This window comes from Rhinoraja longicauda, chromosome 5 (genome assembly GCF_053455715.1).
Source record: "Rhinoraja longicauda isolate Sanriku21f chromosome 5, sRhiLon1.1, whole genome shotgun sequence".
Classification (NCBI taxonomy): Eukaryota; Metazoa; Chordata; class Chondrichthyes; order Rajiformes; family Arhynchobatidae; genus Rhinoraja; species Rhinoraja longicauda.
Window position 1 is genome coordinate 16,914,178 of NC_135957.1, and position 288,358 is coordinate 17,202,535.

At 42.3% G+C, this 288,358-nt stretch overlaps 2 protein-coding genes across 13 annotated transcripts in view; one reads left to right on the top strand and one right to left on the bottom strand.

Moving 5' to 3' along the window:
- Positions 1 to 8,001: 8,001 nt before the first annotated feature.
- Positions 8,002 to 123,695, top strand: lmbrd1 (LMBR1 domain containing 1). Of its 2 annotated transcripts, none has more exons than XM_078400010.1 (16): positions 8,002 to 8,155; positions 18,161 to 18,337; positions 26,772 to 26,835; positions 41,006 to 41,103; positions 42,748 to 42,815; positions 58,874 to 58,962; positions 68,947 to 69,020; positions 86,658 to 86,783; positions 89,070 to 89,225; positions 91,450 to 91,514; positions 93,252 to 93,354; positions 98,691 to 98,795; positions 99,489 to 99,638; positions 102,699 to 102,783; positions 119,151 to 119,242; positions 123,067 to 123,695. In XM_078400010.1, exons 1-16 carry the CDS (start codon positions 8,096 to 8,098, stop codon positions 123,187 to 123,189), a joined length of 1,635 nt encoding a protein of 544 aa, XP_078256136.1. In that variant the 5' UTR covers positions 8,002 to 8,095; the 3' UTR covers positions 123,190 to 123,695. The 2 variants fall into 2 exon arrangements, with proteins under 2 accessions (XP_078256136.1, XP_078256137.1); XM_078400011.1 differs by having other exon boundaries at positions 89,073 to 89,225; positions 123,067 to 123,694.
- A 63,959-nt stretch (positions 123,696 to 187,654) lies between these two features.
- The window catches only part of adgrb3 (adhesion G protein-coupled receptor B3), a 590,910-nt gene continuing 490,206 nt past the window's right edge, over positions 187,655 to 288,358 (bottom strand). For 8 of the 11 annotated variants that reach the window (XM_078398997.1, XM_078398996.1, XM_078399001.1 and 5 more), the window contains 15 exons: positions 287,918 to 288,020; positions 246,042 to 246,192; positions 245,755 to 245,824; positions 241,580 to 241,646; positions 239,211 to 239,296; positions 238,798 to 238,896; positions 238,249 to 238,420; positions 236,317 to 236,412; positions 229,227 to 229,266; positions 222,311 to 222,400; positions 206,503 to 207,149; positions 193,093 to 193,128; positions 191,855 to 191,959; positions 191,687 to 191,740; positions 187,655 to 188,456 (listed from right to left, as the gene is read on the bottom strand). In XM_078398997.1, coding sequence (XP_078255123.1) covers positions 188,268 to 188,456; positions 191,687 to 191,740; positions 191,855 to 191,959; positions 193,093 to 193,128; positions 206,503 to 207,149; positions 222,311 to 222,400; positions 229,227 to 229,266; positions 236,317 to 236,412; positions 238,249 to 238,420; positions 238,798 to 238,896; positions 239,211 to 239,296; positions 241,580 to 241,646; positions 245,755 to 245,824; positions 246,042 to 246,192; positions 287,918 to 288,020 — 2,005 coding nt within the window. In that variant the 3' untranslated portion in view covers positions 187,655 to 188,267. The remainder of the gene's footprint in view (positions 188,457 to 191,686; positions 191,741 to 191,854; positions 191,960 to 193,092; positions 193,129 to 206,502; positions 207,150 to 222,310; positions 222,401 to 229,226; positions 229,267 to 236,316; positions 236,413 to 238,248; positions 238,421 to 238,797; positions 238,897 to 239,210; positions 239,297 to 241,579; positions 241,647 to 245,754; positions 245,825 to 246,041; positions 246,193 to 287,917; positions 288,021 to 288,358) is intronic. The other 3 variants (XM_078398999.1, XM_078399000.1, XM_078399002.1) reach the window with 3 other exon arrangements.

Here is a 288,358-nt window from a genome sequence, read left to right on the forward strand (position 1 = left end):
CACTTGTAAAAGGGACTGCTTCAGATTCCCAGATATTGGGACAGGTTCCAATGCAAGGGGAATTGGGAACAAACAGATTTTACTTAAATGTTCTTGCAGATAAACTAAAAAAGAACAATGCGAAGATTGGATTTTCCCCTTCAGCTATTAATCTAGAAACTAAGGAAAGTTTCCTAAGGAAAGTAAGGAAAATAAAGAAACTAAATTAATAGATGAAAGGAAAAATCACGTAAGTGTGGGAAGAGCGCAGGATATTTGGACTAATTAGTACAATTTTATAACACCTCTACTTTTATATTTTATTCCCCTTATAATAAAGATAAATGTTCCTGGGTCTCTCAGAATTTTCTATACTTCAATTAAATCTCTGGTAGACACAAAATGCTGGAGTAACTCAGCGGGTCAGGCAGCATCTCAGGAGAGAAGAAATAGGTGACATTTCGGGTCGAAACCCTTCTTCAGACTGATGTCAGGGGAGGGATTGGGACAAAGATAAGATGTAGTAGGAGGTAGGAAGACAGTGGGAGAACTAGGAAGGGGAGGGGAAAGAGAGGGACAGAGGAACTATCTGAAGTTAGAGAAGTCAATGTTCATACCGCTGGGGTGTAAACTGCCCAAGCGGTATATGAGATGCTGTTCCTCCAATTTGCGCTGGGCCTCACTCTAACAATGGAGGAGGCCTATGACAGGCTCAGTTTCCTTTGTTCCAAATAAATTAACACCAGTCTCGTTGGTCTCTCCTCATAACTATAATTTTCTCGCCCAGGCAACATCTTTGTATATTTTCTCTCCAAAACGATCATATCCTTTCAATAATTGGTGCTATAGCTATGGCCGAGCTTGTGTTTTATATAGTTCCAAAATGTTGGTAGCGGCCTATATCTTTCCAGAGTTAGAATATCCTTCCAGAGTTGTGAATTTGTGGAATTCTCTGCCTCAGAAGGCAGTGGAGGCCGATTCACTGGATGCATTCAAAAGAGAGTTAGATAGAGCTCTTTGGGCTAGCGGAATCAAGGGGTATGGGGAGAAGGCAGAAACGGGGTAGTGATTGCGGATGACCAGCCATGATCACATTGAATGGGGGTGCTGGCTCGAGGGGCCGAATGGCCTACTCCTGCTATTGTCTATGTATCTATGTATCTACTAATGCACTCTTGTTCTCTAATTGCAAAGGCTGTGTGATAAAATCCTCCAAGCAACTAGTTATCTTGTGTATTTAATCTGATGGGTCAGACGATGCATGCGCAGTAGCCTTCACTTTGGTGCACTTTCTTTGGTGACTGATTATCCATAGTGAGCATACAATGTGAGAAACACAAAATATACCTTTGGAAGAAACAATCTATTGGAGGATCTCAGCGGGTCAGGTAGAATCTGTGGGGGGAATTGGACTGTGGACTGCGTTCTTCCAGTGGTTTCTTTTTGCTCCAGATCTAAACATTTGCAATCTTTTGTGTCTCCATATACCATGGCAATACAGTAAGCATTGCCCTTTTGTGCAAAGTGTTCCACACACATCCAGAATCTTTTAGACTTGGCTTTCTACGGCATTTGAGAAAACAAGTTCTCAAGGTTTAAGGTCACCTGATAGAAAAAAATCATGAGTCTTGAATGGGCATATTTTTATTATTTCTAAACAGTAAGTCATTGCTTTAGATTATCTTATAAGGGGATCTTTTCCCACCCAAATTCACCAGGTTAAGATCCTGCAGATTCTCATGTTTCAAACAAGTCCTCTAAACTTCAGAAAATACAAACCCCAACCTTTCCCCATAAGACTAACAGCCCATTCCAGGTATTAGTCTCGTAAGCCATCTCTAAATTGTTTTCAATGTATTAATATCATTCATTAAGAAACAAGATCAATATCTGAAGCACAATCTCCCAATGTTCGTATTCAATAACTCTAGTAATAAATAATACAATTTATTCTAATTACTTGTTATAGCAGAATCCTAGCCTTTCACAAATCATGTACAGATCCCTCACTGACTCAGATGTATGCAATCTCTCTCAACTTATAGGTAAGCTTTTTAATTTTTCTGCTAAAAATGGACAATTTCACATTTTTCGAGATATACCACACAATTTTCTAGACCTTTTCCATCCACTTGACCCATTTACATCCCTTTGTGGCTCCTTGCTTTCCTACATATAATCAGAAAACTCAGCAATCATACCTCGTGTACATTCATCCAAGTCATTTAGATAAATCATATAAGGTTGAGGCCCAAATTGATCCCTCAACTTGTTTCATCCTGACAATGAGAAAAAGGCTGATCTATGGCTATTCTCTGTATTCTGTTTGCCAGTCAATTTCTATCCATGCCAACACGTTACCTCCTCTACCAGAAACTTCTGTCCTCTCCAATAACCTTGAAGAATACTGCAGAAATCACATCAACATTGTGATGCAATACTGATTGATAAAATGTATTATTGTCTAAAGGAAACGTTATAATGCTAACACACGTTGGCAGAGCAGAAACATAAGACATTTTTCTTTTATGATTTGTCTGAATTTTAAATTAAAATACATTGTGGGGGGCTGAGTCATTTTGGTTTCGAACCATTGTTTGACGGGCTCGAACTCTCGTGTGGACTGGGCGTGATCTGGGCCGACCAATCGCGGAGTCCGGGGGGCGGGCCATCATGTGTGGGAGGAGAACAAAGCTATTGCAGTTAGAATTTGAACTCGGGCATGCACGTGGACCTCTACAACATCATACTGACCTCCATTTCCATAGTTTGCAGATACAAGCTGAAACCAATATGTGTATGGGAAGCATGATGGAATACTTTGCAAAAAGAGGCCAGTAAATAATTTTTAACACAAGAGAATGCATTCTTATAGTTGAAAAAATATATGAATCAATTTCATGTTTGTTGCAGTTACAGTCCAAAGAATGTGAATTGCACTATCAGGGTTAAAGTTAGGAGGTCATAAATCAATGTTAGACATAACACCATCTTCCAATTCTTCTCTCCAAAATGTTTATTCTGCTATTATTAGGACATTAAACAGGGAAGGGATATGTTAAAATCCCATGACAAAAATTTCCAAGCTTGGTCCATACTGTTGTAAATTGAATAATTTATTTAAAATCAGCTCATAATTTTAGTTTCCAGGAGCTGCTAACAACTCCACTGCTCCTTAAGCAGCAAATTATAATGCTTATTAACTTTTACCTCTTGTGGATATTCCAAAATTAATATCAATATGCATGTAAGCAATAAATCTTGGTATGGAATTTAGTATAATTACACTTGATTCAGCATTAATAACAATAACTTAATAAATAAAATATACTGTTCTGCTGATTTTATTTTCAATCACATTGCTTACCTTTCCCTTTTATTGGAGATCAGGTAATCATCTATATACTAAAACTCTCATTTGTTTGTTCCTGAACTACAGCCAAAACGGTACACGATAGCGCAACAATTTTAGGCCCACCTTATTCACCGTCGCCCCTTTGGTGCTAATGGAAGAAGTTTCATTGATATCGGTGTTATATTTTTAAAGCTATTCACATTTTAAAGTTTAAATTTATCTCCTAGGGAGGGAGGGAGGATAGGGGGGTTGAGGGGGATGGAGTGGGGTGGGGGGAGGGGGTGGGGGGGGGGAGGAGGGGAGGGGAGGAGAGGGGGAGGAGGGGAGAGGGGAGAGGGGAGGGGGAGAGGGGAGGGGAGGGGAGAGGGGGAGGGGGAGGAGAGGGTGTTGCACCACTGCAGGTTTGGGCCCAACGGGTCCACTTGGTCTAGTCTAGTATTAAATTCATGAAGTTAAAGATGTCTCCCTTCCCTGTGACATTAACCTTCTACTGAGAACAGTTCACGCAACTTCTGCATCCATAAATTAAAATTTCAACTCAGCTCAGCTGAAGGGCGGCATAGTCGTGCAAGGGTAGAGTTGCTACTTCATAACGCCAGAGATCCGGGTTCGATCCTGACCACGGGTGCTGTCTGTACGAAGTTTGTACGTTCTCCCTGTAACCACTTGGGTTTTCTCCAGGTGCGTTGGTTTCCTCCCACATTCCAAAGATGAGCAGGTTTGCAGGTTTGGCCTCTGTAAATGGCCCCTAGTGTTTAGGATAGAACTAGTGTACGGATGATCAATGGTTTGTGCTAGACTCGGTGGCTGAAGGGGCTGTTTCCACACTGTATTTATAAACAAAACTAAACTTAATATCCACGCTTTGGCCAAATGTATTTAATTTGCTCGAAGTAATTCCGCTCAGTGCAGTAAGTGGAGTTTGGAGCCAGTCTTTGGACATTATTTTATATTCTAATTCTTTTACATGCCTTACATGGCATTCATACAGAAAACACTAAATGGTTGATAATTTGAATTTGGACAGTAGGTAAGTCTTAAGTGATAGAAAAATAATTCCACTATATAGTTTTAATTGTATTCTATTTTATACAAATTAAACTCTTAAAGAATTCCATAATTGTCTGCACAATCTGATTTTCTATGGCTCTTGTAACAAACTAGAGTTATGAAATCCAATGAAGTATCATGGCGTAATTCAGTGCAGACATGGGCCCTTTAGTCCACCATGTCTCTGCAAACTACCAAATATCCATCTATACCATTTTCCAGCACTTGGTCTGTAGCCTTCTATGCCTTGATGATTCAAATGATTGTCTTGGTACTTTGTATTTGGTAATTTTATGAGTACCAACTCAGGCAGTTGGTTCCTGATTACAACAATTCTCTGGATGAAAGAAATCACTCTCAAATTCTCTCTAAACTTCTTACCCCTTACTCTAACCCAATGCCCTCTCAAAAGTGAGCAAAGGTTTCTCACCATTTACTCTATCAATACCACTGCTATCAACTTTTGTTTACTTCTAATCAGATCCCCATCAATCTTCTCTGTCCTACAGAAACCCCTGCCGATGCAGTCTCTCCACATAACTGAAATGCTTTATCTCGGGTAAATCTTCTCTGCACCCTCTCCAGTGCATCACATCCTTTCCATCATGTAGTGACCAGACTGTATGCAGTGCTTCAATCAGTGTTTTATACAGTTGTACCATAACCTCCCTGCTCTTATATTCGGTGTTCCAACAAGCATGGGCAAGTATCTTATCTACCTTTGCTGCCACCTTCAGGGATCATTGGACTTACACCAAGGCCATTCTATTCCTCAATATTCCTTTGGGTCCTATCATTCATTGTATACAAGTCCTAAATTTATTGGTTGTCCCAAAGTACATCACCATGCACATAAAAAACAGCAAAGGGTCCCAGCATTGATCCTTATGGTACAGCACTGGTCACCGGCTTACAAACGCATAAGCAGCCTGACACAATCACAGCCTGATTCTTATTATCAAGCCAATTTTGGATGCAGTCTGCCAAATTGCACAGGATCCTTTGGGCTCTAACCTTTTGGAACAGTTTCCCATACAAAGGCCTTACTGAAGTTGCATTAATTACACGGCCCACATCAATGCATTTTGTTATTTCTTCCAAACATTATTCAAGTTTGGCAAGAAAGATCAAATCCAAGTAAAACCATCTTTGATTAATCCCTGGCTCTTCAAATGTAAATTAATGCGATTCCACAGATAGGATGTTAGTGTGTGGGTGATCGCTGGTCAGCGCGGACTCGATGAGCCGAAGATCCTGTTTCCACGCTGTATCTCTAAACTAAACTAAAGCTAATGATATTTTCCAATAACTTTCTTACCACTGATCATAGATTCAGTCTATAGTTACCTAGATTACCCCTGCTGTCCTTCCAGAATGAAGATACTACATTCATTGCCCTGCATTCATCCAGCACATCACCTATTGTATTTGAAAATTTTCAAATCTGTCAGTTCTTTATACCCATCTTTTGCTTCCTTTTTTCTTTATCTAATCCTCAATATTCTTTGACACCTCTGGGTCCTCGGACATGATTTTCTAATGGGAATAGATTGACCTATACTCTCATTATTTCACTTAAAAATGAGTTCTAGTTGTCAGAGAATTATCTGCAAGTCGTTGTTCAGTCATTGACCTAAAATGTTAAGTCTCCATCCCTTCCCCATAGGTGATGTCTGATCTCTTGAATACTTTCAACACTTTCTGTTTTATTTCATTGTGACGGTATGTCAATTAGTTATTAACATTATTTTCATGATAATTGCTCTCATTAATTCTCTGTAATATATATTTTGATTCCAATGTGATTTATTTGTGTTTTTTTCAAATCTTTGTCCAGTCATGGTTACATTCTGGAGAAATTGCTGAAGAAGCAACATAAATTATTTTTGTCATAGGCAGTCCCTCGGGGTTGAAGATGATTGCTTCCACTCCAGTTCTGTGGGTTCTGAGATAACTGAAGTAGGACCTTCAGGTTTTATCCAGATGTTACTTTTTTTTTCAATAAAGCTTTGAAAATCTATCTATATACTAAAACTCTCGTTTGTTTGTTCGTTCCTGAACTACAGCCAAAACGGTACACGATAGCGCGCCAATTTTAGGTCTACCTTACTCACCGTCGTCCCTTTGGTGCTAATGGGAGAAGGGGAAAGGGGGGAAGGGGGGAAGGGGTTGGAGAGGGTGCTTGCACTGGCTATTCTGGATCATTCTGGATCCATGTCCTAGAAGTCCAATAAGCTAATTTGCAGCGTGTACGTATAAAATCAATAAGCATGTGTTTTTCCCCCAATCTAAACACTGAACTATGTTTGAAAAACTAGGTATCCCCCTTAGTGATGGGAACAGGCCTTATTTATTACATCAGCTGAGCTAATCTCGGATATTGCTGGGAAGAAAAGTTTGTCTTATGTTATACAATATATCCTTGTAGCTGTATGATCTGAGCCTCTTGATTTCCTAATTCTTTCAAGTATGCCCAATAATTTTCCTAAGCACCTAATTGTTTTTGCTCTTCTGTAAGCAGACAACTCCATTTTAGTAGAAAAGCAGACAGCAGTGGTAATATTGCTTATGCAGTATTGTAATTGGCTTATATGGCTTTACAAATAACATTATTGCATCTCCTGTCTTATGGATTTCCTTTATCATTATTTAAATATCATTTTCAAACAAAATATTTTATCTCATGAAGCTGGGCAAAGAAGACTCATAACAAGCTTTTATTTTGGAAAGGCTTGTACTTTAGCTAGATACTAGCACTTACTTAATCGAGTTTGGCTCTTAGGATCCCCTGAGAGCACACTGGAATGTGTCAGATGGTTCATCCAGATGGAAAATGACCTGCTTCCACTCCATTTCGGTGAGTATTGAGGAGACTGATGACTCCATTATAAGATCCACACACTGTACCACAGAGGAGGCAGCTGACGCTACAAGGGGTGGTGGTAAATGTTGAATGGTCCGCTGTTTACATAGGGCTTCTGATGAATCGATGTCCTTAATAACATCCCCATTGCCCCTTCTCCATTTGGAGCATTCATGGACAAGGAGGAGTTTGTAGGGATCTTGCAGTTTTTCCAAGGAGACTGAAAATATCGTTAAATCCTTTCATCTACTCAGTAAGCTGTTCTCATTATAGAGCTGGTAATAGAGTATAACTTTTGAGGAGTCAAGGAATTGCAGATGCGGGTTTACTAAAAAGACAGAAAGCGTTGGATTTGATTCAGGCATGTGAACCAAATGGTCTATCCATTGGAATCAACCCCATGGCCATGCCATGTAACTAGGGCCGCAATGGTGGAGATGTTGGCCTGGGAGAAGCCCTGACTTTATTCACTTAATCTTTTAGAGAATGTGGAGGACGTTGCACACCGAAGCGGGGTGTTACTTTCTCTGTGGCTTTGAGATACTTGCTCACTGGATATATTTTGTCACGAAGTCGTGGTCTTGGTCTTCAAAGCATCCACTTCTTCAGGCAGGCAGGGAGTGAGGGAGGGGCGGGTGAGCGAGCGAGCGCCTCGAGCCCGCAGGAGAGGCCGTTACCCGGCGCGCGAGCACGTGGATGAGCGGCGGTTACACGCGCGCGGCCGGTGCGCGAGCACGTGGATGAGCGGCGGTTACGCGCGCGCTGCCGGTACACGGGGGCGCGAGCACGTCGTGGAGCGGTTGCGTGCGCGCCGCGGTTGTTGGGAGGCGGCGACTGTCTGAGTGGAGATGGGGTCGGTGCTCACCGAGGCCGTGTGGGGATGGTCCATATTCACCCTCGTCCTGCTGGTAGGCAGCCGCTCCTTCCTGGCGACGCCGGTGCGCGACTGTCTCGGTGGACGTTAAACTTGGGCAGGCTGGGAGCGGAGGCAAGGCCCGTGGGCTCCAGAAGCCCGGGTCTAGCGCACTGTGCACCCTCGGGTGCTCGGGCCCGGACCCAGGTGTCAGCTGGCTGCACCAGGAGAGGTTTACTGGAGAAAGTAAACAGTAGCCACTCAGAACTAGTGATTCTGCATCGTACAGAACTGTTGATAACTACCTTTCAAACTTCTGTGTCATGTAGGGCCGAAAGGGTGCAGAACCTATGTAACCCGATGTTTGTAAACATTTTATTTCGCTGTACCTCGGTACATGTGACAAATAAAGTACCATAACCGGTAAAGGTTCTCTCGCACTCCACTTGGTGGGGGAGGCTGATTATCATATCATATCATATATATACAGCCGGAAACTGGCCTTTTCGGCCCTCCAAGTCCGTGCCGCCCAGCGATCCCCGTACATTAACACCATCCTACACCCACTAGGGACAATTGTTACATTTACCCAGCCAATTAACCTACATACCTGTACATCATTGAAAGAATCGATTGAATGCGGAATAGTTTACAAGGGCCGAATAGTCCGGTTTTTTTGTTGAACTTATTTTGCAACAATTTGTCTTTTAAACAGACAGTCACCTAATCAAAAACTATGTTTTAGTTGTAAACCAAATTTGGGGCGGAACCTCCTAAAACATGTACAGTCAACTGTGGTTACACATTGAAACTCCCATAAAATACACAAAACAATTAGATAATATTTCCAAGAACCTATTGGCTAAGGAATAACAGGGGATAGTTTCCTAGTGTAGTTCTTCAGTTTGTATTGTTGTGGTCGCAGGTTATTGCAATATATCAATATTAATCACTCTTAATAATTCAATACATTTCCCCGGAAGTGCCAATGGTATTTGTGAAATAGTATAGCCCTATTATTGTAATGGCCTTTACATCACTTCTATTGACATAAATATTGTGGCAATGGCAACATTTGTGTTTGTAATTTAGTTTGCGTTTTAAAAGATGTCCTTTAAATTAAACTTAACATGAATTGTGAAATAATTTTCAAAGGTTTTTACTCATGAAATGCGTTGGGTGAACCATATTTTGGCAAAACTAATACGCTGCTGGGAAACTTCCCTTCTGTGCCCTGGGGTTCTAATGACATTAGCTTTTATGTATAATACAAATGTTAAGTATATTTGAGGGGTGTAGAATTGTGGTGTATGTTTGTATAAAAATACTTTTGAGATTGATAATTAATTTTCTGTTAAGAGTTGAATGATTCATCCAAACTTGAATGCATTAATGGTGCACAGCATTGACATCCTGCCTACCCTTACTATCTGTCTGCCTTGTCTTCCTGTACTGTATGGGTCAGTAAGTTAATTGGCCACCAAGTTGCCCTGGTAGTGGTAGAATCTGGAGGGAGAAATTTAGTGGGAGAATGGGATTGTTCAGTGAGCTGATGTAGACTTAACGGGTTGAATGGCCTCTGCTATATGTTGAGTGTTTATTTAAAGATGGTAAATGTGTTTCAGTATAAATAATGGGGAGATAATAGAAATGCTTGTGGTGGGGGGTGAAAATTGTAGCAAAGAGGATGTACTGTAAGCAAAATAACTTGGGCCACATATATTGAATTCAAGGTTGCAAGAGAAATTACAATGACCACAATCTCTCCAACTGCAGAGGAGATGTCACCTTGCAAGAAGAATTGTGGAGATTAACAGTGGCACAGCTGGTCGAGCAGCCGTGTCAGTGCTGGACCTGGGTTTGATCCTGCCCATGGCTGCTGTCTGTGGAGTTTGCATATATATATTCCTTTATTTGTCCCACACCGGGGACATTTACAGTGTTACAGCAGCAAAGTGGATAGCAAGAGAGCAAGAGATCATTCATTATAAATAGAAGATACATAAATTGTCATCAGTTTTCCGTGTGTTCTTAGCTGTTATTGTTGACTCGCCTGCTGGGAGCAGTGCTGGTTGTGCTGTCTCACAGCAGCAGGAAGGAAGGACCTCCTATATCTCCTTCACGCACTTGGGATGAAGGAGTCTGTCACTGAAGGAGCTACTCAGTGCAGTGACAGTGTCGTGCATGGAGTGGGAGTCATTGTCCAGCAGCGATGTTAGCTTTGCCATCATCATCCTCTCTCCCACCACCTGCACTGAGTCGAGGGGGCAACCCAGAACAGAGACGGCCTTCCTGACCAGTTTGTCGAGTCTCTTCCCTTCCGCCGCTGAGATGCTGCTGCTCCAGCAGACCACTCCATAGAAAATGGCCGATGCAACCACCGTGTTGTAGAAGGTCTTTCTAAAAAATATAGTGCTCCCTGCACTCCAAAGGACCTGAGTCTCCTTAGCAGATAAAGTCTGCTCTGGCCCTTTCTGTATAGTGCATCGGTGTTTTCAGTCCAGTCCAGTTTTTTGTTGAGGTAGACACCCAGGTACTTATAGAAATCCACCCTCTCGATGTCCATTCCCTGGATGTTCACCGGTGTCAGGGGGACCTGGCTGCGCCTACGGAAATCTACAACTCTGGTTTTTCCCGCGTTGATCCGGAGGCAGTTCCGCTGGCACCAGTCCACAAACTCCTTGATCAGTTCTCTGTACGCCCTGTCCTCGTCGCCTGTGATGAGGCCGACGATGGCAGAGTCGTCAGAGAACTTCTGTAGATAGGAGTCTGCCTGAAGTCCGCAGTGTACAGGGTGAACAAGAATGGAGCTAGCACTGTTCCCTGCGGAACCCCAGTGCTGCAGACCACCCTGTCCGAGACCAGGTCCTTTGTCCTCACATACTGTGGTCGGTGAGGTATTCTCCCTATGATTGTGTGGATTCCCTCTGAGTGCTCCAATTTTCTCCCACATGCCAAAGACGTTTTGGTCTGTAGGATAGGAAAGAACTTTTAGTCTGTAGGTTAAATTGCACCTGATATGTAGAGAAAGTGTGATATCATATCATATCATATCATATATATACAGCCGGAAACAGGCCTTTTCGGCCCTCCAAGTCCGTGCCGCCCAGCGATCCCCATACATTAACACTATCCTACACCCACTAGGGACAATTTTTTTTAAACATTTACCCAGCCAATTAACCTACATACCTGTACGTCTTTGGAGAATTAGTGCGAATGGGTAATCGTTGGTTGGCGTGGACTTGATGGGGGAAGGCTTGTTTTCAAGCTGTGTCTCTCAACTAAACTAATCACAATGTGTGCTTTGGAATTAACAAGTTCATGCACTATATTTTTGCAACTAAAAACTTATCATGACCTTAAAAGATCAGTTATTTTTTAAAGTTTGGTTTTTCATTTATTTAAAGGACAAAAATGTCAAATATCAGGACGTAACAGTTTGAGCAATCATATTTACATGGACTGTTCATGAATAAAGCCAAGAAGCTTGACACAGCAAAGCTCTGACAATCTGCTATCCATTTGTTCACAAATCCCAATGATTTGGCTTCTGGCTCATTGACCCAGTTTCTTCTAATCTGTTAAGATTGCATGGAGTCTTGTTTTCTGCACTTTTAAAAAACTCGCCATGACCTTATTTCAGGCAATCTCCGGAATCCCATTTTCCATACTTTAAGTGTAACATATTAAATGTGAAATACTAGTATGTGGAGATATTACCAGAAGTAATATCCAAAAATCTCTAGATTATCAGTTTTAAAGTAGCTTTGTACAATAAAGCAACAGTTTCAAAATGTCAGAAAGATATGTTTTTTCCATAAGCAAACATTGCACGAATCTTGCTTTGCTGCACATGCATCTTGAAATATGTGAAAAGAAAAAAGTTCACACTTAGTTTAGTTTAGAGATGCAGTGCAGAAACAGACCCATCAGCCCACCAAGTCTGTGCCGACCAGCAATCCCCGCACATTAACACTATCCTACGCACACACTAGGGACAATTTACAATTTTTACCAAAGCCAATTATCCTACAAACCTGTGCGTCTTTGGAGTGTGGGAGGAAACTAGAGCACCCGGAGAAAACCCATGCAGGTCACGGGGAAAACGTACAAACTCCATACAGCCAGGATTGAACCTGGGTCTCTGGCGCTGTAAGGCAGCAACTCTACTGCTGTGCCACTGTGCCGCCCCTTGGACTAAGATGTCTCTGTTAAGAAGGGTCTTGACCCGAAACATCATCCTTTCCTTCTCTCCAGAGATGCTGCCTGTCCCGCTGAGTTACTCCTGCATTTTGTGTCTATCTCTGTCACTGACGTGTAGTGAATTGATGGCATATTCACAACCGAGCGAAGAGAACACTGCAACATTGATTAACTGAAAATAACTTATTGACCGCTTTGGTTGTATCAATCTGTACTGTTTTGCGTAAGGTGTTTGGGAAGGTAATTTTCAGGAATACTTGCCAATTATTGTCGATTTTGATTTTTTTTTTGGTACTGAAGTCAGTTGATCAGTTGATTTAGTTGTTCATTGGTGTTCTACTGATGGGGCTGATTCACAAATAGGAGGAAGCTTTCAAGAGCTTTTGAAGGCCAATTTAGAGGATCAAGGAGAGGGCAGTGAAATTGTAGAACATATTAGCATTGTAAAGGATATGATATCAGGTGTTGATGTGATCTTAAAGTTGGATTTATTCCTATGGCCTGTTGAGATGTAACTGGTTGTTATGGGAGGCAGAAGAGGAAATTGCTGGGGTCCCAAAAGAGAATCGCAGCAAAGGTGCGTGATGACTGGAGGGCATTAATGTAGTTTCTTTAGTCGAGAATGGCAGCAGGATAAGCCAGGGACTACAGGCCGATGAATGTAATGGACTAGAGAAGGGTTCTGACCCAACCCGTGGTCTGAAGAAGGGTTCCGTCTTGAAATGCCACCTATTCTCTTTCTCTAGAGATGCTGCCTGACCCGCTCAGTTATTCCAGCAATTTGTGTCTATCTTTGATATAAAACAACATCTGCACTTCCTTCCTACACATTATGAATGGCATTGATAGGAAATGTATTGTCAAGAATCCTGATGGATGGGATGAATCTACACATGGAAAGTCAAGAATTAGAATAGAAAACAGCTCAGAAAAAGGCTGTTTGGCCCACAAAGTCCCTGCTGAACATGATGCTAAGTTAATCTGATCTTTCATTTCCCCTTACTTTTGACCTTCCAAAGTGCAGTACCTCACATTTTCTCAGATTGAACTCCATCTGCCATTTTTCAATCCATTTCCTTAGCTGATCTGTATACAATGACACCCTTGCTCACTGTCTGCAACTCCACCAAATTTGGTGTCGATCGCAAATGATTTGCTAACCAGCCCATCTACATTTACAACAGTAGTTTATTTCAAACAACAGAGGTCCCAGCACAGATCCATGTGGAACTCTACTGGTCACAGCCAGAATTACACTATTCCACCACAACCCTTGGTCTTAGTCATAGAGTCATGCAGCATGGAGGCAGGCCCTTCGGCTGAACTTGGCCATGCGGACCAAGATACCCCATCTACACCTGACCCATCGGCCAAATTCCCTCTAAACCTTTCCTATCCATATACGTGTTCAAATGTCTTTTAAATTGTGTTATAGTACCTGCATTAACTTCCTCCTCTTCCAGACTCTACGAAAAAGCTGCCCCTCAGGTTTGTGTTAAATCTTTCCCCTCTCACTTTAAACCTATGTCCCTTACTCTCATATAAGACTCTACTCGAATTCATCTACACAATCAATTCCCCTCATGATCTTATATACTTCAATAAGATCACTCATCCTCCTGTACTTCAAGGTTTAAAGTCCTACCCTGCCCAGGTTCTCTGTATAGCTCAGGCCTTCAAGACTTGGCAAAGTCCACATATCTCTTCTCTGCACTCTTTTCAGTTTAATCACATCTTTCCTATAGCAGGGTGACCAAAACTGAACACAATATTTAAAATATGGCCTCACCAATGTCTTGTACAACCGTAACATAATATCTCAACTTCTATGCTCAATATCCCGACTGATGAAGGTCAATGTGCCAAAAGCCTTCTTGACCAGCCTATCTAACTGGCATTACTTTCAAAGAACTATGTACCTTCACTCTTAGATCTCTCTGCTCCACAAAACTCCCCAGACCCCTGCCATTCACTCTGAAAATCGTGCCCTGATGTGACTTTCTTTAACGCAACACCTTAACTTATCTGCATTAAACTCCATTAACTATTCCTCAGTCCACTTTCCCAACTGATCAAGATCCTGCTGTAATTTTTGATAACCATCTTTGCTATTTACCACCCACTTCAATGTCATCTGAAAACTTACCAATCATGCCTTACACATTCTCATCCAAATCGATTATATAAACTGGTGGCTCCCAATTGTTTTGGAGGAATTTGCTGAGTTTTAGAATCTTGATAGGTGATGGCACTGAAAATGTGGTGGATGGATTAGTTCCCAGAATGAACATGAAAGTGCAGATATCTTGAGGATTACAGTGCTGGAGGAAATTAGGAATTGGTAGTCAAAGTACCTCAGCAAATCAAGGGTAGTGAGTAAACATGGCTAAATTCACTCAACATGTTGGAAGATGACAGGGAAGAAAGTAACTTTTATTATTACATGTCTGAGTCTGAAGTTGCTGACGTAAGAAATTGAAAATTTGCACTTTTATATTGGGGTTTTAGGCATGTTACCATGTGGGTGGTAGACACAAAATGCTGGTAACTCAGTGGGTCAGGCACCATCTCAGGAGTGAAGGAATGGGTGACGTTTCGGATCAAGACCCTTCTACCATTTGGGTGGTTCCCTGATTCCCATTCTTGTAACCGGTGAAGGAAGGATTGCTTTGGTAGGCAAGCCCATGCTGCTGCAAGTTGAAATATGATCTTATAAACTGAACAATTTACCATGTTGTGTGAACAATAAGACCCGTCTTCTTCTTGCGTTTGAGGCAGAGGTTATGAAGCTGCTTCTGCTTCTGCTGTCTCTGTTGCCGTTCGCCTGACTGAGGTCAGTTGACAGGGCTCACCACAGGGAGGTCGACAACATGAGCCCCAATAAGACCTGTTAGACAATGTGTTCACGGGAAACAAAACTATTCTGACTACAAATGATACTTTAATATGCCTTATTGTATTCTAAACTACAACTGTGAATCAGCTTGAAACAAAAAGAGCTGGCACAACAGATTCAACTTGATTTAGTAAAAGTATGCATGATTTTTAAATCGTTAATGCACGCTTCTATTCAGTGGTTCTAAATTTGTAGCATATTTCTAAGAAAGTGCTAATGTTTAAAATATCGAGGATTTCTACCCTTTTTACTGCCTGATAGAGCAGCAGATCATAAAACACTTTGTAGGACACTAATTACATAGACAGTTGGCTTTAAACTGCAATCTAACGCAAAGGTTTGTCAAAAAAACTTTTCATAGTTACTCAAATAATGACACACATAGGCTATCATCACTCGCAATGCAACCTAATGTTATGGAAAGCACTCTTTGAAGGAACAAATTGCAATGCATTTTGGCATTCAACCAACATGTTGGATGATGAAAAGGAAGAGTTACCTTGCCCAATTCCCTAAGTCAGGCTTTGCCCTCTCCGTTGAAGGGTCTCTGCATATTGCCCAGGAACCTTTCTTGACCACACTTGACAAATTCCACCCCATCTGAGCCCTTGGCATTGTGGCAGTCCCTATTATGTTGGGAAAGTTAAAATCTACCGCTATAACACCCCAATTAGTCTTGCAATCGCCCACCATGTTTATCCATCTAATTTCTATTGCCATTTGGGGCCTATAGTACAATCCCAACAAGGTGATCATCTTTTTATTTTTCAGCTCCATCTTTATAGCCTCACTGGACAATCCATCAGTTATTTCAACTCTGACGACAAAAGTGATGTTCTCCTTAATCAATAACGTACTTATCCCTCCTCTTTTGTCCTTGCCTTTATCTCGTCAGTAGCACCTGTACCCTGAAGCTGCCAGGCTTCCCCCCCCTTACCCTGATTTCCATAATCACTATAATGTCCCAGGTGCACATACCTATCCACGTCCTGAGTTCATCTGCCTTGCTTGTCAGGCCTCTTGCATTGAAGTGAATGTAATTTAATCCAACCGTCTTTTCTCACTCCCTGCTGTGCCCCTGTATTTCCTGTCTACTGAACATGCTGTATTTGATTTCAAACATCCCACCTGCCTAAAAGTACATAGTAGTTTTCTAAAAGTGGTGACACAGATGGACAGAGTGGTTAAGGAGATGTTTGGCATGCTTTCCTTCATTGGAGGAGGCATTGAATACAATGATTTGGGACCTCAGGATATAATGACTTCATGCCATTGGTGAGATAGTACCGAGAATACTTTATGCAGTTCTGGTCACCAGAAGGAAGTGATTAAGCTGGAGAGTGTGCAGAAAAGATTTGCAAAGGTGTTGCTAGAACTGGAGGGTTTGAATTACAAGGAGGGATTGGATAGGCTGAGACTGTTTGCTCTGGAAGGAAGGAGCCTATGTGGCCGTCTTCAAGGTTTATGAAATAATGAAGGGTATAGATACGGTGAATAACAGGGGAGTCTTTTATAACAGGGGAGTCTAAAACAAGGGGGCCTTGGATTTATGTTGAAAATGAATCTATGGGGCAAGTTTTTCACAATGAGGGTGGTGGATATTTTGAGGCGGCTGCCAGAGGTAGAAGAGATGGATACAATAACAATATTTAAAAGACATTTGGACAAGTACATGAATAGGATTGGTTAGAGGGACATGAATCAAGTGTAGGGGAATGCACTTTGCTCAGAAAATCTTCTTTGTTGGCATGTACCAGATAGGCCGAAGGGCCTGTTTCCATGTTGAACAACTCTGACTCTATAATCGTGAAAAATTTGCCTCCAATGCAATTGATAGAAATTGTTTTAAGATCGAACAAATGCTGAAACAATGCAGGTTGATAATAAATTGGAAAGATGAATGAATCATTATCTGGTTTTTATTTCTACCAATAACACCGGCAAAGCAATCTCGAGGCCAAATTCAAATGTGTTTTTTTTACCGATATGAAATCTACTGGCAATACCATGCATTTTTCTTTTTAAGAAGGCATCATTTTAAATGTAGGTATTGTGCGTAGGCTGTGGACAAGCATGTTTATTTGTGGGCACATAGTGTGCAAGCAACCCCCATGTTATGACCATTTGGGTAATGGAAATTCGCCTTTACAAATTCACTAATCAGAACCCTTTTCGATGCATGTGTAGATGACGAGGCTTTGTATTACAGAAAATTATGATTATGAACCATTTATTAGGAATTCAATAACAGGTGCGGCGGCCTACACTAGTTAGTGATATGACAAGGCAGATCGTTGGATTAAAAAAGAATACCAGGTCAGTTAAAAACACAGACAGCAGTGTAGTGGATATTTAACATACCAACATGTCTTTGGGATGTGGAGGAAAACCTCCAGGGAGAATGTCCAGACTCCACAGAGACCACATAATTATATGAAGTGTGTCACGGTGCAGTATCATTTCCAGTGACAAAAACAGGAAATACTAAAAGTAGTTAACAGATTAGGTGACTTCCTTGGGGTGAAAATTGTATCAATATTTTGAGTCAATGGCCGTTCAAAAGTGAAAAAATGAGCAAACAAGTCTTTTGTAAGTTGCAGAGAAGTGAAGAGACCCGAGTAAATATCTGCGATAAGGTGTGGCTCGAAGTGATCAAGGTGGTTATTACTTCAAACACCTACAAAAAAAATAAAAATAAAGCAACAGATTGAACTAGAAATTTACAGTTACCGTTAGCTGGTTCTCTGATATTGTTGAATTCAATACCAGATGGATAGTAAAGTTATTTTGCTTCCATTTATGCTGGGCATCATTGGAGCTCTGTGAGATGGGACAGGGCATTGTCATGGTGACTGGAAGCTAAAGGTCACCTTTGTTTTGCAATGTGGTCACACAATCTGCATTTGGTTTCTCCAGTGTAAACATAATTTCCATTGATATTTTTCTTGTGTTTTGCAGGCAATTCTAATATTTTGCTGGATATATATCCGCCGATACCAGAGTCATCAAGAAAGTGAGGTTGTCTCCACCATAACTGCGATATGTGCACTTGCACTTGCACTGATTACTTCTTCGTTGTTGCCTGTTGATATATTCCTTGTATCTTACATGAAGGATTCCAAAGGATCTTACAAGGTACATTACTCATCAAGTTTGTTTAACAGATATCTATGAATCTATCAGTATCTATGAACATTCACAGTACAGTGATTTAAATACAATTCTGGAATTATAACTTCTATAGTTAAATAATTATTGCCAAAATTCAATTTAGTCAGATCAAACCATAATTTTTTTCTTCACCAAAGAAAGCCATTCAGCCTTGGCTTCTATAGGAAATCCAGTCCTGAATCCAAACTTGTAATAGCTTTCCTACCACTATAGCTAATGAGCCTAAAAATTCTCCTCATATGACAGTCCTGCCATCCCAGGGATCAATCTCGTGAACCTACGCTGCACTGCCTCAATTACAAGGATGTCCTTCCACAAATTAGGAGACCAAAACTGTACATAATACTCCAGATGTGGTCTTACCAGAGCCCTATACAACTGCAGAAGAATCTCTTTACTCTTATACTGAAATCCTCTCGTTATGGCCAACATGCCTTTAGCTTTCTTCACTGCCTGCTGTACCTGCATGTCAACTTTCAGTGAATGGTGTATAAGGATACCCAGGTCTCGCTGCACTTCCCCCTACCTAACCTGACACTATTCAGATAATAATCTGTCTCCTTGTTTTTGCCGCCAAAGTGGATAACCTCACATTCATCTACAAAGGAACAAAGTTGTCTGCTCTCCTGTCCTCCAGGGCCTTGCCTGTGGCTAGATAAGATAGAAAGATCAAGGCCCCAGCAACCTCCTCACATACCACTCTCAAAAACCTGCGATAGATGCCATTAGGAGATACAAGGAACTGTAGATGCTAGAATCCTGAACAAAACAAAGTGCTGAAGGAACTGAGCAACATCTGTGGATGGAATGGACAGGTGATGGCTAGGACCTGAAGAAGGGTCCAAACCTAAAACCACATCTGTCCATTTCCACCACCTTTTCAAAAAGGGAGGAAGAGAGAAAATGGGGAATTACAGACCAGTTAGTCTAACATCGGTAGTGGGGAAAATGCTAGAGTCAGTTATTAAAGATGGGATAGCAGCACATTTGGAAAGTGGTGAAATCATTGGACAAAGTCAGCATGGATTTATGAAAGGTAAATCATGTCTGATGAATCTTATAGAATTTTTCGAGGATGTAACTAGTAGAGTGGATAAGGGAGAACCAGTGGATGTGTTATATCTGGACTTCCAGAAGGCTTTCAACAAGGTCCCACGTAAGAGATTAGTATGCAAACTTAAAGCACACGGTATTGTGGGTTCAGTATTGATGTGGATAGAGAACTGGCTGGCAGACAGGAAGCAAAGAGTAGGAATAAACGGGTCCTTTTCAGAATGGCAGGCAGTGACTAGTGGGGTACCGCAAGGCTCAGTGCTGGGACCCCAGCTATTTACAATATATATTAATGATTTGGACGAGGGAATTGAATGCAACATCTCCAAGTTTGCGGATGACACGAAGATAGGGGGCAGTGTTAGCTGTGAGGAGGATGCTAGGAGGCTGCAACGTGACTTGGATAGGTTAGGTGAGTGGGCAAATGCATGGCAGATGCAGTATAAAGTGGATACATGTGAGGTTATCCACTTTGGTGGCAAGAACAGGAAAGCAGACTATTATCTGAATGCTGGCCGATTAGGAGAAGGGGAGATGCAACGAGACCTGGGTGTCGTGGTACACCAGTCATTGAAAGTAGGCATGCAGCAGCAGGCAGTGAAGAAAGCGAATGGTATGTTGGCATTCATAGCGAGGGGATTTGAGTATAGGAGCAGGGAGGTTCTGCTGCAGTTTTACAGGGCATTGGTGAGACCACACCTGGAGTATTGCGTACAGTTTTGGTCTCCTAATCTGAGGAAAGACATTCTTGCCATAGAGAGAGTACAGAGAAGGTTCACCAGATTGATTCCTGGGATGGCAGAACTTTCATATGAAGAAAGACTGGATAGACTCGGCTTGTACTCGCTGGAATTTAGAAGATTGAGGGGGGATCTTATAGAAACTTACAAAATTCTTAAGGGGTTGGAGAGGCTAGATGCAGGAAGATTGTTCCCGATGTTGGGGAAGTCCAGAACAAGGGGTCACAGTTTAAGGATAAGGGGGAAGTCTTTTAGGACCGAGATGAGAACTTTTTTTTCACACAGAGAATGGTGAATCTGTGGAATTATCTGCCACAGAAGGTAGTTGAGGCCAGTTCATTGGCTATATTTAAGAGGGAGTTAGATGTGGCCCTTGTGGCTAAAGGGATCAGGGGGTATGGAGAGAAGGCAGGTACGGGATACTGAGTTGGATGATCAGCCATGATCATATTGAATGGCGGTACAGGCTCGAAGGGCCGAATGGCCTACTCCTGCACCTATTTTCTATGTTTCTATGCTGCCTGACTCACTGAGTTTCTTCAGCACTTTGTGTTTTGCTCTAGGCCCCATCAGGTTTTGGAGACTTATCTGGCCCATCACCTCAACATCATCTCCTTGGTGATCTCAAAATGCTCTAACATATAGGTAGGCCCGACCCCCCCCCCCCATTGATAGTGCTATCATCCAAGTCCTTCTCCTCTTAATCTACCAATGCAAACTACCAGTTTAGTATCTCAACTACATCCTCAGACCCCAAACATAAATTTCTTCATCTATCCTTGAATGGTCTTACCCTTTCCATAATTAAACAAGGGATAAAAAAAAAAGGCAGATGGAACTGGGTAACCAGGGAGGGGTGTGAGGGAGGTGATGGATGTGTGGTGTTTGGCTGTAGACATGAAGGCTGATGATTGCTGCTGCTGAATGCTTAACACTCTGGGCCTCAATGTTGTGAACCATAATGGTTTACCAGTCTGAGCGGCGAACAAGTCTGCGTTGCAAAACGTGGCGCTGAGCCAAAGCCGAAGAGACCGACATCAGGCAGTGCCGTGGTAGGAGGGGACTCCATCGTGAGAGGCACGGACACGGACAAGCGGGATTCAAGGATGGTGTGTTGCCTCCCTGGTACCAGGATCCAGGACGTCACGGACCGAATGCAGAGCATCCTCAAGGGTGAATGTGAGCAGCCGGAAGTGGTAGTGCATGTCGGCACAAACGACGTCGGGAAGAAGAGGAAAGATATTCTGCAGCGTGACTTTAGAGAGCTCGGAAGAAGGCTGAAAAGCAGGACCTCCAGGGTGGTTATCTCCGGTTTGCTTCCAGTTCCTCGTGCTGGTGAGGGTAGGAACAGGGAGATACGGGACCTGAATGTGTGGCTGAGGAGCTGGTGCAGGGGGCAGAGATTTAGATTCTTAGACCACTGGGATCTGTTTTGGGGTAAGGGTGGATTGCACCTCAACAGGCGGGGGACCAGCATTCTGGCAGGCAGGTTTGCCGCTGCTCCACGGGTGGTTTTAAACTAAATAGGTGGTGGCGGGGAGGAGGGGGTGTTTCAAATGGGATAGACAAGGATGGAGTTAAAGGGAAAGAGAGGAGAGGAAAAATTAAGAAACACCCCAGAATGAACGGGGCAGAAAGCTCACAAAGGAATTGGGGAGAATGTTCAAGTGTAATAGGAATCAATGTGAAAGCTGAAATGAGCAAAGGATTAAAAGAACTATATATGAATGTGCAAAGTATAAGAAGTAAAGTGGATGAGCTTGAGGCTCAGGTATGACATTGTGGGGATTACAGAGACGTGGCTGCAGAAGGATCAGGACTGGGAACTGACTATTCAGGGTTATACGTCCTGTAGAAAGGACAGGCAGGTGGGCAGAGGAGGTGGGGTAGCTCTGTTGGTGAGGGATAGAATTCAGTCCCTTGTGAGGGGTGACATTGGGACTGACGATGTAGAGTCACTGTGGATAGAGTTGAGGAATTGTAAAGGTAAGAAAACACTAATGGAAGTTATCTACAGACCCCCAAACACTAGCCTGGATATAGGGTGTAAGTTGGAGCAGGAGTTAAAATTGGCATGTAACAAAGGTAATGCCACTGTGGTTATGGGGGATTACAATATGCAGGTAGATTGGAAAAATCAGTTTGGTTCTAGACCCCAAGAAAGGGAGTTTGGAGAGTGCCTCCGAGATGGATTCTCAGAGCAGCTTGTACTAGAGCCTACCAGAGAGAAGACAATTCTGGATTTAGTGTCGTCCAATGAACCAGATTTAATAAGGGAACTCAAGGTAAAGGAACCGCTTGGTAGTGACCATAATATGATTAGTTTTAATCTGCAATTTGAGAGGGAGAAGGTTAAACCTGGAATGTCAGTGTTGCAGTTGAACAAAGGGGACTATGAAGGCATGAGAGAGGAGCTAGCCAAGGTCGAATGGAAAGGGATCCTAGCAGGAATGAAGGTGGAACAGCAATGGCAGGAATTTCTGGGCATAATCCAGAAGATGCAGGATCATTTCATTCCAAAGAGGAAGAAAGATTCTATGGGGAATAAGAGGCAACCGTGGCTGACAAGGGAAGTTAAAGATGGAATAAAATTAAAAGAAAAGATGTATAAGATAGCAAAGAGAAGCAGGAAGCCAGAGGATTGGGCAACTTTCAAAGAACAAAAGAAGATAGCAAAAAGGGCAATACGGGCTGAAAAGATGAGGTGCGAAGCGAAGCTGGCCAAGAATATAAAGAAGGACAGTAAAAGCTTCTTTAGGATGTTAAGAGAAAAAGATTAGTAAAGACAAATGTGGGTCCCTTGAAGGTAGAAACGAATGAAATTATTATGGGTAACAAGGAAATGGTGGAAGAGTTGAACAGGTATCAAGGATCAAGGGAGACAGAGGAATTGAAAGAAATTTGCATTAGGCGAGAAATAGTGCTGGGTAGACTGATGGGACTGAAGGCTGATAAATCCCCAGGGCCTGGGGATTTATCAGCCTCCCAGGGTACTCAAGGAGGTGGCTCAAGCAATCGTGGACGCATTGGAAAATGATCACCAATGTTCAATGGATTCTGGATCAGTTCCTGTGAATTGGAGGGTAGCTAAAGTTATTCCACTTTTCAAAAAAGGAGCGAGAGAGAAAACGGGGAATTATAGACCAGTTAGCCTGACATCGGTGGTGGGGAAGATGCTGGAGTCAATTATTGAAGAGGTAATAACGGCACATTTGGATAGCGGTAAAACGATTAGTCCAAGTCAGCATGAATTTATGAAGGGGAAATCCTGCTTGACTAATCTTCTGGAATTTTATGAGGATGTGACAAGTAAAGTGAATGAAGGAGAGCCAGTGGATGTAGTGTATGTAGACTTTCAGAAAGCCTTTGATAACGTTCCACACGGGAGGTTGGTGAGCAAAATTAGAGCACATGGTATTGGGGATAGGGTATTGACATGGATTGAGAATTGGTTGGCAGACAGGAAGCAAAGAGTAGGAATAAACGGGTCCTTTTCAGAATGGCAGGCAGTGGAGAGTGGAGTGCCACAAGGCTCGGTGCTGGGGCCGCAATTATTTACAATATATATTAATGATTTGGATGATGGAATTAGAAGTAACACTAGAGGATGACACAAAGCTGGGTGGCAGTGTGAACTGCGAAGAGGATGATTTGAACAGGTTGAGTAAGTGGGCAGATGCAGTATAATGCAGATAAATGTGAGGTTATCCACTTTGGCGTCAAAAATAAGGAGGCAGATTATTATCTCAATGGTGTCAGATTAGGTAAAGGAGAAGTGCAAAGAGACCTTGGTGTCCTTGTGCAGCAGTCACTGAAAGTAAGCGTGCAGGTACAGCAGGCAGTGAAGAAAGCTAATGGCATGTTGGCCTTCATAACGAGAGGATTTGAGTATATAACATAACAGAGCTTTATTTGTCATTCGGTACCGAAGTACCGAACGAAACTACATAGCAGTCATAGAAAAAAAGAACACAAGACACATAACCCCAACACAAACGTCCATCACAGTGACTCCAAACACCCCCTCACTGTGATGGAGGCAACAAAACTTCCACTCTCTTCCCCACGCCCACGGACAGACAGCTCGTCCCCGACCGACCCGCACAGTCCCCGCAAGGGGATGGAAGTCCCCGCGGCCGAATAGCACCGGGCGCTGAAACGTCTCGCGGCCGAGCCGGGCGATGATAGGCCCCGCGACCAAGCCTTGCGCAGCTAAGTCCCGTGGCCGAGCCGCACCGGGCGATGTTAAGTCCCGCGGCCGAGCCGCACCAGCGATGTAAAGTCCCGCGGCCGAGCCGCACCGGGTGATGAAAAGTCCCGCGGCCGAGCCGCACCGGGCACTGTTAAGTCCAGCGGCCAAGCCGCACCGGGCGATGTAAAGTTCAGCGGCCGAGCCGCACCGTGCGATGTTAGGCCCCGCAACCGAGCCGCACCCCGCGCCGTGAGGAAGAGAAAAGTTTCCCCCACCCCCCCCACCACCCCCCCACCCACACCACCACCCCCCACACATACACAACCAAAAAAAAATACAAAAACCATCCCAACACCGACACACAACAAAAAAAAAAGGAAAAAAGACGAACAGACTGCTAGCGAGCCGCAGCCAAAGTAGCAACAAAGTCCTTCTGCAGTTGTATAGGGGCCTGGTGAGACCACATCTGGAGTATTGTGTGCAGTTTTGGTCTCCTAATTTGAGGAAGGGCATCCTTGCTATTGAGGCAGTGCAGCATAGGTTCACGAGATTAATCCCTGGGATGGAGGGACTGTCATATGAGGAAAGATTGGAAAGACTGGGCTTGTATTCACTGGTTTGGAAGGATGAGAGGGGATCTTATTGAGATATATAAAATTATAAAAGGACTGAACAAGCTAGATGCAGGAAAAATGTTCCCAATGTTGGGGGAGTCCAGAACCAGGGGCCAGTCTAAGAATAAAGGGGTGGCCATTTAAAACTTAGGTGGGAAGAAACGTTTTCACCCAGAGAGTTGTGAATTTGTGGAATTCCCTGCCACATAAGCCAGTCAAGGCGAATTTACTGGATGAATTTTCAAGAGAGTTAGATAGAGCTCTTGGGGCTAGTGGAATCAAGGGATATGGGGAGAAGGCAGGCACAAGGCTACTGATTGTAGATGATCAGCCATGATCACAATGATTGGCGATATTGGCTCGAATGGCCAAATGGCCTCCTGCACCTATTTTCTATGTTTCTATGGTGTCCAATTTTGTTAAATGCTTTCTGAAAATCCATGTTTGTGTCAACGAGTGCATTTTTCATGTACAGTCCTTGACCTGATTGGCAGGCTGCTTGATATTTTATAATTAATTTTTCCATTAGGTCATTGTGAATGGTTTAAAGTGTTGTAATTGCAGGTGTCCCCCTTGTAACGGCTATTTGGGTTATGAAAATTCACCCTTGCAGAAATTGCATGTAACTGCCGAAAAAATGGAGATGTGGAATAAAACTTGCTCTCATTGAATTGATATGAAAGAAAGTAAATATATCCCAATTTATTTATTTTTTACGCTCTTGAAGCATGCACAGATTATGCACCTTGCAAAAAATCATGATAAATGACCGTTTTCTAGGAACTCCACATCCCGCCAATAATGTGGAGATTGTCAGTACGAGACACTGTTACAAATACTGTGGAAGATATCATCATGATAAAACAGCATCACCTTTTGGGTACACACCCATTTCCTAATCTGCTAAATTGGCAATTTATTAGTTGTACTTCACACCTCGGAGTATCATTCGGGTAGATTTGATTTCCAGTGCAGCTGAGGTAGTTTAAGATATTCTCTGCCAATTAATTATCAAGAACACACAGCATGTTTTTGAGCTGCTGTAATATTCTAAGATATGGTTCTGAATGTGTTACTGGGGTACTGACTGCTATTGCAGATTGTGATATCTTAATTGGCTTTTAGAATTTTGGAATCAACAATTTGCATTATTAAGACTGGCAATCAGCAAAATTCAAGGTTGAGAATAAAAAGCAATATTTGAAATGAAAGCAAATGTACAGATATGTACAAATAGCTAATTATGTCTAAACAAAACGTCTGCAGGCTTCTACAGATGAGACCTCCTGGGAAGCTAAAATCAAGAACAATAATTTTTACCTTTGGTGCAACGTCGTGGAATAACATTAGATGTAACTTTTATGTGAACCACAAAATAACTTGTACAAAATAACCACAGGCATGATAATATATGACTGGCATGGAAGGGGGAAAAATCTACCCTATCTCCCTTCAAATTTACTATCCCTTAGCTCAAACCAATGTCTTCTCATTATAGACCTATAATGAAAATAGCGTCTAGTTTTCTGTCTCGTCTATGCCTTCCATAATATTGTATACCTCAATTAGGTCCACTCTTAACCTTTTCTGTTCCAGCTTATCCAAATGTGCAGAAGGTAACCTGAAATATGGCAGAAAAGCTAACGTGACGTGATAGAGAAAATCTGCAGTCTCGCATGTCACGTTAGCTTTTCTGACAATGTCAGACACATACTCTGAGTGTGTTAGCTTTTGAATGAAATAAGCCTTTCCAGAGCAGCTTGTATCTCCTAATAACCTCGTATCTGTTTTTCTTTAAGGAATGGGCAGCAGATAACACCACAAGGAAGAATATTGAAGACACAGTATTATATGGATATTACAGTATGTATTTGTTTTTTCATTTTTTTATACTGATTTAATTTAAACCCTTTAAGTTCAGCACAATTACCCATGGAGATGATGATTACTGTTTAAGAGAATTCAGACCAATGTGTGTTGCGGACCATCCTTTCTTCAATCAAATATTCTTGGTGACAAATTAGGTGCTTGACTTCATTATTCATTCACAAATCATGGAGATCAGTTGATTTGAGCTTTATTATCTTGTCCTTTTCTACATATTTCAGTAACTTAATTTTATCAAGACAGCTAACACAGTGCCTGCTTCAATTTGATGACAGTTTAGAGGTGTTCCTGGTGAGATAACTATGATTGTTTGAATCTTCAAATTAATTTATATGTATTAATGGAAATTGGAATGAAAGTCCTTCATTCTTGATAGTGTCTTTGAGTGAACACACAATAATTTAGAACACAGTGCTAGTGACCTTTCACTGCTTCAAATTAAAAACAATTACACTCTAGTGACCTTCCATTGTTATTCGAAAATACTATTAATTTGGCGACCTTTCTGAAGACCAACAAAATGTTCTAACTACAACCATGGATCTGAAATGTTTGATTTTCTATTTCTCCCGCCAGAGATGCTCCCTGTCCTGAGTACTACTAGCATTTGTTCCACAGTTCTTTACTTTTCAATCATCCATGTAATGCCCCAAGAGATGTAATTCAACCATGTGTTCTGTAAATGTTTATCATTGCCAATCCACTGACAATACCAAAAGTAAAGTTTCCCAATGTACCTTGGCCAACTCTCACGTCATACAATTGTACTTTCCTTTATTAACATTCAGGCCCCAAGTATCAGAGTAAACTATGTCACTCCTCATAATGAAGAATTCTGTCATGTTATAGTCACTCTCCCAGTGACTTTGTACAACTAGATAGCTAATTACTTCTTATTACACACTACTCAGGCTTTAATGACCTACACTTGACATATTGTCCAAATAACCATTCCAAAAGATTTCTGATATTCCTTCTCCTTATTATTGCTGCTAATGTGGGTAGTCCAATCAAAAGAATGGAATGGCTCATAGGTCAGTGGAAGAAGAGACAAAGCAGCCAGAGCAGGAATATTGAACCTTGTGAGTAATCTGAATGGCTCATGCCATACATAAGGTGGCCTGTTAGTTGAGTATGAATAGTTTGACATTTAGCATGGTCGAACATAATATTATTTTCCTTTGCCTGCAGCATTGTCCCATCTCATCACCAGAACCTTCTCTCCTCCGACCTTAACCTCCTCGCTTTCCCAATACAATGTAAATAGTCTGATTTATTTACATACTCCACCCATATCTGAAATTTATCATTGGCCATGGTGTACGTACTCTTATTATTATTTATATCAGACCTATTGGTTGTCAATGTTTGCAATTGATCCTTCTGAATGTTCTCTTCCATCCATGCCAACAACTTTGGCTGCTGTTGTTTCACTTGGAGATCAGTCTAAAGAACATGCACTAGGTTTTTGCCACCCATCTGTGAGTGTTGTTTTATTTCTCTTAAACTCATTGACGGATCTTATTACAATACTAGACCAAGTGGACCTATTGGGCCCAAGCCTCTCCTGCATTGGTGCAGCACTCCCTCCCTCCCTCCCTCCCTCCCTCCCTCCCTCCCTCCCTCCCTCCCTCCCCTCCCTCCCCTCCCTCCCCTCCCTCCCCTCCCTCCCCTCCCTCCCCTCCCTCCCCTCCCTCCCCTCCCTCCCCTCCCTCCCCTCCCTCCCCTCCCTCCCCTCCCTCCCCTCCCTCCCCTCCCTCCCCTCCCTCCCCTCCCTCCCCTCCCTCCCCTCCCTCCCCTCCCTCCCCTCCCTCCCCTCCCTCCCCTCCCTCCCCTCCCTCCCCTCCCTCCCCTCCCTCCCCTCCCTCCCCTCCCTCCCCTCCCTCCCCTCCCTCCCCTCCCTCTCCCCAACCCCCCCGATCCTCCCTCCCTCCCTCTCCCCCTCCCTCTCCCCAACCCCCCCGATCCTCCCTCCCTCCCTCCCTCCCTCCCTCCCTCCCTCTCCCCAACCCCCCCGATCCTCCCTCCCTCCCTCCCTCCCTCTCCCCAACCCCCCCGATCCTCCCTCCCTCCCTCCCTCCCTCTCCTCAACCCCCCCGATCCTCCCTCCCTCCCTCTCCCCAACCCCCCCAATCCAACCGTTTTGGCTGTAGTTCAGGAAAAAACAAACAAACAAACGAGATTTTTAGTATATCGATATATAAAGAAAACTAGTAAGTCTCCATGACTGGCCTCAACTAATGCTAAAATGAGTTTGGTAAAAATTGTTTGAATATTGATTCTGAAGCTGGATTAAATAGATTGTTACCTCAACAGTTATGGATTCGAGCAGTAGATGGAGCCAAAGTGCTATTTAGAAATGATTCTTACTAGTGAAAAACCTTTCTTAACACAAATTAAGCACTCCAAACTACATTTATATATGAAAGCAGGCCACCTTGTATACATATGTCAACCCATCATACTTTTTAGATTTTGTCAACCTTTTGCTTATGTGAAAGGTGTGCGTTTTTGCAGTGTAGCAGATCTTCAGTGAAGGATACTTCAAGGTAACCTTTAAGGTGTCATCACATCTGTGGCTCAGGAGGTGTGGTAGCAGATTGCACCGTTGCAACGGTCAGCAAAAATTGGGCGAATCTTCAATATCCATTGTACTGGTATCAGCATTATTCTTGACCATTATTCTTTATGAGTATTAGCCACTGTCCAGTGTTTCACCATGTATATATCCTCTGTGGCTCTATCGTTGAGGATGATTAATATTAAATATTTGTTGTTGTTTGCAAGAATATAATCAAATAGTGGTAGTTTGACTTCAGCATTGCCCTCTTCCTGTGAACTTTTACCATTGGTTTAGTTACCCCTCCAGATATCTGGTGCAAAGTACACAGCTGGCCCAATATAATGGGAAAATTCAGTAATTCTGGATTAGACCGTCTGCTGGCAATGCCTCTGCCATGCCCATCTCAAAACTGGCAAACTATCATCTCCTCTTTGACTTGGGGTTAGGTGTGGCTCCTCTGCCACTCTTCTTTGGAGTAACTGCTGCACTTTCTGCTTGTTCACGGCTTTGCCTTAAAAGGCAGGAACACGTGCTGGTAAGCAATGTGCAGTCTGTTTAGTATAAATCTTTAAGAGCTGCAATGAGGTGGAGATTAGCCTTAAATAGTGTTTGCCTCCGACGATTTACAATAGTTGGTAATAGCCATCAGCAAAAATTAAAGCTGAGCTCATGCCTGAAGCCAGGCAATTCCAAAGCAGTACAGTAGTTCACAAGGCATATTGTGTCACGTTCCCAGCTCTCCCATTATGTAATGCAAGTTGTAGGATCTCATGTATTTTATATACCCAAAAGCATTTATGATATGTTTTACCAAATTACTCAACTGCTAGGCTTAAGCCTAAACAATGTTTTTAATTTTTCATGCATCGAATATGCTCAGCACAGGGGTCTGAAGCGTTTGATGTCCATCATTTTTCTTGAAACTAAGAGTAACGTTTTAACTACATGGTAGTGATGGAGTTGCATATTGTTCAATTTGCGTAAAGGCTTGCAGATTTCCTTTCCGGAGAGATATTGGTGAACCAGCTGAATTTTCAGCGCAATGAAGTCGTTTGATTTTAACCTTGATTGAGATTGTGTTTGCTTTAAATTCCAGGTTCATGGAATGAATTAGGATAAATTTCTCAGCTGTCATCATAAGGAATTGATCTCATGTCTTTGGATCTGGTTCACGGTCCAGTAACATAATCAGTATGTTACTCATGAATTATTCATGTAAATTAGTGGCATTGGGGTTAAACTTGACAGTCCCTTCCCATTTTAGAATCGTTACTACGTTCCTTTTAGTATGATATTTTAACTTGTGGCAGAGTTCTTTTGTGAGCTGGTGAATAAGAAACTAATCAATGTCCCCCATATCACATAGTATACAGTGAATTCTAATTGAAGTATCTGGAAGTATCTTAAGGGTGGCACGGTGGCGCAGCGGTAGAGTTGCTGCCTTACAGCATCAGGGACCCGGGTTCGATCCTGACTACAGTGCTGTCTGTATGGAGTTTGTATGTTCTCCCTGTGATCTGCGTGTGTTTTCTCTGGGTGCACCGGTTTCCTCCCGCACTTCAAAGACGTACAGGTTTGTAAGCTTGGCTTGGTAAAATTGTAAACTGTCCCCAGTGTGTGTAGGATAGTGTGGGGATTGCTGGTCAGCACAGACTCGGTGGGGAGAAGTGCCAGTTTCCTCGCTGTATCTCTAAACTAAACTAAAAGTGTTGATATGGTTGAATGGGGAGGTATGAGGAAAGAGGCTCCTAAAGAGCCTTAATGTTATTCTAGGGGAATTGGGGAGAACGCCTTGTTTTTAGCCTATATAGTCTATATACAAGTAGTTCACAATGGTAGACACAAAATGCTGGAGTAACGCAGTGGGCCAGGCACCATCTCTGGACAGAAGGAATGGATGACGTTTCGGGTCGAGCCCCTTTTCAGACTAGCTTACAATGGTTTACTTTAGGCCTTTTGCTTAATTAAGGTTGCAATAGTGAGATGCATGTGAAATTGAACATTGGCAAGGAAGGGACAAATCAGCATGAAAATATAATAATTGTGTTGTTTATTACGGTGCATTCATCTAACTGTATTTACCATATTTTGTAAGAATGTCATTCATTTTGGCAATTGTGGATAATTCAGGTTGATTGTCGGTTAACATGATCGACATGAAATGTTTATATCCACTTTCCTTCATAGAATTCCGGCTTCCAATGCTATATGCTGTTTGATCACGAACAGATGCACATGCAGTGGATGTAGTGTACCTGGACTTTCAGAAAGCTTTTGATAAGGTCCCACATAGGAGATTGGTGGGCAAAATTAGAGTACTTGGTATTGGGGGTAGGGTACTGACATGGATAGAAAATTGGTTGGCAGACAGAAAGCAAAGAGTGGGGATAAATTGGTCCCTTTCAGAATGGCAGACAGTGACTAGTGGGGTACCACAAGACTCGGTGCTGGGACCGCAGCTATTTACAATATACATTAATGATTTAGATGAAGGGATTAAAAGTAACATTAGCAAATTTGCAGATGACACAAAGCTGGGTAAATTTGTACCAGCATCTGCAGTTATTTTCTTATACACAAAGCTGGGTGGCAGTGTGAACTGTGAGGAGGATGCTACGAGGATGCAGTGTGACTTGGACAGGTTATGTGAGTGGGCAGATGCATGGCAGATGGAGTTTAATGTGGATAAATGTGAGGTTATCCAGTTTGATGGTAAGAACATGAAGGCATATTATTATCTGAATGGTGTCAAGTTAGGAAAAGGGGAAGTACAATGAGATCTGGGTGTCCTAGTTCATCAGTCACTGAAAGTAAGCATGCAAGTACAGCAGGCAGTGAAGAAAGCTAATGGAATATTGGCCTTCATAACTTGAGGAGTTGAGTATGGGAGCGGTTGTACAGGGCCCTAGTGAGATCACACCTGGAGTATTGTGTGCAGTTTTGGTCTCCAAATTTGAGGAAGGACACTCTTACAATTAAGGGAGTAGGTTCACAAGGTTAATTCCCGGAATGGCGGGACTGTCGTATGTTGAAAGACTGGGCTTGTATACTCTGGAATTTAGAAGGATGAGAGGGGATCTTATTGAAACATATAAGACTATTAAGGGATTGGACACGATAGAGTCAGGAACCATGTTCCCTATGTTGGGGGAATCCAGAACCAGGGGCCACAGTTTAAGAAAGAGGGGTAGGCCATTTCGAATGGAGATGAGGAAAAACTTTTCACTCAGAGTTATGAAGCTGTGGAACTCTCTGCCTCAGAGGCAGTGGAGGCCAATTCCCTGGATGCTTTCAGGAGAGAGTTAGATAGAGCTCTTAATGATAGGGGAGTCAAGGGATATGGGGAGAAGGCAGGAATGGGGTACTGATTGTGGATGATCGGCCATGATCACGGTGAATGCTGGTGCTGGCTCGAAGGCTCCTGCATCTATTGTCTATTGAAGACCTCCACTGCTGATGACAGAAGAATTCTCTCTATAATAAAGAAAAATCCCCAAACATCTGTCCGACCGATCAGAAACACTCTTCAGGAGTCATTGGCCGGCAGTTCATTCTACAGTTCATCCTACAGCAAGAAAATAATCCCAAACATTCTGCTGAAGCAACAAAGGAGGTGGTCTGATTAGATTTTCAGCCGACACTGAAGTTGGTGGAATTCATAAGTTCTGGAAGCAGAAGAAGGCCATTCAGCCCATCAAGTCTACTCTGCCAATGAATCATGGCTGATCTATCGTTCCTTCTCAACCCCATTCTCCTGCCTTCTTCCTATAAATAGTGAAGAGGGTTATCTAAGGCAACAATGGGGCAAAGATTAGTTAGAAATTTAGGCGGAGTTGTGGTAATGGGATTTAATCCAGGCAAGTATGAGGTAATTCACTTTGGGAAGTCAAATTCCTTTACGATATATAGAGTAGATGTCAGGGATCTTGAGTGTTGATATTCAGTGAGATCGTAGTGTGCAAGTCCTAAGCTTGATTAAAGTGGTGACATAAGCAGATATTAAAGAAGGTAGTTGGCACAGTTGCCTTCACAGACTGAGATGTTTGAGTGTAAGAGTTAGGACATCATGCTGCAGCTGTACAAAACATTGGTTTGACAGCATTTGCAGTATCATGTACAGTTCTGGTCACCACGCATCAGAAAAATATCTGGTATCAATAGAGAGAGTGGAGAAGCAATTCACCAGAATGGTGCCTGAAATGGAAGGCTGTAGTTATAAGGAGAGATTAGATAGACTGAATTTTCTGTCACTGGAATGTAGAAGAATATATTATCGAGGATGAGAGGATGAATTTTAAAGGAGCTTTGGTGGGTTTTTCCATTGAGGTTGATGGTTATTTGGAGCTAGCTGTAGAGGTAATGGTCGAAGCAGATGCAATGTTTAAAAGGCATTTGGGCAGCTCCCAGGTTGGAGAAAACGTAAGGGGAATATATGGACCTTATCCAGGTAAATGGGTTTAGCGTAGACGGCATCACGAAGCATCATCGCCTGCACAAGATGGGCAGTAAGCGGCTGTTTTGGTGCTCTATGATTCCATGATTCTCTCATTGATCTTTGTTAACATATATTCTGCAGTATTTTGATTAGATTGGATGTTAAGATTTTGAAAGAACAGCATGAAATGCCTATGTGATTATGGGCATTTAGCCAGAGTGAGTATTTGACTTTGCGGCAAATATGTTGATTGTTGGATTTAAAGTACCAATGCACATACAGATACCAAGAATAGGGAGATACATTCTACATTGTGATTTTAAAGAACAGTGACTCAGTAATTTTTTAACAACAATTGTGAGCTGTCCATGTCACAAGTGTTGGAAAAAATGCAGGGTGTAGAAAATTTGTCACAATTTGGTATCTTAATTTTTGGTTCTGTTTAATATTTAAGTTTTGTAGCTGAAGAGAAATTATGACAATCTTATAAGCAAAGTACAATTAAACCATGTTCATAAAGCTAATAGGCAATCATGGATGTCATCTCTGTAATAGCAGTTAAATATGCAGTGCCATCTCCGTACTGAAACTAAAGTGCTCCCAGTTGTATTAAAGCAGTTCAGCATGATACCTGGCCTGTAAAATTGCCACTGATTACAACCAAGAAATCAAAGAGGAATGATTATGGAATAGTGATCGACTTTATTTGTATTGTTGTGTGGATTCAGTAAAATGTATTTCTGCCATTTGCTGCTTTATTTGCCTGTTGATAAAAGATACATTGTAAATTTTATTTTTGAATATAGTCTAGAATCTTTGTAGGTTTGACTGCTCTACACAGCCAGTCTTACACTCTGTTTTGTGAAGACCAGTAATATTTGAGGTGAGTTCCAAGTAACAGCTGGAGTGCAGCAGTGAATGATAAATGTATTTGAAAACTGTGCTCAGCATTTTGAATTCTGAGTCTCATATTGCCAAGGGAATTAATTAAATACGTTTTTCTAGTCAAATGTGGTCTCCTAAGCTTTTATTGTTGTTTTGGTGTATTGGATAAAGCAGGACTTCATGCTGTTTCATGCATTCCCATCGAGCCTAAATATTCATGCTTGCATGATGAATATCGTCTGTTAGACTCCCCCAGCCATATGGTACTGGTGCGTTGTGTGGTATTTTAGTATCCCATTTGTTCCCCCAATGAGTCAGCTGGGATTGAAAAGGTTATTAACAGTGGAGAACAAGTTTTCTCCAAAGAATGCTGAATGTCAGTTTATTTAATATCCAGCATGTTGTTCAGGCGGCTTAGTGCTATGACAGATGGAATGGAATGTGCATCAGGGCTGCCTCGAACCCCATAGCGGCTTGTCAATAAAATCTGCTGGCTGTGAGTATAAAATCTGAGTAACCAACTTGCATTTTTAAAATTAAATTATCATTTACATTGAATTACATTTAAATAGTTTTATTTAGAGATTAAAAAGAATATTTAATTAGCTAAAACTGGCCAGAACAGCTTTTATTAATAATAGCATCCCAGTAACTTTAAATATTGGGGGGCAAAAAGGCAGATGCAGGATGTCTGAAATAAAAGGACAAAATTCGGGAAACCACAACATTTGTGAAAAGAGGAATAGTTTGTTTCTTCAACCTGAAGTGTTAACTTGGTTTCTCTCTCCACAGAGTTGCCTGAGTTAACCGATTCCAGCATTTTCTGCTTTTTTACTCCCAGAACCTTTGCAAGCTAGTTTAACAGAGTAGATCGGGCTGGGATTGTACAGATATGAAGTATTACATAATGAATTTGAATTCTAATTATGACTTTAATGTGTAAAGCTGTAAATTTGAAGCAAATAATTTGGTTGAAAAGTGGTTACATTTTGCAGATTATAGGCAAACTCCATGTTATGGCGATTTGGGTAATGGAAATTCACCCTTGCAGGATTCGCATCACTCCCCAAAAAATTGAGATGCGGCATTAAATTCACGCTTATGGAATTTATGTGGGGAAAAATGTTGACAAATATCTTTTTTTCAACTCACTTCCTGATGTACGTGCAGTTGATGTTGCTTTGTGTTATGGAAAATCACGATGTGGACCGTTTTACAGTGGTGTAAAGCATCTCTTCCAACCCCCCTCTCTCTCCTCTGTATAACAGGGTTTGTCTGTATAATGCACAATGCTATTGGGATTTTTTTAGTATGCAGCATCTGACTGATGACTTAGCAATCTTGTGTACGTTATTTCAATAAACCTTTTTGCACAGGACTCGTACCGCCATGATTTGTGATTTCTTGCTCAAATAGTAATTGGTGATAATCTGGGCTATTACAATTTCAAAGCAGTTGTAATGCAGGGCAAAAGCACTGAAATTTCCTTGTACATAAAGGTCAATTCAAGGTTCAAGTTTTGATTAAAAACGTAAACATGCATAGTAGATCCATTTAATTTTGTATATTAATACCATGACTATTTTAACTCCTCTTCCCATTCCCATATAACTTTTCTGTTCTGGGCCGCCTCCATTGCCAGGGTGAAGCCACAAGCAAATTGGAGGAACAGCATCTCTTATTCATATAATGAATGTTCTCTTGCTATCCACTTTGCTGCTGTAACACTGTAAATTTCCCCGGTGTGGGACGAATAAAGGAATATATTATTATTATTATTATTCATCTTGGGTAGCATACAACCCAACGGTATGAACATTGAACTTTCCAATTTTAGGTAATTACAATACCCTCCCACTCTCCCTTCTTCCCCTTCAACCCCCCTCCTCCCATCTGGACTCGCACCTATTTCTTCCCTCCCCCTCCTCTTCTACCTACGTTTAATCCTCTAAGCTTCACACTTCACAATTCTTCACTCCTTTTGTCTCGCACCTTCTGCCTTTTCATCTCTGACCTTTGACCATCATCTGCCTGACCCGCTGGGACATTGTGTCCTTTTTTGTAAACCAGCATCTGCAATTCCTTATCTCCAAGAATTCCATTACCCCAGTTACGATCCAATGCATATGACAAATAAAATAACCACTCAACACTCAAGTAGACTTGCATAATACACTAGTCTGAAAATTAATCAACCATTGTAATCCAAAAAAGAAATAAAGTGCTGGAGTAACTGAGCAGGTCAGGCAGCATCTTGGGAGAATGTGGGTATGTGACATTTTGGGTTGGGACCCTTCTTCAGTATAACATGTTTTTTTTGTGTCTGAGTTAATTTTACATCCTTGCTGTTCTTGCCACTTCCCAGTTCTTCAGTTCCATGAACAGGTCTTTAATGTGGTGCTTTATTAACTGTTCTTTTTAAAATCCATAAACATGGTGTTGTCATCCATTTTCTCTGTAACCTCTTCAAATAAGTCAACTTGATTTGCCCTTTTAAAAATAACTTTTTGGTTCCCAAATATTAGGTATAGCAGCTGTTTTTGTTCTGGATTCTTGTTTGTAAAAGCATTAATAGCAGTGATATTAAATATCCTGACCTGTAACTTTCATGCTTAACTTTTATTTAAATATTTGCTGTCATCTAGCCCTTTGGTGTTAGTTTTAACTAAGAATCAGTAGAGCGTAGCTTTATACCTTTTACTTTTCTTTAACTAAGCATGTTTCCTGTCTAGACTGTATGGTTCTTACACTACTGAGTGGGCAACCAGTACTTTATTTTTGTCTCCTCCTTATTAATAATCTCTTCTGCATTTCACTGATATGATATAGTTTGTATCACCAAATAACAAAACTCCTAATTGCTGTGATTTTATTTTAGCGGGGGGAAGAGAATTGATGCAGCATTTCGACCCAGAATATTGACAATTCCTTTCCCTCCACAGATGCTGCTCAACACATTGAATTCCTCCAGCAGGTGGTTTTTCTATCATCACAAAATGTTGGTTTGCAGAGATCTGAAATAATATGCGCTGTGTTTGCTTTTTTGGACAGTGTTGGATATCTTTATCTTAATGCAAATGTGATGATGATAGAGCATTCTAAGTTTCATTCTCAGATTCTCCTTCAATTCTATCCCACGTGGTATTATTTTTAAACATCATAGTCACTTTTATAATACAGTTGTCTATAATACTCAATTGACATTTTTTGGGTTGTGAGCATAATAGGCTAAACATATTTAAGACTGCAGGTACAAAAGGCCTATGCTTCAGAACAAAGGAAGTGCTGTAATGCTGTCATCTATCTGACAATCTGGAAACTTGCCCAGATGTTCCCTGTTCAAAACAAGCAAATTAAATGCAATCCAGCTAACGACCTCCCAATTAGCTTATACTCAATTGGTAGCAAAGTGATGGAAGCTGTTGTCAGCAGTACTGTCAAGCAGCATTTACCCTCCAGTAAACCTGCGCATCATTTCTATTTTTTGGCAAGGACCATTTGCCTCCAGACTCTTTGGTCTTTGTGTTCCAACATGGACCAAAGAGCTGTATTCCTGAGGTGATGTGAGAGTACTGTCCTTGACATCAAGGCATCATTTGACCGAGTGTGATGTTGAGGAGCCCTGGTGAAACTGCAGCTAACAGGCATCAAGGTGAAAACATCCCAATGGCTGGAGTCAAACCGTATACAATTGATGATGGTTGTGTCATTAGTAGTAAATCATTCTAGCCCCTGCATATCACTGCTCAACATAGGTATATATATATTCAGCTATTTATCACAGATGCAATCATGCAATCTGGGATGGGGACATTCACTGACGATTAGGCAACTTTGTTCTATTCACAACTCTCAAGGAAATGAAGCAGTTCATGCCTGCATACAGGAAAACCTAGATACTATTCAGGCATTGGCAGAAAAGTAGCTAGTAAAGAGCTGAAAAGTAGCTGGTAATATTTGTGCCTCAAAGTTACCACTCAGTGCAGATGGCACTACTGGCGAGCTGGATCAAAAACAATGACAAGATGGTGTACAGGAAGGAGATAGAGAATAACATGATATCAGGACAATAACTTCCGTCTCAATGATTCAATGATACTTTATTGTTACATGTACCTAGGTACAGTGAGATTCTTTGTTCTTGCGTTAAATCTGGCAAAATCGTACAGCAGACCTCACCTGGGCAGTACAAAAGGTTCATTGTCTATGGATCTGATGTGCTACAAAGCTGAGAACTACAGTATATTCTGCACTCTGTATCGTCCCCTTTTCTGAACTGATTGGATTGCATATAAAACAAAACTTTTCAGTGTACTTCATTACACTTGACCTAAACCATTGACCATTTCCATAAGAGGTCCAGCTATCTTGACTTTCAAAGGTATTACCATTTTCAAGTCTCTAACCATCCACATATTTGAGTTTTTATTAACCAGAAACTTAACTGATGAGGCAAATATTAGTTCTACAAGAACAGGTCCGAGATGGGGTATTCTATGCCTGTGCCCATCCAATCCTTTTCAACAGCCATAAGGTTTTCAGGAGTGTAATGGACCCCCCCCCCCCCCCCCCCCCCGATTTGCCTGGACAAGTAGACCCAACAAGACTTGAGAAACTTTGATACCATCTGGGATTGATTAGATCCCCACCCATCAATGTCAACATCCATCAGTTCCATGACTGAAACATGATGGCAACAGTGTATACCATCTACAGAACACACAGTAATCACTTTCAGTGAATGCCTGTGCACCTTTCCACCAAGAAGAACAAGTTCAGGTTCATGAGATAGGTCCCCCTCCAAGTCGCACACCATCTGACTTGGAAATATGTCACACCTCTTTAATCATCACTGGGTCCAATTCCTTGAACTTCAGCAGTACCTTCAAAATGACTAACTAATCAAGAACGTGGCTGAGCACGATCATATTGATGTCAGTTATGATTGCAAATAATAATATAATTACTGGCCTGACCAGCTTTGCTCAGATCCTGGAAAATGAACAAAATGGGTCAAAAAGAGAATAAACATTGTTTCCTTCTCCAAAGGAGATTTCTTATAAACAAGTTTTAGTTTTGAGTGTAATTACTGATGTGAAATAATAAATTTGTTATCTACTTTAAATGAAGTGGATTGAAGGATAATTTTTGCCGAAACCACTCGGAGTTCTTCTGCTTTCCTTTGAATAATCTAATTTAAAACCATAAGAACATAAATTAATCATATTAATCAGATTAATTGTAAACCAATGAAAAGGTTGGTCATATTCAAAAGACCACATGGCACCCCTCCCAATCCTTCCGAATCTGGTGGAAAGTTTCTGCTTTCTTATTTCATTTCTGCCATTCCGATTTCGCCTCACATTTTTCCGCAAAACAGTTGATAATTGCAATTTGACCTCAATTCGGCCACGAGAGGTCGCTAAGGGTTCCGCGAGAATTCCCCCGCGCCCTGGAAGTCTCCCCAAAAATGTGGCACCTAGGCTGGGCAAGGTATCCAATCTCGACCTTATCGGGACTTCCGTGGCCAATCGGTGGGTTGAATTTTCAACCTGCGGCCGGGGCTCTGGAATTCCAGCCCAGCTAGAGCCAGCACATCTATCCCCATAGCCAACTTCCTTGGCGGGCTGGATAAACCAGCAAAGCTCTGGAACCAAGAGTGCTAGAAAATCAGTGCGGGAACTGTAATGAGTAAATATTAAATTTAAGTGCAAGATTATATAACTATATTAATTAAGATGGGGTTAAAATATAAAACATAGCATTAAAGCCAATTGCCACCTTTTTGGGCTGATTATCAATTAACGTGTGAATTTACTTCAAGTACTTCCGTATGCTTTGTTGAGTCGCATATATCAACTCTTTCTTCATAACTTAGTCATACATTTTATGACCATTGTTCTTTTATTCAATACCAAGAGAATTGGAATGCGTAAGGAAAAAGCAAAATAGAAAAAAACAAAACAAAACAAAATTTTCTATGTGCTGCAAAAAGTACCTCTGGTCAATAACCTTTCTATAAATAGCAGAATATACTCATGATAGGCCTGATATTGTACATGTAGTCCAAGAACTACAGACTTGGAACTAATAGTTTTTCACACATAAATGTAACGCAATGCGAATGTGCATTTGGCGTGCATATCTTTTTGCTCAAAAGTTGCATTATGAGCCATATGAGACAAAGCACAACCTCTGTACCGTGCAAATTATTTTTTTAGTTTCTGCCAATTAATTTTGTATCTCCTTTTCTCTTGTGACAGCCTTGTATTCCATCATTCTTTTCTGTGTCTTCCTGTGGATTCCGTTTGTCTACTTCTACTATGAAGAGAAGGAGGATATTGATCCCAACAAATGCTCAGTAAGTTCTTCCAAAAATATGAAAAATGGTTTTATCAGAGGTAGACTGCAATTTTCTGAAATACAAGGATGATTGAGGGCTTATCATTTTCAAAGTATTTCACAGCATTGGCAGTGAGAAAGTTTTGTTTTCTTTTGAGAAAGGTACTGGAAACCAGGAGATATTCCCTTAATGTCAAAGACATGCCCCTTAAAAATAAATAGGAGACAATATTCCATGTGAAAGGTGGTGGAAATATAGAATGCTGTTCCACAAAAAAAACAGTACTTGCTGGTTCAATTAATTAATTTCTTTCATCTCTTGAGGAAGTAGAGTTATTGATGTGCCTTCTGGCGTAAATGAATGAATAAAAGGATGTGGCAAGGTGAATGGATGGAATTGTGTTGCAGAACACATGGAACAAGTTTGAGGGTGTAAAATAAAATTGCTGATGTTTTGAGTCAACACCCTTCCTCTTGCATGATTGGTCTACATTTATTTCGAATAATATTCCATTAAATTTACATACAAAATAAAAGCAGAGGTAGGACATTTATGCCTTGGGTCAACTTTGCCATAAAAGATCTTGTGTTTACATCCACGCCGCATCACACAAACCTCAAATCTGTTGATTCTCTTAATACAAACAAAACTATCAATCTGTCTTGAATATACTCTGCTATTGAGTCTCCAAGAAAATTAGGCATGACTCCAGCAACTATTACCAACTTCTAAACTTGCACAGTAGAAAGCATTCTATTGGGATGCATCACAGCTTAGTTTGGCAACTGTTCTGCACAAGCCCCAAATATTTGTTGAGGATCATGCAACCAGCTTCCTTCTGCACCAACTCCATCTACACTTTGCACTACGATGGGACAGCAGCCAACGTAATCATGGACCAATTACTCCCTGGTCGTTCTTCGTCTCCCTTTGCTTGTCGGGCAGAAGATGCAAAAGCCTGAAAGCACATACCACCAGATTCAGGAATAGCTTTTTAATTATGTTTGCAGATACTGATGGTCCCCTCATAATCTATGGGTGCAGTTTCCATCTGCCAACCTAGTTCATTGTGGCCCTTGCACTTTTTTTAATCTGCACTTTGTAACTGTAGTCTTTCTGTAGCAGTTGGATACGATACTCTGGGCTTATTATGAGATGTTTGCATCAGCTGCATTAATGTGAGATTTACTATCCTGTGCTTCCGAATGACTTCTGCTTGGTATTTGAGGAATGTTGTCTTTCAGGTGGGAAAGGACATGTCTCCTTGATGATGATGCTATGATCAATCCTTCACTGGAACTAATCTGAGCTATAAAAATGCAGACTTCTGCAATTGACTACATTTTTAATTAATATGTAAAATGTTAAGGAATGGGATGTGATAGGGAATGGAATAGAAATAAAAATAATGCATATGTTGTAAAAAAAATCATAAAATAAAAAAAAATATTCAGGAAACAGTCGACCTGAAAGCCTCTTTAGAAAGTGAAAATGTCCATGTTTCTGCTCATTGAACCTTTCCTTTTAAATAGTGATTTTTAAGCAAAATGCTGAATTTAAGGAAGTTGCATGCTCTACATGTCTAAATAAAATTGTGTTTATTTCCAACACACTGTTCTGGTCACTGTAACACTCTTACTGTTATTGTTGTGCTTCTTGCAGCAAGTAAAGAATGCACTGAAGTATACTCTGGGATTTGTGTTTGTCTGCTCCATTCTTCTCTTAATTGGGTAAGTTTTTTTAGAATAAAAATCAAAATATGCTACATGGAGTAATGTGTATTTGTGTTAGGAATGATAAATTGTTGTCTAAATAGGTACAAAATCATGGAGTTTTCAGCATAGTAACAGGCACTTCAGCCTAAAAACTCATTTATAAATTTCCATTTCATAGCACTCAGCCCATAGCCTTTTAAGCCATGGTATTTCACATGTTCATCTAAATACTCTCAAATGTTGATTGTGTATTTCTATTGCTCCCTGGGCGTCTGGATAAAAAAGTTATTTTCAAATCCTCTCCTAATCTCCCGTTCTTTATGTTAAATCTATTCTCTCGGGTTATAGACACCTTCCCTAGAGGAAACAATTTCATTCATCACCCTGTGTCCCTTTTAATTTGTATTCTTCAAGCCTAATTCAGCTTTCTCTGCTCAATAGAAAACAAATCCACCCAATCCAGTCTCTCCTCATTGCTGAAAGACTCTATCAGACAACATACTAATGAATCTCCTCTGCACCCTTTCCAGTGTGTTCTATAATTTACATTTCTGTCACAACATCCCAGCAGGCAAAACTAATAAACTTTTATGTAGAAACAAAGAACTGCAAATGCTGGTTTATGAAGAAAGGCACAAGGTGCTGGAGTAACTCAGCAGGTCAGGAGAAAGTGGATTAGCGACATTTCAGGTTCTTCAAACTATTCAGCTTGTTTTATGCTCGCTTTTGTGTATTTGATATTGCCTGTGTTCACATTTGAAATGCAGGATATGGATTATGCACAGGTTGATAAGAGTTGGTTTTGGCATCATGTTCAGCACAGACATTCTGGGCCAAAGGGCTTGTGCTGCACTGTTCTATGTTCAGACAATGCCTAACAATGCGATAGCGAAATGTTCTATTTGGAAATATTGAGCTGTAAGACCCAAGGATGCAAAACAAGAAACAAGCTATTGGCTGAAAATTTCCATTTATTTTATCTAAGAATAGAAATGCAGAAAGTAAATAATTCAAAGGATAGGCAAACTGGAAGAAATGTTAACCCTTCTGCAAATGCCTTTCCCTTTTAATAATTACAGAGTGATTATTGGGGCAGTGATGTGATGAACGTGTACACAGCCCATATACTACATACTTGAAATTGCTATTATGTGTGTGTATATGTTTATACACCGATCAGCCAAAACATTATGACCACCTGCCTAATATGCTGTTGGTCCTCCATGTGCCGCCAAATCAGCGCCGACCCGCCGAGGCATGGACTCTACAAAACCCCTGAAAGTGTCCTGTGGTATCTGGTACCAAAACATTAGCAGCAGATCCTTCAAGTCCTGTAAGTTGTGAGGTGGAGCTGCCGTGGATCGGACTTGTCGATCCAGCACATCCCACAGATGCTCTATCGGATAGAGATTTGGAGAATTTGGAAGCCAGGGCAACACCGTGAACACTTCACGTTCAAACCATTCCTGAACAATGTGTGCAGTGTGGCAGGGTGCATTATCCTGCTGAAAGAGGCCACTGCCATCAGGGAATACCATTGCCATGAAGGGGTGTACCTGGTCTGCAACGATGTTTAGGGAGGTGACACGTGTCAAATTGACGTCCACATGAATGGCCGGACCCAGGGTTTCCCAGCAGAATATTTCCCAGCAGAATATTTCCCAGAGCATCACACTCCCTCCACCGCCTTGTCGTCTTCCCACAGTGCATCCTGGTACCATCACTTCCCCAGGTAAACAGGGGGATGGAGTGGGTGAGTGGAGGGGAAGGGAACGGGGTGGGAGTCGAGGAGGGGAGTGTTCTACACCAATGCAGGAGAACTTTGGACCCAACGGATGTCCACCAGATCAGCATGTGTGCGGTTGTGGGAGGGTTGCCATGTTGTTTTCAGCTCCAGCCTGTGTGCATTTGTGTGAAGGTTGCCATTTTGTGTTCAGCACCGACCACACACTCTACGCCAAATTGATCTGGGTCCGACGTGGGGGGAGCGCCGGCGCTCCCTGCTCTGATTGGTCACTGGTGCATCCTGATTGGCAAGTCCTGACTGGCTCCTGCCGTTCACCCCCATGTGGAGTCCATTGATTGGCTACAACCTCCCGCTCGACCTCTTAATTTTAAATAGGATCTTTATCTCTGAGATTCATTTCTTTTTTTTAAAAAACAATTTATTTTAAAGAAAGGGTGGGGTGGGGGGGGGGGGGGGGTGCTAGACCAATACAGGAGAGGCTTTATATATAAATTGTGTATATATACACAAAATGCTGGAGTAACTCAGCGGGGCAGGCAGCATCTCTGGAGAGAAGGAATGGGTGACGTTTCAGGTTGAGACCTTTCTTCAGACCCGAAACGTCACCCATTCCTTCTCTCCAGAGATGCTGCCTGTCCCGCTGAGTTACTTAAGCATTTTGTGTCTACCTTCAATTTTAACCAGCATCTGCAGTTCTTTCTTACACATATTTATATGTGAGCTCAGTTACATATGGCCATTCCAAAATAGCTGAAAAGTATATATGATAACATTAGAAAATATGGTGCATTTTATACTGTTTGGAGACAGACAGAAAACGTCCAGATTCAATTTAGGGTTTATGTACTAAATCACGTTCAATAGAGCAACTTTATCTAGTGAGGCAAGAACATTTTTTGTCATCTATCTATTCTTGCAAACCTTCATTAATGTCTGCTGCCAGGTTGAAATTCTTTATTTAATCTGCGTGCTTGGAGTACCACGCCTATCCTTTAATAAAGTTATTATACAAACATCTCTGTGCCAATTTTGATGTGATAATTAGTCATTAATTTTCTAATAAATGATCATTGGTATAATTGGAGTTTTTACTTTGCTTTCAATGACCTCTGACTGCCCTAAGACTGCTTTCACTCTGCACAATCTTCCAGTGAGATACTGTGCTGGAATTCACTATTGCCAGGAATAGTTGAGGTGAATTGCATGGCTGTATTTAAGTGAAAGTCACAAAGTAGAAAGGAATAAATGAGATTGAGTGGGATGAGCGGAGCTTATCATTGGCATTAATCATTCGCATGTTCTTGCAATGTCATTCTATTACTGAGGCAGTTGTAGTGAATTATTGCATGATGATTGGAAAAAGATAAAGGGAAAATCTGGATTCCTGGTAGAAAATCAGAAACTCAAGTCTTGAAAATATTCTCAATGTATGAACATTGCTTTGGGAAATTGAAATTTCTAAGGATCTAACCGTGGCTAACGCTGATCAAGGTTAGAATGTTAAAAGAAGAGTGGTAATATGCAAGGAGTATTATAAGTTTCAAGATACCGGGCGGCACGGTAGCGCAGCGGTAGAGTTGCTGCTTTACAGCGAATGCAGCGCCGGAGACTCGGGTTCGATCCTGACTACGGGTGCTGCACTGTAAGGAGTTTGTACGTTCTCCCCGTGACCTGCGTGGGTTTTCTCCGAGATCTTCGGTTTCCTCCCACACTCCAAAGACGTACAGGTATGTAGGTTAATTGGCTGGGTAAATGTAAAAAATTGTCCCTAGTGGGTGTAGGATAGTGTTAATGTACGGGGATCGCTGGGCGGCACGGACTTGGAGGGCCGAAAAGGCCAGTTTCCGGCTGTATATATATGATATGATATGATATGATTGGGAGCTGTTTAGGAACCATGTTCAGGAAGAATGTAATTAACAGAAAATTGAAAGAGGGTGGAAACAAATGAGTAATTTAACAAGAATTATAAAGATTTTTACAATTTAAAAAAAAAGGACAGTAGAAAACATAGATGTGGGTCCCACATTTGAGGCAATGGCAGGAAGATTAAATGAGGAACGCACAAGTGAATGGGTTATTAAGCAGTTAGATTGCATCTGTCCTCAATACAGAAGACAACAGAAAAGAAGGGGAATAAAACGTTTATTGATGGTGAGGAGTTTAAAATAATATACCTGAAGGGAAAGTGCTAGGTAAATTGAATGATATGTGAGCCACCAAATCCCCTTGACCTGATGGCGCGCATTCTAAGGTTTTAAATGAGGACGTTGCAGAGATAGTGGTTACATCAGAAATGATATTACTTGATTCTCTAGACACTGTGAAGTAGTAAATGTAACAATGCTATTTAAGAAAGGAGTGAGAGAGAAAATAGAGAACTGCAGAACTTTAAAGATGACATTTGTTGGGAAAACGCTGGGATCCATTATTAACAATGTGGTACTGGGGCACTTGTAATTAAAATTATAAATAGGCAGTGTGGTTTTATGTGTGGTTAGCACGTGTGGTCAGCATGGTTTTATGAAAGAAAGATTAATTTTGACAAATTTTGTGGGGGTTTTTTGAGGATGTACCTGGTAGGGTAGATTAATGAAAACCATTAGCAATTTTAGTGCAAATCAAGGGTTGGTTAAAGACGAGGAATAGTAATGGAAGATATCGGTAATCTTTAAGTTAACCTGGTAATATTTCATACTGTTACCAATGATGTGACACAGCAATGAGCCAAGTCATTATCAGTTTAGAATTCATATTAATAATGTTGGTGAAAAGACAGATTAGAGCGGATTGTGCTCTTGACATTGAAAGGAAATGAAATTCAAACTTTTATATGTATTAAAGTTATGTAATGAAATGTTGCAAGTAAGTGCTGATCCTTAACTAGGTCATTAACTTTGCGGCATTGAATTTTCAAGGCTTTTTTTAGATTACATGATCAGGCAGCTGAGGATAGTAACATTCAAAATTTATGTTAAAGGCATGGAGGTACAAATTGCTGCCTCAATTTAAATTAATTGTTAAACTTTAGTTTGCCCCTGAAATGGTACTTTCAATCCAAATATTTCTATAACCTTTCTAAAATGTATCGTTTAATCCTACTGAATGTGTTGATACAAAGTGTTCAGGATGTGCTAAAGAATATTGGTTTCTTCAACTTTTGTACAGTTCTTCGTAACTTTAAAAATTGCGTATCAAAACTGAATTAGGAACCATGATCATTTGGTTAATTAGTAGTCAATTGGCTAGATTATAGTGGATCAATTTGCATTTATATAATGCCAGCAAAGTGCTTCCCGAGAGCATTAACAATCAAAATTTCATTTCAAGGCATAATAATAAACATTAGCATTGACGATCAATAGCTGCATCTTAATGGAGAAAAGGTAGATTTTGAGAGTGAAGTTTGGAGTTTTAAGATATTGGCAACTGGTCGTGGAAAGATTAGATATGCAATGCTGCACAATAGGAGCAGGAGTGGACTACAGGGATGCATAAGAGGCTAGAATTGGAGGAAAGCAGAGGAAGTTGCAAGTTATTGTTTGGTTCAGAAATAGGATTATTGAAATAATAGAGTGAATTGCAAACAAAATGAGAAGAATCATTTGGGAGCTTTTTCATTATCCAGTGTAGGTCAAAGAAAATATAGCTGAATGGACAATGGAACTTATATAATGGGGTACCAGAATGTTTGTTGTTAAGTTTATGAAGGTTGGAAATTGAGCGGCCAAGAAGGAGGGTTCTGAAGTAATAAAGCTTAGTGTAAGGAGTCAGGCAATTCTTCAGAGGTGGATCTTTGTGTGGGTGACTAGAAATGATTCTCAACAAAGAGGAAAGGTGGCTGAGTGGCCTTGTTAATCAAGGAAGGCCATCGGTGGTGCTGAGTCATATAGAGCTGGTAGATGACAATGTACAAGTGGTTTGAGTTAAAATCTTAACAGGTTTGAGGTTGAAAGAAGACACCTGTGTTTATAGCCCCACAAAGTGTGACCCCTTAGCTTGTCAGAGCATAAATGGGAGATATTTAGGGCATGTGTGAACCAAACTGCAATTGTCATGGTAGATTTTGATTTATGTATTCATTTTAGGCACCAAACTGGCAAAGGTACTGTAGAATAAGAATTTATGGAGTGTGTTTGGGATTTGCTTCATAGAATGGTATTGTTATGGAGCCCTACCTGGGGACTGGCTTTTTTGGATATGGTCATGAGTAATGGCGAATAAGAGCTCTTGGCATCAAAGATTCCCTCTGAACTGGTGACTACAACATGATTTCCAGATGCAGTTTTAGAATGAACAACACAGGGCCAAAACCACTCTCCTCAACGTAAGCAAGGGTAATTATAATTAGGTGGAGTTGTCTAAAATGGATTGGGGAAAATAAGGTAAAGAATATCAGTAAATGAACAGTGGTAGATATTCAAACTGCTGGTCCATGACACTCAGCAGGAATTTATCCCAGTTAGAAAGAAGGATAATATGAGAAAGAGACACAATCTGTGGTTACAAAGGAGGATAAAGATAAAGTTAAATTTAAAAGTAAGGCATACAAAGTGGCAACATTTGCTGGTAGGCCAGAGGACTGATGTTTTTAGTAAAAAAGCTCATGGGAAAGGGAGAAAATTGATTTTGAAAGAAAATTTGTGCATAACATCAAAGCAACATTCAGCGTTTCAATGGACATGTAAGGAGCAAGGAGGTGGATAAGATATGTCTGGGATCTCGATAGAATGAAGCTGGTGAATGAAGCATAGCGAACACTGCAAATATCACCAAGGTAACAGATGGGCTAATTTTGAATAATGGAAATATACTTGTAGAAATGTCAATCACAAGGAATAAAGTATTAGAGGAACTCGCAGGGATAAATGCAGATATATTGCCAGGATCCAATTGGCCTGCACCCAATGATTTCAAGGCGGTTGGCTGCAAAGATAGTGAATCCATTGATTGATAATTTTCAAAACTTAGTTAATTCCGAGAGGATATCAGAAGATTGAAAACATCCAGTGTTACTCCCTTGTTCAAAAAGGGTAGAAGACAAGGCAGGCCACTTGGTTTAATATCTGATTTTGGCCAGATGTTAGAGCTAATCTTTTTGGAAAGCTGAATAGAATTAAACCTAGATCAACATTAAGTTAAGTTAAATTGTGTTTGACGAATTTGCGAAAATTCTTTGAGGATGTGACAGGGAGAGTTGATAAATGGGAACTTGCAGATGTTGTGTATTTAGATTTATAACAGACATTGGACAAGGTGCCATATAAGCCTTATGCATAAGTTAAGAGCTCAAGTTATTGATCCTTTTTAGAATGGAGGGATATATCTTGTGGAGATTGGTTATTGGCTTCCAATTGTTTCCTGTTCATATTAATGAACTGGAAAAGGGAATGCCATTTAAAATTTCAACTTTTGCCGATGCTGCAAAATATAATTGGAAGGATATATTATGATGATTATGATATGATTGTGACCCTGCAGTGGGATATATATATATACATATAGATTGAGTGGATAAAAACCTGCCAAATGAAGTTTAATGTAGGGAAATGTGAGGTCATGCACTTTGGTAAGAGGATTCAAAAGGTAAATTATTTTCTAAATGGAGATAAACTGCAAATGAGTGAAGTACAGAGGGATCGCAGTGTTCTGATGCATGAATCTCAAAAGGTTAGCAGGTAGGTAGCTCAGAAGGCAAACAGTAAGATGTCCTTCATTGTGAAGGGGAAAGAGTTTTACAATAGGGATGTTTGTTACAATTGTACAGGGTGTTGGTGAAGCCTCACCTGGAATAATGTGAATAGTTTTGGCTCCTCACCTAAAACAGATAGAGTAACTTTGGTGGCAGTAGGTATAACATATACAAATAGAGTAACTTAGGAGACATTCATCAGGCCAATTCCTTGGATAAGTGGTTTGTCTTATCAAGATAATTTGGTTCTGTATTCCTTGTAGTTCAGAAGAATGAGGAACCATCTTATTCAAGTATATAAGATCCTAAGGAAGCTTCACAGAGTAGATGTTGAGAAGTTTTCATTCGTGAAAAATTCTCAAACAAGGACACATAACTATAAAGTAAGAGCTTGATCATTATAGTGAATTGTAGTGAATCTCTGACATTTTCTGACTCTCAGGATATTGGGGGCTATATCTTGAGATACATTTAAGGTTACGTTAGATAAATATCTGAAAGATCAAGGAATTGACGGTTATGAAGAACTACCACAGAAGAGAGTTGTGGCCAGCATAGATATCCATGATTATGTTGAACGGCAGGGCAGGCTTGATTGATGTTGTGGTCTTCTCTTGCTCCTATTTTCTTATGTGAATGATGAGTTTGAAGATGATTTTGCTAGGCTTTTTCTTGATGTCTGCGCTGCCACCGACAGCTTATAGAGTGGTTGATCGACATCGTCAAGCAATGCGTTTGTTGCTTGACAACTTCGATAGAGAATTAAAGATAGAGCAAAGCAGAAATCAAGTTTTGTTGTTGTCTGCCTCCATTAATCAGGTTCAACCCTACCTAGCAGCTGTGGAGCACGAGGAATATAACCATATAACTACAGCATGGAAACAGGCCTGTCCGGCCCTACCAGTCCACGCCGACCATTCTCCCTGACCTAGTCTCATCTACCTGCACTCAGACCATAACCCTCTAATCCCCTCCTATCCATATACCTACCCAATTTACTCTTAAATAATAAAATCGAGCCAGCCTCCACCACTTCCACCGGAAGCCCATTCCATACAGCCACCAACCTCTGAGTATAGAAGTTCCCCCTCATGTTACCCCTAAACCTTTGTCCCTCAATTCTGAAGCTATGTCCCCTTGTTGGAATCTTCCCCACTCTCAAAGGGAAAAGCCTACCCACGTCAACTCTGTCCGTCCCTCTCAAAATTTAAAAAACCTCTATCAAGTCCCCCCTCAACCTTCTACGCTCCAAAGAATAAAGACCCAACCTGTTCAACCTCTCTCTGTAGCCTAAGTGCTGAAACCCAGGCAACATTCTAGTAAATCTCCTCTGTACCCTCTCCATTTTGTCGACATCCTTCCTATAATTTGGCGACCAGAACTGCACACCATACTCCAGGTTCGGCCTCACCAATGCCCTGTACAATTTTAACATTACATCCCAACTTCTATACTCGATGCTCTGATTTATAAAGGCAAGCATACCAAATGCCTTCTTCACCACCTTCAGGGAACAATGCACAGTTATTCCCAGATCCCTCTGTTCCACTGCATTCCTCAATTCCCTACCATTTACCCTGTACGTCCTATTTTGATTTGTCCTACCAAAATGCAGCACCTCACACTTATCAGCATTAAACTCCATCTGCCATCTTTCAGCCCACCCTTCCAAAAGGCCCAAGTCTCTCTGTAGACTTTGAAAATCTACCTCACTATCAACTACACCACCTATCTTAGTATCATCTGCATATTTACTAATCCAATTTGCCACACCATCATCTAGATCATTAATGTAAATGACAAACAACAGTGGACCCAACACAGATCCTTGGGGTACTCCACTAGACACTGGCCTCCAACCTGACATACAATTGTCAACCGTTACCCTCTGGTATCTCCCATTCAGCCATTGTTGAATCCATCTTGCAACCTCACTATTAATACCCAACGATTTAACCTTCTTAATCAACCTTCCATGTGGAACCTTGTCAAATGCCTTACTGAAGTCCATATAGACAACATCCACAGCCTTGCCCTTATCAATTTCCCTGGTAACCTCTTCAAAAAATTCAAGAAGATTAGTCAAACATGACCTTCCAGGCACAAATCCATGTTGACTGTTTCTAATCAGGCCTTGATTATCCAAATAATTATATATATTGTCCCTAAGTATCTTTTCCATTAATTTTCCCACCACAGACGTCAAACTAATAGGTCTATAATTGCTAGGTTTACTTTTAGAACCTTTTTTAAACAAAGGCACAACATGCGCAATGCGCCAATCTTCCGGCACCATCCCCGTTTCCAATGACGTTTGAAATATTTCCGTCATAGCCCCTGCTATTTCTGCACTAACTTCCCTCAATGTCCTAGGGAATATCCTATCAGGACCTGGAGACTTATCCACTTTTATATTTTTCAAAAGTGTCCGTACCTCCTCTTCTTTAATCCTCCTAATTTCCATCACTACTCTACTTGTTTCGCTTACCTCACATAATTCAATATCCTTCTCCTCGGTAAATACCGAAGAAAAGAAATTGTTTAATATCTCCCCCATTTCTTCCGGCTCAACACATAGCTGTCCACTCTGACTCTCTAATGGACCAATTTTATCCCTCACTATCCTTTTGCTATTGACATATCTGTAGAACCCCTTGGGGTTTACTTTAACATTACTTGCCAAAGCAGCCTCATATCTTTTTTTCGCTTTTCTAATTTCCTTCTTAAGATTCCTTTTACATTCTTTATATTCCTCAAGAACCTCATTTACTCCCTGCCGCTTATATTTATTGTATATCTCCCTCTTTTTCCGAACCAAGTGTCCAATTTCCCTGGAAAACCACGGCTCTTTCAAATTATTATTCTTTCCTTTCCACCGAACAGGGATATAAAGACTCTGTACTCTCAAAATTTCACCTTTAAATATCCTCCATTTCTCTATTATATCCTTTTCATAAAACAAAAATTTCCATTTCACTCCTTTTAAATCCTTTCTCATCTCCTCAAAATTAGCCTTTCTCCAATCCAAAATCTCAACCCTTGGTCCAGATTTGACCTTCTCCATAATGATATTGAAACTAATGGCATTGTGATCACTAGACCCAAAGTGCTCCTCAACACATACCTCCCTCACCTGACCCATCTCATTTCCTAACAGGAGGTCCAACACTGCCCCTTCTCTGGTAGGCACCTCTACGTATTGCTGCAAAAAACTATCCTGCACACATTTTACAAACTCCAAACCATCCAGCCCTTTAACAGAATGTGATTCCCAGTCTATATACGGAAAATTGAAATCACCCACAATCACTACTCTGTGCTTACTACTTGTGGTGTATTTACCATTTTGAGTTTTGTGTTTTGGCAGCTGAGCCTTGCCGTAGTTCCGGGTATAAAGCATTGTGGGATACCTGATTACACTCTCTGGTGGTGTTGAAGTAAAGCAGCCATATGTTGTATGCTAACCTGTCTCACTCGTCGATTCTTATCATAATACACCACAGTTAAAGTTGGCGACGAGGATGGGACACACCTGTGGGCTGTGATTTCTGCCGTTACATCTGTGGCAGTTCCTCCCCGTTTGCTTAACCGTGTGCGCATCCACTTTATGCACTTGGTTCGGACGTACCTCGTGTCCCCGCAGCTGCTGCGTGTCTCTCTCTGCAGTCTCCATGCTGAGGGCGATTTCAAATGCCCGTGCAAAAGTCAGGTTGGACTCCGACAACAGCCGGCGCTGGCTTGCCTCGTTACAAATCCCACTGACAAAACGGTCCCGAAGCGTCTCGTTCAACGTCGCTCCAAACTCACAGTTAACTGCACACTGTTTCAGCTCCGCAACGTAACTGGTCACAGACTCATCCGCCCGCTGGTTGCATCGGTTAAAGCGGAATCTCTCCGCAATAAGCAACGGCTTGGGTTCAAAATGAGTCTTTAAAATGTTCACAATGTCATCGTAGGACTTATCTTTTGGCTTCAGCGGCTGCACCAGGTTCCTTAACAGACCATATGTAGATGCTCCCATCACACTTAACAGAGTAGCCACTTGCTTCTCCACTGCAATGTCGTTAGCCTCAAAAAACTGCTCTAAACGTTCCACATACGCCGACCAAGACTCTGTCTTCGGGGCGAACTCCCCTATGGAACCTATGATAGGCATTTTCTGCTTGTTTTATCCTCGTCGCCAACTTTAACTGTGGTGTATTATGATAAGAATCGACGAGTGAGACAGGTTAGCATACAACATATGGCTGCTTTACTTCAACACCACCGGAGAGTGTTATCAGGTATCCCACAATGCTTTATACCCGGAACTACGGCAAGGCTCAGCTGCCAAAACACAAATACTCAAAATGGTAAATACACCACACTACTAATATCTGCTATCTCCTTACATATTTGCTCTTCCAATTCTCGTTCCCTATTTGGCGGTCTATAATACACCCCTATAAGTGTTGCTAAACCTTTCTCATTTCTGAGTTCCACCCAAACAGCCTCCCTAATCGAGCCTTCTAGTCTGTCCTGCCAAAGCACTGCTGTGATATCCTCCCTGACAAGCAATGCATCACCCCCACCTCTTGCCCCTCCGATTCTATCACATCTGAAACAATGAAATCCTGGAATATTTAATTGCCAATCGCAACCCTCCTGCAACCATGTTTCACTGATCGCCACAACATCATACTTCCAGATGTCAATCCAGGCTCTAAGCTCATCCACCTTTCTTACAATGCTCCTAGCATTAAAATATACACATTTAAGGGACCCATCATTTCTTATTCTCAGTTTATTTCTTTTCCCTTCTTTCTCTCCTACATATTGGGTCTGAGTGTTTCCCTTTTCTGCCTCCTGCCTCACACACTGCCTGTTAGCTATCTGTGTTTGAATCCCTCCCCCCAACCGTACTGGTTTAAAGTCTCCGCAATTATTTTAGCAAATCTCCCCGCCAGGATATTGGTTCCCCTCAGGTTCAGATGCAACCCGTCCTTTTTGTACAGGTCATACTTCCCCCAGAAGAGGTCCCAATGATCCAGAAACTTGAAACCCTGCTCCCTGCACCAGTTCCTCAGCCACGTATTTATCCTCCACCTCACTCCATTCCTATTCTCACTATCGCGTGGCACAGGCAGTAAGCCTGAGATTATTGCTTTGGAAGTCCTTTTTTTTAAACTCTCTTCCTAGCCCCCTAAATTCTCCTTTCAGGACCTCTTCCCTTATCCTACCTATATTGTTGGTACCTATATGTACCACGACCTCTGGCTCCTCTCCCTCCCCTTTCAGGATATCCTGGACACGCTCAGACACATCCCGGATACCGGCACCAGGGAGGCAAACCACCATCCGGGTCTCCCGACTGCGTCCACAGAAACGCCTATCTGACCCCCTCACTGTAGAGTCCCCTATTACTATCGCTCTCCTCTTCCTTTCCCTACCCTTCTGAGCAACAGGGCCGGACTCCTTGCCAGAGGCCCGGGCACCGTCGCTGCCCCCAGGTAGGCTGTCCCCCCCAACAGTACTTAAACAGGAGTATTTATTTCCAAGGGGTACAGCCACTGGGGTACTCCCTAGTCCCTGCCTCTGCTCCTTGCCCCCCCTAACAGTGACCCACTTGTCTACCTCCCGTGGTCTAGGAGTGACCACCTCTCTGTAACTCCTATCTATAACCTCCTCACTCTCCCTGACCAAACGGAGGTCATCAATCTGCCGCTCCAGGTTCCTAATACGGTCCTGGCGCAGATGTGGATGTCTGGAAGACTATCAGACTCCCAGATTCCCCAGATCCGACACCCAGAACAATAAACTGCCCTGGCACTCATACTCCCCAAACAAAGCCCCGTGCTCGGTTACTAGACCTACCGCCCGGCCGCTGCTCCAACCGCTCCAACCGCCCACCCAAAAGAACTGAGTGATCTCCTGGGAGAGGCGAAAAACCGGATAAAAAACCCAGGCCAATTTGGGAAAAAATCCGGGAAATTCCTCTCCGACCCCAAGCTAGGCGATCGAAACTTGTCCGGGAGATCACACAGGTCTTACTCCTTACTATCCCCACACAATCCCCACACACTACTTCCCAAGCAACACTGCTTGCTGCTGCTGCTGCTTGCTGCTGCTTCCTCTGCTGCTGCTTGCTGCTGCTACTACTGCTGCTGCTGATTGCTGCTGCTACTGCTGCTGCTGATTGCTGCTGCTACTGCTGCTGAATATGTGAATACTTCAACAAACCTCAACAGATGTATAGTAGAAACCCGACTGGTTGCATCATTGGTTGGTGTGACAATTCTAACGCACAGGACCTCAAGAGGCTGCAGAGAGTGGTGGACTCAGCCTGGCCCATCATAGGCTCAGCCCTGTCCTCCATTAAAAGCATGTAAAACGCACTGCCTTTAGAAAGCAGCACCAATCATTAAGGATCCCCACCCTCTGCGTCAATCCCTCTTCTCACTGCTCCCATCAGTGATACAGAAGCCCGAATTCCCACACCATTATGTTCAGGAATAGGTACCTTCCTATAAACATTAGGTTCTTGAACCAATCTGCAAAACCCTAATCGTACCTCGACAACTGAACACTAAGCTCCACCTCTTGCACTACCATGGACTATTACTAATCATGTTTTTGCACTAATGTCTTATTTTTTGCACAGTTAGAAATGTTATGTGTAATGTATGTATAATTTGTTTATAATTTGATGTTGTGTGTTTGTGATGCTGCTGCTATCTTCCAGATGTTAAGGGTGCAGATGTTGATGTTTTTGACATTTGAAAGTGGCATAAAGATGATATGTGTATGGGTGTTGTCAAGGTTCTTATGAAACCTGACATTGGCTCTTTTGATACCAGAGGACCTGTAAATAGAATAAAGGCACCAAGGCCACAGTCTAAACTGAAGTTCACAGTTATAACCAAGAGACGCATATTGATTAATCAGTTAAAGATGGGTTGATCTACCAACACTTCTCTGAAACAATTGTACAGTCAAAGTCACTGGGAATATAATAATTGACCCTCAATAAAGGAGAAGAAAGGAGCATTGGTAGAAAATTCATTTTCACTTTTGGCTGTTCACATCGATGAAACATTACGATTGTTAAATTCCAAGGTAATATACAAAAGAAAAGAAATAGGAAAGTGTAAGAGTTTGCCAAAAGAAAAAAAATAGTGTATGTGCCACTTGCTATTGCGATAGTCCAGATGAGTCAGCTGAGCTCAGTACCATCTGAATTCCTGAGGACATAGTGTCCAATGAGTTCTAGGGGTGGGAGATTCAGTAGGAAAGCTAACTAGAGTCCTGCAAGAGAAGACAAATAGAAGGCTCTAAAGCCAGTTTGCTGGCATCTTTCCAAGGAATACTTGTCAGTGCCTGATAATTTGGTAGAAGCTGCTAGTCGGCCTCTGGAAGATGACTCAGTTTCTTGTTTTAAAACCCTTCCAGCTTTTGAAAACCTGGACCATCTTTATGATCTGAAAGCTGTCCTAGATTTCCTTGCCCCTCTTTATAAGTGGTCCCTCACGCTTGATATAATTATGGTAAATATTCTCTTCATCCTTTTCAAGATCTTGACATTTTTCTAGCATGGTGGTACTTGGTACTCCAATTTGTGATTTTTAAAAAAAAGTTAGTATTATATTCCTGCATTTGAACAATGAGCCTTTATTTCTAAAATTTGATATTTTAATCCTATTTCGTTTTGAGACTTGCCTTGCTCTCATTAAAGATTATTGTATTGCATCCCAATGTTTTTGCCGCATCACTGAAGATTTTTATTATTTCTTTGGATACACCTAATTTTTTGGACTAAGAGTTTTAATTACTTTCAGTTTGTTTTCCAACCAATAACTTAGAGTGAAAAGTTGAAGAAAATTTGACCAACGGTCATGTACCAAACATCACTAATCTACCAAATTTTGTCATTGGATATAGTTGCTGACTGAATTATTAGACAGCATGCTCCTTTGTGGACTATGTGAAGATTGGGGAAAAAAACTCATAGTCCTAAAATCAACAAAGGAAAAACTGAATGAAAGAGAATGAACAATTTGAATTTAAGAAATAAAATACTCTCTTTAATGGAAACCAGATTTAATGTTTGTTTACAAGTTTTATTATATTGACATTGTATTCTTAAACTCAAACTTGCCTAATGTAATGCATTATATTTCAATTCATTCAATATATAAGGGATTTATCATCGAGTTCATTTTCACCATACTTTGAAAGTTCAATGGATAGCACTTGGTTAAATTCAAATGGTATCCTTTTAGTAACATAACTGCAGTTATATTTTGAATAGTGTGAGGGTGATAAAAATATTGAGGTTATTACGGTTTAGATGAGTTTTTTCTGTTGAAAAACTTTCACTTCTGTGAACTATAATTTTAAAATATGATGTAAATTGGATGTCATAAAGCTTTCTGTACAATTAGTTTCTGCTAGTTAATTATTATTTTCCCAAAGACCTTTAAGTTGTGCCATTGAAGTCATGAAATTGAAAAATTAAAGATGAATTTTAAATCCATTATCTATGGCACTTTGAGGCACTTTAAATAAAATATATCTTCATCTTAGAATAGTTCTTTCTATATTCATTATTCAAAATATGTTATGATGTCTAAAATTAATCTTTTATTTCTATTGCAGTGCTTTTGTTCCTTTGAATGTTCCAGCAAATCAGAACTCCACAGAATGGGAAAAGGTGAAACTTCTTTTTGAAGAGCTAGGAAGCAGTCGTAAGTAGAAAATTCATTTTACAGTATTGATTCACAGAGTCATAGATTTGAGCAGCATAGAAACTGACTCTTCGGCCCACCACACCTATGCCGAGCATCATGCCGTCATAAAGGGTGTGGGCGATGAAATGGTCGATAGTTCACATTATCTCCATTCTATTTTTGCAATGTTATTAGCCACAATGATATTGCATTAATTTAGTGCACAAAATTAATTCAGCAGATTGTGGTTGATTATACAAATGTTTTACTTCCACCTCGTTCAAAGCAAAAATAATAAGTAAAATGCCTCATCTGTCACTAATTCAATTAATAATTGAACTTGGATCAGAATCTGTAAAATAAAACTTACGTATGAAATTTTGTTCCCACATGGTTTTTGCTTGTGAACATAGATCAACAGATTGCAATTGAAATTGTCGGTCTTTTGTACAGATATCTAGTTACCATGTCATTGCACTGTGTGGTGTGCCATGAACTTATTTCTATGTTTGATTATATATAATAGTTTACAAAAGTCTGAACCTGAGTCACATCATACTGTACAATCAATCCCTAACAAGTGTAACAAATGTGTAGGAAGGAATGCTGGAGTAACTCAGCGGGTCAGGCAGCATCTCGGGAGAAGAGGGTCTCAACCCGAAACCTCATCTATTCCTTTTTTCCAGAGATCCTTAATTACCTGCTGAGTCGAGGGGGGGAGAGGGGGTCGAGGGGGGGTGGAGGAAAGGTGGGGCGGGGGGAAGTGGAGGTGGGCGGGGAGGAGGAGGGGGAGTGGAGGTGGGAGGAGAGGGGGAGTGGGGGTGGGAAGGGAGGGGGGGTGGGAAGGGAGGGGAGGGGGAGTGGGAAGAGGGGGGTGGGGGGAGTGGAGGTGGGGGGAGTGGAGGTGGGGGAAAGGAGAGGGTGGAGGGGGTGGGGGGAAAGGGGAGGGGTTGGGAGGAAAGGGGAGGGGAGTGGGGGGGGCGGAAGAAGGGAGGGGAGTGGGAGAGGGGTGGGGGGGGTGGGGGGTAGTAGGGGGTGGGGGGTAGTAGGGGGGTGGGGAGTATGGGGGTGGGGAAGGTGGGGGTGGGGAGTTTGGGGGTGGGGGGGATTAGGGGCCGTGGGGAGTATGGGGGTGGGGTGGGGAGTAGGGATTGGGGAGTAGGGGGGTGGGGAGTAGGGGTTGGGGGGAGGGGAGTGGGGGAGGGGGGTGGGGGAGGGGAGTAGGGGGAGTGGGGAGGGGGACTGGGGGATGGGGATGGGGAACGAAGGGGAGGGGGGAGTGAAGGGGAGGGAGAGAGTGGAGAGGAGGAGGGGAGTGGAATGGGGGAAGGGGGGAGTGGGGGTGGGAAGGGGGAGTGGAATGGGGGGGAAAGGGGGAGTGGGGGTGGGAATGGGGGAGTGAAATGCGGGGGAATGGGGGAGTGGGGGTGGGAAAGTGGGGGTGGGGAGGAGTGAGGAGTGTGGAACGGGGAAGCAGACAGTGCTACACCGATGCAGGGGAGGCTTTGGGTCCACGGCTCGCTCTGGCTGCAGCGCTGGCGGCACGGGACCGAGGTTAGTGGCACCCTCTCCCCTTCCCTGTCCCGCCTCTACTGCCCATGGCCCCGGGAGACACTCCCCGCCTGGATTCCCGTGGATTTAGAAATTCGGCAACGGAAATTTTAAAAATGTCTAAATCTCGGCTGTAAATGGCTTTCCGCGAGACAGTGAGCCGCTGCGCCGATTGTTGAGCGTGTGGAAATCCGCGGAGTCGATTTTAAAGGAAAGTGGGCACAGGCCATAGAGTTCTATGTATGACTATGGCATGCGCATCTCTATGGCTAGCGCTCAGCTCCGCAACATGTGCAACACAGTAGCGGTTTTCCTTTGTCCCCGAGGCCTACCGTACCGGGTAGGGGAACACAGAGTTACGTACACGTACACAACGCTCGTACTGTCACTGTACGGCCTTGGTACGTGCGCTCCCCATCCAGCCAGACTCCACATAGCTGACAGTACAAATTTATTGGCGCTATCCATGCATGTGCGTGCTATGTAACTATGTATGTTGCCAGTAGCATATGTTTTACCATGTTCTTTATTGAAAAATCCGTATTGTTCATTAATAAAAGCAAGTAGAATTGTTAAAAAAATACTGCGACTATTTTTGTGTGCGTCTTTTCTTTCATGTTATTATTTTCTCGGATTTTAACGTGTGAAAATTATGACATGGAGTGAGGATGGCACATGTTCATTTGTATACAAGTACTGTGCATGCATATCAACACGTGAGCTGGTCGTCTGCTGTTGGTACTCAACCGGCTACGTACAGCAATCCAGAGGTGTGGGTGTCATCATGTGTGTTCACTTGTGGATTATTAATTTTGCTGTTTCACCTCGTTTATCATGTTCGACGACGAATTTGTTTGACATATGATGTCGTTTGTCGCAAGTTTTACTTTTGCGAATTCTGAAAGTGATGATCCCCCTCCGCTAAATCCCGAACTAACTAGAGAAGCACGGAGCCTGGAGTTGTCTTACCTAGTTACAACCATGATGACGCTAACTAAAGACGATCCTCATGTCGCAGAAATCGACAAAGATGTTAGCAACAAATTCAAATGGCATTGGCTAGAGTTCAAATTGGGACTCAAGGCAGCCACTGGAACATCATCATCATCGGAGCCATCTACGGAGACAGTTCGTTTAGGAGACACTGTAAAGAAAGCGGAAATGCCAGGCAAGGCCTACTGTACTCTGTGCTCGGCATTGATAAACTATGGCAGTCAAGGGCGGGTGGCCAACGTGGACCATGTTAAGAACAGGAAACACACAAAGTGTTCGCAGAACTGAACATTCGGAAGACAAATTACACACTTGGCTCATTTGTTAAAGTGGTTTGCAAATCACTAGTGATTTTGTCTAAGCAAGGACAAGGACAATGTGCGGACAGTGATGAACACCGTGGATCGAATGGACAAGTACTGGCTGGGAGCAGATGTGCACCAGATGCGCCTTCTGAGACGCAGGTGAATGTGACTCTTAGTGACCGAAGTCTAACCATGCAGGTGAGATATGTTGAAGGAATCTTTAGTATTGGTCAGACCTCTAAATTATGATTTTGTTTTTAATGTTAACCTTAGATTTTTGTGTATCTCTTTTCAGGCACTTCTTTGTGGTGTGATGGCAGAACATTCACTATCATTCACGATGGCACCAGTGCTGATTGACCTTGCCAAATCTCTTGCCACTGATCCTAAAGCATTGGACTCCTTATCCATGGACAGAACAAGTGCATCATACAAACTTCGATTTGGAGTTGCACGAACATTCCTAGAAGGCACAGTAGAGCATCTTCAGTCAATTTTTTTTCACTGAATATTGATGAGTCAACTTCCACCAATGATGAAAAGATCCTGGCTGTGTTGGTGTCTTATTTTTCTCTGATGCTTCGTCGTGTGGCTGTACATCATCTTGCATCAGTGTCAGTGATGCGAGCAAACACACAGTCTCTCTTCGAGAAACTTGATGTTAATGACACAACACAGATTACCGTGAAAAAATCTTATGTCTGTACTTATGGATTCTGCAATGTTACGCGGGGATCATAGAGTGGGTTGGAAGTCCGACTCCGGGAGGAGAGAGTACCTCACCTTCTCGATATTGATGGGGACATATGTCATCATGTCCATAACGCAACAAAAAAACTGTGCAAACCTTTTGCCTTCTGGGTGGAAGGACTGTTTGGATATGTCCATGCAGACTTTAACTGGTCGCCTGACTTGCGTAGTGCATTGGCAAACATTTGCCAACAGCTTGGAGTCAAGTTCACCATGCCAGAGCGTTTCATTCCTCATCGCTGGCTCTCATGTTATGATGTAAGCATTTGTACACTTCGTCTCTGGGATGCCCTCACAGTTTTTACTTTGCCTACCTGCCAAAGAAAGACAAGAATGCTTATCGATCCACTGTTGCAGACATCTACAAGAAGCATGATGTAAGCCCAGAAGCAAAGCAGGAAATTGTGAACATTCAAGCTGAATGTGCAAAGAAGCTGATGACTGCTGATGGCAAGAAGAGGTAGACAAACTTTTTTACAAGCGGGCAAAGACACAGTTCATCTTGGGCTTCCACTGTGCATTTATGCCAATGCTGAAACAGTATGTTTGTATGTTTGAAACATCGAGCCCCCAAGTTCACAAGCTCAATTACCGGCAGGTTGAACTTTTCCAGGAAGTTCTTGCTTGTTTTATCAAGCCAGAGTGCTATGTGAACTTGTCAGTACATGCCCTGAAAGACCCGTCAAGAATAAATCTGGATGACAAGGCAATTAGACTGAAGCCAAGAGATCTATTCTTGGGGACTGCAGCATTGTGGGAAAGGACTGAACAACATCTGAATTACTCTCAACTGTTGAGGAAGTCTTTGCAGAGTGTGGGAAGTACCTGCAAGCCAAGCTTCCACTTGACAACCAACTATTGAGATGTATGTCAGTGCTTGATCCTCTAGCCAGGATAAACAGTGCTACCATGAAGTACATGTGAAAACTACCAAAACTTGTCAGTAATTTGTTACTGAAGAAGAGCAAGAGGTCTATGACAAGAAGGTCCTTAGTTACCAAGTGAGTCATCATGTGCCCCATGCTGTTGATGAACACAATGTTCCAGTACCACTTGACGAGTGGTGGGCAGCTGTTGCTGATCTTCAGATTTTTCCACAGCTTTGCAAAATGGCATTTGCTATTATGAGTTGTTTCCTTGGCCCTCAGGTGGAAGGGTCATTTAATGTGATGGGAGATGTTGCAGATCCCAAGTCTTCTCGCATGAATGTCAGTACATACTCAGCAATTCAGACCGTCAAGTATGCCATCTGTGCAACTGGGATAAGTGCTCTACAGCTGTACACACGAAAGAACCCAAAGCATGACCCAGTAGATGTCAAGATGTGTCATAACATCAGAACTGCAAGGAAGCGGCATGTAGAAGAGCTGGAGGAAAACAGAAAAGTCTTTTGGATGACAAATAAAGATATCTTGAATCTTGAATCTTGAAGAGCGTCGCAAAAGGCTAGCTTTGACCAAGCCTGTTGAGAGTTAGCGTGGAGCAAAGCAAAAGATGGACGTAGCCCAGAAGCTTGTAAAGAAAGCTCATAAACTACAGCAGCAGAAGAAAAGCCAGAGATTGAGCTTGTAGATTTTAAACATGACTTTGGCTTTTAACAGCTGATTCTCATTCATCAATATCAGAAATAAAGGTAAGTGAGCTTATGTTAGAAGCACATGTTGCACAAAAAAGGGCGTCTGTATCAAGACTTGGCAAACCCATGAAAGATAATGGAAATACATTGCATCCATCTAATATATAACCTGCTTAATTTGACTTGTTATGGTGTTAAAATATAAGAACTGTCTTATTTGTAAAACAAAAGCATTGAAGAGTCTATATGTCATAGACACTACAATGTTCTTTTTTTAACTGATTCAATCAGGCAAAATGTGTTATTGTGAGGTATAATTAAAAGAACAGGGTAAATTAAGGGTAAACAAGCAAGGAAATGGTGTCATTTCAAGGTATAATTAACAAAATAAATCTGCGTAAAGGGGCCGCAGCCCCCATCTCTCTTCCTCTTTTTTCTGCTCTCTTCCTCTTTTTTCCAGCTTTTCCCTGTCTCATGCCTGAGTGTTCTAAGTTGCCTTACATTTTAAAATGTTATGAAGGTTACATAATAATGATACCGAAATGTTCTTTCATACAAACCATACAAAACACCTCCATCAGACATCTATTTATTGAATAGAGCGCCACCTTCAACACCAGAAAACCAACCAAACTCATCTCCAAGCTTGTACTTGTGTATGGCTCAATTGTACTCGTATGTTGTCTGCTTTTACTGAATAGTATGCAATCAAAGCTTTTCACTGTTTTTCAGTGCACATTACAATAATAAAGCAATACCAAAAACAGATTTCTAAGAATTTATTTCATTTCCATTTGAGGAACTTAGAGTGTCAGTTGATCTGTATTTTCCCCATTACAATAGTAACTATATTTTGAAAGTAAATTGTTTGCTGCAAAGATGTTTAGACTTCTGGGAGATAAGAAAGGAGCTTTTTAAATGTTTAAAAAAAACCACAACGCTGGAGTAACTCAGCAGGTCAGAAGTAAAGTTTATTGTAAAAAATGCAAAAAAAAATTTCGGCTGTAAAGGTGGGCCAAACATGGTCAAATATGGGTTGCAAGCTGCTTTAAAAGGCTTTGAATGTGAGCAACATCTTTGAAACTACAGAAATAAAGGTGATCAGATTCTAAGATCTAAAGTATAGTCTGGAATATGAAGTAATGGAAGGCTGTTGATTTAAGGTGGAGCAAAGTTATGGAGGAACATAGATATGTCCATTTTAAATTAAGGCACAGGAGACAGCATCGGGAAGTCATTTTGAACAAAAATGATGTTAGTACAAGATAGTGAAAAACTGGATATAAACAGATAAAATTTTGAATATGTTGCCATTTGTGTCTTGAGACTGAGATTGAAATGTTTTAAGTTTCTGTGGCAGTAGTGCGATAATAATGGAAAATTCATCAGAGGATTGGGGAGTTGAGATGTAATGTTTAAAGAATATTGAACACCACATAGAGATTTGTTCTCAGTGAATATGTAGAAATGGGACGTGGAAATTTTTTTGAATGAAAACTAGAGGTTTTACCTGGTACTGGAAAGTTGGAACTTGAATACCCCAAGATCTGGTCCTCAGAAGATTACGGACCTCTTGGTTTATCTAAGGCTTCAGTTTGGGAAACACTTGGAGGGTTTTCATGGGGACAGGCTCCTCTACACATTTACCTTTGAAGTCAGTAACAACCTTCATGCATTAGGTTCGTTGCCGAATGCCTGAACATTGCCCAGTTCACCGAATCCAAGCAATCCCAGAGTCATTCCTCTGCCTCCCCCCCCCCCCCCCCCCCCCAATCCACCCGACCAGCTCTGTGCAGTCCTCACTGCACTCGGACTGCACTCTTCAGTCACTGCCTATACACAGGAAGAGGAAACACAGCCAAGTATTCCGATTTTGCAAAGTGAGGGCAAGGTATCGTGCATTAGGCATCAGCGATGTTGGAATAGCAGTAGCCAAGGGTGTCTGATCCTCCGGTGCTGCAGGACATGTGCTGGTGGTTGTTAGGGAGTGATTTCTTCAAGCTGGCTTTGATGTCCCGGGCTATGACAGGAAAGGCATTGGGGTACGCCATCTGGTGTTTGACCACACCATGCAGCTCCTCCAGTGCTCGATGAATGTCTGCCTACTTGTTGAATCTCTTGGGATTCTTGTATGTTTTATCCAAAGCTGACACATGTCCATCTATTTATGCAATCATTAGCAGTTCCAGCACACTGCAGCTTTTGATGCCTTGACGTTTCACGTGGCCATCAACATGCATGCTGCCCCACGTTACGGAGAAGGAGGAGGGGGGTGTGCTCCGTTCCAAGGATTCAGTTTGCATAATTTATTTCCTTATTGTGAAGCGATCTTTTCTGCGCCTGTGTCAAGAAATACGAGTTGAAACAAAAGCACATTTTGTGTTTGTTCATTTACTTTTGTTCACATAAATTTTGTAAGGTCAATTTTTTTATTCAGTACTCAAATTCCAATATTTTGTTTGTGATATGTGAATTCTGTAATGGCGAATTCCCATTACCCGAACTGTCATAACATCGCCTTTACTTACTAATAATACGCTATCCACTATCCCCTCAGCATTCCAGATTTTAATCATATGGATAAAAAAAAATCTTTCTCAAATACCTTTTAAATCTCTTGCCTCTTAATCCTCTGCTGTTTGGAGGAAGTATTTTTCCATCGTTGCTTGGAGGAAGTATTTTTTATTTTCTACCCTCTTTATACCTTCCATAACTTTATAAACCTCAGTCGGGTCGCTCTCTCTGCTCCCCAACTTCCTTTCCACATGGTTGTAAACCAACAACATCCTGGCACATCTCTTCTGGACCCTCTTCAGAGAAATCACATTCTTGGCAACCGGAACTGCACACTACGGCTACTGTCTATTTTTAAATAGACATTAAATGCAATAATCTCTCTGCGGTTAGGATAGAATTGTATGGTGTTAGTAATTATTTCATCAACAGTGGATTTAATTTAGAGGTATAAAGGTCAATACTCAGAAGTCCAGAAGAAAATATAATCTGTACTAATTTCCCAATACAACATGAAAGTGTGGATGGTGTATTGGATTTAGTATTTAAAAATCAATGAGAATTGACTAGTGATTGCGCCTGGTGATTATTGCATGCTTACTGAATAAATATGAGGACTGATAAACATGAGCAATGATGAATAAAACTTGGTTAATCTTTAATACATTAAACATCTCTTCTGGATCTATATTCAATATGGATAAAATCATGTGTGGGAAGGAACAGCAGATGCTGGTTTAAACTGAAGATCAGTCTGATGAGGGGTCTCGACTTGAAACATCATCCATTCCTTCTCTACAGAGATGCTGCCTGTCCCGTTGAGTTACTCCAGCTTTTTGTGTCTATCTATGGATAAAGTAATGCTTTGGCATAAACCGTCATTGAGGCTGATGTAAGATACAGAGAAGGCTTATTGAGATGAGTGAGAAGGTGAAGGGTAGTCTTGGGGCCAATGGATTATGGAAGAGAATCACAATTAAGCAAAGTGATTAACCAAATGTAGAAACCTATATTTCAGTCGAGTAAAAAAAGGTTACAACTGATTTATCATACTATTAATATCACCAGATTTATTGCATGCCCTTATTTCAAGAGTTTTGTGTCCCATTTTCTATTTTGGAAGTGCAATCTGATCTTTGACGATTGCTTAAAATCTACCTGCTGATGATTTACTGTCTCAATCAAGTTGCATGGAAATGCAATTGATACCATTGTGTTTTTTTTGGTGCATAAATATTAATACTACAGCTTTTTTTAGAACACTTTTTTGTTTTATAATGGGCATGCTGAATGCTACTGTTTCTTTCCCTATTAAAAAAAATACAATAAAAATGGTTTAACCTTAATATGTTCTCAAGATTTTTGGTTCAGTTGTATTGAATTTGCAAATTTAATTGCGATGAAATTGTGCATATTACCTTCTTTGAAAAATCAACAACATCATGCATTTGTGCAGCCTAGCTGAAAGCAGAAATCAAAAATTGCCGTTAATCGTCGTGTAGAAACACGTCCTTTGTCCCAAAGACCATACTAATCATCAAGCGCCCCCCACACTAATCCTACTAACCCTATTTTATCCACCATATTCCCGCAAAATCCATCTTAAGTTACCCATCAATTGCACAACATTGGGATGTGAGAGCAAACCAGTGCATGTAGAGGAAACACAAGATCATAGGAAGAACATGCAAACTCCACACAGGCAGAAACAAAGATCATGATTCCTTACTTCCCAAATGGTACATTTTTGCAGATTTTGCAGTGGATGCACAACACCATCAAAATCCAACAACTTACACTATTCTTGCTCTAAAATACACAGAAGCCTTGTTGAATGTGTTTTTAATGGTGTATTATGTCATTGTTGTAATGAGCAACTTTTCAAGTTAGGACCAGTTTCTGTGCATTTGAACGGACAAACCTTCAAAATACCATGAAATGTCCATGAATTTAAAAAAAAATTGCTGTTTTAGTACTTGGGTGTTTATACCTAAATTAGTCTGTATTCATTTTCTTGAAAGCAGCTGAGAGTCTACTTCATTAGTAAATAAAGAACTTGTTGGAAACATTCAGCAGGTCAGGCGCCATCTGTGGAAAGAGAAGCATTTAATGTTTTAGTTCCCAAACCCTTTGTCAGAACATTTTAGATTTTCAGCCCTGTGCTTCTATTGCTCACAAAGCTTAGGTCAATGTTAAAGCCAGTTTACCTTTCCCATATTACTTATTAAAGCCCTGTACATTTTAACTTGTTTACCTGCTGATCTCATCAAGAAATGAGCTGCTGCTAATAAAGTTGTTTTTTTTTATTCACAGATGGTTTGGCTGCCTTGTCTTTCTCCATAAGCACATTGACCTTGATTGGGATGCTAGCAGTTATAACGTACACAGTAAGTACTTCATCAACAGTGAATTACATTCAGTTCAGGTGAAATGTTAGATTCAACAATGGTGTTACTTATGCAGTGATTTAAGCATACCAAACTTATGTCAAGTTATTTTACAGAGAGGTTAGTGAAAGAAAACCTGTAGTTCATCTCATGGTCAAGTATGACTCGGGTTGCTAACAGTCCGATTCTGTTTTTGCACAATTGTTAAGGAGAGCAAAGAAGACTGTGGCTTGTGACAAAAGATGATCAGTTTGAGTTTTACATTTAGTTGCAGAAAATGTTGACAAGTTGTTTTTAGATGATGGATGCCACAGGGAAGCCTGTAGATAACGAAATCAAGGAAGGGGCAACGATGAATTCTTGGATGGCACCAGCAATAATGTTGTGAACATTAGATGAGAAGCCTGCAGAGGAATTCTAAAGCGTGAGAATTGACCCAGATCGGCATAGTTCCACCCTGCTGAATGTTGATGGAAAGGAGTTGGAGGTAAACCAAGTTGCATTACTTATCATATCATATCATATATATACAGCCGGAAACAGGCCTTTTCGGCCCACCAAGTCCGTGCCGCCCAGCGATCCCTGTACATTAACACTATCCGACACCCACTAGGGACAATTTTTACATTTACCCAGCCAATTAACCTACATACCTGTACGTCTTTGGAGTGTGGGAGGAAACCGAAGATCTCGGAGAAAACCCACGCAGGTCACGGGGAGAACGTACAAACTCCTTACAGTACAGCATCCGTAGTCAGGATCGAACCTGAGTCTCCGGCGCTGCATTCGCTGTAAAGCAGCAACTCTACCGCTGCGCTACCGTGCCGCCCATGTCTCAGATAATAACAGTGGCTTTGAGAAAGAGGAGTCAATATAAGGAAGTATTCAAAGATGGTGATGATCCATGGCTGAGACATAGGAATTATTGATGCATGGGCAAGGTTAATAGAACTGAAAAGTAGTGGAAGGAAAAGTCAGAATGGAGGTATCATTTAGGTTGCAGATAGCATTATCTGTTAGCCAATTTTCTGTCACGGCCATGTTCATGCAATCCTCCACAATGTATGCATGCCAAGGAATTTATAAATGAATGGACAACAAGGTGCATTCACCCTCTCTATTCCCTTCATTACTTTATACACCTCTGCAAGATCAGCCTTTGGCTTCCTGCATTCCAAGGAATAAAGTCCTAGCCTGCCCCACCTTTCTTTGCAACTCGGGTTTTGAATCCTGAAAACTTCCTCCTAAATCGTCTCGGCACTTTTTCCAGCTTAATGGCATTTTTCCTATGACCCTTTCCAGGGTGACCAAAACTGAACACAATACTGTAAGCGCTTCCTCACAAATGTCTTGTACAACTGTAACATAACATCTCAACTTTGATACTCAATTCCCTGACTGATGAGGCCAGTGTGCCAAACATCTTCACACTATTTACTTGTGATGCCACTTTCATGGAACTGTGTACTTTTACTCCTAGACCCTTCTGCTCTACAACATTCCCCAGGACCCTACCGTTAACTCTGAAGTTTCTGCCCAGATTTGATTCCACAAATTTCAACACCTTAATTATCTGAAGAAAGCTCCATTATCTATTCCTCTTGATCTAGATCCTGCTGTAATTATTGATGACCATCTCCGTTGTCTTATACAACTGCATGTGCCAGATTTGTAATTCTCTCCTATCCTTGCCACATTTCTTGAAGTTCCTAAATTCAATCAAATAATGGAATTTAAATAATGGATAATACTTTTTACAAAATTTAGAATTTGCATAATTTATACTAATTTAGAGTTGTAAATCATATCTATTCTTTAAGTTTTAAAGAATCTGCCACTTGGAATTCCTTCCTACATTTACCGTTGCTCTACTAGCCTGGCTTGATGAGGGAGTTGTTGAGTTTATGTTTACCATTGAGAAAAAATAATCCCAAAATGCATCTGCCAGTTTGACCAGCTGCAAAGCTCCACCCCCATTTTTGCCAGCTGTAAAGAATATAATGATCGTCTAACAATTTGAATTCAGATATTAAAAAATATTAAAATGAAGTAAACAGAGGCATTTAAAAAAACATTGAGAAGTTATTTAAGTATCCTCAAAATTACAAATGATTAAAAACATTAAATGGAATCTGTTTAAAAAAAAAAGTGACTTTGTATCTTTCTCCACAGTCCTTGAAATCCATGGGATTTCAGATCCTGAAGTATTGCCTCACAGGGCCTAGCTCAGCATCTGAGAGGTGATTTTCCCCATATTGAAATATTGGGTAAGCTTCCAAACTCCTTCTGGAGTCTCGGAGTGGATTCATAGACATACCCAGGATTCCAAATCTGTTGTTTGCTTTCTATTTGGAAGCAAATTACAGATTTGGAATTGTGTGTCTGTTGCTGAATTTGTATTCCATTTAGTGACATAATGACAGCACTTCTGGTAGCATTAACCAAGATCTAACTTGCCTTTTGTGCAGAATTGAACTTTACATTCATGCATGCTTTCACTTCGAACCACTACTGAATCATCCACCAAGAATATCACAGTCAAGTAATAATCACAGTGTCTTTTTATTAGCTTTATCCCACACGTACTGATATGTAGCTTTGCCTGATTTTATGAACCTCCAAAATATGAAATTGTTGACTATCAAAATGTATTTCAAAGTCCCTGTACCTATTCCCTCTAAGTGTATGTCTTTTTATTTCATTTAGACTACCATAAAATATTTTATGTCCTCCAACATTTCCGTCGCCTACAACGGGACCCCATTACTGGCCACATCTTCCCATCCCCTCCCCTTTCTGCGTTCCGCAGAGACCGTTCCCTCCGTAACTCCCTGGTCCACTCGTCCCTTCCTCCCCAAACCACCCCATCCCCGGGCACTTTCCCCTGCAACCGCAGGAGATGCAACACCTGTCCCTTTACCTCCCCTCTCAACTCCATCCAAGGACCCAAACAGTCTTTCCAGGTGAGACAGAGGTTCACCTGCACCTGCTCCAACCTCATCTATTGTATCCGCTGCTCTAGATGTCAACTTCTTTACATCGGCGAAACCAAACACAGGCTCAGTGATCGTTTCGCTCAACACCTTCGCTCAGTCCGCCTTAACCAACCTGATCTCCCGGTGGCTGAGCACTTCAACTACCCCCCCCCACTACCAGTCTGACCTTTCTGTCATGGGCCTCCTCCAGTGCCATAGTGAGGCCCACCGGAAATTGGAGGAACAGCACCTCATATTTCGCTTGGGCTAGTTGCAGCCCAGCGGTATGAACATTGACTTCTCCAACTTTAGATAGTTCCTCTCTCCCTCTATCTTCCTGTCTCCACCTATATCCTTCCTTTGTCCCGTCCCCCTGACATCAGTCTGAAGAAGGGTCTCGACCAGAAACGTCACCCATTCCTTCTCTCCTGAGATGCTGCCTGACCTGCTGAGTTACTCCAGCATTTTGTGAAATAAATACCATAAAATATTTAATATAATTAAGGATTTAACAATTCATAACATTTCTATCTTTGATTCACATTTTTGCAGCATTGGATAACATTTAATGAGCTCGAAACGGTGTCTAATTTTGGGGTTCTGATATCTAGTAAATGTATACAAATCTATCTACAAATTAAGGTATAATCTGTAATTTAACCTGTCATTCTAAATTTCTAATACTGGTATTTACCTTCCAAAACCATGGTTACACGTGCATTATGATCCATATTCTCATTGGAGATAATTGAGATTTGATTTTTTTTTGGATCCTGGCTGACATTTTAACAAATTGTCTATTATTTGGCTCTGGATTTACTCACTGAATCTGTGTTAAAAGTTGATCATTATTCCTTCATGATCTAAATATAAAAATTCTGCAGTCAGTGTAGTCAGGCTGCTTGCAGTTTACCTGTTCAGTTGATAGGTAAGTTCAGAAGTAGTTTGATGGCATTGTCAGTAACATAACCAGCTCACACTGCTAGCGATCCACGTTTGGGTGCATCCACTCTGTTTGGAATTTCAGCATTTTTCCAGTGACATTGTGGGCTTCCCCCAGGTGTTCTAGTTTCCACCCACATTCTAAAGACTAACCTGGAGGTGAGGTTAATTATAAATGGAAAACAGTGCCCTCCATAATGTTTGGGAGCTGGCGGTTCATTCTACAGCAAGACAAAGAGCCCAAACATACTGCTAAAGCAACAGGTTTTCAAAGCTAAAAAATGGTCAATTCTTGAGTGGCCAATTCAATCACCCGATCTGAACCCCATTGAGCATGACTTTTATATGCTGAAGAGAAAACTGAAGGGGACTAGCCCCCAAACAAGCATAAGCTAAAGATGGCTGCAATACAGGCCTGGCAGAGCATTACCAGAGAAGACGCCCAGCAACTGGTGATGTCCATGAATCACAGACTTCAAGCAGTCATTGCATGCAAAGGATATGCAACAAAATACTAAACATGACTACTTTCATTTACATGACATTGCTGTCCCCCAAACATTATGGTGCCCTGAAATGGGGGGACTATGTATAAACACTGCTGGAATTTCTACATGGTGAAACCAAAATGTATAAAAATGTCCTTTATTAAAATCTGCCAATGTGCACATTAACCACATGTGATTTTTATTTCTATTACAAATCTCAAATTGTGGAGTGCAGAGGCAAATAAATAAATGATGGGTCCTTGTCCCAAACATTATGGAGGGCACTTTATGTCCCCTTCGGTTGGATTATGTGGGGGCATGAGAGAGAATATGTTGCAAGGAAACAAGTGGATTGATGGAATTGGTCCAAGAGCCAGCATGGACTAGAACTAGACCCAAAAATAATTTGGACGATGTTAGAGGAGTGGGGCTTCATCACTTTTTGAAGATAAATTCTGTGATAGATTTTTATTTTTGTAACTAATTTTTAAGTTAAGCAGATTTTCTAGGATAGGATCTAGTAATGTTCTGCATACTGAGATTGAAATTTCACTTCCTGTAACTTGTTTCTGCTCATGATCTAGCACAAAGTCCCAAAACTTTGGCTCCTTTGTTTGAAAGTGTGCAAATTGAACATTACAAAATGTTTACTTGTTTAAAATTTCATTTAATTAAATGTAATCTGACAGATTGCTGATTCTAATATTGGACAAACAATGCAAAATGTGATAAATAGCCTAAATCAAAGCAGTACAAAATTCTGGAAATTATTCTCCCCACGGTCACGGTGGCACAGCGGTAGAGTTGCTGCCTTACAGGGAATGCAGCGCCGGAGCTGTCTGTACGGAGTTTGTACGTTCTCCCCGTGACCTGTGTGGGTTTTATCTGAGATCTTCGGTTTTCTCCCACACTCCAAAGACGTACAGGTTTGTATGTTAGTTGGCTTGGTAAATGTAAAAATTGTCCCCAGTGGGTTTAAGATAGTGTTAATGTGCGGGGATCGCTGGTCGGCGCGGACCCGGTGGGCCGAAGGGCCTGTTTCCGCGCAGTATCTCTAAACTAAACTAAACTAACAATCCTCCAATACACCCCACCCATCAAAGCAAAGGAAATTCATGTTGACCCAGTTGGTAACCTTCCTGATGTAGAATCAGAAAGTTGTAGTTCAAACTCTGCATGGTTTCAGTGCACAATCAGGCAGACACCTCACTGTAATCTCCAGTATGTGCTGGATCGATAGGGATGCTATCTTTCAGGTTATGTTGATGAATGTTGAACATATCAGGTTTAATATTTGCAAGAAATCATTCCTAGTGTCTAACCAACATTCTTTCTCTTCAGTCGTGTCAACAATAATTTGACTGGTCAGTTAAATTGTTTACTGTTAGTGATCAGGGCTTTCCACAATTGGTGCTTGTGTTCTATCTCTGACCTCAATGAATGTGCAGTGTTTTGGAATGACACAAGGACTTTTAAAAATCCCATATAAATGGAAGTTATTTCATGTTCTCTATCCAATTTGTAACTTTTTAAATTGATTGCCAGTAAAGAAAAATGTGGCTATATAAACAAAATGAGTGTTGTATAAATGATGAATGGGTGTTGAATCAGTGTCCTCATTAAGACTAGAAAGGAACTTGAACTTGAATATTTAATAAGGTAGGATGATTAATTAGGAAATCCCAAAGTTATGATGCCAATAATTAGTGTAAGAAATATAACTGAATTTACAATTTGTTTAGCACAGGTTTAGGGTACAACATGATAATTTGCTTGGGGACAAGGAATTGCAGATGCTGGAATCTTTAGTAAAACACAAAGTGCTGGAGTAACTCAGCGGGTCACGCAACATCTCTGCAGGACGTCGACAGGCGGCAGTTTGGGTCGAGACCCCATTTCAGATAATTAGCTTGCTTTGACTTGGATACCAGTACATATTAATAAAAGGTTTTGAATAAGAAGTTGAAAATCATTACTCTCCTGAGAGTAAGATGTGTTTCTATAAAAAGTAAAGCAGCAATTTAACAAAGACTACTGAGTTTTCAAGGGAACAGACTTTTGAATAATCTGGCATCTCAGTACTTCTAGGAGGTGTATATCATTAAACTGGCATTTCAGATAAATAAAAATGAGCTTGTGCTGTTCAAATGTACCTTGTACATCTTACACATCAGAATCAAATAATATTTTCCTGGTATAAAAACCAAATCTTGGAAACCTTCAGAAGGTCAGGCAGCATATATGGAGTGATAAACATGGTTAATATTTGAATCCTAATGGTAGACAGATAATTACATTGCTCTACTGTTTCATATATCCAATCAGAAACTTTCAATGCATGTGCTCAGTACTTCATAGAGAACAAGTAATTGCAGATGCTAATGACGTTTCACCAAATAACCACCTACCCATGCTAGATAATGAGAGCCAAGTATGAATTGCTGATACGTTTTACTTTATAAATTAGCTTTTGGACAAAATAGGACTACAAAAGCTATTGAAGGCAGATTTGAAGTTTCTTTTATGATTTTATTTCTATCTCCTTTGTTTTCTATTTCTGCATAATAAAACAATTTCTCCACTAATTTCCGAGGTAAAACGTTGAACAGATGTTCTTTATATAAATAATAGTTAAAATTTTGATTTATATCTGCAGACATAGCCACTGAAAAATGTAACAGGGAAGTGCAGTATAAAGCTACTTTGGTTATTTGTAGTTGCGCATCTGGGAATAATTTGAGCAAAAACATTAGCATTCTAGCAAATGAAAAATAGTAGGTAATATGTCATAGCCCTGAAAATTAAAAAAACTGCTCTCTGATAGGCATCAGTTCTAAAGAGATTCATAATCTCCTGGTAGTCATTTAGCCATATGCTACAATGTGTGAGAGAGTTCACATTCCAATTGAGTTTTTCATTAAAAATGTAAAAAGGTTTTATCTGGTTGAAATTAGATCCTCAGTTGAAGTTCTTTAAGATTGTGTTTGTTTTTAGTGCAGAACCTTTTCAAACAAATCTGCTGACTTTGTGTAGTGGCAATATTCTAACTTTTTTATTGCTTATTGCTAATGTTTATTTTTTAGAACCGGACTTCAAGAATGTATTAATGTCAGACATCTATTTAAGTGTACATTTGTAACAGACGGTGCAATAATCTTTCTGTAGGAGTATATTAAATGAAAAGACTAATCGTGCAAATGGAGTTAAACCTAATGCCAGAACTTACTGCACCTCCAGTTTAATTTTTTTTTCAGCATAGGTATTGACCCAGCAATATAAAAAGTTATCCAGGTATGCCCTATCTACTGAAGATTGGACAAATATAATCGATCTATTTAACACCTCTTCAGTCTTTCACTGTCCTTCAGATATCAAGCAGTATCCAGTCACCAATAATCTGATTATTAAACTGATACTCAATTTAACTTGACTTAGGATAACATGGCTTCTAGACATGACACCATTGGATCACACACGGGCAAAAGAGTTGGGTATTGCTACAGGAGTTCTTCAGGGCATTGTTCTAGGCACGACCATCTTTTAAGCTTAAAGTAAAGATGGCTTACGGTTATGGGACTCCTTAAATCTGTTACAACCTGCTTTCATCATTTGTGGATGATTACATGCATGCCATTCAAAGTTCTGCGGGTTACAAAGCATGTGTGCTTGCATGCAACAGGTATGGAGTGAGAAGTAAGAAATAGCATCTTGTGTAACACAAATGCCAGCCCCAAAGGAGAGAGCTCAACCACTTTCCTTGACATTCTCCAGTACCACTATTGCTGAATCTCCCCCATCAACCTCCTGGAAGGGTCACTGTTGATCAAAAATATAACTACATCATCACTCAAGAGTTGTGTATACACCTCATTTAATCTGAACAAAATTACGAGAGCGCACTTGAAATACCCCCTTGAAGATCCCCTGAAAATGTGGCATCTCGACTGGGTGAGGCAGTCGATCTCGATCTCATTGGGACTTCCGCACCAATGGGCAGGTCAGATTTTCCGGCTGCTGGTACTTCAGGCCGGCTAGAGCCGGCGGATCTGTTCCCATTACATGTCTTCCATGGCCGAACGGCGGATTGAATTTGCTGACTGAGGCTGGGGCTCTGGAACTCCGGCCCGGCCAGAGCCGGCAGTTCCGTTCCCATGGCTGACATCAGCAGCCGCCTTTGCGGGCTGGTATCTCGCCCCCCCCCCCCCCCCCCCCCCCAAGGCCATGACCACTGTTGATCTGGCGAAACAAATAATACAGCACGGTTACTGAACCAAGGGTGCCGGAAAATCAGTGGTGGATCTGTATTACTTTTTTCAACATGGTCTGAATATTGGAATTCTATATCCAACAGCACTCTGGTGTCTCTAAAGCAATCTAAACAACATGTCTAGAAATGAAATACCCTCTCCACTTACCTAGGTAAAGTGGCTCCACTACCAGTTAAGGTACTTGACAACTTATAACCTGTGCAACGCAAATGCCCCAACATTATGGCCATTTGGGGAACATCCCTTACATAATTTATAAATCGCAGCACAAAAAATTGAAATTTGGAATAAAATTCATGCATGAAATTTAATTAGGAGGAAGAAAACTATTTAAATAAATGCCAACATTATTTTCCTCAACTTGTAAATCTTGACGCAGCTTTGCATTACAAACATCGGATTATGGTCATTCTCTAGGAACCCCATCCCCAATAATGCAGTACTATGCCTGTACTCCCAGCAAAAAGATCCTTGTGGAAACATATAGAGATGGACAAAAAATGAAAAACATCTGAAGCTATTCAACAGTTCAGGTAGCTTTCACGGAAATAGAAACAGATAACATTTCATGGGTTTCAGAACTGAAAATGTTGCCGGACCCGCTGAATGTTTCGAGTATTTTTTCTTTCATGTCTCGAGCATTTGCAATTTTTTTTTCTTTTTCATCTGAAGTTGCATGTTTGCATTATGAATAGGTTATTCGATGTACATCTGTGGATGAAATACACTGATGTTGATCTCCGCAGTATTTTAATCAGAGGAAAATCAAAAAGACATTGGAGATGGTGCCAGTCATGTTCAGCCAAATTCTAACAGCTGCATCTTATCATTTTCCTTAAAATATATACAGTAGGTTGTTAGACTCGGGGGCATCTCAGGGAATAAGTCTTATTGAAGATGAGTATGTAATAGCAGTGCAAATGCAGCCATAAATAAGATGATGTCAAGGAAAAAGTATGAAAAATTAATTACTGGACCCAACATGTAAATTAATATAAAACAGCTTCAATCAGCTTAAAGTTAATAAATCCACTGGATCTAATGGTTTGCATGCTAGGATCTTGGAAGTATTGGCCACAAAGATAGTGAATACATTCGTCACAATCTTTAAAAAATCTTTTGCATTGGCAGGTCCCAAACAATTTGAAAATTACCAGTTGCTATATCCTTATTGAAAAAAATATGAGACTAAAAGTGGGTAACTATTAGTTTGGTTAATATAATATTGGAGACATAATAGCATAATTTAATAATGAGATAACAACGGAACATTGAATAACGGATAACAACAGAACTATTCTGATCCGTTGATATTCTGTTGACAAATTTGCAGCTGATGCAAAACTCGGGGAAAGCTATGAGGACAAAGCAAACAATTGCAGTGATAATGATAAGATGGGCAAAAATTTGGCAAACAGAGTATAAAGGGAAAATGTGAAGTTGTTCACTTGGATGGAAGATTGTTCTTTCAATGGCGAAAGACTGCAGACAGCAGTATACAAAGGGGCTTGGGACATTCTTGAATATGAGAGGGAGACATCTCGCATACAGGTGCAGTTGGTAACTTAAGGCTAATGGAATGCTGGCTTTTTACTTCAAAGGCAGTGGAGTATAAAGTAGAATTTTATTTTACATTAGTTCGGGACAGTCGTGAGACCACATCTAGAGTACTATGCAGTTTTGGTCCCCCTTATGGAAATAAATTGTTGTTGGAGGGAGTTCACAGAAGAGGATGATTCTACGTATGTGGGAATTTGCTTGTGAGGAAAGGGCGAGTAAATTGGTTCTGCAGTCATTTAAACTTGGAAGAGGGATAATTTTATTGGGAGCATGTAAAATTCTTGGAGGACTGCACCATGTAAATGCTGGGATTATGCATCAGAGAGTCGAGGACCAGAATGTGAGGTGCCCATTTAAGACTGAGGTTTCCATTTAAGACGTCTCTCAGTGAGTTGTGTTTTTGGAATATCTTGCCCTGATAGCTGGGGAATACTTTTGCCATCTGAATACAAATATTGCTGATTTGATCAAATTGTACCTTTTTAATAGCTGGAAAGGGTTTTGTTAATTGTACTCTTCATGATTTGTAAATTTAATTGCTGTTCTAATAAAGCTTACACAAATTTATTTAAGCTCCATGAACAGCTTTTAATTTTAGTAGTTACAACAATGCTTCATTTCTTTTGGCTACATGGAGTTGTAAAACTTTATTGGAAAGCCTTAAAGTGTGCTTGTTCTGATAGGGAAGTACAGGATTTTATTTGAATACTAGACCAAGTGGACCCGTTGGGTCCAAACCTCTCCTGCATTGGTGCAGCACCTCCTCCCCTTCCCCATCACCCCTTCACCATCTCCTTCACCCCTTCCTCCATCCCTCCCCATCCCCCCAACCCTCCCATCCCCTTCACCCCTCCCCCCAACCCCCCCTCCCCATCCCCTTCACCCCTCCATTCACACTATAGGGGAATGGTGAGTAGGGTGGGCCTAAAATTGTGGCGCTATCATGTACCGTTCTGGCTGTGTAGAGGGCATGGTACACACATACACATATACACACAAACAAACCGAGAGTTTTAGTAATATACTAGCCAAGCCCGGACTACTGGAGATGGATAGGGCGAGGGCGCGCTGGGCCCGGGCGATAGCGGGGACTGGAGGAGGCCGTGGGTTGATGGGAAGGAGGGAGGAGGAGGGAGCTCCGGAGTGCGGCCGTTACTGTGGCGTGGCCGAGCCCGGACTACTGGAGAGGATAGAGCGGCGGCGCACTGGGCCCGGGCGATAGCGGGGAGAGCATCTCCCTCCTGCTCGGAGTGTCCCCCGGGTGTGGGAGATTGGAGAGAGTGTGGGGGGAGAGGAGAGAAGCGAGGGGAGAGGGGAGCCCGTGATTGCGTGCGGGCGGCTCCGCTAACGGCATCCATCTTGTTGGTGCGAGTGAGGAGAGGCCGTGCGTGGCGTCATACGCACAGCAGCGCTTGGGAAATGTCTTTAGAAAGGAGATTTTTAAAGTTTATAACCTCCTAAAGTTAAAAAATATATGACCAATTTAAATAAATATGTTATAGGCACCAGCGGGGAGAATGGTGATTAAGGTGGTGCAAAAATTGTGGCGCTGCAATTTACCGTTTTGGCGAAATCACTGATAGTCCATATATATATATATATATATATATATATATATACACACACACATATATATATATACAAGATTTGAGTTTTAGTAGAAAAAAATATATAAATAGATAGAATACCACTCCTTGAGGAACATTACTGTAGTAGTTCAAGAAGAAACCATGTTTAGGTTCATCTAAAAAATACTTGTGGATTTTGAGCCATAGAATTGAACAGCATGGAAACAGGCCATTCATTCCAACTTGCCAACGCCGGCCAGGGCAGTCTGTATTGATGACATCTCTCAGCACTTAGTCCATAGCCTTTATGCCCACATAATGCAAGCTCGCCTAGATACTACTTGAATGCTGTTAGCAACCCAGCTTCAACCACTCTCAGGCAGTAAAGTGACAGGTAACATAAATCTCAGGATAACATTTACAAACTGAATGGGGGTAGGAGAGAGCACTCTCAGGCAGTACATTCCAGGTGCTTGCCACTCTTTGAGTGAAGAAAGTTCCCCTCGTATCCCTTCTAAATCTCTTACCCCTTACACTAAATCTGTGTATGGCTATTAGGTGGCATATGTCATTATTTGTCCCAAAAGTCCCAAAGATGTGAAGAGCATATTTAACCAGTTGCTAATATAACAATTATTCAAATTTGTACTTAAAAATAATTGCAATCGTCTTACCTGCTGTTGAAACATTATCCATGTCTTTACTACCTGCAGTCTCTCTCTTAAATTGTAGGAAATAAGGCCTATATAATAGTCTGTTGTCCAATTTTCTGCGTATTATTGATTTTTGTTCTGTTCCATTTTGTTTCACACTTGATCTTGTTTTTAAGTCAACCATATTGCAGAAATTTTGATTCAGTGGGTTAGCTCCACCTTTGCTTATCTGAGTGAGTATAATAACGTTTATTTAGGATGAAGCAGTTAATTGATGTGATGATTCAGTTTGCTTTGCTTCCGTTACTAATATGCATTATGGTGTCAGGGATGATGCCTGGTATGTGGCAAGTGTGGAGGCCCTGGCGATCGTGGCCTGGAAGAGATGGTGCTCGCACTCTCGCTGGCTTGCCCTGGCAGCTGAGTCTCGGGATTATTCTGGCAGTGCAAGCTTGGCCTCAAGAAGGCTGTCTTAGGCTTGCCCCTGCAGCTCAGTCCTGACTTCAAAGTGGTATTGGCAGTCATAGGCATGTCATGGCCGCTCAGTCTTTGCACTTTGTGTGGGGCTGCAGTCCCTCATCGTCTGTGCGCAGGCGAGATGGTACTGACGGTCTCGGGTTTGCTCCGGCAGCTCAGTCTTGTCCTCAAAGAAGACTCTGGGTTGTGCTGGCAGCTCGGTTTTGTCCTCAAAGGCGGCTCTGGCAGTCCTGTTTGTCCCAGTGGCTCACTCTTCCTCTAGCACCCAACTTTCTCTCCCTTCCTCTCTCTTTTATTTCTTCGTATCTTTCTCCTGTTTCCTCTCTCTTCTCCATCTGTCCTTCTTCCTCTCCCTTCCTCCCCTGCTTCTCTTTCTCCTCTACCTGTTTCACTTTGTGACTCGATTTGCCTTGGTTTTTAAGGAGTGAACAAGGTGCAGGTAAACCAATCTAATCCCCACTAATTGTACACTGCTGTTGATCCTCTGTCCGTGGCCTCAGCTCAGACCAGAGCGCTGTCCAGGGTGTAAGGTGCTGTCCATGGTGCTGGTCTTTTGCTGCTCCTGGCCTGTCTGCCACTGGGCTACATTTGTCCTTTGCCTTGAAGTTTGTGTTCCACCATTGCCATTTCTGGTAGGGGATACAAATTTTACTCATAATATTTATTTCACAGCTACCCAAACAGCTATCAACTTTTTTTTAACCTGATGTCAAACTCTGTTACCAGGGACCAATACAGAACTTTGTTCTAATGAAGGCCTCTATTTAGTACAAACTGGAGCTCAACCTTGAAGGTTTCCTTTTTTTGGTTCTATAAAAAAATTGTGCTGATTCATAATGAGGAATTGGTTACTGGCTTCTTTCTCATGGGATAAATTTCATTGTCATTGGTGCAGTTCTTATGCCACAGCAGGAAGAGTTGTTAAGCCTCTATCATAACTCCTTCTACTCCGTACAAGTATTTGTACTTGAATAGACTTGGATAAGGATTGTCGGGTGGGTTGTGAATGCTAAGTTTTGAGTTGGATATGTTGAGTGTTTCCTGTATTTTCTGATTCTGTTGCATATTTCCAGCATCGGCAGTCTTTAGATTTTCTCTCTTTCTGTGCTTTCATTTATAGTCCATCACCTCCTTCCCGCACTCTCCTACCCCCATTCAGTTTGTAAATGTTATCCTGAGATTTATGTTACCTGTCACTTTAATTCCCCATGTGACTATCATTCGGACCCCCTTGTTCCTGGCCTCCTATGCTATTTCAACAAAATTCAGTGCAAGCTCCTATTCTGAACTGGCAAATGACAGTCTTCTGGACCTATTACAAAATTTCTCTCTGTAGCACTTATTAACAGCAGGATTGTGTTGCTCTCAAAACTTGAGAGATATCTCCACGCAGGAGTAACAGACCACAGTTAAACTCATTTGCAAGTTGGAGCTAATTTATTCTTGGTCAGAGTCCTTGGTTTTCACTGGAATTGTTGTGCATAATTAGTTTGTGGACCCTATCCAAGCTTGCTATCGGTGTTAATTTAGGAAGTAACATTAGATAGAGTCTAAGCATGGATAGCTCATCTCAGTGAATCTAAGAAACATCCGCTTCAGGGTTATTAGTACATGGATCCAAAACTTGTGAAGTAGATGAAAAAACCAAAGCAAGCTAAAGTCGAGCTTTGTCTTATGGATTAAAATTATTGAATAATTTTAATTATTAAATAAAAATAATGTGATTGTTTAAAATTAAATAGTTTAAATTGGATTTAATTTGTTTTTACTGATTTCTGCTCAATTTGCAACATTTTTTACCAGTAGAGGGAGCTGTAATACAGCTACCTTCCAAGTGTGAATTTCTGAGGCACACAAGGCATTATATCATTGTGAACTCCATTTTGCCGTAGGAGCGATTTCGTTACTGTTAGCATGGTTTACTCATCGTTATCTAAAAGTCACATACATTTATTTAATTCCTGTAAACATTGCTCCTGTGAAAAAGTCACTTCTTGTATTCAGTTCCTGTGTCTTGTTTTTTTCATGTGAATTCTTCATAGTGCCATGTTCTATAAACTTAATTCGTAGCACTGTGGATTAATTCTGAAAGAGCGAGGGAAAATAAAAAAGCTGTCCAGCACCTATTTGTTCACGGGAACAGAAGCACTGAATCTCTGAGCCACTTGCTGCTCAATGTTTATAATGAGGATGTCACCATCTTAGTGACGTATTTGCTTAAGTAAGGTGAGTTGCTGAAACTTACCTGAAATACAAGTGAAATCTTAAAATACTCGAAACCTTTTTGACAAATTATACCAGATAAAGTGTTTTATTATTGGCTGCAAGTGGTCTGGCTTGGATGAGGATGTTATTCCATCTTTTGCCTCCACTATTTTAATTATTACTTTGTCCTATTCTGTTGATGAGTTTGGATTTATCTATAAAAATATTGATAATGATCCATGAACTTTTTGCCGTTTGGTTTTGGGATGTTGCATAATCATAATGAAATACCCAATTTTGAAGTAAAAAATGTGAAGATATGATTATTTTTTGTCAGAATAGGAAATAAAAGATTGTACGCCTGATTAACCAGTTAGAATATTGTAAAATAGCTTAATAAAAACGTAAGTTTGATTCTTTTGATTTGATCCACGTTTGCATAACCACACTTGAGATTTTGTACTTGGCCTTACTTCTATCCAGATTGCAGCAGTTGAATATATTGGAAAGGAGTGACTCCAAAGTATGCTATAGTTTCAGTATTCCTTGTATTCACAAAACAAATCCCCAGAGAGAAGGAAATCTAGATGGATTATCCAAGTTGTCAAATAACCCCACTACCCATGTATGTGGGATTTCATAGGTTCTATAGTTCTTAATCAAAATGAAATATGAAAACTGGTGTGGTTCTCGGAATTTGCACTGGTTATGTGTTCACAGTTGAAATGTGTCTCTTGAAGAAATGATCCATTGAAAGAATTCCCAAGCCAGAGCTAATGATTTTAGGTCATGCGTTTCCAGTTTTTTTTATTACTGCCGAATTCCTGCACTTCCCTCATCATTCCAATTAACATATCTTTTCTTTGACTTGTGTACCTTGTTTGGTTGAAATGATGGATCTGCTAACAGTTCATAAGGTTGCAGAAAACTACTCTGTACACAGATCAATAAAGTTGATTGCATTTCTGATATTGCCTGTATTTGTAAGTACCTTTAGGATTTGTTTAATTATCTTAAAAATCCATTTCCACTAGGATTCATGAACAGCTATTTCATTTTTCTGACCGGTTTGTGTTCAAAGTGTTGGTTGTCTGCTTGTGCTAGATATTTAGAAATTTTGATAGATATTTTGAAATTCTGTTTAGTTTTGCTTATAGCAAACTGTTGAGATTATCACAAATTAATGCAGCCATTGTTCGAAACTCCTTGAATGTGAGAGTTTGGAAATTTTCTACCGCTTTCACACATGTATGTTTTTTGACCAGGATTGTTTCCACTGGCATGAATTGAACAAAGAAAGAACAAGACCCAGTGGTCCCTGCTACAGTTTCTGTGCACTTGATTTTACATTTAAGATGTGTATTTTGCTCAAACGTTAATTTTTATCTTTAAATTTGTATATTGGTGAAAGTGCATAATATTAACATGCTATTAAATGTTCACACTGCCCATCTATATTGGGCATAAAACCAAATATGAGGGAAGAGGCCAAGGCTCTGTTGAAGAGCTCCATTTTCCAAAAGCATTCCTTTTTTCCCTGTAACTGTTCTAGAAGTAAATTCTGAAGTTAGATGTAAAAGTGTAGAAAAATAGAGAGGAAGTCCCTTTGTTCTCTTGTCCCACTGGAATGGTAAAATCTAAGGCACCATTTGTGCCTAATTTCAGGATGGCAATGTAACTAAGTGTTAGGTGTTTATGACACAGGAGACTTTTGAGATGGAATGACATTTAGAAAACACTCTTGTAGTTTTAAAGTTACTCAAAGATGATCCAAACTAATATTTGTGTGCAAAGTTAGGATTTACAAGTAATTTTGAATAACATGCAATTTAATCTTTGAATAAAGAAATGATTACCTTTAAATATAAAGTGCTTAACACCAAGGTTTTGTTATAGATGAAAGGCTTGATGAGAGGCTACCATTCCAACAGGATTATTTAAAATTAAATGGAGTAGATAGAAGTTGTGTTTGTGGTGAAAATGATGCTCTAGTTTCTTATTAATGTCAGTTGCCTTCCGTAAATGCTAATTATGGAAGCTTTTACAGATCTTTGCAAAATGTATGCTTAATTATGCAATTTAAGAAATAGCCTTAAACTCCTTTTGATCTCTTGCTAAAATTTCCAAGTTATCTTCCACATTATATTGTTATGGTTTCTAATAAGAACCAGTTTAGTGATGCAATTTTACTGTTGAATTATCTCCTTGTGATTAGTCATCATGACAGGGTATTACTCTGTGATTTTCATAATTCAATCTCTATAGTGATCCGAAATAACATTTTGCTAAGTGCGGGGAAAAAAGTTGTATGCACTGCTTTGGATGCTTTAATTATGTATTTCAGTTGTTATACCTCATTAATTACGTGAATTTGCAGCATAGGTAGCTCCTTTCAAATGACATGAAGAATAAATGTAGTTATGAAAGCATTCTCAACTGACTTTGCAGTAGTGTTCTTAGTATCCCTCTTGTGTGCTCATTCTTTGCATTTTATCCTCAAGGCCTACGGTATGTCTGCATTGCCATTAAACCTGATAAAAGGTACAAAGAATGTGGTGTACGAACGACTACAAAATACTGAAGATCTTGAAGAAGTGGAGCAGCAAATGGAGAAGATTAAATCCAAGGTTATAATGTTAAATGTTATTAAAAAATATATAATTTAGGACTTTTAAACTTTTTTAACACAGGCTTCCCTAAGAATTGATTGAGGTCTGAAATAAAAACTGTAAATGTTGAAAATACTCAGCAGGCAGGCAACACCTGTAGTGGGATAAATGGAATTAATTCTTTAGGCTGATGACCTCCCATCAGAACTTTCATCTGGACCTGATCAAAGGCTGTTGATCAGAAGGAATATCTCTCTTGCACCACATGCAGCATAACCTGCTGAGTATTTCCATTAAAATGTTCTCGCCAAAGTACAGATTGTTAGTTTCCAGAGAGCTGAATAATTAAAATACTAATGAATTATGCTCACATTATGCATTCCATGTAATTTCCCAATGGTTAATAATAATGTGTAATGGGATCCTAGCAGAAAACTCCATTATTTTTTTAACTTACCCACACTTTGTAGCAGCCTAACTGGTAGAACTAAAAGACTTTGTTTAGGCGATGGTAGTAAACTTCAGTGAATTGGATTGGTTTATTTTTGTACAGAATTTACATACAGAAACAGAATTCCTCCCAGACCATTCTTTATCTGTATTCATACTTTACATGAGCTTCCTTCCACTTAATCCATTCTTTTTTCCCATTATATAGATATGCCAGTGCACATCCTTTGCTCTAATTAGTTATCATATCAGTTAGCTGCCCCTAATTTCATGAATCAATTCTCGACCTCTGCCATTTAATTTACAATACAGAATGTTGTCTAATTCAGATACATTTTAAAAAGTTAATGAAACTAAAGGTTCTTAAGTGATGATACAAAGCTATGTGATTACACAGCTGAATGGTAAGTTGGGAGGAGAATGAGGAAGTGTTTTCAAATGCAATATAGGTACATCTAAACAAATGGACATGACAGTTTATGATGTGGAAAGATTTGGTAGGAAAAAAGTAGGAATATGGAATATTTTGGAATTGACAAGATGTGAAAGATGTTCAGAAGAATCTAGGTTTCCTTGTACAAGAATCAATTGAGAGTTAAACTGCAGTTAGCAATTTTTTAATTAGCATTTAAAATATTTAAATGTTAGCCTTTAATGCAAAAGAATTTGAGTACAGATTAGACCTAATTACATAAGGGCCTTCACCTGGAATATTGAATGTAAATCTGGTGACTTAGACAATAGACAATAGGTGCAGGAGTAGGCCATTCAGCCCTTTGAGTCAGCACCACCATTCAATGTGATCATGGCTGACCATTCTCAATCAGTACCCCGTTCCTGCCTTCTCCCCATACCCCCTGACTATCTTTAAGAGCTCTATCTAGCTCTCTCTTGAATGCATTCATAGAACTGGCCTCCACTGCCTTCAGAGGCAGAGAATTCCACTTGACGTAAAGAAGGATGGACAAGATAAAGGGAGTGCAACAGAGGTGCACCAGATTGATTCCTGCAATGGGAGATATTTGCCTCATGAGGAGGTAATAAACAAAAAAGGCCTACATTATCTAAAAAAAAGACATGATCTCATTAAATGCTGCATTGGCCTTGACGAGATATTCATTAAAAGCTTGTTTTCCATTGCTGGAATGATCGGAACTTGGAGTCAGTGTCTTCAAAAAAGGGATAGGTTATGTAGGACTGACATAAGAATACATTCCTTCATCCAGAGAGTCATGAATTTTTGGAATTGTCTGTCCAATGAGTACACTTAAGGCAGATGGACATATATTTGAAGATGAAAGAAATCAACAAATTTGGGATTAGTTCAGCAGAGTGCCCATGAGGTAAGGTATCAGGCATGCCTTTTTGAATGGCGCAACAGACACCTGAGGCCGAAAGAGATCACCTGCTTCTATTTCTAATGAAAAGATGAGTATGGCCGTGATCTGTGATAACAATTCTCACCTTTATTCTCAAAATGAAATGGCAATGTGGATCTTCCAACTATTTCTTTGTGTGATACAATCGACAATTTATCTGTCTATTGGATTATAGGGATGCTTAACCCAAATATTAAATAATCTTCTCAACACCATTAACTGGTGTCTAACAGATGTAAGTACATTGTGGCCACACAGAATATTTTCCTACTTTTAAGGAGAATGTGCGAGTTATTTTTCCAGTTCAAAACCCAAGGAAATTGAATGAATCTTTAAGAAATCCTAATTCCATTTACAAACTAGCTTAGCACCTGTTAAAGCTTGAGAGCACATTTTTATTCTTAAATTATAGACTTAAATGAGAAAAAAGATTACCTGATCTTTTCGTATGCATAATCCTTGATTTTTTTTCCAGCAGTGCAAGGATGGCCGCCCTTTAGCCACAGGAGACCGAAGATCTTTACAGAAACTAGAGGAGAAGTTGCGAACACTTAGAAGAAGAGACAGACATCTGGAAACTGCTGAGAAAAGTTGCTGGTTGAGGTTTTGCTGTGCTCTACGACCTTTTAAGGTGCATACATTGGATCCAATAAATATATTTTATTCATTTGATTTAGACCATGGGCCTCACTCAGTATAACTACATGGTAGGCGGGGTTACAAACTTTGAAGGTTATAATGCCAACTGCCATAATAATGCTAAGAAAATAGTCAATAATTCTTTCTTCCTCCCCCACAAAGGCTCAATAGCCACAAGAAGGTACATTTCACTTAAGAAAATTGAATTGTCTCAATATTTTTCTGGGGGCAAGTGTATCAATATTAAATTTATTTTTAATATGCATGGACATCTTGAAGTTTTACAATATTTAATGTGATATTTATCCGGAATTTGCATGCATTGAATAGGAAGGCTTGCACCTTAATGAGGGAAAACTGGAAAATTAATTTGCTGCTTCAATGCAGCTGGGACTAATAAATATTAAAATATTATCTGCATTCTAACCCGTAATTATGCTATTTGTGATTGCTTATTAATAAATGTCTATTTTTCCTCATTGCCCTCACTCCCATACGGACTTAGTATTTTTAATTCCCTTTATCTCTGGTGCCATTTTATTTCTAATATCATACATAGTAGCAGAGGAGAATGTCATGGATAGCACCTGTGGTAATATTACTTCATTATCCAAACTGAGAAGAACAGTTTCAATATTAAGGTTACCCTAGTTAAGGAATGAGCAAAATGGATAGGAAAAAAATCAAATGAATAATAAATTGAAAAGGTCGTTTGTCAAAACTTTCTAAAAAAAACCTACAGCTTCCGCTCACAACTTGATCTGTTTGCTGTTTTCAGTTAAAATGTTATACCACAAGCTAATAATTTCTGAAGGTATTATTTTGGTCATAAATCTTGACTATTAATGACTACTATTTATTCATAATTACAAACTATTTCATTCTGATAATTTGATATTTTTAGTGCAAAGAAAATATAATAAACTTTAAAGCGTGTATTTTATGTAACTCTTTTCTTCCATCACCTGCCCTAAATTTGTTTCTATCGGAATAATTCGTTGTGTCAGGGATTATGGGGAGAAGGCAGGAGAATGGGGTTAGGAGGGAGAGTTAGATCAGCCATAATTGAATGGCGGAGTAGACGATGGGCCGAATAACCTAATTCTGCTCCGATCACTTATGACCTTAGTTTATACAATCTCGAAATCTTTTTGCGATTTTTCCATTGTGATATAAATCAAACAACGCAACATATCTCATATTATTAAAAATCTCACTGAATTTCGGCATGCAAATTTTCCTGAATATTATTGCAGATCACAGCAACTTATAATTTTTGAATACTCTGTACGATGTTCAATGAGAAACTTTACGAGTTTTAAATTGCCCCACATTGTGTCTATTGAAAGCAAAGGGTTAGGATAAAGGAAAAGTTTGTTTGATGAGAAATTTAAACATCTATATGTAATCTTATTTTGGCGGCCATGTGAGCAGGTTCTCTCATTCAGCGGCTGTGTGATCTGCAGCACTCCAATCCCTATCTATGTCTAAGTTTGAAATCACAACAAGAAGAACCATAACTTAAATGATGATGGGTTGAGCTTTGGGAAGTGGAATCAATTCAAATGCTATTCTGTTTGACCAGCATGGACACCTGGGGATGAATGACTCCCTTCCCATGTTATAAATATATGATTCTAATTTAGTTTCGCTTGGAAATACAGCGTGGAAACAGGCCTTTTGCCAGGCACATTGAGTCCGTGCTGACCAGCGATCACCCCGTACATTAGTTCTACCCTACAAACTAGGGCCAATTTACAGTATTGACCTGTACGTATTTGGAATGTGGGAGGAACATCTGTCGAGAAAACACACGCGGTCACAGGGAGAACGTACATACTCCGTATAGACAGCACCATATTCATGATGGACCCCGGGTCTCCAGTACTGTAAGGCAGCAACTCCACCGCTGCACCCCACTGTGCCACCCTAACTTGTCAAAATAAAACAGAAGACTGCAATTTTCACTTGCTAATCATTTTCCTCATTAAGTGCTGAATTCATTACAGTCATTGAAATATTTGCTTTATAGTCTTGAAAATGACAACCGTTTCATCATGAAGAAATTTTTCTTCAAAATGTTCTTTGTTTTTTCTGACCTCCAAGTTACCTTTGTTCATTCTTTTCCCTCAGATTCTCTCATGTGTTTATATTCTGTTTAAAGTATTTAAGGTATCCATTGTGGCAGTAAGTTAAGAATGTTTCTTATTTTACAGATTGCATTGGGGACGTTTTTCATCTTGGTGGCTCTTCTATTCATTGTGGCTCTCTTTCTATCAAAGTAAGCTAATCATTGTAAATTGCCTGCGAAGCATGTGATGGGTGGATACAGGCGACGGCTGGGTTTTGGCAGTGGGGTGAAGTATGTGACGAAGTGACGAAACTGAGATAAAAAACAGGGATGCAGTGCTGCCAGAGCTCACTGGAGCACCGCTCCAGCACCTCAGTAAACAAAGCCGAAATAAACAGTGGGGAATTTTAACTAGCGGGGAATTTAACAGCGGCCGCTCCGGCACTAGTGACAGCTCCGGCACCTAAAAAATTAGCATCGCAACACTGGATAAAAGATAAGAAAAGAGGAGTGAATTGTAAAGTCAGTGTGAGGGCTTTGGGTGGAAGGGAGAGGGGAAAGAGGGGGAATAAAAGTGAAATGGGGAATTCAGGAATAAGGGTTGAGTGTACAAAGGAAGAAAAAGAGCATGGTGACAGGGTGAGCAATGTAGTGAGATAATGCACACATGTAACATGGTGACAGGGTGAGCAATGTAGTGAGATAATGCACACATGTAACATCAAATGCCAATACTGCTTTTTACCACCTCAGAAAATTAAATCTTACTGGGTGTAAAATGTAATATAAACTATAAATACGCAAGATTAATGAGGAATTAATTTTACCTTTTAAGTGCCTTATTCGTACGTTTTCCAGTAATGTGCTGATCATCAAAGTTAGATAGAACATTCCCTCAATCTCCGACACCCCAGTAAAAACAATTCAAGTTTGTCGAAGTTAAACTCTAATTGCATGGTACAGGTGCTCCTCAACTTACAATGGGGTCACGTTCCGATAAATCCATCGTAAACCAAAAATATCGTACGTCAAAATGCATTTAATACACCTGATCACATGGCCGGAAGCGAGCTACTGGGCACTGCCATTGCCCAGCGTTTGCACCATTGTAAAGTCGAAATATCGGAACTCGAAGCATCGTTAGTCAGGGAGCATCTGTATATCCATTCTTCCCTTATAAAACATCTGCATAATGTTAACAGTTCCCTACTTTTTTTGGCTGCAGAAGACAGAAACATTGTAGCTAAGGGCTTTGCTATTCTATAAGTTGCTGCTTTCAACAGTCTGTGCCACACCTGGCAATTTATCCACCTTTGAAGAATGCTAACCCCTTTATACTTTTATTAATTGCTGTTATTGACAAAGAACACAAAAAGTATTCAGCGTTGCAAGTGTTCAAATTTCACTGCATGTTCTTGATTTGAACTGTCAGTAGTAATGACCCTTATTATTTGAAGGAACGGAACAGAATGAAGTTCATTTGTGAAGCAATGAGAGACCTAGAAGGAGGGAAACTTTCTGGTGAAAAGACCAAGAGGGTGTATGAGCTAAGCAAAAGAGGGAATGGAAAATTGAGATATTGGTTCCTGGGATGATAGATCGTCCCATGAGAAGTGATTAAGCTCATTTGACCTATATTCTCAAGTTCAGTGAAGCATCTTTTAATGATCAGGGAATTAAAAGTTAGGAAAATAGGAGAAGAGATGATGCCTAGGGCAGATCAGCCATGAATTACACTGAATGGCAGAACAAGCTTGAAAGTTGAATAGTCCACACCTGTTCCTAAATTCTTGTGTTCAGCAAATAAACATAAGCTTTGGATAATGTGTGTTTACCATCTACTTGTATAGAATGTACTTTTGTACTATAAACAGACGCCCTCAGTCATTAGTAGAGATATAAACTGTTCTTTCTCTCTCTCACTCTATCTCTCAAAATATTTTGCAGCCTGGATAAAGCAATCCATTCAATGGGTTTTGATTCTGGATTTATAATATTTCAAACTAACTTGGGAAATCCTTTAAATGAACTCTTACTTATTCTGCAGACAGTAAGTATGAAATTGTGTCATTCTACAAGATGATAGCACAATAAGAAGCTGCAATGTGTATGGATTTTTTTAACTGATGGTTCCATTGAGCATTTAGATCCTTACCAGTATCTCTCCATGGTATTGGTTTCAATGTATATGTTCCTCTCAATCCAATAATGCTATTGCCTTAGGGGTTATATTCCACTATTATTGTACTTCTGCATGAAATTTAATTTGCATCTCATCGGTCTACTTCCCCACTCTTTAGATCAGTGTATTTTTGCATGCTCCCTGTTTGCATTTCAATTTTTCTCCATTCTGGACTCTTAATTTAGCTTTGGTGCAAAATATATGTGTGAAGTGGAACATAAGCTTACCACCATGTTCTACCCCCAGCCGTCCCTCAACTGCCTTGCACATATCAAATGCTTCCCTGGAATTAAATCTAGAACACTGGTAGTTGTATATACTGTATATTTTGTGTTTTAGAAGATGAGTTATGCCGCATTGTGACATGTACACAATATATAGTAACACAGCAACAAAAAGTTAACAACTAAATGATCATAGAAAATAGGTGCAGGATGAGGCCATTTGGCCCTTCGAGCCGGCACCGCCATTGTATGTGATCATGGGTGATCATCCACAATCAGTAACCTGTGCCTGCCTTCTCCCCATATCCCTTGATTCCACTAGCCCCTAGCGCTCTATCTAACTCTCTTTTAAATTCATCCAGTGAATTGGCCTCCACTGCGTTCTGTGGCAGAGAATTCCACAAATTCACAACTCTCTGGGTTTCTTCTCACCTCAGTTTTAAATGGCCTCCCCTTTATTCTTAGACTGCGGCCCCTGGTTCTGGACTCACCCAACATTGGGAACATTTTTCCTACATCTAGCTTGTCCAGTCCTTATATAATTGTATATGTCTCTACAAGATCCCCTCTCATCCTTCTAAACTCCAGTGAATACAAGCCCAGTCTTTCCAATCTTTCCTCATATGACTGTCCCACCATCCTGGAGATTAACCTCGTGAACCTACGCTGCACTGCCTCAATAGCAAGGATGTCCTTCCTCAAATTAGGAGACCAAAACTGCACACAATACTCCAGATGTGGTCTCACCAGGGCCCTATACAACTGCAGAAGGACCTCTTTACTCCTATACTCAAATTCTCTCGGTGTGAAGGCCAACATGCCATTAGCTTTCTTCACTGCCTGCTGTACCTGCACGCATACTTTCAGTGACTGGTGTACAAGGACACCCAGGTCTCGTTGCACTTTCCCTCCTTATTTTTGCCGCCAAAGTGGATAACCTCACAATTATCTATATTATACTGCATCTGCCATGCATCTGCCCACTCACTCAACCTGTCCAAGTCACCCTGCAACTTCCTAACATCCTCTTCGCAGTTTACACTACCACCCAACTTTGTGTCATCTGCAACTTGCTAGTGTTACTTCTAATTCCATCATCCAAATCATTAATACATATTGTAAATAGTTGCGGTTCCAGCACCGAGTCTTGCGGCACTCCACTCGCTACTGGCTGCCATTCTGAAAATAACCCGTTTATTCCTACTCTTTGCTTCCCGTCTGCCAACCAATTCTCTATCCATGTCAATACCCTACCCCAATGCCATGTGCTCTAATTTTGCTCACCAATCTCCCGTGTGGGACCTTATCAAAGGCTTTCGGAAAGTCTAGATACACAACATCTACTGGCTCTCCTTCATCCATTTTACTTGTTACATCCTCAAAATATTCCAGAAGATTAGTCAAGCAGGATTTCCCCTTCATAAATCCATGCTGACTTGGACCAATCCTTTTACTGCTATCCAATGCATCTTCCCCACCACCGATGTCAGGCTAACTGGTCTATAATTCCCTGTTTTCTCTTTCTTGCTCCTTTCTTGAAAAGTGGGATAACATTAGCTACTCTCCAATCCACAGGAACTGATCCTGAATCTATTGAACATTGGAAAATAATCACCAATGCGTCCACAATTTCTAGAGTCACCTCCTTGAGTACCCTGGGATGCAGACCATCAGGCCCTGGAGATTTATCAGCCTTCAGTCCCATCAGTTTACCCAATACTATTTCTCACCTAATGCAAATTTCTTTCAGTTCCTCTGTCTCCCGAGATCCTCTAGTACATCTGGGAGATTGTTTGTACCTTCGTTAGTGAAGACAGATCCCAAGTACCTGTTCAACTCTCTGCCATTTCTTTGTTACCCATAATAAATTCATCCGTTTCTGCCTTCAAGGGACCCACATTTGTCTTTACTAATCTTTTTCTCTTAACATACCGAAAGAAGCTTTTACTATTCTTCTTTATATTCTTGGCCAGCTTACCCTCGTACTTCATCTTTTCAGCCCGTATTGCCCTTTTTTTTCCTTTTCATTTTTTCATTTGATCAGTTCATTTGAATTAACCAACCTTGAATTAAGAATATTTTCACAATACGCAGATAGTTATTCTGTACTACCAAACTCCTTCATTTCATTGAATGCTAGTTCAAACAAAATGTTTAAACAAAAATTCCCTCCTTGCACAGGCTGACTCCTCATCAGTTAATGCCTGTCCATGATGATTTCCAATACCTGCCCATGGCTTCATGATTCAATGGTGCTTTAGATGATTTCATACTACTTTTAAATTTAATGCTATTTTAATTTCTAACATCAATTTCAAATGATTCCCTGAAGATTGTGCCAAGGATGTGATTATCATATTGTGCCATTTCTTTAAATTTGCTTGGATGGAAAGCATCTAATTTTGGTGTGTTGGTCTCATTTACAAGTGTCCAAAAACTATTTGTAAGATGCTGGAAATCTAAAAAAAACTAGAAAAGATTGGAAACACCCACCAGGTCAAACATATCTGTGGAGGGAGAAACATAATTAATTTTGTAGGTTGAATACGCTTAATTAAAATGGAACGAGCGTACTTGAAATTGTTAATAAATATTTAAATTGAGCAATTGAATCGTCCAATACATATGAAGGTTCTAACCTCAGATTGAGACAGTGACAGGTATTTTGTTTTTGTGAAGAAGGCATATGATTTGAAGAAACCTCCCAATCTGAAACATCACCGAAAAATGTTCTCCAGAGATGCTGCCTGACCCGCTGAGTTACTCCAGCACTTTATCTTTTTTTGTAAACCAGCGTCTGCAGTTCCTTGTTCCTGTGATCTTCCATACATGCTGCATTTCTCATCTAAAGATGCCCACTGCTCAGCAGATGGGGGCACGAGTCTGAAATGGCACATGATTGTTTTATTTTCTATTGCTTTTTGGATAGGATGTGTGCATGAATATGAATTATATTTCTAGAAGGTGTAGATTAATTTATCAATTTCATTCTTGGGCTTTGTAAATGTTCAAATTGATGGCAGTACATGAAGCAGGGAATTCCCTCTTGGTGCATGCATCCATGTTTATTTTAACATGCAGTATTTTGATTACAATGCTTATGTATTTCTCCATTTATTCACATTTTCATTGTTACAGTATTATTTTTACTTGTGTGAATCTCTAGTGAGTGGCTTTCTTGAGAAAAATGTTTCATGCCTCAGAATAATGGAGATGATCATAACATTAACAAGCACTAGAATTTTATTTGCATATAATCTTCTTCTTAAGCACTTTGCTCCTCTAGGGAGCATAGGCCATTATATTTGCATATAATAAAACCTATTTTCTAACAAAATCTCATGTATGAAATCTGATTGTCCATCTGATGTATAATTCTCTCAATTAGATCTGAATTTGTATTCATTGTGAATTAGAATGTTAAATGAGTTGACACAATAGACAATAGGTGCAGGAGTAGGCCATTCGGCCTTTCGAGCCAGCACCACCATTCAATGTGATCATGGCTGATCATTCTCAATCAGTACCCCGTTCCTGCCTTCTCCCCAAGCTCCCTGACTCCACTATCCTTAAGAGCTCTATCAAGCTCTCTCTTGAATGCATTCAGAGAATTGGCCTCCACTGCCTTCTGGGGCAGAAAATTCCACAGATTTACAACTCTCTGACTGAAAATGTTTTTCCTAATCTCCATTCTAAATGGCCTACCCCTTACTCTTAAACTGTGACCCCAGGTTCTGGACTCCCCCAACATTGGGAACATGTTTCCTGCCTCTAACGTGTCCAATCCCTTAATAATCTTATATGTTTCGATAAGATCCCCTCTCATCCTCCTAAATTCCAGTGTGTACAAGCCTAGCCGCTCCAGTCTTTCAACATAGGACAGTCCCGCCATTCCGGGAATTAACCTAGTAAACCTACGCTGCACGCCCTAAATAGCAAGAATATCCTTCCTCAAATTTGGAGACCAAAACTGCACACAGTACTCCAGGTGCGGTCTCACTAGGGCCCTGTACAACTCCAAAAGGACCTCTTTGCTCCTATACTCAACTCCTCTTGTTATGAAGGCCAACATTCCATTGGCTTTCTTCACTGCTTGCTACCTTTCAGTGACTGATGCACTAGGACCAGATCTCGTTGTACGTCCCCTTTTCCTAACTTGACACCATTCAGATAATAATCTGCCTTCCTATTCTTACCTCCAAAGTGGATAACCTCACACTTATCCACATTAAACTGCATTTGCCATGCATCCGTCCACTCACACAACCTGTCCAAGTCACCCTGCAACCTCATAGCATCTTCCTCACAGTTCACACTACCACCCAGCTTTGTATCATCTGCAAATTTGCTAATGGTACTTTAAATCCCTTCATCCAAGTCATTAATGTATATTATAAATAGTTGCGGTCCCAGCACCGAGCCTTGCGGTACCCCACTAGTCACTACCTGCCATTCTGAAAGGGACCCATTTATCCCCACTCTTTGCTTTCTGTCTGCTAACCAATTTTCTATCCATGTCAGTACCTTTACCCCCAATACCATGTGCTCTAATTTTGCCCACTAATCTCCTATGTGGGACCTTGTCGAAGGCTTTCTGAAAGTCGAGGTACACCACATACACCAGCTCTCCCCTGTCAATTTTCCTAGTTACATCCTCAAAAAATTCCAGAAGATTAGTCAAGCATGATTTCCCCTTCGTAAATCCATGCTGACTCGGAACGATCCTGTTACTGCTATCCAAATGCTCCGTAATTTCATCTTTTATAATTGACTCCAGCATCTTCCCCACCACTGATGTCAGACGAACTGGTCTATAATTTCCCGTTTCTCTCCCCCTCCTTCCTTAAAAGGTGGGATAACATTAGCACAATTCAGAACACTGCAAGCTTTGGTTTGTTCCCGTTTAATTTTGCGAGCTAAAGTTGCAAATTGTTTTAACAAACACAGCATTCACCTTGTGTTTTTAAACTTTCTCCTCAGGTATTCCCATTGGATTATATTCTGATTGCTATCATTACAATGTACATTGTCTTCACATCCATGGCAGGAATCCGAAACATGGGGATCTGGTTTTTCTGGATAAGGGTAATTTCATTTATTGATTACGTGTTACATGTCTGAGAGTCAGTGTGGGGGAGAAGGATAAGGAGAACATAAATTATAGCAGCATTTTTTATGATAAAGCAAGTAATGATTGATCTAAACCATTACATTCTGCTAAAATTCAGTGGATGAGATATGTGGTCTTGTGCAAGTAGCTGACTTGTAGCATTTTGACATGCTGATTTTTGAAACAGTGAAGCATAAATAATGGTAGAAATGATTAATTTTAGATTTCATGGTCTAGGATTGATTTGAGCTCAGAAATAAAGTTGTCTTTTACTTTAGTAATTTAACAATGTTTCAACTATGTGATAAGTATATACATATTTTAGAAAAATCTGGAATTAGAATAATTAAAACTTGAAGTAGGAAAAATAGATGTTTTAAAATGTGTTATTTACAATTTGGTTGTATTGTAATTGTTCAGGTTTATGATTCAGTAAGTAACTTAAAATTTAAGTACATTTATCACAGCAGCAATGTTGCTGACCTTAGTTTTGTGCAAAATCTAAAACTCTGCTTTTTGAGAAATTAAATCTGCAAGGTCGGATTCCATCCTGACAAATTATGATGAGATTCAAATTGTGAATTCATTACTTGTTTTGCACCACCATGCAGTGTTTTAGATGGTCTAAGTGGTTTAATTCGCATTGTTTTTTTGCCTCTTTCAAATAGTTGTACAAGATTAGACCAGGCAGAACACGCCCCCAAGCTCTTCTTTTCCTTTGTATGATTTTGCTCCTGATGGTTCTTCACACAAGTTATATGATCTACAGTCTCGCACCACAGTATGTTATGTATGGAAGCCAAAAGTATCAAGAGCACGTAAGTATTGTCTAATTACATCTTTATCCAATCCCAAGGTATTTATTCACAAAATGCTGGAGTAACTCAGCAGGTCAGGCAGCATCATTCTTCAGTCTCCTTCTTCTTCAGTCTCGACCCGAAACGTCGCCCATTCCTTCTCTCCTGAGATGCTGCCTGACTTGCTGAGTTACTCCAGCATTTTGTGAATAAATACCTTTGATTTGTACCAGCATCTGCAGTTATTTTCTTACTTTATTTATCCAATCTCAAAGTCAGATGGCCATATTTTGTGTCTTTGATTGAGTGAGACGGCAAGATAAATGTAGCTGAAATAGACCATTTAGCCTATTTCAGCTAATCCATTTCAGACAAAACATAATTAGCGTTTCCCCGTTTATGTATCTAATTAAATTAATGTGAGATCATGGCTTTTGATGCATTAATCTAAAATTATTTCAATTATTGATGACTGTCAGTTTCTCACTTACAAGATATCTGTTCATTTTCCAGTAACTTATTCTAACTGGCAGGGGCAGGGCATTTTTTTCCCATACTGATTAATTATTGCTAATAGAGCGTAGGGTATTATTTATTGCATAGATTTAGCTTGGATTTATGGTGGTGTTTTCATTTTTGGCATTAAGATCAAATGGTTATGGTAACAGAAAGCACGTAGGAATTGTCCTTGAAATGTCCCCATCCACTTCACTCCCCTCTCCACTCCTCCTCCCTTCTACTCCACCTCAGCTCCTCCTCTCTTCAGTTCCACCTCCACTTATCCTCCGTTCTAGTCAATTTGTGTGCTTCACTCATTCTTCCTTCTCTCTTTATTCTACCTCACACTTGCACTCCTATTCCTCCACCAACTTATCTTTCATTCCTCCTCCCTACCCCCGATTCCTGTACTGCCATTTCTATTACCTATTAGGAGCTCTTTAGCAAAAACAATGGCAGTGGTCAATAAAAGGCCCAGCTTTTGTGAAGGCAAATGGAATGAGGTTAAACAAATTGATAAATTCCACTAAACGACCAAGTCTGAAGACAATGTGAGATTGGCAGGGAGATAGAGGGTGAAACACATATACTAAGTACAATCATGAGGATGTTACTCAGGCAGCCAGGGCATGAAAACAGGATTAACATTTGTTTCCAAGGATGTAGAATTGAAAATTAGGAAGTTATGCTAACCTGCAGAGGTTGACATTGTAAAATAGTGACAGGAAAAGCTGAAAATCCAATAAAGAATTCAAAATAAATTGATTTGGTGGTACGAATGGCAGGGATGGGTGGAGGTTGAGGTAAGTAGATACATTTAAGGGAGAGGCAAAAGGAAGTTTGCACTAATAGATACAGATGGAAAAAGACAAGGAGCTTTTCCATCAAGTGAAACGTAATCTCCGATGTTTACTGATTGCTGTACCCTTTTTAATACTGAATAACCATATTTCTCTCCATCACTTTTTCTCACTGTGTTTCTTCATCTGTTTGCCACTTGTTTCCCTCTCTCTATTCCCTCCTGAAAAATTAAAGCTTTGTGTTTGTTATCTAGATGCCAGAAACTAATCTCCTTGATATACTGTGCATGTTGCACACCAGCCAGGCATTGAGAGTGTAAATCCTTTTCAGTTCCATCTTCCAGTTTTTAATGTGACACCTGGAATACTATCCTGTAATCTGGAGAAGCCTGCAATCTTTCCAAAATCTTGTGTTCATTTTACTTACTGCATCCAGACAAGAGAGAATGGATTTGTTGCTGAAGCTATTAGTATATCTTGCTGAGGATAGAGTCGTAGACCTACACTACATGGAATCATGCCCTTTAGCCCACCTTATTCGTTTCAACCAAGTTGACATATTGGGTTAGTCCTATTTACCTGCATATAACCCATAGCCCTCTAAACCCTTCCTACCCCAATATGTATCTAATTGTATCTGCTTTTGACGCTTCTTTTGATAGCTGTTTGCAGATATGGACTCCCCTTGGAGTGGAAAAGGTTGCCCTTGGGTCCCTTTTAAATCTACCCCCTTTCACCTAGTTTTCAAATCCTCTCCCCTGGGAAAAAGACAGTGACGGTTCATTTCATCCATATCATTATTCACTCACAAGTGGTAAATTAAATAAATATGATAGCATTGCAAGAGTACATCATTGTTCATTTAAATCTTCAGAAGACTGCTTCATGTGGTCTGTTCTGTCATTGCTTGAAAAAAATGGTATATATTTTCTTATCAAGGCAGCATTTTAATCAAATCATTATTAGATTATTGATGTAACCTTTTGAATTGATGTTGGTTTTGAATGACATGAGAATGTTTTAGTTGTAATTAAACTCTTTAAACATAACTGCAGTTTGCATCAGAATTTTATTTTATTTGGTTTGTGCATGTGAATCAATTATTTTTTAATTACATTTTAAACTTGAATCTTTGAACATAATACATTCATAGAAGAGGAATGAATCAAGCTTTAGAAGAGGAAGTCTCCAGTTAAGTGCCTGCATGGATTACAAAGGGTTGGAATGCATTGCGTGTATCATTGGCTGCACCAGTACTTATGCCCATCCCTAATTGTTTTAAGAAAGTGGATCGAGCCATGTTCTGGAGCTACTGCTATCCTTCTGATGATGGCGCTTCCAGAATGAGATCTCTAAGTTTAATAGCATTAAATTGAGGCCATAGATAACTGGATAGTTGTGTTCTGCACTGTTACAGTTGATTGAAATTAGTAAATTGTACTTTGTTCCTTTTTCACCCTTATGCCATGGCTGCTGATTGCTAAGGTAAATAGTTCTAACTTTTAAGGTGATGTGATGGTGGAAAACAATAATAAATCTGCTCCCAAGTTTTCACCAAATGGCTAGGTTGTTCGGGTGAAGAAATTAGCTTGGTGGTCTGAGGTATTACACTAAGAGACATTGTGAATTAGACTCCTGCCCCATTCTACATTATAAGTTTTACTGCAAATTAGTGCCTAGGCGTCTTGTCCTAATAATTGTGTGGGAAACGGGTCTGTGAATACCATCTTAAGTTGTGTAAACCCATAGCCAATCAAGGTTATGTTTTTATTTGTGTATTTAGATCAACCGGACTTTATCTCACTCGAGGCAAGAAGATTCAAATACAACCTGGGTAACAAAGATGTGTGATGCAAAGGCACCTGAAGGTAAGCTGATACATTTAGAGTTGTACAGATGCATTTCAGAAATGGGCCCTGCAGCTCACCAAATTAATTCTGACCATCATACAGTAATTTTACACTAATCTTGCCCTTAGCATTTTTATTCTCCGCATATTTGTATACATTGTGTATGCAAGCAAAGAATTTCACTGTGCCTAGTCACATATGACAATAAAGTATTCCTATTCCCATTACCTCTGTAATTGCTATCACTCAACTACACCCTAGCAAATGTATAGTGGCCAGTTAATCTGTTAATCTGTACATTTTTGGGGTGTGATGAAAGAAACCATAGCAGTAGAGGAAATCAATGTAATCACAGGGCAAAGGAGCAAACTCTACATAGACAGGATTGATGGTCAGGATTAAACTTGGGTCCCTGGAACAGCGCTCCAATCTGCACCCATCTGACAATTTTGGCAGATAAATGAATTGAGTTTCATTAATGGCAAAATGTAATGTAAAAACTTAAGATAATGCCAAGATCCTTAACAGCATTAATGTACAGAGGGAACTTAGGGTCCAAGTCCATAGCTCCCTGAAAGTGCCAACACATGGATTTAGAGTAGTAAAGAAGGTGTATGTAATCTTGCTTTCATCAGTCGGGGAGTTGAGTATGACTCAGGAAGTCATGTTCCAAATTTATAAAACGTTGGGGTTAGGCCACATTTGAAGCATTGTGTGAAGTGCTGGTCGTCCCATTATACGAAAGATGTGGACGCTTTGGAGAGGGTGCAGATGAGGCCTACCAGAACAATGTGTGGATTACCAATAAGGAGAGGTTGGGCAAACTTGGATTGCTTTCTCAGCAACGTAGGAGGTTGAGGGGAGACCTGAGAAGTCTCACAGGCACACTCCCACCTGCACCCTCCGCTCTGCTGCTGCCAATCTCCTATCCCCCCACATCCGGACCAAACTCAGATCCTGGGGGGACAGGGCTTTCTCCATCGCTGCTCCCACCCTATGGAACTCACTACCCCAAACCGTTAGAGACTCCTCCACACTCACCACATTCAAAACATCGCTGAAGTCTCACCTGTTCAGTACTGCCTTCAACCACTGAAGGTCACCTCACCTTCTGTCTCCTTTCTCTGTTCGTTTACTTATTTACTTATTTATCTATTTATTCATTTCCCTATGTTCTCTAAATCTCTGTAAAGCGTCTTTGAGTATATGAAAAGCGCTATATAAATGTAATGCATTATTATTATTATTATATAAAATTATGAAAGGCATGGGTAGGGTACACCGTCAAATCCTATTTTCCAGGGTAGAAATGTCAAAGACGAGAGGACTTAGCTTTAACTTCAGAAGGGGAGAGTTCATACGAGAAATGCAGGGAAATTATTTTTGCACAGAGGGTGGTGGGTGCCTGGCGCATGCTGCCAGGGGTGGTGGTGCAAACAGATACGATTGTGGCGTATTAGAGGCTTATATAGGAGTACATGGTTATGCAAGGAATGGTGGGGTATGGATCACGCAGGCAAAGGTATTTAGCTTAATTAGGCCATATGTGTGGCACATACATTACGGGACAAAGGGCCTATTCCAATGCTGTACTGTTCTGTGTCTTCACTTGGGACACATTCATTAATTCATTCAACCCACGTTGACCAATCTCAGTCTGTCATAAATAAATTTTCACCTCAAGCACTTTGTCCAGCTCTCTTACCTCTTACCACAGGTCAATGCAGTGTCAAAATTACTTCTGTTTTACATATAGATTTTCTTGAAATCATGAACAAAGGTTTCTCAATTTTCTTTTCTAGTTATTTCCTATTTTTAAATTGGATTGCTTGCTCTTTGAAACTGAAGAAAGTGTTCTGATATGACCTTTTAAGAATCCTTTTCCAAATCATTTTGAAATGTTCAAATATCAAACTCCAAAGCAGTCTAATTTTCAAACAGCAACATTTAAGCCTTGTTAAAGATCTTCAGTTTTTAATTCTAGTGTGCATTTCTTTCATAAAGTTTATTTGCTTTGTAAATTTCCTCATGCTTAGTGTGAGTGTTTAACTGAGATATATTCTTCTTGTGGTATTTTCATGTATGCTACATGTTTATGAATCTATAACAGTCTGTTTTCAATCTAATGTGATCTTTCTAGTGATATTGGATGAATTTTACGGAAATTATTTACAAGATTTCCTAGGTCTAAGAAATTATTGCTTTGTAAAATGTAGTGGTGTTTTAATTAGTAGTAAGTGATTTCAAAAACAAAATTATCTCAATATTGATCAGATAATTATTTTAAAACATGACTAGATGCATGTTTGGCAAAATTGTTTACCGGATCTCTCACTTGCATCCCTCATCTGATCTGTTTGTTCCATTTTAGATATGTATAGATTGTTTTTGAAATTTGTCAATCTTAATTAAGGTGAAGGAAATCTAACAAAAAGAATATATCAATTAAAGGACCGCACATCTTATTGTTGGCCAAGCTGACTTGTTACTAGAACATGGAGGTTACTGGCAGTTATTACTCAGCCTCGGTAGTCTGAAGGCGGTGTCGGTAAGATTCTGCAATCTATGATTGTGCTCCCGCAGTGGTGTTAGATAAGGTATTTCAAGTCTTTGAACTTCTGATGATGAAGGAAGGGTAATGTAATTTGAAATCATGAAACTATGACTTGGTTATAGACTTTTCCATGTCTTGCTCCTCTGGGACTTCCACTTGTTGGAAATCACATAGGAAGACTGCCAAGAAGCAGAATACGGGCTGACAAGACAACACTCTTAAATCACCATTGGATGCAGCTGCAATATATACAACCAGCTGTCCATTGACAAGAAGTCTAGATTGAATTCAACAGGCTGGGCCACTTTGTTCCATTGTTCATTAGCACATGGGAGAGCCCAAATGACTTGCTTTTGCCTATAGATGAAATATGATTTTTGGTCCTCACAACTGATTAGCAGGAAAACTGTTGGAGATGTTTCTCGACTTTCCTTATAGCAACCATCCCCAACTAAAGTCACAGCTGAGATCCATCTCTGAGGTTTACCATATCAATCACCTGAGTAAAAGATCTTTTTATTAGAAAATTTAAGGTGCCTTTGTTCCACAACTCAAAATTGTACAGGCCTTTTGGCACAATTCATCCACGCCGACTAAGTTCACTATCTGAGCTTGTCCCAATTGCCTGTATTTGGCCCATGTAGTTGTACTCACCCCTTCATCCTCTGGTAGCTTGTTTCATATACCCACTGTGTAAAAATGAAGTTAACCTTCAGATCCCTTTCAAATCTATCCTCTCCTTAAAACTAAGCCCTCACATTTTAGACTCGTCAGGGGAAAAGATTATGACCATTCAGTTTATCTGTGCTCTAAATGATTTTATATACCTTTATAACATCGCCCCTCAGCCTCCTTTGCACCAGGAAATAAAGTTCCAACCTATCCAGTCTCTCCTTAAAACTCAAGTGTCCCGACCCAGTAACACCCTTGTGAATCTCTTCTACACCCTTTCATGCTTAATGACATCGTTCCTTTTGCGAAGCGAACAGAACTCTACACATTACGCCAAGCAGGCCATGCTGTCCAAAGAAAATGATAAAAGGGGGATGGCAGGCAAAAATTGAACAATTCTAATTCAAGCAGAAAGAAAGAGTGAGTTATGTAAAGGTGGAGAATTCGTATATCGAATCCTGCGGGCTGCACTGTGCCCAGATTGAAGATGTGGTGTGGGTTCCTGGAGTTTGCATTGGACCTCATGTACTAGTGCAAGAGGTCACAAGCAGAACAGAGTGGGAAAGTGATTTAAAATGGCTGGCAATCAGAAGCTCGGGGTCATTTCTGCAAACTGAGTATTGGTGTTCTGCAAAGTGATTTCCCAAGCTGCATTTAGTTTCACAAGAGACTGCAAATGCTGAGATCTGGAGTACCAAACAATTTGCTGGAGGAACTCGGCGGCTCCAGCAACATCTATGGGGAGGAAAGAATGGTCAATGTTTCAGGTCAAACCACTACACCATGATTTATAGTTTTGCCAGCATCAAATTCACTAAATTTACATAACTTGTTCTTTCTGGCCATGCAGTGGACCAGTCTACCACATTGCACTGACTCTACGGCACGAGGAGCATGTTACACAGGCAAAGGAGCAGAAATGTTTCTTAACAGTTACATTACTTTGCCCTATGAAAATAATTCCTTTTGTTTTACAATTGCCCTCACCACCTTCTCTGCTCCCTAATTTGTTTCTCTTTCTCTGTTCTGATGAAAGATCACAAACATGACCTGCTGAGTCTTTCCAGCATTTTCAATTATATTTTTCTGTAGTTTCCTATGCTAGTTTATGTCCCACTTAAGTCTCAACCACCCAGTCTTTATCTGTCCCCCATCTAAATTTATCTTTATCATCTGTGCATTTTGACTCCATGAGTTTGACAGTCCACAGTCTAACCACTTTCTGGATAAGGAAACCTCTCCTAAATTCCTTTAGGATTTATTAGTAACAACGATTTAATCACTCTTGGAATTATTTCTACACCATTAATCCATTTTATAATTGTAAAAACACTTTTAAATTAGCCTTAAACAAGCTATTTTTATTGAAAAGGGACCATTTTGGCCTGCTTGGATTTTTATGGTTACAAACGTTTGTTAATGTTTTAGTTTCATTTATCTGTTTGCAGGATGTGGGTGTTATTGGAAATGCTAGAAACTGAGGAAGCAGTTAAGAGTCAACTGTATATATAGGCCAGACTAGAATTTGAAAACAGATAACCAGACAGGTGTTAATGACAATCTGGTAGTTTCATGGTAGTGCTTATTTTTATATCTACACCCAATGCCACTGTTTTCACTTTTTGAACAGTTTGTACTAGTGAATCTGAAATTACCCACAAGCTGAGTTCCACTACCTATTCACACTGGTTTCAATACATTTATATGGATCAATTTTCCTCATCCCTATAGTCTGTCAAATATTTATTTCAGTAAATATTATGAATGCTGAGAAATATTTGAAAACTCAAGTGGTTATTTTCTCATATAGTATTGGGAAATTGTGCAGGTTTTGAGGTTAGTCAGGAAAGATTCCAAGCCTTTGAACCCAGAGATAAGGATTACCAGGTCAAAGCTGTCCAAGGGTTGTGCAAGTTCAATAAATATATTGTATTGGAAGTGTAAATAGGCATCGGAAACATGCATGCTAGAAGACCAGAAAGAGGAATTAATGGATTGTGTTGTGGGGTGGTGTTCACTGAGATTAAGGCCAGTATTTCAAAAGTTGTGAAGGAGAAGAGGAGGATCTGTAGTAATGTAAGAGAGCAGCCAGGAAGTAATAGAATCTGGATTAATTTAATTGAGATGTGAAAGGCCTTGGAGGTGCTTGGAGTGGCAAGAAGGAATCAAATGTTAAAGGTTGAGTTTAAAATAAAACTGCACACAATGCTGCAGGCTACAGAAGTAAAAGTAGCGTCTTTTGTTTTTAGCTTTTAGCTGTTTGTTTTAAGACACCCTGTCATCTTAGGAATTAGCCCAGTGAAGGTGGCTGGGACTGGTTTCTTAAACAAGGGGACCAAAACTGGACATGGTACTCCAGGTATAGCCTCACCGACACCCTGTACATTTGTTGCAATACTTCTCTATTGCCGGGGCATGGGAGTTTTAATATAAAGACCAAGGTGCCTCTTGTCCTTTTAATTACTTTCTGTGCTTGCATGCTGAATGTTTGTGTTTCATTCCCCTTGTACACCACCCATTTGCAGTCTCTCAACCCTTAACTGATATCTACCTTTTGATTCCTCCCACTGAAGTGCATCATGTTATTAGTACTTGTGAAAATGAGATTGAGATTACAGAATGACATTCAATACACATGAAAAAGCAATTTATTTTACAATTAGCAGTAAAAGATTGTGTGGGCGGATAGTTTTGATGGAGAATTGAATAGTGAATAGCATTTCATCGATGGTGTGGTGACAACCTGGTGGCATCCCAAGGGCACAACGAACCATCAGCTCTAGGGGGCGGCGTCTTGGTGTGGGAGGCGCCAGCCATGGGGGCGGTACCTGAGTTGGTATTTAAGGCCGGGCAACGCCCGTGACTGGGGGAGTAGTAGGGAGCTGTACTGGAGAGAATAAACGTTCGTCTGTTGCATTGAACCCTTTGCCGAATCCATCAGGAAGGATGCGAGCATAAGAGGAGTGACATTGCCAGGCAGTGGGGGCACTCAGGTCAAGGCCTCCCTGTACATGGACGATATCGCCGTCTTCTGCTCGGATCCAGGGTCGGTCCGCAGACTGATCAGCGTCTGCGGCCAGTTGAGTTGGCCACGGGGGCCAGGGTAAACCGCAGGAAGAGCGAGGCCATGCTCTTTGGCAACTGGCCTGACCGATCTTCCATCCCCTTCACCATCAAGCCTGACTTCCTGAAGGTGCTGGGGATCTGGTTCGGGAAGGCTGAGGCATGTAACAAGAATTGGCTGGAGCGGATAGCCAAGGTGGGGAAGAAGCTGGAGCTGTGGAAGCAGCGCTCCCTCTCCATCACGGGGAAAAACCTGGTCATCAGGTGTGAGGTGCTCTCGGGGCTGCTGTACTTGGCGCAAGTGTGGCCCGTCCCTCCCTCCTACGCCAAAGGGATCACCCGGGCCGTCTTCTGCTTCATCTGGGGGTCGGCGATGGACCGGGTGCGACGAGCCACAATGCACAAGTCGGCAGACAACGGGGGTAAAAGCGTGCCCAACGTCGCCCTCATTCTGATGGCCACTTTCGTGTGTGGCTGCATCAGGCGGAGCGTAGAGCCAAGGCACGTGGGCACCAAATGCCACTACCTGCTGAGGTTCTACCTGTCCCCGGTGTTGCGAAGGATGGGCCTGGCGCAGATGCCACGCAATGTGCCAGTCAGCTGGACATTGCCGAACCATCTGTCGTTTGTGGACAGGTTCTTCCGGACCAACACCTTTGACCACAAGTCCATCGGGCAGTGGTCAGCACGGAACGTCCTGCAGGCACTGCAGGGGAATGACCCCATGGATCCTGTGGCGTGGTTCCCAGAGCAGACTGCCCAGCTTGTCTGGCAAAATGCCTCATCGCCAGTACTCACCAGCAAGCACCAAGACCTGGCTTGGCTGGTGGTGAGGGAAGCCCTCCCAGTCAGATCCTTCCTGCACCGCCGGAACCTCACTAACAGCGCACGCTGCCCTCGGGACGGCTGCTACGGAGAGGAGACGGTGGCCCACCTCTTCACAGAGTGTGGATTTGCCAAGAGAGTCTGGAGAGGTCTGCAGGGGTCCCTGTCACGATTCATTCAGAGCAGCTCCGTCACAGAGGACTCTGTGCTCTACGGACTGTTCCCGGGGACGCATTCCGAGACTGACATCGAGTGCTGCTGGAAGGTCATCAACTCGGTGAAAGACGCTCTTTGGTCTGCCCGATCCTTGTTGACCTCCCAGCGGAGCGAGCTGTCCGTCAAGGAATGTTGCCGACTGGCCCACTGCAGACTGCAGGAGTACGTGCTGAGGGATGCACTGAAGCTCGGTGCAGCCAACGCTAAGGCTCTGTGGGGGAGGACCACAGTCTAGGGTCAATAGACAATAGACAATAGACAATAGGTGCAGGAGTAGGCCATTCAGCCCTTCGAGCCAGCACCGCCATTCAATGCGATCATGGCTGATCACTATCAATCAGTACCCCGTTCCTGCCTTCTCCCCATACCCCCTCACTCCGCTATCCTTAAGAGCTCTATCCAGCTCTCTCTTGAAAGCATCCAACGAACTGGCCTCCACTGCCTTCTGAGGCAGAGAATTCCACACCTTCACCACCCTCTGACTGAAAAAGTTCTTCCTCATCTCCGTTCTAAATGGCCTACCCCTTATTCTCAAACTGTGGCCCCTTGTTCTGGACTCCCCCAACATTGGGAACATGTTATCTGCCTCTAATGTGTCCAATCCCCTAATTATCTTATATGTTTCAATAAGATCCCCCCTCATCCTTCTAAATTCCAGTGTATACAAGCCCAATCGCTCCAGCCTTTCAACATACGACAGTCCCGCCATTCCGGGAATTAATCTAGTGAACCTACGTTGCACGCCCTCCATAGCAAGAATATCCTTCCTCAAATTTGGAGACCAAAACTGCACACAGTACTCCAGGTGCGGTCTCACCAGGGCCCGGTACAACTGTAGAAGGACCTCTTTGCTCCTATACTCAACTCCTCTTGTTACGAAGGCCAACATTCCATTGGCTTTCTTCACTGCCTGCTGAACCTGCATGCTTCCTTTCATTGACTGATGCACTAGGACACCCAGATCTCGTTGAACTCCCCCTCCTCCTAACTTGACACCATTCAGATAATAATCTGCCTTTCTATTCTTACTTCCAAAGTGAATAACCTCACACTTATCTACATTAAACTGCATCTGCCATGTATCCGCCCACTCACACAACCTGTCCAGGTCACCCTGCAGCCTTATTGCATCTTCCTCACAATTCACACTACCCCCCAACTTAGTATCATCTGCAAATTTGCTAATGGTACTTTTAATCCCTTCGTCTAAGTCATTAATGTATATCGTAAATAGCTGGGGTCCCAGCACCGAACCTTGCGGTACCCCACTGGTCACTGCCTGCCATTCCGAAAGGGACCCATTTATCCCCACTCTTTGCTTTCTGTCTGTTAACCAATTTTCTATCCATGTCAGTACCCTACCCCCAATACCATGTGCCCTAATTTTGCCCACTAATCTCCTATGTGGGACCTTGTCGAAGGCTTTCTGAAAGTCGAGGTACACCACATCCACTGACTCTCCCTTGTCAATTTTCCTAGTTACATCCTCAAAAAATTCCAGTAGATTTGTCAAGCATGATTTCCCCTTCGTAAATCCATGCTGACTCGGAACGATCCCGTTACTGCTATCCAAATGCTCAGCAATTTCGTCTTTTATAATTGACTCCAGCATTTTCCCCACCACTGATGTCAGACTAACTGGTCTATAATTACCCGTTTTCTCTCTCCCTCCTTTCCGCTGCTGGACATGGGGGGCAGGGTGTGGTGGAGAGAGACGCCCCTCCAAATAAGGGACACTGGGTAAATGTCCAAATGTAAGTAAATGTCTAAGTGAATGTCTGTACCAAATGTAACCTCCGGAAATGTCGGATGGGCTTGTTTAAGAATATGTTTTGTGAATGATATTTATTATTTGAATAAAGTATTTTTTGATATAAAAAAAAAGTCTAGTGCACGCAACCCGTGTCCGATTAGTTTTTGGCTGGACTCCTTCGCGTTCCTGCTACAATGGGATCTTCATTTTAATACAGATGTGAAACTTCTCTGAAGAGCCCAAACTGAAATGAGTTTTGTAAATTTCAAACAACTATTATTAAACACTCAACCATTTGTAATTTTTCAATTAATCCGTCCGACCCCATTCTCCTGCCTTCTCCCCAAAACCCCTGACACCCGTACTAATCAAGAATCCATCAATCACCACCTTAAAAATATCCCATTGATGGCCTCCACAGCCTTCAGTGGCAATGAATTCCACATTGATTTTAAACTAAGTAGGAAAGAACTCAAGTGGGCAGTTAGAAGAGCCAAACGGGGCCTTGAAATGTCTTTGGTGAGTCAGATTAAAGAAAATCCCAAGGCTTTTAAACGTACATTAAAAACAAGAGGGTAACCAGGGAGAAGGTAGGATAAAGGAGGGAAGAGTAGAAACAAAGAACAGCAGATGCTGGTTTGCAAAAAAAAGACAAGTGCTAGGGTAACTCAATGGGTCAAGCAGCATCCTTGCACTTCCTGCACTGTAGAACTCTGACTCCAGAAGCAATTCCTCTTCATCTGTCCGAAATGGGCAACTCGTTATGGTGAACTAATGTCCTCTAGTTCCAGTACCCCCACTAAGTGAAGAAAACCTTCAGCATCCACCCTGTGAATGCCCATTAGGATCTTGTATAAGATCATCATGTATTCTTCTGAACTCCAATGAGTATATAGCTATAATCTGTTCAGTCTTTGTTTGTGCTGATTGGGGAGTGACAATATTTAGCCCCAGTGTTTATAAAGCAAGTATGATAGATTTCAAAGTTGGTATCGTGTGTTATTTGTGGAATTTGGTGTTTTTCTGAGTATGCTATCTTTATCCTTTTGGGTGCTGGAGGTCAGCTGTTTGGTAATGTTTGTTGAAGAAGCCTTGGGGATTGCTGCCAATTTTTTAGTAAGATCATGCCCACTGCGATCATAGGGTGCCAGGAGTGGAGGGATGAAATAGTAGTTGGAACAGAAAATATAAGCTTCCAGATTTTAAAATTAGTCTTATTTACTTAGGTTTTTTTAGATTTTTTTTTCAAAGTAGTCAGTACTCCTTGATTTAAAAAAAAAATTAGTTCAACACCAGAGTTTAAAGCATTGAGTGTCTTCTTTATTGGATTATTTTGTCATCACGTTCTGAAATAAATCTCAATCTGTCATGGATGTAAGGTTTCATTTGATGCTCAGTAACAAGCAGTTTTTTGTGTGAAGTGTTAATTTAATTCTGTTAACACAAGTATTTGAGTGGGATAGGATAAAGATCCTTTTTTTACCCACATTGCAGTAATGGCAGTATTTATAAATGTAATTTAAATTTCTTATTTTCTTAAAATAGACTGATTCATTGCAAAATACTTGTGAAGCAGGTTTGTAATGGCTGCATGAAGAGACCGTTTTATCAGTTTTTCAACACATGCAGGCCAATCTTAATGGAGTAGAAATATTTAAAGTATAAAATGTAAATAGGAAAGAAACCCTTTCATTTCTTTAATATATTACAACTTCATAAGATATCATTACCTATTTGCTATATATTATTTTCAAATTGATCATTTTCATTGTACATTTTTCCTATTCTGAGTGGAAAAGCTCAAATACTTGTAAAACATATGCAGTATTCAAATTAATAAATTATTAGGCATATATTAGTACTAGAGAATGTACAATTATGATACATTAAAATAACATAAGTGGAATAGAATAATTTACATTCAGTTTTATGATAAATATTCTATCCACATATGTATGCTTAATTTGCAGGCACCCATTTATCAGCACTGGAGAATTTAGTGTACAATTTACTGTAACTTTCAGTCTATCAATCGGTGCTTTTTCACTTGCCTGTGAATTAAATAGCAGCTAGTGGGAGGGACGGGGGAATTTGTAATGTGGCATTCTTTATTGTGTAATTATTTTGGCAGCATGTGTTATGTAACTATGTTAGTAGCCAATGTGTTAGATGAAGGTAAAAAGGAAGAGCAAAGGAAGAGAGAACCAAGTAGAAGTAGTCTGTGATATAGTAGAATACAGGAAAGATTGACAGAACGGTAGGAATAAACGGGTCCCTGTCAGAATGGCAGGCAGTGGCGAGTGGAGTGCTGCAAGGCTCGGTGCTGGGGCCGCAACTATTTTGCAATAGATATTAATGATTTAGATGATGGAATTAAAAGTAACACTAGCAAATCTGCAGATGACACAAAGCTGGGTGGCAGTGTGAACTGCAGAGGATGCTAGGAGGTTGCAGGGTGACTTGGACAGGTTGAGTGAGTGGGCAGATGCAGTATAATGTAGATAAATGAGGTTATCCACTTTGGCGGCAAGAACAAGGAGGCAGGTTATTATCTCAATGATGTCAGATTAGGAAAAAGGGAAGTCCTTGTACACCAGTCACTGAAAGTAAACATGCAGGTACAGCAGGCAGTGAAGAAAGCTAATGGCATGTTGGCCTTCATAACGAGAGCATTTGAGTATCGGAGTAAAGAGGTCCTTATGCATTTGTACAGGGCCCTGGTGAGACCACATCTGGAGTACTGTGTGCAGTTTTGGTCTCCTAATTTGAGGAAGGACATCCTCGCTATTGAGGCAGTGCAGCGTAGGTTCACGAGGTTAATCCCCAGGATGGCGGGACTGTCATATGATAAAAGATTGGACGACTAGACTTGTATTCACTGGAGTTTTGAAGGATGAGAGGGGATCTTGTAGAAACGTATTAAATTATAAAAGGACTGGACAAGCTAGATGCAGGAAAAATGTTCCCAATGTGGGGGAGTCCAGAACCAGGGGCCACAGTCTAAGAATAAAAGAGAGGCCATTATAAATTGAGATGAGAAAAAACCTTTTCACCCAGAGAGTTGTGAATTTGTGGGATTCTCTGCCACAGCAGGCATTAGAGGCCAATTCACTGGATGAATTTTAAAGAGAGTTAGATAGAGCTCTCGGGGCTAGCGGAATCAAGGGATACGCAGACCTCCCAACCCTTCCGAATTTGGCGTAAAGTTTCCGCTTTCTTATTTAATTTCCGCCATTCTGATTTTGTCTCACATTTCTCCGCAAAACACATGCCTCGCCGCTCGCCCCGCCACTGTACTCGCCTCGCCTACTAGGAGGAGTGAGGGGGAGGGGTGGGGGGAGTAGGGTTGAGAGGGACATGGACCATTGTGATTTGCTGTTGAAGACCACTGGATCAAGTATGTCTTCAATTAAATTAGGTAATTTGCAATTTTTTAAATGAAACTCTTTCTTCATAACTTAGTCATACATTTTATGACCATTGTTCTGTTATTCAATACCAAGAGAATTGGGATGTGTAAGGAAAAAGCAAAATAGAAAACAAAACAATTTTTTCTTTGTTGTAAAATGTATTTCTGTTCAATAACCTTTCTATAATAGTAGAATATACTCGTGATAGGCCTGACATTGTACATGTAGTCCAAGAACTACAGACTGTTGGAAATAATCGTAGTTTTTCACACGTGAATGTAGCGCAACGCGTACGCGCTTTTGGCGCGCATACTTCTTTTTGCTGAAAAGTTGCATTACGCACCATATTATGAATTTTGATGTAAAATTCTGAATTTTGGACATCAAAATTCTGAATTTGTAAAATCAAAAGTTGGGAGGTCTGGATTTGGGGAGATGGCTGGCATGGTTTACTGATTGTGGATGATCAGCCATGATCACAATGAATGGCGGTGCTGGCTCGCATGGCCAAATAGCCTCCTCCTGCACCTATTTTCTATGTTTCTAAAGGGTGATAGTGAAAATTGAAAGAGTGGGGTAATGGGGAAAACCTCAAAAATCTAATGATCTTGTTTTTTGTTTGTTTTTTGTCCTAAACATATTTGAGCTCACTATGTGGTCTGTATACCTGCATGTGGTCTGTATCCTTTGATTCCTTGCCTATTTGTGTGAATGTCTCAATGTCCTTTAAGCAAAACTATTATATTTGATTCCCCTTCTTCCCCTGGCAGTAATTTCCAGGTACCTACCATTCGTTAGACTTTAGAAATACAGCACGGAAACAGGCTCCTCGGCCCCACTGAATCCGCACTGACCATGTACACTAACAGTATCCTGCACTCTTGGGACAATTTACAATTTTTTTAAATCAAAGCCAATTAACCTGTCAGGTATGTCAGGGTCCTTCAGGCTGTTTGTTGGGCAGTGGGGAGGAGAAAGCTGGAAGAGTGGAGGGGCAGGACAAAGCCTGGCAAGTGATAAGAATCTCTCCCCTCTCCCCCTCCCTCCCAACCTCTTCCATCTGTATTCCTTTCATTAGCTTCATATCCATTATAAAAAGTTGTGTGAATTAATTGAGTAGTAAAAAGAAAACTGGAGTAAATATATATCCGATTAATGGATTAAAGCATATAGCGATTGAATTGTATAAGCATCAGATCACATTGAAAAATCTGAAGAAATGTGTAATGAAGGAACTGCTGATGCTGGTTTAAATTGAAGATAGACACAAAATGCTGGAGTAACTCAGCAGGACAGGCAGCATCTCTGGAGGGGGAATGGGTGACGTTTCAGAAGAAGGGTCTCGACCTGAAACATCACCCAATCCTTCTCTCTAGAGATACTGCCTATCCCGCTGAGTTGCTCCAGCATTTTGTGTCTATCTTTGAAAAATCTGAAACTGTGCAGACTAATGTGGCTAATGCTAATGTAATGAGTCTTCTAAAACTATGAAACTTGTAATGGTACCAAAGACAGGCTTACATCTATAGTGAAAACAAAACATTGTAACGTCAAAAGGTGGATTACATTTTCCATGCATTAGATGTTAGAAAATATTGTTTTCCATTTTCAAAGTTGGCCTGAAGCCCCAGTATTCGTGCTAAATGCTTTCCCCCCCATCCTCCAGGTCCCAATCCCTCTACTCCCTTTAATTTGCAGCACATAGAGTCTGAAATCTAATATTTCACACATGCCGCTGGTTAGGTTCTGGTTCTCCAGGTCTTTATCATCAAATCAGTCTTGGGTCTTTTGCTGGAGAAGCCAAGAGTTTGTTCAAAGTGATAATTATGGTTGACTTCACAGCAGTCCAAAGGCTAAGGATACCTTGCAGCTCCTACAGGTTAGGATTTGATAAGTTGCTTCTGAGATGATACCTTTGTGGGTCTTCCAGAGCCTCAGCATTTAAATTCTTGATGAAATACTTCTGGTGACACTGATATTTTAGAGTAGATTGATGGAGAAAAGAGAGTGAATGGGCAGTGTTCAATCCAGCAGTTATACCATGGATAATACAGACATCTTTGCTGTAATCTGAATGAAAAAAAATAGAAAATGCTGAAAGCTCTCAAGTGCCTTCTCAAAATCCATATATATACCGATCAGCCAAAACATTATGACCACTGACAGGCGAAATTAATATCATTGAATATCTTGTTACAATGGCACCTGTCAAGGGGTGGGATATATTAGGCAGCAAATGAACAGTCGGTTCTTGAAGTTGATGTGTTGGATGCAGGAGAAATGGGCAGGAGTAAAGACCTGAGCGACTTTGACAAGGGCCAAATTGTTATAGCCAGACGACTGGGTCAGAGCGTCTCTGAAACGGCAAGGCTTGTGGGGTGCTCCCAGTCAGCAATGGTGAGTACCTACCAGTGGACAGTGGTCCGAGAAGGGACAAACCGGCGACAGGGTGTTGGGCGCCCAAGGCTCATAGTTGAGCGAGGGCAATGAAGGCTATCCCGTCTGGTCCGAACCGACAAGGTCCACTGTGGCACAAGTCACAGAAAATTGTAATGGTGGTCACGGGAGGAATGTGTCACAATATACAATACACCCTGCTGTGTAATGGGCTGCACACGGATGACGAACAGCATATTAGGCAGGTGGTCAAAATGTTTTGGCTGATCGATGTATATATATTATGTATTGACATTTCCCAATTCTTCAGTCACCCTTACAAAAAATTGATTTTCATGTTTTATCCTTTACGAACTCATGCTGGCTCTCTCTGGTCATCTGATGATGTGATGAATCAATTCCTATAATTATTTAGTAATTTAGTACTTTAGTAATTTCCTGACAACCTCTTCGTGTTGTCTTTCTCTTGCCATTTCTATTCTGCCGCAGTGACATGAGGATTTCCAATCTAAAATAAATGTCACTGATCTTTGTGATAAGGCGACACATTCTTCTGACCAACCCACTTTTGCTCCAACCTTGAAAGCATCTGGCGTGAGACATTTGTTAATATTAGTGTATTTTTACTGTTAATTCGCATGAGTTAATTTTAATGATTTCTGCACTTGATTCAAGTTTGGATTTCTGCGAATGTGCAGAATGCTGTCTTCAAATCACTTCTGGCAAAATTCCCCTTTGAGCATTCAGATTAGTTGGAGTATAAGAGGCTTGCCAAGAAATGTATTATTTACTAAAAATATTATTACATTATATTTTATGTTATTGCACATTATGGAAATATTCTAAATTAAGTAAGCAAATTGAAAAGGCTAAACGTTATTATTTAATCTGAATTTGCAACTCATCCCGAGCAAGCTAACAAATCTAATGCAGAGTTGCTGTGTTTGTTCAGCTTGGTAATAATAAAGCATTAATTATTGGGTTGTATTTGAAATAGCGGTGATTAATATGTGATAGGAAAATGAGCTATGCAAGTTTTAAACACAAATTAATTTGATAAAATTCTCAGTGCTAAAATTTTTTTTAAATGCTTTGATACAAGACTCTCATGCTGGCTCCCATATTGGTTTCTGCAATAATCGGAGGTTTTATGTTAAAAACTATGTGAATTAACAAACATTAGATTTAAGGCTACATCCTTTCTGAGAGAAATCTATTCAGAATCGTTTAAACAGTATTTAGAAGTGGTCGGGTTTGATCTTGACTGTGAGGCTATTGCTGCAGCCGAACAACATGCTATTTGGGCTTGAGTGAACACTTGCACACTAAACCCAAGGGAGCAAATTCAGAATGGATTAGCAATTTCAGAATGAGGGAAGAACATTGGAACTGGGAAGAAATTAGGAAATCGTTGTTATTGTGATTTGTTTCACTTAAGAGTCATTGACCTTTTTGGTTTCCAGCCATTGATTTTTATTTTTATTGTGAACTTTAGATCAGTGCACAGTGACACGGACATATCTCTTCCTTCACAAGTTCTGGTTCTTCAATGTCGTTTACTACTTTGGAAACTGGGCATTTATTGCAGTAAGTACTGTTAGAATTTGCCTGCTTGTTAGTTCTTACATTTTAATTGATCTTTCCAAAGCTTACAGTGAATCTGAGACCAGTGGAAAATATTAGTTTGCCAATGGAGCAATGTCAGGCTCCATAGCTTTATGGTGTAGGTGATTTTTTTACAGACATAGAACAGAACAGTACATAGATACATAGACAATAGGTGCATGAGCAGGCCATTCGGCTCTTCGAGCCAGCACCGCCATTCATTGTGATCATCCATTATCAGTACCCTGTTCCTGCCTTCTCCCCATACCCCTTGATTCCGCTAGCCCTTAGAGCTCTAAATTCCACAAATTCACAACTCTGTGTGAAAAAAGTTTTTCCTTGTCTCAGTTCTAAATGGCCTATCCCTTATTTTTAAACTATGGCCCTTGGTTCTGGACTCCCCCAACATCAGGAACATGTTTCCTGCATCTAGCATGTCCAATCCCTTAATAATTTTATATGTTTCTATAAGATCCCCTGTCATCCTTCTAAATTCCAGTGAATGCAAGCCCAGTCGCTCCATTCTTTCATCATATGACAGTCCCGCCATCCCGGGAATTAACCTCGTGAACCTACGCTGCACTCCCTCAATAGCAAGAATGTCCTTCCTCAAATTAGGAGACCAAAACTGTACACTCCACGCGTGGTCTCACCAGGGCCCTGTACAACTGCAGAAGGACCTCTTTGCTCCTGTACTCAACTCCTCTCTTAATGAAGGCCAACATGCTATTAGCTTTCTTCACTGCCTGTTGTACCTGTACGCTAACTGTCAGTGGCTGATGTACTGGGACACCCAGGTCTTGTTGTACTTCCCCTTTTGCTAACCTGACACCATTCAGATAATAATCTGCCTTCCCGTTTTAACCTCACATTTATCTACATTATACTGCATCTGCCATGCATCTGCCCACTCACCCAACCTGACCAAGTCACTCTTTGTCCTCACAGCATCCTCTTCACAATTTTCACAGCCACCCAGCTTTGTGTCATCTGCAAATTTGCTAATGTTACTTTTAATTCCTTCATCTAAATCATTAATGTATATTGTAAATAGCTGCGGTCCCAGCACTGAGCTTTGCAGCACCCCACTGCCATTCTGAAAGGGACCCGTTAATCCCTACTCTTTGTTTCCTGTCTGCCAACCAATTTTCTATCCATGTCAGTACCCTAGCCCCAATACCATGTGCTCTAATTTTGCCCACTAATCTCCTGTGTGAGACCTTATCAAAGGCTTTCTGAAAGTCCAGGTACACTACATCCACTGGCTATCCCTTGTCCATTTTACTTGTACAGCACAGAAACATGCCCTTGGCTCATAGTGCCTGTACTGAACATGATACAAGGTTAACTAATCTCCACTGCCTACACGTGATCACTATTCCTCCATTCCCCGCATATCCATGTGCCTATCTAAAAGCCTCTTAATCATATCTGCCTCCACCACCATTTCTGCGCAAAGAAACCTGTCTGCACATCTCCCTTAAAATTTGCCCCTCTCATCTTGAAACTATGCTCTCTGGTTTTTAACATTTCCACCCTGGAAAACGGTTCTGACTGTCTACTCTTCCTCAACCTCTGGCATTCCAGAGAAAACAATCCAAGCTTGTCCAACCACTCCTTATAGCTAGTGCCCCCTCATCTAGGCAGCATTCTGGAAAAACATCTTCTGCACCCTTTCCAAAACTTCCACAGTCACCGTAAATTCTGTGCACCTTAATCTTCTGGTTTAGCCTACCGGGTTAATAATACCTTATTAAAATCCATGTTGACAGCCTCCAATCTCACTTTTATTTGTGTTTTCCTTAAAGTGTAGATGTTCTTTTGCAGATATTCCATGAATCCAATGTAACTCCAGAAACAATGATGTGGGAAAGGCACCAAAAAAAAATATTCTAGCTCTCCAATAATTTATTTTGCCACCTTGAGATTTCTTGACAGAAGTGAGAAGGGGTTTAAGTAAAATCACCATATTGTAGGCATTCATAAGGAACTAAAGATTCCAATTTATTTGTGACAAGGGTCATTTACTGTTTTATTGATGATTGCTGTCCACAGCACCAACAATGTTTGCATTAGCAGTGGACCAAGAGCAGTGTTGAGATAAAAAGTCCCCAATCAATGTTGAATCTCATCATCAAGCATTTGGCAAGACTCCCAAAATGACATTTGTAGAACTATTTATGTCAATAGTGTGGATAGATAAACAAAAATACTTAACTTGATATTCAAAGGAATGAAATGGCATTTAAAATTTTTAACGGTGGATTGCAAATCATCTTTGCTGTTTTAAGCCCCTCCACTTTTATATCCTCTAATTTTGGCTTCTTGTGAAAGTGGTGAGTCAGGTGGACAGGATTGTGAAGATGACAGTTGGCCAGGACACTCCATATTATAGCTATATTTGTATTTGTTTGGTCTTTGATAAAAACATGCTAACTGTTAAAAGTTAGATAGAAAAAATACTGTTTAAAGCTGACATGAATTACCACAATAAGGGCACCAAGTTTCTGAGTCGCACCAGATACTGGCTTTCACACCATACTCAAATGGAATACAATGCAAGAGAATAAAGCTATATATTTTTATGTACTTTAAACCACACTCAAATTAGCCAAGTTTTAAACAGCATCAATTACCACAGATTCGGATAACCAGTCATAATTGACTGCTAAATCGACTGTTATCTGCCTCTTGCAGATAGCTAGTTCACTATTGACTAAAATTCTGAAAGATATTGAGAGTTGGAATTATAAATTCAATTTTAAATACAGAAGTAATCTAAATGACAAAATTAAATTACTCATGGAAATGTTCCCATTCTGTTCCAGATGTGCTCTGGAATGATCTGACTAAATCTTTCTCTCACCCCTCTTCTTAAAACCCATCTCTGACTAGTCCTTGAATAATTTTTTCTGATTTTTTTTTCCCGGAAGTTTAAAAAAAATCTTTTTGTTTGGGGAAACAGGCCCTTTGGCCCATCAAGCGATCCCTGTACACTAGCACTATCCTACACACTTGTGACGATTTACAGTTTTTTACCGAAGCCAAATATATCTACAAACCTGTATGTCTTTGGAATGTGGAAGGAAACCAGAGCATCTCAGGAAAACCCATGAGGTCACGGGGGGAATGTACAAATTCTGTACAGACAGCACCTGCAGTCATGATTGAACCCAGGTCTCTGGCGCTGCAAGGCAGTCAACCTTGGCCTGCACTTCATCTTCCAGCTCCTAGATCGCCAGGGGACCTATGCAAGGATTCTGTTTATGGATTTTAGCTCTACATTCAACACCATTGTGCCAGAGCTACTACATTCCAAACTCTCCCAGCTGACCGTGCCTGAACCCCTCTGTCAGTGGATCACCAACTTCCTGACAGACAGGATGCAGCATGTGAGGCTTGCAAAGTACATCTCGGATCCGCTGACCCTCAGCATAGGAGCACCGCAAAGCTGTGTTCTCTCTCCCCCTCTCCCCCCTCTCCCCCCTCTCCCCCTCTCCCCCCTCTCCCCCCTCTCCCCCCTCTCCCCCCTCTCCCCCCTCTCCCCTCTCTCCCCTCTCTCCCCTCTCTCCCCTCTCTCCCCTCTCTCCCCTCTCTCCCCTCTCTCCCCTCTCTCTCTCCCTCCCTCCCCCTCTCTCCCCCTCCCTCTCTCTCTCCCCCTCTCCCCCTCTCTCCCTCCCCCTCCCCCCCTCCCCTCCCCCCTCCCCTCCCCCTCCTCCCCTCTCCCCCCCCCCCTTGGTTTAAATGTCACCTTTTTTAATTCACAATTAATGGTTGGCATTAATACGACTGTTTTCTGTCTGCAGGTCTTCTTAATTGGGCTAATTATCTCTTGCTGCAAAGGAAAACGATCAGTCATTGAAGGGGAGATAGATGATGATGACTCAGACGTCAGTGATGACGATTTAATGGAGAGATATCATGCTTAATTCCACAACGCTTCTGGCTCTTGTGTGAAAAAAATCTCAATTTTGCAGTGTTTCAGACAGTGTGGAAAATGTGTTGCATTTGTTTCTCTTTTGAGTGAAAACTTTGAAGAAGGGGTACAGGTGATGTGTGGAGCTGTATATTTAAAAAAATCCATGCAATGCTAAGTATTACATTCAAATCGTAAGCAGACAACTTTTTTCAAACGCATTGGAAGGGGTTGCTAACTTTTCAAATAGCTGCAAATGAAGCAAAATAATTTGATGATCACTGCATGTAATCTCTGGAATTACATCTATTAAATGTTTTTTGGCTCTTACCATTGGGTTGCAGACTCATTTTAATTTTGTGGATACATACAAAACCAAATACTGCAATGTATGCTTTGGTTAACAGTTTTCATGGTAAATTTAACTTAAGTAATCACTGACTGTCAGATCCAATTGAGCAATTTAAAAAAGTTATCGTGTGTGACATAGAAGTTAATTTTATAATAAATCTATTACTGAAACATACGAGAGATTCATTTTCTATTTTTGATTTTGTTTTTCTCTGGCAACCCAGTATTACATGCACTACTTCTTAATATCCCATGTGCAGTGGCTCAAATAGTGAGTGTCTGGACTGTGGTGAGAATCATTGCTGCAAAGCTTAGTGCATGGAAGTCGCACTCCACTTCAGAAGTGAAGCATGTCAGTATGGCTCGGGTTCATTCATCCCATTTTCATTGCGGCAACAAGTGCGATTAATGTGAAGACAAGAAGTTGAACTGTTGTCACAAAGATGATTTGCACCCCTGATCTCTGGATTAAAATAACTAGAACAATTAGCATAGTTCTCAAAAGCAATCTTATATAAAAGGAAGCCAAACCTGGAACAACTCACGCTGATAAGATATGCTACTTGCACAATGTAGATGGATTGAACCTTTGGATAGCAAACGATGTTGACATGTTTAATTGTGATCCATTATAATACTTTTCAACACTAATGCAAACAATCATGTTGTTTACATAATAAGCAATGTTTAGCTTGACTACTAAACATATTACACAAAATTTCTTGTTTTTAATAAATATTACACTATGCAGTTTTTCATTACTGTATTATTGGAGCACAAGAGACTGCAGGTATTATCATGTGTAGCCAAAAACAAAATACTGTAAGAACTTAGTGGGTCAAGGTGCATCTTTGGAGGCAAAGAGCTTAGCTTAGATACAGTGTGGAAACACGGCCTTCAGCCGACGGAGTCTGTGCCGACCAACGATCCCTGTACGCTAGCACTATCCTACATACGTGGGACAATTTACATTCTTTACTGAAGCCAATTAACCTACAAATCTGCATTTCTGGAGTGGGGAGGAAACTGGAGCACCCAGGGAAAACCCACGCAGTCACCGGGGGAACGTACAAACTCCGTAAGACACTAGCATCTTGATGAATCTTCCTACCTTATCAGTTATGACATCACTAAATTGTATAAGAAAATAACTGCAGATGCTGGTACATATCGAAGGTATTTATTCACAAAATGCTGGAGTAACTCAGCAGGTCAGGCAGCATCTCGGAGAGAAGGAATGGGTGACGTTTCGGGTCGAGACCCTTCTTCAGACTGATCTGAAGAAGTCTGAAGAAGGGTCTCGATCCAAAACGTCACCCATTCCTTCTCTCCCGAGATGCTGCCTGACCTGCTGAGTTACTCCAGCATTTTGTGAATAAATCACTAAATTGTATGGCGAGTTGCTATATTAATACAAATATTTCAAACATAAAATTAAGGCAGTTGTCATGGATATGAAAATGGTTATGTCATGGTTTTGAAATTGGTGGATTCCAAAAACTGCAAAATGTTGTGCAATCAAATTCTTATCCGTTTCTCTTTCAAAATAAGTCCAATAAAGTATAGAACACCTATATTCCAAATGTATTATCAGGTTGCAGGGATGCTACAGCAAGAAGAAACCCATTCTATTTAGAAAGTTACGTTTCCCCGAAGTGGCCACAATGGCTGTGCCATTGCGGAGTAAAACTAACCACTTTTTCCTGCACATGCTCCATATCCTTCCATTCCCTACATATTCATACGTTTATCTAAATGCCGCTATCCCATTTACTTCCTCCATTCTAGCAGATCTCCCTGTGTCCAAAGTTCCAGATAAAGTAAGCCAAAATTGTCCTTAATCCATGCAGCATCCTGGTAAACCCCTTGAGCATCCTCTCTGAAGCTTCCACATTTTCCTGTAATGGGGCTACCACAACTGGCACACAATATTCTAAATGTGGCTTAACCAAATACTTATAAAGCTGCAACATGACTTCCTGATTACTATACTCCATTTTTGTAAATAGTGATTGAACATTTTGTTGATTTGACTGCAGAATTAAATTTGAGATTGTTAACCACCTCCAAGAAGATGGTTTAAGAATACTTTGACTGAAGAAGGGTCCCAATCAGAAACGTCATCTGTCCATTTCCCACCAAAGATGCTGCCTAGGTCCTCCAGCTCAACTTTGTTTTTTGCTCAACATTTCAGCATCTGCTGTTCCTTGGATCTGTTGAATTATAAACTTCCTTCTCAAGCATCCCTTTTACATGTTGGGGCTTTAAAAATAAAATATATAATTGGAGATTGCTGGATTGGTGTTCATGGCACCTAGAAAAAGCACTCTGATTTGCATCATCAGTATATGCCCTCATCGCTTTACTGTAAAGCGTGATGACAAATCCTAAAATTGCTTGTTATTTCACTGACATTTATGATGTGCTCAACCCCCTTCCCCCCCAGCAAAAAAGAAAAAATAGCTCTTTGTGAAATGAGATTGTGCAAAATACCTTGTCAAACTGCCTTTCTTTTACTCCACCAGGTGATTATAATTTAAAATAATTAAGGATCTCATTTGACATCTACTAAGCTGCAGAAGAAGACAATTCAGGGTAATTAGATTTTGCATGATGATTACATTCATTTAGAATTAAAATAATTTGATGCTGAGCCAAATACTTGTGCATAGGAAGTTAATATTCTGGAAGATCAAATAAAATGTTTCTTTTATGCGATTATAAAATTGCAATTGTTATTCGCAAAATGCACGCACTTAAAATTACATTCAAATGAACAAACAAAAGGTGCTGTAAATCAACAGTATAAAAAGTATGGGGAACTATCCCTGTTGGAGCTTTACTTTATTTGCCACCATATTAAAAGCAGTTTCTGCTGTCCAAAACAATCATACTCTTTTTTTCTGTCTGATATCTAAGTGGATTATTCTTGCACATCTAGAATAGACAATAGGTGCAGGAGGAGGCCATTCGGCCCTTCGAGCCAGCACCGCCATTCAATGTGATCATGGCTGATCATTCTCAATCAGTACCCCGTTCCTGCCTTCTCCCCATACCCCCTGACTCCGCTATCCTTAAGAGCTCTATCCAGCTCTCTCTTGAATTCATTCAGAGAATTGGCCTCCACTGCCTTCTGAGGCAGAGAATTCCACAGATTCACAACTCTCTGACTGAAAAAGTTTTTCCTTATCTCAGTTCTAAATGGCCTACCCCTTATTCTTAAACTGTGGCCCCTTGTTCTGGACTCCCCCAACATTGGGAACATGTTTCCTGCCTCTAACATGTCCAACCCTTTAATAATCTTATACGAATGCACAAAGGGGTTTTCTAAAAATATACTCTGAAGGGATGGACAAACATGAAAGTCATCTTGCACACAATAGGTAGACTCATAACCCATGTTTGGAAAATAGTTAGCAGTTGTGCAATGAGAACGAAGAACTAGCTGCAATACCTTACCTCATTAAAATTGTAGCTCCCGTCAAATCCATGGTGCTTTTTGGTGCAAGGCGGCTTAGTAAATTTCCCAGTTTTTACCAAGTGCCAGGTGACTTCAGTCTGTGGAGGGGATAATAGAGAGGATTTAGTGAATGTCCACCTGAAAAAACTGGTTCCACAGCAGTTCTTGGTGAGAATATATGACATTCAGCGGTAGTTTTATTGCGGGACTGATTGCTGTATAACCTGTATTGTAACTTGATCTATTCACCCTAGTTATTTTGACTGACATCTAATGTGCAGCTTATCTAATGAAGAGCATCAGTCTCTTTTTTTAAATCTTTGCATAGGAAGGAATTGCAGATGCTGGTTTATACTGAAGATAGACATAAAATGCTGTAGTAACTCAGTGGGTCAGACAGCATCACTTTAGCAAAAGGAATAGGTGACATTTCTGGTCGGAACTTTTCTTCAGACAAATCTTTGAGTTGTCCTTTACTAAATATCAAGTATTTTTATTGAGTTCCCCCCATCTGTTGCTTGTTTGGATGAGGACATGTCTGTCCTTTTGGTTTGAACTGCCCTCTCCAATCCATAAATCAGGGATTTTCAAATTCATGGGAAAACTTTCATTTCAGTGAGCATTTAACATAGCTTTTTTGAAATGGGCATTTGAAATGTTATCGGAACACCTTTCTCCTGGCCATGTTAGGGGGCATTAGCAATGGGGCCATAAATTTAAACTGTTGTTTCAGACATTTGTGTTGGTGCTCTCCGTGAAGGCGGCAGCTGAGTTATTGATATTTTCTGTCAATGCCAATCAAATGGGGATATTGTAATTTAAAGGTTAAAACAGGCTCTTCAGCTAAAATTGAGTTGTCTGCCAATAGTCCCTATGTCAAGCAAGTAGGCTCACTTAGAAAATCAATTAAGTGCTCAGGAAAATAATTGGGCTCACTTGGAAGAATGAGTAAATCACAAGCCCTCAGAACATGCAGCCTCAAGGAATATAGTCGTAAAACAAGGCTAACTTTTTTCTCGGAGACATCGGAGATTAGCTCAATCCTAATGTTATAAATAACTGCTGTTCCCGTCACGAAGCAAGATACTTAAGATTTTAAAAAACAATATTGACTGTTGTTTGTAGATTAAAGAAGCACAGCTTATTGAGCTGTGAGTGAGCTCATGGGAAATCACATGGACCGCCATCCTGACCAGTGCTTGGATCCTGGAGTTCTCCAGACCAGCCATCTCAAACAGGAGTCCTTGATGGGCAGAAGGCCATGAGCCTCATTGCTTCCAACCGCTGCTTGTATCAGTGAAGAGTCAATGAGCAGAAGGGCATGGGATTTAGAGTCATAGAATCATACAGCGTGGAAACAGGCCCTTCGGCCTAACTTGCCCACACCAACCAACATGCCCCGTCAACACTAGTCCCAACTCCCAAGCTTGGCCCATATCCCTCTAAACCCGTTCTATCCATAAGCCTGTCCAAATGTCTCAAAAGTTACGATAGCACCTGCCTTCTCCAGCATCTCGTTCCATATACCCACCACCCTTGTGTAAATTTATTGCTTTATTAATTCTTTTGCCTGTATTTTATTACAATAAAACAAATGGTTGTAACATTTAAATGTGCTTTCTCCAATCATTGCTCCATTCCCACAAAAATCTGCTTGCACCATTTCGGATACCTGGAAGAACTTATAATTACACGAACATTTTGCAATAGCCTCCAAGTTAAGCTAACTGAGGAAAGTTATTCAACTGCCATCTCTAGCTCTTACTATGTATCAGTAATTCAGCAGTAGGTAACCATCTACATAAATAAGATTTCCCACTGTGCTTGAAGCTGGGAAATTGACATAAGGGCAATCCTTCACAACTGCCATGGTTCCTGAACTGATGATGTTAGTTTCCCAAAACTAATTCTGCTATTAAAGTCAGTCAATAAATCTTAAAAGATGAAGGTCGAAAAACTCCTTTGATTGTGTTCACCTATTGCGGCCAATGGTCTGTCCTGCACTCCTGCACCCCCCCCCCCCCCCCCCCCCTCCATTCCAGCTTTCTTTCCCACTGCCCCACCATTCAATCTGAAAAAGGATCCCAACCCAAAACGTCACCTACCTATCTTTTCCAGAGAAGCTGCCTGACCTGCTGAGTTAGACCAGCATTCAGTGTGTTTCTCATATATTTGATCTGTAAGGAAGCCGAGGTCCATAGGGAGAGAGCATGAAAACTGATGTGACCTAGATTAGATCAGCCGTTATCTTACTGAATGGTGGATCAGACTTGAGGGACCAATTAGCCTACTCCTACTCTATTTTTTAAAAACTCTTATGAAATCTTAAAAGATCCTGTCATTTTTGCAGAGTACTGTTGCCAAAACTATTGGCTTTGCCATCGTTGCTGCTGCCAAATCCAGGTCAATGTTGAAAGGTCTATGCGAAGTATGAAACATTAAGCTTTTTTATTCTACGCAGCATTAATGTGATCAGGTTCCTTTAGCTCCATCAGTTCAACATGCCTTCACATAATTTATGCCAAACACAGAAACAGCAAGCTTTAACAGAGTTGAGAGCTCCCACAAGTAACAAATCTCAAATCTCATTTAGGTTTTGCCATCTAGCCTCATGCAACTGTGATCAGTAGCAAAGCATTACAAAACCAACAGGAGGGGAGGAAGCATTCAAACATCACATGGTCTCTGGTGACAGAGCCCAGCAAAGTGAACAGATGTACTGGAGGACAGAGGATCTAGGGGGGTAGAGGAACTGAAATAAATTTTCATTAGGCGATAAATCGTATTGGGTAGACTAATGGGACTGAAGGATGATAAATCCCCTGGGCCTGATGGTCTGCATCCCAGGGTCCTCAGGGAAGTGGCTCTAGAAATAGTGGACGCAAGGGTGATCATTTTCCAATGTTCAATAGATTCAGGATCAGTTCCTGTGGATTGGAGGATAGCTAATGTTATCCCACTTTTCAAGAAAGGAGCGAGAGAGAAAACGAGGAATTACAGACCAGTTAGCCTGACTTCGGCGGTGGGAAAGATGCTGGAGTCAATTATTAAAGAGGTAATAACAGTGCACTTGAATAGCAGTAAAAGGATTGGTCCAAGTCAGCATGGATTTATGAAGGGGAAATCATGCTTGACTAATCTTCTGGAATTCTTTGAGGATGTGACAAGTAAAATGGATGAAGGGGAACCAGTGGATGTAATGTATCTAGACTTTCAGAAAGCCTTTGATAAGGTCCCACACGGGAGATTGGTGACTAAAATTAGAGCGCATGGTATTGGGGGTAGCGTGTTGACATGGATAGAAAATTGGTTGGCAGACAGGAAGCAAAGAGTAGGAGTAAACAGGTCCTTTTCAGAATGGCAGGCAGTGGCGAGTGGAGTGCTGCAAGGCTCGGTGTTGGGGCCACAACTGTTTACCATATATATGAATGATTTGGAAGAAGGAATTAGAAGCAACACGAGCAAATTTGCGGATGACACAAAGCAGGGTGGCAGTGTAAACTGTGAAGAGGATGTTAGGAGATTGCAGGGTGACCTGGACAGGTTCAGTGAGTGGGCAGATGCGTGGCAGATGCAGTATAATATAGATAAATGTGAGGTTATCCACTTTGGCGGCAGAAACAAGGAGGCAGAATATTATCTCAATGGTGTTAGGTTAGGTAAGGGGGAGGTGCAGCGAGACCTGGGTGTCCTTGTACACCAGTCTCTGAAAGTTGGCGTGCAGGTACAGCAGGCAGTGAAGAAAGCTAATGGAATGTTGGCCTTTATAACAAAAGGATTTCAGTATAGGAGTAAAGAGGTTCTTCTGCAGTTGTATAGGGCCCTGGTAAAACCACATCTGAAGTACAGTTTTGGTCCCCTAATTTGAGGAAGGATATCCTTATGATTGAGGCAGTGCAGCGTAGGTTCACGAGATTGATCCCTGGGATGGCGGGACTGTCATATGAGGAAAGATTGAAAAGATTAGGCTTGTATTCACTGGAGTTTAGAAGGATGAGAGGGGATCTATAGAAACATATTAAATTATAAAAGGACTGGACAAGCTAGATGCAGGAAAAATGTTCCCAATGTTGGGTGAGTCCAGAACGAGGGGCCACAGTCTTAGAATAAAGGGGAGGCCATTTAAAACTTAGGTGAGAAGAAACTTTTTCACCCAGAGAATTGTGAATTTGTGGAATTCTCTGCCACAGAGGGCAGTGGAGGCCAAATCACTAGATGGATTTAAGAGAGAGTTAGATAGAGTTCTAGGGGCTAGTGGAATCAAGGGATATGGGGAGAAGGCAGGCACGTGTATTCGATTGTGGACGATCAGCCATGATCACAATGAATGGCGGTGCTTGATCGAAGGGCCAAATGGCCTCCTCCTGCACCTATTTTCTATGTTTCTATATGCCTGAAGTGTTTTTAACCATCTTGAGCAGGTAGATGTTATCAAGAATCTCAGTTGCACCAAGTCCGAGTTGAGTTCAGTGTACAGTGAAAAGCTTTTGTTGTGTGCTAACCAGTCAGCAGAAAGACAATACACGATTACAATCGAGATGTTCAAGTGTGCATCTAATTGCAGTCCATGCCTCTTCTACAGCTAGAACAATAACTATTTGCACAGTGAAATGCTGGCCAGAAGTACACTTCATAAAAAGCAGAATAAATCCAATCCAATCTTTCACTACCATTCAGCCTGCTCTCAATCGTCAACCAAGTGAGTGCAGCAGCCATTAACAGTGCTTTGAAGCCCCTTTTACACAAAGATAGCCAGATCATGTTCTACCAAAGCTAGTTAGCCCGAAACCTCATCAAAGCCAGGATAAAACTGAAGTCTTTGGCTGAATTAATATCTCTCTCAAAAGATGATGGTTGTGATTGTTGGAAGTTAGTCGTTTTTGCTCTCTTGGTTAAGCCTCCAGGCTCAAAGGTGTTTCATCAATGATCAGGTTAGAAACAAGATTATTTTTCACAATTGCGTAATAATCAGTTTGACTCACAACTCTTCATATAATGAAGCAATGAGCATGAGTGATGACCAATGAGTGCCTGCATGCAGCAACATCTGAGTTGAATTGAATAATTGTATACATTTCATTAGCCAAGTATGTAGACATGCTAGGAATTTGCCTTGGTGCTTTGCTCGCACGTAACAACACGATATACCGTAAACAATTAAGAATAAATCATTATAATTTAAACATGTGAAGAATGAAGAGTAAAAGGAGGCCACAGACTTTTGGTTGTTGAGTAGAGCTACTGCTCGTGGAAAAAAGTTGTTTTCATGCCTGGCTGTGGCGGCTTTGACAGTCCGGAGTCGCCTTCCAGAGGGAAGTGCTTCAAAGAGTTTGTGGCCAGGGTGAGAGGGGTCAGAGATGATCTTACCCGCTCGCTTCCTGGCCCTTGCAGTGTACAGTTCGTCAATGGGGGGAAGGTTGCAGCCAACAACTTTCTCGGCTGATCGAACGATGCAGCCTCCGGATGTCAAGCTTGGTGGCTGAGCCAAACCAGACCAAGATGGAGAAGGTGAGGAAAGACTCTATGATGGCAGTATAAAACTGGACCATCATGGCCTGTGGCAGATTGTGTTTCCTCAGCTGCCGCAGGAAGAACATCCTCTGTTGGGCCTTTTTTACTGTGGATTCGATGGTAGCCTTCCATTTAAGGTCCCTGGAGATGATGGTTCCAAGGAAATTAAATGACTCCACAGTTGTGACTATGGTGTTGTTGATGGTGAGTGGGGGGAGGGAGCTCTCCTAAAGTCTACAATCAATTTCACTGTCTTAAGAGCATTGAGCTCCAGGTTGTTGCGATTATTTATTCTGAACAGTTATTTTAGCATGAGCTTTTAGGTAGCAAATGCCACCATACTGCAGATCAATAACCACCTCCATCAGGAGGGTCTCTATTACTGCCGTGGACATTTTTCCGAAATTACCATGCAGATAGCCTGCCATCGGCATCCTGGCCATTAACACCGATCACAAACCAAATCAGTCGTGCGAATAAAGAGTAGGTTAGAGACTGGCTATTCTGCAGTGAGAGACTCACCTTCACAATCCCCAAAGCCATTTCACCAAATAAAAGACACACATCAGGTGTGGGATGGAATACTCGTCAAAACCCTGGGTTAATGCTACTCTGCTAACAGATAACATGGGCGACACAACCCAGCACAAAGGATTCATTTAATCACAGCTCAATCTGTCACCTTGGGCATTCACTCTCTGTCATAATGTGCACTTTGGGGCCCTTTAGCCACTTACCATGGTTTCTAATTTAGCTACTTTATCTTACACAGCTGAATCAAATGTTGTGGATTTGATGTCTCCATTGCCATAAACAATTATAATTAACTGAATTGAAGAGGGTTAGAAAACAATTCCATAATTAGAAAGAATGCATGCTTTGAAAAAATAATCTCAATAAGTTGTCAGATCACTGGAAGAATGTATCAGCAGTTGATGTATCCATCTTTGGACAGGTTGTGTGAGTGGGCGGATACATGGCAGATGCAGTTTAATGTAGATAAGTGTGAGGTTATTCACTTTGGAAGTAAGAATAGAAAGGCAGATTATTATCTGAATGGTGTCAAGTTAGGAGGAGGGGGAGTTCAACGAGATCTGGGTGTCCTAGTGCATCAGTCAATGAAAGGAAGCATGCAGGTACAGCAGGCAGTGAAGAAAGCCAATGGAATGTTGGCCTTCGTAACAAGAGGAGTTGAGTATAGGAGCAAAGAGGTCCTTCTACAGTTGTACCGGGCCCTGGTGAGACCGCACCTGGAGTACTGTGTGCAGTTTTGGTCTCCAAATTTGAGGAAGGATATTCTTGCTATGGAGGGCGTGCAGCGTAGGTTCACTAGGTTAATTCCCGGAATGGCGGGACTGTCGTATGTTGAAAGGCTGGAGCGATTGGGCTTGTATACACTGGAATTTAGAAGGATGAGGGGGGATCTTATTGAAACATATAAGATAATTAGGGGATTGGACACATTAGAGGCAGGAAACAAGTTCCCAATGTTGGGGGAGTCCAGAACAAGGGGCCACAGTTTAAGAATAAGGGGTAGGCCATTTAGAACGGAGATGAGGAAGAACCTTTTCAGTCAGAGAGTGGTGAAGGTGTGGAATTCTCTGCCTCAGAAGGCAGTGGAGGCCAGTTCATTGGATGCTTTCAAGAGAGAGCTGGATAGAGCTCTTAAGGATAGCGGAGTGAGGGGGTATGGGGAGAAGGCAGGAACGGGGTACTGATTGAGAGTGATCAGCCATGATCGCATTGAATGGCGGTGCTGGCTCGAAGGGCTGAATGGCCTACTCCTGCACCTATTGTCTATTGTCTATTGTGTCAGGCATTTGGTGTTCATAGTGTTGCTTCCTCTGCATTGGAGAATTTATTGGATGATCGCTTTGTAGGGTACCTGCACTCAGTCCACAGTGGTGATCCTAAGTTTCCTATTACATGACATTTTTATTTTCACTTCCCCTCCTATTCCAACCTGCATGCCTGTGGCATCCACTGCCAAAGTGAAGCCCAACTTAAACTCAAGGAACGACATATAACCATAGAACCATATAACAATTACAGCACGGAAACAGGCCCGTTCGGCCCTACCAGTCTACGCCGACCACTTTCTCTGACCTAGTCTCATCTACCTGCTCTCAGACCATAACCCTCCAATCCCCTCCCATCCATATACCTATCCAATTTACTCTTAAATAATAAAATCGAGCCTGCCTCCACCACTTCCACCGGAAGCTCATTCTATACAGCCACCACCCTCTGAGTAAAGAAGTTACCCCTCATGTTACCCCTAAACTTTTGTCCCTTAATTCTGAAGTTATGTCCCCTTGTTGGAATCTTCCCCACTCTCAAAGGGAAAAGCCTACCCACGTCAACTCTGTCCATCCCTCTTAAAATTTTAAAAACCTCTATCAAGTTACCCCTCAACCTTCTACGCTCCAAAGAATAAAGACCCAACCTGTTCAACCTCTCTCTGTAGCTTAAGTGCTAGGCAACATTCTAGTAAACATTCTAGTAAATCTCCTCTGTACCCTCTCCATTTTGTCAACATCCTTCCTATAATTTGGCGACCAGAACTGCACACCATACTCCAGATTCGGCCTCACCAATGCCCTGTACAATTTCAACATTACATCCCAACTTCTATATTCGATGCTCTGATTTATAAAGGCAAGCATACCAAACGCCGCCTTCACCACCCTATCCACATGAGATTCCACCTTCAGGGAACAATGCACAGTTATTCCCAGATCCCTCTGTTCCACTGCATTCCTCAATTCCCTACCATTTACCTTGTACGTCCTATTTTGATTTGTCCTACCAAAGTGCAGCACCTCACACTTATCAGCATTAAACTCCATCTGCCATCTTATCTTCTGCTGGGCACTTTGCAACCTTCTGGAATGAACACTAAATTTTCCAACCCTATGTAAACAGCTCTCATAATTTCCCATTATCCCGATGTTCCCTTCTCACCTTGCTTGTATAAAATACCTTGCTAATACTATAAGAAGATAACTGCAGATGCTGGTACAAATCGAAGGTATTTATTCACAAAATGCTGGAGAAACTCAGCAGGTCAGGCAGCATCTCGGGAGAGAAGGAATGGGTGACGTTTCGGGTCGAGACCCTTCTTTAGACTGAAGGAGGGTCTCGACCCGAAACGTCACCCATTCCTTCTCTCCCGAGATGCTGCCCTAGCTTGCTAATACTCCTTGTCACCTGGCCTGTCCAAACCAATCTCCACATCGTCTTTGGCCTCACACCTCACTCTTCCTCCAGTTCTGAGGAATAGTCAGTGACCTGGAACATTCACTGGTTTCTCTTTTCGCTCATGCTGAGTTCATGACAGGCTGAGTTCTTCCAGCATTTTCTGGTTTTGTTTCATAATTGTAGTATTTTCTTCCTGTACATTTTACATTTATAAACATGTTTATACAATTATACAACTGCAAGATAAGGCCACTGAGTCATAATTCCTTTACTGTTTCTTAAAAAAATGGATTCATGTTGCTCTTCCTAATGAACCCACTTGATTTATATTTTAAATTTGATTCCATATCCCAACTTGCTGGATTACTAATGTGCATCCCATGGAAGATGTCAGAGGAACAGGCCTTTTGGCCCAACATGTCTGCCCTGACCATGATATCAATCTAACTAAACCCATCTGCCTGCAAATGGTCCATTTCCCACTTTTCCCTGCCTGTCCATGTCTCCAGCTAAAGGCCTCTGAAGCATCACTATCACAGTTGGTTCTACCCTCTCTGTAAACCTGCCTTACACATCGCCTTGGACCTACCCCTCTCACTTTAAACCAATGCCTTTCCATCCTCGGGAATAAGACTGACCATCTGCCCTATTTATGCTTCTCATAATTTTATATACTCTTACCATCTCCCTGCAAACTTCGTTTTGAACCTCTACAACAGCATCACCATATCTCCTGGGAGGAGATAGTCTCCTTTCATCTCTGATTGTACCGATCCCACCTTCCCCAGAAATAATGATCCAAGTATCCAAACCACCCCCAACCCTGCACCACCCTCTTGGCAATATATTAATTTGATTAATCCTACTTCAATATTCAGTAGCACATGGCAGTAGAACTAATCTCTAGATGACAATCTGAGAAGTACTGCTCTTTAAAACCTTCTATCTAACCCCGTAAATAGACTTTGCAGGATTTCATCCCTTTTTATACCCATGCCGATAGTACTGACATGAACCATGACCTCTAGCGGAATGCCAGGTAGCCACCCCGATGGGCAACGATGCCCTGTAAAAGTAGGACCACTCTGACAACAACTTCCTGACCTTCCCCATTAACTCCATTGATTGCCATTAACAGTTCTGGGCAGTTCTGGCTGATTACTTTTTAATATCAATGAGAGCTGAGAACTTCAAAAATATTTCTGCAGCAAAATCAGACCCAGTACAGTTTTTTTTAACTTGGGGAGATAACCTAAGTGTGGAATAAATTGAATTGCAAATTTAGCTAGGCAGTCAAGTTGGCTCACTGCTAGTTTTCAGTTAAAGCTCCTGGGAAGTACCATTATCTGATTATTTAACTAAGTTAAACAACTTATACAAACACAAATTAATACTTTTTAAAATCATCCTTTGTTAAGATTTTTTTAAAGTATCATGTCATAAGGAATAGGAGTAGAATTAGGCCATCCGGCCCATCAAGTCTACTCTGCCATTCAATCATGGCTGATCTATCTCTCCCTCCTACCCCATTCTCATGCCTTCTCCCCATAACCTGTCACCTGTACTTATCAAGAATCTATCTATCTCTGCCTTAAAAATATCCACTGACTTTGCCTCTACAGTCATCTGTGGCAAAGAATTACACAGATTCACCAACCTCTGACTAAAGAAATTTCCACCTCATCTCCTTCCTAAAAGAATGTTCTTTAATTCTGAGGCTATGACCTCTAGTCCTAGACTCTCCCACTAATGGAAACATCCTCTCCACATCCACTCTATCCAAGTCTTTCAATATTCTGTATGTTTCAATGAGGTCCCCCCTCATTCTTCTAAACTCCAGAGAGTACAGGCCCAGTGCTGACAAATGCTCATCATAGGTTAACCTACTCATTCAGGGGATCATTCTGATAAACCTCCTCTGGACCCTCTCCAGAGACAGCACATCCTCAGATATGGTGCCCAAATTTGCTGACAATATTCCCAATGCGGCCTTACCAGCGCCTTACAGAGCCTCAACATTACATCCCTGTTTTTGTATACAAGCCCTCTTGAAATAAATGCAAGCATTGCATTTGCTTTCTTTACTACCGATTCGATTTACAGCTTAACTTTTTGGGAATCCTGCACCAGCACTCCCATGTCCATTTGGACCTCTGATTTCTGGATTCTCACCCCATTTAGAAAATAATCTACACCTTTATTCCTAAAACCAAAATGCATGACTCCACACTTTGCTACACTATATTCTATCTGCCACTTCTCTGCCTCTCCCAACCTGTCCAAGTCCCTTTGCAGAGTCCCTGCTTTCTCTACACTACAAGTCCCTCCATCTATTTTCGTATCATCTGCAAACTTTGCCACAAAGCCTTCAATCCCCTCATCCAAATCATTAATATACAACGTGAAGAGTAGCGGCCCCAGCACCGAGCCCTGCGGAACTCCAATAGTCACTGGCAGCCAACCAGAAAAAGCCTCCTTTATTGCCACTCTCTGTCTTCTGCCATCCAGCCAACCTGCTCTCCATGCTAGTATCTGCATTATGATACCATGGGCTCTCATCTTCCCGTAGCCTAACGTGTGGCATCTTATCAAAGGCTTTCTGAAAATTTAAATATTGACTCTCCTTTGTCCTGCTATTTACTTCTTCAAAGAATTCCAGCAAATATGTCAAGCAAGACCTCCCCTTCACAAAGCCATGCTAACTTTGGCCTATTTTATCAGTGACTTCTAAGAACTCCGTAACCTCATCCTTTACAATGGACTCTAGAATCTTACCAACCACTGAAGTCAGACTAACCGGCCTATAGTTCCCACTTTTCTGCCTTGCTCCCTTCTTGTGCAGTGGGGTAATATTGGCAATTTTCCAATCATCTGAGACCACTCCTGAATCTAGTAATTCCTGAAATATCACTATCAATACCTTCACAATCTCTAAAGCCAACTCTTTCAGAACCCTAGGGTGCAGTCCATCCGATCCAGGTGACTTATCCACCTTCAGCCCTTTCAGCTTCTGCCTGGTAATAGCCATTCCACTAACTTCCACCCCCTGACTCTCTTGAATTTCAGGCATGTTGCTGGTGTCTTCCACTGTGAAGACTGATATAAAAAATTATTGAACTCTTCTGCCATTTATTTATTCCCCATTATCACTTCTCCTGCATCATTTATCAGAAGTCCAACGTCCACTTTTTGCCTCTTTCTTGCTCTTTATATAACTGAAGAAACTCTTGCTATCCTCTTTTATATGATTGGCTAGCTTACCTTCGTATTTCATCTGTTCTCCCCGTATTTTCTTTTTAGTTACCCTCTGTTGTTCTTTAAAAACTTCCCAACCCACTGGCTTCCCACTAATCTTTGCTATGTTCTGCACCCTCTCTTTTAGCTTGATACTGTCCTTGACTTCCCTTGTCAGCCACAGTTGCCTCTTTCTCCCCCTATAATCTTTCTTCCTTCATCATTTGGAATGAAAAGATTCTGTATCTTCCAGATTATTACCAGAAATTCCTGCCATTGTTGTTCCACCGTCATCCCTGCTAGGGTCACTTTCCAATCAACTTTGGCCAGCTCCTCCCTCATCCCTCTGTAGTCCCCTTTACCCAGCGGTAATACTGACACATCCAATATCCCCTTCTCCCTCTCAAATTGCAGATTAAAACTTATTATGTTGTGGTTGCTACCTCCTAATGGTTCCTTTACTTTGAGTTCCCTTATCAAATCCAGTTCATTGCATAACACTGAATCCAAAATTGCCTTTTCCCTGATAGGCTCCATGACAAGCAGCTCTAAGAATCCATCTCGGAAGCACTCTACAAATTCCCTTTCTTGGGGTCCAGTACCAACCTGATTTTCCCAGTCTACCTGCATATTGAAATCTCCCATGACCCAATCTAAATCTCCCAATCTAGCATTGCCTTTTTTACGTGTCAATTTTATCTGCTGATATCAGTCCTTCAATAAATAAATTTTCTTATTAACCTGTAATAAATTTATATTACACTTTTTCTTTGAAGTCACTCAACAGATTGGTCTATTTTAACACAAAGTTCTCTCTCTTCATTTACCAAGCATGCTGTTGGACACGAGCAATAAATCCACTTAGTTTCTCAACATTGGCAACCTTTGAGTCACCTCTCTTGACTGAGACCTTGCAATGATAGTAAAGTAATAGGACAGCTATTACTGAACTAATCCACTTCTCTGTTTATTTCTGAGTGAAGCCTGAAACCGGTTTAATACTAATGGTAATATTCTTCGCTTATGTATATTCTGAAAAAAACATATAGTGGCACTCAATCAATTTGACAAAACATTCAATTTGGTTCCAGAACCCCCAATGCGAGCAATGAGGGAAGTGAGGATGTTGCCATCAGTGATCCTACTTCTGCAGAGCACTACTCTGCCTGCATCTCAGTCTGAAGGGTGCCAACCTGAAACATCGTCTGTTCATTCCCTCCACAGAAGGGGAGGGGGAGGGAAGGGGAGAGGGGAGGGGTTAGAGGTGAGGTGAGGGGGGAGGGGAGAGGAGGGGGAGGGGGAGGGAAGGGGAGAGGGGAGGGGGTAGAGGTGAGGTGAGGGGGGAGGGGAGAGGAGGGGGAGGAGGGGGGGAAGGGAGAGGGGAGGGGGTAGAGGTGAGGTGAGGGGGGAGGGGAGAGGAGGGGGAGGGGGAGGGGGAAGGGAGAGGGGAGGGGGTAGAGGTGAGGTGAGGGGGGAGGGGAGAGGAGGGGGAGGAGGGGGGGAAGGGAGAGGGGAGGGGGTAGAGGTGAGGTGAGGGGGGAGGGGAGAGGAGGGGGAGGAGGGGGGAAGGGAGAGGGGAGGGGGTAGAGGTGAGGTGAGGGGGGAGGGGAGAGGGGAGGGGGTAGAGGTGAGGTGAGGGGGGAGGGGAGAGGAGGGGGAGGAGGGGGGGAAGGGAGAGGGGAGGGGGTAGAGGTGAGGTGAGGGGGGAGGGGAGAGGAGGGGGAGGGGGAGGGAAGGGGAGAGGGGAGGGGGTAGAGGTGAGGTGAGGGGGGAGGGGAGAGGAGGGGGAGGAGGGGGGGAAGGGAGAGGGGAGGGGGTAGAGGTGAGGTGAGGGGGGAGGGGAGAGGAGGGGGAGGGGGAGGGAAGGGGAGAGGGGAGGGGGTAGAGGTGAGGTGAGGGGGGAGGGGAGAGGAGGGGGAGGGGGAGGGAAGGGGAGAGGGGAGGGGGTAGAGGTGAGGTGAGGGGGGAGGGGAGAGGAGGGGGAGGAGGGGGGGAAGGGAGAGGGGAAGGGGAGGGGAGGGGGAGGGGAGGGGGAGGGGAGGGGGGAGGGGAGGGGAGAGGGGAGGGGGGAATGGAGGAGGAGAGGGTACTACACCGATGCAGGAGAGGTTTGGGCCCAACGGGTCCACTTGGTCTAGTATATTTCTAAATTTCCTGCCTTCCTCTGATCAGGTGGAACAATTTTCAAACTGAGGGTTATGTGGTGAATTATTAAGGAAAACTACTGAAGCAGACAGGGTACAATTATACGTGACAATTAGATATGTTGGTGGAAAGAAATGTATTTAAATGAAATAGTGACAAGATTGAAATGATTCTTCCAAAAAATGTGTTGGTCTTAATTTGGCCATTTACAGTTATCAGAAATCCTTATTTTTGTAATACAACTACAGACTGCAAGTACAGCACAATGCAAATTATAGATAATTTTGCAAACATTTTTGAAGTCAAATTCCTATACCCCCGAACACATTTTGTATCATGATAATCAATTTATAGCCCCACAGTTGAGGTTGATAATTAAACTAACAGCTTCTCCACGCACAAAACACTTAACAGAAATCAGCTGCTTACAGCCAATATGGTTATAAACAGATTACACCAGTATGCAAATTCCACTCTCTCACCCACCCGCCAAGGTCATCTCTGCTTTTGTTTAATGTGAAAGAAAAATGCCACGTCAGCAACTAGCATTTCTCAAGTGCATTTGACAATTAGTCGTCAAACTCAATATGATTCCAATGAAATGACTGATAATAATCTTACAGCCACAGAGGAGGTGCCTATTTGGCCCCTCAGGCAACGATACTGGCCAAGGAAGCAATTCCGTTAGTCCCATTCCCCTCTGCTTATTCCCATCTAACCCAATAACTTCCACAACAGTCTATCTTTTTCTATTTCTTTAACGTTAATCCACTCTAAGGGCACAGTTACTATAGACAGATTCGCTATCAACACATTGTTGCGCAGCAGTAGAGTTGCTGCCTTAAAGCAGAAGGAACCCAGATTTGATCCTGACTATAGGTGTTGACTACGGGTGCTGTCTGTACAGAGTTTGTACGTTCTCCCCGTGACCTGCATGGGTTTTCTCCAGGATCCTTCCACACTCCAAAGACTTGCAGGTTTGTAGGTTAATTGGCTTTGGTAAAAATGTAAAATTGTCCCTAGTGTGTCGGATAGTGCTAGTGTCGGCGCAGACTCAGTGGACCGAAGAGCCTGTTTCCACTCTGTTTCTCTAAAGCCTAAATTTTAAAGTCTAAGCACGCAGCCTTGAAGTGGACGTGCGTTGATTGTCGGTGAAGAGGAGACGCAATCTGCATTGATTGTGACATGATGATGAGATAGTCTAGGATCAGTTGCAAAGGGAGGCGCAGAGGCCCAGGTCATGGAACTTGGTGATAAGTTTAGAGGGGATGATTATATGAAGTTCTCGTCGTCATCGATAAACAGCACCTTGAAGTATGCTATTATCCAGATGGTCCACAGCAGGGTGGAGAGCAAATGGAATAGCATCAACTGTTGACTTGTTGTGACAATAGACAAGTTGAAGCATATTCAGGTCATTTCTAAGGCAGGTGTCGATTTGTGCCATAACCTCCCTCTTAGAAACATAGAAAATAGGTGCAGGAGTAGGCCATTCGGCCCTTCGAGCCTGCACCGCCATTCAATATGATCATGGCTGATCATCCAGCTCAGTAACCTGTACCTGCCTTCTCTCCATACCCCCTGATCCCTTTAGCCACAAGGGCCACATCTAACTCTCTCTTAAATATAGCCAAATGAACTGGCCTCAACTACCTTCTGTGGCAGAGAATTCCACAGACTCACCACTCTCTGTGTGAAAAAATGTTTTCTCATCTCGGTCCTAAAAGACTTCCCCCTTATCCTTAAGCTGTGACCCCTGGTTCTGGACTTCCCCAACATCGGGAACAATCTTCCCGCATCTAGCCTCTCCAACCCCTTAAGAATTTTATATGTTTCAATAAGATCCCCCCTCAGTCTTCTAAATTCCAGCGAGTATAAGCCTAGTCTATCCAGTCTTTCTTCATATGAAAGTCCTGCCATCCCAGGGATCAATCTGGTGAACCTTCTCTGTACTCCCTCTAAGGCTAGAATGTCTTTCCTCAGATTAGGAGACCAAAACTGTACACAATACGCCAGGTGCGGTCTCACCAAGGCCCTGTACAACTGCAGCAGAACCTCCCTGCTCCTATTACTACTCTTGAAGTACTTCTTTACAATGGACATTAATGCTACCGGATGGTAGTCATTGAGAGAGGTCACTGTGCTCTTTGTGGCCACTGGTACAATAGATATTCTTTTGAAGCAGATGGGAACTGCAAAAGCGAGAGGTTGAAGATATCCTTGAATATTCCAGCCAGTTGGTCTGGACAGGTCTGATGGAGGTTCTCGATCTGAAATGTCACCTATTCCTTTTCTCCAGAGATGATGCCTGACCCGCTGAGTTACTCAATCATTTTTCAGGTCTTCAGCACTCGGCCAGGTGTGCCGTATGGATTGGGCACTTTGCACAAAGAAGATGGTTGTCCTTGGCAGGGTCAATCATCCAGCCCCAGGACATCATGACAAGAATTCTACAGAACAGTGTCCAAAATTCAACCATCTCCAGCTGCTTCATCAATGAGGTTCCTTCCAATATTAGGTCAGAAATGGGATATTTACTGATGATTACTGAATGTTCAATTTAATTTGCAGCTTCTCAACAAATGAAGTCCATGTTTGCAATCGGCAAGACTTCAACAATATTCAGGCATGGTCTGAAAAGGGGCAAGTAACATGGGCACCAGAAACGTGCCAGGCAATTGTGCCACCCCCATAAAGAGAGTGTAATCACCCATTCTTCGCATTAAACGGCATTACTATCACCAAGTCTCCCAACACCAACATCCTGGAGGTCATGAATGATCATACAGTAGATTGGTAATTGGGGCTATGGGAGCTGCTATCCTGCAGTGTGACTCACCGCCTGACACCAAACACTTTTCACGAAATATACAGCATGGAAACAGGCCCTTCAGCCCACGTAGTCTACACTGAACACCTCTTCACAGTAGTTCAATGTTAACCCGCGTTCATATCCACATCCTGAAACACTAGGGGCAATTTACAGAGCCTTATTAACCTAGAAACCTGCACGTCTTTGGAATGTGGTAGGAAACCAGAGCGATCACAGGGAGAATGTGTAAACTCCACACAGACAGCACCCGAGATCAAACCCGAGTCTCTGGTGCTACGAGGCAGCAGCTCTCCCAGGTGTGCCGTTGTGCCAATAACTTCTTGTCATTTAATTTTCTATTAGACCATTTCGTTTACCAAAAAAATAAACGGCCATTTTCCTACATGATATGTCAATTGTCATCTTAATGTCCGTACATCCAATATCTGTGTAATCTTTATCAGATCTGGCCTTTGCTTTGTATCAACAAACATGGATATAAAACAATCTGCCTTTTCACCAAACTCACTGATGCATTTGTTTTGAGTGTGCAATTCAGATTTTTGTGACGGCCTCACTTAAAAGTAGAAAATGACCGCTTTGTGCATAGTCTCTGATTCCTGCCCTCCAACTAACCTCTTGTCTGTGCCAATATGTTGTGAAACTCTATGAAGTGCTATTTCATGTAATAACTTTTGGCAGGATACTTTCCTTCATGAAGATGGGAATGTATTTAGGAGCCAATAAAACCGGCAAGGACACAAAAATAAATAGCAAAGTATGGGTGTGTGGATATTGATGTGGAAATTGCTTTCAAGTTTCCTCTCTTCACCAATTCTGATGAAAGGTGTTTGAGCTGAAATATTGTCTCTTGTTTCTCTTTCACAGTTGCCACTGAGCGTCTCCAGAAATTTATGCTTTCATTTCAGATTCCCAGTACCAGCTATTTATTTTAGTTTTCATTTTATATCATCAGGGATTTAGAAAGGTAAGAGAGGATTTGATTGAACCATGAATGAATCTGAAGGTTCTTGACACAATGGATTTGTAAGGTGGCACAGCTCGTAAAACCACTGGCTCACAGCTCAGTACGATCATGACCCTGATCAAAGAACAAAGGAAACAGGAGCAGGAAAAGCAGCACGGTGGCATGGCTAATAGTGCTGCAGGCTCATCCTTAAGGAACATCCTTAATTTGTGAGATTTCCGTTCAATGTTAACAGCAGGAGAGAAGCTGTTTGTGATTCTGGTCGTACCTGCTTAGAAGCTTTGCTGTCTTCTGATGTTAGAAGGGAAGTGAGTGAATGACTGGGGTTTGAGTGGTCCTTGATTATTTTGGCTGCTTTCCCCAAGACAGCATGAAGTGTAGATGGAGTCGATGGGGAAAGGCTGGTTTGGGTGATGGACTGGACTGCATCCACAACTCTCTGCAGTTTCTTGCAGTCTTGGGCAGAGCATTTGTCACACCAAGATGTGTCGCATCCAAATAGCAGGCTTTCTAAGGTGCATCTGTAGAAATTGGTAAGAGTCATGGGGATATGCCAATTTTTGTAGTCTTCTGAGGAAGTAGAGGCATTGGTGTGCTTTCTTGGCCTTTATGTAAATGTGGCTGGACCAGGTCAAATTGAAATTTACAGTAATGGTAATGGAATGCATTTATTTAGTGCTTTTAATGCAGAAAAAATACTCGCAAGATGCTTCAAGAGCAAGTCTAACAGATGATGTGATAGTTAGCTATATAAAGGTACTGACCACGGAGTGTGTATAAGGTCAGAAGTGATAGGAGCAGAATTAGGTCAGAAGTGATAGGAGCAGAATTAGGCCATTCGGCCCATCAAATCTATCCGCCACTCAATCATGGCTGATTTATCTCTCTCCTAACGCCATTTTCCTGTCTTCTCCCCATAACCCCTCGCACCCATACTAATCAAGAATCTATCTATCTCTGCCTTAAAAATATCCATCGACTTGGCCTTCACAGCCTTCTGTGGCAAAGAATTCCATAGATTCACTACACAGATTCACAGCTGTGCCCAAAAGAGACCTTCATTAATACTGAGCTGAAAAAATGAAAGAGGTCACAATTGGAGATGTGGAGCAAGTTGTAGGATTGAATTACAAGGAAAAGCATTGGCAGAGTTTTACAACAAAATTGACATATATAAATCCTTGCCTTTCCTGGACCAAAAGTAGATGCAGGGCAGTGAGCAGAGGGTTAGAAACTGATCAGTATTTGGCATGGGTTAAGAAATGAGCAGCAAAGTTTAGCATGAACTCAAGTTTATGAAGGATGGAAGATAAAAGTCTAGCTGGTAAAGGGCTCTTCATTGCTACGTGAGTACATGGTCTGGGAACAGTGGCACGAGAAGTATTAAGCAGTATGACTGAAATGTTTTCTGAGCAGAATTCTAAAATACACAAGAATTATTTGTAAAACAGAAATAAGGGAAATCAGCAGGAGGAGGGGTCCATTATCAAGGCGAGCTGGAAGAAAGATAACTCCATCTCAGTTGCAAAGTGGATCTCAACATTGATTATGTTCAACACATCTTTGAAAGAAAGCTAAACATAGTTTTGAATTAGAGAGATGAAAGCATTTCGTCAGGAATCATAACGGGCCTCACGTAGAGTTAATACTTTCTGGAGTACTAAAAATTTATATCCTCCTGAAATTGTTTTTTTACCCGTCTAATTTAATCACTTGCATTTAACTTAATTCATTGAAGGTAGTGTGCACAATAACATCTACATTCAAGTTATGTTCTTTGGTGCTTAAATATCTGCACCGCACAAGTGCCATGCATTGACCATTTTAACAAGTTGGAGTCCAATCAGGTCCACACAGATTGGAGTCCAATCAGATCCATGGCACCATTGATCCCTCAGTATCACCATGCCAAGATCACAACTTCCCTGGACTAGCAGTATAAATACTGTGGCAATGAGAGTTGGTCCAAACCTGGATGTTCTGCAGCAGGTGCCTTTCCACATGAAACAGGTCACCTGTGTGACAGAGTCGCCTCCCTTTGCCTGGGTGACGTGCTAGTCTCACAGCACTCAGGCAGCTCAGCATCATACAGGTCAAAGCAACCCACTTGATTAGTGACTGTTCGGTCTCTATGGCAATGAGTTATTGCCTTGGTTACAAAGAGACACTCCAGGATCCCTTGCAGTTCCACACGTCACGGACGAAGATCTTTGGGGCTGACTTAACCTCATTGCTTCTTGTGTGCACATAGTCCCTTGTGCCCATACATGCCAATTACATGACTGAGTGTGGGTCAACTGTGCAATGTACATGAGACATGTCCAGCTCCCTAAGATATTGAGAAGTAAATACCATAAATAAATCTGTACACTAGGGAGAAAGTATTGCTCATCACCAGTTCTGTTGAGGGTGCTATCTTGCTCCCGACATAATCGCCAGCTTCTATCTTTCCTGGGGCCCACCGCCAGTTACCTTTCGCCCGCTGCATTGGACCTTTACCCACACCCATTCTGCTGCAACTTGTAAAGTTCCTCTTCCTCCACCTGCAGATTAAAGGCACAAGGAACAAATCTTGGCCAAGGGCCCAATTCTTGGGCTTGGTTCCTAGACCAGTGTAAATGCAGTCTTTATACCCAGCAATGAATTAGTAGAAAGATGCTTGTACTCTGCCACAGGCTTCTGCAGCCTATAGGTGCAGTGCCAACACTATGGGTCTGCGTTCACTCTGTGCAGTGCCATCTTTCCCCCTTTGGTATCAACTGTCTTGTGCAATAGGCTTCAAACATTGGCAGCTTTCTCTCCGTACCTTTGTATGGGACCGTGCATGACGTTTCCCCAGGACTCGCATGGCCATGTGGAGATGTGAGAAGCTCCACCTGAAGCTGGCCGGCATCTTCCTGCTGTCCTCCTCCTCCTCCTCCTCCTGACGAGATGGCCGGTCTCCTCTTCCTCCAGCCAGTAACCAGGAGTGCCTGAAGTGAGAGTCCACTCTCCATGCCAGCATGGCATTCTTTATCAAGTTCATTGTCATTTCCTCACACAAGTGAGAACGGAAGTACTCTCCAAAGAAATCAAACCCAAATTAATTATCAATGAAACAGGTAACATTGAAGTTGCTTTTAAAAAGCACATTTGGTGGTGATGTGGATTGCCGGAGTGTGCTCCTCCTGCAGTTACAGGCTAGATTTGAGTATGGTTAACATTTGGCAATGATTGGATTATACTGGCCCAGAGAGGCAAGGCAAGTATCAACTCAGTGAGTTGCAGGATCGGACAACACGAACTCCTTGCTCGCTCTAGTGGGTGGCACAGTGATGCAGCGGTAGAGTTGCTGCCTTACAGTGCCAGAGACCCATGTTTGATCCTGATTACGGGTGCTGTCTGTGTGGAGTTTGTACGTTCTCCCTGTGACCCCTTGGGTTTTCTCCAGGATCTCCAGTTTCCTCCCACACTCCAAAAACATACAGGTTTGTAGGTTAATTGGTTTTGGTAAAAGATTGTAAATTTTCCCTCGTGTGTAGGATTGTGCTAGTGTACCGGGATCGCTGATTCCTTTGACTCGGTGGGCCGAAAGGCCTATTGCCGCACTGTATCTCAAAACTAAGCTAAACTAAATTGTTGTGAGTGTGTACAAAAGTCGTAGAATATTTTGTGCGGGGGATGGAGATGGACTCGTCAGGATTGTGAGGAGAATAAAAATGGGCTAGGGTAGGATTAGTGTAAATAGGTTATTGATTGTAGGTGTGGGCTCAGTGGGCTGAAAGGCCTGTTATGTCTTTCGATTACTCCAATGCCTAATTTGCTCAGCAGGGTGGAACATCAGTCACTATCTGTGAGCAAAATTAGGGCACAATTGGCAGTATTGCAGTCACAGTAGGAGAGTGCTCAGCGGTGTTTGCTTTTTCAGATAGCAAATGACATTCTGGCTCATTAAAATTATCTAGGGCTTGAAATAGATTTACTGACTCTCCAGAATCTTCTGGGAGCCTTCGGGAAATAAACATTAATCTTCTGACCGTTGTAGTGAGCAACTATGGCAATAATTTACAAGATAATTTACTGAAGACGTGTTTTAAATAGAATATTATTTGAAGACTTTTGCTGATTATCTGCAAGAAATATTAATGCTTGAGAAACGTTTCAGTGAAGTAACAGGCAGGAAACTCTGCTTTAAGGACATAGTTCTCTGAAAGTGGCATTGTAGGTAGATAGTGAGGTGAAGAGGCTTTGGCATATTGGTCTTCAACAATCAGGGAACTATGTATTGAAATTGGGACATTATGTCACTGTTGAACAAGACATAGGTGAGGCCAACCTTGAAGTAATGTGTTCAGTTTTAGTCATCGTGCCAGAGGAAAAATGGCATTAAGCTGGAAAGGTTTACAAGGATGTTGTCAAGACTTAGGAGCCTGAGCTATAGGGAGAAGTTGGCAGACTAGGACTTTATTCCTCAGAGTTCAGGAGACTGAGGGATGATCTTATACAGGTGTATAAAGCCATGAGGGGAATACATAAGTTGAATGCACACATCTATTCCCCAGGGTAAGAGAATAAAGAACTAGAGGACATAGGTTTAAAGTGAGAGAAAAAATATTTAATTGGAACCTGAGGGGCTACAATTTCCACATAGAAAGTGGTGGGAATGTGGAATGAGCTGCCAGGGGATGAAGTTGTGGGAGTTACAATAACAGCTCTTTAAGGCAGCTCTTCTTCTCCAAGAAGCCCTTCTTGCTTAAGTCCATACTCCGCCACCTCCAGTTTAAATTCCATTTGGAATATTTTGGAGGACCAAGAACTAACCAAGAACAACGTTTAAAGGTCATTTGGACAGGTGGACATGGATAAAGGAACGTTTGAGAGGGACATGGGTCAAAAGTTGGCAAATGGGACTTGCTAAGACTGGCATCCTGGTTAGCATGGACGAGTTGGACCAAAGAGTCAGTTACCATGCAATATGACTCCAGGACTCTATCTGCGAGTGGGTTTTGCTCCTTTATCATTTGATGGGTCAGCAACCGGATGATGTTCATTATAGATGATATTCATTGTCAGTTCCAGATGGACAGGGAGCTTGCACTTCATCCTTATTTTTATAGATTTATGATGGTTATACAGCGCATAAAAACAAGCCATTTGACCTACATTTTCCACACCAGCCATCAAGTTCCATCTATGCCAAACCCATTTCCCAGCACTCAGCTTTTAGTTTTCCATGCTTCAAGTATTCGTCTAAACACTTCTTAGAGACACAAGGAGCTGCAGATGATGGTTCACAGAAAAGGCACAAAGTGCTGGAATAGCTTAGCGGGTCAGGCAGCAACTCTGGGGAACGTGGAGAGGTGACGTTTTGGGTTGGCACCCTTCCTCAGACATTCAGGTGACAGGCTGCTCACTGCAATAGGTCTGGGAAGGAAGGGATCAGCGTGGGGGTTCTACTGGGTGACCATGGGGGGGAGGGAGTTATTGGTGCAGTGTGGTGGGGTTGGAGACTGCAGAGCTGCGTGGTGATGTGCCTTCAGGAATACAGCCCCAAGAGTTGCTGGCAAACTTAGACAGGTGGAATGCTTACAATAAAATCCCGCAATGGGTAATGTTGCCAGTTTACATGTCAACTCAAATACTTGTCAGTAAAGCCCCGACATTTATGTGCCACATTTAGCCCCAGAGTATTATTTCCAGCATCATTCAATGACCTGGAATTCCAATTTTAAACTTGCCCATTCATCTTCCATGTTTGAGTTTAGTTTATTGTCACCTGTGCCCAGGTACAGTGAAAAACCTTTGTTGCTTGCTGACCAGTCAGCGGGGAAACTGTACATGATTACAATCGAGCTATTCACAGTGTACAGATACGGGATGAAGGGGATGTAAACCTCTTCCCAATCCGCTTCATTCCCTTGTCCACATACCCCTTGATTCCTTTTTCCAGATCCGTAACAGCACAGCAGAAGACCATTCAGCCATGTTAGTCTATGCTACTAAATAACTAAAGAAGTTATGCAAAGATGAGTTTACATTAAAATTAACTCTGAGACATGACATTGACTCTTTGGACTGAATGGTGTCTGATTTTGTCATCAAATGTAAAGGAAACAAACGTTACCCGTTTACAATTGCTGAGACTAACTTTAAATCTCCTCCATTAGGGTAATCCACCTTGTCTCACTGCCCCACCCTCTCCTCATAGCCTTGCAAATTACTTCCTTTCAGTTGCCCATCCAGCTCTCTTTTGAATGCTACAATTGAAGCTATTCCTACTGCCCCCCGCAACAATACATTCCAGAGCGCTGCCAGTCAGCTTGTATATGAAAGGTTTTCCTTGTATAGCCTTTGGCACATTTCCCATACTCTAACCACTCCAAAAAATAGATTTCTCTTGGTTGCTCAACGCAATGGCCGTCAAACGTTTATTCCTGTAACTCGTTTTCACCTAGGCCACACCGAACAATGGCCTTTATCATTGTCACTTTTTTACATATCTTTCATTCATTTGTTCTATATCTCGCCATGTCCCTGTCTATATCTCTTGTTTCTCTTTCCCCTGACTCTCAGTCTGAAGAGGTGTCTCAACCCAAAATGTCATCTATTCCATCTCTCCAGAGATGCTGCCTGACCCGCTGAGTTACTCCAGCATTTTGTGCCTATCATCTTTTACTCCTGCATGTGCACTTCCACATTGACCAGCTGTCCACATATCCTGACAGCATGGTGTATATATATTTATCCCACAGGGAAACATTTATTTCATTTAACAGTTACTGAATTAACAATATTTAATACAAAAAACACAAATGGGGATTAGCAGAAATACCAGGAGAAATACTGAAAACATTTGCCAGTAGCACTGTAAAAATACATACCATAACATTGTTAATTTTAATGTAAACTCATTTTTGCATAACTTCTTTAGTTATTGCTGAGTTATATACTTCTGTAACTCCATACCCTAGCTATAGACAGACAAAAATGTTGCTTGATAAATGTCATTGTTTGAGACACTCATGTGATAACAGGATAGATTTTTTTTTTTTTTGGCAGTATGGCGAGTCCGAAAACTTGTTGGTTGTAGAAGAAGTTTATTGCAGCCGCAATATTCGAATACAGAGTTAAACAACAAGGTAAAGGACAACCATCAAAAACTTACTGTCTTCTTCGAAGACTTCGCCGAACTGAACATTTCGGGCGCCAAAAGCGCACATGACCACGCTGGCCAATCAGCAATGTCGCTCCCTGGACCAATCCCCATGGTCGCGTTCACACGTGACCTCGCTGGCCAATCTGAGGGTTCGACGACCTGGACCATTCTCTATGGTCGCTACATGACCCCCCCCAGAACCCGAGGTACGGAACCGAGCAGGGAGCCGGATTTCGCGACCATAACGAGTACGGAGAGGGACAGCCTGAACCACAGGAGCCGGGGGTTCCGGACTTGGAGGAACTGCCGGAACGGGGGGTCCTGGAGGAACTGCCGGAACGGGGGGTCCTGGAGGAACTGCCGGAACGGGGGGTCCTGGACTGAGCGGAACTAACGGAGGTCGGCCTCTCCTAGGGGTTTGACCGACCAGGACTGGTTGATCCGGATCCAAGTGTGCAGGTTTGAGCCGGGACACCGAGACGAGCTCACTCTTGCCGCACATGTCTAAGGTGAAGGTAGCCGTTCCCTTACGCAAAACCCGGAACGGCCCTTGATAGACCCTCTGCAACGGGGCGCGATGGGAATCTTTTCGCAGAAAAACAAACTCACAGTCCTTCAGGGAAGGCGGTTCATGTACCATGGGACACCCATGACGTGAAGTCGGGACTGGAGCCAGGGAGCCCACCCGTTCCCGGAGAGATGCTAACACTGATGGGACTGTAGGCAGCTGGTCTGAAGGGTCCGGAAACAAATCTCCGGGTACTCGAAGTGTCGAGCCATATACTAGCTCCGCGGACGACGCACCGAGATCTAGCTTAGGAGCAGTCCGGATGCCCAAAAGAACCCAGGGGAGCTGGTCTACCCAGTCCGGGCCTTCAAGCCTTGCACTGAGGGACGCCTTAAGTTGACGGTGGAACCTTTCTACAAGTCCATTTGCCTGGGGGTGATATGCAGTAGTGGGTTGTAACTTGGAACGGTACAGTTCTGCGAGCGCGGCCCAGAGGGACGAAGTGAACTGTGGCCCCCTGTCAGTGGTAATAACTGCCGGGACCCCGAAACGAGCTACCCAATGGAGGGCCAAGGTCCTGGCACAAGACGCTGACGAAATATCAGACAATGGGAAAGCCTCTGGCCACCGGGTGAACCGATCCACCACCGTGAGGAGGTGGGTGTAGCCCCGGGAGGAAGGCAAAGGCCCGACTAAATCCACGTGGATGTGGAAAAAACGAACTGCTGGGACCTCGAAATCCTGTAAGGGGGGCTGGACATGGCGCTGGACTTTAGCGGTCTGACAGGGAACGCAGGAACGCGCCCAACCCGCTACCTGTTTCCGTAGGCCATGCCAGACAAACCGAGCTGCTACCAAAGCAGAGGTGGAGCGGATGGACGGGTGCGCCAGCCCATGAATGGCATCGAAAACCCAGCGCTGGAGGGAGGGCGGTACTACCGGCCTGGGACGGGGAAGAGAAACATCGCACCAGACTTTTGTGCCTTCCGACCCGCAGGCTACCTGAGCCAACCTCAATCCCGAAGTGGTGGACTGGTATGCCGAAGCGGTATCCGCTAGAAGCTGTGCCTCCGCAAGCTCCTGGGGATCCACCTCGCAGTCCACCGCCGAAATAGGGGAGAAAGCAGGTCTAGACAGGGCATTAAGCTTACCCGCGACATGACGGACATCGGTGGTAAATTCGGAGATAGCAGTCAGGTGCCGCTGCTGGCGGGCCGACCATGGGTCAGACAATTTGAAAAATGCAAATGTTAATGGTTTGTGGTCCGTAAAGGCCACAAATGGGCTGCCCTCAAGGAAGTACCTGAAATGACGAACAGCTAAATAGAGGGCCAGAAGCTCTCGGTCAAATGCGCTATACTTCAGCTCAGCCGAATTTAGTTGCCGGCTGAAAAACGCCAAAGGCTGCCAACGGCCACCAACCTGCTGCTCTAAGACCCCGCCCACCGCCACGTCAGAGGCGTCAACCGTCAGGGCCGTGGGGGCGGAGGGGCTCGGGTGGACCAACATGGTGGCGTCTGCCAAGGCTGCCTTAGCTGCTGTAAAAGCCGACTCTGCGGCCGGGGACCATATCAACTCTACCGGTTTTCCCGCAAGGCACTGGAAAAGCGGGCGCATGACCCGCGCAGCTGCCGGAACGAACCTATGGTAGAAATTAACCATGCCTACGAACTCCTGTAGTCCTTTTACTGTGGTGGGCCTGGGAAATGCCCGGATAGCCTCCACCTTCTCGGGCAAAGGGGAGGCGCCGGCAGGGGTAATTCTGTGCCCTAGAAAATCAAGAGAAGGGAGGCCGAATTGACACTTGGAGGGTTGGATAATGAGCCCGTGGTCTTGGAGCCGCTGGAACACAGTCCGCAAGTGGACCTGGTGTTCCTGCACTGAGGGGCTGGCGACCAGGATGTCATCTAAATAAATAAACAAAAAGGGTAAACCCCGGCCCACACGGTCCATCAGTCGTTGGAAAGCCTGTGCCACGTTCTTTAAACCGAAAGGCATACGCAACCATTCAAACAACCCGAACGGAGTAATCGTTGCAGTTTTCTGTATGTCCTCCGGTCGCACCGGAATCTGGTGGTATCCTCGCACCAAATCGATTTTGGAGAACACCACCGCTCCTTCCAGCCCAGACGAAAAGTCCTGTAGGTGCGGTATGGGGTAGCGATCAGCCGTGGTGACAGCATTGAGACGCCGATAATCGCCACATGGTCTCCACCCCCCAGATGCCTTGGAGACCATATGCAACGGTGAGGCCCACGGGCTGTCGGACTGACGGACAATTCCCATTTCCTCCATCTTCCTAAATTCCGCCCGTGCCACCACCAGTTTGTCTGGCGTTAGTCTCCTGGTCCGAGCGAAAACGGGAGGGCCTTCGGTGCGGATGTGATGGACCACGCCGTGCTTGGCCGAAGGCGTGTCAAAACGTTGGATGAGCAGCTCTGGAAACTCCGCCAGGATCTCAGCATACGAGTCAGGGGCCGCGACGACGGCCTGGACAGTAGGGCTGGGCGGGGAGGCGATTGTCGGAGCGACGGGCTCCTCGCTGGCGGAGGGTCGGAGGTCGTTACCGCGGACATCAGGGACCAGTGAAAAAGCCCAGAGAAAATCTGCGCCCAGGATCGCTTGTCTGACGTCGGCTATGATGAATGGCCATTCGTACGTGCGGAGGCCTAACACAAGGGACATCTTCCGTATACCGAAAGTGCGAATGGGGCTGCCATTAACCGCGATGAGGGTGGGACCTGTCTTACCCGTTCTGGTTTCGAGGTCGGTCGGCGGCACTATACTGACGATGGCTCCCGTGTCCACCAAAAATTCTGTGTCCGTGAATCGATCATGGACGTAGAGGCGTCGGTTCTGGCCAATCGTAACTGCCCCTATGTACGATCGGCCGAGGCATTTCCCGCGAAGGTACAAGGTGAGCGGCAGTTGCGGGATTCGCTACCCCATCGTAGGTGATAATAGCACCAGCCGCGCTTGTGCGGATCTTTTTGGCGGGCTTTCGGAGAAATGGCGAGAGACGCGGCGCCATCTTGATGTCGCTGTGGCGTGGTCACTGATGTTGAGACCTTGTTGATCGAACCGCTTGCCTTGTTTTTAGCCGCTATGAGCGCGTCCGCTTTCGCTGCATATGCTTCGGGGTCCTTAAAAGAACAATCCGTGAGCAGCAGTCGGACATCCTCAGGAAGCTTCTCTCGGAATGCCTGTTCGAACATAAGGCAATCCGTATGCTCACCGGCTAGCATCATCATTTCGGACATGAGAACGGAAGGCCGTCGATCTCCGAGATCCGGTAGGTGCAGAAGTCTTGCAGCGCAATCATGCCTATTAAACCCGAAGGTTCGCAGTAACACTTTCTTCATGGCCTCGTACTTGTTTTCCGCAGGCGGATTAACGATGAACCGCATCACGCGTGTGGTCGTCTCCGGTGATAGAGCGCTGACGAGGTAGTAATACATCGTGGAGTCGTCCGGTATCTTCTTTATATGAAATTGAGCTTCAGTGTGGATAAACCAAGATTGCGGTGAATGTGTCCAAAACAACGGAAGGCTTACCGCGCTTAACTCCGGTGTGCCAGGCGCGGCAATCAACAACGAGGCGTCGTGTCCCTGCATAGTCGGTGATCGTCCAGATCACGTCGGGGTCACCAATATGGCGTGTTCGAAAACTTGTTGGTTGTAGAAGAAGTTTATTGCAGCCGCAATATTCGAATACAGAGTTAAACAACAAGGTAAAGGACAACCATCAAAAACTTACTGTCTTCTTCGAAGACTTCGCCGAACTGAACATTTCGGGCGCCAAAAGCGCACATGACCACGCTGGCCAATCAGCAATGTCGCTCCCTGGACCAATCCCCATGGTCGCGTTCACACGTGACCTCGCTGGCCAATCTGAGGGTTCGACGACCTGGACCATTCTCTATGGTCGCTACAGCAGTGTATTAAAATGACATTAAATCTGAGACAAAATATCAGTATCTCTACAGTAAGCACCTTTAATAAATGCTTCCTTATAACTGCTTTTTATTTATTCATCCACAGCTCTGCCACTTTTGTTTCCCATCCCTAATACCCACTGCAGATACTAAATGTAATGGCAAAGTTCCAACTTTTCCAATAAAGTCTTTCCTAATTGCCATTACTATACAGGGAGTCGGAATGAATTTACGCAAATCCAACAGAACAGATCTTCCAGTCGTTTTTCAGTCTGAAGAAGGGTCTTGACCCGAAACGTCACCCATTCCTTCTCTCCTGAGATGCTGCCTGACCTGCTGAGTTACTCCAGTATTTTGTGAATAAATACCTTCGATTTGTACCAGCATCTGCAGTTATTTTCTTGTTCTAGGTTTAGTAATTCGGTGCATTTGTACTGAGGGCACAATCTCTAGTCCTTAGCCCAGTTTAGGACAAATACAACACTCGTTAAAAGCACATCAATATTTACACAGTGGCTGATGGAGGTTGGTCACGATCTACCCCGATCCAGCCACAATCCTGTTGAGTATTGCTACAGGGTAACAGAGTTAAGTATGTCCTAATGTTCCTGCCAAAGTGTCACTCTTTTGAATATTGTACACCTTTGAAGACGTTTAGCATTTTGCCTGAGCACTCTAATTAGTTGTACTTCTAAGTCATGAATCTATATCATGCATGAAGATGGTGAACAGTTGTGGCAATTCCTAACCTTACCAATTAAAGAAATATCTCTAGTCCCTGCTTTATATTCTGATTTGTGGTCTTGCTTCCCAGCTCTGGAAGTTGCACAAGGCTAAGGCAAATACACCATGAACGAAACATTCACCAACAACATTAACATAATTTGATATTTCACACTGTGCATCATTTTACACTTTACCTTCCAAGAGGCAAAATATTTTCTTTGTGTAGAAAATGAACCACATGCAGAAGTAGCAAAAATCAGTAGATTTGTTTGTAACTGCAGGAATACTCCATAAGTGTAAATTGTTTCAACGTTGGAATAATGTCTGAAGAAGGGTCTTGACTCGAAAAGTCACCCATTCCTTCTCTCCAGAGATGCTGCCTGGCCCGCTGAGTTACTCCAGCATTTTGTGTCTATCTTCGGTTTAAACCAGCATCTGCAGTTCTTTCCGACACATAACATGATGAGTGTTCTGCTGAGAGCCCTGGGCAGTGGACAAGGTCAAAGCTGGAATGGAATTCTGTTTGCAAGGCCCACACTTTGTTGAAGATAAAGCTATTGAGTGAGCTGTTGGAACCAGGTGTTGGGGCAGCACAATGGCACAGCGGTAGAGCTGGTGTCTTGCAGCACCGGAGACCCGGGTTCAATTCTGACTCTGGGTACTACCTGTATGGAGTTTGTACGTTCTCCCTGTGACATCGTGGGTTTTCTCTGTGTGCTCCGGTTTTGTCCCACACTCCAAAGATGAACAGGTTTGTAGGTTAATTGGCTTAGATAAAAAAAAGTAAATTGTCCCTAATATGTAGGATCAGGTTGGTGTAAGGGGTAATCGCTGGTCGGCAAGGACCCAGGGGGCCAAAGGGCCTGTTTCCGCGCTGTATCTCCTAACTCTAAAGGCAGGGGGAGACAAGGAAAAGGAATTCAGATTTCGACAGGACAGGGCTGGTGGCAAGAGAGGGTTAGGAAATGATTGATGTGGGTAAGGAGATGGAAATAGAACAGTGGGAAGCAAGACCATGGAAGTGTTTGTTTAGAGATACAGCATGGAAACAGGTCCTTCGCCCCATGGAGTTTACGCCCACCATCGATCACCCGTCCACACGTTCTCTGTTATCCCACTTTCTCATCCATTCCCTACACACTTGGGGCAATTTTACAGAGGCCAATTAACTTACAACCCGCACGTTTTTGGGATGTGGGAGGAAACCGGAGCACCCAGTTTGCAAGTGGGAGAACTTGCAAACTCCGCATACACAGCACCCGTGGTTAGGATCAAACTGGGATCTTTGGCACTGAGGCAGCAGCTCTCCCTACCAGCTCCACCACCGTGCCACCCCAAAAGCGATCGAAGGAAAACCTAAGGATAAAACGTTACCTGTCACACTTTGTCTTTCCCCTCGTCCCTTCGAGTACCCACCCTCCCCCCCAACCCCCACAATCAGGGTCCCGTCTACAGTCCCTTGTTTCTACGATAAGACTTTTAACATTGATTCTGGAATAGAGAAGAAAGCATGAAGCTGACAAGGATCTGCTGGGTCTGTGGCAAGATTGGGAGCAGCAGTATCTGCTTGCACATCTGTGGGCAGCACAGTGCCTCATCTGGAAGAGCTGCTGCCTCACAGCTTCAGCGACCCGTTCAGTCCCGACCCCCCGCGCTGTCTGCGTGGAGTTTACAGGTTCCGCCTGTGACCATGTAGCTTTCCTCTGAGTGTTTTGTTTCCTCCTATATACTAAAGACCTGCAGGTCTATAGATTAAATGGCCGTTGTAAATTACCCCTGTTAGTATGTGAGGGATAAAATATGATTGGAGTGGCTAATCAATAGGACGAAGCAAATGGAAGCATGTAATTGTGAGGGTAAAAGGTGGAACTAGTGAGGCAAACACCAGAGTATCCACATGAATAAAGTGTAAAGAAACACGAGTTCAACACTCCTTCAAAAACAAAACTGGAGCATTACCTACAAATCACCTAACATTTTTAGCTATATTTATTTGGTGGAGATTGGAGAAATGATATCGCTACAAGCTGTGTAATACAAATCTTTGCCTGCTACAATAAAGCCTTTGAAGGAGTGATAAAGACATGAAGCAGGGGAACAGGTCCTTCAGCCCATCAAGTCTGTGCTGCCCATCGACATCCATTAACACTGGAAACACGGAACTGTAGGTGCTCGCTTACAAAGAAAAGACACAAAGTATCGGAGTAGCTCATTGGGTCAGGTAGCATCGCTGGAGAACATCGATAGGTGAGAATTTTGATCGGGATCCTTCGTCAGACTAATCCACTGAGTTACTCCAGCACTTTATATTCTTTTTAACCCATTAACACTAATCTTATACCAAAGTGCTCTTTTTAATCTCCACATAATTCCATCAACGTCCGAAACACTAGGGGCAATTTTTTTGGCCAATTAACCTATCAACTTGTTCGTTTTGGGGATGTGGTAGGAAACCAGAGTACTCAGGGAAACCCAAATGGTCACAGAGAGAATGTGCAAACTCCAACCGTACTGGAGGTGAGGATTGAACCCGGGACTCTGGTGCTGTCTGACAACTACTTTACTATATGCATCACACCACATAAGATGATGTTCTATCAAAGTCGTTTTCTCATCTGAAAAGTTTGGGAGAAGTACTTTCTGGGCTCGGTAACCAGCTCTCCGTGGGTTAAAGCTGTCACTAGTGACAATGCCATAGCCAACCTGAATGACTGGTGCTGAGAATTATTTATCCTGGCCCATTATACACATTATCAGCCACGCCAGGTGCTCCTCAACTCATGATGAAACCCATCGTAAACCGAAAATATCGTACGTCGAAATGCATTTAATACACCGGATCACGTGGTCGGACGTAAGCTGCGGCTCGCGACGGGTCGCTGCCGTTTGCACCATTGAAAAGTCGAAATATCACAAGTCGAAGCATCGTAAGCCGGGGAGCATCTGGTATACTGATGTTGGAGTTAATACATTCTGCAAAGAACCTGACTGGAAATGAGATTAAAATGTAGTGACTGAGGTTTGCAACACTTGAAGCAGCAAGGTGAAACTGCCACATTTCATCAACACTTTAAAAAAAACTGGGCCCACACTTGGAGGAGACGTGGTTGGTGCAAGGTTTTAGGGGAGAAGGCTGAGGTGTAGGGTATATTGGAAGGGCCAGAGTCAGCAGAAGCACAACAGCCCAACACGCCTCCTGCAGCACTGTAAGGCCCAGTGATCTACTCTGCACCGTCCACAGTGTGGGCTTATCTCAGATGTAGAAAATAAAGCTGTGCAATATTATGGACAAATACTATAGACACAAGGAACTGCAGATGCTGATTTACAAAGCAGATACAAAGAGCTGGAGTAACTCAGTGGGACTGGGAGCATCTCTGGAGAAGGTGGATAAGTGATGTTTTGGGACCCTTCTTCAAACGTGAGCCTCGTTTCTATTTCTTGAGTCTTTGCGTTTTTGTCATCTGGCAAGTCGTGTAGACAAATACGATTAGGCAGAAGCATTGAATCCAGAAAGATTGCCCTAGATGCATGGAAGCCTAATGAAGATTTAATTCAGAGCATTAAGTCTGAAATAGTCTGATGTAGAACAGAGTTTGAGTTGTTTGTATCACAGTCAGCAGTTGGAGCAAATTCTATGTAGATTTTCAGTCCGTGCTACGAGGTCTGGAAATGCAGTCAGAATCACTCTGCTCCAGGTAAAACTGTACACTCCTGGTTTCCTCACTAACTTCTCAGATCCTTGCCCTTGCATTCCAAACCCAACACGTCCTTGCCTTCTTAATTTCATGCTGTGTAGAAACATAGAAAATAGGAGTAGGCCATTCGGCCCTTTAAGCCAGCACCGCCATTCAATATGATCATGGCTGATCATCCAGAATCAGTAGCCCATTCCTGCTTTCTCCCCATACCCCTTGATTCCGTTAGCCCTAAGAGCCAAATCTAACTGGCTATCTATTCACTTTCAATATTTTATTCAGAAGAACTCCTCGTCAACATTGTCATGGTTCTTGAATGGTGCCAATTGAAGGAGGCAATGCAGTGTAAATAACCTCTGCTATCTGCTGATTGAGAATGATCAGCCATGATCACATTGAATGGTGGTGCTGGCTCGTAGGGCCGAATGGCCTATTGTCTATTGTCTATCAGTTTGGAACACAAAAACATTGTCAATGAAATCACAGGAGTTTATTATAACAGCATTGTCGCTGCACTTAACAAGTTTTAGTTTAATTTAGTTTATTGTCACAGGTACAGTGAAAAGCTTTTGTTGCGTGCTAACCAGTCAGTGTCAAATGCCATTGCCAATGTTGCCATTATGACTAAGAATTAGGAGCATGATTTATTGCCCCGAGATTAGTTGTAAACTCCCAATTGCTAAATGCGTATTAATGTTGCTAAGATTAAACAACTCGTGGTCTTGGGAGTGTCAATGTCATTCAATTTATGAGATTATATCTGGAATTTATCTGCCCTGTTTCTTCCACAGTCTCCAGCCTCACTGTAGCTACCAACCCAAGCACATTTGTTCTCATTATTCCTCGTTGTCCACAAAGATTTGCAACCTTCAGTTCCACTCAAGCCTAGAATTTGACAGTGAATTGCAGCAGATTAAGAATGGTGGATCTTAACTCAATGTATTTTCATTTATTCGCTGTAAAGCAGTTTAGAACATTCCAAGGGCATGAAAGATGTGGTTGAAATACAAGACTTTCTTTTCATGCCCTGCTAATCCACAGAAATAAAAAAGCTCCAGCTGTCTTGTCCTAAATCAACATTGGCTGTCAGTGCAGGGCTTGGAGCGGTCCGTCCGCATTTACAGTCCAGTTAAATCAGTGATTCGGACATAGATCAGGTAGCTTGAAAAGGGAAGTTAGGGCTTTAGTCACCAAGAACCCTATTCCAAGTCCTCACCTATCTCTGGATCATGGCTGCACTTACAAAGCAGCAGCAAGTGCCTGGCCATGTGCTTCACTCATTGTGGCGTTCCCCAATAAGAAATCGTGAAAAAATCCCCAATCACCATCGTGGAGAAACCTCAGTTATCGAGTCACAAGGAGCCACAGTCATACAGTATGGCAACAGACCTTTCAGCCCAACGTGCCCATGCTGGCCAAGATGCCTCATCTATGCTGGCCCCACTTGCCCGCTTGCCACATATCCCTCTAAACCTTTCCTATCCATGTACCTGTCCAAATTTCTTTTAAATGCTGTTATAGTAGGGACCAGTGACCACAATTAGATTAGGTTTAAGATAGTTATGGATCGGGACGGAGAAGGTCCACTTATTAAAATGCTCAACTGGGGTAAGGCCAACTTTGAGGGTATGAGAGAAGGTCTCGCTCAAGTTGACTGGAACAGATTATTTGAGGGGAACGGAACATTGGCCAAGTGGGATGTTTTTAAAAGTGTACTTAAGAAAGCTCAGGATGTGTACGTCCCCGTTAGAGTGAAGGGCAAAGCAGGCAAACGTAAGGAAGCTTGGTTGATGAGGGATATTGAGACGTTAGTCAAAAACAAGGAGGAACATGGGACGGGTATAGGCAGCTGGGATCAAGTGCATCCCTGAAGGAGCTTCGGGAACTAAGGAGTAAACTAAAAAAGGAAATCAGAAGAGCAAAAAGGGGCCAGGAGATAGCTCTGGCGGGTAGCATTAAGGACAATCCCAAAAGATTTTATAAATACGTAAGGGGGAAAAGGGTAACTAGAGAGAGAGTAGAACCTCTCAGGAATCAAATCAGTCACCTCTGTGGAGCCACAGGAGATGAGCAAGGTCCTAAATTAGTATTCCTCCTCTGTATTTACCGAGGAGAAAGACAGTAGGACGGAGGAAATTGGAGCAGTCACTGGAAGTGTCTTGAGAGCAGTCAGGGTTACCGTCGAAGAAGTACTGAAGGTACTATCATGTTTGAAGGTGGACAAATCTCCAGGGCCTGATCAGATATATGCGAGGACATTGCGGAAAACTAGAGAGGAAATTGCGGGAGCCCTGGTTGAAATTTACGAGTCGTCCTTAAATCCAGGAGAGGTGCCGGAAGACTGGAGGGTGGCAAATGTTGTGCCTCTTTTCAAGTAGGGCTGCAGGGAAAATGCTGGGATCTATAGGCTGGTGAGCTTAACATCTGTAGTTGGAAAGTTACAGAAGAGTATTCTGAGGGAATAGGATATACAGGCATTTGGATGGGCAAGGGCTGATTCGGGATAGACAGCATGGTTTTGTACATGGGAGGTCATGTCTCACAAATCTGATTGATTTTTTTGAAGACTTGACTAAAAAGATTCATGAGGACAGAGCTGTGGATGTTGTGTACATGGACTTCAGTAAGGCATTCGACAAAGTTCTGCATGGTAGGCTGCTATGGAAGGTTAGGTCGCATGGGATCCAAGAAGAGATAGCTAAATGGATAGCACATTGGCTCCATGGAAGGAAGGAGAGGGTGATGGTGGAAGGTTGCTTCTGAAACTGGAGGCCTGTGACTAGTGGTGTGCCTCAGGGTTCAGTGCTGGGCCCGTCATCTACATCAATGATTTGGATGAGAACATACAGGGCAAGATTAGCAAGTTTGCTGATGATCCAAAAATTAGTGGTTTTGCAGATAGTGAAAATGGTTGTGAACGATTGCAGCAGGATCTGGATCCACTGGCCATGTCGGCGGAGGAATGGTTGATGGAATTTAATACAGAGAAGTGTGAGGTGTTGCATTTTGGGACGTCGAACAAGGGCACGACCTACACAGTAAATGGTAGGCCTCTGGGTAGTGTTGTAGAGCAGAGGGATCGAGGAAGACAGGTGGATGATTCCTTGAAGGTCGAGTTGCAGGTAGATAAGGTGGTCAACAAGGCTTTTGGTATTTTGGCCTTCATCAGTCAGATTATTGAGTATAGAAGTTGGGAGGTCATGTTGCAGTTGTCTAAGATGTTGGTGAGACTGCATTTAGAAAATTATTTTATTCACAAAATGCTGGAGTAACTCAGCAGGTCAGGCAGCATCTCGGGAGAGAAGGAATGGGTGACGTTTCGGGTCGAGACCCTTCTTCAGACATTTAGAAAATTATGTTCAGTTCTGAGCACCATGTTATAGGAAAGATATTGTCAAGCTTGAAAGGATTCAGAAAAGGTTTACAAGGATGTTGCCAGGACTAGAGGGTGTGAGCTATAGGGAGAGGTTGAGTAGGCTGGGCCTCTATTCCATGGAGCACAGGTGGATGAGGGGAGATCTTATAGAGGTGTACAAAATCATGAGAGGAATAGATCGGGTAGATGCACAGAGTCTTTTGCCCAGAGTAGGGGAATCGAGGACCAGAGGACATAGGTTCAAGGTGAAGGAGAAAAGATTTAATAGGAATCCGACAATAGACAATAGACAATAGACAATAGGTGCAGGAGTAGGCCATTCAGCCCTTCGAGCCAGCACCGTCATTCAATGCGATCATGGCTGATCACTCAATCAGTACCCCGTTCCTGCCTTCTCCCCATACCCCCTCACTCCGCTATCCTCAAGAGCTCTATCCAGCTCTCTCTTGAAAGCATCCAACGAACTGGCCTCCACTGCCTTCTGAGGCAGAGAATTCCACACCTTCACCACCCTCTGACTGAAAAAGTTCTTCCTCATCTCCGTTCTAAATGGCCTACCCCTTATTCTCAAACTGTGGCCCCTTGTTCTGGACTCCCCTAACATTGGGAACATGTTATCTGCCTCTAATGTGTCCAATCCCCTAATTATCTTATATGTTTCAATAAGATCCCCCCTCATCCTTCTAAATTCCAGTGTATACAAGCCCAATCGCTCCAGCCTTTCAACATACGACAGTCCCGCCATTCCGGGAATTAACCTAGTGAACCTACGCTGCACGCCCTCCATAGCAAGAATATCCTTCCTCAAATTTGGAGACCAAAACTGCACACAGTACTCCAGGTGCGGTCTCACCAGGGCCCGGTACAACTGTAGAAGGACCTCTTTGCTCCTATACTCAACTCCTCTTGTTACGAAGGCCAACATTCCATTGGCTTTCTTCACTGCCTGCTGTACCTGCATGCTTCCTTTCATTGACTGATGCACTAGGACACCCAGATCTCGTTGAACTCCCCCTCCTCCTAACTTGACACCATTCAGATAATAATCTGCCTTTCTATTCTTACTTCCAAAGTGAATAACCTCACACTTATCTACATTAAACTGCATCTGCCATGTATCCGCCCACTCACACAACCTGTCCAAGTCACCCTGCAGCCTTATTGCATCTTCCTCACAATTCACACTACCCCCCAACTTAGTATCATCTGCAAATTTGCTAATGGTACTTTTAATCCCTTCGTCTAAGTCATTAATGTATATCGTAAATAGCTGGGGTCCCAGCACCGAACCTTGCGGTACCCCACTGGTCACTGCCTGCCATTCCGAAAGGGACCCATTTATCCCCACTCTTTGCTTTCTGTCTGTCAACCAATTTTCTATCCATGTCAGTACCCTACCCCCAATACCATGTGCCCTAATTTTGCCCACTAATCTCCTATGTGGGACCTTGTCGAAGGCTTTCTGAAAGTCGAGGTACACCACATCCACTGACTCTCCCTTGTCAATTTTCCTAGTTACATCCTCAAAAAATTCCAGTAGATTTGTCAAGCATGATTTCCCCTTCGTAAATCCATGCTGACTCGGAATGATCCCGTTACTGCTATCCAAATGCTCAGCAATTTCGTCTTTTATAATTGACTCCAGCATCTTCCCCACCACTGATGTCAGACTAACTGGTCTATAATTCCCCGTTTTCTCTCTCCCTCCTTTCTTAAAAAGTGGGATAACATTTGCTATCCTCCAATCCACAGGAACTGATCCTGAATCTATAGAACATTGAAAAATGATCTCCAATGCTTCCACTATTTCTAGAGCCACCTCCTTAAGTACTCTGGGATGCAGACCATCAGGCCCTGGGGATTTATCAGCCTTCAGTCCCATCAGTCTACCCAAAACCATTTCCTGCCTAATGTGGATTTCCTTCAGTTCCTCCATCACCCTAGGTTCTCCGGCCCCTAGAACATTTGGGAGATTGTGTGTATCTTCCTCAGTGAAGACAGATCCAAAGTAACGGTTTAACTCGTCTGCCATTTCTTTGTTCCCCATAATAAATTCCCCTGCTTCTGTCTTCAAGGGACCCACATTTGCCTTGACTATTTTTTTCCTCTTCACGTACCTAAAAAAACTTTTGCTATCCTCCTTTATATTATTGGCTAGTTTACCCTCGTACCTCATCTTTTCTCCCCGTATTGCCTTTTTAGTTAACTTTTGTTGCTCTTTAAAAGAGTCCCAATCCTCTGTCTTCCCACTCTTCTTTGCTATGTTATACTTCCTCTCCTTAATTTTTATGCTGTCCCTGACTTCCCTCGTCAGCCACAGGTGTCTCTTACTCCCCTTAGAGTCTTTCCACCTCTTTGGAATAAATTGATCCTGCAACCTCTGCATTATTCCCAGGAATACCTGCCATTGCTGTTCTACCGTCTTCCCTGCTAGGGCCTCCTTCCAATCAATTTTGGCCAGCTCCCGCCTCATGCCTCTGTAATCCCCTTTGCTATACTGTAATACCGACACTTCTGATTTTCCCTTCTGCCTTTCCATTTGCAGAGTAAAACTTATCATGTTGTGATCACTGCCTCCTAATGGCTCTTTTACCTCTAGTCCCCTTATCAGATCAGGATCATTACACAACACTAAATCCAGAATTGCCTTCTCCCTGGTAGGCTCCAGTACAAGCTGTTCTAAGAATCCATCTCGAAGGCACTCTACAAACTCTCTTTCCTGGGGTCCATTTCCAACCTGATTTTCCCAGTCTACCTGCATGTTGAAATCTCCCATAACCACAGTAGCATTACATTTTTGACACGCCAATTTTATCTCCTGATTCAACTTGCACCCTATGTCGAGGCTACTGTTTGGGGGCCTATAGATAACTCCCATTAGGGTCTTTTTACCCTTACAATTTCTCATTTCTATCCATACTGATTCAACATCTCCTGATTCTATGTCACCCCTTGCAAGGGAATGAATATCATTCCTTACCATCAGAGCAACCCCACCCCCTCTGCCCACCTGTCTGTCTTTTCTATACGTTGTGTACCCCTGGATATTCAGTTCCCAGCCCTGGTCGTCTTGTAACCATGTCTCAGTGACTTTTTCACACAAAGGGTGGTCAGTGTATGGAACAAGCTGCCAGAGGAGGTGGTTGAGGATGGGACTTTCCCATCGTTTAAGGACCAAGCGCAGGCAAGTGGGGCTAGGGTAGCTGGGCCGGTGTTGGTGAGTTGGGCCGAAGGGCCTGTTTCCACACTGTATCACTCAATGACTCTATAGTATCTGCCTCAACTACCTCCTCTGGCAGCTTATTCCATTTACCCACCACCCTCTGTATGAAAAAAATTGCTCCTCAGGTTCCTATTGAATCTTTCCCTTCTCATCTTTAACCTATGACTGGTTCGTGATTCTCCTATTGCATTCGCCCTATCTATTTCCCTCATGAGATCACCCTTCAGCTTTGCGAGCTTCAAGGAATAAGATCCCAGCCAGCTCCACCTTTCCATATGGCTCAGGCCCCCACGTCCTGGCAATATCCTTGTAAATCCTCCCTGCACCGTTTCCTGCTTAACAAAATCTTTCCTATAACAGGGTGACCAAAACTGAGCACAATACTGTAAACTCGGCCCCACCAATGACTTGTACATGTGCACATTCATATCCTGTCTGTCCTTAAATACATTTTTCTCATGTCCCTGCTCCTCTCCCACATTCCCTACACCTCTCTCTCCCTCACATCCTGCCTCTCTCCTATCCTCACATTCCAACCTTTTGCTCTCCTTCACATTCCCTCCTTGCATTCTGCTTCCCACCCTCCGTCACATCCCCTGGCATTCACTTCTTTCCCTCCCTATATCCTTGGACCTCCCTTGTTCAGCTCTCCAGTCCTCTCCCACTCTCCCACTCTCCTTATCTCCCTGCTGTTCCCCCTCCCTCACATCATCAATTATCTCCTTAAAGATGGCACAGTTGTGCAGCAGGTACTGCTGCTGTTTCCTTGACCATGCCTTCATTACTTCTGTCCCCAGGTTCCAGGATTGCTGGAGAAATCTTTAATCCTCTTTGAAACATGAAATGCATATTCCTTAAATTACCTGGTAGTGCAACACTTCCTCGGCACTGCTTTACAATATTAGCTTAGATCGCGTGGTTATGTCCCGGTAGTAGGATTTGAACCCTTAACACAAATGAAAGTTCTGCCATTGGCCAAAAAGTGTCACCAGAGTTTGGGTCTAAGTTGAAAAAGCTAATTTCTAAAGCAAATAAATCAAGTGTTGTGGTGCACCTTTGGCACAAATACAGAACTGTCTTGCAAAAGGACCGATGTAAATCTCAGATATCTTTGCAGCATATTCCATTGGCCAGGGCTGTTCAGGTTGGCAGGGTACTACTCTTAATCATGCCATACTGATCCCCTTAATCCACATTTAAATTAGTGGAAGGTGAGACCCCTCCGTCCGCCTTGCTTGATCTGCAGCACTTCATACAGGCTAATATGATTCAATACTTAAAGTTAATGCAATATGAAAACTCATATATACCTTAGGTAGCTAAACTCTCCAGTATGTAAAACCCAGTGTGTTGCCAGTAAGGCTCATTTCTTGATGGCCATAAAATAAAAGTGCTTTCTATTTTAATTAAAATTCTGCAAGCACAGCTGTAAAATCTGTGCAAATCGATCTGGTGTGATGATGTAGAAACGTCACGTGCGCATGACCTTGTGAAACTGTGGTCCAATTTCATCTCTGTTTTCTGTTGGGAAGGTGGACACAAGGTGCCTGTTTTTGGTGATTAGGTGATATCAAGAACATGGTGCTCCTAACACATTAAGGTGGTTGGTGCACATTTGGTAGTACGCTCTGATGCAATTTTTGAATCCATGCCCACCTCTCCTTAAGGAATCTGGTGTTATATCTCCTTTGGTTGCTTAATTGTGGCTGATAGAAATTTCCAAGGATTTTTAATCCCCAGACCAGAGATATCTCCTTGTCGAAGTCTTAACAATAAATTCTGTAAACCAAGGAAGTATTCTAAAGAGGCACAGTGCTGCAGCTAGTTGAGCTGCTGCTTCAGTGTCGGTCGGATGGGTTTCCTCTGGGTGCTCAGGTTTTCTCCCACATCTCAAAGACGTGAGGGTTTGTAGGTTAATTGGCATTTGAAAATTGAAGAAGGGTCTCGACCCGAAACGTCACCCATTCCTTCCCTCCTGAGATGCTGCCTGACCTGCTGAGTTACTCCAGCATTTTGTGAATGAATACCTTCGATTTGTACCAGCATCTGTAGTTATTTTCTTACACTCTTGTGAGTAGGGAGTGAATCAGAAAGTGGGATAACATAGAACTTGTGTGAACAAGTGATTGATGGTCGGTGTGGACTCGATGGGCCAGAGGGCCTGATTTTTCCATGCTGTATCTCTAAATTAAAACTCTCTTGGCTCCTACCCCATACAAGCTTGCCAGAGTCTCATGTTCCAATTACATCCACATTCTTATTGTTCTAAATTAATCAGAATATTAAACCATTTTAGTTAATCTCAGTTTTGCTGGCAATTAAATCCAGTTCTTCTGGTGATTTTTTGATGCATCCTTTGAAACAAGCCTATTATTCCTCGAGGAAGTACCACAAGACCACACAGAGTGCTCGAGGTGTGGTCTCACTAAAGCCCTGTACAACTTCAGTAAGATCTCTTTATACTCATACTTCAACCTTCTTGCAATAAGTCAACATAATATTTAGAACATAGGACTTTGAACAGTACGGCACAGGAACAAGCCTTTTGGCCCACAATGTCAATGCAGAACATGATAGAGTCACAGAGTCATAGATTGATACAGTGTGGAAACAGGCCCTTCGGTCCAACTCGCCCACACTGGCCAACAATGTCCCAACTACCCGAGACCCACTTTCCTGCGCTTGGTCCATAATCCTCCAAACCTGTCCTATCCATGCTCCTGTTTAACTGTTTCTTAAACGATGGGATAGTCCCAGCCTCAACTACTTCCTCTGGCAGCTTGTTCCATACACCCACCACCCTCTGTGTGAAACCGTTACCCCTCGGATTCCTATTAAATCTTTTCCCCTTCACCTTGAACCTATGTGCTCTGCTCCTCGATTCCCCTACTCTGGGTAAAAGACTCTGTGCTTCTACCCTATCTATTCCTCTCATGATGCCAAGAAAAATTAATCTCATTTGCCTGCACTTGATCCATATCCCTCCGTTCCTGCATATCCATGTGCCTATCCAAACTCCACCACGGCATCTGCCCCCACCACCATCCCTGGCAGGGCATTCCAGGAACCCATCACCCTCTCCATAAAAAAATTGCCCCCATAAATCTCTTAAAACGTTGCTCCTCCCACTTTAAAGTTATACCCTCTGTCTTACCCTGATATTTCCACTCTGGGAAACAGGTCTGATGGCTGTGGTAATAAAGAGTGAGATAATATAGTGGAGAGACTGGATCTTAGCCCATGATTGAGAAAAGAAATAGCTTGGATGCACCTAAGAAACATAAAGGTGCAGATGAAAATGGTGGGAGTCGTTGAAAGGATGCCACAGTTGTAATAAGATGAGGTTACCATCTTTTAAAATAAAAAATGGGAGAATGGAGCTTTTGTGTAAATAGCGACAGACGCAAAATATTTGGATAACACCTCTGTCATTTCCCTGTTCCCTGAAACCATTTACTGAACCTCATTCTCCTATTCACTCTGTTCTCTCAGACATGCTTCTTTTTCTATATATATTTAATACACTTATTTTTAGTCTCTATATTCCTCCCAAATTTACCTTCAGTTTATTTCCCCTTCCTTACCATTTTCTCCTCCTTTGCTGGATCCTGAATTTACCCTAATCTTTGGAAACATCACAAACCTTTAAGCCCTTTTACATTTTTTTCTTGCAACTTAATATTTCTCTTCATTTCTTTGGTCAACCATTTTTGGATAATTTCTCCTTTGGGATATTTTCTTCTTACTGGGATACATTTTTGATGACCTCATGAAAAATATCTCTTTAAATATCTGCCACTACTTGTCTATTGTTTTGTGTATGAAAGAACTGCAGATGCTGGTTTGAACTGAAGATAGACACATGTTGGAGTAACTCAGCTGGACAGTCATCTCTGGAGAGAAGGAATGCGTGACATTTTGGGCCGAGCCCCTTTTTTTCCTGTTAATCTATCTGCCCATTCCATCGCAACCAACTCTATCCTCATTCCATTATAATTCCCTATATTCAAGTCATATTTGAGAGATTCTGACCCAAGTTTCCATTTCTCAAACCAAATATAAATTTCTATCATGCTATTCTCACTACTTCTAGGGAATGTTTTATTCTGTGGGTTTTCATTAGACCTGCCACATTAACCATTGATGGTTGATTGATTATAACATCAGTTGCCAAAGGCATCTGCACTGTGCAAGTGTATCAATAATAAAGGAAAGAGGTCCCGACATAATGCGCCCAAGCTTGCTGACCATGTAGAAATTGGGAAATGAACTGTGCAGATGCTACAAAGTGTCCACAAAGGCACGCAGATAAGTTCATGACACTGACAAGAATGGATAAATGAAGAATAACAAGGGAAATTTGTGGAATGATGGAGAAATAGAATTTCTTAATGGAGCAGGAGCAACCCCTTCACCTCTGCATGTTTGGTCTGCCATTCAATAGAATCTTTTATCTTGGTACCATCTAGTAATCATGAACGACATCAAAAACATTGTTATGAATTTAGAACAGTGTTATTAGTCTTGGGCTCTGGCAGCTTAATCTCTCAAATGCATAAGACAAGCATGTCATCCTTGGAATTAAGATGGTAAACCATTCCTTCACTAAATTCATTACAAGTATATTCTTCCTTGGGAGTCCAGAGTCGTGCATATCTCTATAGATCTCCCCTGGGCTCAGCATGATACAATCACAAAGAAAGCTCATCAATGCTTCTATTTCCTTAGAAGATTGAGAAGAGTCGATATGATGATGAATATTTCAGTAAACCTCTACAGATGTACGGTAGAGAGCATACTAACTGCTTGCACCAGCCTAAATATTGTCCTTCCTCTACCTCCTATGTAAACCTGTTATGAATCCATGCAAGCAAGTCACTGTTCGTCCTGTGCATCTTAATCTCCTGAATCATTCTTCCATGGGGGACTTTATCAATTGCCTTACTAAAATCCATCGAGCCAACATCTGCCGCCCTATCCTCAGCGATCACTTCCACAAATCTGCCACGTACAAAGCCATGGCTGACTGTCAATAATTAATCCATTTCAATGGGATAAATCCGATCCCCAAAAATCCTCTCCAATAGCTTCACTACCACCAATGAGAGGCTCACAAGCCAACAAGTCCTTGGATTTTCTCTACTTCGCTTCTCAAATAGAAGGACAACATAAGTTACTTTCCAGTTCTCGCCTGTGGCTAGAGATGCATTGTGTACACCTATTGATGTACCTATTGTGTTAATGGCCCTGCAGCAAGTGAGAATTCCATTCTTTCGCTACTGGTAAATGCGGCAATTAAACTCTCTTGAAGTTAACTTTCAGAGTGCAAAGTTTCAGATTCTTCTGAACACCACTACTTTTTGTTGAAGATATTGTTAACATTCTATCAATACTGAATAATGCTGGGGAGGAATTAAACCATCACCATCAATGGAGAATTAGTACAAAGCAAACTAAAGGGGCTTGTAAGGGGTTTCTGCGCCGAGCTTTCGCCCGACCTAAGGTCCCCGTGCCTTGCTCTGATCCCTTGACCAGGCCGCGCACACTGGTTCCCCCTGAGTGGTTCGACCCACTCACCCCTTACGGTTCTAGACACTGGACTTAGATGCAGCAGCGTTGATAGTGCAGAAAAATTCAACCAGACCAGATTTGAAGACCAGGGTTTAAATGGAAAAAGCTTTTATTGAGCGCTTGGGACTATTGTCCATGAATACTTATACAGTTCTATAAGACATGTCTATAAAACACATACCGAATCACATGAATACTTATAACTATGAATCATAAAACACACACAGTTCTCCAAGACATATACACGACTGTAAGATGGGGAACGTACGACACATCGCAAAATTGACCAACACACATTCCTTTACACACCCACGTTTATTCAAACCACCCTCCCCTCTACACTAAACTATGTCTAGGATATGCAGATTTGGGGTACATGCTCACCATGGGGCTATCACTGGGGTTACTGGCTGTTCGTTTTGCAGTATTTCTTCTCGAGTTGCGTGCCTGTTCCTCTCTCTTGCATCCGTTCTTCTTGCCTGTCTTTTCTTCCTCCTGCATTCGTTTGACTTCCTTCTTGCGTCCGTTTCTTGCAACCAGTTTTTCTTTTTTTTTTTAACATCAAAAAATACTTTATTCAAATAATAAATATCATTCACAAAACATATTCTTAAACAAGCCCATCCGACATTTCCGGAGGTTACATTTGGTACAGACATTCACTTAAACATTTACTTACATTTAGACATTTACCCAGTATCCCTTATTTGGAGGGGCGTCTCTCTCCACCACACCCTGCCCCCCCATGTCCAGCAGAGGAAGGACCCTAGACTGTGGTCCTCCCCCACAGGGCAACCAGTTTTTCTTGCCTGCTTGCGTTCCTTGCAGGTTTCCTTCTTGAGTTTAAAACCCAAAAGTCGTGGCCAGTTATACTATTCTGACCCGTCCTATCTCCCGCCAGATCTTGGAATCTCTTTGTTTAAAAAGATATGTATGAGTTTTCTCTCTGATCTGCGCTTATGTCCGGGGATACCGGGGATGGCCAGACGGTGTTAATTGGTATTTCGTTGCGAGGTGATGGGTTTAACTGGTTTCCCATCACCTACCAGGTAGTTTTCTATGGGCTATTGTGCCCCCTTAACGAGATTAACTGTGTAGGTCGGCTTGGGGCATTGTGAGTATGCTGATGTCAGTGCCCCAGTGTCTGGACTTCGACCTGGTTTCGCAAGCTTCTGCATGGCCAATACCCATCCATTGTTCTGGCCGTGGCTTTGCAGAAACCTAGAGACTGGGCTGTAAGGTTTTTGCTTTTGTGGCTGGTCCCTTGGAAAAAACCGACCGCAGCCTTTCTCCACTATCAGCCCCAGTCTCCCGTTTAAAATGTCCAAACTGCAGCTCTTTGGTTTTGTGTTGCTTTCAGAATGAGGGAAAACTTCTCAAATCTTACAGGCTGGAGACAGCAATATCTTCTGGCCAGGAAGATATGGATCCTATGTTCCTTAAAGAAATGCGTACCAAGATATTAGCTTGATAGTGCACGTATTAGCTACAATTTTATTTAAAAAAACTTGTATTCTGGTAAAGTACCTGAGGATTGGAAAACTCTTAATGTGATGCCCCTGTTCAAAAATGCTGAGAGGCAAAAAGTCAGATACCTAAAGATTCATTTTTCCAATAACATCCATTGTTGGAACAATGTCAGAATCAATTATTAATGAAGGAATGGAAGAACATTTGAAAAATCTTGTAGAGTCATGCAGCATAGAAACAGAGCCTTCAGCCAACTCATCCATGCTGAGCTATGACGCCCATCTAAGCTAGTCCCACGTCTCCATGTTTGACCCAAAGGCTGGAGCGATTGGGCTTGTATACACTGGAATTTAGAAGGATGAGGGGGGATCTTATTGAAACATATAAGATAATTAGGGGATTGGACACATTAGAGGCAGGAAACATGTTCCCAATGTTGGGGGAGTCCAGAACAAGGGGCCACAGTTTAAGAATAAGGGGTAGGCCTGTTAGAACGGAGATGAGGAAGAATTTTTTCAGTCAGAGAGTGGTGAAGGTGTGGAATTCTCTGCCTCAGAAGGCAGTGGAGGCCAGTTCGTTGGATGCTTTCAAGAGAGAGCTGGATAGAGCTCTTAAGGATAGCGGAGTAAGGGGGTATGGGGAGAAGGCAGGAACGGGGTACTGATTGAGAGTGATCAGCCATGATCGCATTGAATGGCGGTGCTGGCTCGAAGGGCTGAATGGCCTACTCCTGCACCTATTGTCTATTGTCTATTGTCTATTGACCCAGATATCCCTCTAAACCTTTCTTCTCTATGTACCTGTCCAAATGTCTTTTAAATGTTGTCATTGTAAATTACATAATCCAATTAAACAACTTCATAATGGGGAAATCATTCCTGACATACATATGTAGGAATGTATGTGTAATTAATTCCAATTTTCAATTGAATAATATAGTTCCTTGCATTACTTGGTTAAACTATGTTTATCAGGCTTTGGGATGTTTGCAACTCACAGGCCACACGATAACATGTTTAAAGTTCTTTACGTTTAGAGAGTAAGGATGTTGCCACACTGATATAAGCTTGCAGCTGAATTACAAGAGACAGTTTTGATGAACTTGAGTTTATTGCACTGCTCATGGTTTGTGCTGAATAATCAGTTAACTTCAACGATAAATCTGTCACCTCATGCTTTTATAGGACTATTAACAGGACGAGCAAGATGAAGCATTGGCCTTGGTGGAGGGATCATTGTCATTTGTCATGGTCACTGCAGTTTAATCATTAAGGAAATGGCAAATATCTAAATAACTGGTTATACAGTGCCCTCCATAATGTTTGCAACAAAGACCTATCATTTATTTATTTGCCTCTGTACTCCACAACTTAAGATTTATAATAGGAAAAAAAATATGTGGTTAAAGTGCACATTGTCAGATTTTAATGAAGGCCATTTTTATACATTTTGGTTTCACCATAGAAGATTACAGCAGTGTTTATACATAGTCCCCCCACACCATTATGTTTGGGACACAGCAGTGCCATGTAAATGAAAGTAGTCCTGTTTTTTGTTGCATATCATTTGCATGCAGTGACTGCTTGAAGTCTGCGATTCATGGTCATCACCAGTTGCTGGGTGTCTTCTCTGGTGATGCTCTGCCAGGTCTGTATTGCAGCCATCTTTAGCTTTTGTTTGTTTTTGGGGGCTAGTCCCCTTCAGTTTTCTCTTCAGCACAAAAAACGGCATGCTCAATTGGGTTCAGATCGGGTGATTGACTTGTCCACTCAAGAATTGACCATTTTCTAGCTTTAAAAAACTCCTTTGTTGCTTTAGCAGTATGTTTGGGATCATTATCTTGCTGTAGAATGAATCGCCGGCCAATGAGTTTTGAGGCATTTTTTTAACTTGAGCAGATAGGATGTGTCTATACACTTCAGAATTCATAATGCTACTACCATCAGCAGTTGTATCATCAATGAAGATAAGTGAGCCAGTACCTTCAGCAGCCATACATGCCTAGGCCATAACACCCCCACCACCGTGTTTCACAGATGAGGTGGTATGTTTTGGATCTTGAGCAGTTCCTTCTCTCCTCCATACTTTGTTCTTGCCATCAAGTTAATCTTCGTCTAATCTGTCCACAAGGCCTTTTTCCAGAACTGTGGTTGTTCTTTTAAGTACTTCTTGGCAAACTGCAATCTGGCCATCCTATTTTTGCAGCTAACCAATAGTTTGCATCTTGCAGTGTTGCCTCTGTATTTCTGTTCATGAAGTCTTCTGCGGACAGTGGTCATTGACAAATCCACACCTGACTCCTTAAGAGTGTTTCTGATCTGTCGGACAGGTGTTTGGGGATTTTTCTTTATTATAGAGAGAATTCTGTCATCAGCTGTGTGTAGGAATCATTTACGCTTAAATTAGTTATTGTCATTATATTATGGCCATGTTTAATATTTCCAGTTTCTGTCTTTTTTGCATGCTTGTGGGTGTGATTTGATACGTAATGGGGAGTGTCTACATCGGAGGAGGCTAACGTAGCGACAGAGATTGTGGGTCAGTTTCGTCTCGTAGGATGGAGAGAATACAGTTTTTTACCACGACCACACAGTAATAACCACACAGTAACAACTGTGTTGTTTGAAGAGGAAGCAGTCGATAAGTATGATAAGCTATGAATTACTTTTTTGATTTATGCTACTTTAATAAAGACCAATTAATCAAGAAACAGCATTTGGAAGATTCGTTTTTGCTATCTCAGAGTGTGGTGTGTGCGTAAGCTATATCTCCACCACATCCCCGAGCATAATGGCTATCGAAGTTGGACTTTGAGAAGGTATAGAAACTGCCATTACAGCTGTGGATGTCTTCCTTGGCCTGCCAGTCCCTTTGCGATTAGTAAGCTCACCAGTGCTCTCGTTCTTCTTAATGATGTTCCAAACAGTTGATTTTGGGAAACCTCATGTTTGGTCGATGCCTCGAACAGTTTTGTTCTTGTTTCTAGGTCGCATAATGGCTTCTTTGACTTTCATTGGCACAACTTTGGTCCTCATGTTGATAAACAGCAATAAAGGTTTACAAAGGTGATGGAAAGACTGGAGGAAAGACTAGGTGCTGAGAGCTCTCTTATACCTGCAATAAGGAGGCAGTTACAAACACCTGTGAAGCCATGTGTCCCAAACATTATGGTGCCCTGAAATGGGGGGGACTATGTATAAACACAACTGTAATTTCTACATGGTGAAACCAAAATGTATAAAAACGGCCTTTAATAAAATCTGACAATGAGCTGCAACCGCAAAAGCGCGGTCACCCTGAGCTTAAGCCTAGACCGCGGGATAGTGAGTAGCCCCAAGTCGGCCGAACCTGAGGGACCTGGAGTTAGAGAGGTGGGTTAGAAGATTTTTGATGTAGGGGGGGGAATGTCCATTTAGGGCTTTATACGTGAATAGGAGGAGCTTGAAGTTGATTCTGTACCGTACAGGGAGCCAGTGGAGAGAGGCCAGAATCGGGGTGATGTGGTCCCTTTTACGGGTACCCGTCAGGAGTCTCGCTGCGTCGTTTTGGACCAGTTGCAGGCGGGACAGGGAAGATTGGCTGATCCCAGTGTATAGGGAGTTGCAGTAGTCTAGGCGGGAGGAAATGAAAGCGTCAATTATTTTTTCTGTGTCGTCGAATTGGAGGAAAGGTTTGATTTTAGCTATGGTACGAAGTTGGAAGAAGCTGGCTTTTACCACAGCGATGACTTGCTTATCAAATTTTAATGCAGAGTCAAATATCATGCCGAGGTTTTTGACATGCGGTTTGACTAGGCAGGATAGGCTTCCAAGACTGCCTGTTATCGATTTGATGGAGTCGGGGGGGGCCGAATAGGATGACCTCAGACTTGCTCTCATTTAATTGGAGGAAGTTCTGTGCCATCCAACATTTTATGTCCTCAAGGCAGTGTAAGAGGCTATTTAAATTTGACTGGTTGTTGGGTTAAGCGTAAATGACTCCTACACACAGCTGATGAGAGAATTCTCTCTATAATAAAGAAAAATCCCCAAACACCTGTCCGACAGATCAGAAACACTCTTCAGGTGTGGATTTGTCAATGACCACTGTCCGCAGAAGACTTCCTGAACAGAAATACAGAGGCTACACTGCAAGATGCAAACTATTGGTTAGCTGCAAAAATAGGATGGCCAAATTGCAGTTTGCCAAGAAGTACTTAAAAGAACAACCACAGTTCTGGAAAAAGGTCTTATGGACAGATTAGACGAAGATTAACTTATATCAGAGTGATGGCAAGAGCAATGTATGGAGGAGAGAAGGAACTGCCCAAGATCCAAAACATACCACCTCATCTGTGAAACACAGTGGTGGGGGTGTTATGGCCTGGGCATGTATGGCTGCTGAAGGTACTGGCTCACTTATCTTCATTGATGATACAACTGCTGATGGTAGTAGCATTATGAATTCTGAAGTGTATAGACACATCCTATCTGCTCAAGTTAAAAAAATGCCTCAAAACTCATTGGCCGGCGATTCATTCTACAGCAAGATAATGATCCCAAACATACTGCTAAAGCAACAAAGGAGTTTTTTAAAGCTAGAAAATGGTCAATTCTTGAGTGGCCAAGTCAATCACCCGATCTGAACCCAATTGAGCATGCCTTTCTTTGTGCTGAAGAGAAAACTGAAGGGGACTAGCCCCCAAAACAAGCAAAAGCTAAAGATGGCTGCAATACAGGCCTGGCAGAGCATCACCAGAGAAGATACCCAGCAACTGGTGATGTCCATGAATCGCAGTCTTCAAGCAGTCATTGCATGCAAATGATATGCAACCAAATACTAAACAGGACTACTTTCATTTACATGACACTGCTCTGTCCCAAACATAATGGTTTGGGTGGACTATGTATAACACTACTGCAATTTTCTATGTATAAAAAATGGCCTTCATTAAAATGTATAAAAATGGCCTTCATTAAAATCTGACAATGTGCACTTTAACCACATATGATTTTTTTTCTATTATAAATCTTAAATTGTGGAGTACAGAGGCAAATAAATAAATGATGGGTCTTTGTCCCAAACGTTATGGAAGGCACTGTAAGTGAAAGCTAGACCTTACTGGGCAGCGTCTGGGAGGAGCCATCCATCATTCAATGACTTGCTTCCCAAACCAATGGGCATTAAATGGCTACAGTACGGTTAGTTACACTTACCATTATTGTAGGTATGCAATAGTTTAGTTTAGTTTATTATAACATGTACCGAGGTACAGTGAACATTTTTTGTTGCATGCTAACCAGTTAGCGGAAATACTATACATGATTACAATCGAACCGTCCACACTGTACAGATACATTATAACGGGAATAACATCCAGTGAAAGATAGAGTCTAGTGAAGTCTGATTAAAGATAGACTGATGGTAGACACTAGCTCAGGACTGCTCTAAAGTTGTTGGTAGGATGGTTCAGTTGCTTGATAAGAGACCAGGGGATGTGACGAGTGGCTTGTGAACACCAAGAAAAAGACTATTAAAAAGTAAATCTTTGTATCCTGGAGAAAGTACAATAAGGAAAGAAAAATCTGAAAGAAAAGGTTATGGCATTGGAAGATTTCTGGGGCAACTGACCTGAGGTGTTCAATGTTATTGCAAAGTTGAGAAGAAATCAAAGAATGCGGGCCTTTGTGCACAGAGTTGTAGAGTGCTTGCCTGCAGAGTTTATTCTGAGGATTTAAATGTAATTATTGGGCCTCACTTGGGAGTAGCATGCAATTTTAATTTCGTGAAGAGAAACCACTTTTCCAAAGATTGGAGAGAATTTTCAACTCAATAGTGCAAGGAGTAGTTGAGGCGAGCAGCATTGAAGGGAAAGCGGGTGGGTGTAAGTAGATGAACAGTAAGAAGTGGGACGACGTGCTGCTGAGGTAGAGTCGCTGCCTCACAGCGCCAGCGCCGGGTTCAATCCTGCCTCCGGGTGCTGTCTGTACGGAGTTTGTACGTTCTCCCCATGATCTGCGTGGGTTTTCTCCGGATGCTCCGGTTTCCTCCCACACTCTAAAGACATCCAGGCAGCTTCGGTAAAATTGTGAATTGTCCCTAGTGTGCATAGGACAGTGTTAGTGTGTTGGGGATCACTGGTCGGCGTGGACTCGGTGGGCCGAAGGGCCTGTTTCCGCACTGTATCTCTAATCTGACCATGTTCACTGGCAGAGAACAGCTCTGTCTGAGGATGGCCAGCTGACCTGCTGTAGGTGCAATATAATTCTTCTTTAAAATGAAATGCAAATGCCTTGTGAATGTGAAGGGGGGGGGGGGAAACCCAGGTAATAAGCCGGGTGGGCGTTGTTGAAAGATTAGTGAACACTGCCTGGCCAAGAAATGGCTTTTCTGGCCTTTAATGGGTTGTCAGTTTAACAGTGCAGAATGTTGGGCCGAAGGACCTGTTACCACGGTGTCTGACTCAGGCAAATACAATGTTGGCATTTATCACGAGGGGTTTTCCTCTACAGTTTGCACCTCCTTACCTCAGAAAGTAGATACGTGCCACAGAAATGGTGGAATGATTCCTGGGACTGCAAAACTGTCATAGAGTGGGTGGGGTGGGGTGGGGGGGGGAATAATTTTCGAGGTTTGTAGTCTCTGAGGTTCAAAGGAATGAGAGGGGAACAAAATGAGCCAAACAACAAGTCTTGCAGAGTTGGGCAGCCTGGATCCATGTCCATGTGCAACTGCACTCACATTGCAGGGCTGTTCGTGACCAATCCTCACAGCTGCCGGCAATCAGCCTCGCCTGTGCAATGTGGGGTCGCCAGCGCTTAAAGGTACATGCCGCAATACAAGTAATACTATACAGAAAAGATAATCACAAAATGCTGGAGTAACTCAGCGGGACAGGCAGCATCTCTGGGGAGAAGGAATGGATGATGTTTTGGGTCGAGACCCCTTCTTCAGACTGAGGGGCAAGGGAGAGGGAAACTGGAGACTATGGAAAGGTGAAGTGTGAAAACGACAGATCAAATCAAGGAAATGTAAAATGGTTCATTGTCACCTTCCCCTCAGCCAACAATGAGGCATACAAACAGTAAAAGTAATCAGGACAGTGAAGCTAGTCAGAGAACTACAGTGGAGGAGGGACAGAGAAAGAGGAAAAGCAAGGGTTACTTGAAGTTAGAGAAATCAAAAGTCATACCATTGGGTTGTAAGCTGCCCAAGCTAAATATGAGCTACTTAATGAATGGATACAGTGATAATTGTGATGGTGGAGGGAGGAAAGTGTTCCAGTGGTCTGAGAGACGTCTAAAGACTGGTGAGGAACAGTGGACACAGGAGGTATGTTCTTTGTTCAAGTAATATCCTCCTACCCCTCACCACGGCTTCCCTTGACCCACTCCAGTCACCCTGCTCTGATCCCAGTCTCCGACTTCCTTTTATTTGATCCTCCACCCACTTCACCCTCTACCCTTTCACCTGTATCCCTCCCTCTGGCTTGACATTTCAATCTTCTTTCCTTATCTGACACCCTTTTGTCTCCATTTCAACTCTAGACTTTGTCACTTACTCCTCCCATTTGGCAATCATCTCCCCTCATCTGTATCCAGCTATCACTTGCCAGGTCTTGCCCTTCTCCCATCTCTCTCCCCCCCCCCCCCCCCCCAGCATTCTCCCTCCTACATCAGTCTAAAGAAAGATCCCAACCTGAAATGTCAGCTATCCATTCCAATCACAGATGCTGCCCGACCCGCTGAGTTCCCCCAGTACTTTGTTCTTTTGCTCAAGAATCCAGCATTTGTGATTTCCTGTGTCCATTTTGGGGTTAGTGAAAGTTGGCTATTCTGGGAGTTGATAAAAACTGTCATTTTCCAGACCATAAATATCAGACAGCAGCTGACAATGAGGTGCTGCGTGACAGTTTGTGTCCTTTATCAATTGGAAAAATGCTGCAGACACAACAGAAAATTATTCTAAAAGGTAAAAAATGAATTATTTGACCAGTAGCCTAAAATATTCAGCAATAGTTAAAGTTAAGCCAAATTGTGAAATTACACCCACATTTTGTTGGGAGTTTTGTTTAGATTTTAGAGATACACATGGAAACAGGCCCTTCAGCCTACCACGTCCACACCGACCAACGATCACCCCACACACTAGGGACAATTTTACCGAAGCCAATTAACCTACAAAACCGTACTTCTTTGGAGTGCCATAAAACAAGCTGGAGTATCTCAGCATTTCGTCTTTGGAATGTGGTAAGAAACCGAAGCACCTGGAGAAAACCCACATGATCACAGGGAGAACGTACAAACTCCGTACAGACAGCACCCTTAGTCAGGATCGAACCCGGGTCTCTGGCGCTGTAAGGCAGCAGCTCTACCGGGACGCCACTGTGCCACCCAACTTGTGTGAGGGAGATTCCAGGGCATTAACTGTTGCAGTACAGAAATATGTTTAATGAAGTAACCTGGGGAGTGTGCCCTTTACAGTTCCAAAAAATATTCTAAAGCATTCACAGGTCCTTAAATAGTTTAAGTGCAGTCACTGGAATGGCTGGAAACATACCATCCCTTTTATTCATGGGAAATTCACATATTCAAGACAAATGATTAATAGATAGGTAAACCATTCTAGTGATTTTGACATAAGAATAACTATTGGCCAAGATAAAAGGGAAAATTCTTAACTATTCTCCCGAATGGATGGCATGAGTCATAAAAAGGCAAATTGTATTTGATGCAATTAATATTTGGGATCTGGAGTGCACTGTTGCGGAGTGTAGCATTTAAATTAGAGCTGGGTCGGTATTTGGAAGAAATGATTTGCAGAGTAGGGGACAGGGACAAGCTGGATTGTTCTGACATAGAGCCTGCACACTGGAATGTAGGGACTGTGAGGCAGTGAAGCACAAATTACTATTTACTTGAACGAAAGAGATCAGGATATAGCAGGTCGGGCAGCATCTCAGGAGAGATGCTGCCTGACCTGCAGAGTTACTCCAGCATTTTGTGAATAAATACCTTCGATTTGTACCAGCATCTACAGTTTTTTTCTTACAGGAGATCAGGACATATCTCTTTCCCCAAAGAACAAGAAGCATTGGGAATGATTTACCAGGCAAATTGACCGGTTCAAGGTTCAACAATCTGAAAACAATCATGAGCAGAACTTTTTCAGTCCCGTTAATTATAAATGGGCACTGTTCCCAGGTTGCCAATTTCCAACCAGCTAAGGCCAACACTACCCTGAAGAATGTGCTGAATGCTCAAAACTAAGGGATTTGGGAGACTGACAGCTAGCGGGGCACTAAATTAACACTCCAAAGTCCTTTGCTTTGCACTGGAAACAGACAACTGAGGAGCGTGAATTTAAGATTCACCAACAATAGACATTTTAACTAAATGCAAATTATTGACCTGGACGAGCTGAGTTTATCACCTTCATTGCTGCACGACTGGCTGAGTATTTCCAGCATTTTCATTTCAGTATGTAGGTTAATTGGCTGGGTAAATGTTTAAAAAAATTGTCCCTAGTGTGTGTAGGATAGTGTTAATAGTGTTAGTGTGCGGGGATCGCTGGGCGGCGCGGACTTGGTGGGCCGAAAAGGCCTGTTTCCGCGCTGTATATATATGATATGATGATATGATATGATAATATCCACAGTGTTTGTATTTATTAAGGTGAGCGTTTATTTTGTGGAATTTGAACTGGGGGGATAAATGAAAATCATTTTTTATCCTAACAGCTCTAATTATCAGCTTTTAAGTGCAAACTTAATTGACAGAGATGAGATCAATCAGACCTTGAACACAGCTGCTAAATTTATCCATTCAAATCTTGGTGCGTCCAGCATAATAGTTCAGCAGTCCTGAACTATTATCTACCTCATTGTGGACCTTCAGACTATCTTTGATTGGACTTTAGTGGCTTTATCTTGCACTAAACATTACTCACCTGATTCCCTTTATCATGTATCTGTATATAGAAACATAGAAAACAGGTGCAGGAGGCCATTCGGCCCTTTGAGCCAGCACCGCCATTCATTGTGATCATGGCTGATCATTCACAATCAGTAACCCATGCCTGCCTTCTCCACATACCCCTTGATTCCGCTAGCCCCAAGAGCTCCATCTAACTCTCTTTTAAATTCATCCAGTGAATTGACTTGCCTTCTGTGGCAGAGAATTCCACAAATTCACAACTCTCTGGGTAAACAAGTTTTTTCTCATCTCAGTTTTAAATGGCCTCCCCTTTATTCTTAGACCGTGGTCCCTGGTTCTGGACTCCCCCAACATTGGGAACATTTTTCCTGCATCAAGCTTGTCCAGTCCTTTTATAATTTTATATGTTTCTATAAGATCCCCTCTCATCCTTCTAAATTCCAGTGAATACAAGCCCAGTCTTTCCAATCTTTCCTCATATGACAGTCCCGCCATCCCGGGGATTAACCTCGTGAACCTACACTGCACTCCCTCAATAGCAAGGATGTTCTTCCTCAAATTAGGAGATCAAAACTGCACACAATACTCCAGATGTGGTCTCACCAGGGCCCTGTACAACTGCAGAAGGACCTCTTTACTCCTATACTCAAATCTTCTTGTTATGAAGGCCAACATGCCATTAGCTTTCTTCACTGCCTGCATGTTTACTTTCAGTGACTGGTGTACAAGGACACCCAGGTCTCGTTGCACTTCCCTTTTTCCTAATCTGACACCAGTGAGATAATAATCTGCCTCCTTGTTCTTGCCGCCAAAGTGGATAACCTCACATTTATCTACATTATACTGCATCTGCCATCTCACTCAACCTGTCCAAGTCACCCTGCAACCCCTTAGCATCCTCTTCGCAGTTCACACTGCCACCCAGCTTTGTGTCATCTGCAAATTTGCTAGTGTTACTTTTAATTCCATCTTCTAAATCATTAATATATATTGTATATATATGACTCGGATGGCTCGCCTGTAATCTTGTATTGTCTTTCCGCTGACTGATTAGCATACAACAAAAACTTTTCACTGTACCTCGGTATACGTGACAATAAACTAAACTCAGCATGGTATTTCTTTCAGATTCTGAGTATTTTACAACATTTTCCAGAGCGGAGAAAACACAATTGTTGAATACTGTTGGAGGCAATTGTGTTAACTGCAGGCAAACACAAGGTGAACCATCCTGTGTAACCATTCGAGGTAGGTCTTTTACCAAGGGATGCGCACCAGGGGAGAAGCTTCAGTCTGAGTGCAGGAGGAGGTGTTTGGAACATAAATTAATAGAGCACAAACACATTTGTGAGCACAAATTCATTTGTGAGTAGCATGCACACAGGCTACTGGGGAGAAGTTTGATCTTGAAGCAAGGACTACATGAAAAGGTCACTCAGTCAGAGACTGGCCATCTAGCAAAGGCCAGGGGGATCTGTGCACTCAAGGGCTGGAGGGTCAGTCTTCCTGGAAAAATAAACAGAAAATGTAATCAATGTCAAAATGACAACTCTCTCCACTCCTTATTTTATGTGCACTGATTTGTATGTTTGAAGAAAAAAAAATGACATTGCTACGTTGTTAAATCAAACAAAGCCTCATCTTTCAGTTTGGGCTGGAATGCTTTAAATGCCAGGGCCTCATGTCCAAATCTGTCACTGCCTGTTGCCACTTCTGTCACTCAGTCGGATTACCGCTGATCTGGGGCCTTAACTCAGTTTAACCAGCTTGGTTCTGCAACCATGCTATTACTGCCTTCACCCAACAGAAAACAAACCTGCCAACCTGCCTTGAAAATTGTCTCCTATCATTTTCGTGGAGTGTTCCAGATTCCCATTAGTGGGCCAGGCAACATCTCAGGAGAAAAAGGGTTGAAGTTTTGAAGTGTTCCCACACGAAACGTCACCCGTTCTTCTCCTGAGATACTGCCTGACCCGCTGAGTTACTCCACCATTTTGTGTCTGCCTTCTATTGTTGGAAAATGCAGCATTTGGAGTGGGGTTGGGTGTGGTTGGGGAAGGGGAGAAGGGCAAGAAGTGAAGGTTGAGGGTGGGCATTGTCAAGATGACGATTAAAGAATATGATGGTGCTTATAAACAAAGGGAACCATTAATAAAGTAAGAAAAGGTTGTCGTGTTCACAGCTTGAAGCTGACAATGGAGAGGAGAGAGGCAGAGATGTTAGGAGGGGTTGTCCCAACTCTCAAGAGTAGTCCCGGAGTAGCAAATCAATCTTCAGAGAAAGAGAGGAACAATATAAACTTTGATTACAGTTTAAATCCACTGTAATTAAGACACACATTGAATATTCATCTTCACTGGCTGCAAAGAGTGAAATTTTCTTTTCCCATCTCCTCAAGGGAAGGTTAGGAGAATAAAATGTGATTAGTAAACAGGGATGCTTAACAGTCAGCATGGATTCGAAGGGCTGAAGGGCCTGTTCCATGGTCCATGACTCTAAAATGCTGAGCGTCACTGCTACATAGCTGTACCCTCCAGCAGTTGACAATGCCTCAGCCACACAATATGCATTGACCCACTGTTCCACCAGAGATAAACCTGCTTATCTTCTTCCTACCTTTTCCAGCATCATCAATACCCAATTTAGCACTCTTTCCACTCACCCAGGTAAGATTAACTGCCCAGATGCAAAAGGGAAAAGGCAAATGGTGACTGTGACCATTCATGAAGTCGGTATGAATTTCAGCTATTTTTCACATTAAGATACTGTATATTAATATAGCTCAGTGCTTAGAAACAAAGAAAGCTGGTGCAGGATTAGCCATTCGGCCCTTCGAGCCAGCACCGCCATTCAATATGATCATGGCTGATCATCCAAAATCAGTACCCTGTTCCTGCTTTTTCCCCATATCCCTTGATTCCATTAGCCCTAAGAGCTATATCTAACAATTCACTTCATGAATAGTGCAGTATAGCCAAGGATGTCCATTTTGAAATAATGTAAGTACAGCAGCAAATTTGTGCCCCACGAAACTGAGGAAGCTTCTGAAAGCTCATGTATTATTTGGAACCCGTGTACACTTCCGTGACCTGAATTTGAAGTTTAAAACAAAATAGTGTGCAATATCTTCATCCAATGGCCGAAGGACATTTGAGAAATCGTCAGGAACTGCACCAACTGTGGACTGATCTATAAAATGTAGGAAGTAGATGAAACTAATATGTAGACAAAAATTTATTTACACCATACAACATTTTAAATATTTTATACACGTTTGCAGCCAAGAAAGCTATTTCTGTGCTTTCGTGTGAGATCTGCAATAATAAAGATGTGAAATATATTATTCATATAAAAGTGAGAGTATTACTTTATTGCATTGAAAGCAATGAAGAACGCGGCTCAACAACCATTCATTTAAATGACAGAAAATTGTTTGCTTTTATATTATAAAGTAAAAAGTGTAGTAATGGCCAAACAGACTGTTATAAATCTTAAAAACTGCATAAATATATACATTGCGCTTCATGGTGAAGTTTTCTTTTTAAAACTAAACCAAATGAAGCTATTACAACATGTATCTTTGCTTGAGGTTTATCTATAAAGATTACCTTACAAATTCATTCCACATTAACGTACAACACATGATGGTAATAATTGTACATCTTGTATTCTCACTAAATAAGGTAGTGAGAAATGTTAAAGACATGGACATCTTATTCCTGGTGCATAAAGTCCCTAAATTACTCTAAGAGAGTCCAGACATACAGACCAGGTTTTTTTGTAAAAATTTCTGAAGTGCAAGTGCAAGAGATTTTATTTATAATTGACTTGAATTTAAACTTCAGTTTGAAAATCCCCTTCCTGCACATCTAAGGGTATAGAGAGACACTTTTCCCATTCTGCTTGTCTTAATTCTAATGCTTCTTTTGTGTCTGTATCCAATACATTCATTGGTGAATAGTGTTGGTAGTCACTAGGGTTCTTGTAAGTATCCCATTCATGCTTGCTGGGTGTTGGGTTGTCCTGTAAAAACACATTAATGCAGCATTAGCGGTACTTCTTGATTTTAACTTCACAATGCTTGCTGAAAAGTTTAGGTATCATCAAAGGGATATCATTTCAGACAGGCAGCCTATACAATTTAAAATACTCATTTTGTTTTTGTCAAATACCTCCGTGGCCTCATCTCTCCTTTCATTCATGACCTCCCCCAGCCCTCCTCCATCTCAGCACCCTCTCTCACTGTTCCATCAATAGTGGCCATGCCGTTAGCTACAACAACCACAAACTCTTGTGGTATTTTACCCCCAAATTCATCTCTTTCCACTTGTAATGCCTTCCTTAAACACCACATCAATCTCCTAAAAGGGAGTAGGCAAAACTAATGGTTAAAATATATTAACCATTTTATTGTATAAAATTGAGAGTGTAACAACAAGGTTCTGTTGCACAGCATCTTTTTATTTGGTTTGTGCTGTTCCAGTCGGGCACCTTTGGATGTTTGTCTGTGATAATTAGCTATAAAAGTGTGTGCCTGTTGTGCAAGGGCCCTGAAATCGGAGCAGTGGACCCCTCAGTCCCATGTTGTATCATTTTATAACAGGAAGGCCAATTCAATGTTTGGCTTTAGCACCACTTTCTTACATTATTCCCCTTCCCCACGACTCCCTTGTCTAATAAACTGGTTATAAATTTGAAAATAGTCTCAGCTGTGGCTTTCTCATCCTTAAGAAGTAACAATCCACTTTTTTTGTTTATTGGAGTGCATTTATCCGCAAGAGATGCAGTTTTCATTTCATCAGCTGCACTTACAGACCCAGTTAGAATGTGCATCCAGTGGTGTTCATGTCTACAAGCAGTATATCGGATACCAAGCAACAGCACTACTCAGCAATTAAGGCTTAATTCAGCTGCCGGTAGAAGCCTCATTGGAGATTCCAGGATTGCACTTTGCAGAATGTTTGAGAAACAATGCTCGCAGAAAATCAACTGCTGCAACAGAATGAAGGGGCCTCAAGGTTCACTTTCTCTCTCGTCAATCACAATAGATTGTGTAGGTGGCTCAGTGCCCCACAAGTCTTCCTTCCTGAATGGTGTGTGGGGCACAATGCAGGAATAAAATTAGGCTGTTCCTGTCTTTGTCTCTGCACCACCATTCAGACAGATGACAACTTAATTCCATTAACCCCAACAACTTTAACCTAACAAAAATTACACAGTTGCAATCTTATAAATCTACAGGAGGAAAAGCATTCCTATTCACTGAACAGTCTCCACACTTGACCAAGGGCATTGATTCCCCATTGAAACCTGCTGGTGGCTAGTCAAAATAAATGTATTGTATTATATGTCTGAAGAAGGGTCCTGACCCAAAACGTCACCTATTCTTTTTTTCCAGAGATGCTACCTGACCCACTGAGTTACTCCAGCACTTTGTGCCCAATACACTTTGTGTATTCAATAGTTCCTTCAGTGCGTTTGCATCTGCGGAAGGAAATCCTGAGGACTGAGGTTTGTGTGGTGTGCGAAGCAAGTTTATAGCTTGGACAAACCACGTTTGCTGAAGGACTTAATGACTAACCAGCATCCAATCATTTCATATCAAGGAACAAATCGCAACAAGGATCAATGATGCAACATGTGTGGCTAACCAAATATTCTGGTGTACTGCTAAAACAATTATGTGCACTGCTCATGTCCTGTGAAAATGTACCTGATGTTTTCACTTTTAAAATTCCTATTCCAATATTCAAATCCCTTCATAACCTTACCCTCTCTATTTCTGCAACCCCACAATTGTATAAGATATCCTTGTTCCTCAGCTGTGATCTCTAGCGCTTTTCTATTGGTACCTGTGCCTGCAGCTACTGAGGCAAAGGCTCTGGAATTTCCTCCCTAAACCATCGTCTCCTGCTTATGCAGTCCCTCTGGAGTAAGGTTGACTTCCTTCCACTCCAGTTCTGTTGGCTGAATGTTGACTGATGAAGCCAATATCGGAATTGCAGAGATTTCCACTGATGGGGCAGGAGGTGCCGTGGTGCATTTTGTTTGAGATGTGGTGCATTTTTCTGCAGGCCTTCTGTACTTCCAAGCACTTGAGGTTTACAGTGCCATCCTGAAAGTTCTCCAAATGGAGTGACCTGAATCAGGGATTCACAGGAGACAATTTAGTTGTTGCACTACCCCAAGGAGGCTTTGAGGACTTCTTGAATCTTCCTTTGACTGCCCAATAATCTCCCCTCATGATAGAGCTCAGAATGGTGTTTGGTATTAAGCATGCAGATTCTGTAGCCAGCTCATTGGAGCCTAACTGAATCTACGTGGTGATAATTTGGCTTGCTTATCCTTTTGTAAATATGGAGTATTCTGGTTGTGTTTCTCCAGCTTTGAAATGCCTGCTGGTAGACCAAATCATAGAAGTGAATGGAAGGGGAGGGATCATTACTGCCTTGCACCATGGTAAAGCAGTCTGCCTCTCTAGTGTGCCCTTTGGGATGTCCCTTTGAACCTACCTCATTGACACCACTTTTTGATAAAGTTCCAGTTTTACTATATAAAGGTCTTTATGAATGTATACTGTTGGCATGATTTTTGTGTTTACTCACTTTTCCCCAGACAACCTTTGCCTCGCCTCTGCTTCCTCGCTCTGCTGCCTCTTTACCAAGGTTTACTGATTAACGGGATTTCACTTGGGAAGCTGGTGTTGTGGGAATTGCACTTGAGAAGACAGCAGTGGGCTGCCTTCAAGGCTGGCTGTGCACTTCAGAGGGAAATTAAGAGTCAATTTCACTGGAATAACATCCAGGCCAGTTTGAGGTAAGGGTGATAGATTCCTTTTCTCAAAGTCCTAGAGGGGCATTTAGAACAACCTGATAGCTCTGTGGTTATTGATACTCAGACTATCCTTGATCGGACTTTGCTGGCTTTACCTTGCACAAAACGTTATTCCCTTATCATGTCCCTGTACACTGTAAATGGCTCGATTGTAATTATGTATTGTCTTTCTGCTGACTGGATAGCAAGCAACTAAAGCTTTTCACTGTACACGTGACATTAAACAAAACCTTTAAAAAAATCTCCTGGAACTATTCTTTTATTCCATATCACTGAACTAACTGCACCCAATTTAGACCAAGTATGGAAGACAGCAAGCAGAGATGCATAATGTAGTTATGGTGGGATGGAGTACATGCACATATGGTTGTGATGCATTCAATACAAACAGACATATTCAGTTGAGCTGCAATACTTACACTTCCATTACCCCTTTCGTACATCGCTGCTGACATGGCCCACGTTTTTTCATTCTTTAGAAGCAAACAAAACAACCAGTGAATACATCTGTACATGATGTGTTGTAACATTCGGGTATTGCAAAAGCGTGTTTCAATCGACCTGTACATAACACAATCTGTACTCACCACACTGCCTGTTCCTGGAGGCTCACGGAACCTATCCAAAGTCTGGAATTTTTGATTGAGTTCCTGAAATAGTTCCATGTGCCGTTTTCTTGTGTGCATGACTTTCTGCAAACCAAATCAGATTACATAGTAAACCACCATTTGCCTATTAACTTATGAAAAATTGTACAAATCAAAAATATGCAACTACAATGAACGAGCCTGGCAACCTAGCAATTAAAAATGGGAAATCCGCTCATTTTGCAGCAAAGGCTCCGAGAGAACCAGTAAAGAAATAGATATAAATAACCATTAATGTCAGGAACATACATTAGAAAACAATAATGGCACAATGAATTTTAGTAAGTGCACAAGCATTTGTAAATGTACAGACTTTGTAAATAAATTGGTGTAACCTTTACGGTGTTATCTCTAAATGATGAGAAGGTAGGTTTGCGTTAGGTGTGCAGGACAGTTGTATTGAGAGTGGCAATTTGCCACGAAGATTGGGTTCTGTTGCCTTCAGTGGAACTAGATTTTGGAATTGTTGTACGCTACTCCACCCTAACTCTATTGCATGGCACGGTAGCGCAGCGGTAGAGTTGCTGCTTTACAGCGAATGCAGCGCCGGAGACTCAGGTTCGATCCTGACTACGGGTGCTGCACTGTAAGGAGTTTGTACGTTCTCCCCGTGACCTGCGTGGGTTTTCTCCGAGATCTTTGGTTTCCTCCCACACTCCAGACGTACAGGTATGTAGGTTAATTGGCTGGGTAAATGTAAAAAATTGTCCCTAGTGGGTGTAGGATAGTGTTAATGTACGGGGATCGCTGGGCGGCACGGACTTGGTGGGCCGAAAGGGCCTGTTTCCGGCTGTATATATATGATATGATATGATATGTTTAGTGCAAGGGACAGTGGATGAATTTCTAGTCCTTGAGTCTCTATGAATCACAGATATACTCGGTGGAAAAGTACAGATACTAGAAATTGAAGAATAAGCAATAAAAAAAAACCTTCCTGCCATTCAAATACTTGTTGAAAAGTCATTGAGAAATTGTGGGCACTCAAGACTAATCGCGAGGGAGACGCTGGGTGCTGGGGTCAAGGCTGTTTTCTTTCTCCCTATTGACCAGTATTGCTGAATTCCCAAATAAGTCAATTGACATAATTGTTGGTTAGTTGTATGGGTGATTGCACATAAGAAAATACAAGTGTTGTACACTTTAGATTAATTTTATTTTTAGACCATAAAACTTACTTCAAAATCCAGGTCTGAATAACGAGACTTTCTTCTCTGCAAAACATCAAACGATTAATTGGATGGGTTTAGGTGTGCAAGATTTTGAAAAACAACTTGGTCTTCTAATTTTCGCCCCATTTGTTAAAACGAATTTTAAGATACATTTCACTGGTGCAATGTTAAAACAGGTTACTGTATCAGACACATTCCAATTATGCAGTTGATGGAGATAGAGAATTGGACAAAGTTCCTGTTTCATACGTTCATAAGTTACAGGAGCAGAATTAGGCCATTCGGCCCATTGAGTCTACTCCACCATTCAATAATGGCTGATCTATCTTTTCCTCTCAACCAATTTCTCCTGCCTTCTCCCCATAACCCCGGACACCCTTACTAATCAGGAATCTGTCCATGTCCACTAAAAATACCCAATAACTTGTGATTGAAATATATTCAATTTTTATCAGTACCACCTTATTATCATGATTATCGTATGTTGTGAACAATTCCTCTGGACAAACGTGCCCCTTATGAAATATAGGGATTGCATAAGACCCTAACAATGAGCTTCAACATTTCTGGGCCAGAGAGGGGATAAATTAAGATGTAGAGACAAGAGGCTGCACATACTGGACTCTGGAGCAACAAATAATCTGCTGGAGGAACTCAGTGGGTCAGGCAGCATCTGTGGAAGGAGGTTACATAATGTTATAATGGGACCTTCATCAACTGAGCCAATGGGCCAAGGAATGGCAGATAGAGTTTAATTTAGACAAATTCAAAGTTTTGTATTTCGGTAAAACAAACCAGGGCAGAACTTACACTGCAAATGGTAGTGCTCAGAGGAGTGTTGCAGAACAGAGTGAGAGACCCAAGGGTACAGATACGTAGTTCCTTGAAGTTTCAATTCATGTAGACTGGGTGTGAAAGAAGGTGTTTGGCATGCTTGCCTTCATTCATCAAGGAATTGAATAGAGGAGTTGGGCCATCATGTAACACTTGTACAAGACGTTGGTGAGGCCACATTTGGAGCACCATGTGCAGTCTGGTTGCCCTGCTAAAGGGAGCATGTCATTAACCTGGAAAAGGCGCAGAGAGGATTCACAGGATATTGCCCCAGTTCAGCATGGAGGCTGACTAATTGCTCAAATTTCCATAAATGCAAGCTGCAGAGGACCATTCTCCAGTTCCCTGGCATCATGCACCTCAGGCCTCAAAATTACCTTGGATGCAAGGTTTCAAGATGCTAGAAGGCATTCATGAAAGTCATCTAACTGTGTAAAGGAACTTGATGTAGGAAACAGCTGCATAACATTCTCTGATTCTTTGTGGCAATCTATAGGAAAAGTAATGTTCTTTGCTTGGCTTAGCAATGGGTTAGTGATTGATCGATACTTCTGTAGCCACTGGCTAGCAGCGAAAAGCATGATGAAAAAAGAAGCCAACTTTACATGAGCAACTTTACAATGAGAACAGAAACAGACCAATAAAAGGTGATTAGCAAAGAGTTAAAAGCAATCACTTGAGAATAGAAGAATGAATAGTATTTTCAGCTTGAACAAGCCACATATAAATAAAGTTAATGGTCTGTGAAGTTCAGTGAAATAGCTGTAAGAATTGATAACAACTTAATTGGGAGTGTTCTCCGATATCGATTGATTAACCGCAGAATTATGAATCAGGAAATGTTTTGAGAAGCTCTCTGTGGCAATTAAACTGTGAAACTGACCAAAACTAGATCTTTGTGATATGAAGAAACCAAGTTGCAAAGTAACATTCTCTCAGTATCATTACTCTGATTGGGAAACTACCCCACTTTATTCAGACTCAAGGTCCCAGAAGCCCAATCAATTGAAAACAAGATAGCAGACCGTCTAGTAATATGAAACAATGGGTTCACGCTGAAAAATCCAAGACCTCAACAGCAGAAGAGTTACTTTGTTCATGAGTGCCAAATGAGAAAACGATCTGGTGCGATAAATTACATGCTCCTTGGAGTCTGATTAGCTCAGTTGGTGTTTGGGGAACCCTGACTTTCTGAAGGATTGATGAAAATTGGGTACAACAGAAATGATAACCCAGTCTGAAGAAGAGTCTCAACCCACAACGTCACCCATTTCTTCTCTCCAGAGATGTTGCCTGTCCTGCTGAGTTACTCCAGCATTTTGTGTCTATATTCGGTTTAAACTAGCATCTGCAGTTCCTTCCTACACATTACCCAGGAACAACTATCTAAAGGACGGCCCTGAATTTGGAGCTCAGAGAAGACTATGACCCATCAAAGGGACCCTGGTCAGTTGATCTTGCATGGGTAATAACCAAGTGCAAACCATGAGTTTTATGATTTATGTATTGAGTAGCAAGCTGGGAGAACAAATTAACTAAAAGGGCATTGAGAGTTATAAGGCTGAATTGTATGCCTGTATACTTTAAGTGATCTCATTGAGTCATAAAGCACGGAAACATGCCCTCCATCCCAAGGGGTAAAGCTTATGTCCACTGGAGATTAATTGATGTTGCTGATTCCATTCTTGAAACTATCTGCCCTGTTCCAATTCACCCGTGCATACAATCTAACTTGCTGTAAAATTTAATTCATTATGATTTCACATTTATTATTTCATCCACTTCATTCTTCTAAAAAGGCAGAACTTGCCATTGCAATGTCTATTTTGTAGTCCCAGCTTAAACCTTTTAGCAAAGTCAAAAGGCTATGTACAAGGTGATTCCAGAATTCCCTTTTGAGAAACAGTGATTTCAAATATGTTTCAACATAACATAACTGACATCTCTAAACAACACTCAGTCAGAAATTAGTTTTGGTCACCTTTCTTTCAGTGCAGGTTTTCATTGCTCTCCTTTACTCCAGAGATTTAGTTAACAGAACTGAACATCAAAGAAGAATCAACAGCAATATGGTTCTATTTAGGTGCTACTGAGAGGGCTAAGGTTCTACCCTCTAGTCCATATCTCTGCTCTCCAAGTCCATTGTAGACAAGCAGACTCAAAGCCTGAGAACCTTCTTGACAACTGCAGAAAATTGTGCACAATGTTATTAATAATAATATTGTTTCTTATTGTGAAATATTCGCACAATGATACTGAGGATAAACATAGCCATTCATGCTGAAAATAAAGCTCCAGACAGTTTTCAATTAGATCTCAAGTACAACTGTACACATCTGGTCAGAGATGCAGTGAGTTTGACCAGTCTCTGCAACTTCCCCAATGTCTATTCTGCTCTCTGTTTGCACCAGTAGCGAAGAAATCAGTAATTTCTATTTGAACCAAGTTATCTGTGGAAAAGAGATCCGGTCACTGCAATTACACGACTTAAGCTTCCAATACCACAGCTGTCTATCATGATGTATTAAGTCTTTATAGTTGTTAGAAGCTCAGAGGATACCCATGAGAGTGTATGAAACCCTGGATTAAAGGTCTGATGGGGGATTTAATGTAATAAACCGCTGAAAGCAGATTAGAGGAAGAATTTCAAAAGACCGCAGTGTCAAGTTGGTAAAGAGAGCTGCCTGCAGTCAACTCAGGCCTGGCTGTAAGGAGCCAGGGAAAAGACATCAGTCAGTGGAACAGTCTGAGCAGAGACCAATGGATTTAAAATGAGCACCCTTACATAGAAACATAGAAAATAGGTGCAGGAGGAGGCCATTCGGCCCTTTGAGCCAGCACCACCATTCATTGTGATCATGGCTGATCGTCCCCAATCAATAACCCGTGTCTGCCTTCTCCCCATATCCCTTGATTCCACTAGCCCCAAGAGCTCTATCTAACTCTCTCTTAAATCCATCCAGTGATTTGGCTTCCACTGCCCTCTGTGGCAGAGAATTCCACAAATTCACAACTCTCTGGGTGAAAAGGTTTTTTTCTCACCTCAGTTTTAAATGGCCTCCCCTTTATTCTAAGACTGTGGCCCTTGGTTCTGGACTCACCCAACATTGGGAACATTTTTCCTGCATCTAGCTTGTCCAGTCCTTTTATAATTTTATATGTTTCTATAAGATCCCCTCTCATCCTTCTAAACTCCAGTGAATACAAACCTAGTCTTTTCAATCTTTCCTCATATGTCAGTCCCGCCATCCCAGGGATCAATCTCGTGAACCTACGCTGCACTGCCTCAATTACAAGGATGTCCTTCCTCAAATTAGGAGACCAAAACTGTACACAATACTCCAGATGTGGTCTTACCAGGGCCCTATATAACTGCAGAAGAACCACTTTACTCCTATACTGAAATCCTCTTGTTATGAAGGCCAATCCTCTTGTTATGAAGGCCATGAATTACAATCCAACAAGAACCTTCTCTTGCTGGACATAGGAGGAGAGCGCATCAAGAGCAGCTTATTGCACAAATGAAATGCTCTTTGTGTGAAAAATCACCCCCTCCACCTCCCACCCCACTAAAATCAGAACAGTGCAGGGATACATCCTTATAAAGATGTAGCTGGAAATTCTGCATTGGCAGTCAATGGAATCCTCATATCGGTGGATATGGGTGACATACTTTCAACAAATGGGTTTCAGGAGCCTTTAACATTATAGTCACCTGATTTGGTTGCAACGTTTGAAGGAACATTAATGTTGCAGCCTGCTTAGCTCCGTTAAAGTTGTGGCTGGTTATTGGGCAAAGTATGGCAATGGCCATTGTCCAAAGTACACTCCAGAAATTTGGCTAAACAGCAGGAAGATAGCAGTAGACACAAGATGCTGGAGCAACTCAGCGGGCCAGGCAGCATCTCTGGAGAGAAGGGGTGGGTGACGTTTTGGGTCGAGACCTTTCTTCAGATAGCAGTGCCAGGTGTACAACTATTCAGAATCAGCAGAGGCTGGTACAAAGTAACAAGAAGATAGCGCTGTCTGTTACAAGAGAACACAGAGACAGTGGAACCTGGAACATGACAACAAGAAGATAGCAGAGGCTGGTATAAAACAAGACGACAGTAGAGGGTGGTACAAGGCAACACAGACACAGCGGGAGGTGGTACAAGATAAGAAGGAGATGGCAGAGACTGGCAGAAGAGAATACATAGACAGTAGAACTTGGTAGAAACCACCGGAGGGTGCTTAGTAACAAAGCAAGAAGGCAGTAGAGTGTGGTACCAGCCAACAAGGAGAAAGTAGAGTGTGGTACCAGTTAACAAGGAGCAGCAGATAAACACAAAATGTTGGAGTAACTCAGTCTGAAGAAGGATTCTGAACAGAAACATCACGTGTTCCTTCCCTCCAGAGATACTGCCTGACCCACTGAGTTACTCCAGCATTTTGTGCCTATCATTGGTATAAACCAACATCTGTAGTTCCATCCTACATAAGGAGAAAGCAGAGCATAGTACAAGACAAGGAGATATTAGAGGTGGGGCGGGGGGGTAACAAGACAATAAGGAAAAAGTGTGGGGGGAGGGGGGTACAAGACAAGGAGACAGTACAGGGTGGCATCAGAAAACAGGAGACAGTGGAGGGTGGTGCAACAGAATATGGTACAACACAAGGAGACAGCAGAGGCTGATACAAGAGAACAGAGGCAGATGAGGCAGGAACAAGACAGAAAGCTAGCAAGGAATGGTTTATTTCAACCCAGAGGTCAATTTCGCACGCAACCAATGAATAAATGACATGTTGACCTGTTGCTTGATAAATGAATATTGACGAGAATATCAAAGCTCCCGGCTCTGCAAACGATTCCAGGAACATGATTACATCCACTGAAGCAGGCAGCAAGAGCTGGAAGGTAATGTCACATAAGGCTTTAGAACTCATCACAGCCTTGGACCAAAACGTCAGATAGAAAGAGCTGAAGCCCGTGGGTGAGGTGTGAGTGACTGCCATTGACATAATTTAACTGACTGTGGTATCAAAGAGCTGTGGGAAGTCCAAGGCTGTGGTTGTAAGGCGGTGATCATAACAAGGCATGGGTCAGCACTGCAGGAGTTCCTCATGGCAGCACCTACACCAAAACATCAGCAGCTGCTTCACTAATGATTTTACTTCCATCATAAAGTTAGAAGTGGAGATTTAGTTTTAGAGATACAGCGTGGAAACAGGCCCTTCTGCCCACCATGCCCATACTGACCAATGATCACCCCTACACTAGCTTTGTCCTCATACACAAGGAACAATTTACAGAAGCCTATTAACCTTCAAACGTGCATGTCTTGAGTGTGGGAGGATACCGGAGAACCTGGTGAAAACCAACGTGGTCATGGGGAGAATGTGCAAACTCCGTACAGAGAGCGTCCATAGTCAGGATCGAACCCGGGTCTCTCGTGCTGTGAGGCAGCAACCCGACCGCTGTGCCACCGTGCTGCCCCTGTGATGGATGTTGACTGATATTGTACCGTGTTCCATTCCACCTACAACTCCTCAGCAACTGAAGCAGCTCGGACCTGCACGGAGCAAGATTTAAATCATCACAACACAAAGTGCTGGAGTAACAGTGGGTCAGGCAGCATCTGAGGAGGGAATGGAATAGGTGATATTTTGGGTGAGGAGTGTTTTTCATGAGTGCAGTTCCTTCTATCTCCATTTAAATAATCAGGTAAGAGGGAAGGAACATTATAACAACCATTTTGAACAAGAACGACTCTAACAACCTCGCCTTGAGAATCAATGGCATTGCTATCCTAGTGTTCACCATTAATCAGAAACACAGGATCAGCCACATAAATGTCATAACTACGAGCATGTTGAATGCTGGATATCCTATGGTGAGTGACCTGCCTCTGTTTCCCAAAGCCTATTCACCATTTTAACATACAAGTCAGGAGTGTGGTAGAATACCTTCTACTTGGTTGAATGAGTTCAGCTGCAAAAGTTCACAAGAGGTCTGGCGCTAAACAAGGCAAAGCAACTCAATTGAATGGTGTGCCATCAGCCACCCTGAACAATCATTCCTTCTGTGTCTGGCGCACAGAGGTATGCCATCTGCAAAATGCACTCCAGTTGTTCAGCTTGGCAGCTCCAACATCACCACGGAGCTGAACAACTGGCGGGCGAGCCGCCGAGAATGAAGAGGGACCTGGCAGGGGAGCTGCCAAGAACAATGAGGGACCCGGTGGGCCACCTGCGGATAGATTCGGTGGCAGCCTGGTTGCGGGAGGATAAGACTGTACTTAGAACTTTTGAAACGTTGTAGGTACGAGAAACATAGCGACTCTTTGTGCACTGCCTAGGTACCGGCAGTACTGCCTTTGTGTACTGCTGTTTGATTTTACCAGATTGTATGCAAAAACAAAGACTTTCATCGCACCTAGGTACATGTGACAATAAAGTATCATTGAATCATCTTTACAAACCCTTGACATCCACTACTTAGAGGACCACATGGAACACCACCATCTGCGGACTCCCCTCGATTGCAAATCACCATGCAATCCCGATTGGGAAATATATGACGGATACTTCTTCATCTCGGTGTTGAAATCCTGGAAATGCTTATTCAAAAACACCCTGAAGGATCGTGGGAGTTAAAGAACGTAGCACCCCATCACCTTCGGAAGGCCAATTAGTGATGGACAATGCTTCCTGGCCTTGCCTGTCACACAGAGGTAAGATGCATGAGGAGGCAGCCCAACACCTGGTCTGAAGGATCAGGATGCATCACAGCTTGGTTTGGGAACAGCTCCATCCAAGACAGCAAGAAATTGCAGCAAATTGTGGACACAGCCCAGACCATCACACAAACCAACCTCCCTTACATTAACTCCATTTATTCCTCACTCTGCCTCGGCAAGGCCAGCTGCATTATCAAGGACGAGTCGCACTCTGGCCACTCCCTCTTCTCCTCTCTCTCATCAGGCAAAAGGTAGAAGTGTGAAAACGCACACCTCCAGATTCAGGGAGTTTCTTTCCAGCTGTTATCTGGCAACTGAATCATCCTACCACAACCAGAGAGCAGTGCTGAACTACTATCTACCTCTTTGGTGACCCTCAGAGTATCCTTGTTTGGACTTTGCTGGCTTTACCTTACACTCAAGGTTATTCCCTTATCATGTGTCAACACACTGTAAATGGCTCGATGGTAGTCATGAATTGCCTTTCTGCTGACTGGTTAGCATGCAACAAAAGCTTTTCACTGTACCAATATATTAAACTGAATGGGTTATGCATTAAACTCTCTGCCTTCGGACTCAAAACGAGAATGAGACCAACACAGGTGCAGGCAATGTAAGCACCAGCCGATATGATAATGCAACATTCTGCAGGTGGCAATGGTTGTAGAGAGCCCCCAAGGTACTTCAGTAGTCTCCTTCAATGCACGAGACTCCCAGATGGAGAAGAGTCTCCAAGACATCATTACTTTGCAGTTATATTTCTGGAATGGCAGGCTGGGGCCATGCTAGGGTTTGTGAATAACCCACCCGCTGCTTTTGTCATTTTGGCTCCGTTGGAAGATGTGATCTAACAATCAGACATAATCCATACAATAAGGAAGTGTACATTCAGGAAATCTGAAGCATCTTGGAAAGTATCTGTGATTAGGTCCAGAGTGATGTGTTACTCATTTGCTGCAAGAATTACAAAGACCATGGTGTAGTTTTTGTGGAACCAGAGTGCCCCAGGGCCTCAAAATCACCCATGTGTAGTGCCCTATTTACTGGACCAAGTGGACCCGTTGGGCCCAAACCTCTCCTCCATTGGTGCAGCACCCTCTCCTCCCCCACTCCCTCCTCCCCTCTCCCCCACATCCCCCCTCCTCCCTCTCGCTCCTCTCCCCTCCCCACTTCCCTCCCCTTCCTCCTCTCCCCTCCCCTCCCTCCCTCTTCCCCTCCCCCTCCCCTCCTCCCTCCCCCTCCCCTCCTCCATCCTCCTCCTCCCCCCACCCTCCCTCCCTCCCCTTCCCTCCCTAGCAGATAGATTTAAACTTTAAGATGTGAATAACACCGATTTCAATGAAACTTCTTCCATTAGCACCAAAGGGATGATGGTGAGTAAGGTGGGCCTAAAGTTGTCGCGCTATCGTGTACCATTTTGGCTGTAGTTCAGGAATAAACAAACAAACAAACGAGAGTTTTAGTATATAGATAGCTCCACCGTCACACCGTAATCCCATCCAGACTCATCTCCACCTGCACCTGGGAATCAGCAACCCCTCTACCACTGGAACCTTGACTTTCAAGATTCAAGAGATTCAAGATATCTTTATTTGTCATCCAAAAAACAAGTTTTTTGGACGAAATTTAGTCACCCACAGTCCAATAATAAAAGCAATAAAACAAGCAAATTACACAACCACAACCAACACACAAAAAAAAGAAACATCCATCACAGTGAGTCTCCTCCAGTCCCCTCCTCACTGTGATGGAAGGCCAGAATGTCTTTTCCCTTCCCCTGCCGTCTACTCCCGCGGTCCGGCTGGTGTCGTTGCCATGTTCTATGCCGCACCAGACGGTGAAGTGTCCGCAGCGGGCCGACCCCAGCCCCGCGATCCGGGGCGGGTGAACACGCTGTCGCTGCCGCTGTTGCTGCACGTCGGGGCAGTCATGACTCCCGACATTGAAGCCCCCGCCGAGCAGAGAAAAATCCCGCGGCCTATTTCAGGCCGCGCCGGACGGTGAAATGTCCGCGGCGGGCCGACCCAAGCCCCGTGATCCGGGGCGGGTGAACACGCTGCCGCTGCCGGAGCTCCCGATGTCGGCATCCACGCGGCCCGCACCGACCACAATCAGTGAGGGTGGGTGACAAAACTTTCTCCAAAATAATTCTCAACACCGGTGCCCCACAAGAATGCATTCTCTGTCCTCAATTATACTTCCTTTGCGGTTCCTATCTGGCAGAAAGCACAGAAGTTTGAACGCGTGCCCTACTATACTTTGAACAGCTTCTTCCCCTCAGGGATCTCAACGGGCTTTCCATAAGCTAGGATACTGTCTGATTCACCACTACCCCATTGCAGACATGGATTTTTTTGTATGGCACTGATGCAGTGCTGAGAACTATATTCTGCACTCTGTATTTTCCCCATTGCCCTATCTATTGTAGTTGAGTTTGACATGATTGTATTTATGTGTAGTCGATCTCATCTATTTGCATAGCATGGGAAACAATGCTTTTCTCTGAATCTCGGTACACATGTGCCTTTTTTTTGAGGGGGGGCACAGTGGTAGATTGTTGCTTTACAGCGCCGGAGACTCGGATTCGATCCTGACAACGGGTGCCTTCTGTACAGAGTTTGTACGTTCTCCCTGTGACCACGTGGGTTTTCTCTGGGTATTCCAGTTTCCCTGTGTACGTTCTCCCTGTGACCACGTGGGTTTTCTATGGATGTTGCAGTTTCCCAGTGTACTCCCTGTGACCGCGTGGGTTTTCTCCGGGTGCTCCAGTTTCCTGCCACATTCCAAAGATGTACAGGTTTGTAGCATAATTATTATAAATTATCCCTAGGGTGCAGGATGGACCTACACAGCCGTAGGGGGACGATGTACGGGAATCGCTGGTTGGCACAGACTCAGTGGGCCGATGTGCCTGTTTCCACACTGTATCTCTAAACTAAACTAAACTAAACTCATTGTGAGAATAATAAACTTAAATCTTAATTAGCAAACAGACTGAAGCTGCCCATTATCATTGCTCTGAGCTTGGAAGCAAATGTTCATCAGTGGGCAGCAAATATCATCAGTGACACAATAAACAGTCTGGAATCTCTTGGGTTTTACTGACTTCCATAATCTGTAGCCATTGAGAATTAACAATCCTTACACAAGATGCAATTAATTATTCAAATAGTTTCTATGCATCCGTAAGCACCAAGTACAATAAAAACTTAAGCAGGATTTAATAATGTGCAAACATATACTAAGTCTTGCGCTGTCCCCACTGCTTTTCAGCTGCCCACTAATAGACCTGCTCTTACATGGAGTGGGTCCTCTGCTGTGAATTCTCTCAACTTAATTGATTGGTGAGGTCCCAAGGCCCAATGCAGCACACCTCACAACAGTTCAGCCCATATAGACCAGTTCGATCAAGCACGGAGCCAGCACACCTCAGCATAGACCAGTCTGGTCTGGCACAGGTCAAGTGCAGCCCATTCCGGCCTAGTTCCAGCACTGTCCATTTTAAATCAGTCCGACCTGGACCCGGGCACGTTTAACACAGCCCAATATAGACTAGTCTGGCCTAACACAAGGCCCATCACATCACTGAAGAAGGGTCTCGATCCGAAATGTCATCCATTCTTTCTCTCCAGAGATGCTGCCTGTCCCGCTGAGTTACTCCAGCTTTTTGTGTCTATTTTTGATTTACACCAGCATCTGCAATTCCTTCCTACACACATTCCAATATTGCACAGGATCAAGCATAGCCAAAGATAGACCAGTGCAGCCTAGCACAGACTTTAGACTTTAGAGACCCATCGAGTCTATGACAACTAGCGATTGCCCCGTACATTAGCATTAGCCTACAAAACTAGGGACAATGTTACAATTTTACCAAAGCCAATTAACCTACAAACTTCATAACAGGGTTCAGCCCAATATAGAACATTCCGATCAAGCAGTGGACCCAGCGTAATCTTTGGAGTGTGGGAGGAAACCGAAGCATCCAGGGAAAACCCACGGGGTCACAAAGAGAAGATACAAACTCTGTACAGACAGTACCCGTAGTCAGAATGGAACCTGAGACTGGCGCTGTAAGGCAGCAAGTCTAAAGCTGTGCCACTGTGCTGCCCAGCCCCAGCTTAGCCCAATAAGCTTAGACCAGTCTGGCCTTGCACAGTGCCCAGCACAGCTCAATGGAGCCCAGGTACCTACACAGTCCATTAACAGTTCAGTCTGGAGTATCAAAGGGCCCCGCACAGCCCCGGCTTAGCACAACTCTACCCAGCCCTGTAGACCTCTATCAAACTCAGCTCAGCACGTTCCAGCTTTGCACCTCTCACAGCCCAGTCATAACACAGCCCAGCCCAGCCCAGCATAAAAGCCCCAGCTCAGACCAGGTTTCAGCCCAGAATAGAGCCAAGTGCAACACAGGGAGTTGTAGATGCTAAATGAAAGCCTTACCCCCATGTCTGTGCCCAGAGCTAATGTCATTCGCAGACATTCAAAAGCAATTAAAAATACATGCTATCCAAATAAACAGAATCGAGGAAAGCAACAGCAATGAAATTAATTTAAATTAATTCAAAATTAAAATGTTGCAAAGGTAAATTATCATGCACTCACCCTTCATCAGGGGTCACAATCGCAGTTCCTTATCCAGGTGCTGGGAATCTAAGGAAGTGCACACTCCACCACTGGACTCCATGAGGAGGCAGTGCCGGAGTGTAATCAGGAACTCTCAGCAATTGCTGTGCACAGGATCAAGACCTCCACGTCCGTGTAGGATTCCCAAGCTTCCACAGACTCACAAAGAGGGAAACACCAGCAGTTCTACACAGAACTACAGGCAGTTCTCAGACATCTCCACACAATAGCACCACAATCCGTAAACAGGTGATTTAAAGGCATCTCGTGCACGCTAAAATTGCAAATTGGATAACTTGCACAAACTGTCGCACTTGATCCTTAAACACCTTGTACAAATTTTAACATGCAACAACAAGCTGTTCTCTACAATTTATAACATATTCTGTTGTAATCTTTTCCCACCTCATGTTCTCTTGACAGGGGAGAAGCCTGCAAAAAAATATTTGATGACCAGAACTCGAGAAGGAGAAAGTCTTAATTTTGAACTTGTACTCTTGGGATGGGAGGAAGCAATGGGGAACCAGGTCTATTCAAGGTCTAGGTCTCCAGAAGACCAACAGTAGGCATGGTATTAAATATAATGGAGTCCAGGAACTCAAACCCTGCTTGGACTGGGAATCCCACCTTTGGCCACCTCCTGTACTGTATTGGTGACCTTGCAAGGTGTGGGCTGGTTGGACTGTTGAAGGTTCCTGGTTAGGCCCACAGGAAACCACCATGTACAGCTCAGACCCTGGGGTCTTCTGTCATCTGCAATTCATCCTTTTTATCAATTCCATTACACTCAGAAAACCCGTGATAACCTCCTCCAACAATAATCTCACGCGAGTCACCCAATCTGTTTAATCCGCTGTCTGTTTTAGAAGAGCCAGAATGGCAATATTCGTGGATGATAGTTAATGCATTCACATGGTGTTTTTTACCTGCCACTTCAGAAGCGAAGCTATTACAAATAATGGAAATATATAGACAAAATTCTAGAAAAGGTGAAATGTTGACTGTTAGTTCTGGCAAAAGTTATTTAAAGATTTACAGAGTTTACTTGGTTCTTTCCTCCTGAGGGCTTTGACGACTAAGAAAGAGCTTAAATTGCATTAAAATGTAACCAACATGATATGGCACATCACATTATCTGCTACAAACAAGTACGCCAAACAACCACTTCAATGGAAGAGAATCACACAGACATCACCAAAATACATTTTCTGTGTTGTTCTGATGCAGACCTACTAACCTCTAAAGAACTCATGGATACTGTTGAACCTGTTTCACTCCTTGATAATGCAGTGTTATTTTCATCAAGTTCTGAAACAATGAAGTTCTTTGCAGCTGACCGGGATTCATATGGTATATTCTGTTTGTGTTCCTGTGCGGCGAGATGTTGATCTAAATTGAAGCTGATGTGATCCATCATGGGCGCACTTGTATTAAATTCAGGGTTAACCTTAAAATGCATTAACCTATCGTGTGGCATGCCTTCCATGCTGATATTTAATTTGCTTTCATCCTCAATGATGGGTTGGACATTTGCAGAGCCTCTTGGCATGACAATGTAGTCACTCTCCATCATCCTCTCTTGGGCCTGAGCCAATTCAGCGTCCCCAGCTCGTAGATTGTCGTCAGTGCATAAGTAGACTGTCCGTCGCAGTTCACTGTTGTCCTTCTTTATACACTGCTCAGTCAACTCATTCATTCCAATTGGCACATGCATAGTCGGTGGCTGTTGTATCAAAACTTTGGAAATCATATTTCCCGGGAGGGTTGAAAAACTCATGCCTTTGTGGTTTATCCCTTTCTCGTCTTCATCATCGTTCAGAGATATCCTTGACAGGGTGCCTGTAATGGTAGCAGCTTGGCAGCTTCCCATATCCTTGTGAAGGACTGTGGGTCAAAGAATCATCAGTCAGAATTGAAAATTCAACAACTGCTACATTCCTCTAATTGACGTTGTGGTTCGGTCACATACATTAAACATACTGTCACATTGTGTTTCATTTTATTTCACCAAGTCATTTTCCTTCAATGAAGGCAATAACTCCAAGCCAATGATCATTAATACTTAACAGTAATCTCATAATTAGAATGTAACTGTGCCACGTACATGGGTTGCTTTTGGAATTACAATGTGAGAAAATGGTGGCTGGTGGCTAGAAACAAAAAACAGATCTATCTTCTGGTCATGTTAATCGATGCTGCTTGATATAATGCTTTATATGTTAATGTTTGAAGTGAATTAAGATGGAACACATTTATTTAATATATACTCCTTATATTAGTAGTTTAATAGCCATAAGTTAACGAACACAAATAACACAGAACAGGTTGACAGAACATGAAATTGAAGGATTGTAGTAGTTCTTACTTACTTCACATCTTACTTCACCATAATGTCATTTTACAAGGTTTATTATTCATATGCCCCAGCAATGCATTCCTCTGCACCATCCTCCCTTTTCTGCACACCAGATGTAACCTTGTTTTATTACTTTTCTCAGCTCTCCACACTCAGCCATCACAACAGAGAGTCATAGAGTCACACCGGCCCTTCAGCCCGACTTCCCCACACTGGCCACAATGTCCCATCAATACTAGTCCCACCTACCTGCATTTGGCTCATATCCCTCCAAACCTGTCCTATCCATCTAAATGTTTCTTAACTTCCTGCATAACTTTTAGGTCCAGTTACTGATTAAAAAGTCCTGAATTCATTTTGAATATGCATAGTTTCTCACAACTGTGACTTACTGCATAAACTGATAGATTTTGGAACTTCATCCCTCTACTGATAAGCTTTTGCTGTTCACCCACCCCTCCAGAATGTTTTGCAACCGTTTTAGTGATCTTGCCTCCCAAAGAGACAATAATTCATTTGGCACAACTTTTGTTTTCTCAACTCTGGAATTTCCCAGAAGAAGACACAAAGCGCTGGAGTACCAACGGTGGAAAATAATTAATCTAAAAATACTAATAAAATGAACACTCGCGGGATCCTCAGCCATTGCGTGATATAGAAATTAGAAGGGAACATTTTGGCAAATATAAATAACTGCAATTTATGGTTTGACCATATATATATATAATTGGAAAGTTTTAAAGAAGAACTTATGAATTAGCATATTTTATTACTATTGTCAATCGGAAACTTGGTCTAATGCAAGTATTAATTTACTTGGCCTTTCTAACCCAAAGCTGCTGCTGAAATAGGATACTGGCTCTGATACACTGATCAGCTTGAAACCCACTGTGGATGTTGGCTCAGATTTTGTTGGCAGTCCCACAAGAAACTACGAGCTTTGCTCGGAGGAGTGTCAGCAGGATTTGGGATTCCTATCCAAACGTGGAAATCCCGAACTTCCTGGCCAACCTCTGCTGGCGTTTCCCAACTGGAGATCTGTACTCGGATCCTGTGCCAAGTGAATGAGGATTAACGATTGCAGGGAAGAAAGAGAAAAATAAGGTACGATCCATTTGTAAATGTTATGTGTTTTTTTATAACTGATTTGTAAAAACCTCAATAACTTTATTAACTGAAGACATGTGATTATTTCATTTAGAAACAGTTTTATCAGGTGATTCAGAAATAATGAAATCCCTTGATGGCTTTGAAGCTGGCAAGCCTGGAGATATGTTTTTACCAAGGGCCCAATGATCCCAGTGAGGGTGGGGATTGTTGGTGACTGTTTGCAGTGCCCCCTGGGGATGAAAAACTCCCCAGCCACTCACCGGGTGCCTGATTGAGAAAAACTATCACAATGCACGCATTTAGCAAATGCTTTGCAATCTTGCTGAACCCAGGAGTGATCTTCTCTTGTGTGTGGTAAGGACACCAGTCTAACTCCGTAACTTGACAAGGAACAAGCCGTATATAAATCCAACTTCATAGGCAATGTCTGACTCGTGGATTTTCTTGCATTCCTAAAGCAGGAGGCACAGAACCATAGAGCTGTACGGCACGGAAACAGGCCTTTCCTTCAACATGTCTGTGCCGACCAAGTTGAGCTAGTCTGAGCTAGTCCCACCTGCCCGCGCCTGACCCCTATTCCTCCAAACCTTTCCCTTCCATGTACCTGAATAGGTGTATTTTTAATTATTTTCAGGAAGGAGATGAGGAGGATTTCTTTAGTCAGAAAGTGGTGAATCTGTGGAATTCTTTGCAACAGAAGGCTGTGGAGGCAGTCAGTGGATATGTTTAAGGCAGAGATAGATAGATTCCTTGATAAACAGAGCCTTGTTTACCCATTGTACTCAATGTTTCCACAGCTTCCTTACTGGTTCACTGTAGTAACCCATGCCCGTTTACATTCACCTCACAAACACCTTTCCCAGATGAGTTGAATGCCTGCTCGTTTTCCTTTACCATCTATTTACCTACCTATCAATAGTCTGCTTGCCTGTCTTCCTGTCAGCCATCAAACTTTATAAAACAGGAATGTCATAATCCTGTAACCCTTGCATATTCTTTTCAAGTTGAAATATTTTAGCAACCTCAAGTGTGCAGCCAGAGAAGGGGACATACAGTGTGATCCTGTATCGTCCTGTGTTCTATTCAATTGGGCCTTACACTGGCAGGAAATGTTGTCTAAAGAAAGTGTTCAGGAGCACAAGGAAGCTGGAATGGGAGTAGATACCTGGCTCCTCAGGCCTGTCCTGCCATTCAACATGATCCTGGCTGATCTGCCCCAGGTCTCAACTCCTCCTGTGTATCCGTTTTCCACGGTCCATCATTCCCTGACCCTTCTAAAAATGTATCGACCCTTAGTTTAGTTTAGAATAGAGATACAGTGCGGAAACAGGCCTTTCGGCCCACCGAGTCCATGCCGACCAGTGATTCCAGTACACTAGCACTACCCTACACAATGGGGACAATTTATATTCTTTTACCAAAGCTAATTAACCTATTAACCTAGGAAAATGGAGCACCGGAAAAAAAACCCCATACAGTCACAGGGAGAATGTACAAACTCCATCCAGATAGCACCCGGAGTCAGGATCGAACCCGGGTCTCTGGTGCTGTAAGGCAGCAACTCTACCGCTGCGCCACTATGCATCTCTTTAAATATTCCTGCTGATCCAGCCTCCACCATCCTCTTGGGTAGTAATTTTCAGAGACTTGTCACCCTTCGATCATTTTTACCTTTTTAAACTCGAGTGGCGATGGTACTTTTGGTCTTACTGATTGCGTGTCACCCGCCCCAAGGCTTGCCCACTGACTATGAATTTTAGAATTAATAAATCATGGGCAGTGCATTTGCAATTCTGACATGCTGATGGGCAAGTCTTTGTGCTACAAGAGGAAATGGAAAATAAAATATTAAAATTAAAGGCCGTTCACGTTTCTTCCAGGGTTTCTCTTTCAGCCAGAGGCTTGCTGCCAATCAAAGCTCAGAGGCTCTGAAATATCCCAGCAGAGTTGGATCGCTGACAATGCAAAGGCCAGAAGATTTCTCACTCCAATGGCAGAATGAAGGACTTGGGAGCAGCTGCCTCATGGCCCCAGTGACCTGGACCCAGTCCTGACCTCCGTGCTGTCGTGTGGAGGTGGCATATTCTCCCTCTGACTGTATGGGTTTCCTCTTGGTGCTCTGGTTTGCTCCCACATCCCAAAGATATGTGGATTGGAAGGTTAATTAGCCACTGTAAATTCTCCCTCGTATGCAGGTGAGTGGTAGAGTCTGGAGGAATGCGAGGAAAATAAAATAGCATTAATGTAGAATGTGTGTAATGAGGTGCTTGATGGTCAGTGCATACTTGGTGGGCCAAATGGGCTGTTTCTGTGCTGATTGACTCTATGACTGTGGACTCAGCCATGTGGGAGAATGCGTGCAGGTGCTATTTGTGCCAGTAAAATCTCTGCCAAAATCTAATGTATCTTTGTATCTTCCCCTTTAGTGCACTCTGTATCGTTCCCTTTGCTCTACCTATTGCACTTCACTTTGGCTTAATTGCACTTAAGTGCAGTATAATCTGCTTTGATCAGTACGTGCCACAATAATAAACCTAAACCTAATGCCTTCAAGACAACTGTGTTTCAAACCATACCGAAACCTTTACAAACGTGCACTAAGCTTTACTGACCATTGCTCCTTTCATGGGTGGCCTGTATTTCTGCAGAATCACCTTGCACTGAAACACAGTGAGCAAGGAAGAGATTCCACAATGTTATCAGGGATGAGGGACTTCAGTAGCGAGCTGGTACTGAGACTCGTTCTTTTCTATACAATTTGATATGGTGTTCAGAACGGCAAGACATTTTGTCAGAGCAGATGACACTAGTCCCCCTGGTGAATGGGTCAATAATGGAAGGTCTAAAGAGCTCGGACAAACTGGCTAGCTGGCACAGGAAAAGAGTATTTTCTTATTCGAGGAATTCTCTGAAAAGCTGATTCTTTAGATAATTTCCTTCATGGAGCTGCACTTAACTGCAAAGAGACACACAAAAATCAGGCTTATGGAATGAATCCTGCAGCTAGCAGAGGAACGATGGGCAAGATCACCTCGTTCTGCACTATAAGCCACTGAGATTTTAAGGATGTTGAATCTGCCAACTAATTTAATAACGGTGAAAGCCTGGGGATTTTTTTAGAAGCTTGAGGAAACTAAGCTTGATTCATGAATAATTCTCATTATAAAGGTTGGAACATTTATGATCTGTACCAGCATCAGTTGCTTATCCTGGTAGTGGGAAACAATTACTCTTTAAATATGTACAGAAGGGACAAGGTGAGATAAATTATTTGTATTTAATATTCTGATATAAATGTTCAAGGGAAAATAAATTGCTTGTAATGCTACCAATATTCCCGGCCAGAATAAATGGTTGGGTAACACCCCATCCTCTGTGCCTGGAACTTAAAACACTGCAAATGCATAGGATTTATATAATGTACATAACAAATTTCCACTCACTGCATTGTTGTGAAGTTATTGATTATATCACTGTGCTTTACCCTTTTGAATACATACCAAAGGTGGGCATCAGTAGCAAGACCAGCATTTGTTGCCGATCTCACATACGTCTTGTTGAGTAGATAATTCGGCTTATCTCGAGTGTTTGCTTTATTTTCAATCATGAATTCAGTTTACTGTCACTTGCAAGAGAGTATGTTAAATAGACTCATTGGACCCTTGCAAATAGACTGCTGTTTCCAGTCTCCCTTAATGTGATGGATTACACAATGGGATTAGCACTCTTTGGCAAATTGAAGTAATGCAAAACTGCAGGACAGAACATTGCACGACATTTCAGGGGGGCAATAATTTTAGACAAATAATTATCTTAGCAAGCATTAGATTTTTAAATAAAAAGTTATTCTTGAAAAATTGTAATACTTGCCAATGCAATTTCATTCCTTTAATATCTGTTGGATGTTTAAACTGTAGGTTTACTGGAATTGCTTCCTGTTTTGTTCAGTAAATATTATTTTTGAATGTTAGTTTAAGATTGCATTAGGATAAAGTCTCCACATGTATCTTTCTCACAGCTTCCTATAATCTGGTTTTAACATCTCTGGAAAAAAAACGTGTTAGAATAAAGGGGAGGCCATTAGAATAAAGGGGAGGCCATTTAAAACTGAGGTGAGAAAAAACTTTTTCACCCAGAGAGTTGTGAATTTGTGGAATTCTCTGCCACAGAGGGCAGTGGAAGCCAAATCACTGGATGGATTTAAGAGAGAGTTAGATAGAGCTCTAGGGGCTAGTGGAATCAAGGGATATGGGGAGAAGGCAGACACGGGGTTTTGATTGGGGACGATCAGCCATGATCACAATGAATGGCGGTGCTGGCTCGAAGGGCCGAATGGCATCCTCCTGCACCTATTTTCTATGTTTCTATGGCCAAACACGTAAAAATATTACCACGCTGTGTGGTTAGGCAACGCAGCATGAAATCTCCTACTCTACATAGTGTAAACCACAGGATCTGGCTAATTAACCAGCAACAGGTAACCCAAAACCATGTAAAAGGAACCCTCAGCATCATGGCTCTGAAGAATGGATGAATGGTGTAGAGCAGTATGCAGAAATAACATTGTATATTAAAAATAAAGTATCTACTGAGCAGGTAATCTTCACTCCACAACCTTCACGTCGCGTGATATGCTGAAGCTTTCCCCCCTGAAAATGGAATGGGTCAAAATTCGGGAAGTGAAATTCAGTATGGTCACCATAAACTTGCTAAAAGTAGTAGGGTTGAAGGAGCATCTTGCATTAAGGGATCAAGATGGAGATGCTGAGGGAAGTTTTCCCCAAGAGATAAGGGCCTGGGTAATGAAAGGCAATTCCTCTATGGTGGAGATCAGGTAATCATGCGCCTATCTAAAAGCCTCTTAAAAGCCACCATCGTATATGCTTCCACCACTACCCCCGAATAATGCTGTCAGAATGTATAATCAAGCATGTGTTATATATTTTGGATTTTTTGGATGATCAGCCATGATCATATTGAATGGCGGTGCTGGCTTGAAGGGCCAAATGGGCTACTCCTGCACCTATTTTCTATGTTTCTATGTTTATTTACAATATAAATTTATAGTTCATTCATTCTTCGAGTTAGAATAAAGGCCAACAGAAGTGGGGACTGCTGTGCAAGAGACCTCCTGCATGTGTTCAATATAGTCCCAGCAATGGGGAACTATTGAGGGTAGCATTTCTACACAGCCTGCATAAAAGTGGAAAAGAAAAGTAAAGACTGGTGGCATTCACAATGTCAAGGTGACTGCGAAGCATTTCAGACATTGCAATACTTCTGTGGTGATTAACGTAACTTTGAGAAAGACAATGACCGCAAGTTCAAACATAAAAGTAATTATTAGAATATTTAATTTATATATTGGCTTGGAGAGAATCCACCTGATCTTCTTCCAAATAGAGCTGAGGGATCTTTCACTTTCACCTGAAAAATGGGACGGGATCTTAATTTAAGATCTCATCTCAGAGTTGGCCCTCTGACAGTGCAGTGCACTTGTGTGTCAGTGTGGATTTTGTGCACAAGACTTAGTAGACAAATGAGTAGCAGAATGATGGCCTCACTGTACAAGCTTAAACATTTACTGAGCCATATCTCAATTTTAAAGCTTCAGTTCGGGTCAACAAGATGCATTCAGTCTATATATCAAGGTTAAGTAGCAGCCTTTAATGAGGCAAAAATATGCAATGAGTTCCTCAATATAGCCCAGGGGAAACATCAAAATAATCTTTCACAATGCGCAATGATTCCTTGTGATAACCACTCACTCATCCTGATGTAAACCAAATGACATGGCTAGAATGAGGTGCTACTGGATTTCCTGCAAAGTTTGATCAGACACCCACCTTCCCACCTGATGGCAGATGAAAGATGCCGTGTCACGACTGTTCCCTCTGAATTTAACCAAGTTAATGTGGGCTGCCGGGCGTCGTTACTTGAATGAAAATACAGAAGCAAATGGTTGTGATGTCCTCATTCTGGCCTACCCCTCGATGTCCTCAATTCCTTAAAATGTCCCCAATTACCTGCAACCAGAACTTAACTATGGTAGAGAACTGAGGGTCAAGCCAGGATGTTCTTGGTTGTTTGTCCTCCCTGGATTGATACCGAGCCGAGGAGCTGTTGCGGCCCAAAAAAATTCTATCCATTCAAAGATGTATCTGTAACTACTGGCATTATTCCACTAGGTAGCTGCTGATTCTAGGTACAGGAGGCAGCAGGAATAATGCACATGGTCCTTCAACGTACTTTATCATAAAGACGATCTTCCCTGATCATCCTCTTTCACTTTCCTTCACGGGCAGATACATATCCAAACCAGGACAGAGCTAAGGCACAGGCTGAGGTTCCAGCTTGTGCCAAAATCAAGGTCTAACTTAGTTTAGTTTACTTTAGAGATATAGTGCGGAAACAGGCCCTTTGTGCCACCGAGTCCGTGCCGACGAGCGAAACCCGTAGACTAGCACTATCCTACGTTTTAAGGACAATTTACAATTTTTACCGAAGCTAAATTAACCTACAAAATTTGTACGTCTTTGGAGTGTGAGAGGTGACTGGAACACCCAGGGAAAACTCAAGTAGTCACGGGGAGAATGTAAAGACTCCATACAGACAGCCCCCGTAGTCAGGATCAAACCCGGGTCTCTGGTGCTGTAAGGCAGCAACTCTACCGCTGCACCACCATGCCACCCTATCTTCCAAACCTTCCAAATTACTGAGGAGGTTATTTAGAGACTTAATTCTGAATGCACAGTATTCCAGGAAATAACAGCTGTAGGAGATGGATATTTCACCAGATTACAAGTTAAGAACCCTTCTAAAGGACCTCCAGAGGTAATATTAGACTTTATATTGGATATCTCCGATCCAAGGTAGTTGGGGCCAAGTAACTCAGTAGTTCTACAAGTAGGATTGTTTCAAGTAGTGGAATGGAGAGGTCAACTATCACCTCCCACTGAGGTGTTTGAATTTAAGTGTCAGTTAAAAGCTAAGGGCTAAAAATTGCTCTCCGGCGTTTTAAGGGAGTTAAAAATGTATTTGATGAAAATGTGCGAATAAAATATAGGAATAACATAAGATTAGTTTAAATGATTAACACAGACTCATTGGGCTGAAGGGCCATTTTTGCGATGAATGGCTCTTTGACTCATTGAGTCTTTAAAACTGTGGGATCAGTGCATTGTTGACTCGGGTAGGTCCATCATGTATCTTACAGTACTGCGGGACTTGGGGTTATTTTGATGCAGGCAAATCAAGTACAAAACTTCAACCTGTGACTTAAAATCCTGCTCATTAAAGTCTAGTTGGCCTGTTCCTTGTAAACTCTGTTTGGAAGGACAGAATGAGGCAACAACAGTGTTAACATTTTAAATAAGAACTAAACTTCCCTGTTTTACGCTTGCGATCTGGTATATTTTCTTAAGTTACTTCCTGTCCATTGACTGATACCAACAATATAAACTCTGGGAACAAAAGCCTCAATAGACAATAGGTGCAGGAGTAGGCCGTTCAGCCCTTCGAGCCAGCACCGCCATTCAATGTGATCATGGTTGATCATCCGCAATCAGTAACTTTGGCAACCAAAAGAATGTTTGAAAGTCCTCAAAACAGCACAGCTCAACCTGTTTCTCAGATCTGATTAACTCCTGAAGAAGCTTATAAAACTGGAGACTCTATCTAATATTGCTGGTAGAGAGAAAGCATAGAAGCTGTTGTCAAAATTGAAACTAATGGCACAGGTTTTGACACTAGGAGACCAGGTGCAACACTATTTACCATAAGGACACGTTTGCATGCTTTCCTCAGAACACATAATGTCCCTTTGAGCCACTGGAGGTGCAGCAAGGACAAAAGAACATTTGTTCAAATTAAAACAGTCACAGACAGGAGCTTGGCCTGTCAAATGGTGTAGCCGTTTTATAGAAAAAAACCATTCAGCATCCTAGAGTGCTTGATTGCAGCATCCTAGAGTGCTTGATTGTACGTGGGTACACCATCTCGTGGATGGGTAAGTATAGAAAATGGAGGAATTGCAGATATAAGCGATAAACCAGGCCACAGCAACAAGAAACCTCTGCTAAGTCCAAACACATAGGGATGAGGGGACGGGAACTAAAGGGAGTGCAGCAGTGCAGTGATGCAGTGATTCCAATGTTCTGAAATGAGAATCCCACAGTGTAACATCACGTCTCATTCCTATAAACAGGATCAACACCATTCAGAAGAAATACGATTAAGTCATACAGCACAAGAACGGGCCTTTCTGCCGACCAAGTCCATGCCAACCATTGATTATCTGAATTAATTTACCATGCTCCATGGCTTTTCTAAGCTTTGGCAATTCAAATGTCTGTCCAGATACTTGTGGGTAATATCTGTGCCATTACTTGTGGGTAATATCTGTGCCGTTACTTGTGGGTAACATCTGTGCCGATACTTGTGGGTAATATCTGTGCCGATACTTGTGGGTAATATCTGTGCCGATACTTGTGGGTAATATCTGTGCCGATACTTGTGGGTAATATCGGTGCTGATACTTGTGGGTAATATCCGTGCCGATACTTGTGGGTAATATCTGTGCCGATACTTGTGGGTAATATCTGTGCCGATATTTTTGGAAGCAAAATGTGGTGTAAGTATCTGCCTTCACCATCCACACGTTCCTGACTCCACCCACCCTCTGGATGAAAATGATTCTTTGCTCAGATTCTACTCAACCTCTTATCCTTTAACCTAAACGCATACTCTCTGCTATGGGTAAAAGCGTCTCATTATCTACGCTCTCTGTGCCTCTCATCATTTTGTGTACCTCTGTCGGGTTCTCCCCATCCTCCATTTAAAGCTGTTTGGCATTATGCACCTCTATTCTTTAATGCTTAGCTGGTCCCTCTCATGATGCACATCTTCCCTTTATTAAGTCCCCAAAAGGGTATCACATAGAAAATAGAACATTTGCAACGATATTGGACCTATTTCAGTTCAGGTGCGGCACGGTGGCGCAGCGGTAGAGCTGCTGCCTTACAGCGAATGCTGCGCCGGAGACAGGTTCGATCCTGACTACAGGCGCCATCTGTACGGAGTTTGTACGTTCTCCCCGTGACCTGTGTGGCTTTTCTCCGAGATCTTCGGTTTCCTCCCACACTCCAAAGACGTGCAGATTTTTAGGTTAATTGGCTGGGCAAATGTAAAAATTGTCCCTAGTGGGTGTAGGGTAGTGTTAATGTGCAGGGATCGCTGGGCGGCACGGACCCGGTGGGCCGAAGGGCCTGTTTCTGCGCTGTATCTCTAAATCTAAAAAATCTAAAGGTGCAACCTGTGCATCTTGTAAAAAGAGGCCTGTGGCTTTCTGGATCATTGGGACCAATGATCCCAATGATCCAGAAAGCCACAGGCCTCTTTTTACAGATCATAAAGCCACACATTTATCCAAGCTATTCTATCCTTTTACTCACTCGCGCATGACAATGGAAGCAATTCAGAGATTACAGCCTTTGAGGTCCAACTCTTTCATCTACTAACCTTGCTCCTTAAATTCATTTTATAGGATCTTATTATTTTTTCATCGTATATCTGTACCGGAATGGTGCAGATACTGGCTGTTTACCCTTCCTCGGTAGAATGCCACAAACTGTTCTGTGACATTGTTGACCCTGATACAAGGGAGGCAACACACATGATCTGAATTCACATATGTGACCACAGAGCAATTGCCTGTTTCCCTCACCATTGAAGCTCCAACCATAATACATTTGGACTCTTGCACTTCCCTTGTTTGAAGCCGAGTTGGAAGGGACAGCAAATGTAAAAAAAGGCTATTTGAAAATGTCCAAGTTGAGTGCAAGAGTAAAAAGGATAAAGAATCCATGTATGCACTATGTGAATTGAAAAATGCGAAAGATATAATGCTTTCATGAAAAAAACAGTTATACTCCAGGGTACTTTTACTTTCTGCATATCTTGGGCTGCACTGAGCATAGGTTATTCCAAATCATTATTTTTTTTCATTTTCTCTGACAAGATCATTCAGTGTTAACTAACCCCACTGCTGCAGATCTAATGGATTGTAAAAACAACCACGGCAGATTATTTAAATAAATCTCATCACTTTCATATTGATATTACATGACCTTCACCTCAATATTTATACAGCATGTATTTTATCTTTTGATAGTATAATTCAATTGAAATCAATTTACTTCAATATACACTGCGTGAGGACGGCACATGAGAAGGGAAGATACAAATTTTGTGCCTGGATATTCATGCCTGCAGTTACCCCAAACTTATTGCGTTGCACAGTTCCACAGCATCATAGAGAGCAGTCAGGGCTCCATCCTGTCCAAACTCTTGAGGACATCGGACCAAAGGGTAAGGATTTGGAGGACAAGGGCCATCCTCTGGTTACCACATAGAATTTCAATCACAAAAGGCGATTCATACATTAAAAGCCATGTTTCCAGCTGTAACCCAATTGCTTGGGCTAAGGGTGTTGAGAAACAACGACTGGGTGGTTCTGGAGACAGCTTGCAATAAAATGCAGCGTAGGAATCAAAAGATGTATTCATCTAGTGTTGGGGCAGGAGTAAGTGGGAGAGGGAGGGAGATGCAACATCGAGGGATCACATCTGGCTAGCAAGTTAGTGAACAACTTATCGGCCTTGATTCCAATGAACAGTGCTCCACTTTTCCATCCCCTGAAGCTCCCATTCCACCTTTCATCTACTGCTGATCATCTCGATCCCAATAATCGAACATAATACCATACCAAATAAAAAATACAAGCTGTCATTGTGCATTAAATTATGACATATGTTAGGCAAGCATCTACTTATTACTCTTTCTGTTGTCTCTTGATCCTGCCTTTGTCAGCCCCTGTGCTTCTGTGCATAGGCATCTTAGTGGGTGCAATAAACCTGACTGCAGGCTGCCCGAGTGTGCGGGAGGCTGCAGAGGACATGCAGGAAGGCAATGAATAGATCTGGGTCTGCAAAGCCTGGCTGCGGACTGCGCACAAGCAATGTGGCTGACAGGCAGCAGTAACAGTTCTGGTAGGCAGCACAGTGGTGCATCAGTTAACATTGCCCTGGTTTCCTTCTGCATGCTGTTCAGCAAAATCCTGTTGAAAATCATCACCTAGTATCAATAAGAGGTAAGAAAAAAAGGTGAGTTAATGGGCGTGAGGGAGAATAAGTTGCAGGAAAGTAAAGAGAGAGAGGGTGGGACTGATAGGCTTGTTCTGCTGGGAGCCAGTATAGACCCGTTCTTAATAATCTCATTCTGTGTAGCAATAAAGAAGATAAATGCTATTATCTGGACAGAACAACTGACTTGTGCTCCAAGGCAGGACAGCATCGCAGCAGGGGGTTTGATTGCTGTAGGGCTCATAGTCCCTTTGTACAGTGATATCCGGAGCCTTGAGCCCAGATTGAGCAGCCAGAGGTTGAGCTGCAATGCACGCTGGGACATTGGCTGGTAGATACCATGTGGTGCCAGATCTGAACATCATTTCCTTTCTAGATGAGCTCCAGGCAGGAGGTCTGTTACCATGGTGCTCCATGACTCTCAGTATTCACCACTTTGCTTTTGATAACATATATTACTGATTTATACCTAAATGTAGGAGGCCTGGTAAAGAATGTGGGACAGTAATTGTCCATGTGGTTGAGAGCAAGGATGAAAGCTTCAGACTGCAGGAAGGTATCAATGATCTGGTCAATTGAGCAGAAAGGAGCCAAATGGAATTTAATCCAGAGAAGAGCAGGGTAATGCTTTGTACTCCTGAATCTGTTTCTTTGCACATAGCATCAGAAGGAAATTGCAGAATTCAATGGGAATGGAATGATGACAAACGGATTGCAGACCGTGAAACTAGAGGGAGGAATGTTGGTGGAAGAGGAGGGGAGAAATGGATGTGAGGCCAGATGGGGCACGGGGAGCAGGGGATAAGAAATGTGGGGTGTGGTGGAAGGGAGAGAGGGGAGATGTTGTTGATTAGTTACCTAAAATGGGAGAATTCAGTGTTGAAATCTTGGGTTGTAAGCTACCCAAATGTGGTTTACAAGCTGTCTAGATGTTAAATTCTCCAACTTTAGATAACTACAACCACCCCTTCCCCCCTGGACTCGCACCTATTCCCCCCCCCCCCACCTTTCAAGTACATTCCTTCCTCTAGCTTCACAGTTCATAACGCTTCAATCCTTTTGTCTCACACCTTTTATCTTTTCATCTGTAGCCTTTGTCCAACCATCTATCATAATTTCCCCCTCACCTGTAGCAACCCATTAGCTGCCACACTTTGAGCTGCTCCTCCCCTCTTCCAGCTTTCTCCTCCCAACGCACCTCCATGCAATCAGTCGAAAAAAGGTTCCCGACACAAAACCAAATGTTGCCCGACCTGCTGAGTTATTACAGCAATGTGTGCCTTTTTTTATAAACTAGCATCAGCAGTTCATTGCTTCTATACGTAACAAAGCAAATTTCTTTTTAAGAATAACAAAACTTTGCACATTAGCCCAAAGCTGACTATGCACTTCCTAGACATTTGGCACAAAGAAGCAATTCGAATGTAAGTTTTGACTGTAATTTCCTGGGATACACTTCGCTGAGGGAATGCTAACTCCATGAAATAGCTAAATAGCTTTAAGGAAACATAAATTATTCCACATTTCTAATACAAGATAGTTGTGGCTTATTATAACACTGCAATAACATTTCCTGGGGTAGACATTCACAGTAATTCAAGGTGACATAGTCTCCTACAGAATAATTTAAATTGCAGATAACCCAACTGCAAGCTCCAGAGTGCTTGAGAACAAGAAAATTTAGAAACCACCTTCCCCTTCCATTTCCCACAATGCCAGCTCTGTATTTTGATTTCTGTTAACTTGTTTACTGCGGTTTCTAAAAAAACGACATTAATAGTTTTGTTTTCTCTCACTTTTAAAAATAAGTTATTGCCATTTTATAGCACAGCAAGTTATTTTACTATATTCATGAAAATACCATGCTCTGTAGACGTACCTTTACAAATGTAATAATATAAAGAGGTAGCAATTTTGGGTTAGCCATTCACAAAAAAAACATCATGGCCTATGCTAAATTCCTCTCTCTATTGTCTTTCCATTAAAGTTACATAGAGGAGGGTTTCAGAACCACAGGAACTCTAGAATGGCTTAAAAGGAAATGTGCATCCAGTCCATCGTGCTTGTTCCTGCTTTTTGAGAAATATCCAATTAATCCTGCTCCCCTACTCTTCCCCAACACCCCTGCACATTCTCCATTAAATATTTATCCAATCCCCTTCTGAAAGTTCCTATGAAATCCTGCTTCCTCCATCCTCCCTGGAAGTGTACTCAAGATCATGTCAACTTTTATCGTGAAGGAAAAATTATCTTTACCTCTCCTCTAACTGTTTTTCCAATCATCTTTAATCAATTTAATTATATTTTAACTGATGCGTGTGTTCATATGTTCACTTTTACACGATGACTTCTGCTGTTCTGAGTTTCTAACAAGACAGCAACAAGACAGAAAACAAAAATAGTACTAAATCCACAAACCAAACAGAACTCAAGATCACCTGTGCTTGGATATTTTGGCATCATTTTAGTATGGCCAGTTCTACAAAAGCTCTTGATCTGGGATGACCGATGGTGCTGTTCAAGATGATCTTTGGTTGGGCATATCCAAAATAAAAGAAATAATACTGTCATCAATACCAAATGATTACATCCGCACAACCCTCCTACCCTCCAATAAGTGAACCGAACTCCATTCAAAAGGCGTACAAATGCTGGAAAATGAAACAAGAGAGATGTGGAGATGGATGAAATCTATCAAGGCCTTGTTCAGTTGATATGAACAACTCAGTTCAGGAAAGTGTTCAAGTGAACCCTCAGCATCTCTCACAGGGATCACCAATGTGAGCGTAACAGCGTAATCGATGCAGATGCGCTTTTCTACCTGGTTAAGGACTGAATAAAAAGTTCCAGCTCTGCACATTTCTGGTGATTCAGTTTAATCTTGAAGATAAATTTATTTAAATAGAGCTAGGCAACGACAACAATATATAATGGATTTATTCATAGCTTTCCCCGAAGCTAACTCCTTGGGTCCATCATTCCCTGGATCATGGTAGGAGGATGCCAATAATTCAAAACAAAGACTGAAATGAGCTAAACAATCTTACAGGTAGACACAAAATGCTGGTGTAACTCAGCAGGTCAGGCAGCATCTCTGGAGAGAAGGAATGGGTGACGCTCCGGGTCGAGACCCTTCTTCAGACTGAGGGTAGTAACTTCAGATAGCCCTTGCTTTTCCTCTCTATCCCCTCCCCCTTCCCAGTTCTCCCACTAGTCTTACTGTCTCTGACTACATTCTATCCTTGTTCCACCCCCTTCCCTGACATCAGTCTGAAGAAGGTATGTCTCCTCTATATCCCGCGGCTGCGCTCTTGCTCCCCCTCTCCCCATTTGTACAAGGATAGAGTCCCCCTTGTCCTCACCTTCCACCCCATCAGCCGTCGTATACAACAAATTATCCTCCAATATTTCCACCGCCTCCAACGGGATCCCACTACTGGCCACATCTTCACATCTCCACCCCTTTCTGCTTCCCACAGAGACCGTTCCCTCCGTATCTCCTTGGTCCACTCATCCCTTCCCACCCAAACCACCCCCTCCCCAAGTACTTTCCCCTGCAACCGCAGGAGATGCAACACCTGTCCCTTTACCTCCCCCCTTGACTCCATCCAAGGACCCAAACAGTCACCTGCACTTCCTCCAACCTCATCTATTGTATCCGCTGTTCCAGATGTCAACTTCTCTACATCGGCGAGACCAAGCACAGGCTCGGCGATCGATTCGCTCAACACCTTCGCTCAGTCTGCCTTAACCAACCTGATCTCCCAGTGGCTCAGCACTCCCCCTCCCATTCCCAATCTGACCTTTCTGCCCTGGGCCTCCTCCATTGTCATAGTGAGGTCCAGTGCAAATTGGAGGAACAGCATCTCATATTTTGCTTGGGCAGTTTACACCCGAGTGGTATGAACATTTACTTCTCCAACTTCAGATAGCTCCTCTGTCCCTCTCTTTCCCCTCCCCCTTCGCAGTTCTCCCACTGTCTTCCTGTCTCCTACTACATCCTATCTCTGTCCTGCCCCCTCCCCTGACATCAGTCTGAAGAAAGGTCTCGACCCGAAAAGTCACCCATTCCTTCTCTCCCGAGATGCTGCCTGACCCGCTGAATTACTCCAGCATTTTGTGTCTACCTTCGATTTAAACCAGCATCTGCAGCTTTTTCCCTGAACAATCTTACATGCTGCTGCTGGACCTGTTCTGAGAATTAGGAACATGTCCAAGTGCTAGCTAGAGTGTGTTCTTCTGAGGGAAGAGCTGAGGCGGAGAGGGAACAGAGGAAGTGTTACTGGCTGTGCGCCCGGGAGCTAATGAATATATTTCCTCTGTAACAGACCTTTCCCTTGGACAAATCATCCCACTTCCTCAGATAGACACAGGTATCAGTGGTGCACATAGTTTACATGTAGAAGAACCAGGATCTCAGAGTAAACACTGATAAACACTCCCAAATGGGATGGAATGATGACGCACAAATTGTGCTGCTGCTGCCTCATGGTTTCAGCCACCTGTGTTGGATCCTGACCTCCAGTGCTGCCTGTGTGGAGTTTGGATGTGGGATTCCTCCAGTTGTTCTGGCTTTCTGTCACATCCCAAAGATGTGTGGTAGATTAGCGGGCCATTGTAAATCACTCCAAATGCAGGTGGTTGGCAAGGAATCCAAGGTGAGTTGACGGGCGTGTGTAAGAGACAGTAATTTGTCGAGTTTCGGAAAAGTATGATGGGAAATGTGAATGATGGGTTTGCTGTCCCAGGTGCCGGAGCCAGGAGGGGTCGAATGGGTTGAATGGCCCCATCTGTCTCAGACAAAGGATAAACCACTGACTATTTGTGTTCTTGCCAAACCAACAGCAAAACAGCCATGAACAGCTCACAATGAGCTCTGAAAGTGCAAGAGGCCTGATTCCAGTCAAGTATTAAAAATGAATAAACGTTTTGTTGGAAAATCAATGCTATTTGCATTCACCACCATCCATACAATAATCAGCTCGGGCTACGGAGAGTGAATACTGAAGTACCATATGACCTTTGCTGTGCTCCGAACTGTCCTGATGTTGTTAAGCTTCTGCAAAAGCCTGCAGTGTTACATTTTGGATTCTTGCCATGACATTTACACATTACCTTCAAGTGCACCTCTGTGTTTGTAAACCCCAATACGAGAATTTATATCATGAATTTTGATTTAATGCGGCTAATGCAGCGGTCTCCTGACACATTCCCATTAAAAAACAATTGTGAAAAAAATATTGTATCTTTTTCCTTTTTTTGAGACCATTTAAAACAAACAAATTCAATTTGTCTGGCACTTTATCACTTCAGACAAGAATATACCATCTAATGACCTCATATGCCTCGGTTCTATTTTCTCAATTTTCCTTCTAGATTTTCTCAAGATTCTGCCTCATGTTTTGGACCTTGCAGTCACTCTGATCACTTAAGCAGAACCCATTCTCCCAGTGTGTGTGAGAACACTCGAGTAGAAAACCGCAGGGATTCAACTGATCATTACATGCAAAATCATTCTGGCTTAATATCTAAATTATGCAGGACATTAGGGAGCACTTGTGGAAAGCGGATCCTTAAATACAGTCAGCAATCTTCATTCATTCAGCAAATGATCATTCCCTCAGCTAAACATCGACCTGTAGGGTGCCTGGAAGTTGCTGAACAGCCACCGGGAAGTGAATAGTCTGTCTGATTCAGACGCTCGGCTTGTATACACTGGAATTTAGAAGGATGAGAGGGGATCTTATCGAAACATATAAGATTATTAAGGGGTTGGACACGTTAGAGGCAGGAAACATGTTCCCAATGTTGGGGGAGTCCAGATCCAGGGGCCACAGTTTAAGAGTAAGGGGTAGACCATTTAGAACGAGATGAGGAAAAACTTTTTCAGTCAGAGAGTTGTAAATCTGTGGAATTCTCTGCCTCAGAAGGCAGTGGAGGCCAATTTTCTGAATGCATTCAAGAGAGAGCTTGATAGAGTTCTTAAGGATAGCGGAGTCAGGGGGTATGGGGAGAAGGCAGGAACGGGGTACTGATTGAGAATGATCAGCCATGATCACATTGAATGGTGGTGCTGGCTCGAAGGGCCAAATGGCCTACTCCTGCACCTATTGTCTATTGTCTATCATTAGTTGGACCACGAAAGGAGGGTGATGGAGGGAAGGGTCAAATCTCCTCCCAAGAATAATGACTGACTGCAGACCCGCCATTGCAGACAAGGGAGGCCCGGTCAGCACTCTTAGCAATAGAGCAACCTTGGTAGGACCTGATGCCTGAACAGGGAAGTTTCTTTACCACAATTTTTTTGGACATTCTTCATTTAAGGAAAATTAAGGCAAAATGTTGCAAATAAATATTTGGTCTGGATGTTGAAAATTACAGCCTGTCAGCCCGTGGTGCCTCTGCCAATCCCACCAATTGGTAGTTCACGTTTAGTGGAAGGTTTGGATTGGTTTGCAGCAGTGATGTGAGGAACAAAATGTTTTTTTTCCCAACAGATATTCCTCGCAATATAGTCTGGGACCTCCAGCAATCCTGGAAAGGTTCACTGGATCCAACGTGCACCTCAAGTTTTTGCAATGCTAGAGGCCAAAGGTGCCATTAAAGCCTGGCCAGTCCTCAACAATGTATGCACTTAAAGGTTTTCCACCCCCCTGTAGAAGAGCAAAAAAGTCACCTGCAGCTTGGATTGTTTGTTAAAGAAAGGGGGCTTGGTGGGGTTGTTGGGGAGAGGGGGGTTGTGGTGGACAGTCAGGTCATGCTCCCTCATGAGATTAATAAAAAAGAGGCCTTTCAGCCCATCAAGTTTATGCTGGCTCTTCTCACTGCAGTCACTCCAATCCCTTCCCCCACTTGTTTGCCTGTAACCCATTCTCCCTCATTGTCTGTCTATTTCTCAAGATTCTCCCACCAGCCGCCTGCAGATGCAAGGCAACTTTACAATAGACAATTAACCCACAAACCCGCACAGGATTTGGGATGTGGGAGGAAGCCGGATGGATCATCCAGGAGAAACCCACATAGTCGCAAGAAGAATGTGTAAACTCCACACAGGCAGCACTGGATTTCTGCATTGAACCCGGGTCAATGGAGCAATGAGGAAGCAGATCTTTCAGCTGCGTCAGATCTGCGTCGTAGGAACTACAGCCACCTGCTCAGAACAAGCGCCAAGCCCGCGGTCAAGGATGGAGTTCGGGCACAGGAGGGTGGGTGGAGTCACAAAGCTCAGGCTGGGGATAGAGTTGAGGTTGTCCTCCAAAAAGGGGTGGAAAATATGGTTGGAGTCAACAGTTGAACTGGGAGTGCATGGTGGCGGGTCCCAATAGAGAAATGCATGATGGGTGAATAAGCAGCTTCCTTATTTGAACATGAATGGGAATTGACTTCAGTGGTACACCTTCCCAGCTATTGGGCGTTCCTAGGATATGTACTAATAACCAAGAAGAGCTTGCCACCCACTCATCCTTTCACCAAATTCTTCACAGAAATTCAGCCATATAGACAATATAAATACTGTACAATGTGTCAGAATTTCCAAACCACTATCACTTCAATGATAATTAACTACATCAGATATTACACAATCTCCTCTACTTTGAAGCTCTTTGTTGTAAATGCTTAGGTTTCAAAAAAGTGGAAAACCATGAAATGTCACAGTCTTTCAATGTCTACAGCAAATAATTCTCATGCATGTATTAATATGGGCACCAAGGTTCACTTATGCTGTGCTAATGGTGAAAGCAGATAAGGTACAGAGGCAGGGAAGGCATGATGCATGACCACAATTAAAATGGCCATCAAATCTCTGTTTCGTTGCCTGCCATATTAATGGTAATTTAGTTGCTTCTCCCTGCTCTGGATGACTCATTTTCAGTTGTCATTCTGGTAAGAAAATAAAAAGTAAGAACTGAAGTAGATTATTCAGACCTGCACCAAGATTGATTGGGACTGAATTTCATAATGTTCACTTTTCTGCTCGATGGGAACATTGCTTGCTTACATGAATGTTTAACCTGCATTGTTCCCAGGCTGGAATAAACACCAAGATGAGCTTCAACGTCAGAGAATTCTAGACATCCACAACCTGATTCATCTCAGTCCCAAGTCAACCTTTCCCAGTGTTCCTAGTTCAAAATGTTCACTCATCTCGCAGTGTCTATCCTGCTCAACATTTCAGAATCTTAAGCATGTTAATTGGATTGGGTCCCTAATTGGTGAGTGGACTGTGATGTGCAATCATTTGTACATGTTGCTGCTGTGTGTTAATACAATGCGCGTATTCACAATCTCTCCATGCTAGCTGTTCACTGACCACTGAGAACATAGTGCTAACAATGCTTAGCAATGCTAGTGCTGTGCAGTTCAGCAGAGAATGGGTATATTCAACGGTCAGCATTATCCAACACTGGAATCTAGACCTAGGCGAGGTGCAGTATGACTGAAACGGGTGCTGACAGGAGTTCTACAACTCATTCTCATCTTGGAGGATGACACAAGTAGGGAGAATTAGCTCCTCACTTTTCCACACTTCTTTGGAGGCAAGGGTCAAGAGACCGTCCGGACACTGCAATGGCGAACAGTGGTGCTCGTGACAGGAGTTATATCTTAAGGACCTGGCTGTTATCAAGCAGTCTCAGTCATGTTCAAGGTCAGTGAATCTTCAAATGCCACCACCACTACCTGTGACATACACTCAAAACTCTCTTCAATGCACCACATGACCATCACCACTTCAATCAGTTAGAGCTCCTAGATGATGTTCCAAAGCACCAGAAACATCAAGTATGTACTTCTAGTTAGTACATCTATAAACATCCAACCCACCTGTCACCACTTGTAGGCTCCACCAGCTTTCCAACCCAGTCAGAGACGGAGCCAAACCCCCTGCCAATACCACCTGCAACAATAATTTCCTCAAAATGTACACTGTTACAAATAATTTAGGGTATTCGCCAAGAATTTTGCAAGATCCTTTTGCCTCACGATGATCTGACAGCTCTGGCAGAATGTATGCGATACATGGGGCAACTTTCAACTCTGTCATGATACCTGTGGGTCAAGGATCAGGCAGGTGTCAAAGCCCAATCTTTGACCTGCGCTGAGGTGTCGTACTGACTGCAGTGTGTTATCAATGTTGCCACATTGCCTGACTACATCATAGCAGCTATGGTCAAATCCACCTCGTTCCACAGAACACCTAACCACCACTGAAATCAAAGAGGAAGGAAAGGGTTAAGACAGATTGGGTGAGGGACACAATGAGAGGTTGAGATATTGTCAGCTTTATGCCGCTGACTGAAAGAGGATAATCCCTATTGTGGTTAATACACGGATAATTATTATATCAATTCTTACCTGACCGACACGCAATGTCCACGTCCTTTTCAAAGTCTGTCTGTTTAGAACAAATCAGAAAAATCCATTAAAACGTGGATGGCAACAATTAAATAAAAACAAGCAGACACAGTTGAACGGCAGATGCTGGAATCTTGACCAAAACTCAAACTGCTGAAGTTACAGCGTTTGTGGAGGAAACGGTTAGGCAATGTTTCAGGCTTTGAAGAAGGGTCGAGACCAGAAACCTCCCCTATCAATTTCGTCGTTGCTGCCTGACCTGCTGAACTATTCTAGCACTTTGTGTTTTCAAATAAAAACATGCATTGATTTCTATTTAAAAAAACTGAAGATAACTTTGCTTAACTTCCAATGAACCCGAGTCATTCTGAAGTAATTCTGAGTTATTCTGAATAAGTCAGAAAAAGGGTCCCGAAACATCACCTATCCATTTTCTCCAGTGATGCAGCCTGTCTGGCTGAGTTACTCCAGCATTTTGTGTCTATCTTTAGTATAAACTAGCATCTGCAGTTCCTTGTTATTACAACCTGAGTTATTGCAGTTTCAGACTATTTAGAGACTTTTGAATAAGTTGCAGGGTGCATTTTGTAGGTTATGAATCGGATTGAAAAGAAGGCAAGTAAGACGGAAATATGGAGGATGATGGATAATTTCAATCCAATTCGACTTGCAATCGGAGAGGCTATATAGTATGCCTGGAATTGAAAATGAAGAACAAAATCATTTTTTAATCAAATGAAAAGAACTATGGAATTAGATTATTTCATGGGAAGATGCAAGTTAAGTTCACAACTGAGACAGCACAAAGCTATTGAAAGGATGGATGCGACTGAACTCTAAATGAGAGTACAAATTAGCACAAGCCTCATGGAACAGTAGCTCCGTGTATAAATAAGAGAAATTAAATTCAAACGGCATGCAAAGTATATGAAATCTCAACATTAGTCAAGCTTAAATGATTGACATTCACAAATTGCTTGTTTGATTTCCATTATGACCTTTTAGAAGTACTTTTGTGAGTCTTTGGTATTATGAGCTTGGGTCAAAGATTGGATTGTGTATTAAAAGCTCCAAGCCAGGCTTATGCTAATATTAGCAATTTTCTATGCTGGGAACGAGGTCCTGTCCAATGGTCCCAAAGCTGCATTTTGTCTTCCTGTGGGTAATATTTTAATTGCTTTGCTTTGGTTGATAAACAAAATAAATGCAAATGAGCCCTAATTTTCCAATGTAAGGAGTGAAACAAACCAGAGAAGCTGAGGGTTTGCTGTAAATTGATTTCCTTTAATTTTGTTATTGGAGTGTGAATACAAATGTGCAGGCTGTTTATAGGGCACAACAGCAAGTCCCTCAGCCAGACTTCTTGAGCTGCAGTGAAGTAGAATGACAAATTTATTTTTGATAAACTGAATTTCCAAATCTTATGCAATATCAAATGAAGCATGCAGTATACACTTCCATGTCCATGTCAAAAAGAACTGCAGATGCTGGTTTAAATCGAAGATAGACACAGAATGCTGGAGTAACTCAGCGGGACAGGCAGCATCTCTGGGGAGAAGGAATGGGCGACTTTTCGGGTCAAGACACATTCCATATTCCAAAGGAATCATACAGCATTTATGTAGGTAGAGTAGATACATGGAAAAGTGACAGGAGACGGTATAAACCAAGTTCAAATGACAATAACATGTCTACTTAGAGAATAATTTGCTGGCTGATAATAGAAGCAATCACATTAAGTCTCACTCTAAGGGAAGGAGATTAGACAATGCTGCTACTTACACGAGCATTAGGCGGTCGCTTTGAATTGTGTTATAACACTCAAGATTCCAATTCTGCCTCCCTCCTTTGGGAATAGAGGCTGGTTTCTAATTACCGCACTCTTGGATGAGATCATGTGCTTACAAGAGAACTTGCAGAAGACCGAGACAGAATCATAGGTAGATTGCCTGTCTGTATCAGATGTAATGGAATGCCTCAGGTCAGGCCAGCTAGTCCAATAATCCATCACACCAATGTTGTCAGGGTGGCAAAGCATTCTGTAGTGTTTATGTCAGTCATCTGTGGATAATTCTTCCCAGATAGGCGAGCCATCAATAGAAACATAACCTGGCAATATTTCCAGATATTTATTATTGTTGACTGACTTCAATGACAAATGTCCACCATGGGCATGGCCGGAATGGATGGTAGATTTTATAAATGTGGATGTTATGATCAGGTCATTCCTCATCAACCGTAAATGTTAACTTTGTTTCTCTCTGTGTTGATGCTGCCTGGCCCACTGAGCATTGCCAGTGCTGTTCAGTTTTAGTTCCAGTAATTAGCTGAGGTTTCAAGTGCCTACTGATGCTAGACAAGGAGAATGTGAGGTGGATAAGTGTTAAAGCTCCAAGCCTGGCTGGTGCTAACATTTCGTAAGGTTTTGTGCTGGGAGCTTGGTCTTTTCCAATTATATCATTGGCTTATTTTTTTTTATTTTTTTTTCCTATGGGTATTATTTTAATTGCTTTCCTTCAGTTGATAGGGTTTCAACCACCAGATGCCAGGAAAGAATGATACTGTGTGGTCTGAACATAATGCGCTGGTGTACAAGGTACTGATTACACTAATGAGTTCATGCAGAGCCATTTCAGTGCAGCACTTGGGGAGCACTGTGCTGTAGAATGAAATGGCAAATATGTTTCAGCCACACATTAAAAAAAATCCATGGAACTATTCTAAACTGACTGCGAAGCGAGTGTTCAAACAAATACTTAACAGTCAACAAGCATAATGAAAAAAGGTGAAAAACACTTTTGACATTGCAGTTTGTGGAGCCTTTGTATGTACACAATAACTGGCATCTAAATACAAACAAATTGCACTGGCAATTGAAAACACCTTAAGATATTCTGGGGAAGCAAATAGCCACTGTAGAAATGTCAGTACTTCCTCGATTCCCTCTAATCCCTGAACAGAGCTCAGTATTGAAACATTAATTTTCAAAATATACACCACAAATTATATGATGGACATTCACTTTCTTGCACATGTTTATTGCTACCAAGAGGGTGCGTGTTACCCTTGTGATCAATGAGCATGAACGTTCAAGCTGAATTCATTCTCTCAATATGACCTTTTAATAATTTCAAAGTGATGGTAGTCATCCATTGAAAGTAATACACACCAGACATATTATTACCATCTTGCCTTCCCTCAAAGTCAAACTATGACAGGGTTGAGCTTTTGCCGAAAATGAATGCATGATAGTTCATTGCACACAGTTCTGATATCAGGACACCCGGGAATGTCAGAGCATCAACTGATTTATAATGACAGCCAAAATGCAACACAATTGAACGGAGGAGATTTGGAGAGCTTGTAGATATGCCAGATGCATATCCCTTACTGTCTATGTCCAGCTATCAGTGTTCTCCTCTCTCACAGAGATCAGAGACAGATACTCTCCGCTGACAATGTGCATTTCATGTGGCACCGGTAAATGCTGGGGGAACAGATTGCTTTCCTGCCCTCTTAGCTAGGGTTAACCAATACATAAATGCAGAATAAGTAGGAATATGTTAACTCATTCACATTCAAGGAGAATAAACAGAATCAATGAATGCATTTGGTCCATTGCATCTTTGACTTTTATAAAATAGATATTCAATTAACTTGGCTTTCCTCCTTTATCCCAGAAGGCTCAAAGATTTCTCCTTTGGATTGTTATCCAATTTATTTTTGTAAGTTACTATCAAATATCGTTTTCCCATCATCTCAGGCAGTGGATTGCAGAATATAACATCTCGCTGTGCAAACAATATACCCCAGACAGTCTTACTTATTTCTTCTGTCCAAACACTTCATAATTTTGAATCTATCTTTTAAATCTATCCTTGGTCTCAAGAGAAAAGCTCCAGCTGCTTTGGACTGTCCACTTAACTCTTTGTTATCTTGAAGATTCATAGACATTTTAAAGAGAGAGAATAAATAATATGCAAAATACAAAAGTGCTATTGGAACTCTGTGGGTCAGGCAGCATCTTTGGAGGGAATGGAGAGATGCCATTTCGAGTCAGGAGCCCTCTTTGGAGACCTGACCTGAAATGTTACCTGTCCATACCCTCCACAGCTGTTACCTGTCCATTCCCTCCACAGCTGTTACCTGGCCCGTTGAGTTCCTACAGCACTTTGTGTCTTGCTTAAGATCCCAGAATCTGCAGTTCCATGAGCCTGCAGAGCAGATAATATTACAGACGGAGCCTCGCACTGCAAGTCACCAAACTGTCTTTGAGGGTATTTCTTTTGGACAGCCACTTTACTGCAAGTATTCAAATTTTACGTCACATTATGGGCTTTGCACAGCAAATAACACCAAGCTTAATAGTGTAACAGTTGATATCATTAACTGCTCAGAGTTGACAAATGGTACAGAGATTGTCTCGGCCAAAATAAATCCTGCAACCAACACCTAAAAGGCAAATTATCCAGCTGTTCCTCTCATTATTTCTTGGACACAAATTGGCCAAAAAACAACTTTGCTCCAGTGGCCACACATGATTCCATGGCTGTAAAGTGCTTTGAAATGTCCCAAAGTCCTGGAAGTGGCCAAATAAACACAAATTATTTTATTTCTAGTCTGGGGATAGTTTGGGACGCAAATGTTATCTGAATGTAATCTGCCCAAGGTCACAAAGTATTGCACTGTGAATTAATGCATGATGCAAGATCACACTTTGGAGTGTAATACACTCCAACGGCCACAGATGAAACAGACACCAGGATTACATTAGTTCTAAATGTCAGCTGTAAATTTGCTTGCCTGGCATCGAATTGCCATGAACACTCCCAAGATATGCTCATTATTTATCATAAGCTATCTCTCCGTTTGCCATCTTCTCCTCTTCTAACGAGAGTGAACAAAGCACCTCCTATGGTCCTGCTCCAAAGATGCATGTCAAAAGGGCCACCAGGACTAGAAGTTGGTTCTTTAATTGACTTGCTGTTCAGTGCATTTACCCTGCATTAAACATACTGAGCTGAGTACATTCACCAGGATTGGCCACTGCAAATCACCACTAGTGTGTGTTTCGTAGTAGTGGTTCTGGTGGATTCTGGGGGAGGTTAATGAACAATTGAAATAATATTGATGCAGGAGTAGTGTAAGTGAGTGTTCGATCATTGGTGCAGGAGTAATGTAAGTGAGTGTCCTGGACTCAGTCAGTGGGTGTAAGGATTTGTATCTGAGTTGTATGACTCTCTGACGAATGACTTCAGAGGGTTATACCTGTGGAGAGATGGCTTCATCTCGGCTCCTGCTCACTAGTATCCATAAAACTAATGACCTAGCTGACATCCTTAAACACCTAACTGAGGCATTTAAACAGATTAAATGTTTTAAAATAATTGGCCTATAGGACTGAGACGAAATGACTATAATCGGAGATTGTCAATTTTTCAAACATTCTGTCTCTGTGTGGATGTTTGAGAATATTTAAACATCAATGAATATGATGAGACTACTGATCATAATGATTACTGGTGAGACTGATAGCTTTTTAGATTCCATGTAAGTTCACAAGTTCAAGGAGTAGAATTAGGCCATTCGGCCCATCGAGTCTACTCCGCCATTCAATCATGGCTAATCTCTGCCTCCTAATCACATTTTCCTGCCTTCTCCCCATAACCCTTGACACCCGGTCTAATCAAGAATTTGTCTATGGTAAAGTATGGTACATTAATCAGTGTGGGACTGAAAATATGACATCTATATGTATTGGGCCAAATTTTGCTAGTTATTGGTTCGTGCTAATTTTTCTTCAACTCAAGGTAAAAATGTCTGAGTCACTCTGTGCCATGGTAGCTTTGCAAAACTCACATTTCAGTGTCTGGCTCGTGGCTCAGGAGCAGTACATATGAATCAAACGCATCACAGATATTTTGGTTTCAAAGTTATGAGTTTGGTTAGCCTTTAAATAATGCATGGATGGCAATTACCTCTCTGACATGTAAATTATTACAATCATGTAGTTTTAACTCTTTAGGTTTTGAATTTTTAGGGAGATGTCAAAACTAGCAGATTAAAAATGTTATCTTCTTTCTTTTATTCCGCTTCTTCTTCTCATTCATCTTCCCTGTTTCTTAGATTAAATGTATTTACTTCAATTTGCCTTTCTACCCTGTCATTGCTAATTATCCTTCAATTTCAATTTGTCTTGCATTAGTTCATTCATGTCCCAGATATTGCATTCCTCACCGCACCATCATCAGCTGACAGTCTCAACAAAAATGTTTGAGTTGAAGAGTGTACGAACAAGTCGAGCAAAAAAACATAGAAAAATAGGTGCAGGAGTAGGCCATTTGGCCCTTTGAGCCAGCACTGCCATTCAATATAATCATGGCCGATCCATCTAAAATCAGTACCCCGTTCCTGTTTTTCCCCCATATCCCTTGATTCCTTTAGCCCTAAGAGCTAAATCTAACTCTCTCTTGAAATTAGCAGATTAGTAGAACATGTGATATCTTGAATGGATGGCTTGGGCAACATGCTCCAGCAAAATCTACCTCAACATGTGCTTTTATATAAATATTAGAAGTGAAATCATTTACTGTTTTCTTATGAGTTGATGTGTCCATTAGATCAGTAATCTCTCTGCACTGAAAGTAATGGAAATACAAAATATAAAACCACATAATAAATAACTAATGCTTGAGTCAACCTTCAGACTTACTGATTCCTTGCATTAAGCTTGTTTGCCAGCAGAAAAGTTGAATTTGGAAACATTATGTATCCCAATTATCTGATCAGTCGTCTGCCAAATAATAACAACAATGTAAACTTAGCCCAATTTTAACCCCAGGGAAAAAGGAGAAGATTTAGATTTGGAGGTCCACCTTCAGCTACACTGAAGACAACAGAGCCTAAAAATGGGTCAGGATAAAGGGGTGACCCACATTAACCTGTCTTAGAACATTAGTCAGGCTAAAATCATATGATTTGATTTACCCGGATAGGGCGCAAAAAAATGTTTTTCATTGTATCTCAGTGCACATGGCAATGGTAAATCAACAATAATACCAGCAAAATGAAGGGAAAAACTGATACGAACCATAATCCGAGCGTGACCATTTGGAAAAGTGCCTGCAGTATCTCCAGCCATTGGATCCTGACAGTTCCTCAGCCGACATCGAACAGCATCTTGAACCTGTTCATCCGAAAAATAACGTTAAGTAAGTTGATGCCGAAACATGAATGCTCACTAAGCATACCAGATGTTTAGAAAGGTTAGTCTGCACTATAATCAATTTACAATCAGTGTAGCAGATTGGATTAAATATGGGTTAGAAGTGCTACACACCTGGATACAGGAGATGGATTTTTTTCCTGTATCATTGGAGTCATAGAGCAATAGAGTGCAACAGTGTGGAAACAGGGCCTTTGGCCCAACTTGCCCACACTGGCCATCATGTCCCAGCTACACTCGTCCCATCTGCTCGCATTTGGTCCATATCGCTCCAAACATGTCCTATCCATGTACTTGTCTGTTTCTTAAATATTGGGATAGTCCCTGCCTCAACTACCTCCTCTGGCAGCTTGTTCTATACATCCACCTCCCTTTGTGTAAAAAAGTTACCCCTCAGATTCCTATTAATTCTTTTCCCCTTCACCCTAAACCTATGCCCTCTGGTCCTCGATTCACCTTCTCTAGGCAAGAGACACTGTGCATCTACCCGATCTATTCTTCTCATGATCTTGAGATCACCCCTCATCCTCCTGCGCTCCAAGGAATAGAGTCCCAGCCTACTCAACCTCTTGCCATAGCTCAAACTCTCTAGTCCTGGCAACGTACTCATAAATCTTCTCTGTACCTTTTCCAGCTTGACAACATCTTTCCTATTATACGGTGCCCAGAACTGAACACAATACTCTAAATGCAGCCTCACCTACATCTTATGCAACTACAACATGACCTCCCAAGATCTATACTCAATACTCTGACTGATGAAAGCTAATGGGCCAAAAGCCTTTTTGACCACCCAAAAGTGACTCCACCTTCAAGGAACCATATACCTGCACTCCTAGATACCTCTGCTCTACAACACTACCCAGAGCCCTACCATTCACTGTGTAGGTCCTGTCCATGTTAGACTTCCCAAAATACAGCACCTCACATTATTCTGCATTAAATTCCATCAACCATTCCTCAGCCCACCTGGCCAATTGATCAAGATCCTGCTGCAATTTTTTATAACCATCTTCACTATCTGCAAAACCACCCACTTTTGTAATTATCTGCAAACTTGCTAATCTTGCCGTGTATGTTCTCATCCGAATCATTGATATAGATGACAAACAGTAATGGGTCCAGCACCAAACCATGAGGCACACCACTAGTCATAGTCCAGTCCGAGAAGCAACCTTCCACCATCACCCTCTGCTTCCTTCCATGAAGCCAATTTTCTGTCCATTCAGCTATTTCTCCTTGTACCCCATACGATCTAACCTCCCAGAGAAGCCTACCATGTGGAACCTTGTCAAATGCTTTTTCGAAGTCCTTGTACACAACAACTACAGCTCTGCCCTCATCAGCCTTTTTGGTCATGTCATTCATGAGGTTGTGTGTTTCAACATGAACTCCATAGCAAATAGAGGGAGTGAATGAACAAGCATCACCAACATAACGTTACAACCAGAGAGATGGGAATGGGTATTAGACAGATGACCCTTCATGTCTGCTCCCCCTTTCCTTAAGATCATGGCTTATCCTTTACCTTAACTGTTTCCCTTCCGATACCCATATTCTTTTGTACCCAAATATCTAATTGATCTCATTTTTTAATATACTCATTGACCAAGCATCACATCCCTCCAAACATTACAGCTCTGGGGCAATCTTATAGTGGCTGAAAGGATGGTTATGAGGCGGGGCTGATTGTAGAAATATTGCTCAGCTACGAAGGCACAACTACCACGTGCTTGCCGCTCTTTATCTGCCCGCCATTTTCTGCTGGTTAATGCTGCACGGGGGAAGTCTGCTCACCTCTCTCCTCAGGACGCAGTGCACCATGACAATGACAAATCCTTGCAGTGAGTCAAACACGGCAAACAGGATCTGAAACAAGATGGATCGTTTGTCGGTCATTGCCAGCACTGCTGACATCCAGGTCAGAGCGAGGAGAGGCAACACCACGCAGGAACTCCACAGAGACGCCCTGCACACAAACAGAAAGCCCATCAGAACTGGCAGGACACCATTTGGATTGATATTAAGTGTGATGTAAATTACAGATTTAGAGATTAAAAAAAATAATGTTTTTCCAAAGACTTCAATCTGTACTTTACAGTTCTTGATATTCTACCCATCTCTACAGACACCTGGATTTACATCTATTACCTTTCCAACAGTTATTTGAAATTAAATGTTTATGTATTTCCATAAAAAGAATCTATGATTACCAAAATAACAGAGTTTAATTATCTGGGCAGTTTATATTTATAACGTTTTAAGTCTATATATACACACACACGTATATGCATTATCCATATATTACATACAGAGAGATACAGATTTAAAATGCTTGAGACTAACATGGCATTACTGGCAGTGGTGGCTGACAAGGCTGTCGTTGAAACAACTCCGCACTTGGAACATTTGAGGGTCAGGCCGCTATGGGGCTCACTCATCTGACTGGAACCAAATAAAAATTCAACAAAAAAAAGAGAAAGATTGCAGCTTTAAAATAAAAGCATCCAGCACCCTCAGGAATTAAAAGAAAATAATATAAGTGTAAGAATTCTCCATGGTAAATATGATAATTACATTACACCACACGAGTAAGAAAGCCATGCAGAATCTGGATCAATGTCAAACACATTTAAATTAAGAGGTGAAATACGATGGTATACTTTATGCAAGGTACATGTTGTTTACAGTATCATAAGAAAGCACTTGTCATGAGCATTTAAAACAAGACAATGAATGTTTTAGCAGTCACCACCTACCCTCCTCTATGTTTTAGCTTTTTATCTAGGATTCCGTCTCTTGACACGAGTTTATTAAAAACTAAAATGCCGATCACCATGTTGACCTACGAAAGAAGAAATGCTTTTTGTCATCTTTATGCTGGGTGGACCACAACACTCATCACTGTTCCCTCACAGATCCACAACCTTTAAGCTCAGAAGCCACTGCAGCCGCTACTTTCACCAAACCTGCTGCGCAGCTGTGACAGAGCATTCGGTTATATTTACAAAGTTTTGTTTTCAAACCTTTTCCTCCTCTGTTTTTTAAAAGCCCCGCTCTACCACAGGCACCAGTTATTACTCAATTGGTTCCCAGGATTTGGGAGTGTTGCCAAAGTGCTCTGAGAAGTCGTTGGACCAGGGGAGCACTTGGGGTGATAGTGCCCCCGTGTCTACCCGCTCAGATTGCCCCCTTCCAGTGGCCTCAACAATCAACGTCCTCCATCACGACCCCAGAGTGGTCGCAGCATTGGTAATTTATATCAGCTCGTCAAACTTACATCAATGCTCTTTACTGTCCCCCTAACCTCTCACAGTGTGAAGTTATACGGGGCGGGGAAGCACCATTACCTTCAATATCCTCTCACGTCACACACCTTTAGGCACATTTGATGCTGTTCCACCGTTTCAGGTGATATACCCCATCTAATACTATTAAATTAAGGTGTGCTGTTGTATCCTCAGAGACGAGGAAATCTGAACGACAATTCCTTGCTGATGCTTCCGCTGAATTTAGGTCTGGTAACCACCTGAACCTACCCAGGATTCCATGTCCATGTTACTTAATGCAATGCACAAGTGCCTGTGCATTAGAGCAAAATAAAAACCTCAACAAAACAACAATGCCTTTTTCGGACAAATAATAAAACCATTGCCACTGTTGTTTAATGTGCTGCATTTACACCAGCATCCTTAATGTAAACAGGGAATGTGATAAGGTATCCCCTGCAGTAGTGCTCTCTCCATAAGAAAATATATCATCTGTGAGTATCTGGATTGCATTACCAGATTCCTGAATATGGAATCATATACGTCGCTAATTATGTCTTTGTTTTCCCTGTGCGCCTTGAGTTTTGCAGTATCTTTGTGGGCAAGATGGACAATGTGGCTTTCACTGTAGGAAGTGCCCAGCTAGAAACTCTACTCTGTGATCGTCCCACCAATGATTCTGATAGCTCGAGTGTAGAGTGCTCTGATGTGCACTTTAGTCAGGTTTGAAACAGCCAATTGTCACATTAAGCTCAAACAGACATCGCAGCATCTGCTCCGAAGTGAACCCATGTCATATTCAGAGTATCCGCGATGACCTGGAGAATACCCTCAACCCTCCCAATCCTGGCTGCAGCCAGGGAACCATCATCATCCTCACTGCTCTGTCAAAGCTCAAGCATCCACAGAGATTTTTCTTTGCCATAATTAAAAATAGATGCTTGTTGCAAGTGTGTCGTCTCTGAATTTAGATAGCAGGTCACTGCAGTCATGGTTGGCACCAAAACAGAAGCCCAACTGACTGCAGGATGAACTCATTCTCCCTCCACATTGTTCTCTCTCATGCAAAGCAGCCTGACTCTGAAATATAAACAGAAAATGACAGTAACACTTGGCAGGTCAGTCAGCGTCTGTGGAGAGATAGAGTTAATGTTTCAAGTCATTAGATTGACTCTTTCTCTCCCCACAGCTGCTGCCTGACCTGCTGAGTGTTTCTGGCACTTTTGATTCTTATTGCACATTTTCAACATCTTTGGACGTTCTTTTAGGAAAGAGATGAGGAGGAATTTCTTTAGTCAGTGGATAGTGAATCTGTGGAATTCTTTGCCACAGAAGGCTGGGGAGGCAAAGTCAGTGGATATATTTAAGGCAGAGATAGATAGATTCTTGATTTGTATGGGTATCAGAGGTTATGGGGAGAAGGCAGGAGAATGGGGTTTAGGAGGGAGAGATAGATCAGCCATGATTGAATGGCGGAGTAGACTTGATGGGTCGATTGGCCTAATTCTACTGCTATCACTTATGATCTTATTGTTTTGCTTCAAGCACTCTAGATCTCGCTGAGATTGCAACGTGGGCGCTGAAGGCATCTCCCCACCAAGAGTAGGGACCTATCAATACAGCCAGTTACTTAATATGCTTCACCTACATAGGAATTTTATAATTGATTACTTTGGTTTTAACAAGCAAAAATAAACCCCCCCAAGATATTTATCACATAAACAGAAAAAAGGCACATTGCATTGACAAATTAATTACTTTATGAAATATCAATACATGCAATAATCAAATTGCCTCAATGGCGTTATAAGTGGGATGTGCAAGGTTTAATGATAAGAGCGCATGCACATTTGTTTTACCAGAACAACAGCTGCTGCAGGTCCAACAAATGCATATAAAAGGCCTCCCTCCAGTGACAGCCAGCAGCTGTGAACATAAAAATAATAACCAACACATTAAAATTAGAAGGGTACATTTAATTAATCATCAGTGGGCAACTTCAAGAGCAGACAGATTCTCAAACAGTGCACAGGAATTCATTGCAATGGAGTTCCAGCATTCAAGAACCATGGGCCTCTTAACTAAAAATGAACTTGAGAAACTCACTAACTGAGAATATCTATGATCTACTAATATATATATCTAATATCTCACTGATATGAAAATATTAGAGTTCCTCCAGGGGGCAGGCCAACATTCATCATTAACACAATGCCATAAAACAGCCAAAGATGGACGAACTAGCATGATTTCTCTTCTTTGTGTGGGGTTTCTTTGCTGGTACTTTGAGGTGCCACATTTTCCTTGACTTGGGGCCCTGGCACTATGGGTGTTTTCCCTGGTGGGCCATTGACCAAAGGATCGATGATGTCCTGCTGCTGCACCACCCCATTGGGCACACTAGAATATTTACCACTGGCTTTAACCCGGCACTCCCATTGAAAGCAATTTGAGGGACAATCTCTCTGCATTTTTATATTAATTTTCAGGAGCTCGGCATTGTTGACAGGGCCGGCATTTGCCCAAGAGAATGTGGTGGGAAAAGCTTCCTTCTTGTTGTTCTTCATGAGTAATTGCACAAATTACTACCCTAAATCTTGTTGCAGGTCATCAACTGCATTTTCACTCAGTTATTATCATATTGATAATCTTCATTTGCTAGGCCCACACCATTATTTTCAATGAACTGCCCATCTAAAAATTATGGATCTGCTAATTGTGATCATGCTCAATCCAGTCCAATAACAGCCTGATGATGATGTTAGCTCTTTGCGTATTTCATCCCAACTGACCACGAGAAAGCTGTGGATTACTTGGAATTACCCTGAAGCACAGCCATTATAATGTGGATTGATCTGGCAATCCCGAGAGGAAGAGGGATAAATCTAAGGAAACCACGGCTACGGGTTGTCCATCATTGCCTTTTGCCAAAACGGACAAGGTGGCACAGCGGTGGAGTTGCTGTCTTACTGCTCCAGAGACCCGAGCTCGATCCTGACTACGAGTGCTGTCTGTTCGGAGTTTGTACGTTCACCCCGTGACATGCGTCGGTTTTCTCTGAGATCTTTGATTTCCTCACACATTCCAAAGACGTACAGGTTTGTAGGTTAATTGGCTTGGTATACATGTAAATTGTCCCCAGTGCATGTAGGAAAGTGTTAGTGTGCGGGCTTGCTGGTTGGTGCGGACTCGGTGGACCGAAGGGCTTGTTTCCACGCCGTATCTCAAAGCCAAACCAAACTAAACTAGACATGCAATTCTGAGCTTGGCCATGGGAAGAGTACCAGGAGGGCTGAGGTAAGCATTCAAAGATGTGCTCAAACCCTCCTTGGGAAATGCAACATCCGCTCCGACTTCTGGGAATGTCTGGCGCACTATTGCTTGAGGTGTAGGAATGTCCGGGATGGCAATGAGAACCTGATGTCCATGCATCAGGAGCACAGTGGACCCCTACCTAAGCAGTGCTCCAGCTCATAAATGACCCATACGTTATTCTTACAGGCATCTCCTGCACCATCTTTCGGACAATCTGGGTCCCACATTGGCCTCATTAGTTATCTTAATTGAAGTGGAAGCAAGTCATCCTCGATCCTGAGACACTGCCTGAGAAGTCGACTTTCTGCTGCAATACAGATGGCTCTTTGAGTTTAAATCTAATTTTGTTTAAAGCAAAGTAATTAATAGAACTGAACTGAACTATGGCTGACTCGGGGAAATCTAATTATTGATTCACACAAATACATTCTTTAATGGTTTATTGGTTCACTAATTTTGGCTAAATCCTTTCCATGTAAGTGTGCTTGAAATGTACTGGTAAAATATGCAAATCTATTTAAGGTGCAGAAAGAGGAATGAAGTAAGTGATCTGCTGTGGATTTGTAAGGCTATGGGTAGAGAACAAACACCCTCTGTGACAATAGTGCTTCTATACAGGGAGAGGGAATGCTCAAAAATAACACAGAGATGGATTGCTGCAAAGTCCCAACATATCCATTTGCAGTTGACAGTCAGGCTACTGCTCCTTTTCCCTGGATGATACTGAAGTTCTGAATTGCAAGAGCTGCATTGATCCTGGCCAGTGAAAGTGTCAGGCCACCCATGGTCAATTGTTCCTTTCACTTCCCTTTAGGATTTAATTTAGTTTAGTTCAGAGATACAGCGTGGAATCAGGTCCTTTGGCCCACCGAGTCCAACCCGACCAGCGATCACCCCGTACACTAGCACTAGGGACAATTTACAATTTTAACCAAAGCAAGTTAACCTACAAAACCTGTATGTCTTTGGAATGTGGGAGGAAACCGGAGTTCCTGGAGAAAACCCATGCAGTCACAGGGAGAACGTACAAACTCTATACAGACAGCACCCGCAGTCAGGATCGAACCTGGGTCTCTGGCGCTGTTAGGCAGCAACTCTACTGCTGCGTCACTGTGCTGCTGCCGTGCTAGTCATATTTGCACCAAGACCTTGGTAAGGTTTGGAGACAAGAGATCTTGGATAGAATGAAAGGGGCTACAAGGAAAATAAGAAACCAAATTAGTAACCAGCATGGTTACCCTGAAGATGAGAGACTGACTGATTATTTGACTGATTTGGATCCCCGGATTCTGCTGAATGGATGTAGATAGATATTAAACTGCTTGCAATTAACGTAACTTGCAACTTCACTTCCTGCTCTGAAGGAAGTCAGTAGATTTTAGGGCAAGGTGTTACCAAGTTTTGCCAAACTGGTTGCAGAAACCTGATACATGGCAAAGGTGTTCAAAGCACAGCAATAGTTTAAATCAGGCTGTGATAGTGGGAGATGGAAAGGCAAAAGTTTGGTGTATTTACGGGTGAGAACCCACATGGACTGGCACTGCTTCTCCATGTGTTCATTGACTGGCTGGGGCTCAGCCCAAGACAGCCAGAAGCTGCAATGGTTGTGAGGCTTTGATAATGAAACTACAAACGTAAATGGGATTTCCAGTGCAGTTCTAGTGGGCATCTGCAAGGATCCACAGAATGAATATTTACAGCATTCAATGTAAGTTGTAGTAATTTTTAAAAATAAAGCAAAATCCATTACTTTAAATAACCAATCCAATCAGCACACCTGTAACTACAAATGCAAAATATTACAGGCAGCCTTATCACACACTCAAAATAATTTTGAATTTATAAGGAGTAGCAATTGCAATATATACCTAATTAAGCTCAGCATTTCAATCACATTCAGCATGTAACATATTACACAAAAATCATTTTATTGTTGAGAAACACTGTGAATTATTGGTGAATCTACAGTAATTCTGACTCCCGACTTTAAAGCTATTCTTTTATTTGTACACTGAAAAGCTTTGTGTCTAATTCTTATTCATCCTCACAAATACATAATTTAGTTGCAAAACATAAGTTTCCAACTGCAGACACCAATGTATTCTGGGTGAGCGCTGGCTGTTGGGAGTTGGACCAGGTTTATGGTTGGGGGGGTTGGATCAGGTTAGTGGTGGGTGAGGGTAGGTTGGGCTAATGTGTTGAGGGGTGGATAAGTGAGCAGACAAGCGAGATAAATGTGTCCAATGTTCCTTCAATTGCATACTTCCACTTGTGAGCACAGGGGACATCATTAGTGCGATGTGTTGAAAGGGGCCAGTGAGAAAGGGATCGGTAGAAAGAACCAGCCAAAGTTTGATGAGATGGGTCTTCTACTGTCATCATTTGTGCACTGACTGCACAAGGACACACACAGGATGTCAAAGGGCATGAGTAAAGAAAAGTTATTTTCAAATGTCACCTTCACACCATCTTCCATTAAATGGTCTTCTCACCCAGGTGAACCCACACCCAGTTCTTTCGCGAACATCCGTGAGGTGCAGTGCTTCGTATTCCAGAAAGTGAGAGGAGTTCAGGGCAAATAGATCGGGAGGAATAGGGAGAACCTGGTGATCCTGGTCTGACACGAAAGCCCTATCTTTTGTCCCTCTAATTTGTAGAGAACAGCAGATGTTGACAGTAGCAGCTGTGGAAGAAGCCAAAGAGCTTTGAAGCAACTTACTAATTTGATGTACCATATCCTTTAGCCTTTGTAAATCCCATAGATATTGCCACCACCAATGCAGGCAATCCTGAAGAAATAAATTATATTTCATAAGAAAACTGTATCACTGCACATAAGGAGGAATACAAATACAACCTTTTTTTTCACAGGATGGTCAAAGATGGGCCAATTATCTTCAATGAAAGGGGAAAGAACACAATTTTTTTTAAAGCAAAATAGGTTTCTAAGGAACACATAAATATAGTTCACCAAAATGAAACATTGACATGGATATTAATGCTTACCCCAGCCAAGGCATAGAAAGCGTTTGCGGATGAGCCTTGTTCTAATCTTCCCTGTGACAGCCATGTAAGATTGCCAAGCCTCAGTCAAAACCCAGCAGAAAGAAGCCAGAAAGAAGAAATGCAGAAAGGCAGTGGTCATTGTGCAAACACCCTGTGCACACAAAACAAACAATATTTTCTTTTTAGTGTGAATGGCTTGTGTCCACCGGAGACCAAGGTCCGAGCAGTTCATCAATATTTATTGCCTGAGTCACACATGCTAAAAAGATGAACTGGTTACAAAAGGACTACTGGCTCACAGAGCTTTATCCAAATTAAATTTATACCTCTGGAAGCAGAGGGGTGGAAAATAATACTGTACACCAATCCATTGGAAAATCTATTCATAACTTCCAGGAGTAGAACTAGGCCATTCGGCCCATCGAGTCCACTCTGCCATTCAATCATGGCTGATCTATCTTTCCCTCTCAACCACATCTCCTGCTTTCACCCCATAACCCCTGACACCCTTACTAATCAAGAATCTATCAATCTTCGTATTAAAAATATCCATTGACTTGGCCTCTACAGCCATCTGTGGCAATGAATTCCACAGATCTTTTCTTGCCTCCAGTTCTTCACCCAACCTCCCTCCCCCACCCCATCCCAATTTCAGACTGAGGGTCCCGATCTGAAATGCCACCCTTTTTCTCCAGAGCCTGACCCACTGAGTTACTCCAGCACTTTGTGTCTATCTTTGCTTTCTTAATCACCTCATCTGCCTGTGAACATGCATTCATCTGACCTTTTCTCTTATATTCCTATACTCACTAGTTTGCGAGACGAGAAATAATCCAGAGATTGTAGCCTAGAAGGCTCCACTCTTCAATTTATTGGCTTGCTCCTAAAATACATGTGCAGGACCTCATTCCTCCTTTTGCTTCCCAATACTTCTTCCAAGGAATATGACAGTTCAGAGCCCACAAAGTGAGAAGTGAGTAGAAGACAAACTCAAAATAAAGGACATGCTTTCCCATCATGCTTCAGATGACTGATGTTATTTTGGGAATAGTCAGTACAGTTCCAGCTACCTATTATTGCCAAAAGGTAAATTAGGACAGAACACCTAGCTCCTTCTTGATTCAGAATAAGATGATTAATGCATACATTTAAAATGTCCAAACTTTCCCAGAGCTTCATGGATCAATTTGACAAAATAGGCTGAATGGAAGTCATAGAGTCATAGAGTCCTACAGCACAGAAAGAGGCCCTTCGGCCCATCGTGTCCGCGCCACCCGTTACCAAACACAGTCTAATTTTAATCCCATTTTCCCGCATTTGGACCGTAGCCCTGAATGTTGTAACATTTCAAGTGCCCATCCAAATGCCTCTTAAACGTTGTGAGTGTTCCCGCCTCCACCACCACCCCAGGCAGTGAGTTCCAGACTCCAACAACCCTCTGGGTGAAAAAGTTCTTTCTCACATCCCCCCGAAACCTCCCTTCCCTTACCCTGTATCTATGTCCCCTCGTTGTTGAACCTTCCACCAGTGGAAGAAGTTCCCCGCCATCTACCTTATCTATGCCCCTCATGATCTTGTACACCTCGATCATGTCCCCTCTCAGCCTTCTCAACTCTAGGGAAAACAACCCCAGTCTGCCCAGTCTCCCCTCATAGCCGAGGCCCTTCATCCCTGGCAGCATCCTGGTGAATCTCCTCTGCACCCTCTCCAAAGCTATCACATCCTTTCTATAATGTGGTGACCAGAACTGTACACAATACTCCAGCTGTGGCCTCACCAGTGTTCTGTACAATTCCATCATTATCCCCCTACTTTTATATTCGATGCCCCGGCTAATGAAGGCCAGTAACCCATATGCCTTTTTAACCACCCTGTCCACCTGTCCTGCTGCCTTCAAGGACTTGTGTACCTGTACTCCAAGGTCCCTCTGTACCCCTGTCTTCCCTAGGGTCCTTCCATTCATGGTGTACTCCCTCTCCAATTTATTTCTGCCAAAGTGCATCACCTCGCACTTTTCAGGATTAAATTCCATCTGCCACTGCTCCGCCCATCTGACCATCTCATCTATATCTTCCTGCAGCTTGCAGATCCCTTCCTCGCTATTCACCACCCCCCCTACCTTTGTGTCATCTGCAAACTTGCTGATCATGCCCTGTACGTTGACATCTGGAAGGTTGAATTTGTGAAGTCAATGTAATATTATGCATTCTCTAACGTTGACATATCATGCAGCTGTATTCTGCAACTATTTTCTGAGTTTAATTTGCTGGTTTCGATAACATTGTTTACTTTCTGCATCATCAATCAATAATTTAGTCATTTTAAGAACAATGAAGAAAAAGATCCAAGAACCTTGAAAATATAACCTATTTAAGATGCTCAAATGATTTTAAGAATAGATACAATGCAATGTAATGATATATTTTTCAGTTCAGGGGGCTAAAAAAGCTGGCTAAAAGTACACAAAAGTCATGGATCAAAGCAAATTATATTATTGCTGACATTGCCAGGCTTAATCACTTGATTGCTGCACATTTAAGGCTGTGTCCTTTCAGTGTTATCTCTGAGCATTACTTCAGAGTTCAATGATGTACAAACTCTGCATTTTAAGTCCCAAATTAAGACCATTCTAAGCTTACAGACATGCACCCAAACCTCTGCAATGTGCTTCTTTATGCAGCTTACTACATTGTTTCCTTACTTCCAAAAGCCCTCTCAAAGCCTGTCTTATCCTTGTCTTTGGCCGTCATGAGTGTCCCAATTCCTGTCTAATGGATGAATGTAGTAAACCAATGCAAATACCAATATTCTCCATTTGGAACATCACGTAGTATGTTCCAAGCAATTGCAAAGTTTCTCTTTTATCATTTAGTGGAGGTGGTGGTGATGCTCATTAGATCAGCAGATCAAAGACCACAAACGAGCAAGGTCCAAATGAGTTGAATGACCAGAGTTAGTTAAAGTGGTAATGCTTACCATGGTGGTGGCTAAACAGCCGTGCTATTCTTCAAATAATACTGTGCAATTGTTCTGTGCAAACATTCATACGAGGTCTCAGTTCAAAGTCTCATCCAGAGAACAGCATCTTTGACACCATAAAATCTCTCCGCCATTTGGTCAGTTTTTAAACTCAAAGCTGAGCAGCCACGGTTTGGAAAGCATCAAGTTTCAGCAGATTTGTTTCCAAATTCTAGATTTCTTTTCCTTTCAGGTGCTGACTTACTGGGTCTTAATCTTATGCTTTTACAGTTTGCATTTCAATTTTTAACAGTTGTAAACTTTTTTATTCATGCATTTATTTTAAGCATAAAATACCTTGGGGGCTAAACTTGTTGTCCAAAGCCTTTGACAGCCCAATGCACAAACTTGATGCTAATTGTACCAGATACACGATACAGCCATCACCGGCTACGTGTGGATGCACCATAGAAAGCATTTCATCCGGATGCATCACGACATGGTTTAGGAACAGCTCCATCCAAGACAGCAGGAAATTGCAGAGAATTGTGGACGCAGCCCAGACCATCACACAAACCAGCCTCCCTTCTATTAACTCCATCTACACTTCACGCTGCCTCGGCAAGGCCACCAGCATCATCAAGGATGAGACTATCCCCAGACACTCCCTTTTCTCCTCTCTCCCATTAAGCAAGAGGAACAGAAGTTTGAAAACACACACCTCCAGATTCAGGGACAGCATCTTCCCAGCTACTATCAAGCAACTGAACCATCCTATCACCAACTAGAGAGTGGTCCTGAGCTACCATCTGCCTCAATGGAGACTATCTTTAAGTGGACTTGTTGGACTTTATCTTGCATGAAAAAATGTTATTTCCTTTAACCTGTATCTGAACACTGTGGATAGAAACATAGAAACATAGAAAATAGGTGCAGGAGTAGGCCATTCGGCCCTTCAAGCCTGCACCGCCATTCAATATGATCATGGGTGGTCATCCAGCTCAGTAACCTGTACCTGCCTTCTCTCCATACCCCCTGACCCCTTTAGCCATAAGGGCCACATCTAACTCCCTCTTAAATATAGCCAATGAACTGGCCTCAACTACGTTCTGTGGCAGAGAATTCCACAGACTCACCACTCTCTGTGTGAAGAAATGTTTTCTCATCTCGGTCCTAAAAGACCTCCCCCTTATCCTTAAGCTGTGACCCCTGGTTCTGGACTTCCCCAACATCGGGAACAATCTTCCCGCATCTAGCCTCTCCAACACCTTAAGAATTTTATATGTTTCAATAAGATCCCCCCTCAGTCTTCTAAATTCCAGCGAGTATAAGCCTAGTCTATCCAGTCTTTCTTCATATGAAAGTCCTGCCATCCCAGGGATCAATCTGGTGAACCTTCTCTGTACTCCCTCTAAGGCTAGAATGTCTTTCCTCAGATTAGGAGACCAAAACTGCACACAATACTCCAGGTGCGGTCTCACCAAGGCCCTGTACAACTGCAGCAGAACCTCGCTGCTCCTATACTCAAATCCTCTTGCTATGAATGCTAACATACCATTCGCTTTCTTCACTGCCTGCTGCACCTGCACGCTTGCTTTCAATGAATGGTGCACCCAGGTCACGTTGCATCTCCCCTTTTCCTAATTGGCCACCATTCAGGTAATACTCTGCTTTCCTGTTCTTGCCGCCAAAGTGGATGACCTCACATTTATCCACATTATATTGCATCTGCCATGCATTTGCCCACTCTCCTAATCTATCCAAGTCACTCTGCAGCCTCCTAGCATCCTCCTCGCAGCTAACACTGCCACCCAGCTTCGTGTCATCCGCAAACTTAGAGATGTTGCATTCAATTCCCTCGTCCAAATCATTAATATATATTGTAAATAACTGGGGTCCCAGCACTGAGCCTTGCGGTACCCCACTAGTCACTGCCTGCCATTCCGAAAAGGACCCGTTTATTCCTACTCTTTGCTTCCTGTCCGCCAACCAATTCTCTATCCACCTCAACACTGAACCCCCAATACCATGTGCTTTAAGTTTGTACCCCAATCTCCTATGTGGGACCTTGTCGAAGGCCTTCTGAAAGTCCAGATATAACACATCGACTGGTTCTCCTTTATCCACTCTACTAGTTACATCCTCGAAAAATTCTATAAGATTCGTCAGACATGATTTGCCTTTCATAAATCCATGCTGACTTTGTCCGATGATTTCACCACTTTCCAAATGTGATGCTATCACATCTTTAATAACTGACTCTAGCATTTTCCCCGCTACCGATGTTAGGCTAACTGGTCTATAATTCCCCGTTTTCTCTCTCCCTCCCTTTTTAAAAAGTGAGGTTACATTAGCCATTAACTTGATTGTAGCCATGTATAATCTTTCCACTGACTGGACAGCATGCAACAAAATAGCTTTCTACTGTACCTCAGTACACGTGACAATAAACTAAACTAAACTAAAATCACTGGCCTACCCGTCAAGATAGAACCAATTTTGTGAGCAGCTAACACCATTTAAACCAAGCTTGCACTTTTTAAAGCAATAATAATGGAGGCTGTGGTGCCGGGGAACATTCGTGGTTCAACAGTGACCACCACACTGACACTTGCAGTAAGGTGAACTATGTGATTTATTCTAGGGGTAAGAAAGTCCAGGACCACATGGGGGCGCTGCCCCTTGTCATCAGAGCACATGTGTGATGACGTTGCCAATCTGGGCTTGTCTCGGCAGCTTAGTCCTGGTCTTCGAAGGAGGAGGCGTGGTGATCTCAGGCTTCTTCCTGCAGTTGCTCCTTGCCTCGAGGAGGCGTTGATGGTACAGGTTTCTTCCTGGCAGCTCAGCTTTGAGCTTGAAGGGGCCAGGCTGGCAGTCTTTGGATTGGCTAACTAATAAATTTTAATGTACTTACTATCATAGGATTCAGTGTCCAGACTTTGCCTCTGTGGCTGTGTGAGGCCGCAGTCCCTCGTGGTCTGTGGCAGGAAGAGGTTCTGGCATCTCAGGCTTGCCCCAGCTGCTCAGACTTGGCCTCAGGTACAGTAGCTTGCTGTCCAGGGCAGTACTGTCCCGGCAGTCCTGTCTTGACCACACAGTGGCGCTGGTGGTCTCAGGTCTGTCCCAGTAGGTCAGTCTTTCTTGAGGGAGCCAGGCCACTTAATCTCCCTTCCTCAGTCTCTTCTATCTTCCACTTTCTCTTCTGCTTCCTCTCTCGTCCACTCCCTTCTCCCAGTCTCCTCCTTTGGCTCAAATGCCTGGGTTTTATAGAGAGCGGGCAGACAGGGTTCAAGCGGCCAACCAATAGCTATAATGTTGAGAACTGGCCTCTCCTGGTCTGTCAGCCAGTTAAAGTGGTCAGAGCGGCACCCAAGGAAGATGGCACTGTCACAAGGGAGAAACCTGATCCCTCCATTGTAATCACTCCATTAGACAGACCTACATCCAGTTCTGATGCAGAGAAACTGTCTGAAGCTGCACAATTTAACATTTAGTCCAGAAAACTGCAATGTGCCCAGTTGGAAGATGAGGCACGATTTCTCAAACTTACATGACGACTCATTATGACTGTGTAGGAGGCTACAGACAGCAAGATCAAAGTGATGTGGTATCTCACTCTTAGTCTGACCTTTCCCACTCCATCTCACTGTTTCAGAGCCGGCCATTTCCGCAGTAAGCCATACATTCTGGCTTTTTTTCCTCCCTCCATCAGCACATCCTGACATGTTGAGCATGTCCTACAGATGTGTATTTCAATGTTTGTCATGTTCCTTTATCTGTATTCGCACCATGTGCCTTTATCTCAGAGCTTTTGACCCATTTATTTCCTTTGCTTAGCTGCCCCTCTCAATCAGATGGGGCAGGGACACTGTAGTTCCTGATGGTGCATGAGTCAGCAACTGTTACTTGGAAAACTTCTCATTTACCTCAACTCCGAATGTCCCAAAGGTTTTAGAGGATAATGACAAATATCGTACACCATGTGGCAAGTGTGATGTTATCTTCAAGGCAACCTCTGTAGATGGAGTGAAAAGATGACTGTGGCTACTCCCCAGAAGGGGATTTGTGTGAACATGCTAATCCCCCACAGCTGGTGCTCCCCTTCTGTTAACTCCCCAAAACCAGAGCCGAATCACACCTCTGTGAGAAACTTTCCTGACATTCTCACAAACATTCATTCAGCGAAAATAGTTGCATAAACAGATCTCTATTAGTGACATTAGATGATCTCTTTTGTAAAAATAGCCACAACAAAAGAATAGCTCTCCAAACTGGAACCAGAAAATTAGCTTCAAGCTTGCTTCCTCATTCAAGTAATTGTTTCCCCACTATGCGTGTAGCATGCCTCGCTCGCTCCATCACCACTAACACTTTTACTGTTCAAATGCTTCACAAACTCAGTCTTTCAAAATTCATTAGATCCAGCACCCGCAAACCTTTCACAGGAGACATTTACTTTTTATAAAACATGCTGCATGATTGCATTCCCAAGTGGCCTGTTGCCAATTGCAACAATATGCTCTTTTATTTTGGATCCTCCCGCCACAGCTTTCCCACATCCACCTTTGACAATTCCATTGTCATTTTAAATATCACAGTTGAGTCAGTGTTTGACCTTCTACACTCAAGGCAATAAAGCCCAGGTTTACCTGCTTTCATGCGCCAACCCATCATCACTCCACTGAATCTAAATAGTCTACCCTCCAAGGCTTTCTTTCATGTGATGAAGAGAATAATATTTAGTCTGAGGAAGGGTCTCGACCCGAAACGTCGCCTATTCCTTTTCTCCAGAGATGCTGTCTGAACCGCTGAGTTACTCCAACTCTTTATGTCTATCTTCGGAACAATACTTCATATGGGACAAGATATGCATGGAATGTATACATATATAATGGCACCTTAGCTCTGTAATATATATTGATGATTCAATTATTGAATATATATTGATAATTATCAATATAATGATAATTCAATGGCATTGAATATATGTGATGCATACATATATAGTACCATAATTATGCAAGTAATGTCTTGATGCTGATAGTCTGGTTCTGTTTTTGATATAAAAACATATGAAATAAGAAGCACCATTCCCAGGAGGCACAATTCACAGCCCAGAATTGCAAACTAGCACTAATTCACACCATTTCCAGCTTCCATAGGTTTATGCTGTAACTCGAGGTCAGGTTGCTGTAGGCAGGGGGTTTTCATGGTCAGTGTATATATATATATATTATTGTGTAGGAAGGGACTGCAGATTATGGTTTAAATCAAAGGTAGACACAAAATGCTGGAGTAACTCAGCGGGACAGGCAGCATCTCTGGAGAGAAGGAATGGATGACGTTTCGGGTCGAGACTCTTCTTCAGTGGTTAGGGATAAGGGAAACGAGGGATGTAGACGATGATGTAGAGAGATAAAGAACAATGAATGAAAGATATGCAAAAAAGTTACGATGATAAAGGAAACAGGCCATTGTTACCTGTTTGTAGGGTGACAACGGGAAGCAAGTGCGACTTGGGTGAGGGAGGGATAGAGACAGACGGAATGTTGGGATTACTTGAAGTTAGAGAAATGAATATTCATCCCACTGGGCTGTAAACTGCCCAAGCGAAATATGAGATGCTGTTCCTCCAATTTGCGTTTAGCCTCACTCTGACAATGGAGGAGACCAAGGACAGAAAGGTCAGTGTGGGAATGGGAAGGGTAACTAAAGTGTTTAGCAACTGGGAGATCAGGTGGGTTCAGGCGGACTGAGCGAAAGTGTTCATCGGAACGATTGCCCAGTCTACGTTTGGTCTCGCCGATGTATAAGAGTCCACATCTTGAAAACGGATACAGTAGATGAGGTTAGAGGAGGAAGTGAACCTCTGCCTAACCTGAAAGGACTGTTGTTGGGGTCACTGGACAGAGCCGAGAGAGGAGATATAGGGACAGGTGTTGCATCTCCTGCGGTTGCAGGGGAAGGTATAGTTTGGGTGGGAAGGGATGAGTTTTTACTGATGTTTCGAATTACCTGGGCAATTAAACCATTTTATCTAGCACATATTAATACCAGATTCTTTGAATACCAAGGTCTCACCTCATACTTTATGTAATTTCACACCCACTGATTCTAGAGTGAAGCAAGACAATGCCACTTTCTGCTATCTCTTCAGTGACCACTGTCTGTGCAAACCTTGAGCTTTTTTGACAGAAATAGCAATTATAAACAATTATTGACGACAGACACAAAAAGCTGGAGAAGGCTCTTGACCCAAAACGTCACCTGTTCCTTTTCTCCAGAGAAGCTACATGTCCTGCTGAGTTACTCCAGCTCTTTGTGTCTATCTTTGGTTTAAATCAGCATTTGCAGTTCCTTCCCACACATCTTGTCTGCAAATTATTGGCCAGTTTTGTTTACGCAGATAATCCAAGAGATAAAGAACAGCACATTCACATCAGGGTATCAAAGCAGGCTGCTACCAATTTAAGTACCTTTGTAGTGGCGTTACTGCAGAGCAGCATGAGCTTTTAAGGGGTGCAGACCACATTAGAATAATTACATAATAAGATCAGATTTCAATAGATGTCTTCACTTGAGTATAGAAAATGACTTAACTGATATGTTAGGTATTTATTCACAAAATGTTGGAGTAACTCAGCAGGTCAGGCAGCATCTCAGGAGAGAAGGAATGGGTGACGTTTCAAATGGGATAGTCAAGGATGGAGTTAAAGAGAAAGAAAGTATAGGAAAAGTTAAGAAAGACCCCAGAATTTACGGGACAGAAAGCTCACGAAGGAATAGGAGAGAATGGCCAAGTGTAATAGGAATCGATGTGAAAGGTGAGATGAGCAAAGGATTAAAAGTACTATATATGAATGCGCGAAGTATAAGAAGTAAAGTGGATGAACTTGAGGCTCAGTTAGAGATTGGTAGATATGACATTGTGGGGATACAGAGACGTGGCTGCAGAAGGATCAGGACTGGGAGCTGAATATACAGGGTTATACGGCCGATAGAAAGGACAGGCAGGTGGGCAGAGGAGGTGGGGTAACTCTGTTGGTGAGGGATGGAATTCAGACTTTTGCGAGGAGTGACATAGGGACTGACGATGTAGATTCACTCTGGATAGAGTTGAGGAATTGTAACGGTAAGAATATACTAATGGGAGTTATCTACAGACCCCCAATCACTAGCCTGGATATAGGGTGTAAGTTGCAGCAGGAGTTAAAATTGGCATGTAACAAAGGTTATGGGGGATTTCAATATGCAGGTAGACTGGGAAATTCAGGTTGGTTCTGAAAGGGAGTTTGTAGAGTGCCTCCGAGATGGATTCTTAGAGCACCTCGCCTATCAGAGAGAAGGCAATTCTGGATTAGGGTTGTCCAATGAACCAGATTTAATAAGGGAACTCAAGGTAAAGGAGGTAGTGACCATAATATGATTAGTTTTAATCTGGAATTTGAAAGGGAGACGGTTAAACCAGTAAAGGCAGTGTTGAGGTTGAACAAAGGGGACTATGAAGGCATGAGAGAGAAGCTGGCCTAGGTCGAATGGAATGGGATCCTAGCAGGAATGACGGTGGAACAGCAATGGCAGGAATTTCTGGGCATAATCCAGAAGATGCCGGATCATTTCATTCAAAAGAGGAAGAAAGATTCTAAGGGGAGTAAGAGGCAACCGTGGCTGACAAGGGAAGTTAGAGATGGAATAAAACTAAAGGAAAAGATGTATAACATAGCAAAGAGTAGCGGGAAGCCAGAGGTTGGGCAACTTTCATAGGACAACAGAAGATAACAAAAAGGGCAATACGGGCTGAAAAGATGAGGTAAGAAGCAAAGCTGGCCAAGAGTATAAAGGACAGTAAAAGCTTCTTTAGGTATGTTAAGAGAAAAAGATTAGTAAAGCCAAATGTGGATCCCTTGAAGGCAGAAACAGGTGAAATTATTATGGGTAACAAGGAAATGGCGGAAGAGTTGAACAGGTACTTTGGATCTGTCTTCACTAAGGAAGACACAAACAACCTCCCAGATGTACTAGAGGACAGAGGATCCTGGGAGACAGAGGAACTGACAGAAATTTGCATTCGGCGAGAAATAGTATTGGGTAGACTGATGGGACTGAAGGCTGATAAATCCCCAGGGCCTGATGGTCTGCATCCCAGGGTACTCAAGGAGGTGGCTCTAGAAATCATGGACGTATTGGTGATCATTTTCCAATGTTCAATAGATTCAGGATCAGTTCCTGTGGATTGGAGGGTAGCTAATGTTATCCCACTTTTCAAGAAAGGAACGAGAGAGAAAACAGGGAATTATAGACCAGTTAGCCTGACATCGGTGGTGGGGAAGATGCTGGAGTCAATTATTAAAGAGGTAATAATGGTGCATTTGGATAGCAGTAATGATTGGTCCAAGTCAGCATGGATTTATGAAGGGGAAATCCTGCGTGACTAATCTTCTGGAATTTTTTGAGGATATGACAAGTAAAATGGATGAAGGAGAGCCAGTGGATGTAATGTATCTAGACTTTCAGAAACCGTTTGATAAGGTCCCACAAGGGAGGTTGGTGAGCAAAATTAGAGCAGGTGGTATTGGAGGTAGGTATTGACATGGACCGAGAATTGGTTGGCAGACAGGAAGCAAAGAGTATGAATAAACGGGTCCTTTTCAGAATGGCAGGCAGTGGAGAGTGAAGTGCAGCAAGGCTCGGTGCTGGAGCCGCCACTATATACAATATATATTAATGATTTGAATGATGGAATTAGAAGTAACACTAGCAAGTTTGCAGATGACACAAAGCTGGGTGGCAGTGTGAACTGTAAAGAGGATGTTAGGAGGTTGCAGGGTGACTTGGACAGGTTGAGTGACTGGGCAGATGCATCCCACTTTGGTGAGGGTATCCACTTTGGTGGCAAAAACAAGGAGGCAGATTATTATCTCAATGGTGTCAGAGTAGGTAAAGGGGAAGTTCAATGAGACCTTGATGTCCTTGTACACCAGTCACTGAAAGTAAGCGTGCAGGTACAGCAGGCAGTGAAGAAAGCTAATGGCATGTTGGCCTTCATAATGAGAGGATTTGAGTATAGGAGCAAGTAGAGGTCATTCTACAGTTGTTTAGGGCCCTGGTGAGACCACATCTGGAGTATTGTGTGCAGTTTTGGTCTCCTAATTTGAGGAAGGACGTCCTTGTTATTGAGGCAGTGCAGCGTAGGTTCACGAGGTTAGTCCCTGGGATGGAGGGATTGTCATATGAGGAAAGATTGGAAAGGCTGGACTTGTATTCACTGGAGTTTAGAAGGATGAGAGGGGATCTTACAGAGACGTATAAAATTATAAAAGGACTGGACAAAGCTAGATGCAGGAAAAATGTTCCCAATTTTGGGGGACTCCAGAACCAGGGGCCCTTTAAAACTGAGGTGAGAAGAAACGTTTTCATCCAGAAAGTTGTGAATTTGTGGAATTCTCTGCCACAGAAGGCAGTGGTGGCCAATTCACTGGATGAATTTAAAAGAGAGTTAGATAGAGCTCGAGGGGCTAGTGGAATCAAGGAATGTGGGGAGAAGGCAGGCACAGGTTACTGATTGTAGATGATCAGCCATGATCACAATGAATGGCAGTGCTGGCTCGAAGGGCCAAATGGTCGCCTCATGCACCTATTTTCTATGTTTCTATGTTTCTATCTCTTTAGATGATTAAAGGAGTTGAAGAGGAATATATAGAGAGATGTTTTTTCTGGCCATAACAAACTGTGATGCATCCAGATAGGATGCTTTCTGTGCAGAATCTTTTTTATTTGGGAAGTGCAGAGGTGTCAGGCTGTTTGGGGGGGAGGGAGGGATGGGGAGGGTGAGGGATTCAGAGATAAAGTGGAAGTGGAAAATAAGGATGGGAATTTCAATATACAAGTCAAGAAGTTCTAATAGCCCCATAAGAATACACCAGTGCAGAAATAATGTGACAAAGCAACAATGATTTTGTTTAATAGTTCACTGAATCAATTATCAGTTGAAACCAAGACAAAGACCTTGGTTGCCACAACACAACAAGTGCTTCTAGTTCATAAAAAAATACCCCTCTCCTTTGCTTCCAAAGATAGGGTGAGGACAACAGCTGAAGCATCTATGGAGTGAATGGCTCGGAGTTGGAGCATGGAGCCCAGCCTGGATGGAGTCGAGTGAGAAAGGGTCATTGATGGCTAGATGTGAGTTGCAGGGGCAGGACTATCAATAGGTAACTTCATGTGGTTGTGGAAGGGGAAACGACTGGGGTTGAAATTTTCTGGAGGAGTGGAAAATTGGAAGTTGGGAATTATGGGGGAGCTGGAGACTGGAATTGGGAAATGTAGGAGAGTGGGAGATTGGCGAATGAGGATTGTGTGGGAAAGTGGGGCAATCGGAGACTGGAGATTGTGGAGGAACAGGGGCCATTGAAGAGGGATTGTGGGGAGATAATCAGAAAATGGGGATTGGGCAGTAACGGGATATCAAGTGGGAATTGTGGAAGATCAGAAAGAGGGGATTGGGGGAGTTGGGAATCAGACTGAGGGGACTGTAGACGAGTGGCAGGCTGGATGTTCTGGATGTTCACAACAAGGTTGCGACACAGTAAAACATTGGAGACTGCGGAACATAGAGGCGAGGAAGATTGAGCAGAAAAAAATCTGGACTGGCAAAGTTGAGGGAGAAAACTAAACCAAATTGTGAATGCTATTCCAGTAATGAATGCCAATATGCCTGCTTTAATTGTGGGGGGTACACCCCAATTTCTACAATATGAACAAGCCGTCCAAATTTCATCCGGTCTTAATTCACCTTCTGTTCTAAAACTGAAACTAATGGTATAAAAAAAACCAAAACATTGGTGTTCTGTAAAAGATCCTCATGTTTTCCCATGTGTGATATTCCCGTAGCATCAGAGAAGGGAACTGTGGACCATGAGGTGTGTTTTCCATTCAGATCAATGGAGCAAGGCTTCAGAACCTGGCTGTGTAGGAGCTTGACACAAAATGTATTGTCTCACAATATAGCACAGCTTTAAAACAGAAAAGATGAACAAGGAGTGACTGGAATACATCAGTGGATTATGTGTTCCCGGCAGCATTTCGGATTCTTCAGCTGTTCCATAAAAAAGGCATTTTTTCTTCTGCAAGGTAATAATCCTTCACAAAATCTCTGCAGAGTTTTGTATATCATTTAATAAAGGCAGCCTGCCATACAGCTTGAACACGATTCTTCTCCGTGTAATGCATGTTCAACTCACTTTACCACGTATGGCTCTCTTTTATTCACTCTGGCGGCAGGATCTCACAACGCTGGGCACCATTCAACCCTTCATACCTCTGCCTGAGCTTGGGTTTACCCATTAGTCCCGGTTCCCACTCCTCTGTCCACACAGAGCGTTTCATTTCCATTGAATCTTCCATTCACCCATCAGTTCATCGATTCCCATTCGGTTTAATTTAATTTTCAACATTGCCCTTGTAGCAGCAGACTCTACAACACAACCTCTGGTTGCATGAAATTAAAATTCTTATTTACCTACTGGCTTCTTTGCAAGATATTCCAGATTGCTGTTGAAAATAAAAAACACTTATTTTTATTTAGGACCTCTGATGATGTAAGTGGCCCATGCAGCCTATTCAAGGCATAATCAAACGAAAATCTAAACCACATGAGGTCTGCTGGACATAGGATTTAAGTCAGATTGTTAAGGAAGAGGGAGAAGAAGGAGAGGCAGTGGGATTAAGGAGGGAGTGCTAGAGTTTAAAGCAAAGACATATGGTGCAGCGGTAGAGTTGCTGCTTTATAGCGCCAGAGACCAGGGTTGGGTTCTGACTGCGAGAGCTGTACGGGTTTTGTACGTTCTCCCTATGACCACATGTGTTTTCCCCAGGTGCTCCTGTTTCCTACTGCACTCCAAAGACGTACAGGATTGTAGGTTAATTGGCTTCGATAAAGATTGTAAATTGTCCCTGTTGTGTAGGATAGCGTGAGTGTGTGGGGATCACAGGTCGGTGTGGACTCAGTGGGCCGAAGAGCCTATTTCGTGCTGTATCTCTAAACTAAGCTAAACATAGCAGCCATCAGTTGCTCAGACGCACACATTTGTTAACTCAGTCATAGGTGGCAGTGTGCTGAACCTGCTAATGCCACACAATGCCCTTCAGAGATGAGGGCTCAGTTTGACTAACCCAGACTGTCAAACGTTATCCCAGATCTAACCCATGTAGAACCTGGCTCAGGAGTACTCTCAGCTTCATCTTTGTTGTTCACTGCCTTGCTCAACTCAAAAATACAAACAACTATTTAAATTGAATATTTACTCACAACTTACTCTAATGATCAGGCACTGCAGTAGAGCTATCCATCTCAGTAAAACCTCATTTTTGATGGATCATTGCATCTTCCGCAGGGAAAAGGATTTGAACACTGGAGTAAAGATGCCTTACGCAGCTACTGTGTGTAAAGCCTGAGTGAGCCTGTATCTGGACTAAAGTGAATGTATCACCTAAGTGGTTGCTGGACAAAACTAGAGTGCACGGTTTTGGGGTGATATACTGGTGTGGTTTGAGGATCAGTTAACAAACCAAAGTGGGACGAGGAATAAATAAATCGTTTTTGGGTTGGGAGACAATAACTAGTGAGGTGAAGAAGTCGGAAGAAGGGTCTCGACCCAAAATGTCACCTACTCCTTTTCTCCTGAAATGCTGCCTGACCCGCTGAGACACTCCAGCATTTTGTGTCTATTTATAGTTGTGGTGTTGAGGCAGGGACTGGCGCTGTGGGCCAGATTATTCACAATCTATATCAATGATTTGCATGAAGGACTCAAGGGTAATATATCCAACTTTGCTGATGAAACAAAGAGAGGTGGCAGTTAGATTAGGGGCTCTGGGGGGTACGGCTAGGTACAGTGAATGGGTGAGAACGCGGCACATCAACATAATGTTGAAAATGGTGAGGTTGACCACAAAAGATAAAAATGCAGAGCTTCTTCTTTACACCAAGACAGAAAGCTGTTTGTATTTAGAGGGAGCTGTATGCCAGAAGGGAATTGAAAGCCAATGCCCAGATGAAGCAAACAATTCGGAAGACACATGCAAGACAGACACAAAATGCTGAAGTAACTAAGTGGGACAGGCAGCATCTCTGGAGAGAAGGAATGGGTAACGTTTCGGGTTGAGACCCTTCGTCAGTTTGAGAGACACATGTAATGTGGCCATTGGTGTGTAAGGACGAACATTACGAATGCAGCAATGTGGGTTTTATTGCAGGAGTGTAAAAGCTCCAGCTCGGATTATTCCTGGGGTATCCTGTTGTCAGCATGGAAGCGCGGTTTATGGCTGATCGTATCCTCTGATATCAGCAACTGGCCTCAAAGCTTTGAAGTGTTAAGAAGAACATCTTGCCATATGGACTGCCCTTTGTTCCCAAGAAAGAAGAGGTCACGATGGACACGACTGACACGGAGGTCCCGAAAGACACATAAAGATTTATAGGACATTGTAAACTTGCCATATAAGGCAGTGATGGAAAAATACTGGCACATGTATTTAGGGTATAAAAGGTGTGTAAATGCTAGCTTTTGGAGAGAGAGGCTACACTAGCTGCCTGAGCGTTTCTGAACGCTCCAGTAGCTAGGCTCTCTCCCACCTGGGTGAGTAGAATAAAGAGGTTAAATGATTTTGGTTGTCTGACTATTCTGTTCATAGGGCACGAACTACAACAGGTGCAGGCGTAAAGGTGCCTTACTGCAATGATGTATAGCTCTGGCAAGGCTGCTGCTGGACGATTGTATATGGGCCTGGTCTCTCCCCCTAAGAAAGGATGTAATTGTCAAACATGAAGTGGAACATAGATTCACCAGATTGATTCCTGGGATGGAATGAACAGCCAATGATAATTGATTAAGCAGAATGAACCAGAATTCTCTGGAATTTAGAAAGAGAAATGATCGTATTGAAACATACCAGGGCTTGACAGAATAGACCTGGTATGATGTTTCCTCTTACTGTGTACCAATTTTAGACGTTTGAAGAATGTAAGAAACAGAAGTAGGTGTAAACCTTTGACCCTTCATGCTTGCACCACCATTCAATAAGATTACAGCTATTCGTTTACCCAGGACCACTTTCCTGCACCAGCCCTAGATTCTCTTAGACCCTTAATAACTAAATTTCAGGGGTCTGAGTCTCAAAATCAGTGGTAGCCAATCAGGATTGAGGTGAGTTACATTTCATCCAGAAGGTGTTGAATCTTTGGAATTTTCTGCACAAGTGTGTTGTGAAGGCTCACATGTTGAATATATTCAGGACAGAGATGAACAGATTTTTAGATAATAAGAGAAAATCAAGAGATATGGGATTAATGCGGGGGAGTGGTGCTGAGGTTAGAAACATAGAAACATAGAAAATAGGTGCAGGAGTAGGCCATTCGGCCCTTCGAGCCTGCACCGCCATTCAATATGATCATGGCTGATCATCCAACTCAGTATCCCGTACCTGCCTTCTCTCCATATCCCCTGATCCCTTTAGCCACAAGGGCCACATCTAACTCCCTCTTAAATATAGCCAATGAACTGGCCTCAACTACCTTCTGTGGCAGAGAATTCCACAGATTCACCACTCTCTGTGTGAAAAAAAACTTTCTCATCTCGGTCCTAAAAGACTTCCCCCTTATCCTTAAACTGTGACCCCTTGTTCTGGACTTCCCCAACATCGGGAACAATCTTCCTGCATCTATCCTGTCCAACCCCAATAGGGATTATTGAATAGCGGAGAAGCCCCTAGGGATCTAATGGCCTAATCACATTTCTGTTTCTCATAGACTTCAAACGTCTAAATTGAAACATAACAACCACAATTTTGTACGTGTTAAAATTCCAAAGAGCTTGAAACAAAGTCACCAGTCCTGGGATATTGCCCCAGGTGAAATTGTGGCACAATAAGTATTGCGTCACAGATGTCCCAGTCCAAAGAGGTAATCCCAAAATCAACTCCCGCAGGGAACAAGCGTCAGGAACTGAGACCCAGGCCTCCCCAGCTATCTAACCGGAAGCACATACATATAATTTCACTTACATCTCCCTGAACCTGGCACCATTTAATGTAGTAGCATTTAAAACTATAGTAAACAAATGCGTGGCCTTTTAAAAAATATTGCCAACAAATGGAAGTAAAAGCACACCAGTTAATTCTATAATCTTTAGTCAGAGGATAGTGAATCTGTGGGATTGCCACAGAAGGCTGTCAAGACCAAGTCAGTGAATATTTTTAAGGCCGAGATAGATAGATTCTTGATTAGTACAGGTATCAGTGGTTATGGGGAGAAGGCAGGAGAATGGGGTTAGGAGGGAGAGATAGATCAGCCTTGATTGAATGGCGGAGTAGACTTGGTGGGCCGAATGACCTACTTCTACTATTCCTTATGACCTTATGACCTTATGTTGTGAAAATCAACAAAAATGCAAATGCTTGAAATCTAAAATGCTGGAACTATTCACCAGATTGGGTCACATCTGTGAGAAAATTTAATTTAATATACATTACATACATTTATATTTAATTTTTTATACATTATATTGAATTGTTGGACCAGACCAAAATATTGTTTTTATATTAATCAGAACCTTGACATAAATATTTAAAGAGAGGCGTGCTTCGGTTTGGCATAAAAATAATGACTATTTTAAAGAAAAGATACAGGCAAATTGATAACTCTCCAGCACCATGATTCATTCCATTCCAATGTGAAGCTTTCAAGACCAGTTTAGGTCACTGTAATAAATTCATAAAAAGCAGGGACGAACTGGACAGTCAGCTGATCCTGAAAAGTCAGCCAGGGCAAGGTTCAGGGCAAGTAAACAGCAAAAGCCTGTTTTGCAGATGAGCGTTGCCAAACTGATGTTAAAATTAAGTAATATGCACTGTCATTTATCTCTATAAAAAGCAGTGTGATGTCAGTTATCCTAACCTTGAAGGACAAAGATAATTTTCCCCCCCCCATCCAGAGGTGCGGATGTAACATTGTGGAGCCCAGCTGTGTGCTCAAGGAAATAGGAACCAGCATCAGAATGCAGCCCTGCATCATTCTAATTTCATTCAGCTCATTCTCACCATGGTGACCAAAGCCAGGAAGCTCCCTGTGGCCCTCAGACATGAGAGCAATAATGACAAAGCTGCAGCAGCACAGCGACTATTTTAGTCCCATGATGAACATCCAGATGAATTAATACAAAACTAAATTGGTGCATACAATTGGGAACCATGAGCGGCAAATAATTTGCAGTGCAAATCTAGGACGATTACAAAAACATGCATGCATATATCATGGTAATACAGAAACATCAAACTTCCATGCCAGTATCTTTCACGTTATCAGGATTTCCCAAACTGCATTCTAGTCGGTGATGTACTTTAATACACCAGTCACTATTGTAAAACAGCCAATCTGAACACATCCAGCTCCTACACAAAGACACTACCGTTAATGACCAGTTAACCTGCTCTAGTGATGTTGGGTGGGAAATAACTATTGGCCACCACTACAGGAAAGATTCTCTGAAAGGGTGCTGAAAGATCATACAATTTTATTGGTATGGAAAATTGCCCTGATATGCCCGCTTACAAAAAGCAGGGTGAATCCAATCTCACTAACTCCCATCCTGTCAGTCTACTCTCAATGAATGCTAAAGTGATGGAAAGTACTCCCGACGTTGCTAACAAAGGTACTTACTCGCCAATAGCTATCAGATGGAACTTACTCACCAATAGCCAGCTCACTGATGCACAAGATAGACACAAAATCTTGGAGTAACTCAGCGGGTCAGGCAGCATCTCTGGAGAAAAGGCATAGGCGATGTTTTGGGTCTGAACCCTTAATCAGACTGAAGAAGGGTTGGACTGAAACATCACCTATTCCTTCTCTCCGGAGATGCTGCCTGACCTGCCGAGTTACTCCAGCATTTTAGACAATAGACAATAGACAATAGGTGCAGGAGTAGGCCATTCAGCCCTTCGAGCCAGCACCACCATTCAATGCGATCATGGCTGAACACTCTCAATCAGTACCCCGTTCCTGCCTTCTCCCCATACCCCCTCACTCCGCTATCCTTAAGAGCTCTATCCAGCTCTCTCTTGAAAGCATCCAACGAACTGGCCTCCACTGCCTTCTGAGGCAGAGAATTCCACACCTTCACCACTCTCTGACTGAAAAAGTTCTTCCTCATCTCCGTTCTAAATGGCCTACCCCTTATTCTTAAACTGTGGCCCCTTGTTCTGGACTCCCCCAACATTGGGAACATGTTTCCTGCCTCTAATATGTCCAATCCCCTAATTATCTTATATGTTTCAATAAGATCCCCCCTCATCCATCTAAATTCCAGTGTATACAAGCCTAATTGCTCCAGCCTTTCAACATACGACAGTCCCGCCATTCCGGGAATTAACCTAGTGAACCTACGCTGCACGCCCTCAATAGCAAGAATATCCTTCCTCAAATTTGGAGACCAAAACTGCACACAGTACTCCAGGTGCGGTCTCACCAGGGCCCGGTACAACTGTAGAAGGACCTCTTTGCTCCTATACTCAACTCCTCTTGTTATGAAGGCCAACATTCCATTGGCTTTCTTCACTGCCTGCTGTACCTGCATGCTTCCTTTCAGTGACTGATTCACTAGGACACCCAGATCTCGTTGAACATCCCCTCTTCCTAACTTGACACCATTCAGATAATAATCTGCCTTTCTATTCTTACTTCCAAAGTGAATAACCTCACACATTAAACTGCATCTGCCATGTATCCGCCCACTCACACAACCTGTCCAAGTCACCCTGCAGCCTTATTGCATCTTCCTCACAATTCACACTATCCCCCCTCATCTAAGTCATTAATGTACATCGTAAATAGCTGGGGTCCCAGCACCGAACCTTGCGGTACCCCACTGGTCACTGCCTGCCATTCCGAAAGGGACCCATTTATCCCCACTCTTTGCTTTCTGTCTGTCAACCAATTTTCTATCCATGTCAGTACCCTACCCCCAACACCATGTGCTCTACTTTTGCCCACTAATCTCTTATGTGGGACCTTGTCGAAGGCTTTCTGAAAGTCGAGGTACACCACATCCACTGACTCTCCCCTGTCAATTTTCCTAGTTACATCCTCAAAAAATTCCAGTCGATTTGTCAAGCATGATTTCCCCTTCGTAAATCCATGCTGACTCGGAATGATCCTGTTACTGCCATCCAAATGCTCAGCAATTTCGTCTTTTATAATTGACTCCAGCATCTTCCCCACCACTGATGTCAGACTAACTGGTCTATAATTACCCGTTTTCTCTCTCCCTCCTTTCTTAAAAAGTGGGATAACATTTGCTATCCTCCAATCCACAGGAACTGATCCTGAATCTATAGAACATTGAAAAATGATCTCCAATGCTTCCACTATTTCTAGAGCCACCTCCTTAAGTACCCTGGGATGCAGACCATCAGGCCCTGGGGATTTATCAGCCTTCAGTCCCATCAGTCTACCCAAAACCATTTCCTGCCTAATGTGGATTTCCTTCAGTTCCTCCATCACCCTTTTGTATCTATCTTGGTTGTAAAACAGCATCTGCTGTTCCTTCCTACAGACTGATGCAAAATTTGGGTTTTGCCATGACCAGCCTGCTGCAGATCTCATCACGGACTTTGTCTAAACATGACAAAAGAGCTGAATTCCTGAGATGAGGTGAGAATAGACACAAAATGCTTGAGTAACACAGTGGGTCAGGCAGCATCTCCGGAGAAAAGGAATAGGTGAAATTTCGGGTTGGAACCCTTCTTCAGACTGAAAGATAGAGGAGGCCAGAACAAAACTGGGCCGGCAACAGATGACCTCAGGAAAGATGGAGTCCATGAGATGAGAAGGACTATCTTTCCATCATGGCAGGATTTGACTGAGTGTGATATCAATGAGCACTGGTTAAAAAAAAGCATCTCAATGGACATCAAGGGGATGTCTACAATGGCTGGAGGCATCCCAGGAACAAAGCAAGCCGGCAGGGGTTAATGGAGATTAAACATCACAATCTCAGTGTTTTATGCTCAAACATAGAGCTGGACCTTAGAGCTCAGGCGCATGGTACATGGATAGGAAGGTTTTGAGGGATATGGGCCAAATACAGACAGGTGAGACTAGTGTAGATGGGGCATCTTGTTCAGAGTGGGAAAATTGTGCCGAAGGGCTTGTTCCCCTGCTCTGTGACTCAATGACTCATCTCCAGCTGCTTCATCCGTGACCTTCAGAAATGGAATGTTGTTGACAGCTGCACAATGGTCAATTCCATTTGCATCTCCTCAGCAAATGAAGCGGCCCCGACCCACATAAGTGAAGGCTTGGACTGTTAAGTGTAAAGATAAGTTCACGCGAAAGAGTGCGAGTCAATGGCAAACTCTGATAATCAGCGATCTGATCATGTGGAAATCCCGATGCCTCACAGGGTGATGTTTCTCCTGCGGTCCTCTCAGCTCACCAAGTCTCTAGTTTCCCACAATCTCTCTAACAGGAATCCCTGTTTCCTGTGCTCCCTTTACAATCACTGAGGCAGTGTTTCCCATGCTCCCATTACACTCGCCAGAGCCGTCCTTCCTTGAAACTAACTGGGCCGCCCGCTCTTGCATTCTAGCTGTGACTTAGACGAAGGGATTAAAAGTACCATTAGCAAATTTGCAGATGATACTAAGTTGGGGGGTAGTGTGAATTGTGAGGAAGATGCAATAAGGCTGCAGGGTGACCTGGACAGGTTGTGTGAGTGGGCGGATACATGGCAGATGCAGTTTAATGTAGATAAGTGTGAGGTTATTCACTTTGGAAGTAAGAATAGAAAGGCAGATTATTATCTGAATGGTGTCAAGTTAGGAGGAGGGGGAGTTCAACGAGATCTGGGTGTCCTAGTGCATCAGTCAATGAAAGGAAGCATGCAGGTTCAGCAGGCAGTGAAGAAAGCCAATGGAATGTTGGCCTTCGTAACAAGAGGAGTTGAGTATAGGAGCAAAGAGGTCCTTCTACAATTGTACCGGGCCCTGGTGAGACCGCACCTGGAGTACTGTGTGCAGTTTTGGTCTCCAAATTTGAGGAAGGATATTCTTGCTATGGAGGGCGTGCAGCGTAGGTTCACTAGATTAATTCCCGGAATGGCGGGACTGTCGTATGTTGAAAGGCTGGAGCGATTGGGCTTGTATACACTGGAATTTAGAAGGATGAGGGGGGATCTTATTGAAACATATAAGATAATTAGGGGATTGGACACATTAGAGGCAGATAACATGTTCCCAATGTTGGGGGAGTCCAGAACAAGGGGCCACAGTTTGAGAATAAGGGGTAGGCCATTTAGAACGGAGATGAGGAAGAACTTTTTCAGTCAGAGGGTGGTGAAGGTGTGGAATTCTCTGCCTCAGAAGGCAGTGGAGGCCAGTTCGTTGGATGCTTTCAAGAGAGAGCTGGATAGAGCTCTTAAGGATAGCGGAGTGAGGGGGTATGGGGAGAAGGCAGGAACGGGGTACTGATTGATAGTGATCAGCCATGATCGCATTGAATGGCGGTGCTGGCTCGAAGGGCTGAATGGCCTACTCCTGCACCTATTGTCTATTGTCTATTGTCTATTAACTCACTGAGGATCAACTTCTCATGCTTCAACTAATTTCACTGAGGTCCCATCTCCTTGCTTCTTTTAAATTCACTTGGGGGCCTGAAAAATGTAATATATATGCCTGTGTAACATATTGTTAATAATCTGGCAGTATCCATTGACCAGAATATAATAGAGTACCACACAGGAACAGGCCCTTTGCCCCACAATGTCCATGCTGAACATTTTGCTAAGTGAAGCTAATCTCCTGTTTGCACAACATCCACGTCCCTCCGTTCCCTGCATATCCATGTGCTCATCGAAAAAGCCTCTTAATTGCCACTATTGCATCTGCCTCCATCGCCATCCCTAGAAGCGCGTGCCAGGCACCCACCACCCTCTGTGTGAAAAGATTGCCCCGCGCGTCTCCTTTGCTCCTCTCACCATAAAAAAATAAACACTATTGCTAAAAGAACAGATCAGAGGCTAATCAGCGAGTGGAGAAACATCTCTTGATGCCTCAAAGCCTTTCCATCGTCACCAGGGCTTGTCCTGGCTGTGACAGATATTCTCTTGTGGATGGGCAGGTGTAGATAAACAGCTTTTCAGCAGAGACACAGTGCAGGCTCTGGGTTGCGAGAGAGCTTCTGAGAGGAGGACCGATTGGTGAATAGCAACAGGTGGTATTTTATACATTTCTTTGCTGCTTCAATGAGAAAGTCATAAAGCATGGAAACAGGCCCTTCGGCTTAACTTGTCCATTCCAACCTTGATTTGACCCATATATTCCTCTAAATCTTTCCAATCCATATACCTGTCCAAATGTTCTTTAAATGGTGTTATTGTACTGGTTTCAACCACTTCCTCAGGCAGCTTGTTTCATCTCCATACCAACCCGTGTGTGAAAATATTGTCCTCAGGCCTCTATTAAATCTTTTCCCTCGCACCTTAAACTTATGGTTTCGTGTTAGTGATTCCGCAGGACAAAGACTGCATGCATTCACCCTATCTATTCCCCTTGAGATTTTATTCATCTTTATAAGATCACAGGTTCACCAGATTGATCCCTGGGATGGCGGGACTTACATATGAGGAAAGACTGGATAGACTGGGCTTGTACTCGCTGGAATTTAGAAGATTGAGGGGGGATCTTATAGAAACATATAAAATTCTTAAGGGGTTGGAGAGGCTAGATGCGGGAAGATTGTTCCCGATGTTGGGGGAGTCCAGAACCAGGGATCACAGCTTGATAAGGGGGAAGTCTTTTAGGACCGAGATGAGAAAACATTTCTTCACACAGAGAGTGGTGAGTCTGTGGAATTCTCTGCCACAGAAGGTAGTTGAGGCCAGTTCATTGGCTATATTTAAGAGGGAGTTAGATGTGGCCCTTTTTGCTAAAGGGATCAGGGGGTATGGAGAGAAGGCAGGTACAGGCTACTGAGCTGGATGATCAGCCATGATCATATTGAATGGCGGTGCAGGCTCGAAGGGCCGAATGGCCTACTCCTGCACCTATTTTCTATGTTTCTATGTCTATGTTTCACACCTCGGTCTCCTACACTCCAGGGAATAATGTACTAGCCTGCCTTCCCTCTTCCAATAACTCAATCCATCATGTCCTGGCAATATCCGCATATTTCTTTTCTGCACTCTTTCCATCTTAATGGCATCTTTCCTATTGCTGGTTGACCAAAACTGGACACATACCCCATAACACAATGCAACGTGTAGATAAGTAATTGATGGCTGGCATAGCATGGTGCGCCAAAATGCCCATTCCTCTGCTGTATAACTTTGCAAAATCTAGGACAACTCTGAAGAAGCTTGCAGCCATCTGACACAAATCAGCCTGCTTGCTTGCTCTTCATCTATTCCCATAAACATTAATTCCTTCCATTACTGGTTCACTGTGACTGCAGTAAATGTATCCTGTTCAAAGGTCATAGGAGCAGTAGTAGGCCATTTTGCCCATCGAGTCTACTCCACCATTCAATCATAGCTGATCTATCTTTCCCTCTCAACCCCATTCTCCTGCCTTCTCAGATCCCTTGTCCCCCTTACTAATCAAATATCTGTAAACCTCTGCCTTACAAATACCCAATGATGCTCTCCACAGTCGTCTGTGGCAATGAAGTTCACAGATTCACCAGCCTCTGACGAAGGAAATTCCTCCTCATCGCCTTTCTAAAGGTATATCCTCTTATTCTGAGGCCATGCCCTCCAGTTCTAGACTCTCCCATTCTCTCCACATCCATCTTATCTAGGCCTTTCACTATTTAGTAAGTTTCAATGATGTCCCCCCTCATCCTTCTAAACTCCAGTGAGTATAGGCCCAATGTCATCAAATGCTCATCATAAGTTAACCCATTCGTCCCTGGGATCATTTGCATAAACCTCCTCTGGACCCACTCCAATGCCAGTACATCCTTCCTCAGATATGGGGTCCAAAACTGCTCATAATACTCCAAATACAGCCTGACCAATGCCTTATCATGCCTCAGCATTAATATCCCTGTTTTTATATTCTAGTCCTCTCGAAATGAATGCTAACATTGTATTTGCCTTCCTTACTACCAATTAAACTATCAAATCAACCTGTGTAAGAAAGAACTGCAGATGCTGGTTTAAATCGAAGGTAGACACAAAATGCAGGTATATCTCAGCGGGACAGGCAGCATCTCTGGAGAGAAGGAATGCGTGACGTTTCGGGTCGAGACCCTTCTTTAGACTTCTGAAGAAGGGTCTTGACCCGCAACGTCACCCATTCCTTCTCTCCAGAGATGCTGCCTGTCAAATTAACCTTTTGGGAATCCTGCACCAGCACTCCCTAATATCTTTGCATCTCTGATTTCTGATTCCTCCTCCCATTTAGAAAATAGTCTACACCTTTATTCCTATTATTAAAATGCATGGCTGCACACTTTGCTACACTGTATTCCATCTGCCATTTCTCTGCCCATTCTCCCAACCTGTCCAAGTCCTTCTGCAGAATGCCTGCTTTCTCTACATTATCTGCCCTGCCACCTATTTTCATATCATCCACAAATTTGGCCACAAAGCCTTTAATTACCTCATCCAAATCATTGATATAAAACGTGAAGAGTTGCAGCCCTGGTACCGAGCCCTGTGAACACTACTAGTCACTGGCAGCCAACCAGAAAAACACTCCTTTATTCCCACTCTTTAACTTCTGCCAATCAGCCAGCCTACTACCCAAGCTGGTATCTTCCCTCTCATACCATGGGCTCTCATCTTCTTTAGCTTCCTCACATACGGCACCTTATTAAAGGACACGTTATGGTAACCACAAAATATACTACATTTTCTTTCCTAGGCTATTCCAAAATTACTTTCCAAATCCATCACCTCTACTGACAAGATGGACAGGGGCCGCAGGGCTTGGGAACACATATCATTTGCAGGTTCCCCTCCAAGTCACGCAACATCCCGACTTGAATATACATTGCCAGTGCTTCCTTGTGCTGGAGCCAAATCCTGGAACATCTTGCCTGGGCTAACATGTTCAATGGAAGGACTGCAGCAATTTAACAAAGTGGATCCTCATCAAACTTCTCACATTAAACTTGAGATGAAAAAAATAACCGCTGGCCTTGCCAGCAATGCTAAAGATCCAGCTAGTGTGAAAAAACATGATTACTTTCCGTTTTCTCCCTCAGGTTGCATTCATAGAACCCAAGCACTTGGCAAAATCAACTGCTCAAACTTGACAAACACAAAGAAAAACAACTGGTTCTAATTGCTCCTCTTGGGTCCAAGGGTAAAAATGCCAGGATCTGCAGAGTTGCCATGGCAACATATTTTACAGTACTTGATTGCAAGACCACTTACGTTTCACACAGAAATGAATCAGGATTACACTAAATAAAGATGCTTTCAAGGAAATGCTAAGCGCTAACATTTGGAAATATAGGAAAAGTTTAAATCATCAAAATGTTTATTTATCACATAAGCGTACAAGCTGATTTTAAAAAAATGACGTAGACACCAGCAGTGTATTAAAGGCCTTGCATGTGTCACTCACTTGCCACAGGCCTGACACATTCACGTATCGCACAGTAGCTGTTATGCTTCATGCCTCACATTTCACCACAACTTCTGCAGCAACGTGAAGATAGAGTCAAAAAGCTAGAGTAACTCAGCGGGACAAGCGGCATCTCCAGAGAGAAGGAATGGGTGACGTTTCGGGTCAAGACCCTTCTTCAGACTATCAGGCAAAAGGGAAATGAGAGATATAGACGATGATGTAAAGAGATAAAGAGCAATGAATGAAAGACATGCAGCGCTGGCGTCTGCAGAAGGACTACAGCACTCTCATGGGAGCTCACCTGTTCTGATATAAAAGTATGGATATGTTATGTAGAAGGCAAAACTAATAATTTGGAAACATCTGCATCAGACAAGTTTGGGGGTTTAACTCAATCTGCTTAACATGCTTCTATAAAATTTCTTTCTGAAGAACGATGCCAACGACAGCTTTAAAATAAACTGTGGAAGGACGTTACCTTCATTGGTTTAGACACAAAATGCTGGTGTAACTCAGCGGTCAGGCAGCATCCCTGTTGAAATGGAACAGGTGATGTTTTGGGTCGAGACCCTTATGTTACTCCAGCATTTTGTGTCTATCTCCAGTGTACTCCAGCATCTGCAGTTCATTCCTTCACATCTTCATCGGCTTCCTTGCTTTTAAGTCTCTCCACAGTCTCAGCCCTTCCTTTTTCCCCCAGTGCACATCTCTTGCGATCTCATTAGCTTTCTAATTTAAGACTTGATCATCAGCTCCCCAGATTCTGTTCACTGGACCTCTCCTATCTAAATCGCATCCCTCTTCGCAACATTAGGATTGATTGTGACCAGGCATCTTCTTTCTGTAGTTCAGAGTTAACCAGGGTTTGAGAATCACTTTGGTGAAGTACCATGTGATGGGTACAGGCACTATATAAGTGCAAGTTGTGATTCTTAAACAGTGATGGAAAGAATGTTTCATTGATGCGGCAAGCAGCATCCTGCCCGAGGAACTGCAGCGGCTTTTGCATGGAGTGTGATCTGCACCGATGCCAAGTCTGACTTGCGCAGCCAACTGCAAGTTAAATGTGCTAACCTTGCTGCTGTGACGTTACGTTCAGTGAGTGCTCCACTCCTGCATCTCGGGGTGCTCTTGAAAGGCTGGATGCACCAGTGAGCTATTACTGATGGTATCTGCATACTCCTTGGTCAAGACCTGCTCTGGATAGTAATGCGAAGGTAGACACAAAATGCTGGAGTAACTCAGCGGGACAGGCAGCATCTCTGGAGAGAAGGAATGCGTGACGTTTTGGGTTGAGTCTGAAGAAGGGTCTCAACCCGAAACGTCACCCATTGCTTCTCTCCAGAGATGCTGCCTGTCCTGCTGAGTTACTCCAGCATTTTGTGTCTACCTTCGATTTAAACCAGCATCTGCAGTTCTTTCCTACACACTGGATAGTAAAGCTGCAGATTTGCAATTATGCCCACAATTAAATGGAAATTTATCCTATCCTATTTAATGTCCATTCTTTACACAGAAAATAAAAATAATTTGCTTTAATCTATAAAAGCATTTTTGTTTAGGACAAAGCTGGGAACTGTTGTATCATTTGTGTTCTTCCTCGTAATATTATACCCAGTGAAAAAAAAAGTCACTTAGATATCTCTGTTGTGACCTTTCCGTGCTGTCACTGTGTTCTCATCCATTCTTTCCCAAATCCCCAAATTGTCACATTCCTTCCTTCAGCCCACTCCCTTCATCCGGCATCTTACATACTCTTTCATTTGAATGCAGCTTCACTTGATACTCCATTCCTATTTTTATGCCTCTCTGTTCAATCCCACTGGTTATGTAAGAAAATAACTGCAGATGCTGATACAAATCGAAGGTATTTATTTCACAAAATGCTGGAGTAACCCAGCAGGTCAGCCAGCATCTCAGGAGAGAAGGAATGGGTGACGTTTTGGGTCGAGACCCGAAGAAGGTCACCCATTCCTTCTCTCCTGAGATGCTGCCTGACCTGCTGAGTTACTCCAGCATTTTGTGAAATAAATCCCACTGGTCAGACCTTTTTCTCCAAATTCAAATCCGTGCAATAAAAACACGCTTACTTTCACAAGCATTATCAGAATCGGTATTCCATTGTTTAGTATCTCGTTTCAGATATACAGTGCTCAGAATATATTTTCATTTCTTTCAGTCTTTACATGAATCTTCTAATCTTCTACTTTGGACATGGAATAATCTGGCTAATATGTTTTAAATGTACCACTGGAAATCAGGATCACTGCACCACATTTAAGTGTGCTCTGAATTCTGATAGTATAAAATGTAAATGAGGCAGGGAACATTTATGCAAAGATTATTTAGTTTGTGATTTCATAATTTGATAATCATACTTCCCTTTACTGCAATAGCCCAGCAAACCTGAAAACCTCCAAATGTTCTACACACATCTGCAGGAAAATCATCTGTGCAATTTCTCGCCGATTGTGACTACTATTCCAAGTTTTTAGGGAGATGCTCGTTTGAAAAATTAATGAGATCTGGTCGATCATTACTCTTTTTGAGTGTCCTGCTGATAGTAAGATTTAGGTAGGTATCACAAAATGCTGGAGTAACTCAGCAGGTCAGGCAACATCTAGGAGAGAGGGAATGGGTGACGTTTCGGGTCGAGACCCTTCTTCAGACAGATTTAGGTAAGTAGGTATTGGTTTTAATGCAACGATTTAGCTTATCAACATCTGTAAATAGCCAGCCATAGAATAAGTAAAAATGGCAATACCCTACTCATTAAATAGTATAGTGGAGTAATTAATCAGTTAAGTTCACACTGCTAAATGGGTTAAAATAAAGTCAGAGGAATGAGGCATGAAGCTTAGCAAGTCTGCTTTTAAAAAACAGAAACACAGAGGTTTGGAAATTTAAAATGAAACTGCTTACAAAATAACAGCATCAGGAAAGTAGCAGTTCTGTTGTTCAGAAGAGATAAGTAAGGCGTAAAAAAATGTTAATTTTCTGTCCTGCCATAAGGTGATTATGCATGGTAGAGAGAATAAATAAATCCACCAGAAACCAGATGGAAGAGGATTGATGAGAGTCGGGAATTTGAGCCAAATATGGAAATGGATGCTGAAAATAAAAATGCTAAGGATCACGGAGAGAGCGGGAATATTCTTGTCCTTCCGTTTACAAGAAGTATCAAGAGGTTTTATAACATAAACTGAATTCAAAGAAAAGATTCACTGAAATGGGATGATCTATAAAAACTCGTTACAAAGACATGTATGAATTCAAAGGTTTGGGTAGTCTATGTCCTCATAATTAAAAAGAGGAAGCTGTGATATCCAAAGGTCCATGTTCTGCTCACAAGGTATCTGTGTATTTAAAATATATATGAATAGTTCAGCCAAAGGCCATTTATTTACTGAATGGTGGAGTGCAGGTCTGGGTTAGAAAACTCAAGGTTGGAAGTAGAAGTGAAAGGCTGTGCTCAGAGACCTCATTGCCTTCAGCCATTTGTCTGATGTGGCATATTAACCTGCTTGGATGGTATGTTATCTTTGTTTAATATGTGTGCTGCTCAAGTGGCATGATAATTAAATAAACAGATTTGAAAGCTTGTTCTCACTAAGTTGCTCTGCGTCGTGAATCACCACATAGTCCCAGAGTGGGCGCTGCTCAGCCAACACATCTCAACCTTCAGTCCCAGAGCCTCCTTCCAATATTTTTCAAATCCTGGCAGTTGGATGTTTGGTCCATCAGGACCATAACAGCTCCCAACAGAGTAATCTCAGTAGTCCCAATCTCCCTCTCCTCACGTGCCTGTCTTTGCAATTCATTCTCTCTCACGAGCCCATCAAATCCCCATTGATCCTTTTGGCACTCGGGAAGGAACCTGTCCATTTCAACGGGCGCATTTCAGGCTGGCTAAGCTGCTTCTATAGTCTCGGGTAAGGTGAGAGACACAGGGCAGCAGTGGAGCGATCACTGTGAAAAAGCAGGTGGAAAGTAGAAAAAGCAGGAGCCTCTTGATCCTTCCATGTGAACGTAAAATGATGAAGATATCTGTAATTCGATTTCCCGGCTAAGAGACTCCTCTGTGGAATGTTTAAGGGAAGGTGTACTTGTAGGTTGGTGTCACAGCTTCCTGAAGCACATACAGGTCCATAACATCACAACCATGCCCAATTTCAAACCTTTATCTGTGGTTATTATGGATTACCCTTTTTCTAGCCTGAGGGGTGAAGTCCCCTCGTCTGAATTAAAAGAAAAAGAGAAGTGCTATGTCCAGCGTATGATGGCAGGAACAAGGGTGTGCTGGTGTCTTTCAACACATGATGGAATTGGACCTAGCATGTGTGCAGGAGAGTTAATGCTTTTGATATTCAGGTGTAAAGGACCTCTGGTGCAGGAAGCTTACACCGGCTATTGCGGACTGAGAACAGGAACATTCACTCAAGCCAGTTCTGCCTTTCCGTTCGGCCACAACTCATTCCGTCCGCTTGAACACATTGCCATGCCGTTGATCCATGTCCCTTGATCCTACTGTGGGAGCCATTTTGCCTTTATTAGCTATTTTAGCATATTGCATTACTTTGTATCGTGCTGTATTATTTTTTAGACACTAAGAGGTTTTCTTGAGTTTAATATTAAGCTTATGTATAGGACTGGGAGGACCCAGAGGTGTGGCTAGGGTTATGAGTATAGATTCTTCTAGTACTGACGTAATGCTTTAGTATGACATCAAAAAAGTCTGCTGAATACAAGGCTCAGTGGATATACGAGAAGTGCCTGCTGGATAAAAGGTCTGGCAAGTCAGTATAGGTCACGTAGGAACGACGATAATATATTAGATTCTTACCAAGTTAATGACGAGATATGTCATTATGTTTTAGTGGAACTTCAAATAAACGACTAACTAACTGAAACGTCGTGAAGATCTCTGTTGTTATTTGCGCCAAGAATGTTTTGCTCCCGTTCCTGCGTCATACGGTAAGCTTTGGGGCTTTTTAAGGAAGACGAGAAGTTAGCCGTTATACCTACTGTGTAACGAACAGTACACAGATCACAGAGGGAACAGCACAGATCTAGTCCTTTACCCAAGGATGGACAAAATACCACAGAGCAGGAGTGTTATAGGCTCACTGCACAGGGCTGACTTTCTCTGGGGTTCAGATCATTGAAAGGTGAAACAGTCATGAGGTGCTTCCATTCACTAGATGGTCTAGGATCAGAGTCCAAGATGAAGGGGTTGGTGATTTAGGAGAGGAGGTTTTTAGAATTTCTATAATTTTAAAATTCTTTGGAGAACTGTGGATGCTCATTTGATGAGTATATTCCTACCTGATCATTAAGATAAAAAGGAGGCAGTTTGGTCCATCAGGACCATGATGGCTTGCAACAGAGTAATCTCATTAGTCCCATTCTCCCTCTCCTCATGTGCCTGCCTTTGCAATTCATTTTCTCTCAAGAGCCCATCAACTCCACATTGATCCTTTTGGCACTCGGACGCACTCTAGGAGCAATTTACACTGGCCAGATAACCTACCAACGGTTCTCTGGGATAATGGGAAGAAAAGGAAGCACTTGCAAGAAACCCGCACCGTCACAGGGAGAAACATGCAAAGTCTACTCAAACAAACCTGTCACTGGAGGTGCAAGGCAAAAGGATTACTTGCTACACCAATGAATTAAAGGCTAAAATGATTGCTTTTCAGGGACTGTAAAGAATCAAGGAATTGGGCAAAAGGTGAAGCTGACGCTGAGGGACATCATAGAACGGTGCTGTACAAGAACAGGCCCTTCGGCCCACAATGTCTGATCCCATGATGCCATGAACTCACTGTGATGGATGTTTCTTTTTTGTGTTGGTTGTGATTGTGTTGGTTGTGATTGTGTTTGGTTGTGTTGGTTGTGATTGTGTGTGAAATTGTTTCTTTTTATTGCTCTATTGCTAGACTATGGGTGACCTTTCATTTCACTGCACATCTTGTATGTGTATGTGACAAATAAACTTGACTTGATGCCTTCTTTCCAATGAGCACAGGAGAAGATTTTCACAAATTGTTAAAAACATGTCCCAAAAATAGATTATTGCACAGCTGCAAATTTACACTATTTACAGACAGGTTGTAATTACCAATTAGTAACTGAAGTTGCTGCGTTAGACAGAGCTATGTTTTGAAGAGGAGGATAGTGTCAAATGCTCAGTCGCCCAGAATACGACAGCTCCACACATTGCTCACAGTGCTTGCGGGCAAACATTTGGAAACCTCTTCTGGTACAAAGCATGTTAACACAGTAGCATTGCTGTTTTGGGAATATTCATGTAAAAGTTTGATGGGTTGTGAAAAATTGCTTAGCATACATGTCGTTATAAGTTTGCACCAACAGGCATATAGCCATTCCACAGTGGGGCTTGCAAACGCAAGTGTGTCACATTGTTACTGTTTTAAAATGTTTACAAAGGTTAATAAACTCCCTTGTGAGTGGGTGAGAACTATTACACGGCAAAATGCAAGCTCTGAAGGTAGCACAATGGTGACATTTGTGAATTTTTGGAGTAACAATAGCTGGCATCTGGCTATGTTGACGATGAAAGAGATTCCCATAATTAGGTCAAAAAGGCACCAAAATATTACATGCAAGGATTTGATGACGTTCACAACTTTTTGGACTGTAATACGGGTAAACTGTATCAATCTGAGATGAGATCTATCCTCAAGCTCGTGATTATTCCTAATTGTTTTATTTCTGAATAGGATGCGGCAGTAATGTTAAATCAAACATCTGGCTCCCAAATCTAGGCCACCGAGATTGAGAAAGTATAATTAAACTCTCCATAATTTTCACATCTGCTTAAATAAGCAAAACATCTAATAAAGGGGGAGATGGACCAGTCACGAAAATGTGCAAGGGAGGTAGATTTGTACTGATTTAGCCATAGTCTTACAACGTGGAAATAGGCCCTTCGGCCCAACTAGCTCACAAGGGCCAACATGTCCCATCTACATTAGTCCCACCTGCCTATAATTGGCCCATACCCCTCTAAACCTGTCTAAATGTTTAAACCTGTCTAAATGTTTCTTCTAAATGTGATTTGTCTGATTATGTACACAGACTCATGGTGAAAGGCTGTCCATGAGGCAAGGTGAATGTGTGAAGATATCATTCTGATTACTTAGCCTACACTTATATGCTCATAAAATCAATATGGAAAAGGCGTCTCCTTCAAGGTTAGTCCAACAATGGGTATAGCACTCACACCGGTCATCACAAAGTGCTTCGAGAGACTGGTCCTGCAGCACATCAAAGCCAGCCTCCCACCCACCTTCGACCCATACCAGTTTGCCTACAGAGCAAATAGGTCTACAGGGGATGCCATCGACACTGCTCTTCACACTGCACTGACCCACCTTGAACACCAGGGGAGCTATGTGAGGATGCTCTTTCTCGACTTCAGCTCTGCCTTTAACACGGTCATCCCGAGCAGACTGGTCACCAAACTTTCCGACCTTGGATTTTCCCTAACCATCTGCAAATGGATCAAGGACTTCCTGACCAACCGCCCCCAGACAGTCAAAATAGGCCCTCACCTCTCCTCCACCATTACACTGAGCACCGGCTCACCACAGGGCTGTGTGTTGAGCCCCATCCTTTACTCCCTCTACACTCACGACTGCGCCCCCACCCATCCCACCAACACCATCATCAAGTTCGCGGATGACACGACTGTGGTTGGACTTATCTCAGAAGGAGATGAGACAGCCTATAGGGATGAAATCCAAAGGCTGGCAGCATGGTGTTCAGTGAACAATCTGGTCCTGAACTCCTCCAAAACAAAGGAACTTATAATTGACTTTAGAAAAACAAGTGGAGATTACGATCCACTTTACATCAATGGGGTCTGCGTGGAAAGGGTACCAGCTTTCAGGTTCCTGGGTACGCACATCGCAGAGGATCTCACCTGGTCTACCAACACCATCACCACAGTAAAGAAGGCACAGCAGAGACTCCACTTCCTGAGGATCCTCAGGAAAACCAACCTGCAGGAGAAGCTCATGTTGTCCTTCTATCGCTGCTCCATCGAGAGTGTGCTGGCATACTGTATAACCACATGGTATGCCAGCTGCTCAGAAAAGGACAGGAAGGCCCTTCAGAGGGTCATCACGACGGCCCAGAAAATCATCGGCTGCTCACTGCCCTCCCTGGAGCACCTGTTCAGCCTGCGCTGCCTCAGTAGAGCAGGCAAAATAATAAAAGATCCATCCCACCCCGGCCACCGTCTGTTTGTTCATCTGCCCTCTGGTCGACGTTTCAGGTCAATCAAATCCCGAACAAACAGACTTAAGAACAGTTTTTACCCCAGGGCCATACGAGAACTGAACACTACCTGTGCACTAGGCAACACCGTTAAAAAATCTTGTACTTAATTTAATTGTATTTATGTATTTATTTGTTTTTGCATTTATTGCATATATGTTTGTACGCACCGTCAGGATTGGCTGTTTTTTAATTTCGTTGTACTCGTTGCAATGACAATAAATGAATATTATTATTATTATTATTATTATTAGCCTCAGATCCTGTTGGACTCAATTAAAGATAGAGAGGGTCAATATGGTGACACAAGGAACTGCAGGCATTGGCTTACAAAAAAAAGACACAACGTGCTGGAGTAACTCAGCAGGTCAGGCAGCATCCCTGGAAAACAGGGATTCCTCTGGCTGCACACCTCACATAGAAACATTGAAAATAGGTGCAGGAGTAGGCCATTTGGCCCTTCTAGCCAGTACCACAATTCAATATGATCATGGCCGATCATCCAAAATCAGTATGTAGGTATGTAGGTTAATTGGCTGGGCAAATGTAAAAATTGTCCCTAGTGGGTGTAGGATAGTGTTAATGTACGGGGATCGCTGGGCGGCACGGACTTGGTGGGCCGAAAAGGCCTGTTTCCGGCTGTATACATATGATATGATATGATGATATGAGTACCCCATTCTGGCGTTTTCCCCATATCCTTGGATTCCCTTAGCCCTACAAGCTAAAACATCTCTTGAAAACATCCAGTGAATTGGCCCCCACTGCCTTCTGTGGCAGAGAATTCCACAGATTCACAACTCTCTGAGTGAAAATGTTTTTCCTCATCTCAGTCCTAAATGCCTACCCCTTATTCTTAAACTGTGACCCCTGGTTCTGGACTCCCCCAACATCAGGAACATTTTTCCTGCATCTGCCCGGTCCAATCCTCTAAGAATTATATATCTAAGATTCCATACGATCCTCTCTCATTCTTCTAAATTCCAGCGAATACAAGCCCATTCGACCCATTCTTTCATCATACGTCAGTCCCGCCATCCCGGGAATTAACCTGGTGAACCTATGCTGCACTCCCTCAATAGCAATAATGTCCTTCCTCAAATTAGGAGACCAAACCTGCACACAATACTCCACTCGCCTATTCTTTTCTTATATCTTGTCTCACACATTTTTGCTTGTTCACCTCTGACCTTTTCCCAAACATTTACCAATCCCACCACCCCCCCCCCCCTCCCCTCATCCCCCAGCCACCCTCACCTATGTCCACCTATTATTTTCCCCCACCCCCCCACATCTCTTCCCAGCTTTCTCCCACCAATCATTCTGAAGAAGGATCTCACCAAAACATCCCTATCCATGTTCTTTAGAGATGTTGCCGGACCTGCTGAGTTTCTCCAGCATTTGGGGTCTTGGTCAATATGTTGGTGGTCCTTTCCTGAAATACTTCATTTTGGTCCATGAATGCAACATGATCATAGATGTCTGGATCAACTTCTCATGCCTAGTCCAAACTGCATTTTAAATCAGTGGAAATAAGAGTCCTTGAACTACTGCAGTCTTGGTGAAGGCATTGCCATAGTGCCATCCAAAATGTAGACTTCCCAGTAACAAAGGAATGGAGAAGAGGGAGAAGAAACACTAACGTGTTTGCAAGTCAGGGTGATGGTCTGGATGGGAGATTGCTGCGATTGACCTTCTCAGTTACCGTAGACTGTGGGTAGGGGAAAGACTTATGTGCACTGGGATTAACAGCAGACACTAAGCCCTTTGCACCACTATAAATGGGAGTGAATGTCTGAATGGTGCATTGCAGAGATTACTTTGTCCAGATAGTGTGAATTGTTTGTGAAACATCACCCATTTAGACCACAGCAGAGAACCAGTCTGGAACCATTCCAGTCCCAAAACCAGTCCCAAAGTCTCAGGAAGAAACTTTGCACTTTGTTATCTCAGGTTGTTCATCTTTAATATCATATCGTGATAATTAATTGTCTCCTTTGTTTCCATTTTGAAATTTATTGAGCAGATTGTATATCGTGTGTAGAAAGAATGGGGCCTCCTGGGCTGGACACCGTGCACATCAACACACACGGGTTTTTGTGGATCCTTGTGTCAGAGATCTATTGTGCATTGCGATTTTATGAATTTTAGATAGAGCCGGACTCTCCAAAAGCCATACACTTAGCTGTACCTACATGGAATAAAGGCAGCACAAAAGTAAGCCAGACATGACATGGTGTCAATATGTTTCACTGATGTGAATGTTCACCACATAACAGGTGACTCTGGTAAGATAGTTGCCCTGTAAAGCCAAATAGACCCATAAAGGCAACCGGAGAGAATATTTCTTGTAATCAGTGTAATCTCAAGCAGCACCCCTGGCCAAATGCAGAGTGGAACAATCGGGATGTGGAAACAGTCTCCACCTGACTCCATGCAATTTACAGGGGTTTAATTCACAGGGATTGTAATTGAGAAATGAGGGAAGATACAGAGCTCACAAAGATAATTTTCTCCCACATTCGAAAAAGTGTATTTTCATAGGCATAAGAGCACGATGACAAATGTGAATTTTGAGGGAGCAAAAAGGTTATTCTGATATTAATTTTGTTCAGCTGAGACCATAGAGGTGTTTTAAAAAGAGAATATGTCAAAGCCAATGCTGATATGAAAAATATCTCCACTTGTAAATTACCTGGTCATTCACTGCTGGATATATTTGTCATATCTCGCTGTCTGCCTGACACCCATAACTTTCATTTGTAAATTGCCAGAATCTGCAAGCAATAACTAACTCAGATGTTTTTGAACTAGACCTTTGAATAATGAATTTTCATAAAAATATCTCAGAGACCGATGCCTGCCAAGACTGTGAAATCGGATAAATTACATTATTGTCTAAAAAACCCCATATCTTTCCTGAATTATGTTCTCAATCATATCCAGGGTGCCGACTCACGACGACTGCATAGATAAGCACGGCAAGAGACAGGGAAGATAGACACAAAATGCTGCAGTAACTCAGCGGGTCAGGCAGCATCTCTGGAGAGAAGGAATGGGTAACGTTTCTGCTCGAAACCCTTCTCCAGAGATGCTGCCTGTCCCTCTGAGTTACTCCACCATTTTGTGTCTATCTTCGATGTAAACCTGCATCTGCAGTTCCTTCCTACACCACTGGCAGAGAGTTCAGGCTGATAGGAATCAAAGCCATAGGACTCAAAATATCACACAAATGTTCATCGTATTCTTTACTGGGAACAGTGGTGTAAGAAAATAACTGCAGATGCTGGTATAAATTGAAGGTATATATTTCACAAAATGTTGGAGTAATGCAGCAGGTCAAGCAGCATCTCAGGAGAGAAGGAAGGGGTGGCGTTTCGGGTCGAGACCCTAGGAACAAGTTGGAAGAAGCAACAGCCCTCCACAACACGTGCATCCCACCCTCTCCACAGCTGTCCGCAACCCTGCTGTGCACCAGACCTTGTCCATGTTTGTCCAAAGCAGGAAACACCATTCCTTGAAAACCCTATGGCACGTTTCTGCATTGTCCAGCTGTTGGACAATCTCATGTCTTGGCTCTCTGTGAAACAAAGTTATGTCCTCACAGGTAGAATTTTCACAGTTATTAAGCATTATGTTTCAAACTAGTTATTGACTAACGACACATTCAATAACACAAAACACAAGTACTGCACCTTTGATATCTGAAATATCAGTCGACAATGTTGTTAAGTGCCAGCAGCTCAGTCAGCCTTAGTCTGGAGAGAAACGGCTTTAATGCCTCGGGCCAATGGCCTTTCATTGGATCTGAAATATATTGTCAACCCTGAAATGCTGCCTATGTTTCTCTCAGGGAGGAGTTTTGAGTGATTCTCCCCTTATTTTAAATGAAAGCCAATGACTGGAGTTTCAATGAAAAATATCTCCACTATCTGGTCATGCACTGCTGGAAATATTTGCCATACCTCCCTGCCAGCCTCACACATAACTTTCATTTGCAAATTGCCAGATTCTGCTGGCAATAACTCAGATCTGCGAGCAATAACTAGCTACCCAACACAAGGTGGATGAGCAATTGAATTATTGTCTCACATGCTCTCCTGACTTCCTTCTCAGCACTTAGACGTCCTAGTCTAGAACCACATAATGACCTCAGTGCATTTATAATTGCAATTTACTAACTTGCAGTTTACGTAATCATGAATATTCTTGGGAAGCTGAGGAGTGCATGTTGGTGGTGACATTAGCATAGGCTGTGTGTCTAAAAACTCCACATAATGCCACTTCAGCTGTTCTACCAATGGGGTGGTGGCATTCGCTTTGGTTCTGTTTTGGTTCAAGCTCTGCCGTCTGTGTTGGAACCCGTCAAATGGACATGAATGCGCGTATGTGTGGTGCATATGGGTGTGTTTGCATGTGCGTGTGCATGCATATGTGTGCGTACATGTGTATAAAGCTGATTGCTGAGAGACAATATGTATCTGACCTGCGAGTGCACCATGTTAAAGTCTTGTACAACGTTCACTTATTGAGTAGTTTAAAAAAAATTTAAGTTTCAGAGATACAGTGTGGAAATAGGTCTTTTGGCCCACTGAGTCTGTGCCGACCTGCGATCCCCGCACATTAACACTATCCTACGCACACTAGGGACAATTTACACTTATACCAAGCCAATTAGCCTACATACCTCTAAGTTTTTGGAGTGTGGGAGGAAACCGAAGATCTCGGAGAAAACCCACGCGGTCACGGGGCGAACGTACAAACTCCGTACAGACAGCACCCGTGGTTGTGTCTCTGGCACTGCAAGTGCTGTAAGGCAGCAACTCTACCGCTGTGACACCATGTCGCCCCGTTGAGATGGTTATTTTCTCTTTTTAAAAAAACTTATCAGAAATAAAACTCAACAGTGTTAAATTTGCAAATATCAAATGCCGAACGTGGAAAATGCTGCCAAGCTGGCAGCCTGCTGGAGCAAAAGGCAGGTCAAAGGGTTGTTCATGATTCCTTTATCAAAAGGCTGCATGAGAGGCCATCCATTCTTAGACGCTGTCAGATTTCCTTCACAATTCCGTCTTTTCTGTTTACTCAACCAACGAAACATCCTGGGTGAAAACAGCCCTGGGCAGTTCCATTAATATTGGTCATTAGATTGGAAGCTTTTGTGATGTACCAGTAACCTAGCCTCATAATTTCACACAGAAGTTCCTTCAATATCAAATGGCTCCAGTAACACTGATAAACTCAAGATTACAAGATCATTACAAATATACTTCTATTGGCTTAATCCAGTTAATTTATACAGAGAAATCCTGTTACTCATTCCTCCCCATTGTAAAATGTTATTTTTTAAATCTGTAATGTTTTTTAAAATGTAATGTTTATTTGTGCATCCACCAACTCTTGGATCACTCCTTACATCAAGACGAACATGCTGATATCAACGCCAAAGATAACCTCCGAATTACCCTTTATCCAAGATGAAAGGACAAAGTGTCTCTGGTCTTGATTCAAAACTCAAACCATGAACAACAAGTTTACGAGTGTTCTCTGCACTCCTTACTCCATTTAATTAGTATCTCACAGGGTCTGCCAACGAAAGCAAACTTCCACACATCATTCCAAGGAAAGTAATACTGAAACCCTACCTGAGCCATTGAACAACAACCCTGCCTGGTGACTCATGCCTATGACAATGCAAATACACTTCATATATTTAATCGTTCTTAATGAAAAAACACACAAAATTCCACATACATGTCATATCACATCACAACACCCAACACTATTTCTTCAAGTTATGTTAATCAAACAAGATGGATTATTTTTGCACCACTGGCCTCTGATGCAGCAGCCATTGCCACAGCTCACCACAATGTAGGGAACAGCACTGCATTCGTCTCACTCATCACACCATTTTTTCCATTTCAATCTCCCATTCTCGAGCTATAAAATAAGAGTTGGCTGCAAATTGCAGACTTTGGCACCTTATTATGAGTCTGTGTTTGTCCAACCACGATCAGGATATTGGATGAGATGATGGAGAGACAGAAGTTTATCAAAATAATCGACCTTTCCGATCGGATGTACCTGAGAAAAGATAACACAGATCTGCCTATTAGTTGGGTTGGTGCAGGGAAAGCATTAAACACAGATCTCTCAAGTTAATCATCTCAAGAGTAAAACTGATCTAGGCTCGATTTTTGGAGGTAATAATTTGTATTTAACTCAATTTGCATAATGTAAATGAGGCCAAAGAACACCAAAAGAGATGCAAGTAAACAACAGTTTCAAAGGAGCAAGGCTTAAGTAATAACAATTATTATTCATGCTATTTTTTACATGAAGCTAATTGGAGTGCAAAATAATAAACTATTTAACAGTAAGTGATGCATTATAACTCCATCTGGCAAAACCATGTTTTACTT

Bases quoted from the DNA above. Each gene is read 5' to 3' on its own strand.
- lmbrd1 (XM_078400010.1), top strand. From the start codon at position 8,096: ATGGGGTCGGTGCTCACCGAGGCCGTGTGGGGATGGTCCATATTCACC. The intron at 42,816-58,873 runs GTAAGTTTTTTT...TTTCTATTGCAG, and splicing joins TCCATTCTTCTCTTAATTGG to TGCTTTTGTTCCTTTGAATG. The intron at 119,243-123,066 runs GTAAGTACTGTT...TTCTGTCTGCAG, and splicing joins GAAACTGGGCATTTATTGCA to GTCTTCTTAATTGGGCTAAT.